Source organism: Neopelma chrysocephalum, unplaced genomic scaffold (assembly GCF_003984885.1).
Source record: "Neopelma chrysocephalum unplaced genomic scaffold, ASM398488v2 Primary Assembly neopelma1_183, whole genome shotgun sequence".
Lineage (NCBI taxonomy): Eukaryota > Metazoa > Chordata > Aves > Passeriformes > Pipridae > Neopelma > Neopelma chrysocephalum.
This window is the reverse complement of record NW_020897845.1, coordinates 682481-909146: the sequence shown is the minus strand read 5'-3', so window position 1 is coordinate 909146 and position 226666 is coordinate 682481. Positions and strand designations below refer to the sequence as shown.

General features: G+C 47.8%; 6 protein-coding genes and 1 pseudogene across 10 annotated transcripts in view; 3 read left to right on the top strand and 4 right to left on the bottom strand.

Annotated features, from left to right (window-relative positions):
• Positions 1–569, top strand: part of LOC113976818 (inositol 1,4,5-trisphosphate receptor-interacting protein-like 1) — a 2813-nt gene extending 2244 nt beyond the window's left edge. Inside the window, exon 2 of the mRNA XM_027702396.1 lies at positions 402–569. Coding sequence (XP_027558197.1) covers positions 402–551 — 150 coding nt within the window. The 3' untranslated portion in view covers positions 552–569. The remainder of the gene's footprint in view (positions 1–401) is intronic.
• Positions 570–23928: 23359 nt separating this feature from the next.
• Positions 23929–119575, top strand: DAAM1 (dishevelled associated activator of morphogenesis 1). 3 transcript variants are annotated; one of them, XM_027702373.1, is made up of 27 exons: positions 23929–24046; positions 43927–44025; positions 63738–63961; positions 77026–77115; positions 86899–86970; positions 88746–88840; positions 90627–90960; positions 91412–91522; positions 91640–91743; positions 92158–92224; positions 92558–92675; positions 92786–92924; positions 93296–93354; positions 93653–93840; positions 94163–94462; positions 94577–94684; positions 98904–98933; positions 100316–100419; positions 105777–105861; positions 106635–106741; positions 108639–108727; positions 108961–109129; positions 109905–110012; positions 112471–112531; positions 113165–113296; positions 115974–116144; positions 116726–116935. In XM_027702373.1, the coding sequence occupies exons 3-27, from the start codon at positions 63779–63781 to the stop codon at positions 116933–116935; spliced, it is 3234 nt and encodes a 1077-aa protein (XP_027558174.1). In that variant the 5' UTR covers positions 23929–24046; positions 43927–44025; positions 63738–63778. The 3 variants fall into 3 exon arrangements, with proteins under 3 accessions (XP_027558174.1, XP_027558175.1, XP_027558177.1); XM_027702374.1 differs by lacking the exons at positions 23929–24046; positions 43927–44025 and having other exon boundaries at positions 63779–63961; positions 116726–119575; XM_027702376.1 differs by lacking the exons at positions 23929–24046; positions 43927–44025; positions 98904–98933 and having other exon boundaries at positions 63779–63961.
• A 4990-nt stretch (positions 119576–124565) lies between these two features.
• On the bottom strand, positions 124566–131516 carry GPR135 (G protein-coupled receptor 135). Its single transcript, XM_027702395.1, has 2 exons — positions 129518–131516; positions 124566–124579 (listed from the first exon to the last, which is right to left on the bottom strand). Exon 1 carries the CDS (start codon positions 131502–131504, stop codon positions 130233–130235), a length of 1272 nt encoding a protein of 423 aa, XP_027558196.1. The 5' UTR covers positions 131505–131516; the 3' UTR covers positions 124566–124579; positions 129518–130232.
• Positions 131517–133311: 1795 nt separating this feature from the next.
• On the bottom strand, positions 133312–136285 carry L3HYPDH (trans-L-3-hydroxyproline dehydratase). 2 transcript variants are annotated; one of them, XM_027702393.1, is made up of 5 exons: positions 135705–136285; positions 135272–135441; positions 134870–134992; positions 134173–134310; positions 133312–133810 (listed from the first exon to the last, which is right to left on the bottom strand). In XM_027702393.1, the coding sequence occupies exons 1-5, from the start codon at positions 136261–136263 to the stop codon at positions 133685–133687; spliced, it is 1116 nt and encodes a 371-aa protein (XP_027558194.1). In that variant the 5' UTR covers positions 136264–136285; the 3' UTR covers positions 133312–133684. The 2 variants fall into 2 exon arrangements, with proteins under 2 accessions (XP_027558194.1, XP_027558195.1); XM_027702394.1 differs by lacking the exon at positions 134870–134992.
• Positions 136286–136444: 159 nt separating this feature from the next.
• Positions 136445–141495, top strand: JKAMP (JNK1/MAPK8 associated membrane protein). Its single transcript, XM_027702386.1, has 7 exons — positions 136445–136568; positions 136705–136796; positions 137368–137522; positions 138759–138965; positions 139673–139854; positions 140545–140621; positions 140921–141495. The coding sequence occupies exons 1-7, from the start codon at positions 136556–136558 to the stop codon at positions 141137–141139; spliced, it is 945 nt and encodes a 314-aa protein (XP_027558187.1). The 5' UTR covers positions 136445–136555; the 3' UTR covers positions 141140–141495.
• Positions 141496–143662: 2167 nt separating this feature from the next.
• LOC113976815 lies at positions 143663–161138 on the bottom strand (annotated as a pseudogene).
• A 10105-nt stretch (positions 161139–171243) lies between these two features.
• RTN1 (reticulon 1) overlaps positions 171244–226666 on the bottom strand; it is a 118324-nt gene continuing 62901 nt past the window's right edge. Inside the window, exons 2-9 of one of the 2 annotated variants that reach the window (XM_027702354.1) lie at positions 224211–224948; positions 218884–219666; positions 176042–176249; positions 175104–175242; positions 174165–174234; positions 173734–173780; positions 173585–173643; positions 171244–172074 (exon numbers count right to left, since the gene is read on the bottom strand). In XM_027702354.1, coding sequence (XP_027558155.1) covers positions 172032–172074; positions 173585–173643; positions 173734–173780; positions 174165–174234; positions 175104–175242; positions 176042–176249; positions 218884–219666; positions 224211–224948 — 2087 coding nt within the window. In that variant the 3' untranslated portion in view covers positions 171244–172031. Of the gene's footprint in view, positions 172075–173584; positions 173644–173733; positions 173781–174164; positions 174235–175103; positions 175243–176041; positions 176250–188030; positions 188447–218883; positions 219667–224210; positions 224949–226666 lie in introns of those variants that run through there. The other variant, XM_027702355.1, reaches the window with a different exon arrangement.

The following is a 226666-nucleotide window of genomic DNA, read 5'->3' as shown; positions in this document are numbered from 1 at the left end:
AGAGCCTGACAGTTGAGCTGCTCTTTGGGGTGCAAGGAGGCAATTCAGACATCTATGTGAGCAGCCAGCCTACAGAGGCCCTCTTCACCCCAAGCACAATGTGGCCTGAGACCCACGCCGTGGCAGAGATGAAGTTCTTCAGCCACATTGCCAATCAGGCTCCACGTGACAGCCGGCACCTCAAATGCCTGCAGCTCTTGGCCCATGTTCTGGTGGGCATAGGCTTCTCCAGTTATACCCTGAAGACCATTGTGATGCCCCTCCTGAACACCATACCCGTGTCACGGTGGGGCACGAGGCAAGTCCTGCGGCAGCTGGGGGATACCATGCAGTACCTGCGCGGCTCCCTGGAGGAGAAATGTCTTGACCACTTTGTTGTGGGTAACCGGACATTTCCTCAGGAGATTCTCTTGCCCCCGGATGTCAAAACCGCCGAGCCACCCAACCTCTTCCATCGCCTGGCGCAGGATCCGGCCGCCCACACCCAGGCTATGATGGAGTACCAAGAACTCAGAGATCGGATCGAAAGAATTGTCCTCTACGGCCACTGAAAGAGGTCTTCACCTAGAGAGCTGTGCTTGTGGGGCAAGACACCCAGGATTGTGAATAAAGTAATGCCTTGCTTTCTAACAGTAAAAATGCAGTGTTAGAGGTTTTTATTGTCCCATGGATTTTGGAGGATTTTTGGTGACTTTTGTGCAAGTCTGATGAGAAGCGCCTGGGATAACTGGATGTGTTTAGCATGAGGAAAAAGGAGACTTAGGGGGGACCTAATGGACCTCTAATAATAATAATGGCCCATCTTCGTGAACGAAGATTTGGGGAAAGGTCTTTTACCTTTCCAGCCTGCGCAATGGATTTTTTAGGTGAGACACAGCCTGCGCTGAACTGAGCCCACCCTTTAATCCTAAGGTTCATCTGCCGGGGCCAAGCAAGCTTGGACAATGGCAGTGAGGTCCTCAGGACGTAGGTTTGTTTAGAGTATCCTTCTCATAGATGGATGGCCTCACAGGGCTAACGGGTTCCATCTGCCCGGGAGGGACTGGGAATCGAACCCGTGGTCGCAGCAGTGAAAGTCCTGCACGCTAACCACGGACCTCTACAACCCCCAGAAAAGAAGTGGTAGCCAGGCGGGGGATGGCTTGTTCTCCCAGGGAACAAGCACTAAGACAAGAGGAAAGGGCGTCAAGTTGCGCCAGGGGAGATTCCGATTGGATCCTAGGAAAAATTCCTTCACCAAAAATCTTACCAAGTTTGGAAACAGACTGCCCAGGGAAAAGGCTGATTCACCATCCTTGGAGGCATTTAAAGGTCTGATGAGAAGCATGTATTTGGCAGAAAGGTTCTCACATGGAAGCACTTTCTGGCAGGCTGAATATCTTCCGCTCACCTCCCACCCATTTTGCACTGGATCATGGGAACTGTAGTCCAAAAGCATCACCTTCTCCTCCTCTTTAATGAGCTGTCTTCCCAGCCCAAACCTCCTTTCCCACCATACTCCAAAAGTCAGGCAGTTCCCATATGGCCAAACTGTGTTCCCACCCAATTTTAGTTATGGGATGGTTTTAGGATATGCAGTCTTCCAAAGTGCCCTGCCCCTAAGAAGGGGGTCCAGCTCTGCAAGGTGGCTCTGGAAGGTCAGATGAGGAAATAGTGTCAGATGATCTTAAGGTCTTTTAAAACTGAAATGTGTGATGTTCAGTGGCATGTTCTGGCTTGGAACTGTGACCAAAATGAAACAGCTAAATGTGACTCTGCCTAATGTAAATGAGAAATATTTTAGCATAAGGAAGATTTTGGGGGGGGGTTTGAGAACTCCATCTTCCAAAGAGAACTCGTTTGATGAGATATCCCTTGCTTAAGTCCAGCTTGCTTTGATTTTTTCCCTGTCCCCCACCCCCGTTCTGTGCCATGCTGGCAGTGCAGCTGCTGACTTGGGATGGAAACTGCTTTGCACCAGCAGTGCTCCTGATGAAATCCTTCCCCAAGGATGAAAGGACCTTTGCACAACTGCAATGGTCCAGAGCATCAGCACTTCAGTTCAGCGTTCTGCTGTGACTCTGCCCTTTGTGAAAAAATCTAACTCCTGAGCACTGAGGCTCGTTTTCAACCAGCCTGAACCAGTGGCTTTCAAGGGTGGCTGCCCAGCTATGCCAGCTGGGAATGCTCCTTTGCTTCTACATGTTTCCCCATGTCTCAGAGGCAGGAGTCTTTCTAGGCACACTGTAAAACCAGCTGTGAGGCGGACACAGACCCTACAGAATTTGACACTAAGCAACTGCTGAGTGCAGGGCTGTAAGGTATTTAACTTTCAGTCAGACGCAAATTAGGTTTATTAAATCTTGGCTGTGAAAACACTAAAAAAATGTAATGTTCATTGCACCAGACTCCACCCTCTAAATCAGGATCTCTGGAGACCCAGTCCCAACTTCCCCATTGCCTCTACATGCAGCAGTTTTGGTTGAACAAATGCAGCACTCTTCCCCAGAGTGGTGAGATAGGAACCCCCCTCTTCATTTCAGCTACATTCCCACTGGCAGACAGATTTTCAGCTCCCTCCTTTGGCCCAAAGCATCTGTGTGTGTTTGTGTTTTGTGACTTTGAAGAGAATGTAAAAGGACTTATTTTATTAACAGCCAACAGACACTTCAAAGCAAAAATGTGGTTGAGAAATTAATCATTCTGCACCTCTAAAGTGGGATTTATTATGACTCCAAAACTAACATAGAAATGAACCAAAAGCTAACTGCATGAATCACTCTTTTAAAATAAAGTCAGAACTTCAATGGAGGGTATGTGTACTGGTAAAATTAAATGCAGGGCCATCTAATTTTTTTTCATTTAAAGATAACATTGAAGTAACATGTTGGTCCTTAACATCTCAATGGACTGGGGAAAGTGTTTCCCTTTAGCAGAAAAGGTCTTGTCCGATAATACTTTCCCAGATTATTGAAAAGGTTTTGTTTCCCACTCTTCCTATTTTTTTTTTGGTCTAAAAAGCCAAATTAACTTCCTCTGAGGAAATGCCTTCTTTCTGTGTTTACCGGGGCAAAGCAGGCCATTGTCTGGGGAAAATGGCTCTAATAGGAATTTAAATGCAGGACAGGGCATTGACATTTGTTGAGTTGGGTAACAAGTGGGATGGAGTTTCACCCAAGAGGTGACATTCACAGATTCTTGGTGGATTTTTTTCCCCACAGTTTGGCAGCAGGAAAATGTGGCCAGCTCCAGGTGCAGCGTCAAGGGTGTATTTTAAATAACCACCACTGCCAGTTGCAGCTCTGGGAGCTGGTTCCCAGCAGTTCCTGGGAAGCAGATGAGACGCCCTCTGCCTGTTCCTGTGCCCGCAGCCTCCGTGATCACAAGCTGCCAGCAGAGAGAGCCCATTTCACAGGTAGGACTGTCACCACAGTAACCCTGCCATGTTTTCTCAGCCCATCTGATTGCTTCAGGGCCTGGTTGAGCAAGGATGCCACTTTCCTAGCTGTGTGGCCATGCAGTCTGCGTTGGCCTCAGTCCCTTTCAGCTCCTTCTACGTTACTGTCCCGGTGTTATAACTCTGTTTCATCCTGGGTTTTCCTCAAACTGTATAGTACCAAAAATCTCAGCAGGCAGAACAGCTTTGCCTTTTTCTGAATTATTTGTACACAAGATATGCTTTTCCCCAAGGGCTGGAACGGCTCAGCTTCCCATAATTAACCCTTGTCTAATGCACTCAAGTGTCTTGGAATACTTTTATTTTCTGCCCGCCTTGGCTTTAATTTCAAAAGCACAAAATCTCTGACTAAAAAATAAATGACAGCTTCGCACTGCAGGGATAAAGTGCCTGGGCAAAAATGCTGCAGTGATATGAAAGGGAAATTCAAATGTCAACATCAAATCCTTAGACACCTTTGAAAGAGTTTCCTGTTTTTCCAATCCTTTAGGGCCAGGCGGTGAGTTCATGCAGAGCTTGCTCAGAGCTGACTTACACGAGTAGGGCAGCTTGTGGTGGGGACGGCACGTATGCTAGAGGCACCTCTCTGCTGCAGACAGGCAGCTGAATTTACAGCAGAAACCCACCCAAAAGCAGGCTTCTTGCTTCAAATCCTCTGTCAAAATCGGGCAAGAGTGCCAAACACCTCAGCTTCCAGAGGGTGGAGCTGTCCTTCCTCGCACCATCATCCTGCCTGTTTAGGGAGACACTTGCAGGGCAGAGGGCTGCTCACTCATCGTGGTCAGAAAAAGGCTTAGAACCTTTTAGGTTGTAAAAGACCTCTAAGATCATCGAGTCCAACTGTTGCCCTGGCACCATCAAGTCCACCACAAAACCATGTGCCAAAGTGCCTTTTGAACACTTCCAGGGACGACTGCCCTTGGTCAGCCTGTTTCAATGCCTGACCATCCCTTCAGGGAATAAATTTTCCCTAATCTAAACTTCCCTGGTACAACTTGAGGCCATTTCCTCTGGTCATGTCACCTGTTACTGGGAGAAGAGACCAACCCCCACCTGGCTACAGCCTCCTTTCAGAGAGCTGTAGAGAGTGATAAGGTCACACCTGAGTCTCCTTTGCCTCAAGGCTAAACACCCTCAGCTCCCTCAGCCACTTCTCATCAGACATAGGCTCCAGACCCTTCCCCAGCTCCATTGCCCTTCTCTGAACATGCTCCAGCAACTCAATGTCTTTCTCATCACTAGGGACTCCAAACTGAACCCAAAATTCAGGGTGTACTTTGGTGCAGAGCTTGTTTTCACGTGATGGTCCTCCCCGAGCCCACAAAACACTGTGGTGTGTTTGCATGTGTTGCTGCTCTAGAGCTGGGCTGAGCAAAGATGGTGGTGTCAGCCCAAAGAGAGATTAAGTGATTGTGGAGGAATTTCTTTATCACCATCCTGTGTAAATAGAGATTAGAAACAGAACATTTTCCTTACAGCTGCGCTTCTGCAAACAGGAGAGAGTAAAGGGCCAGGCAGTATTACAGAGCCAGCTTCTAGTGTGTTGCTGCACAACCAAGAGGACATGGACTCACTGTAGCATCCAGGTAAGGTGAGGCTGGCATTGCCACTCTGCCTGTGGTGCATTCCTCCACTGGCAATGCCTTGTGGAGCAGTGAAGCACCAAGTCCACATCTCCAGGTTTGTGCTGGTCCCAGCCAAGCCTCACCCCAGCAGTGACCTGCTGCTTGCAAGGGCAGTGTCTGTCCTCCTGGTGAAGGTCTCTGTAGGCTGTGGAGTTGCAGGAGCCCTAGGGAGATCCCTGGAATACTTCCATCCCTGGAAGTGTTCAAGGCCAGGTTGGATGGGGCCCTGAGCAACCTGGTCTCGTGGAAATTATGGAACAAGATTGGAATTGCTTTCATTTGGAGTGGGTGGCTAATTCTGTGCACCAAGCCTTGAATTCTGATCAGAAGAGGTGACTTCTGCCTGATACAGGAGAGTATAAAGTGTAGTTTCCCATATTTCAGTGGCTGCCTCCTTCCTTGCAAGCAGGCCGTGGAAAGCATGCAGAGGGGAGTAAAAATAAAATAGCATTCATCACTGGTAATGAAAAACTAATCCTACCCCAAAAAAGAGATGAGTAGCATTTTCCACAGTTTGAGGTGCAGGGATTCGACGGAGCAGGTCCTGCTGCATGCTTGGATGGCACCCAGCCCTCGTCTCATTGCTGTTTGCTCTGTAAATATTGATTTCCCAATGGGAACAACTGTTGTACAGTACAGCCAGAGTTAAACAACAGCTCTGGAAAAAAAAAAAGCCAACCACACGCGTGCCTCACTTCTGCAGCATTCCTGAGACAAGGCTGTATTTTTATCATCTGCAAAACTAGCTACATCTGCTGTGCCGAGCTATAACTGGAATCCCGACTCCCTCATTATGACCTCTGTCAGAGAAGCAAGCCAGCTTCTCTGGGGTATAATTTAAATTCTACCCAGTTCCATGGCTTTCCCGAGAAAAAGATAACCCTGGTGCATGAAGTCAGATGAGAGACTAGCACAGCTCAGCCGCTGCAAGAGTACACACTCTATGCACAGCTTTATCTTTCCTAAAAGTTGCTCCAGGCCACAGGTGTCTGTTGCTGCTGTGGATAAACCCTTATAAAAACTATCTCCCACATTTTAGCCTCCTCCTGCACACAGAAGCTTTGAAGTGGGAGCTTTCTCCCTGCACCTGCCTCCAGTGGCCTTGGGTTAGCTGCTCTCTTGGGTGCTGAGCAAACACTGCCCTCCTGCAGTGCTCCAGCCACCCTCCAGGGAAAGTGGGATCTCCTGCACAGCTCCCAGCTGCCTGCAAGCCTGCCAGAAATGCCTGGATTCCTCCCTTCCATCCGCCAGAGCTCTTGTGTTGCAGAGCTGCTCCCAAAACACCTCGCAGGCCAGGGCTGGACGCCTTTGCTGTCACAGTTATCAGGGGTTTTGCTTAACTGGTCTGAAGAGCTCCAAAATCCCCAAGAGAAGGGCAAAGCTCCAAGCTGGACTCAAGCCCAAGTCCTTTGCATGGCGGATGAGGGATACATCAATCCACAGTAGAAAACTGCAGCAACTCTCCAAGGGTCCCTTCTCTACCATCCATCACGGGAGGTTGCTCTCCTGCCAGGGTGTCCTAAAATCAAGTATGGGAATAATTTACTCCTTTGGTAGCATATTTCTTTTAGGAAGATCATTTCTGCACCCTCTGACTTCAAAGAAAAACAGGGAAGTAAGGCCAACACCAGCTTTGCTGGTCCGGTGAGGACTTCTAGGAGGAGAAATGTTTCTCAGTTTTGTTGCATCTGTTAACGGGGTTCAATTAAGTTGCCAGAAATGATAAGTATTTAGAGGGACATCAGCCATCACTTCTCACTACTAGACAAAATCTTTGTCATGTCAGCGGTCATAAATCACTGTGATTGTTCTTGGGAAGTGTTAGGCACTGTAACCCATCACCAGGGCTTAATTCAACTTCCCTTGGGCACTGTTGTACCTGGCTGGCCAAGGTAAATGTCTTGCATTGGTACACAAGAAAGGAGCATTTGGGGGGTATAGCAATTATGTCTGTTTTAGCTGTATAAGAAAAATAATTGTTAAAAAAGAGGTTCCTTTTAAAACAGATTTAAGATTGCAAGTGAGAGGTTGGTCAAAAATCAAATTTTCTATTCCTAGAGAAAAGTCAGGGTGTCTAAACACTTGATTTGATACCAAATAAGGGCAAGAAAAGGGAATATATTCTTACTTTTCACACAACAGTATTTTTTGCAAAGTTATGGGTACATTTAAACCTTCCAGCCCTGCTCATTTTGCAGCATACAGGCTGTTCATTGCGATGCTGGTCCCAGGGGGCTTTGGCCCCTCTTTTTCACCCAGGCTTAGGCAATACCTCTCACAATGTACCCAGGACAGCATTGTAAGTGATGATGGATACACACAGACCAAAGGGCATCTCCCTCCACCCAGAGTGCCTGGGGATTTAAGAGCAGAGGTGGATAGTGGATGGAGATGGACAGAGAGAAAAACACAAGGATACAGGAGAGTTTACTCACCATGAACGTACAGCCTTGGATGCCAGTACCAGCTTTGATCTCTGCAACCATCACTGCAGGCACGACTCAAAGAGGGTGGTGATGTGGTAATGGGAAGAGTAAAAGGCAGCACAGGAGGAAACATGAAGGTAGTGGGATGAAAGTGGAGCAAGACGGACACCATTGACCAAATCCATGCTTGGCCAGGAGAGCACCTACCAGGCCATGGAGATGAAGCTGTGGAGAGGCAGCAGACAGATGTAGAGAGAAAAGGTGGGTGGTAACATGGTGGGGTGGGAAACATCAGCTCTTCACATCGCATTTGAGAAGATGAGCCCATGCTGAGAACAACACAGGCCCTGGTGGCGGCTTTGCTGCATGGATGTGTTGGTGAATAGATGCTGCAAAGAGGGGAGCAGGTGCCTTGCGCCAAGATGGGAAGTCTCACTAAGGGCCCTCTGGTGTGGCAAGCCTCAGATTTCCTCAGCATGCTCCTGGTGGGGGTTGCCCACCACCATTCGAATTTCCCAAGTTGCCAGACACTTTTCAAACCTCTGTCTGAGGCCAACCTATGACCCACTCACAGATGCTTTTTTTCCCCTCCCCTAGTCTCCTAAGGGCCTGATTGCAAATTGCTTCCTGAAGTCAGGCTCCTTCCTTGCACACTGGCAAGCCAAAACAGCCCCCCGAGCTGATGGAGGCTCTGGAAAATGTTGGTTCACGCTTGGCTCTTTCCACGCCCCGCACCAGGCGCAGGAGGTGGTTGGGTCCTTGTGCTTCATTTCAACACTGCCAATATTGACCTTTTCTTTCCTTAATGAGGAGGGATTCAGGGAGGTAGGAGGAACAGGAAAGGAGGTTTGTTCTTTGCTCTTGCTTTGTGAGCTGAGCAGAGGAAAGAGACAGTCGGAGCTCTCTTGGGGGATTGTTCACACTGACATTGCATGAAAATAGAAGTGCTGGGTGGGAGGGTTTTACTGCCTTCTGCACTCCACAAGGCAGAGGAGATGCCACACTGAAAATAAGCTGCTCTTCAGGTGTTTTTTTTTCTCCTCAGTCTGCAGATCAAATAATGGGTGCTCAGCAAAGGCAGTCTCAGAGTCCTCTGCTAAAAACAATGAGATCAGGGTGGAAAGGACTTGGTCCTTGGGCTGCTCCCACCTACACTGCCCATGTTCAAAGGTTTCATTTGAGTCTTTAGGAAGGAGGTGTTTTTCTAAATTCCTGTTTCTGGAGTCAGGCAATTGTGTCATAGGTTGTAATTTTTGCAGAAGGGGTTGTTCCTGCTGCTACATGTGTAGGGAATAAAAAGCCATGTCATGTCCTGAAAGCACAAAACCCCAATGAAAAGAGCCAACTTCTCTTATTTAAAAAATAAACAAATACAAATGTCGTGATTTGAGGAAGTTTAAGTTACAATTTATGAAGTCTGAGATTAACAGCACAGCACATCCATGAGACTTGAACAGCAGTAAGTGATTTCCTCTGCTTAATTCAGTACAAAAAAAAGTAACAAGACCTAAAAAAAAATAAATAAATATTTGGCCTCCAGCCCACATAAGTTCAGTCGGAAGAGCAATTCCCAGCAAGGATTTCTAAAGGAGTTCCCAGTGAGGCAGGTGGGAAAGCCAAAGCACACATCCAGCCTTGAGCCAGTGATTTCCAACCTGTCTCACCAGTTGTGTGTGTGTGTGCCACAGGCAGTGCAGGATCAGGCTCTCAGCAGGTTCTGGCCACTGCCAGCAGCCCTGTGGCAGCAGCCAGTGGCTCTGGTGCCGTCCTTCCATCCTGCTCCTAATGGAAGTGATGACTCAGGCTTAATGAAGGAGCACACCTTCCTCGGTGGACAGGCAAGCTCCGCGTCATCTTTGTTTTACCACGGCTGGTGATGCATCGCACCTCAAGGCCTAACCAATAATCTCAATTCTCTTATTTTGTAAACAGAAAATAAAAATAATTTGCTTGGAAGTCACCAATAGATTAGCAACCTCCAGCCTGTAGCTTTGATGACTAACTCGGCCTGATCTAACCCGGCTGTGCCCAAGTTCTCGTTTGTGTAATTTGACATCTTTCCACAGGTTCTCCGTGAGGGGGATGAAGAGGAGATGGGTTTTCAGAGGGAGCTGAGGTTTGTTTTGAAACTGTGCACTTGACAGGGTGTAAAGATTGTGCAGATCGTGTTAGGATAATCTACCGCAGACCTGTCTGAAAGGAGAAGTGGAAAGGGCTGATCTAGAAATCAGAGAGACATTATTGCAAAGCTGGAGGCCTGGTTTTGAAAAGCACTGAATTCAGTTCCACACTCACAAAAGAAAGTCTCTTAGTTAAATACTTTTAATATCTAAGTTAATTCCAGCCTGTTTTCAGCATGAAGGCATGTAAAAGCTTTTGTATCAGAAAAAAAGCAGGATAAAAAATTGAAATGCAGATCTGTGTTTCTCATGGCCTTCAGATTCTTTGTTTCTCTTCCAAGCTGATTTGCTTTGTTGCTGTGGATTTATTCGAACTAAAAGGGTCAGCACTTCAGGAGGAACAGATAGATCAGCCAAAATGCCCAGTCCAATGCCATCTATTTTCAGCATTAGTTCTGAGCAGCTTGCAGTGGGCATGGGTGAGTTGATCCTGGTTGAAGTTAAAAGCAGCTAATTCACTATGTGAGCTCAAGGTACCTTTCACCATGCTCCCCTCTGCATCACAAAAAGCTGTAATATTCAGGAAAATATGCCCTCTGCCTTTCCCATGGCTGAGTTCATATCTAAGATCAAGTTGCAAAGATACTTTTTGACCATGCAGAGTGTTCCTCTTTGCAGGAAGGGAGAGAGGAGGCTGAGGAACAGCCCAGACACATGAACAAAGGGAACAATAGCAGCTATTCTGTAGGCAGAGGCTGCTGCATTCTTGAACACATTCACATGGATAAAGGAGATCAAATAAGAGCCTCCAAAGCTCCACGATGATAAGAGAAAAATATTACTCTGCTGTTCTGCAGGCTGGATTGTGCAGTGATTATACAGCAGTTTGTCCAACACACCTCCCCAGGGCCAAACGCAATCAGTAACCCTTCCCTTAGAATCCTGGCTTCCCTGCAGAGCCACAAGAGCATCTGATAATTCCCTGGCAGCCCCGGCCGTGGCCGACCTTGTGCAAAGACGTGGTAAGTTGAATGTCCGGTTTGTGTGCTTTTCACACAGAATGAGGCCAGGTTGGAGGCACAGCACAGGGAGGGATGTCCACATCCCTCCTCTGACACTGACCCACTCCTTGGTCTTGGGCAAATCATCTGGTTGCAGTCTGAGTCCCAGGAGCCGCGGCTGCAGGAGGCATAAAGAGAACCAGGACTCTCTCTGTGCTGCTGTGCAGCCTCCCTGGACATTTGCTCCCAGGGAAGGTATGTCCGGATAGCAAAGGGATGGGTATGGGAGAGAGGTAGAGCAGATGGAGCTGTGCTGGGTGTTGGCAGTGGCTGTTGGGTAGAAGAGTCCAAGGTGGGATGTAGGCAGGTGTACCCCAGGTGGGAAGAGGGATGGAGAATCCCCTTCTGTGGTTCAAAAGAAGGGACAAACTCATCCTTTCTTGACAGACTAGAGCTTCAATTAGAGGCAGAGCCAAGGATAGTACATTGCTGGCAGCTTCAGAAAGCTGGAGCTGGGATTTTGAAGAGGAACAGACAAGGGAATATTATCCAGAGCTTCTTCCAGACAAAGAGCAAGCAAAAGAGCACATTCTCTATTGTAGCTCCATTAGTGCTTCGTCCCTGTGCTCTGGGGCTGGCAGGCTGCCTCTGGACTGGGCCAGGAGTGGAGAGGTGCGTCTCCCAGATTCCCTATTTCTCTGCCAGGGCGTTTCCAAGCAGCTACAAATTGCACCACTTCTGACGCAGGACATCTTGTAACTGCACCGCCTGCCCCACTCTCTCTCACGTCCTCTGCAGCTGAGTGTTTATACCAAACCCCAGAGATGTAGCAGTGCTTTGAAAGGCTTGGAAGATGAATGATGTTAAACATCTTTAAAAGCAGTCCTGGATGTGGAGATGATTTCTGAGCACATTCAAAGGAGCCTCTTCACCTCCGCTTCCCACCAGCAGAATCACTCAGGGCATCTGTGTTATAAACAGACGGATGGTAGCCCAATAAAAACAACAGCAGCTTTTATATACAGCCTCCAGTCCAAGCTCTTCCATGAGAGATCGTTTCAAATAGCAAAGAAATACATATCAAATACATATCAAGCCCACAGCATCTGCCAGGTTTACTGGGGAGCGGCAGCACCTGTGTGGTGGGTACGTCACAAGCGGTCCCTCCCCGAGAGGGAATCTCTCTTCCAGGAATGAACTGGGGAGAATGGGGACATTTGGGGCTATCAAAACCACGCATGTTCTTGAGCCTGCCCCCAGCACTGCTTCTGCACTCACTGAACTCAGGTGGGTGGTAGGACATTCCTGGAGCACCCTCCCTAGGGAGCACGTCAGGTGTCGCGCAGGGCAGTGCTCAGCTCCAGAAGCAATGAGCAATCAGCAGTCCAAGAGCTAATAGGGAGAATGTGAGCCAAAAAAACAACCACACCCATGTGAATCCCTTTAATCCAGACTGGGAGGTGTGCTAAGAGGATGGTAGGCAGCTGTGGTTGTGAAGAGAGTCATTCAGAAAGAAATGGAGAAAGTTGAGTGCCCTGCACCAAAAAAGTCCCTTGCATCCCAGAGAGGATCTGATTGTCCAGAGGGTCACATTGTCAGTTCCTGGTTTTCATGACAAGGTCATTAAGGACAGGGCAAAGGTGAATGGACCCATCATCCCCCACGGTCATCCTCTGCAGCAACATGAAATCAGAGGAAAATCTGGGCTGGGTAACATCTCCAGCACACACTGCAGGACCTCCCAGGCAGCCCTTCCCAGGGCCAACTCCAGCCAGCCCTCGTACCCAGGATTAGTTCTCTGGGCTGCCACAGGTTTGCAGTGGCCCATGTGCTGTCTTGGCTGACGACCAAGGCCAAAGCCAGTAGCCCATGCAATTATCATTAAATCAGTAATTAGTGCAGTCTAATTTCTTTTCCAGGCCTTGCTTCAGGGGAGAGGGAGGAAGGGAGAATGCAATCTTGTCCCAGCCAAAAGAGGGTTGGTGCCAGCTTGTGTTGGGGCAGGATGGATGACTGGGGGCAGATGGGTCATGGGAGCTCAAGAAAAAGCCCCAGGTGAGCTGTGCCATGGATGTTGGTCGTCCCTTGGCTGGGAGTAGCCCTGGCAGAGCCCAGCACAGCAGGTAATGGGACAAAACAGTTCATTGCTTGTGCTGAAGTCCTAGGAAATGACCTTTCCACACTATTAGCAGGTGGTGGGGCACCCATAACACCTACAGCTTGCTTGAGCTAAAACAACTTTATTGGCAAGAGCACGTTTGGCCTGGGATTGCTCCTTCTACGCAGGATCTTTGCTACTGCAAGAAAGCACAGCATAAGATGTTGTCTGCTGAACTGCTGTTACTGTTCCAGTGAAAGCTTTGAGTGTTCTGAACTCAGTGCAAATAAATAATGTAAGAAGATAGCTAATAAAACTATTATCTAGAAAGATTGCAGCCTAATCTCCAGCCCAATGAAGATAATGCGTGTTGAATCATGCCTGGAGCATCCTAAGTAAGCAGCAGTGGTTTTGATAAAGGATAGGAGTGGATTTTTGGCTTCAGCCTGTTGCTTGCCGATAGATTTCTGGGGTGAGCTGTGTTGGTCCCTAAACTGCGGGTCCACATTTCTCCTGGGGGCAGAGCTGGCTCAGCCTCCTGTGCTCCCATCGCCTTCATCTTGGGCTGGCCTGGGGAACTGGATGGATTGGCCAGACCAGTGAGTCCAAGCAAGTGGGACATGGCCATGGAGCGTATGGAGCAGGATTGAGATGGCATCCCCAACAATAATGCCGTGTCATTTCAGCCTCTGCTGGACCCACATGGCAATACCTGTGTGTTACCAAAGGGGACCAGACTTTGCAATAAAATTAATTTCCATGAGGAAGAAACTTCATCTGTGTCCCAGGGCCATGAGGGCTGTGACTGCAGCTTGGGAAGGACACTGGCTATGGCTGCTCAGCCAGAGTAAAGCACGTTTCCCTGGGGGTCCTGCAACGGCTCAGGGGGAACCCATGGCCAGAGCAAATTCCTGGTTGCAAAATTCTTTGGCCTCGCAAAAAGGCAGGCACAGTGCAAGGGATTTGCAGAGGCCAAACTCAGGTTGGTGCTTGGAGTTTACACTGTCACTAGCAAGCAGGGGAACGAGGCAGGAGGGGGCTGCTAAATGCACAGCTTTGCAGCAAGCCCCGAAAGCAAGGAGCCATCCCAAAATAAAACACCCCCGGACAAGTTGAGGATACACAAAGGAACTGACAGCCTCTGAATCTGGCCTCACATCAAGGAGTCATAACTTGAAAGCTTTATTTAGACTACTAAGAAAAACAGCTGCAGAAAAGTACTGACAACCTGTTTTAAAGGGGGATTTCTGCAAGGAAAGAAGAGCGGGGTTCCTGCTGGAAGTGAAGCATCTAACTCCCCTAAATCCCCCTCAAAAATCCCAGCATTAGACTGGAGAGAACTGCAGAAGGGCAGGACTTTTATAAACTGAAGAAAATAAAAATACTTCTGAAAAAAAAAAAAACAACGCAATTTAAAAGGAATAGAAACCTACCTTGAGGAGATGGGAGAGCTTAGGGGAGACGTGAGCAAGGGATAGGAGTCAGGGAGTGGATACCATGCTTGGCAAGCTTTTGGTTTTGGGCTCCCCCACGCCGAGTTTCCCGGTGCTGGGTGGTGGCGACTCTGGGAGAGCAGCCTGTGCACGTGGACCTGTGCAGTGTTGGAGAAAAATATTTGCAACTGTCAAACAGAGCGAGCTTGTTATGGTGCCCAGCAGGGCTCTATCGCTGAATCCCTATCTGCACGGCCATAAAAAGCAGGGAGGGGGAGATAACTCCAAGGCGAGATTCTTGCGAGCCCATAAATCTCCGCAAGCCGGGTCCCAGGACTGATGAAATCGCCGGGAAGCCCGGTGCCCTGGTTTCCGCAGCGCTGCCCGCCCTGCCTCCACTAGCGACGGTATCACTGGAAGAAAAATGGAGCCAGGCTGTTGGGAGAGGGGTGGCTTTTTCCGAGCAACGGGGAAGCTGTTACAGCCCAAGGCTTTCTTGGGATGGAATGATTTAAGCACCTCTCCGGCATCCTGCTGATCTTTTGGAGGCGGGGGAGCCTGATAGCTGAGACTCCTCGGGATGATAATTGTGGTGTATTTGCAGAATCAAAGGTTTCCCCTTGGAGCGGAGCCAGCAAGCTTTGGGTAGAAGAATGGATCCAATACAAAGGGGTTTTTTAAAAGCCCATTAAGTCGCCTAGGGGCTGAGCTCAGATTCCCACCGCCTCGGCAGTCAGGGCCGAGGGAGCAAGGTTTCGTTCCCATCGGCTCAGCCCAAGTGGGAAAGTTCTTCTTCCCCATCCCTCCCCTTCCCAGCTCTCCACAGGGAGGGGAGTCGCCCCAGGATCTGGGTGCAAACCCTGACTTCAACCCTGGAGGCTGCTGGGGGGCTGCCATCTCCCGCTCCTGCACTGCAACCGCCCAGCCAGCTGCAGGGAGGCTGGAGCCAGGATCTTGGGGCTGCTGGGATACCCATGGCTGGGAGCTGCAGGAAACATGTGAGACTTGGCCTGTGTTTGAGCCCTGAAACCTGTAACCTATGCTCATCATTTGCACTGTCCCTTACACATAAGACAGCATCTGGGAGATGTTAAAATGCTCCCAAGGCCTGATCTCACCCCCATCTCACCATCAGTCAAAACAGGGAGAGCCATGAACAGAGCAGGTTTGCTGCAGGGGCTGAAGGCTCTTCTCCAAGGCAAGTCCATGTCCTGAATATAATCTCTGGAGGGACTGAGGTGTTGCAGAGATGATGGAAAAGGCTGAGCAATGCATGCCCATCCCCTCCTAGTGATACTGCCTTGGGGGATGCTTGGGGCAGCCCTCTCCATCCTGGCCCCTCTGGGCTGGCTCTGTCCTGTACCTGAGTCACCATCCTGCTCCTAGAACAGCTCTCCTGATGTGGCCCGAAACCTAAACAGGCCTGATAGTCCTGTCAGCACTTCTCTCCTTAAGGGTTTCTTGAGGCAACAGCCATCGCTAGGAGTCAGCTCTTGCTCATGCCACCCCCATGGAAAATATAAAAATGGGGTTAGTAATCCAGCTGTGACTAAGGAGGTTGCAACTGGGGAGGTCCCTCTTGCTGTTGCTGTGACCATGATTTCCCTCTCTGGCAGTTTGGCAACACCCTTTTGCCACCAGCAATCTGAGGCAGTGAGGGCATGGCTGGGACCAACCTGTTGCTAGGGCAGTGATGCAAGGAGGCTGCTGCTACTTCCATGTGTCTGCTACGGCCCCCAGTTCCTCATCCCGGCACTGCCAGTGGCTTCTCCTGTGCCAGGGAGGTGGTGCACTCCCAAGGCTGCAACCTGAGTCTGAGACCTCTGAGCAGCACCAGCCACGGACAGCTTTCAGATACTGAGGACATCAGTATCTAAAGATAACACCGAGATATCCCCCAGCCACGAGTGCATGGGCCGAAATTATTGCAAGGCAGATGAAGGAGGAGGAGAGATTTGCCTGCTTGGGCAATCAGAGAAAAGGCTGAGCAGAGGAAAGAAAACACCTTTCCTGCAGTGTCCAACCCCATGTGCAGCCAGGAAACCTTTCCAGTAGGGCTATTCCTGTGGGTACAGCCCGGATCAACCAGAAGTGGCTGCAATATCTTCCCCATCGCAAACACCCTCAACACAGTGGCTGTAACAGCTGATGGAGCCACAGCTGCACAGAGACCCCGGGCTGGAGCGTGGGGTGGTGCCATGGAAAAGGGAACAAGAGCCTACAAAAAGTCCTCTCAGCAGAGAAACTGCAACCGGAGAGCAACCCGAAGCCCTCGAGGGAAAACCTGTAAGCAAAATATAGCCAGTCAAGAGAGATGATCTCAGGGCACTGATGTCACCCCAGGAGTGCCCAGTGATGGAGCAGGGAGGCTGGAGCAGTGCTGTGTTTCCTCCATCCATGCAGGATGTGATCTCTGGACAGGGATGCAACAGGGCTCTGCTACTTTGCTGAGTGTAACATCATTATTTAAGCCTTGTAACAGATCTGTCCTGAATTCTTCTTATTAGAAAGAAATGCTCCACCAGGACCTGTAAAAGCCACACTGATGCTCCGAAAGATACTGGGAGCATGTATGTCCAGTTACACAGCTGTCAGGGGTGGGGGAAATGCTCCTGCCTGTGCTGGTCGCTGAGTCTTCACATTCCAGCCCTTGTGCTGGGAGGAACAAAACCCCTTAGCTCTGCAGTTACTGGAGACAGGAGGCACAAACTTTAAGTCATCTGGAGTCAGTGGCTGTAAAAATTTAATGATGCAGGACAAATCAGGGTGACCAAAATAGTGAGCAAGACAGAAATGGTCTTGTGATTTAATGTGCTCGGCCAGGACTTGGGGTATCTGGGAGCCATTCCCAGGTCGACCACAGACTCCATGTGTGACCTTGACTGAGTCACTTTGGACAAATTCTGCCAAGAATTGGCTGAGGTGTCATGCAAAAGTAAGATAGGTGCCTAGAAAACTGGATAATATCAAAGATCAGGAGGATTAAGATATTCCAAATGCTGCTAGGCCCTTGGTGAGGGCTCCTAATTACCCTTGGATAAGCTCCTTTCCCTAATGGATGGCAGAATTGGGCTGGGACGCTCCTGGTAACCTGGGGCTCAACTGTTTTATGCTCCAATAAGAGGATGGAGACTCATCATGAGCATAAGGTGACTTGGCACTGCCTCGTTCTGTCTCTGCTCCAGCTCTGGAGCAAAGGATGCTCTACTGATAAGGCAAGAGCCTCAGTTGACTCCCTGGTCGCTGTGGCCAGGTGGGTTTGTAGCCCAATCTCTCAAGCAACGGAGCCAGAATCTGGCCAGGTCATTTCTACCTCCTCCTTTTCCCTTTCTGCCAAGCCTTAATCTGAGGTTTTAAGTGGGATTTAAGTGATGCTCTGGCTTTTTGCTGGCCTCTTTGCAAAAGCTATAAATTCAACCCCTGCTAGATGTGAACAAATAAAAGCAGCTCTCCCTGTAGGCTGTTTGTGCACGCATCCCTGCTAAACCCTTCTCTGACAGCCCCAGCAACAGCTGGTGTAAATCTGCAGCAGTCCCTGGCCTTGAGAGAGAGGCACTGATTTACACCCCCCTCCCACCCCTTTGCTCCTCTTCCTCCTGCTTCATCTCTTTCCTGACTTCTACCCTTCATCCTACCTCTTTCCCTGCTCTCAGGAGATAAATATCCATGGGTGTGAGGAAGATATCGGAGTACCGAATGTTCATCCATCAAGAATTTGCTCTTTCTACCTTGAAATATTTTTTGTTTGTTTTGTTTTAGGGTGTTGTTGTTGTTCTTTTTGTTTGTTTGGGTGTTTTGTTTGGGGTTTGGGGGTTTTTTTGTGGATTTTTTTTTGGTTTTTGGGGGGTTTTGGCTTTTTCTGTGGATTTTTATTGGTTTGTTTGTTTGTTTGGTACCTTCTATAGCAATTCAGTGCAAGAAAAGTCATCTCTAGGAACAGGGAGGAGAAAAAGGACCTGAGCAAAGTTACAGATCCCTAATCAGGAATGGCTTGTTTTCTAACAGGGTTGTGGAGTCTGGGGGGGAAGAGATAGAACTCTCAACCCATCCTGAACAACACATTTTCCCTGAGACCCAGCATCTGAGGCTGGCACAAGACTGTGGGTGAAGCCCAGCACCGTCAGGAAGATCCAGGGAGGAGAATTCGCCCTTGGCTTCGTGAGCAATCAGGATTTATGTGTCAGGGGCCCACCAAAGACAGGCCAGGTACAAGCAAGATGATCCAAACCAGGGCATGGCCACACATGCAGCATCTCACGGGAGACAGCCAGGAGGATGGATGGCAAGGGAAGCACAGGGTGCTTCTGGCAGCTGCAGGAAGCAGTGGAGAGGGGAGGAAGGCAACCACAGGAGCGCAGAGAGGCATGGGGTGGAAGGCCCTGACCAAGGCACCGAGATTATTAATGACTTCCTACACTCCCAGCAGGCCTCCAAGTGCTTTATATCTCTCTGCCACTCATCTGAGTCATCCTGTCCCCACAGGACATGGTGTTTTTTCAGGGGAAGCAGCTGGCAGAGGCTGTGCTCTCCCAGCATCTCCCAGCAGAGAGTGGGCTTGGACAGGCAGGTCTGGAGCAAAACCTCACTAGAAGCAGTAGCTGTTTGCAAGAAGTCTCACAATATGCTCTCTAATTATTTCTTACATATTTTATTTCTCAGAAGGCCAGGCTGGATGGGGCCCTGAGCAACCCTGTCTAGTGGAAGGTGTCCCTGCCCCTGACAGTGAGGTTGAAACTAGATGATCTGTAAGATCCCTTCCAACTCAAATCATTCTCAGATTCTGTGACATGATTCCACAATTCTGCCCTTCTCTGAACACTCTGGAAAAGAATTTAGGTGCTTGGGCTCAGTATTCCCACCTCCACCAAGGTACGACTCCCTGGTACACCATAAAGCACTTATGTGCATGTGATTAAACGTCACTGAAGCGGATGGGAATTTGCTTACAAGCAAATTACAAATTCCTTACAAGCTTAAGGACTTTGCAGAATCAGGGCCTAAATCCACTGAGTCTTTGCTAACACTCCCAGCCACCACAGGCACGGCTGAGTCCCGCCTTGGGAATGCGTTTATTTTCCCTTTTGAGGCTGTGGGACATTACGCCAAAGCTTCGCCTCCCCCTGCCAGCAGCAGGGAGCTGATGTGAAGCCTGGGGTGAGATTGGGCTCAGCGCTGTTGGAGATAATGCTGGCTTAGGGTGCGGTTTGTTTCTCATGCAGAACCTCCCAGCCCAGATACAGAGCCCCAAAAGGTCACCTACACACTCTAAAAACCTTGTTTCAAAGAGCAAAAAGCATAACGCTGTCTCCTACCTTAGAGCCAAAACCAGCCATGACTGCAGCCAATGGAAATCTTCCCATAAACTCCAGTGGATTGGGATGGTGGTGGCAGCTCACACGGTGGTTCTGTTCATTTGGTGCGAGTCTTCAGCTTAGACCAAAACAATTAAATAAAAGCTACAGCCCATTTTTCTGCTGAGCAGGTCATCTGTACAACATCAAAGACTGTGACCTCAAGAAGAGAGGGCTTTTTTTCCTCCAAAATAAATTTTATTTAATTTTTGTAAGGAGGTGGGTTCCATGTTCCATTACTCTCAGCTGAACCAAGAGTGTCCTTTTAAGTTTCCCCGGAGCAGACACATAAAAACTCCCCCCTGGGATAAGACAATATTGATCTGACATGGATTGATCTCAGAGAACATTTACGGGGTCTGGTGAGCAGCTAACGATGCACAATACCGAGTATATTCTTACAGATTTAGAACAAGAAACCCATTTTCTTTCCCTCAGCTCAGAGAAAGTCCTGGTTTAGTTTTTCATCCAATGAAAAAACCCTATCAAACCCCTCCTGTTACAAGGCATTACAGGGATTATTCTCCAGGCAGGCTTGGTACCCACGCTCTCCCCTTCTCAGGGACGGATGCTCATCAGTCTTATGCGATGACTATTGCATGTGTCCTACTTATCCAGAGAGGCTCTGGGCAGCTGGTTATTGGGTTTTCCTGCCTGAATACAGGAGCTTAATTTAATAGGCGGCTGTTGGAAAAACAAGCAGGAAAGCAACACAATGGGACTTGATAAGCAGCCTCCAAACAAGCTCCGAGGAGGCAATTACAAGAAAATGGCTGAGCCCTTTCCACGAGGAAGATGCAATTCCAGATGCCAACCATTATGCAGCTGCTTGCCCAGGCTGGGAGCTTCCATATCAAACCACCACTACATGGTTAACTTCAGTCCTTGAGGAGGGGAGTGGGAAGGGAAGTCCTGGGAAGGCATTTTGTGGAGGAAAAAAGATGAATGCAAGAGCATAAGAAAAGTGGTGCTGCCCGGCCTCCTCTCTCATAGCCAATGGTGTATGATAAGCCAAGGGTATGAGAAGTGTTCAGAGATATTTTCCCATAACACTCCAAGCCTGCAGCAAGCTGCAAGCTCCAGGACTTCCTGAGCCCAAGGGTTGCATAGAAATGCTGTATTGAATAGTCCGGACCTAGCCAGTTACCTCAGTGAAAAATGGTCCATATCTTTGATCACTAGTTCTTTGGTGAGAACAGAGACCAGAACTGCTCACATTATTCAAGAAGTGAGCAAACCAGGAATTTGGACAGTAGCTTTTCCTCTTTCCTCACAAAACTCCTACCCTTCTATTTGCTTTCTTGACTGCTGCTCAGTAATGAGTTGATGCTTTCATCAAATTCCTTGTTATAACCTGGGATCCTTTTCCTGTGGAGTGGCAACCAGTTCAGAGCCCATCACCGTGTGCACAACGTTAGGAGGGCTCCCTGTGAGGCTCATCGCTTAAATTTGTCTCCACTGAATTTCATCTGTCATTTTGTCACTGAGTGTCCCGAGGTTCTGCTGTGTTTTGGTTCCATCAGCCTTTCCAAGCAGCTCAGTGCCATTAATAACCATCTCCACCTCCCTACCCACTCCCATTTCCGCAACATTGATGAAAGTGCTGCGCAGAACAGACCCCTACTCAGATCTCCATGAAACTCTCCTGGTCATCTCTCCACTGTGGAGACTGACCACCCCAGTCTGGCCTTTCTGGTTTCTGTCCATAAACCGCTGAATTATTTTTTCATGGCTCCTTACTCTCTTCAAACTACTTTGACGAAGGATTTGTCAGAGCCTTTAGGAAATCAATATCTGTTACATCCATTAGATCTCTCTTCTCCACCACATCTTTGGCTCCATCAAGGACTGTGGAAGATTTTATGTGTTATAATTTCTCTTGCCAAAACCTGTGCTGGCTCTGCCCCAGTGCAGATATGCTTGTCCTCATGTCCCACCAGCTTCACAGCAACATCGTTGGGTTTGCTGCTCCAAAGAGCCTGCCCTTGACACCTTTTATCCCTGTTATTACTGCCTCCCATTGCTTGAACACCCAGTGTGAAAGGAATCAAGCAAGGCAGGTTGGAAACCAGCATGGCTGAGCAAGGATCTGCTCCTCAAACTTAGGAGTAAGAAAGAAATGCACAGCCAGTGGAAGCAGTGATAGGTGAGCTGGGAAGAGTACAGGGATTCAGATGTGTAGGGGTGGGATCAGGAAAACTAAGGCACAGATGGAATAGGCCCAAGAGAACCTTATGAATTTCAACAAGTTCAAGTGCAAGGTTCTGCACCTGGGTCAGGGCAACTCCAGATCTGAGAACAGACTGGGAGAAGAAGCCATTGAGAGCAACTCTGTGGAAAAGGACTTTGGGGTTTTCGTGGATGAAAAGCTTGCCATGAGCCAGCACCGTGCACTGGCAGCCCAGAAAGCAAATCACATCCTGGGCTGCATCCCCAGCAGAGTGGGCAGCAGGCTAAGGGAAGGGATTCTCCCCCTCTGCTCTGCTCTGGTGAGACCCCATCTGGAGCTCTGTGTCCAGCTCTGGAGTCCTCAGCACAGGAAAGACATGGACCTGCTGAAGCAAGTCCAGAGGAGGCCACAGAGATGCTCTGAGGGCTGGGGCACCTCTGCTATGGAGACAGGCTGAGAGATCTGGGGTTGTGCAGCCTGGAGAAGAGGAGGCTCTGGAGGGACCTTGAGCCCCTTCTAGTGCCTAAAGGGGCTCCTAGAGAACTGGAGATGGACTTTTGACAAGGGCATGGAGGGACAGGACAGGAGGAATGGCCTCAAACTGACAGAGGGCAGGGTTAGATTAGATCTTAGAAAGAAATTCTTTACTGTGAGGATGGTGAGGTGCTGGAACAGTTTGTTCAACACAAACTGTGGCTACCCCATCCTTGGAAATGTCCTAGGCCAGGTTGGATGGGGCTTTGAGCAACCTGGTCTAGTCAAAGGTGTCCCTGCTGATGGCAGGGGTTTGGAATTAATGATCTTGAAGGTCCCTTCCAATCCAAACCCTTCTGTGATTCTATGATTTTACTCCATGCTTTGGTATCAACTCCTCTAAAGATATTCTTTCTTTACTTTCCCATCACTGGCTTTTCCTTTGTCTCTGTATCAATTTGTGCAGACTCCATAGGAAACACAATCCCTGTAAATCCCTCCCAACCTTTCAGGCCTTCCCATACGGTTGTTGCTGAGGAAAAAGAAAAAAAATCATACAAGATTTAAATAGCTTGACCTCTTATCCAGAGAAAAAAAATGTTTACTTGAGGTAAAATGTTACACACTATTAATTTGATCGGAGTTTTGATTTGCACCGAGAGCAGTAACTTCTCCTTCTGCCATCTCATGCAGCAAGGTTATTCCCATGCATGTGGGAATCCAACCGTGTATCCAGTTGCTGCTCTGAATCACGTGAAATGGGAACCCCTGGAAAATTGATTTCTTAAACCCAAGCGGAGAACGCCGCAGCTTGGGAGGCCTCTGCCAGGCAGCTGGGAAGCAGATCCCGCGTGTCCGTGTCACCCTTGTCGCCAGGCGGGTGAAACTTTATCCTCGCTGCTCGGCGGGAGCTGGACCCTCCCTCCCGCCTGCTCCCCCAGCCAGGCGGCTCCTCTGCAGCACGGGCACTGCCGGGGCCCGCAGCGCTGCGTGCGGGGCCGACGCCGTGCGGTACCCCTGGTGCGGTGTCCCAAGTGCCGCCTCCCTAGTGCCACATCCCCGGTGCCGTACCCCTAGTGCGATACCCCGGTGCCGTACCCCCAGTATGATGCCGCCAGTGCAGTACCCGCGGTGCGGTACCCCTAAGTACGGTGTCCCCAGTGCGGTACCGCCGGTGCCGTACCCCTAGCGCGGTAACCCCCGTGCGATGCCGCCGGTGCCGTACCCCTAGTGCAGCACCTCCAGTGCGGTACCTCCGGTGCAGTACCCTTAGTACGGTGTCCCTAAGTGCAGTACCCGGAGTGCGGTACCCCTAGTGCCGTGCCCCCCGTGCGATACCCCCGGTCCGGTACCCTTAGTACTGTGTCCATAGTGTGGCACCCCCGCTGCGGTGCCCCCGTTGCGATACCCCCGCTGCGGTACCCTTAGTACAGTGTCCCTCTGCAGTACCCTTGTGCCGTACCCCCGGTGCGGTGTCCCTAGTCCAGCACCCCTAGTGCGGTGCCCCCAGTGCGGTACCTCTGTGCCGTACCCCCAGTGCGGTACCCCCGGTGCGGTGTCCCTAGTTCAGCACCCCTAGTGCAGTGCCCCCAGTGCGGTACCGCTAGTGCGGTACCCCTAGAGCGGTGTCCCTATGCGGTCCCCCTGTGCCGTACCCCCGGCGCGGTGCCCCCGCCCCGCGCGTCACTACAACTCCCGTCGGCGGGCGGGCGGTGACGCCACCGCGCCGGGCGGGGCGGGCGCGGCCCATTGTGGGCAGGGGCCGGGCGGGCTCCGCGCCGCGCAGCGCAGCGCCGCGCCGGCAGGTACGGCGGGCGGACCGCGGGCAGCGAGCCCTCCGCCCCGGCAGGAACGGCGGCCGGACCGCGGGGACCGAGCCCTCCGCCCCGGCAGGAGCGGCGGCCGCGCTGCGGTGAGTCCTCCGAGCGCCCTCGGCGCTCCTCCCCTTTCGCCCTGGGGGGCTTTTGGCGGGGGGGGGTGTTGCCCTTCTCGCGTACCCCGGGGCCGTGCCGGGGTGGCGGGTCGGGAGAGCCGGCAGCGGGGTGGGGGCCGGGGCTTCGCTGCTTTTCCCCGCCGTTGGAAAGGGAAGGGAGCGGAGCCCGCGTCCCACTCCGCCCCGGGGCGCTGCGTGGGGCTGTTCGCCCCGGGGGGAGTGCCGGGGCCCCCGCGGTCCCCGCCCCGCTCCCAGCGCCCCGGGGCACGGCGTGTCCCCCGGCCCCGCTGTCCCGGTGTGTCCCGGGCGGTGCCCGGCCCTGTGGGCGCCGGGCAGGGGGCGCCCACGCGCGGGCGTGGGATGCGGGATGTGGGATGTGGGATGCTGCTGCTGCTGCGCTGCCTTCTCCATGGCAACGCCTCAGGGGGCTGCTGCGGCCCCGGCGCCGGCTGGCACGGCGGCTCCCACCCCTGCGGCGGCTCCCACACCCGCAGGGCCCCTCATGGGGTTCCCCCAGCTTTTGGGGGGTCTCAGTCCCTGCGGTGCCTGCCCACAGGCACAGCAGTCTGGGGCTGCTCCATCGTCTCTGTATGCCGAGCCGCTGGTGCTGGTGTCACACATTTTGCTGTGGGTGTGCTGTGGTCCAGCCGATGCTCTGGTGTGGGAGCCGGGATGGGAGGGAGCGGGATTTTGGCATGTCCCGGTGTTGGGCTGTGGCTTCGGTACAGGCAGGTTTGTGGCTCAGGAACCAGGTGGGGAGGTTGGGTCTGTCGTTGGCTGCACCCACCTAAAAATTCTGGGAGATTCAGGTCAGGGGTCTCCACGTAGGAGGGACAATGCCCTTGCTGCATGGAGCCTCAGGGTTTGGCACCCACTGCCACTGGTGTGCAATGGCTGTGGTCACATCCTGATCTTGACTTGCTTGGCACAGTGGGGTTTTATCCCTGGGATCTGCATTGCTGGTGGGTGGCTGCACTGCCTTGTGCATTGGTGCTGGTGTGAAACAGGCTTTCTGCATCTTTAAGTGATCAAGGTTAATTTAAGGCAAATATATATAATATAATGGCCAGTCTTCGCGAACGAAGATCTGGGGAAAGGTCTTTTACCTTTCCAGCCTGCGCAATGGATTTTTTTAGGTGAGACACAGCCTGCGCTGAACTGAGCCCACCCTTTAATCCTAAGGTTCATCTGCCGGGGCCAAGCACGCTTGGACAATGGCAGTGAGGTCCTCAGGACGTAGGTTTGTTTAGAGTGACCTTCTCATAGATGGATGGCCTCACAGGGCTAACGGGTTCCATCTGCCCGGGAGACCGAGGAATCGAACCCGGGTTGCAGCAGTGAGAGTCCTGCATGCTAACCACTAGGCAAAGACAGATGATAATTTGCCTCCTGACAGAAGCCACTTGAACTGGGGGGTCTGTGCTGCCAAACCAGGGGTGAGGGGTTCCCTGAGGAAATCAGAGGTGGGTGGAAGACCATGAGGTGTGGCCAAGCCCCCTCTGCCAGGTGCCGGGGAGAGGGGAAACCATGGCACAGGCTGCTCTGGTGGTTTGAGCCAGGCCTGAGCACTGCAGACACCCGGCATTGTACAGCCAGCCGGCTTCTCCCGGCAACACCTAGAGGGAGAAGCCGGGTTTTTCATTTTTTTTCCTCTCTAGAGGTTGATTCTGATACTGCGTGCAAAACCGGGTGCTGGTGTGTATTAATGCCTCCGTGGCGAACCGTGATGCAACCTCGTTATCCTCCCTTACCGAAAACAATGTATTCCAAAGGTATTGGCATTCCTGGCCTGCCCTTCTTTGAGTCTCATTAGGAGTAAATGGGTCCTGCAGCATCTGGACCCTTTTCCGTGGGCACTGGGGTTTGTTTTGGCGTGCACTGCCCCCAAACCCCGCAGGTCAGACAACCACCTTGCTGTTCCTCGATTAATGAGTGACTCACTCGCCTTGCTCTCCCTGTGGCCATACACCGGGACCTGCCCCTGCTCCGTCGGGAGCAGGAAGCAAAAGCCAAAGTCCACGATCTCCGACCGCCCAATGTTGTGTGACAGGAGGAAGCACTGACGCTTCCTGGCTCTGGCCAGCGCTCAGCTGGCGTGTGGCTCTGCTGGTGGTGCCCTGCCATGGCCTGGGGTTCTTGGGTCCAGCCAGCCAGGCGTGCCCCCTGCTCTGTGTCCTGGCCTCCACCCCGGGGAGGCAAACAGGATAGGTGAGGTGTAAAATCAGCGCTGAATCCGCTCCCCTGGGCTTGAAACGGAGTCAAACCGGTCTTGACCTGAGCTGGCTCCTTATCTGACCCTTTGTTTTCGGCAGGGGCGCGGGAGGGAGCAGGAAAGGGACAGCCACGGTGGGCCGGCTCCTCCTGTGGGGATGGGCAGGAGCTGAGGACAGCCGGTCTAACTGGGTCATGTTTATCTCCCTTTGCTTCTGTGCTTTGTTTTGGTTTCTTCCTCCTCTTTTCCCGCGCTGTCATATCACACAGCTGAGGAACCCAGCACAGGGGAGACATGGAGCTGTTGGGCGGATGGACTTCCCACAAATACTGTTTGTCAGCCAGCCAGGAGTGTGGCTCCTCTTACTCCATCTTCCTGCTCTGACTTTTCCATGCATTGACCACCTGTGCTGGGCTGATGCCTGAAGGTTTTTGGCCGATGCACTTGACAGCAGCGCACCACGTGCACAGGTAGCAAACGTACCTGCTGCATTTATTACCTGAACTGGTTGAATGGGGATGCTGGTGGATGCACCACCCGGAGCGGGTGGTCTTCTGCCCATCCTCCTCCGGCACAGGCATGCACTGAGCTGCTCCTACACGGCCAGTTTTATCTCTGAAGTATTAATAAATGGAGCCTGCCTATTTCTGTGAGCCTTTTTAAGAGGCTGGCGGGGGTGCCTTGAAGGCTTGCTCGGCACTGCAACTATTCAGAGGTTTTTTTTCGTGTGTGCTCTAGCAGTTGATAAGCCAGGGCATCCAGCTGTCAGCTTTGGAGATTGCCAAAGCCTGCTCAACGACATTTCTGCAGGCTTTGCTCACAAATGAGGATTTTGTTGTACGCTTTGGTTTCTGACTTGATGCTGGTAATTAAATATCTTAACTTGGCTTCAGAAAGCTGCCACTGCTGTGGAGTGACTGGTGAGGCCGTGTGAAGCAGGATGCGCTTGTTCTGCTGGAATTGAGTGTGACCTAACTATGATTCTTCAACCTGCAATTTATTTTATTATAAAAATATACTTTTTTATATGGGTAAAACCCTTTTAAAAGGGGAAGAAAAGCCTTGTGTTTTACTGCTGTGCTGTTAAGCTTGCATGGACCTGCTGGGACAGCTGTTTATTTGCAAGTCGTGGCAGCCGAATGCCATAAAATTCAAATCATGTCCATATTGATTTTTTTCCCCCCTCCCTTTTAAGATAATCATATGTGTACTTTTCACTCCTGCACCACAACAGACGTCAGCACCATGCTGAAAAAAAAAGAGCTGATCTGAACAAAGGGCTGTAAATTGGGGAAAAAACACTAAATGTCTGACTTTTGTCTTGGTTAATCTAGATGCTCAGTCATACAGATTTATTCTCTGTGCTTACCATACTAGGGGATGAGAGAAACAACTAGTAAAGGGTTGGAAAGTAGTTAAATATTCCAGCAGAAGCTCTACTGCTTATTGCCTTAGTTCCCTCATCCTTAATGACATATTCTTTGAACAACCTGGTCTAGTGGAAGGTGTCCCTGCACATGGCATGGGGGTTACAACTAGATGATCTTTAAGGTCCCTTCCAACCCATTCCTTCTGTGATTCTATGATTTCCAACTTTGTATTTACTGCAAAAATTAGAGGTTCTTCATCTCCTTGACAGATGCTGGTTGTGATTTGTTGTTTGCCTTTGATTATTCTTTGCTCCCGCCACTTCCTCAGTCTGGGCTGGGAGAAAAGCTGTGCTGGTGCCTACTAACCCTCCTGCCCTCTCAGGAGATCATTTGCACTTGGTATCTCCTGCCCTCGTGGCGTGTCATAAGGTTTTGGAATACGCTAAGGAACCAGGAGTACTGGGGTAGCATAGAAAATCTCAGCTCAGTGAATCATAAAGCTTTCAGATCTTTGTGGCCACTGAGAAGAAAACCAAAGGGGATGAAAATGAGAGAAGTGGCCTGGCACACCATGAAGACGTGGTTAGTTTACTGGAGAGTTTCATGATCTGAGCTGACAGCGCTTTGTTTCATGATTGGTGTGGCCTGAACACCAGCCACCTGAATTACAGCAAATTAACCAAATTAACGCCTGAAGTTGTCTGAACATCTGGCCCATGTTTTCCTTGTGGTGAGGTTGGGTGGGGTCATTCCCAAGGGCACCCATCCCACGCTGTGCCCAGGTCTGGAGCAACCTCTGCGCGCTCCACCTGAATCTCTGATAACCCCCTCCTGTTCGTGCTCCCTCCTGCATTCAGCCCCAGCCCTTTGCAGGTGTTTGTTGTAAATTTACTGAATGGAAGAGGCTTGTGCTGCTTTTGGAGCACCTGGGTGAGGAAGTTGCTCATGGCCTCTTCCTAAAATCAGCCAAATGGATGGGTTTGCCCAACGCAGAGACACTCGCTGATGAGTCAGTGTTACCGTGACTCAGTAAGTTACTCGATGTGTTGCGCCTCATGGACTGAGTTGCCTTGAGAGTCTGTGTTCAAAACATTGCCTTGACCCACTGGAAGGTCAGTGTTGGTGGACAGACATGTTCTCTCCCACCATGGCATGTGCCAGCTGGTCATCACGGCAGTGGGGAAATGTCAAAGCACCAGAGCAGGGCTGCTCCTCGAACCTTGTCTTCCTGGAGGACGTGCCAGTTGCTTTGCTGATGTTCATATTTTTCTCTTATGTTGTTTTGGAGCTCTCATGGAGTGGGCATGGAGGAACCACAGCAGCGCATTGCAGCGTGGTTGGTAACAGGTTGGAGACATCCTCATCTTTCCCAACCTGGAGTGCCGAGCTTCCCGGCACTTGCAGGGCCTGGCGGATGATTGAAGGGTTGTTTGCCGTGCCAGACAAGTGGCTTCATGTTTCCCTCCTGCATTCCTTGGGGTGAGCATTGCACAGCGATGCGCTCTCACCTACGTGCTGCTTACCTGAGTCATGTCTGCCCTGTGCAACGCAGTGAAGCTGCGTGGAAGTCAGGGCTCTCCCTCTCCCGGCTGCTCTGTCAGTGTGCCAGTGCTTTTATGGGAGGGTAAATGGAATAAGGTGTGGAGGGTGCGGTGGAGGAGCCGCAGGAGCGTCCGGCTCTGGCTGCAGTGGTGAAGGCGGCTGTTCCTGCTTTTACCACACCTCCTGAAGGGACGGTTTTCAGAAGCTGAACCCAGTGACCCAATTACCGACCTCTGGATTTTGGACTGTTGCCAAGGGTTTTGTGCTGAGGCTCCTCATCCCTTTTTTTGTGCTGGGCCCTGGGTGGAAAGCAGCCACGCCAGAGCTCAAAACAACTTGGCAGCAGCCAGAGATTGGTGAGATAAAGAGAGGGGAAGGACCCAATTAATCCACCTGACCTGTGACCATCCTCAGAGGAGCAGAGCAGAATGCAGTGGGATCTCCTGGTGTTCCCTGCTGCTCGTCTTTCTCATGGGGCTTTCATCCTGTCTCCCGTGGTGATGGGCTGGGCTGCTGGCAGATCCTGCCCCGGGGCACTGTGGCAGGAGGAAGCAATTCAAAACTGTGCCATTCAGAGGCTGACTGGGGGGGGTGGTGTGTGAAACACCAGCAGCTGGGCTCTGTACCAATATGCAAAACTGAGCTACGGAGCTTGGCAGCTTTTGGGGAAGGTTCTGCAGGGTGTTGGTTCCTTACATGCTTTGCAGGAGCGAGGATCAACTTACCTTCCCTTCTAGAGAGCAGGGCATCTCTGAGGTTGTAGGGTTGAGCATTTGAGTGTATACTGTCACCAAGCAGGAAAGTGCACACGCTTTTTGGACAGGAACACAACTGTGGCTACACTGAGGCTGCAGGGCAGGGGAGCTGTGACTGTGCTCTGTGCCTATGAGGCACTGCATGGACTGGGAGGAGGGGACGGTACTTGTCCTAAAAATCAAAGAAAGCTGGAGTGTGAAAATGAGGGATGCAGCAGGGCATTGTTCTGGTGTGGGACTTGCAGTCACTGGGGTGTAAGAGGGAGAGTGCAGCATGTTAAGGGAGCCAAAAGACCCACAATGTTTTGTGCTGTTCAGGTGATTTTCTCACAGCTTGGTGCCTTTTACAGGCAAACTCTGTTAGCAGGTCTTCCAGCAGGGAGGAGGAGGATGGAGGAACAGTCCAGAGACCATTTTCCTCACCCTGAACAAGCAAGATGAATTGCTTGCTATGGCAAGCAGAGGCAGCGCAGAGGGACGCTTTCTGGCTCAGATGTGTTGCGTGACATAGAGCTTAGGCTGTGGTGGGTCTGCCCTGCTGCTGCTCCTCAGTGTTTCTTTCGTCCAGACCTTTCTGAGGCGGCTCTCTGGAGCTGCACATCCATCTGACTTTCACCCAGTCACGAGGTGGGGTTTTTTGGGGGTGCCTGTTCCACGCTTGGCCTCAGTATCTTCCAAATAAACAGCGCTCAGAGGAACTGTGAACTTGTGTGTGCCATCCTGGAGAGTCTGCGTCAGCTGCGGTCCGGTGCAGCTGTTTCCTTCAAGGATGCTTGTGTGGATGTGAGTGAGTGTAAATCTGTTTGTGTAAAAGCTTTCTCTCCCCTGACTCAAGTCACCCTTCGTGCTCCCATTGTTTCATGGGAGCTGCTGCTGCTCCTGGAAACCACAGCACCTTCTCGCTAGAGTTGAGGATGGGTGAGATGCAGATGGGGAGGTGGATCCCCTTGCCATGCCTGGCTTTCACAGGAATCGAATGCAAAGGACGCTTCATTTACTGAGGTTTCCTTCCCTCTGCCCCCAAGGCACTAGGAGTGTCTTGGCTGTGGCTGTGTGCCCAGTGCAGGGAAGAGAGGCTGCTCTCTGCCTTAATATCAGGGTAAGCCTTTCGGGTGCCTGGTGTTTTTCAGCTGCCCTGTTTTGCTTGGCATTGTTCTCCTTGCATAACTTTGGGCTGCCGTGCCTCTGCTGAGGGATACTTGCCCAGCTTGCTCACGAACAGCCTGGTGTTGGATCTCCTCCAGCTGCATGGGAAAAAAGCAGCCCCACGGTGATGCCTCCTTGGGTTTTGTCCTTCCAATCAGGTCCTGTGATCGAGCACAGGGCTTCTGCCACCCCTATCCCTGTGTCTCAGCCTCCCTGTAGGAGATGGCAAGGTTAAGGCTGTTGGAGCTTTGGTGTTGTTCAGTGGTGCTGGGTGAGTGTCAGGCAGGAGAAAAGCTGAACTTGCAAATCTGTTCCTGGGTACTCCGGTAAGTCACGCCAAGGACTGTTTGAACTGTGCTAATCCCTGGTGCCTCTGGAGCAACCTTGTTTACAACAGCCAGCGCTTCAAATGGGTGTTCTGACAGATATTTTATGTAAGCCATTTGCTTACCAAAGCTCTCTAGGTCTGAGAGATTGGTTTTCAGACCTCAGTCCATGCGCCATCTCCTCGTTCCTGCAAAGAGACTGGAAGCTTTCCGGGGACAACTCAGATCCATTTATGGACTCCATCTCCTTTTCCATGGAGAGTGCTGCCTGGCAAATTGCATGTGAAGTATCAGGTGGCTGTGGAGCCATGAGAAATCTCTAGCCATCACACAGAAGAAAAAGATGTTGAGGAAAATTTTTGGAGCATGCCAAATATTGAAATCCCTAAAGTGAGTCTGCTTTTGGGACTGGGGCTGGAAGTGAGCCTTTATGCTCAATGTTTTCTCCCATCTACATCAGTATTAAATGCTGCTCTTCCATTCACTGGGTTCAAGAAAATTTGTCATTTCTTAGTTGATGCAGTGATCATAGTTGTGTTCAAACTGCAAATTTGTGTTCAAATGTGTGACGGGGCTGTGATTTGGGTTACCTAGTGGTGAAATTGTGCTGTTCCCTTAGTTGGCACACCAGGACTTACCTTATATCCAGGCTTTTCAAGCTATCCTATCACATGACAGTTTTCAGCATGAGAAAAAGAGATTAAAGAGGGACTTTAACCTCGAAATACTCTGAATTTATTTCCAAGGGATCGCTTGTGGTTGCATCAGAGGAAGCTCTGTTGGTTTTGCTCGGGGGATAAGGCTGAACTAGGTGAGAGACATGTGAGGCAGTGGTGATGATGTGTCTCGCAGCTGTAGCTCTGTTGCCTCATGTTCATGTTTTTTTCCTTTTGCCTTGTGTTTTGGACTATGTTTTTCATTTTGGTGGAAGGCAGCATGAGACTGTGTCTTTGGGGTCTGGCATCCCCGATATGCCATGGGGGTGTTGGACAATTAAGGAGGGACTCATCCCTGAGGATTTCAAGAGCCGAGCTCCAGCTGTGGCAATGGGCTGTTACAGTGTGTTCTGAACTACATGTCCTTACTCTGGGAAATTGACTCCAGGCAACATGGAGTGGGGGCAAAAAGACCCATGCAAAATGGCTGCTCATTTTTCCAGGGGGGAAAAAAGCCAAGGAAAACAGATCCAACAGTTGCCTTGTCAGATAATGTCATGGGGCTGTCCTTACCCAGCCCCTGGGCTGGACTCAGTGATGCTAATTACAGCTTGTCTCACTGCTGAAAGGAAAAGTTTGAATCTGTTCACCCTGGGGTTCCCACGGCAGCTTTTTGGGACAGGACCAGCTCCATATCTCCGTGGCTGGAAGCCCTTGTCCAAGGCCAGGGACCGGGCTGTCCTTTGCTTTCACCAAGCCTTGGATCTGTGAGCACCCAGTGTGGCTGAGGAAGGTCTTGGAAAAACTCCTCTCTGGCTCTCTGCGCTGTAGTGAACCCGCCTGCTGCAAAAGGCCCTTGCAAAGATGCTCTGGAGCTCAAGGGACGTTGCTGTAAAGGTCCAAAACACATGACAACCATCCTTTCCGGTGCCGGCCTTGTTTTTGGCTCTGTCCTGCCGAAGGATCCGCAGCTCAGCTCTCCCTTGGGTGCAGCGCTTCCCGCCCAGCAGAGTTGGCTCGCTTTCGGGAAAATAAACAGGCCTTGTGAGCTGGAGCTGGGAGTCCTGGGCTGCTGCACAAGGGGAGAAGGTTGTAACCAAACAACCCTTTCATCGCCTGCCTCTACCTGTGCCGCCACTGCAGCTGCTCTGCCGTGCTGGAACTGGGCTGTTGTCTAATTTATAATACGCTGCGCTTGGAGGACAGCTTTATGTTCTTGTTTCTAAATTCTTGTGTAGCTCCAAGAGGGGAAATAATCCCTGACCTTTCCATTTTCCACATGGCTGTGTTTCTGTTCGGAGCACCGCGTTACGGAAGCTTGTGGGATGCTGCTGGTGGGGCTGTGGAGTTCGTTGAGCCCATGACACACATCTGGGCAGATCTCTTGAGGGATGCTTGTTGCTCTCCCAGCTCCAGGTCACGCAGTGCCCACCTTAGCTGGATGTTCATAGCTTGCTGGTGCTGGTCTAACCCCAAGCCTATTAAAAGCCCACAGGACCGAGTCTTCCCCTTCCTCCTCCTGCTTCCTCCCCCTCCCTTGCTTTTCAACACCAGGTTTTGAATAAATCATCTAGGATGTGATCATACAGGAAACTCGCGATTTTTTTTTTTTTTTTTTTTTTTACAACCAAGTTCGGAAGTGAATTCAGCTCTCCAGGGTTTCAGTCCTGTGCTTTTTAATCACGAGGTTCCCCATCCTTTCTACTTTGTCACTTGTGACGTGATGTCTCCTTGGCCATGTAAGCTTTTCCCCTGCTTCTCTCTGCCCAGAGAAACAATAGCTGCTGGAAATGCTCTTCAAGAACCCGAAATGGCTGTGGATTGCCTGTGGAAAATGCAGATTTAATCTATGTTAGGTCTTTTTGTTGTTATTTTGTTTACCGCTTCGTTATCCTTTTCCTTCAAAGAAAAGCAATGCCCTTGTTCTCACAGGATTCATCACTTGTGATGTGTTCCTCACTGGAAGTAACACGCTGGAAATCCTGCATTCCTTTGTGCATCTTTGCTTTATTTTCTTTTTCTTTGTGGGTGGGAGCTTAGGGAGTATAATGGGCAGATTAGCAACTGTTTTTGTGGAGTAACCCATCTTTGTGCAGGTCTGGCTGGAAACCAATTAAGCTTGTCTTGATCTCTAAATGAGATTTTTGTCGAACAGCCTTACCCAACCGCCTTCTGCATCCATTAATAGCAGGGTGGGATGAAAATAGCTGAACGTGGAAAGATCGCGTGTTGGATAAATAAGAGAGGCGTTGGCTGCGGGGAGGTTCCCGGGATGCGTGCGAACTGCTGCCTCTTTGTGTGGTTGTTTTGTAGCTCCGGTTCTTGAAACCTGGGATTAGGAGCATTTGACTGCAAGTGTGCAATCTCCTGCGGTAGCGGGCGTGGGGTCGGAGGAAAAGCTGCTGGATAAACAGGGAACATCCTGTGGACTTCATTACTGTGCTGGTCCCCATTCCTGTAATATCCCTGGGGCGAGAACAGGGCGTGTTTGGGAGCTCCTCGTGACTCTCAGTTGTGGGTCCCCCAAAGTGCCTTGGCCTGGGTGTATCTGTCTGGTCTTAGGTTGCTTTTTAGCCTGGAAAAAAGCCTGTGGCTTTGCAAGGGCACACATTGCACGGCCAGTCTGGGGGACCCTGCCTGAGTGGTGTTTGCTGCTGCTGTGATGAAAACCAGTCCGGGAACGGCGCTTCAGTGCGGCCTTTTTGAAGAGAACCTACTAAGTAAAGATGCCTTTAATAAGCCGTGCCTTCGGGGAACCCTTCTATCTCTGTCCCAGACTGTTTCTGCATCAAGATAAGGTTGCAGAGCAGCTGGATTTGTGCTCTGCTTTGGGAGGTGTAGGAGGGGGAAGGGTACTAGGATTCCTTTCAGGGTGCAAATATTTATTGTGATCACTTTTATTTGTAAAGTAACTACAGATAAGCTGTGCACAGCCTGTTACCTTCTTCCCTGCATGCCTGGCTTTCCTGTTATGGACAAATGATGGTGAGAGTGATCTCAAGGGAAGGAGGAAAGGAAAACACTGGGTGAACTTGCAGGGTGTAGCTGCTTTAGCATGCAGGAGACCATCCTGCTGCCCTGCTTTGTCCTCTCCCAGGGGTGTACAAACCAGCTTCTCCCTGCATGCCCCACACTTTGCTATCTGTCTTCCCCACTCTATAAATTCCAAAAGCATTTGTGGGAATGCTGCTTTTTTTCTTCTCCCAGTGTAAAAGTGCCCAGTAAGAGATGAGGGTCTAAAGACAATCCATATCATGCTGAAGCCCATGTGCCAGGTCAAGGAGGATGGTCATCTTGTGGACCTCAACATCTTGGCATTGATTACCAAACCCAGTCCCTTCCTGTGCTGGGGAAATTTGGGTCAATTTGGAAATCGTGAATCCACAAAGACCTGGATCTGGGGGAGGCAAGTGCCTTGCAGGGTCCCATGACAAATGCAAAAAGCCTTAGAAAAATCTAAAACTGGGATGGCTGAAAGATGGTTTTGGTGCTTGGGTGGGGGCTGTGGTGATAGGGGCTGGGACAGCACCTTGATACCTTCAGGGCTGGGGCTGTTTTGTTGTGGGTTTTTTTTGGGATGCCTTTGGCTGAAAAGCTGGGGAGTTTTAATGCCAGTGAGACAGAAAAATACCTGGTGGCAGGGTGTCCCCCAGACTTCATCCTGCTGTCGTGGGGCTGAGCCGGTTGGATGCAGTGATCTGATGTAGCGTGGCAGCCGTGCCCCGTGGAGATACCATCTCCTGGGAGGAAAATGTAAAAATAACCACGTCTTTGGCTGCGTCTTTGAGTTGCGTGAGACGGCAGCAAAGGAGATGGGGGATGAAATTATATCAATGGAAATTAGGCAGGAAAAATGAGCTTCTCCCTGGGAGGCAGATCTTAAGCAAAGAAAAGGTCCTGAAGACTGTGAGGGAAATGTCCTCGCCCTGTTCCTGTACTGTGCAGGGGGCACACTGGAGCTGGGCTCTGGGGGTGGTTTGAGGGGGTCCCCCATTGTCCCCTGTCATCCTCTTCCTCCCTCTGGACTGCAGGAGGTGCAGCATCACATGGGTTCCTTCACCTCATCCCGTGCCGTGGCTCCGCGGTCGAGACGGGTGATGCAAACCCTTGCTGAGACTGCGTCCTCCTGCTCAAAGCTTTGGGAACCTGTTGGACCCACTCTTCCACCTCTTTGCTGTGTATTTTCCTTTTCAGTGCTTTCAGAGAGCAGGTCCTTTCCTCTGTGGGGGGACCACTAAATCGTGGAGCCAGGAATAAACCCGTGGGAGGTGTGGTGGATGGCAGACAGGCGCTCCTGGCGTAAGCAGGCCCGGCTAATTTAATCTGCGGTGGACCCAATCTCCTTTGTTTTCCAGTTGAGCTAAATATACCCTTCGGGTTGTGGTTATGGAGGCTAACTCCCTTTTTGATTGTGCAAAACGCAGTGACACGGGATGCAGCTGGCTGCCTCCAAATGGAGCCGGGAGGGGAGTGGGATGGGGCATCCCACGGCCAAAACTGGTGTTGCTCTCTCCTGCTTACCTGTATCCGGACCACAGCCAAGGTGTGGGATGCTCCAGGGGCAGCTGCATGGAGGTCTCTAGCTCTGGGGACCTGTGTGATGCAGATTTTGGAAGCACTAGGTCTTCCAGCATAGCCATAAGCTTTCCATTGCCAGGTTTTAAAGTTTAGTGGTGGTGCTGCAGCTACTTGGGCATGGCTAGTGGATTCAGCACAGAGAAAAGGGCCCTCTCCATCTTTGCAGAATTCCCAGATGCAGCAGTTCAGTATTTCTGGAATAAAAAGCTGTTGGTCAGCTGGAGCATAAATTGGAAGTAGTTCTAGTCTTGGAAGGCAAAAGGGGAAATTAAATGCCAGTGGTGAAATGTAATGTATTAATCCAAAGGTGCCACCTGGGAATTTATGTGCTTGGGGTTAAGATCAGGAAGTTGTGGCCATGTGTGTGTTGTGGGATGCCTGTTTGCACCCCGATCTGGCTGTGTGGTTGCTCTGCCAGAGCTGCTGCAGGAGTCTTTGGTTGTTTTATCTCCTGAGGTTTGTCTTATGTGAGACAGCATCTCAGATTCTTCTGTGTTTGGCCCTACAAGAATCCTCAAAAGGCCAAAAAATCCCAACAACAGTTAAAAAGGACTGCTGCATCTTCCCCAGGGTGCCAGCCTCAAGGCCAAGAGTTGCTTTATCTTTTCAGCCTTCTCTTTTACAGGCTTCAGAGGAGATAAGAAAGCAGTTCTTTAGGAGTGCTTTAGTGAAATGTGGCATCAGAGTCTCCAATATTGGCAAATCCTGAGTTAAACACCCAGTGTCAGCCGTGCAAGTGCCTTGTGCAGGTATTTGCTGGAGGCTGGAAAACCTCTATTCCCTGTTTGCTGACCTGCTTATCTCTGAGCAGCTGGATTTAACCCTCTTATCCACCTCTGTGCTGGCGGTGTGGTGTGGAGTGCTGTCCCACTGCACTCTCCCACTCCTCTGTCACTGCGTGCTGGGAAGAGCCTAGATGGCTGCAGCCACAGCTGGTGGTGGGGGCTTCTGGGGGAAATGGGTGTTTTACCTCCCTGGGATGGTTGCTTCTGTTATTTAAAAAAAACCCAAAAACCGAAAACAACAGCAAACTCCTGGATTGGGATAATTAAGCTGATTGAAGTGTTTGAGTTAATGAGTTTCCCTTTAATTAAAAAGAAAAAAAATATATATCTCATCGTGGTCCCTAAAATAATGAGCCACTGACTTGCTTTATCCCTGATTTGGCTTATGGGTGGAGAGGGAAGGAAAATTATCATAGAAGCATAGAATGCCCTGATTTGGAAGGGACCCACAAGGATAATCAAGTCCAACTCCTGGCCCTGCACAGGACCATCCCCAAGAATTGCACCATGTGCCTGAGAATGTTGTCCAAATGCTCCTTGAACTCTGTCAGGCCATGACCACTTCCCTGGGGAGCCTTTTCCAGTCCCCAACCACCCTTGGAGTGAAGAACCTTTTCCTGATATCCAACCTAAACCTGCCCTGACACTGCTTATTGCCGTTCCCTTGGATCCTGTCACTAGTCACCAGAGAGAAGAGATCAGTGCCTGCCCCGAATTTTAGATAAAAGTAGGGGAAATCAGCTTTACCCTTGAAAGATCAGCTCCTTGGCTTCTGTGGCAAATTTGTTAGTTCAGAGAAGCAGAGAACTCTGTGCTCTCCAGGGGCAGGGCAGTTTGTGCTTTCCTGGTGTCTCAGGAGCAGCACTCTACCATAGGGCGAGTTTTGAGCTCAGAAAGATGAGATCTCACTTCCCTGCCCTCAATGGGCTGCTCTGAAAGCAGAGGTGTTCCCACAGGTATGGTTGGAAGAAGGTCCCCTGGTGAGGGTGAAAGCCACAGCAGGTGGTGGCATGTCCTCTGCCCCTTCATCCCTGCAGTGTTTGCTGGGCTTGGCTCCAGCCCCACGCTCTGCCTTTCCTCTTTGTCATTTTAAGTGATTTCCTGTGAGTGAAGGAATGGGTATATTCCTGTTTGACACTGGCTGTTCTGTATTACTTCAGGTGTGCACAGGCAGCAGCTGAGGGGAAGCATGTGATGCTCCTAGTTGGGTTGTGGTGTTGGTTGAGCCCATGGCACGGGCAGAGGAGCAGGGAGGGTGCCTCACATCTGGGCAAAGCAGCAGGGTGGCCTCTCACCTGAGCTTGTGGGATGTTTGATGTTTTCCCAGCACCAGCTCCAGGTCATGCAGTGCCCAACTCAGGTGGATGTTCACAGCTTGCCAGTGCTGGTCTAACCCTAAGCCTATTAAAAGCCCACAGGACCGAGTCTTCCCCTTCCTTCTCCTGCTTCCTCCCCTTTCCTCACTTTTCAATACCAGCAGCTGAAGGAAGCGTGCAGTGCTCAGGGATGCTCTTGGGCTGTGCCACAGCAAGACTGCAGCATTTTAGGACTGCAGTGGAGAGCGATAGTCCCCAATGCTGCTGTGCCTGGCCTCAAAGATATTCATAATGAGGGTGATTTCTGAGACAGCACAACCAGAAAGTGCTTGGACCCGTCAGCCAGGGGTGTAGGGACCTGCACAAAGCACACATGCCAGTTCACTCTCCCTCTCATCTGTGCTGGGAAGGGCTGACAGAGCTTGCAGCCTTCCCAACTCTCAGTTCTGGGCACTGCAGTGTTATTTATTGTAACCCCAAGAGCTGTGAGTGGCAGATGGCACCTTCTGTTTCCATCACCTGTGCCCCCCAGTGCCATGCACAGCTCATCTGCTGCAAGGGGACGTTTGCAAACGCTGCAGTGGTGCAAGCCCGTTTATTTTTTAAATTCTCACCATGTAAAGGGACCATTTTCTCCCCACCAGCTGCAGAATAGCAGGGTGGAGGCAGGTGGCCCATCCATGGCAGCAGTTCCTGCTCCATGAGCCAGGAGGATGCTGGAGCACCAGGAGGATGTTGGGGAGCCAGGAGCCATGCCCTTGGGGCTGGGAGGAGGCGAGGGACCACATCACACCGGAGATGTGAAACCCATTAGCATTTTATCCTGCAAAGCCAATGCACGTGGGAATGGCAACCCCTCGACGGTGAGTTAAGTGAATAGATGTGACAAGACGCGTTTATTTATCAAAATACTAATCAGTGCTTGGGGAAATGGGGTGTGTTTTGGGGAACGGGTGAGGCAGCGTGGCAGGGCGTAGGTGACTGGGATCACTGGGGGACCACAAACACAGCTGTGTGTGCCTGTGTGCCCTGACAGCTTGAACTCATTGCTGCTGAGAGTCCCTGCCTCAGATTGCTGCCAGAGATGCTGTACTCTTTATTAATCTGCTGCAATAATTGTAGTTTTAATGTTTCCAGCGGGGGAGTTCACAGGAGGCAGAGGCATTCCTAGAAGACGTCTGTGGGTACCATCCTGGAGGCATCCAACAGTGTGACTCAGCATCTTTGCTGATGGTGTTTTGAAGTGTGTCTCAAATTTGCACCGATTTTAAAAACTAGGAGATGATCTGAAGATAGGGAATCCGGGAACTGATCCCAGGAGGTGATTTGGAGCTGTGGAAAGCATTTTGAGCTGTGAGTAGCTGCGCCCACTCTTGCAAAAGGCAGTTTGGGAGCAAGGCTGCTGCTGACCCCATGGTAGAAGGGCAGTGCCTGACTGATGAGGGTGTGGGGAAGTGCTGCAAGTGTATAAAAGCTGGGGAAGTGCTTTGTGCTGGGAATGGGAATGCTCCTCTCTCCTCTTCATCAAGAAACTATCAAATGGAAGTGTATATTGCTTTGTCAGGGGGTGATGGGGGGCATCCAGCAGCTCTTCAGTTCAGCAGACAGCCCATACCTGGAAGCAAAAGGCAGATGTGTGCAGTCCTGAACAAGGCATGGGTACATCTGCATATTTATTTATTTTTTAGCTGCATTTAACCACTAGAACAAACACTTGCAGAAAATGGCCTTAGCCTTGGCTCAGCATCCTGGATCCAGACCACAGGTAGCCCTGAAGGGAGTTTGAGCTTGATGAAAGCATATTAAGCCATCATTACCAAGAGAAGCAGATGAGATTAAGAAGCTGCAACATTTGGGAGCCCCATTCTCCACGAGAAATCACTTTCAGAGTAGTCACTTCTAGTGTAGCTTCACAGGGCTGGAGGAGGACATGCAGGAGAGATCTGCACGGATCTGTGCCACATCTCACCGGGCAGGCAGTCCCACCTCCCTGTCCCATGGTGAGCAAATGCTGGAGGGGTGGCTGGGGCAGCGATCAGGATGCTGTTGGAGGCATCCCCTGTGTGTCCCATCCCACCCAGTGGCTGCAGCTTTGTGTAAGGCAACAAGCAGGTGTGGATGGAGCGTCTGCAGATCTGAAATTGATGTCAAGCAGAATTTTTGCCTACTTGCAAAAATCATCCATTGTCTCTGCCTGCTGTGGGGCAGAGAGGTGGGGACCAGGTGAGATGTGACAGATCCTCACTGGCCTCTGTATTGTCCTGTGCCAGCCCCCTGAAGTCCTGTAAGATCTGTCTGCTCTGAAAAAGTGTTTTCTTCTGGAGTGTGGGACTGAAATGATAGCACTGCAACCTCGCACTGCTGAGGACAGTCCTCGTTTTGTCTTGTCCCGTTGATCTGAATGAAGTAATTTATAAGGACGTTTTCCATGAATCAATAAATCCATGCTTGCTGCTGTGCCTGGGAGGTTTAATTTGCTCTAGATACTGCACGGAGTGTCTCTGTCCTGAATTGCACTGCGAAGTTCTGCTCTTTAGGAGAGGATGGGGATATGGCTGGATCCTCTGGAAACATGCTGCCGGCGTCTGATGGTGCCTGATCCGTCTTAATTGTGCACCTCCTAGTGTGGGCTAAAGAGATCAGGGAGGGTGTAAGGGCAATAGCTTCCCTATGTGTGGAGTTTGAGGGCTTAGTCTGTTGTGCCAAGCGGTTCCTGATGTTACAGATCTTGGGAAAACTGAAGCCAAAAAAAAAGGAGAGGAGTGAGCATCAGCCTTTGAAGGAGACCACAGTGCAGAAATCTGAGTTACAGGTAGGTTTCCCTTTCACATGTCCATGCGATGCTTCCTCTGAAGAGGAATTGAAGAGTTCCTGTTGCTCCATGCCACCTCCCCTTCCAAAAGCTGCTTTTGTAAGCCCCTAGAAAGCACTGCGCCTTTGTTTACAAAGCCTGTCACTGGATCTGCCTGAAAAAAGAGGGTTCAGAAACACATCTCTGCTACACATAGAGAAGTCAGAGGAGTCAAAGCTCCACTCCCGAGCCTGTTTCCCTTGTTTTGTCTGAGCACTGTGGGCTGGTGAGGCTGGAACTGTGGTCATGGATGGGCTCATCCTGCTGCCAAGACCTGTGAGGGGACCTTGCTTTCTTCTGTGCACTGTGGGTTTGGGGTTGTTCCTGACACATTCTTGTGGCACAATGGGTGGTTTGGGGATCTCTGAGCTGGTGGGGTGTGGACTGGGGCCAGCTGTTGCCGTGAGCACCTGGAGCCCAGCTCTCCATCCCATTCCACCTGCCTGGCTGAGCTCCCAGAGACCCCTCCACTCCTCCTCCAGAGTGGCTGTGAGACGATTTTGCATCTCTTGGAGGTCAAAGCTCACGCTGGAGAATCCAGAAACATTCCCAGAGCCAAAACACACCACGGCAAAGTGGGTGTGTGCCTGGTCTCTGCTTCTCATTTCCTTCATCGCTGCGAGCGCAGCGGAGCTGCACATGAGGTTTCAGCGGGGTATCCCCTCTTTTGTTCCTATATATTAAAAAAGTCTGTGCATGTGTTTATATTTAAAAACTATATGTATATATTTCAGCATGGCTGTTTGTGAGCTATGCCCCTCGGGTCTGGTCTGGTTGGGTGAAGGAGGGATGTTGCTCACAGCTGCCTACCTGTTGCACTGGCAGCTGTGTGATGGTCCTGCTGGTCCGGCCATTCTTGCACTTGGAAATAACAGGTGTTGGCAGGGAGTGATCCCAAACCTGCTCAGACCCAGCTAGAAAGCCTCCCTTTGATGTGAACAGGCTTTGGAGTAAGTCTTGCTGCACTGGTGGAGAGACTCTGTTGCTGTTATTTGTATCACAGCCTGGGCAGGCCTTTCCATGTGTGCCCATCTTGCATTTTCCATACCCTTTTTCTCGCATGGTTGCTGGTGTGTTGGGATGAAACAGATGCAGCTTCTGGTGGCAGGGCTGGCTGTGGGCTTGCTGCCCATCCTCTGGGACAGCAAACACGCAAGGTCAGAGCATCGCTGTGCCAACGGCAAACTGGAGCAGCTGTGTAAAGTTGTCATTTTAAATAATTGCCATAATGGTTTCTCCTCCCTTTTTTCCTTCCCATCCCTGTGTTCTTCTCCATCCCCGTGTCCTTCCCCACCCACAACCTGGAGGCTGCCTGGATCTGCTCGGGATTTATGTTAAAAGGGAAATTGTTATGTACGTAATTAAACCGTCGTATTGCTGGATGGAAATGGGATTTGGTGCTTACCGCTGTGACTCTTTCTCATGTGTGAGGGTGAACTGATTGATTACTGAGGTTTGAGATTAAATATTCCCCTGAGCTCCACTGGCATTTAGTGTGGTGGGGGGAGGGCAGAGAGAAGGGGCGGAGGAAAACGATGGTTTTCCTCGAAGGCGAAGAGAGTACAGGAATGTCTCCTGAGCACAGCCCCTTGTCTTGTCGTGCATGCCATCTGCTGTAACAGAGGCTCCCAGTGCTGGTATCGTGGGCCACAATAAAGCAAGTGCCTTACTTTGCATCCACAGTGGTGGGTGAGCTGCTGGTGGGCTTTGCCAGTTCCTCTCACTGCTATGTTGAGCAATCCCATTACATCCTATCCGGTCCCTGTGGCTCAGCTGCATCCTCACCTGCCCACATCCCATTCCCGGCTTGGATCCCTCCGAACCTGGCAGCGGGGTAGACCTGCTGCCCCTTCTCCTCTCCTTAGGAGCATCCCTTATTTATTTATTTTCCTTAGTTTCTTTCAATCCCAAAACACCTTTCTTTTTTGGTTTCGATGGGAAGGGAGGAAAAACCCCAACGCGCCGCTCCTCGAGCGCGTGGTGGGAGCCTCGCCGTGCCGGAGCAGGTCGGAGACACCCACATTCACCTGCTTCCCTTGAAGTCTAATTTTAGCTGAAGGCAATGGGATCCCTCCAGGGTACGGCAGAGGTTTCCTATCGGCCGCCTCAGACTTTTAAGAAACATGCACGCAAACAAAAACAACACAGAAGCACTTAGGTTTATTTGGGTGAATTCTTTTAAAAAAGGGCGTGACTTTATTTTTGCGAGCAGCCCCGGCGCACAGTTGGCTTTGTTCTGCTGCAGTCGGGTATTTCAGGTCTTCCAAGATTTAATCAGAATAATTAGTTACTGTCTGTTTATACCTTCTGTTTTTGTTGCAGGATTTCCAAGGGGCGTATTTAGCTTCCAGTGTGCTGCCTAAGTGTCGCTTAATCATTAAAGCATCTGATTTCCTCCAAGTTATCTGTCATGCTGCTTATGTAAGTAAATAAATAAATAAAAAAAAGGCAGGGAGGGTGGGGCTGGTGTTGGTGGATTCTGCTTGGGGGGGGTTGTAAGGATTTTTCCTGATTGTCACGGGTTTAATTGTGAGTTGCCTTTGGTTCCCAGCCTGTCATGTGGTGATCAGAGGACTGTGTGTTTGGACTGGCGCTGGACAACCCAGCCAGTTTAATGAGGTTGCTTTCAGCCAAGCTTTGGTGTATACCCCAGTAAACTGACAAGAGCTGTGGTACTCCCTGTTATTCCAGGAGGAGGGGGAAAAAAATGGCTTTACAGAAATAAAGGGCTTTTGCTTTCACTTGTACGGTTATGGCTTTGACTCCTTAACCCGGTGGTATCCATTATAAAAATCACAGCTCTGTCTGGAAATTAGTTAGCACTGTAAGTTGACCACGATTGGAAACTGGGTGTTTTTTCAGCCTGTATTTGCATGTTTGGTTTGGGAAGGGGGACTGGTGATGCACACTTTTCCCATCTCTAACATAGGCGGGAGAGGAGAAAGACACAGAAAATCACTGCAGAGGAGGATGGGATGGCTGGGAAGCCTGGCTGGGCTCTGCTCTCCTTCCCTGAGAGAAGCTTGTGAGAGGGAGGGGGCCAGGATGAGGACAAGGTGGGACCAGTGGGATCTGCAGGGCTTCGGTGGCTTCAGTAGACCCAGGGAAATGCACTTGCATGAAGGCTGAGGTTGAAGTCCATCTTCTCTCAGCGTTTTTTTGGGAGAGTAAAGATGAGCCACAGTGATGGGTCATGTGTTGGACTCTGCTGGGCATGTTTCCCACATCCTGTCCGCCTCACCCAGCTGCAGAGCAACATTTTGGAGAGATGATGACAAATCCTTTGTCCCCTCTGGGACTGACGTGGCAGCTGTCACAGCCAGCACTGGGTTGCTGGTGGCCCTCGCACTTTCTGCTCCGGTGTGCGTGGAGGTGGGAAAAGTCCGATTTGATGGAAATATTCTTAAGAAAGCCTGTCAACCTGATTTTTATCTTGATGTTTACGCAGCTGGAAAGCTGGTGGAGGTTCAGACAACACCTCCCAAAGCACTGGGAATGTGTGATGTGCAGCAACAGCCACTGCTCCTGCCCGGCATGGTCCCTCCAGCCACAGTGAGGGATGCTGGAGGGGGTGGCAGGTCTCTAATCCCCATCCTACTGGTGTGTGCCTGCCTGCTTCACTCAGCCTTTTGCAGGTCTGTTTGGTTTGGGCAGAGTGAGAGGTGGGGAGGAGGAGCAGAGCTGCTGGGAGTTGAGGAGGGTGAAAGCACAAAGGGGAAGGGAGGTGGGCAGAGTTGTGGAGACGGATGCTGGGAGGAAAAGGAGATGACGTGGCTCATTTGCCTGGTGCCTTAGAAGTTGCTCAGTTAAATTAAGTGTTCACTAGGGAGCCTCATTTGGCTTTTAAATAACTTTGGAGCGTGTGAATGCTCTGTGCTGCTTTCTGTGGCAGGAGCCACCTCCTGTCCCCATCTCTCTTTGAAGAATGTCCCCCGGTTAAAAGTCCACTTTGGGTCATGGGAGGGGCAGCTTGGTGGTCATATGCTTTCAAAAAGCCCTTCCAGTTCTCCCCAAGCTCCTCATCACTCCAGACTGGAGAATGATTTTTTTTTTTTCCCCTGAAATACCTTATTTCCCTGGTTGTCCATTGGCGCAGAACTGGATGTTATTTGTGCACTTGCATCCTGCTACCTGGTATAAGAAGTTTATTGTGCTTAGTTTGATTTAATTTCTGTAGAAAACGAAAGTATTTCAAGCTATTTCCTTTTCTTGGGCTCCAGAATAATCATAGAATCATGGAATCAACTGGGTTGGAAAAGACGTCCGAGATCATCAAGTCCAACCCTTGATCCAACACTGCTGTGGTTACCAGACCGTGGCACTGAGTGCCCCATCCAGTCTCATCTTAAAAACCTCCAGGGACGGTGAATCCACCACCTGGGCAGCCCATTCCAGTGCCTGATTACTCTCTCTGGAAAAAATTTCTTCTTAATATCCAACCTAAACCTCCCCTGGCACAGTTTAAGACTGTGCCCTCTTGTCCTACTGCTGGTTGCCTGGGAGAAGAGACCGACGCCTACGTGCCTACAATCTCCTTTCAGGGAGTTGTAGAGAGTGATGAGGTCTCCCCTGAGCCTCCTCTTCTTCAGGCTAAACAACCCCAGCTCCCTCAGCCTCTCCTCATAGGACTTGTGCTTGAGTCCCTTCACCAGCCTTATTGCTCTTCTCTGGACAGTGCACCTTTGTGATGGAGGATGCCAAAGGCAGACATACGTCCTAAAGATGGGAATACAAAGGATGTTTGCTTTCCAAAAAACTCCCATCTCTGTCAAGGATGGGGACTATTCCCTACATGGAAGCCCCCCTGGGGAGACCAGCTGTGTCCCCCCATGCAAGCAGATCGTGGCCACCAGATGCCACTGAGGTACCCCCAGACACGGGGCTGCTTCCTTGCTCTTGTCCTCCACCATGTGCCCACCAGCCTCTTCCAGACATGGTGGGGGAAGGTTTGGGAAGAGCACACCCCATTTTCCTCATAAAACTCCAAACAAGAGGCTTGGCCTGGTTTAGATTTTAAAAATAACTTGCACATTTGGAAGCTGAAGTTTCAGAAGGGCTCCGAATGGGATAATGGCTTTGATCGTGGCAGTCCAAAGATCAAGGGAGGGCTTTTTAGGTTTGCTGCATCAGCTGGAAAATATATTGCAGCGTCTAGACTTTATCATCCTTGAGCAAGGCTTTTTTTTTTCTACTCTACAAAAGGTCTAATCCAAAGCCCATGTACAGTTGATAGGAGGGCTTCTTTGGAGAGGAGCCTGCTCTGGGCTTTGATTGTGTCCAGAAGCATGTTGAAAGAGGTGGAGATCAGCTCTGGGCTTTGAAGGACTCTGAGACTCTGCTCTGCAGACACTGCTGTTTCTGACAAGCCATTGGCATGGATAGAAGTTGTGTCAGCAGAGGGGTGAGGAGGCTGAGGATGGAGACCTGCTGTGTGCCAGCTCCCCAGTCCCCAGGTCAGTTCTTGCAGCTGAGCGCTGCTGAGACCTCACTGCTCATCCTTTGGCTGCTGTGGTTATGGCCAGCTGCTCAGACCAGAACCTCCCACAACTGTCTCAGTTTTGGCTGTGTAATAACCATAAATGTCCACATTTGTTGGTGTCTGGACAAAACTTCAGCATTTTTTGCTGAAGTATAGAAAATGTATGGTTTTCTCTCTTTACCTTTCCACATTTATGTGGGTTTAAAAAATATTTTTTAATTATTTTATTGTATTATTTTATTGTATTATTTATTATTTGTCATCATTCCAGTGTACTAGAGGCAGAGGAGGAATTTCCTTAGGTGCTTGGAATAAACTCAAAAGCCTGTCATGGAGGTGAGGACATCTGATTACATGTATTCATAGAATTGTAGAATCAGTAAGGTTGGAAAAGGCCTCCAAGATCATCGAGTCCAACCTTTGACCAATCAATCACCACCTTGTCAATTAAACCATAGCCCTAAGTGCCACACCCTGTGGTTTCCTGAACACTTCCAGGAATGGTGACTCCACAGCTTCCCTGGGCAATCCATTCCAATGCTTGACAACCCTTCCAGTGAAGGAATTCTTCCTGGTGTCCAACCTGAACCTTCCCTGGTGTAGCTTGAGGCCATTGTTGGCTCTTGTCCTGGCTACAACCTCCTTTCAGGTAGTAGTAAAGAGGAGTAAGGTCCCCCCTGAACCTCCTCTTCTCCAGGCTGAACACCCCCAGCTCCCTCAGCCACTCCTCACAGGACACTCTCTAGACCCTTCCCCTGCTCCATTGCCCTTCTCTGGACACGCTCCAGCACCTCAGTGTCTTTCTTATTGTGAGGGGCATAGAACTGGACACAGTAGTCGAGGTGTGGCCTCACCAGTGACAAGCACAGGGGGATTGACTCTTCCTGAAAGCCCACGCAGCAGTGGAGCTGTAGAAGGAGAAAGCAGAGGCAGTTTTATTTTGGAACGCTGTTGTTTCTTCTGCTCGAGGGTCTTGGTTGTGTTCTGGCACGTGTGTCTTTGTCAAAGTCATCACCAGCCATCTCTTTGGCGGGCACTGCCACACACCATTGATGCCGCGGTCAATGCCCGAGGCTTTGGTGGGGTTGCAGCCTAGTTGTGAAAGCTTCATCTGGAAGCTTTGGGAAACATTTGGAAATGTTTTGGAAAACATTTGGATCGAGGATGCCGTAGCTCTGAGCTTGGTTGTTTCCCTTTGCTTTGTCCTTGAGCGAGAAAACTGCTGTTGGGTTTGTGTTTTTCTTTCCATCAATTATTCTTTTAGACATACTTATTTCCAAGGATAAATCAGAGCAAATGCCAGTGCGAAAATAGTCTGTGGTGTAAAATAATACTAAAATTGTGCTGGAAGGGATCTGGAGAGGTTACCTTGTCCCCCAGGGCAGGGTCAGTTGAATCCATGCATTGGCCTGGAAGGCGATTGTCTGTGCTGGGAGTTGTTTTGTCATAAATTATCTCGGGAGCAGAGGCAAAAATCTACAAATTAATGCTGTCAGTATGTGTGTGTGAGCCTTCCCCAGTTTATTCAAATCGTTTGCTGAATAAGTGTTGAAAATTAATGCTGGGTTTGTTCCCAGAGCTATTCAAAGTAATATTCCAGAGTAACCTTGTCTGTTTTGGCATTTGCCAAAATACTGCGAATTTCATGGGCAAGATGTGGTTTTGTCTGTTTTGCCCCATTTCTGAGACAACCAGACCCCAGAAGCCCCACTGGGACAAAGAGCAGTTTTTTCTTCATTGCTTGTGAATTAGTTGTGACTTTTTGGTTTTCCAGGTGGTTGCCAGCCCTGTGGAAATCCACAGCAATTACTCCCCTTGACATCTGCAGGTTTAGATAAAGTTGTGAGGTCCTGGGCCAGGATCACTAGAAGTCCTCGTCTGCTTTGAGATTGAGTGCCAAGTGATGATTTGCAGTTAATTTCTCCTGTATCTTCCTCTGTCCCAGCTTTGTGTCTTGAGCGATGGATCAAAAAAAACTATGCAAGAGTCCTAGTGTAATCTCACCAACTTTTAAAGGTGCTGCAGAGCTCCATGTTTTGTTTTCTTTGCTTATAGCTCTCCATTTCAGCGATGAAAGGTGTTGATAGAGGTTCACCTGTAGCCAGCTGGATGCGGGCTTGCCCTCCAGCCAGCGTCACATTGGTATTAGAATCCACACAGCCCAGATGGTGACTGGTTATCCTTCATCTGGTCCATTTCCCAACCAGTTTATAGTAGGTGATAGTGGAATTCATCCATCTTTGGCCGTGTGGACGCCTTGGCAACATCTCCCATCAGCCCATCTGTACATTTAAAGTGAAGATGACTGGCATTAGCGTTATTGTTTGGCCAAACGTACGTGGAGATATCACGGCTTAGATTTGTTACAGATGGGTTTCTGGATTTAGTTTAAGGCATTCTGCCAGCCAATTTTATATCTGTGTAAAAGTGATTGGCATCCCTATAAATAAAGCTGCTGTGGGGTTATAAATCTAAATATATTTATTCATAAAATTATTTTTACATTTCCAGTGGGTTGTCATCCTGGCTTATCATAAGCAAACCATGCTCTTTGCCTGTGTATTATTCACAGCTCCAGAAATGCGGCTTCTGACGCCTTGAAATATTTTTTCACTTGGAAATACATGCGTGTGAGCTGTCCAAGAGTCCCTGTGCTGTGGTGGGATGAAGGACCTCCTCCCTGGGACCTCCTCACAGGCATCACTGGGAATGACCCAGTCCTGGCAGAAACTGTTAAAGTGGTAGTGGTTGTAAATATGAGAATGTGAGCTTTTCTTTTTTGGCTCACAAGTGAGTATGACTTTGCTGGGCAGCCTGGTAAATGCTATTTGTATGGCTCCTTCAGTGCTGGGAAGGGCTCCTCCATAATCATCTCCATCCATGTCCTCGGGCAGGGCGTTGGGCAAAGTTTCTTCTTTCCGTGCCGCAGACTGGGCTGCATTGGGAATGGGGATCCTTACACCTCATTTAACCATCCCTGCTGTCATTTTTCCTACAGGAGTGAGGAAGAAAAGTCCCCCAGACCAGCTCCAGGTGCAGCTGTAAGCTGGGAAGGGAGAGCCTGGCCAGCTGCCCGCACAGCCAGGCAGTGATAGAGTCACTGGTAAATCTGGTTTAGTCTTTGAACAGGCTTATGAGAACACTGCAACCTCTGGTTTCTTTGAGGTTTTCTCCCTTCTCCTTTCAAAGAATTTGAATATTCATTCAGTAAATGATGAACCAAAGAGCACATGTGCCTGAGTGGCAGAATATCAGCCACCTCACTTTCCTGAGTAATAGCATGTATCACTGAATGTTAACCCATGATTTTAGTTTAGTTTCCTAATGAGAGGAATCTTTAAAGTCAGTCTGTCCATCTGGTCCTCCTCCCCTGCTACTGACAATCCATCAGGCCCGCTGGCTGGTTTTGTCCTTTCTTTCAGATTGGTTTTCATCTCAAATACATGGAGCTGCTTCAAGTTTTGTCAAAACAGGCATCACGTTAGAAGGGTGTTGCGGAGGTTTTTTATTAAGGGATGCAATGAAACCTCAGTCCATACTAGAGACCAGAGAATACACATAAATGTTATGAACATCCAAGCCAATAAAGAGTGCTTTAGTTGGATTTACCATGTTATGAGACACCAGAGAGCCCACGCTGCGGGTCTCTGCACAGACACGTAGGTGTTGCCAGGGGGATGTTCGCCTGTGTGAATTCTCTGATGTCTAATAAAAGTCAGTTCATCCTGCAGCCTTAATATAAAAGTGCCCTATGTTGCTTGTATTCACAGAGGGAAATCTTTTTTGTTCCTTTTGGTATTCCTACTGCTGCTTACCCCACCAAGAGTAGTTTCTGTAGCAGGATCAATGAAGTCTTGTAGGGTCATCAGAGGCTGGTGTCAACATTTGGGTGTCTTAAACCTTTGCTGGAGCTGGTTGCCAGTCTATGTGGCATTTGACATTGTGGAAGCAGGGGAGGCCAAGCTCCTGGGATTCAGCATCCTGAAGGTGGGAGCTGGTTAGTGCTGTTGGAAACCTCCCCATGCTCCATCTCAGGAAAGCACAGCGTGGCAGATGAGCAGCAGAGGGAGAGGAGAACCCGTCAAGCCTGAGTGGTGGGTCCCTGCACCTGGGTTATTTCTGGTGCACAGTGGCTGAGCTGTAGCTGCATGGTGGAGGTATATTGGAGGTACCAGGGGTGATATATGGCTTGGACAGACCAACTGTATTTGACAAACTCAAGGTGAAATGAATCACCTTGTGTGGTTAGAACAGAGATTACTTTGGCTGTGGCGTGAGCCTTGCTGTGTGGCTGGTGCCAGCAAACAGAGATGTGGTGGCCTCCAGGAATGCCATGGTCCCCGTGTCCTGCTGCAGACCCTGATGCAGTAATGGACTCCCTTAATCCCCCACACCAGCAACAGCTCCTGGTTGGCATGTGTTACCGCGGCTCTGGAAGTGCTGGCATGGGTGCTCAGAGCATCTGTAAGGTAGTCTGGAGGTTATGGTGTGACCAGCTGGGCTTGGTGCTGCTGGTAGATGGGTCCTACGTGGGTGTGAGATCATTTCATCACCTTATGTCTTGGGGGGAAGAGAGAGACACTGAAAGACAAGCCACTGACTTCCCTGCAGGGGTATGATGGGGTGCAAACAGGACTTGACATTCAGTGTGTTGTTGGTGAGCTGCCAAATGTTTGCATATCAGCCTGCCTTTCACTGGTAGGTGTCAATACCTCTTTCCACGCTGGGTTTCCACCAGAGCTTGAATTCTTTGCAGTGTTGGGGGTTTTCCCTCTTTGTTTCTTTTTTTCTTTGGTTCCTTAGTAAGAACACGGCTGAAGCACTGGGAGCCCAAACTAAACCTGTCCATTACACATGACCCGATTAGACGCCATGGTAATAAGCATTTGAATCCAAAGCTAGATTAGGCAGGGAGCAGTCTGAGGCTGGATTTGCATAGCACACATTCCTTTTCCATAGGACGTGTTGGTAAATCTACTGAAAGTGAATTTAGAAAGCGCTGGCAGGCGTCAAGTGCTCCTGTTGATGCATGGCTTGCTCTCCTCACCAGGCACTCAACTGGGAAAAAAATGCCTGTGATTGCCTGGAAGATGCTTTTTCTCCTCTCTGCCTGCTCTCACGGCTCATGTTGCAGTCGATAAGGATGGGTAGCTCCTGCCAGCTCTAAAAATCTGCATTAATGGGGGTTTGAAAGTTTTTGCCTGGAGAGGCAGTTATTTCAGGGTGTTTTCTCTTCCTGTGACAACTCTGGCAGTGGTGGAGTGAACCTGGAATTTTCAGGTACCTAAATCCAATTTGCAGCTTTTTCAAGCTTTTGCTGCAATGTTACAAGGTCTTATGCTGGAAAATGCTGCAAAGATCTGTTATCCAAAAGCCATTTAATTTCCTTCCCCTGTGGACAGCATAAGGCTGTGGATGATCTCAGGGTCAGTCTGAGTTATTTCATTACATGTGTTTAGGGCACCCAAACTGCAGTGTTAATCTGGGGCAATGGGATACAGAGGTCAGACTCAGGGGAAAATGTTTTTCAAGGTTTAAGGCAGTGGCTAGGCAGCAACCCTGCAGGCTCTCTGTTGTAGGGAGGGGTTTGAGATGGAGGTTCTGAATGCTGGAGATTCTGGATGCTGAAGGTTCTGGATGTTCTTGTGTTATCCATCTCAGGATATGAGATGGATGTGTTTGTGGGAAGAGCTAAGCAGAAAACAGCCTGTCTAGAGGTGACCTCTGACTTGTGACAAAGTGTAGAGCAATGGTACCTTTGAATGTCTCAGCAGAGCTGCTCTCATGTTGTTGCAGTCCCTGAGCCAGAGGCTTGGCTTTGCTTTTTTATTGTCAGGGCTCTGCTTTAGCTGCTTCGGGAGCCCAGTGAATGTGGCTCGCCCCGCTTGAAGCCTTTGCTTGTGTCCCTTGTTAGCATGGGCATGAGGAAGCATGAATTGAGGAACAGGAGTCATGGCACTGGGTTTCAAGCTTGGTTAGACCTGCTGGGCCCCACTTTGTTATCAGTGGTGTTGTCTGGGCTGTGTTGTATGATCTCACCATCTGATGAATGGAAAGCTGCAGCCCTGAGTGGCCTCTATCAGCCGACTCAGTTGCCACCTTTGCTGATAGAGGTGTTTCAGCTTCAAAGCTGCTGAAGGAATGGGGGTGTATTTCTGGGTGTTGGGATGCACTTTCTCACTGGAGAGCTGGCGGAGCTGTGTCAGTCAAATACATCACCCTGGAGCCAGGAAAGGAGGTGAGTTTTGAAGGAATGTCACAAAGCGCTGATCACCAGCGGTGCCTGAAGTCTTTCCGAGGTGGCAGATATGAAGAGCTCTGTGAGATGCAGCCACCCCCAGGACTCAGGAAACTCAAAGAGGTTCTTCATCACTTTGGATTGTGAGTAAACTGGACTGGTGTCGATGGGGAGAAATATTTTCACTTTGCTGGCTGGAGTGGTGAACTCCAACCCCCAGCAAGAGGCCACCTGCAAGGAGTTGTGAGCTTGTGTCGTGGTTTTGGTCCAGCTGGCAGCTCAGCCCTACACAGGCTCTTTCTCACTCTCCCCCAGTGGGGTAGGGGGAGAGAATCAGAAGACTCAAAGTGAGAAAACCCATGAGTTGAGATAAAGACAGTTTAACAGGGAAAGCAAAAGCTGCACGTACAAGCAAAGAAAAACAAGGAATTCATTCACTGCTTCCCGTGGGCAGGCAGGTGTTCAGCCATCCCCAGGAAAGTAGGGCTCCATCACATGTACTGGCGAATTGGGAAGACAAATTCCATCACTCCAAACATGCCCTCCAGCTTTAAATGCTGAGTGTGACACCAGATGGTCTGGAATATCCCTTTGGTCAGGTGGGGTCAGCTGTTCCGGCTGTGTCCCCTCCCAACTCCTTGTGCATCCCCAGCCTCCTGGCTGGTGGGGTGGGCTGAGGAGCAGAAAAGGCCTTGGCTGTGTCAGTGCTGCTCAGCAAGGACTAAAACATCTCTGAATTAGCGACACAAATCTAAACCACAGCCCCACAGCAGGTACAATCAAGAAAATTAACTCTACTCCGGCCAAAACCAGCAGAGCTTGGGAAGGGGCTGAACTGGTTTGAGGGCTCTGGAAGGTGGGAAAAGTGGTGGTGTTGAGCCATGGAGCACCTCTGCAGAGTGCAGTGGGTACACAGGGGGTGCTGGTGGGTTACAGAGCGTGGTGCTGCACCCCAACAGGAGGGGGTGACATTGTGGCTCTCTGAGCCCATGTCATGCCCGTGGTGGCCTCTGGGAAGGTGCATCTGTGCTCCTGGATGCATATGAAGTGTGGTTAATCCCAGATATGTAAACATCCAGTCTGCCCTCCTGCTGCAGATGAGATTCAGTTTAAGAAATCAAACACAGTTATCTTCTCTCAGGGTGTCTGAGCCTCTCAGGATCCCCTTGGGTCACTTTTTCAAAGCAGTTCTTTGCAATTGCAAGGCTTCTTTTTTTTAATGAAAAGGGAGACGATTGTATAAATTCTGCAGGGATGGGAAGCTTGTATTGCAAAATGGGTGCAGTGTAAAAACCTGCAAGATGAGAAATCCACTCTGTATATAGCCCTGGCAGGGAGGTGGCCACTGTTGCTGTGATATTGCCCCTTTGAGGGGGTTTCCTCACTGAAACATTTGCTCCAGTGGGGTGGAGAGGCTTATTTTATAAACAGTATATAGAAATGGAGGTTGGCAAGTTGTCTGAAGCACTAGGGATGCTATGTATGCCCTATTTAGAGTTCACACTGTCTGGGGAAAACCAGATTTGGTTAAATCAATGCGCAAAGGAAAAAGTGACAATCCTGTGCATGTACTCAGTGTGTTTAAATTTGGTTTGTATTGATGCTGCTGATGCTGATACTTTCCCGGATTAAGCATTAAAATAGCCTCTATTGATTTTTAAATGCATCCCCTTGGGATCTCCACTGGACTGACATTCCCCTCTGGATGCTCCAGCTGGGGAAGAGGGACCTTCTTTTGGCAGTGATGTGTCGGGTGACTTCGGTGTGAGCCCTTCCTTTCTCCCTGCCCTCTGTGGGAGGCCGGATAATTAGGCAATTAAAACCATGTGCCTCTATTAAGACAGGTCTCTGAATTGCAGGTGGTGGATTTGAGCAGCTGTCCTGGAAACTCGAGTCCTGCTGCCCTGTGGCACAGGGTGGTGCAGCAGAGCTTGTGGTCAGAGCAGGGCTTGTGCCATCAGCTACATTGTGTTGTATCCACATTAAAAAAATATAATCAAGCCTTCCAATTAATCTCACTTGCTGTGCACGCCTGCTTTTCTTTATTATGTTTAAATGCAAGCAGTCTTTCAGTGAAATGTGATAAAAGTTGCTGGTTTCTTCCCGGGCTGGGTGGGAGCGTCACGTTGGAGCTGTTGGGATCGTGTTGTACTTGATGTGAGCTCACATTGTTTTTCTGTGTTCATCTGCTGAAGCAAGGGGAAGTGTCAGTGTCATACTGGAAGGAAAGTGGCCAGTGGGCCTTTTCTGCCATTAGACATATTTACCAAAGAATTCTCAACCCCAGGTTTGTACTTTAGGGGGAAAAAAATCACTCTGGATTAACATCAGGATTTAAAACCTTTAAAAGGAAATCAGCATTGCAGATGGGTAGGCAATCTGAGGGATCTGACAAGTGTGTTTTGTTTGCTTTGGTCACCTTCCAGAGTACAAGTTTAATGATATCTTGAAGTTTAATGATATTCACCCATCAGGGGTCCCTGCTGGGAAGGACTCCTGTTTACAGCAGCCTCCACCCCAGTTTCCATCTTGAAAGAGAAAGAAACCAGCTTGCCACTCACCACAAAATACATGAACACCTGTGGTTTCAGGAGCCTCACCTTCAGCATGGGTAATGCTAAAAATCTCCAAACACAACCCAAAATAAGCCTTACAGGACTCGGCCAGTAGCTCCCTGTAGCCTTGTTGTGGTGGTGGCCCCATGGCAGATGTTGCTGTTCTGATGGACTGGAAGCATTTGCTGCTGAGCAACTTGGAAACTCCAGTTTGCGAAGCCAAATTAAGAGGCTTCAAGAGAGGAAAAACCTGCCTGCCTTCCCCCCTCGGTTTTATACTTGGAGAGCCCATCTCACCCTGGGAATTACTGCTGAAATGGGGAGCAGTGAAATGGAAAGCTCAGCAGTGAGGCTTTGCATACGATAAATCATAGTCACAGCCCAAATATTCATTGGAGGAGCAGGGCTTGAGGCTGGGGGAATGAAAAAAAGGAGGAATTAAAATAGAGGAAGGTTGATTGAACTATTGTTCTCCAGGAAAAGGCTAATTGGCAAACAAATATCCTCCTCCAGTGGGAAATGTAACTCCTCTCTCCTCGCTTGCCAGGCTGGTGAGTTTATATTAATAGCATTTGCATCGTTAAAAGAACTTGTGATATCAGGGCTGGGCTTCACAGCTGGTATTATCACCTTATGGAGGTGTGTTGTGCTTTGAATGAGCATTTTCCCTCAGATGGGGCCAAAACCAGCGATGGAAATGGAGTGGGGCTGGATGGTGCTTGTGTTTGCATTGGGTGATAGGAATGGAGCCCGGGGGGAAGAGGATGCTCAGTCCTGAATGCTCAGCAGGGCTGTAGGAGCCCTCTGAGCTGCCCAGGGGGTCTTGCATCCCTCCCTCTTGTCTGGTGTTGTCCTTGAGGGCTGCCTGGACAAGGCTTGGCATCACTCAGCCCGGACACCCCTAAAGGATCCCTGAGAGCAGGTTCAAATGGCAAAGGAGAAATTCTGTGAGGCTCTTCTCTGCAAGGCATCGGGCTTTCAGGATGTTAGCCCAGGTCGGTGCTAATCCATTCCCGCGTGTAACCTCGGCTCTGAAAGGGCCTTCTCTGCCCCTTTGAGCCCCTCCACAATGCAGCCCTGACAGCTGCCGCCCCAAAACAAGAGGGGCTGGGGGCAGCACTGGGAGGGGCGGCCCCTCCCACTGCGTTTCCTTTCTGTTAGGTTTTTCTCTGCCGCCTTTTGAAGCTGGGCAGGGGCAAGGGGAGGGCAGGGGACTGCCCCAGCGTCCTTCCTGGAGAGCCCTCTGCCTTCCTGGGAAGTCTCTTCGACTTCGACAAGTGTTGGGCCTCGGTTACAGGATGCAAATCATTCAGTATCTTTAAGGGAGCAATATGTGACTTGAAAACTCTTTCTTCCTTCCACTGTCCACCCACCCTGATTTTTGGTTTGCTTCTGAAAAAGAAAGGACCACAAATCCACCCGGCTGCTGGAAAAACAGGCATATGTGTGTCTGTAGAATTGGGTCATTCAGGACCCTAGTGAGTATTAAGAAATATGTATATTTTTATATAGGTTCCCAAACTGGGTCTTGTCTGTGGTTCCATGCTTGTTGCCCTTGTTCCTGAAATAAATGGCATTAGCCTGAGCTGATCTGCTGGAGCTCCCGTAAGAAGCAATCTGGAGTGGTTTGGAGGATCCAGTGCCGGTGTTCAGCTCATCCCTGATCAAATTTACCCTTTTAGTGGAGAACTCATGACCTCCTTTGGTGTTACTGCATCGCTCACAGTCTATATGACTGGGAAGCTTCCAGCAAGGTTTGGTTTTTAATCCTCAAAAGCCAAACAACATTTTTCTCCAGCAGCATGTTCCCTGGATATGTGCACTGAGCTGTGCACCACAGGGGTACTGGACTCTGTGGGGATCCCTGGGCCAGCTCCTGATGTGGGAGGATAGATGCTGCAAGCCCTCAGCACCTTCTCCTTGCATCCAGGCTTGTCTCCATGCCGTGGGACAGACGTGGTCCTGCAGCACACCATCAGCCATCCCCTGCTCCAGATTTTTTTTGCTGGCTTGCCAGAGCGAGCGGCGCTGCTCCGAGGATTGATTTCACTTGGAGAGCGTTAAGACAGATCCCGTCTCACCCTGCTGTGCGCCACACTCTTACCCCTTAAAACTGGATTACAGAGGCAACAGCCTGTGTGCTTCCCTTGGCAGGGAGCTCACTTGTGTGCTGGAGAGGTGACTGGCAAGCTGGGGCAGGGATACTCTCGCAGCACCACGGAGGTTGTTGCTCTTTTCCTGGAATAGCATCATCAACACCTCCAAGGTGGGAGCCCCGTGCAGACATACGAAAAAAAAAGTCTCTACCAACACTTTTGCTGCTTTTGATAGGTGTAAGTTTTAAGTGGAAAACGGAGGGCTTTCCTGGCATGTTACAAATTCGTGAAACTATGCTTTTTCCTTCACTGGTGAACACATCAGTGTTTGCTGGCTCTGTGAATAAACTGGTCTGATTTTTCTTCCTGCGCTCTGAATGTCACCACTGAGCCCCCAAAGCTCGTCTGCCCTTGAGCAGAGCAAAATGTTTTCTTGCCAGACAGCAGGCCCAGATGTCTGCTTCAGGATGTGACAAATGCCACAGTAAAAGGAAAGGATAGAAAGAGGAGGTGACACATTTTAGGTGAGCACTGGGTTTTTGGCAGATGGGGCTTTCTGGAAGCAAGCTGAGAGCCTGTGGCTGCAGCCAGCTCTGGTCGGCATCAGGGGCGGTGTGCTGGTGGCTTTTGGGTTCCAGGGAACCTATGCAAAGTTTGGAGATGCAAAACTCTCTTTGTTGGGTTTGGAGAGTATAACAGGGTTTCTGGAAGAGGAAGAAGGACCTGGGGTAATTCAGGATTTGGCGGATGTATTTATAAATCCATGGAACCCAAGTCTTTGAGATTTGCTTATGCTGAGAATTACGGCTCTCATGATGTGGTAGTGATGACTCAGGATCCTCCTGGCAGCTGCATCACAGGAAGGGTCCTATCCCCATCCCCTTTTATAGCTGCTGTGTTGAGGGTGGGTGGATGGAGAAAAGGCAATCATCAAGTAGTTTAAAGCCTTTTAACCAAGTGTTTTGGGGTTTTTGCCCCCCTCTGTCGATATGCACAGATTTCTGCCAAACATAAGCACTCCCCTCCTGTACAGTCTGTGCCCAAAAACAGCTTTACACTGGAGAAGGGGGGTTTTGGAAATCAGCATGGGAGTTTCTGGCCAAACATTTATCCTGTTTTTTTTAAACAGGAACAGCTGTGTTGGGATGTCAGCACCATGCTCAGCACGGGGTCCTGCTGGAGGTGCTGGTGATGGGCTCAGGTCCTTTGAGCTTCTGTGTTGGAGGGCAGGTGGCTCCTGCTTAGGGGAAGGCAATCCTGTTTCTGAGCATTTCATCCATGCAAGGGCTCAATGTCAAACCTTTTATTTTTAAAATTGAATAATGCTTAGACCCTCCTCATTAAAAAGTGTTCCTTTACACCAGATTTGGTGCAAACATGAAATGGGGCAGCACTTCTCACTCTTGAGAGGGATGAACCCAAATGCTGCTGCCTCATCAGATGGGCAGAGCACCATGCACACACTTCTGAGGGCTCACAGTCAGGACCAAATCCAAGAAGAGGTCAGGTTACTGAGCAGAGCCAAGGAGGGTGCTGGCTGTCTATGGTCTATAAGGTGAAAAACCAAAATATGCCTGGGAAAGGCTTTGATGCTTCTCAGGGGATGCCACAAACGCACAGCCGGTCTGAAAAATGCTGTGGGAGCATCTAGTTGTTATTGCAGTGGAGGTCTGGACATGACTAACAGTGGGAGGAAAATCACCTAGAATTGTTTTATTTAAAAAACCTATTTAGTGGTTTTGATGTGTACCCAGCACCGTGCCCTGGGCTGGGTGTTATATTCATGGGGAGAACCACTGATGGAGGATGCAGCATTGCTCAGTGGTGGGATGTGACAAGCACAGGCTGCAATGTGTGGGATGCCAAATTTCTGCCTTCTGCATGCTGTAAAAAGGGGTCCAGGAGACCTGGCACTACCACTTGTCGGGGGTGACAGTGTCTTCCAAAAGTGCTTGCTGAGGCAAATCACCTCCCAACCATCACCAGCCAAGGGGATCACTTTGCAAAGATGGAAGAGAGTTGGGATATTTCCATCAGTCAGGGGCCTCCCAGGGTGTGCCAAACCTCTATGGGGTGGAGGGAGGCAAAGCTTGGCATGGCCCAAGATGCCAAAATCAGTTGGGGCTCTGCAGGGATGGTCAGTGACTGCTGTTATACTTGCACAAAAACAAGTGCAGTGCACTGGAATAAAGCTCCTTGTTGAGAGAGAGCTCGCTCAGGACCTTGCATCCTCATTTTGGGAGGGGATGGGAGGGGAGCCAGAAAAACAACACGCTAATATTCATATTTGAGGATTTAGCTCCTGGCTCCTGGGTGGGTTTGGAGGAGGCGGGTGTGAAGGGGAGCGTGCGCTCTCTTTTGCATGTGTTTGTACCCTTGTTGGGTATTTTTAGGCTGCAGACCGCAATGCTGCAATACCAGTACTGGCTTCAAACCAGCTTGTTGGGGCATCGGTCACAGACAGGCTTTGGCAGCACGTTGCTCCACGCAGTTTAATTTAGCTTGCTGAGGAGGCTGTTGAATATGCAAGTGGTAATTGCTGCTCCCCTTTCCTTAAAGCAAAGGCGGAAGCGACACCGGGGTCCAATTTTCTCCTAATGACTGATTTCATTTAAACACTGCTCAGGGCAATGTAGGCTTGATGCTTTTTTTTTTTATTTTTTAGGGCTAGGGAAAGCTAAACTTGTATCTCAGTGCATCACTGAACCCATAGCCTCTGTCTTGCATGGAGACCTCAGTCCATTCTGGTTGTATACACAGGCTAAGCTCCTCCTCATCCTCTTCTCCCTGGGTTTCCAGGCTGAGCCCATCACACACACATTTCCACCCTTGTTTCTGTGAAAGCAAAGTTGTCTGGGAGTGATTCAGCCCCACCACTCCTGCCTCGGGATTTGGGACTTGGCTACAAGTTCCCTCAATGACTCTTCCCATCCTATCTTCCCTGGCTCTGTACATACAGGGGCAATTAAACTTAATTTATTCTGGCCCATTCAATAGAAGAGGCCAGAAGGCACCATTAGGTCACAATCTGACTTAAATTTATTGATCTAATTAGCGGTCAAAGGTACAAGCAGGAGGTGGGGGCAGGACACTTAACATATGATGCTGTGTAGAACTTGTCCCTTCTGTTCTCCTTAATGCAAGCCTCCAGATTGCCAGGGGCTGCTGCTTTTTCTCCTTGAATAACCAATTTCTGTAGGATTTGCAGGGAAGGAGTAGGCTGTATAGCTGGACTTTGTTCTGACGATGCAATCTGTGCTGTCTGCAGCTCCCAGCGACCTGCCAGGGAGCTGTGTTTTGATTTTGATCCATCATGTCAATGAATATTCATCAGACTTCTGAAGGTTTAATGCTATTTGCCTGGTAGCTAACATATTCTCTCTCTAACCTTTTTTTAGCCTTGGTTACTAATAATCTACAGCCCACTCAGCCTACATTATAGGGTGATTTGGTTTTTTAAATTGTTTATAGATGAAAATGAGAAACCTCAATAGCTCCAGAACTGGAAGCAGCTCAAAAATACCTTGTCTTGGTTGTTACATGACTGTCTGCTTTAAAACCCAAAATAAAACCTTGCCTTTTGGTCTGTCATTCAAACTCCTCGTAGAACATTGTCAGGAGCGTGTATCTCTGAAGAGCAGGTGTTGTTCTCATAAAAGCTTTCCATACATTTCTGTAACCCCAAGTCAGAGCTTGTGTCGTAGGAGCAGGTTTCAAGGACGAGGTTGACGTGGTGTTGAAAAGGCAATGGAAAATGCTCCCTGGAAGAGGAGAAATGGGTCTGTTTGCTCCAGACCAGCTGGAGGAGCAGGATCAGGCCCTGCTTTGGGAAGAGTGTGGCTGTACCCATGGACTTGCAATCACCAGGTAACCAAACTTTGCACAGCTGAGGACACGTGGGTTGGGACAGAGCTCCTGTGCCAGGCACAAGACGCTGGGCAGCCACCAGCATCTCCCTTTGTGCCCTGCCCCCTGTGGCTCTTTAAAACCCAAACCTTCAGTGTTTTCCTTCACATTGGAGTGAAAGAGGTCTGTGTGCCGTTGGCTTTTCGTTTCCCTCCCTTCTTTAGGAAAGAAACTCCCCAGCAGGTCCCAGAACCCTCCTGACCACCGAAGGGATGCCAGCAGGCTGCTAATGGATTTGCTGCGGTGTTGGCTGCCGGGGAGCCGTGATGAGAGAGCTTTCATGGCAGCTGAAATTCCTCCAGTGGCTGCATATTTCTGCATACGAGATGCAAAAATGTGAAATGAGATTTGGGGCCCTTCAGGAAGGGGGACCCACTGGACTGGGCACAGAGCAGTTGCACAGCCTGGGATTATCCTGCGTGAAGACCCAGTAGCTGTTTCCCATCATTCGTGGCTCAGCAGATGATTACACCATGTGCTAAAAACATGCCATGGAGATAATTTCAAGGGTTGGATCCTCTGTTAAAGTACTGTGGGTAGAGCCTGAATTTTCTGCAAGGTCCCTATTTTGAGAGGGCCGTGTTTGCCATGCTATGGTGGTGTAACGTCTGACCCCTGGTCTGCCCCCAGCCCTGGCTCTCCACAGGGCACAACAACTGTTTACTTGAGTCTATAAGTCTGTAGTTGGAGGGAATGGTTAGCTCCAGAGAGATCAGACACTCCTCCCCAAATGCTGACCTTTTTTTCCCCGAGTCTCTTCATAGCTTTGTTAATAAATCTGAGTCATCCATATTTCAACCTTCTGCGTTAACCTTGGCTGTTTGTCCCGTCTCTTAACATCTCAGCGTCTTGTTTCGCAGGGATAAAATATGTGGGTGTGTAGCTTTGTAAGACAAATGTTTAGGCTTTTCAAAAATTCCCTACTTCGCTGGTTGATTTGTCGCGTTAGAGTGTTTCTCCTCCGTCCTCATTCCTCGTAGGTGGCCCTCCTCTTGAGTCTCAGTTTTGGGGCAGTATTTGCCTGGTCCTTGCCGTTATCAGTCAGTCAAGACACGTGACTCCTGCCCTGAGCTTTGCTCCCAACCTGGTTTTCAGAAATCCGGCGCGAGCGGTGCCCGACGTCAGCACTGCATAGGAAAATCTGAGCTACCGGCACCGTGTGATTTTTATCAGCTGAAGTCGCGTCTTGTAAATATTTACTGGAATTTCAAGTAGGGTTTATCTAATTAAGGCCAAATAAAACTTTCCATGAAGAAGAGCCGCCCTACCGGTGGTTGCTGGTGGATGTTTAGGGGCACATTTAGGAGCCGGGGGATGCGTGCAGGATATTTTCTCAGCTCTGCTGCTGTCTGTGGCTCGGGGCATCATGTGCCACATGAGGTCTTCAAGGACTGAGTCACCCGTGGCGGGAACCTGGTGGCCCCAAGCACATCCAGCTGTTCCTGGCAGCAGCCTCAGAAATGTGCCATACCCGTGGAGTGAGGGAGTATGAGGTGGGGGTATGGGACAGGGACTGGCCTGGCTGCCGTGGCACGGGGAGGTTGGTGCAGACTTGCTGGGATTGGCAGCAGCGGTTCAGCCCAGGACTCCTCATCCCACGGGAGCGGTGGCGTGACCCCCCTGCCGCTGCCAGCTCTGGCACAAGGCGAAGCAAATGCATCTTTTTAATTCGCGTGGTCGTCAAGGTTGCCAGGACTGTAAACGTCAAATCTGAGCAGAAATATTTGGCACGAAAACCGTCTCCGCTCTTCCCCTCCGTGCTGAGCGCGTGGGTGGCTCGATTCCTCCTCCCCTCCGCGGGACGGGAGCGCAGCGCTGCGGGGCGGCTGCTCGAGCCTCCTCTCTTCTCTTCCCTGCAGGATCTAGTGCCCGGGAGGCAGGGACGCAGAGGATCTTGGCCATGGCCCCGAGGAAGAGGAGCGGTCGGGGGATCTCCTTCATCTTCTGCTGCTTCCGCAGCAGCGACCACCCCGAGATCACGTACCGGCTGCGCAATGACAGCAGCTTCGCCCTGCAGACCATGGAGCCCTCGCTGCCCATGCCGCCGGTGGAGGAGCTGGATGCCATGTTCACCGAGCTGGTGGTAAGTAGGATACTTTTTAGCTTTAGTTTTTATCGCTCTTTGCAGCCTCCCCAGCCTTGGTTTGGAGTTTTTTCGGGCGAACTTGGGCGTGAAGGGAGCGCCAGGCGATGCTGTTGCAAGTGGTGTTGTGCTGAACGCTGAGCTCTGCTCCTCCCTGAAGTCCTGCCAGTTTGGGGTGGTTTCTCTTTCTCATTAGAAAACCTTAATTTCTTAGAGCAGGGGTTGGGGCTCTAATGGGGGGAGTCCCAAGCTGGTAAAGCAGGTTATCCCCTGTAGGTGCAAAGAGACTTTACATGCTGAGCACTCAGCCTCACAGAAATCCTCAGGTGTGGGCTAAATTGAGATTTGTAAAGTCAGGATATTGTTTCTTTATCCCTCAGTTCCAAAACTTGGAAAAACACGGATTAAGAAAAAAAATTGAAAGCCAAAAAAACTTTAGTTTTCTCTAATTTAAAACATTTTGATGTGATAGGATGGATAGTGTTCTACTTTGAGTTGATTCAGCAGGGAAATGGGGTTTCCCTACAGTGCTTGGATGGATAGAGGGAGCTGGGAGTTGTGATGCTGGTTGGTCACACCTGGTGATATAGCACATCCCATTAGATGCCAGGCAGCATGGTTCTGGTGAGCCAGGCCTCTTGGTAGAGGAGAGCTCCAGGTTGTATTATAAAGGCTTGTTTTGCCCAGACATCCTTCTCCATGGGCAGGATGAGATGTCTGGCAGACCGGAACATCAGCACAGCACAGTGGGGATGAAGGAGGACTCTTCTTGCAGCAGTCCTGCAAACTGCCACTGGTCAGGTTGGGTTTGTTCAGGTGGAGCGACTGCCTCTGTCGCATGTTATTGTCCACTGGTAACTTGGCCAAATCAGGTTTTCCTGGGGAAATTCTTTCCCATGGATCAGTCTCCTCATACCCCAGCCAAAGGCCTGTTGCACTGTGGCTCGGTGTCACCAGCTAGGCTGAAGCAGGCATCTGTGCAGGAGTGTCATATGCTGGAGCTCCACCAAGCCTGTGGCACCCTCATCTCAGCCTGGGATTGTTAAAGCGTCTCCCCTAAATTCATCCAGATGCTTCGTTCAGTGGCAGTGCCACAGGGAACCACTGTGAGTGCAGCGAGGCAGGAGCCCAGCAGTCCCAGCAGGAACCAGTCCAGCCCGGGGCATGCCCTGGTGTGGCCCCTCTGCTCTCCAGCCCTTGCTCTGTGCTGCCGAGATTTTTGCTTTTTTCCCCCCAGCCAAGGGTGAGAAAAAGGCTCGGAGGCAGCTGCTGCTCCAGGGCGTGCTGGCAGCAGGACCTGTGCTGGCTCCCTGGGGACTGAGATCATGTAGGGAGGGGGACACCGGGTGCCCACCGTGCTCCTGTGCAAGCAGCTGCAACCCCTGGCTCCCCCAAAACAGGCAGATTTCGACCCAAGCCAGCGCCAGGTGGGAGGGAGGGTGAAGCCAAACTCTGCCCCGTGGGCACAGAAGGGCAGATTCCCATTCAGGGGAGGGAAGTTGCAAATCCCCCCTCCTTACAACAGCTCCTTCTTGCTCTCAGTAACCTGTTGGTGTCGGGTATTAAATTTCAGCATTAGTTAAATGGTTTGGAAGGCATCCCACTGTTCCTGTATAAACCCACTGTGTAACATTTGGAAGAGAGACAGAGAAAGCACTCAGAGGTGCCGGGCTGATCTTTACGCCTGCGGGAACCCGGTGCCACCCGGCCTGTCGTGCTCGGCCATCCGGGGTGGGATGGCTTGTGCCTGCTCTGTGGGACTAAGGCTCCCTCCACAGTCCTTGGTTGTCTCAGTCAATTGGGTTGAGGGAAGTCAGAGTGGTTGGAGGGAATCCGGAGGCTTTGCCAGTTGGAGTTGGTCCTTGGCCAGCTCTTCTCTTGCAGCTTAATAGTGACTTTTCTGCCCCATTTGTTCTCTTTAGGGACTCATAGTGGCAGGGATGGAGGCTATCAGGCCTGGGATGGAGAGTATCTTTGGAGACATTGCAGCAGAGGGTTTGGTCACCTGGATGGACAGTCCTTCCACAGACATCAACAACCAAGCAGGATCCTTGCTTTGCAAATCCCAGCCTGATGCTTACATCAGAGGGCAAAATCTCTTTCTTTTTGGAGCCATCCTGCAAAATATTCTCCGGGCTTCGTGTGTTTTTAAATGTGCCTGTTTGTCTGAGGCAGGAAACATCCGTAGCATGAGAAATCAGTGATTGTCCCGTGCCAGCGGCAGAGGATGAGGGCCTGAGCTGCAGAGGGACATGGAGCAGCTGTGACTCCCAAGGTCAGCTAAAGGCTTGGGCTGCTCTCCCGATGTCTGTTTTTTGGCCTGCTTTATGTTAGATGGACTCTTTGGATTTTAATTAGAATAGGTAAATAAAATCATTAAATAGTTGGAGGGGTTATTCTGTGGCTGTGGAAGGGTTTTTCAGGAGGAACAACAGGGAAACAAACAGGCGATGTTTTGGGGGGATTTTTTTTTTTTGCCTAGGTACAAAATGTAGCAATTAGCCTGTAAGAAATGCCTGCTATTCATCCCAGGCTGCAGGGATGATGCTCCCTGTCCCAGCCAGCCGTCCTTATGCATCAGTTTGGGGCTTTTCCCTGGCTCGGGTCAGATGCAGATGTTGTTGCTGTGGTCAATGACTGATCACCGCTTCCTCCCGGAGGACCCTTTTCCCTTTCCCTTCCTTTCCCCTCGCCTGGGCTGAATGGTTTTTGTTGGAGCATTGTTGGGATGTCGCTCAAGCGGGCACTGGCCCTGTCTGAAAGGCTTTTCTTTGTCCGCTGTCCTGCCGGGGCTCCGGCCAGGCTCAGCCACCCAGGGAGGAGCAGGTGCTGGTAGAGAGGCACAAACAAAAGCGGGGTATTTCAACGAGATTTACTGATTTGCAGCTCCTTTGGCTGGGACAAGGCTTTGTGATTTTGTGCAGCTTTCCTTGCATCGACACCAGTGTGTCCTGCCGGCTCGGGTCGGCGGTGTTTGCTTCCTTGTGCAGGGGTGAAGTACCTGCCAGGCACATCCATTGGATTTAGGGAGTTCCAGGAGCCATCAGTCCTCCCGTAGGACACATCAGGAGGGTTGCTGTGCTGTGGGGCTGCTCGGCCCTGGTGATGAGGAAATCTGGGGTTACACGAACTGCCTGCGAACCAAGGGAACAAAGCTGTGCCATCTGCCACAGCTTCTTTCAAGAGGCTCCTGCATATCCAGGCTAACAATACAGCATTTCTTCAAAGGCTGAAATCTTGCTTGCACGCTCAGAGAAAGCACTTGCAAAGCTCCACATAATGGTGCCATATGGTAGATCTTGCTGTAACAATCCTCTCTATTTTCCGCCAGCAACTAGACTTTCCACCAGATGGGTAAATGACTGATGTCCTTTATATCTGCTTAACACTCCTTGTCACCCTGAGGTTTGTAATGAAACGTTCTGTGTGTGGTGTAGTGCATCGGCCCTGTGGGACGTGCACCGGGCAGGGGGGTGGAATGGCTTGGTTTGGAGAGGGTACAGGAGCCCCTCACTCTCTTCACAGTAAGGTTGGGTCACAGCAGCATCTCCATCCCAGCAGTATGGGAGAGATGCTCTGGTGACTCCTCAGGTAGCTTGGATGCTCAGAGGAGCTGCTGAGCCTGCTGTGGCTTTGCTTGCCCCTGGAGCACAAGGTGCTGCCTCTCCCTGGTCCCACACCTTGCTCCCAGCCTGAATCCCTGCAGGCAGAGGAATGGGCTCAGAGGAGATGCTGCCCCAGACGCTCCTCAATGCTTGTCCTCTCCAGGCTTTGAGGAAATTACATTTACTGCTCCCAATGGGGCTTCTCAGGCTTTTCACCTCTGACTTAGTGACACAGAAGAATTTAGAGCAGTCTCCATCTAGCCCCAGCCCTGTGTCTTCCCTCTGATGTGCAGCAGCCCATTTTTGACCTATGCAATCAGAGCAGGTAACCTTCCCTTGTGTCCCTCCACCCAGACTCCAGCAGCTGACAAGTTTTCAGAGACCTGGGGAGGTGGCTTCAGGAGTTAATTGGCTGTACAGTGTCTTCAGCCCCCCAGGCTCAGGATGGGAGCAGACCCTTGCCCCTTACTCACACATGGTCTCCAAAGTGCTGGGCTTTATGCCTTCCCCTCCCACGATGTGGAAGGCTGCTGTATCCCTCCCTGCTGCTTTATGAAGTAGTGGAAACTTGGGAGCCTGAGGAACAATAAAAAGGTCTCTGGCAGCTTACAAGATTTATCACAGCATTTGTTTTTGCTGTACTTAGGGCAACTGATGCATTTCATCCTCGCCGCTCTCTGGATGCTGTGAGTTGGGAGATAGTTAAGAGATAGCATCCCCTGTCAGAAGCATTAATTCTATTGCCTTTGGAAAGCTTCATGGTGGGCAACGGGTCTGTGGCTCACCAGTGCTTGGGTAGAATGCTCCATGTGTAACTGTCCCATGGAGCCATGCCATCCCTTCCTCTCACAGTGCCAGGATAATTGCTATTTTATATGCTGCTTGAACAGGGAGCAGAGAGGAGAAATTGGTGGTGCAGTCAGTGTGAGCACTGTTACGTGTCAGTAGCAGCACCAGATTGGGAGCTCATTGCTAGTGATATCCAGTTGTACTTAGGAACTTCAGCAATGTGCTTTTCCCCCGGTATCTAATCCAATAAGGAGAAAGTATGAGGTTTTGGGCCTTGCAAAACAACACGGCTTTTAAGTAGCAGCTGAGGGATCAGCTGCAAAGCCAAGCTTTGCATTTCATGCTTGCAGGTCAGCTGTCTATTTTGCTGCCTGGTCCTTGCAGCATTAAGGACTTGAGGATTTTGAGAGCCATTTAATGGTGACCAAAGCCATTTCCCCTATATTTGCAAAGAAAAACATGTTGTTGGTACCCAGAAAAAAAATTACAATTTGCCCTTGAGTCCTAGGCAAACTACCCCTTTCTGCAGAGTCTGTCCAGGGCCAGACACTCAGTGTGAGGTTCCTGATCCCCATCCCACTGCTTTCACCCAAGACCAAGCTCCCTTGGCTTATGAATCACTTTTAAAGAGGAAAACCAAATGATTGAGTAATGCCTGCTTTTAAATTCACTCTTCACTGGGCTGCCCAGGTTCTGCTCTTTGGATGTGAACAGCCCGGACCTGCCACGCTCCCGTCACAGCCCGCTGCTCGCGGTGCTGGTTTTCATCACCTCGTGGAGTTAACACCCTCAAAGATAATCTCTTAAATGTGTGTTTTGATGGGTAAGCGTTTGATAGAGAAGTTGCACACCTACTTGGTGAGAAAATAAGGGTTTTCTGCCTACACGGATTCCCCGGCCCTGAATGAAGCAATCCACCGAGGAACGCTATATTTCAGCTGAAACACTCCTGTAATTGCAGTATCTGTTACAGCTACAAACTAGTGTGGGGGTTTGCCCAAAAACCATGTTGTTCCCAACTCGTAACTTTACAAAGGAGCCGTGTTATAGCACAATGTGAACCCCAGCTGAAGGCAGAGAGAACATAAGGAACCCCTTTGTTTCCAGAAGTACAACTGAAGTGGAAAAATTATATGGTCTACCTGCTAAATGCTTTCCACTTTGCACTTCGTAAAAGAGGAGGCCACATCCCTGGGAGGTGCCTGGGCAGCTCGTTTGGTAATGCACTGGTGACCTTAATTGGGGCATTAAGATTTTTTGGCTGGCGCTTGCTCAGTGTTTCTGGCACAGGTCACCATGGAGTCCCAGGCCCTTTGGATGGGGAATTTGCTCCGGCAGCAGTCTTCTTCCTGACTGCTCAATGGTTGGGTGGTGTTGTTGGAGGATTATGAGCAGGATTGAGCAGCACGTGAGTTGTGATTTATCATCAACCTCAGCTGGAAGTGTTCCTGCTGAGAATAGTCCGTGCCTGCCTTGTATCCATTTGCAGATACAAATGGAAGCTGTTCCTACCACTGTAGTATCTGTTGCTGGCAGAGTCTGGGTGTTCCTCAGCATGGGAACATCACCGAGGTCAGCTTTTGGCAGCCGAGGCTTTCCACACCCCTGCAGGCAGGATCCTGCCTGAGCCCCCCAGTGAACCTAATTCCCATCAGCTCCAGTGTTCAAGTCCACACTGTTATTTACAGCGATCAGCTTCCCTTTCCTTACAACACCCAACATCTCTAAGCCAGTCTGATGCCTGCTTTGCACTAGGCATCCTGCTGGATGTCAGACCTTGAAATCATAGAAATCACAGAATGATTTGGGTTGGAAGGGACCTTAAAATATGATGTCATTCCAACGCCCCTGCCATGGGCAGGGACACCTTCTGCTTAGACCAGGTTGCTCCAAGTCTCATCCATCCTCTGTCAGAAGTCAGCTCCTCTCGGGGGGACTCTGCTTTGCACCTGAGTAATGTCTTTAAAACATCTTTAGGATGCCAGGTGTGACTAAAGCCAGGGCTGTGGGGGAATAAGGATCACTTGTGTCCCACCCAGGCTGTGTGTGTGCAAGGAGTCCATTTCCATCTTCCACTGCTCATCAGCATCAGGCTGTAGCTGCCTTCTGCTTCCCGTGGCTGCGTCCTTTGGGTCCCATGCACATAGTGGTACATCATGGAAAACTTTCAGGATCAAGTTGGTGTAGGGCTTTGCAGCCTCTAATTCCCATCCAGCACCCTTCTGAAGCCCTTCCCAGGGCATTATCTGGGGAAACCTTGGCATGGTTTAGCCGCAGACCAACCATACACAACTTCCTTACATGAGACATCCCTGTCAGGCACATCTGAAGCCACACTTGACCTGTTGACTTCACTGCCAGCTTCAGAAGCTCTCATGGGTGCCAACAGCAGAGGCAGTATCTAAAATCTGACTGAAAAGGGAGCCGCTGCCTTGGTTCTCTGAATAGGTGAGAAACTCACATCTGAAATATTATTTGTTTGCCAGCTCTGTGCTTTATTGATAGGAGATGCATCCACCAAAGGACAGTCATCCCCAGCTCTGGTTGATTTGATTTAATCCATTTTAGCTATCACAGTAGTAAATAATGGGCTGATACACATCTTTTTTTTGTTGTTTTTAGGGTTTATGTACAACTGTGTGGAAAAAGTGCACTGGTGATGCACCTGCAGGGCTTCTAGGTCTGAGAGTGCTCTGCAGGGTAAAATTGTGTAGATCAATAACTCAGTCTGGAAAAGTATCCTGGGTTAATTAAAATGGGAAGAAGGTTTTCCAGATGAGGTCAGTGTAAAGGTCACAGGAGGCCAAGCTCAATAAATAAAGTAAAAAAAAAATATATATGATGTTATAGATATATATCAAAACAAAAAAATGAGAAACCTAAGTAGATACTTCTCTTAAAATACACTAGTATTAAAATATAAACACCTTTAAAACCTTTAGCCTAATAAAATAATTAATTGAATTAAATAATATTAAAAAAATACATGCTGTCTGCCTCAGTTAGGTGTTTGAACTGATGGGAGCATGAACCAGCTGCAGCTGGAGTTTATTGAAGAGCTAAATCAGCTATTGATGGCCATAATCTTTCTGCAGAAGAAGAAAGGAATACATTTTTTATTTATGTCTGTCCAATGCTTTCAGGTCAATAACTGAGCAAGGTGGATTATGGTCTTCTCCAATCTGGGACTAAAAATTGAATGTGGGAAGAGGTTGACTAGGCATAAGCACTTTGAAGTGCTTCCACGTTATTCCTTGTTGCTGCTACTCATTCCCTTGCTGTAAGCAATTTCCTTTATTCAGGAAATTCATTACATGATAAAGGCAAAATGAATAATAATCTTCTATCTGTTATGCTTATTCATTAAGAAATATGAATAGTTGATTTTTGTTCATGTTCTGTAATTGCAGCTGCAGGTTCTCGTGGGTGAATTAAAAATACACAGCGATAATATTAGCAGGGGTTGGTTTGTCTGAGGGGTTGTTTCTAGGCTCCAGTGCTAGGGAGGAGGCATTTTTATTACTAATACTAAAAATAAAAGCCTTTTTTTAAAAAAACTGATATAAATCTGCATACACTGAGAATTCTAATTGCCTAAATAAAGCTGCAGCTAGAGGAGCTCCTCCTGCGGCGCAGGATGCATGTGAAGGCAGATGCTTGTTCGCACTGTAACAACCACTGATTAATATGTCTTACTTTTCAAGAAATCAGCTTAAACATAACATAACAAGCTTCTGAGGTTTGCTGTGTGCCAGTTGCAGGGCTGGCAGGGGCAGGGAGGCAGCTGCCCCACCGGCCGTGCGGGCAGTGCCGTCCCGCGGCGGAAGAAGATTAGATGTGGAACGGGGGAGAAAATGCTGATTGCCATTTCCCTTGACACCACAGCGTTCTGGGATAAATCAAATTGATGAACTCGGAGAAGAATGCCTGGAAGAGAGTGAAAAAGCGATATGACCCCTGAGAAAGGAAGCCGATGCAGGCTTCGGCAGGCCATTATTTATTGACTTTTTAATTCCCATGCTAGACCAGCTAATGCCAAATGTTCCCAAAAAGTTCCCACTTGTTTTTTTTTTCTTGCCATTTTTTTCCTTTTTAGAACAATCTCAGAGATCTCGGGCTTACCTGAGGATGCAGAAGGTCTTGCCTTTACGCGCTGTAGTCTTACAGAAGTTTCTAAACTCTCTGCATCCATCCATCAGGAGTAAATTCACTTGCTCTTTGTTATGTTGATCATTCGTTGATCCAGTGATGTCTTTCCATACATGTGTGTGTATATATGCACACGTGTATGTATATGTAAACCCAGAGAGAGAGAGAAGTTGTGGATGACCCATTCCTGGGAGTGTTCAAAGCCACGTTGGATGGGCTTGGAGCAACCTGGTCTAGTGGGTGGGTTGAAACTGCCTGACCTTTAAGGTCCCTTTCAACACAAGCCTTTCTGTGATTCTATATACATATATATGTATGTATATATAAACCCAGAACAAGCCAGCAAATTTTAATTAATCATGATTTCAATTATAGCAATGGATGACACCCCCCCATCTCCTCCATGTTCTACAGTTACACAATTTGTCAGCCAGAAAAGTTCATTAGATTTAAAGGTTTTTCATCTTTTTTTCCTACAACCTCTAAGGATATTTTGGGGTTGCAGGCCCATGTATAGGGAGTTGTCCTGTATTTAATCTCTGCTCTCCAGCTGCTTCTTTCAGAATATTTGGTGGTTTGAAGGACCTGTGGGATGTAGGGGAAAACCCCATGATGGTCTTTCTAGGGTGTTGTGGACATGGCTGGGCAGCACTTGGGCTCACCCAACTCCAAGAGCCCATCCTGGAGGTTGTTTCTGAAGTCCTAGGGGGTCGTTTCTGAAGCCAAGAGATTTGCAGCATCCTGCTGCCTTCCTGCTGTTGTCCTCAATAAAATCAGCCCATGGGAGATGCACGTTGAAACATCCATCATGGTGTGAGTGAAGTGGCAGGGACAGAAGCTTGCACTGAGGACCATGCTGTGAGTCTGAGGCTGAACTTGATGCTTTTCCTACTGGGAGGGCCAAACACTTTTTCTGGTGGCTGTGCCTCACTTTTTGGCTCAATCTGGCATTGCCAGGAGGTGGTGGGAGACTACAGTGGCTGCAAACCAGAGAGGTTGTGGCATCTCCCTCCTTGGAGATGCTCAAAAGCCATCTGTACAATGTCCTGGGCAATGGCTCTGGTGGCCTTGCTCGATCAGGTACTTGGACCAGGGGACCCCTGATGACCCCAGGCTCCCAGTTGCCAGCTCAGGGAGGTACAGACCATTGGAATATCTGCCCCTGAGTGCTACTGTGTGTCCTCCAAGGGAAAGGTATAGACCACTTGATAAAAACTTGTTTGGCCCATGGCATTGTGCTCACAGTAGGCACATTTCTAAGGTAGCTTTAGGAGGACAGTGTGGGATCACCTTCAGTGGAGCTCATTCTGTACTCAGAGAGAGGGGCAGGTTTTCTTGGCTGGAACAGAGGGCCATCAGCAAAGCAAACTGTACAGAACTGTTGTACCTCCTAGAAATAGAAAATACACAGAGAGACTCAAAGCTCCCCTATGAGATTTTTTGAAAACCATATTCAAATGAAGATTTAATGTGGAAACATGTTTCCTGATGTAAAGGTGAATAGTTTAACTGTATGGGATGAATATTTAAGAGTAGTGCCTCTCCTTCCAGTAAAAACACTCTGGGCAGAGACTTCCTTTTAGTAGCAAAATGAGGCTGTTATTTTACGTGCCTTTGACCCGATTCCAAAAAAATACTAAAAATAGTGAAGTTGGCAGATTCTGACATGGGAGGCAGCCAGGTGGAAGGGGCAGAGCTGTGAAAGGGGAGGCTGAAGTAAAGGCTGTGAGGGTGATGGACACTGACCCACTGTTTATCTTCTCACTCTTCAGCAGCCAACATCGCACACTGTAGCAGGAGTCCTTGGACTGCAAATGGCCCATAAAATGAATTGCCAGTTAAAATCACCTAATTATCGAGCTTGTGATTATTAATTGAAGGCAGATATGGCTTTGAGGTTCTGCACAACTTCTCTGCTGTGCAGCAATTCCACTGTGCAATTTTTAAAGCCTTTATTGGAGCCGCATTTGAATGGTGGGTTTTGAGCCCCTGGAAAACCGCTGATGTTCCTGTCCTCTCTTGATCTTTTGGAGTTTGAAGGGCAGTTTCTGAGTAGCCTGTTTGGGGCCGAGGAGCCCTGAGATACACATCAGTGAGCATAAGCAAAGGGCTGGAGGTGTCTGCAGGAATCCCCATGCACGTAAAACCAGCAAAGACCTGACTCTTCGCGGTTGAGTCACTGTTACGGCTCAGGATAACAGTCATTAGTCACTGTTTGATTATGAGGATTTTCGTATTCACTGGGTGCCATACAGTATTTATTTAAACACCTCTCCCAAGCATCCTGCAAGATATCATTAGGTAGGTGTTGTTGAGTGATGCGGGGCTGCGATGACTGAACATGTTAGAGCTGGGGCACAATGAAATGTACTGTGTGAGACTCAGAAGCGTTTCTGCGCCTTTTTTGGATGTGTTTGCACGTTGTCATGTACCAGTACCTAATATGTTCTTCTGCTTTGTCCCTTCTTGCTCCCGCTTAGGCTTCAACTCAGTTTGGATTTTTTTTCCCTTGGTTGATAAATCTTTGCGTTTGCTCAAGTTGTCTTTTTAGTGTATGGGTATTTTGAAGGTTTCAAAAAATATTTTCCTAAGGAGCCACATACAGATGTGTGTGCCTGGTGCTTTCATGCCTGATTATCAGATTCACATGGCTAGAAAGTGGGGTCACAATGGAAGCACTTTCCTGCACTCACTCAAACTTGCCCAAGGCTAGGGTGGAGGTTGGTTGCTTGATATGAATCTCTGACCTCCCAAATTGTAACAACATGGAGAGGTTTGAAAATGGCACTCTTTGGAGGAGTCCCTAGCACAGATTCTCCTCCCTGGGTCCAGGAGGATGAGGTGTATCTCTGATTGGGCTCAGGCTTTCCAAGTCCTTGCTTTTTTTTCCCAGTCTCTGTCACAGCAGCATGTTTATTTCTCTTCTAAGGTTGTCTTCCAAGTCTGCTTCCAGAGCTCCACCAGCATCAGCTCTGTGCAGCAAAGTGGTTTTGAAGAGTCAGTCAGTATGAGGGGGAAAAAGTCAAGGAAAAGGCAGAGCTTCTCCATGCATACACAATGGAAAAAGCTCCACAACACCCTTCCTTTTGAGGAGTAATCTCATCAAGAAGTGCAATCAATACCTGCAGTGGATATATAAGCCTTTCATAGGTGTTGCAGCTGTCTGCCGCTGGGTGTTGTGCTGGAGGGCCCTGGGTTTGGGTTACAAGGTAGCTGAAGGTTCCTTTCCCTGGCTGCTGGGTGCAATATGAGCTTCGATTAAATCAGCTGAATTTCCTGGTGGCCTCCGGACTTGCTGATGCAGGTACCCATCTTTTCCCAGAGGTGTCTTGCTCAGCCTTCCCCAAATGGGACTCTGATGGGGGTACAGGAGCTACCAGCTTTAGTTGATGAGTGTTACTGTTCAGGCATGGAAGCTTTAGCAGGTCTCTTTTTAGTTGCTGGCATTAAGGGTGTAATTTTTAATGGGGATCCCCTTACTTAAATCTGCTGTCTGGGTGGGATGAGTTGGCTGGAGGCCATGGCAGGGCTCTCCTCAGTCCTTCTGCAGCATCTGCAGCATCTCCAGCATCTCACTGCAGCCCCAAAACCACTCCAGCATGAGGTTTGTCATCAATGGTGGTGATTTTAAGAGACATCCGTGGTTGAAAGATCAATATTGGCTTTAGCAATGAGCCTCTCAGCCCTGCCTGAATGTTTTATTTAGTTCCTGATAAAAGCTTTGACCTACATCTAGCACCAGGAAGCGATGAGGCTTTGATAATACTCAGGCATCCCGGCGGAGGGCACGCTGCTAACCAAGCCTCCAAGTTGCAAATGGATGTGTCCTTTAAAACAACATCAGATAAACCAATAAAGGCTTCAGTCAGTAAACAGCTTTATCTCTGCCAGGCAGTACGTGATCCAGTTTTGATGGAGAGGATGTACCTCTTTATGAACTGTAGGTATTAGGAAAAAAGCTTTCTATTTTTAGTTATAGGAAAACAAAGCATTAAAGCCAAAACACCTGCAGTTTTTGATGATATGAGTGTGTCAGTGATGGAAATGGGATGGACCACTCGGGGTGAGGTTCTCAGTGAAGCAGTGATGTTAAAATAGAAAGGTCTTGTTTGAATTTTTCTTTGCTGTACGTGTCTTAGATGGGGTCAGTCACCTGGAGTCTCAGTGCTCTGTGTGAGGCAGTCTTGTGGGCAGCTATGATGGCTTCGTGGATGTCCTTTCCAAAACACTTGCAGCCTTTAAAAGCAATGAAGGTGCTGCCTGGGAGGAACAAGGGAAGGGAACTTGCAGCCCCATCCTCCCAACAGCCCATAGTCAGGGGAAGGTCAGCAACAGCAGGATAGGAATTAGCATCATTTTGCTGACAAATCTGGAGTCACGGAGCGATCCTGTGGGATCACTGTTGCACTATGGTGTGGACCCAAATTGATTTACACTGCTTATCTGGGGGATTGTATCTGTGCCATGACCCCTTTGTGTGCTCATGTTGCATGTTTTGTGGTTTTTTTCCCCCCTTCCCAGGATGAACTTGACCTCACGGACAAGCACAGAGAGGCCATGTTTGCGCTGCCGGCGGAGAAGAAGTGGCAGATCTACTGCAGCAAGAAAAAAGTAAGAGACTCGTTGAGTCCTGAGCCTCTTCCCTCTCGTGCAGGGTGGGGAGGATGTGTGGGGAGGGACACACCTCTCTTGGGATGCCAAGTGGTATTTGGGGTGTTACAGAAGTGTATCTGTTCCTCGGAGTGACTCTGGGAAAGGAATGTCTTTGGTCTCCCAAATGCAGAGCCCTTCCTCCCCAGCCCATTCAGGCTGGAGGAGGTGTCACCACACACTGCATCAGTGTCCCCCACTCCTTGCTCATCCCTGCCAGCACAAGCAGAGCCACATGGAGCTCTGTGGGCGCTCAGGTTGGCATTTCAGGGGCAAGGTGCTGCTCCAGTCACCATTTGTCATGGCCCTGCTCTTCTTTGCTGATGTCTGGGAGCCCAATCGCAGCCTGGCCAAAAGCCTCCCCCCTCCCCTGGGCTTCCTGTTTGCTGCCACGAAACAGGCTTGGGTATGACGTTTTGTCCTCTCACTGTCTCTTCCCAGAGGACTGCACAAGTGGAAAATGCTGTTGGGGAAGTTGTGCAGCACAGCCTGCGAGGGATTCGGCCTGGGGGCATGAGGATTGCTTTTAGGGTACAGCTGTGTCACCCCTGGGGCAATGCAGGGCTCCTCAGTGTAACTGAGACTGTGATGATTCAAGAGACAAGGGTTGATGCGAGTCATGGATCTGTCTGCTGAGCTCTTGGTACCACAGGCTGCCCACTTGCAAGGTGGCCAAAATCACTCTGTTTTTCCTCGGTAAACTGAACACTTTGCCCCTGTATGCTGGCACAGGAATTACCTCCAGATATCTCTACTGGGACCTGTATTACCTCCCAGCCTTGGCCAAAGCAGAGATCTTGCAGGACATGACACTGTGGGGAGAAATGTGTCAAAAATCCTCAAGGAAGGATGCTGAGGCCTGTGAGGGAAATGCCCCCAGTTGTAGGCGTGGACCAATTGGAGCAGGTCCAGAGGAGGCCACGAGGATGATCCAAGAGCTGGAGTACCTATCCTATGAGGACAGGTTGAGAGAGTTTAGGTTGTCCAGCCTGGAGAAGAAAAGGCTCTGGGGAGACCTTAGAGCTCCTTCCAGTGCCTAAAGGGGGATTGTAAAAAGACTTTATAGTAGGGCAGTAGGATAGGACAAGGGGTAACAGTTTTAAACTGGAAGTTTATTTAGAGTAGATAAAGGGAAGAAATTATTGACTGTGAGGGTGGTGAGGCCCTGGCACAGGGTGCCCAGAGAAGCTGTGCCTGCCCCATCCCTGGGAGTGTTCCAGGCCAGGTTGGATGGGGCTTGAAGCAACCTGGTCTGGTGGAAGGTGTCCCAGTGGCAGGGGGGCTGGAACTAATTGATCTTCAAGGTCCCTGCCAACCCAAACCATTCTGGGATTCTGTGCTTCAGTTGCCAGCTTTGATGCTGTGCCCCTAACTTGGCTGCAGGAGCCGTCTGGGCAGTGCTGGTTCACTCGAAGGGCTCTCGCTGCCATTAATGTCTCTTTTCTCCCGCTGTAGCGATGGCACCACATTTTCCAGCCGTGTTTTAGGCCAAGAGCAGGCTTACCTTGCTCATGTAGGATTAAGTTTTAAGCCTCTCATAAATACCCCTGAAATCCCTGTATTATTGTTAGACAGAGGCCTGCCATGCCCGCGATTTAAATCGGAGGGGAGAAGGGATGTTAACAAATTACAGGCACTGGTCTGGATCAACAAGAAAATGGGCAGGGGATGCTCGCTCGTCACTGCCTGGCGGATAAGCAGAGCCATGCTCTGGTGTGTCTGGATAATGGGAGACAACACAGACTTAAATCAAGCAAAGCCCTGTAATTATTATTGTGAGTGGAGATTACCTTCTATCTAATCTCCTGAGCAAGGGTTTAGATGGAGCTGATGGTGGCTCTTTCCCATTTCAGAACCTCCTTGCGCTCGTGTTTTTTTTGAAAACTGAACTGTGAAACTCCCTGCTCACGAGGAGGGGTTGAAGGAAGGAGCCACAGAAGCACCCTGTGGCATCCTCAGAGTTCCTCAGAGTGGGCACCCATCTGAGGCTGGATTCTGGCTGCAATTCTGCTCTGGTCCTCATTCCTCTGGCTGCCCTCAGCTGCTCCTTCCCTACTAGTGATGCCATCTCCATGATCTCCAGAGCATACATGCCACTGCTTACTTTGATGGAGATGTGCTGGTGGAGGCAAATTCGTTTCTCCTGCTTTTTAATTAAAAATGAGCAATGAAGGCTTCAGCAGTGGAGGAAACCAGGAATTACACGGGCTGAAGAACATGTCTCTGTGCATGGCAGGCTCTGGGCAGTCCTGCCCCTGTGTGACGAGAACTGGTGAGCAGTAGGAATGCCAGTTGCTATCCTGGCATATTGTGGAAAATCTTACTCTTGTTCTTGTGTTTCTGTGGGGACAAATCACCTACGTGGTAGCCTGGCATCGAGGAGAGGGCTGGACTTCTCTAGCAGAGAGCAGTGTCTGCATTTTGGCCAGGGGAGTGGAGCTGGGGGCAGGACAGTGGTCCTATATCCCTGGCTTGGCTGCAGTCAGAGTGGTGGTGATTTGGGATGTCCAGGATGCTCCCAAGCCCTTTGGCCTGCCTGTGTTTAGCAGCAAGTTGTTGCTTGAGATGCTGGTAACACCCAGTTTCACCTGGTAAGACCCAGCAGGCTGGCAAAGGTGGACATCAGTCACAGGCAGCTGCCTGACTTACCAACACTCCAGAATTATCCCCTGAGCAGTTTTTGCTATTTCCTCTGCTGCCAATTTTGGCTGATGCTTCTGCTTTGCTGTCAGTGTCATCCACCAGACTCAGCTCTCCACAGTGCATCCCAGATGTTGCATGTTTTATATATTCCCATGATAGGCAGGATCACTGAGAAAATGAGACATTTTGTTTTGCTGGGTTGTCCTGGGAAAGGGACCTGACAGCACCTGGCCTTGGCAGTGTCTGTCGAGAGGAAATAGGGGAAAACCAGCTATTCCCCAGGCGTATTTCTTTCCCTGGAATATTCCCCCCTGGCCTGCAGCCCTGTATCCTGGTTTCTCTGCCCTGCTAGCAGCTGTTTTTATCCCAGCCCACAGTACTGGCTTGGCAGGGTGGAGGCTTTGTCCTCCCTGATTCTCCATCCATGGAGACGCTGGGTCTGATCCCAGCCCTGACCCTGCTCGGAGCCGGGGGTTGCTCTAGATGAACTCCTCATGGTCCCATGCCACCTGCATCCCCCTGTGATGCCTGGGGGGGCTTAGAGATGAAAAGCATCTCGTGATGAGGGCTGGTGAGTCTGTCGGCAGCAACCCGGGCAGGAACTGAAGCCTGCACTAAATCCAGCAGCCGTGCAGTGCTCAGGTCAGGAGAGAGATTTAAAGATTATTGGAGAGACCTTCTTTGAAGTCGTCAGCCCCCTCTATGCCTGGAATAAAGCAGGGAAATGCAAAGGCGGAGATGCATTAACAGCGGGATGAAATCTGCTTTTAGAAGTGGTATTTCTGGACGATGACTCGTTTCATACCTCATCCCAAAATACTTCGCTCCCTGCTGGCCCCGCTCTCCAGGAGAGGATATTGCTCGGAAGCGCAGGGAGGAAGCAGGAGGGCTTCCAGATTTACTGTTTCTTAGGCTGTGGGTTTGCCTCGGTGGAAGAGGGTTACTCAGGATGGCCTTTTTCCAGAGGCCATGCTCTGAAGGGAGTTAATGATTAACCCTTTGGGCTTAGTCTGCAGCACCTCTTGACTGCAGGAGGTTTGGCTCCTGCCAGTCCTTGTACGTCATGTCAAGCTGTTATAGCAGCCTGATGGATGGTTTTTATGGGCCTGGAAATATGGGTGGATACAGGGTGATCAGGCAGAAGCTCAGCATAAATAACCAGGTGGAAGGTATCAGTAGTGAAAACCAGCTCATGCGGATACAGAGTCTGGCTCTGCCCCTCTGCCTTTGGATCCATCTGAGCAACTCTAAAGCCAGGGTAGAGGAAAAATGACCTGCAGGGATGCCAAGTGATGCTGTGCTCTTTAAGCTTGTGTTGAAAACCCGTTGGCATCACTAACACTGGGTGCGGCGCTCTCAGCAGTGTTAAGCTGTCCCCTGCAAGCAGAACTTGCTTCTAAAATTTCCTCAGACATCAGTTATAAAACCAGGATCCCTTTGCAGTAGGAAAAGGCAGCCGTGGTGCTTTTTCAGGGGAGGATGGGGAAAAATGTGATAAATAGGGAAATGAATGATGGCTCTCCAGTAATCCTCTATTTCCCAGCCAGGCAGTCTCTTTCCCCTCCAACTGCGCCTTCCACCCACTTCCCCCAGAGAGCTTCTCTTTCCAGCTCACTCTTCCACTTGTCCTGCTCAGTCCTGCAGCTCGTTCGTGGGGCTTGTGTTCCTGTTTCCATCATTTAAAAACCATCAAATCTATATATTTTTGCTGCAGTAGCAGAACTAAGAGCAAAAGCTGACTAAGGTGGCATGCAGGGGGAGGAGAATAAAATACCTTGGCGTTTTGCCGTGCTCCTGGGTCACCTGGGATGGATGAGAAGGATTTCATGGCCCCCAAGCATCCAGATATACCTGCTGTTATTGCAGCAGCAGGTTGAAATACCATCTCTGGTGTCACTTTCTCGGGCTGACCGAGAGAAACTGGCTGTTTGCATGGCTGGGGGTATTCACTAGGAAATGTTTATAGTTTTTGTCTTTCAAGGTAATTCCCTTTTAGTTCCAATCACAACACACTTTTGTTTAAGCAAGGTTTTTCTCCCTCTCCGGCCAAAAAATGCATCTGTTAGCAATCTTTTTGGATTTTAAAGCGAAGCTTTTCAAACAATGAACCAGCTGACTACGAAAGGCATCTGGTCATGCTGTATTTGCTTATGGGGAGCATAATTTTTAAACCCTGGGAAAAGCGTACAAGGGCATGTGTGTATTTGTAGAGGAGAGGGTATAGGAAGTGTTAGCATATGGAAAACTGGAGTGGGCTGGGCTGGGCTGGTTCAGACTCTGAGATCCCAACTTGGGGAAGAGTCTGATGAAATTCCAGCCCTTTGCAGCTTGGCTCCACAGGGAAGCAGCTTCAGTTGAACCATTTAGGTGGGTGAGCCGAGCAGTTGGAGGGATGAGGGAGCCCTGAAGGGCTGTTGTGGGCCCAAACCTCCACCAGCACGTGCCTGGCCAAGGCTTGGCTGTGTTGGTGGAGCTGGATTGGATTTAAATGTCTTGTACACACTGCAGACCCGTTGTCATTAAAACCCATCCATGCCACTGCTTGCTTCCTTTCTGACATTGCAGACAGTGTCCAGGTGGATCATTCACCACTGGCAGGCAGGGAGTGGTTGCCAAAATGTGGTGGGCTGCCAGCTGCTGCCAGCTTTCCCTTGCTCTGCCCTTACATAGCAGCAGGGAGGGGTGGGGAACACTGCAAAATAAAAATTATATCAGGACAATGTGGAAAAATGAAGGGTGTCGTTTCTGGTTTTGCAGCAGGTGTGAACTGAAGAGGATTTTTTTTAACCCCTTGCTGTAACTTTCCTGGAGTGAAGTTCTCCTGCGGCAGATCAGCCTTGCAGGTTGTGCCAAGAGGGAGGTGAACCATCAAAGTCATAGAATTACAGAATCATTGAGGTTGGAAAGAGACCTCTAAGATCATCAAGTCCAACCTTAACCCAACACTGCCAGGTCCACCACTAAACCATGGCTACAAGTGCCACATCCACACATTTTTTGAATGCTTCAGGGATGGTGATTCCACCACTTCCCCTGAACAGCCTGTTCCAATGCCTGACCACATTGTCAGTGAAGAAAATTTTCCTAGTATAAGCCTCTCCTGGCACAACTTGAGGCCATTTCCTCTTGTCCTTGATATCAGTTGATACCTGGGAGAAAAGCCACTTGGGAGAAAAGTCACTGAAGGGCTCTCTGGGGTTTGCTTGGAACTGGCTGCTCTGAGCCAGCCCTTTCCTTCTGACTGGTTTCACCTTGTGGGATCTGACTGGGTGTGTTGGACATCATATGGGTGGGGAAATCAGCCAGCCACAGTCTGAGGCTCAGTTATCCCAAAGCAGCTCCAGATCCATCAGCATCACACGAGCTGTGAGTGTGGGAAGGAGGCTGCTGGATCAGATGGAGATGTCACCTGCAGACTGGGCATCTGAAAGATATCACCAGAAGCTTGATTTGGAAGCAAAGCAGGTGTGACAAAGCACTGAGGAGCATCACAAGTGTCTTTCTCCCCACAATAATGGAGATACACTTAGAGGAGGAAGGTGCATTGCTCCCAGCAGCTACATTCCTACAGGTCAGAGTGGCAGGAGATTGTGGAAATGCACCTTCCAGGTGTCAATAACAGTGCCCAAACATGCCTGAGACCAGCCTGAAAATTGCTTTGAGCTACTACTGGCTGAGCCACCACCTCCTCTGTCCTGTGGCTGGTCACTGGGAAGAGAAGGACAGTCTGGCTATGGAAGCTGCCGACACTCTGAGGGGAAGGCACGTAGGCTGTGAAAGTGTCAGGCATGTAACCAAGACATGACAGGGCTGAGGAGCATGGAATCTCCCCAGGAAGAGCAAAGGGATGTCTGGAGCTGGCAGATCCGTGACCTTTGTTTGGAAAATCTCCTGCTAATGAGGCATCTTGACTGGGTGCTGCTGGAGATGGAGCTTGTTTATTGGGCTCACATCACAACGGCCCCCTGCCACTGCTACCCTGGAACAAAACAGTCAAGTGACAGCATTGTCAGCCCCACACCTGGAGGAAGGGACAGCAGAGGTGAGGAGAGAGCATGGTGACACCGGGGCTGCAGCTGATGGGATTTGTATTTTTTTATTCAGGCCCTGGAAAGAAGAAGTAGGTGGGGGTAGCAGGTGGGAACAAAGTGGGGGACAGAGCAAGGATTGCCCTTGGCTGCACAACTTTGGCATTTCCTAATTTTTGCAGCAGAGCACGTGTGTGGTGGCAGTCAGGTCTGCTTCCCAGTGGACAGCGAGGGATGTCGATGCAAATATTACAAGAGAGAGGGGATACCTGTCCCTGCACTGTGCAATTACAGCCATCAGCCTGCCTCTGAAAGAGCAGCTCTCACTTGGCTGCCAGGGGGGCTTGGATCAGCCCTCACTTCTGTGCTGCTTGAGAGCAAACACAGCAAAGACCTTAACCCAGCCCAGCGAATAAGGAACTGGGAGATGTTCATTTCCCCAGTGCCAGCTGGGCAGGATGTGGTGGAGCATCCTGGAAAGCTGGAGGTGCTCAGCTGTGTGTGCCTGGGCATCCCTCACCGAAAGCAGGCTGCAAAACTCACATCCCCAAAACCCACCGTGGGTGCTGGGAAACCATCTTACAAATTCACCCTTTCAAACCCTGATGCCTGGAGAGGTTCCTCCCTCCTCCTGGCGCTGAGCAGAGCCTTGTGACTCACTTCCCTCCAGGCTGTCGCTTTGTCAGGAGATTTCTTTGCCACCAGGATACACTAAAGGACACTTATCAGTGTGCTGTAGACCATTAGCCCCAGTAATTACCACTGAGCAACGTCCTGCAGCGAGCAGAGGGGAGGGAAGCCCGTGCCCTGATCTTTGCCTGCTTTATTGTTCAGTCCCCTTTGCTGGGAAGCTGCTTTCCGACGAGCCTGCCCAGCTGCTCATCGGAATTAATGAGGTTCTGCTGCACTTAATTGAGAGCACTTTCTAAATTGGGGGTTTCAGGGAGGAAATGCAAGAGCCCGAGGGAGCCGAGCAAAGGGAAATATTTATAATGCAGCACGTTAATTATAAATGAGCAGTTTAGCCAATTTTGTTGTTCAGCCTCCCCCCCGCCCCCCGGAGACCTTTATTTGCTCCACCGCTTCTTTTCAACCCTAAAGGAGCAGCAGGTCCGGATCCCTGCCTGCCTCACAGGTGTTCACAGCACGTGGGAAGGTCCTGGGATGTGGGATGACCCATCCCTCCTGCCTTCCCTCACCATTCCTCAGCATGGATCTCTCTCCCTGCGCCAATCTCCTGGCTGGGTGCATCTGGACACCTCTTGATACTGTGGTGTGGTGAGGACCTTTCCCAGTTGGTGCCTCTGTTGGGACCACTGCTCCTTACAAGAGATGCTGATGGTATCCTGGGGTGATGGGGAGGACCTCCACTGACATCTCCAGGAGGTGACAGGACCATGTTCAAGGCACATGTGGGTGTCCCAGCTCCACTGTCCCCTGGAGTACCATTTGCATGCCAGTCTCTAAAGCGGGGCAGAAAAGCCGGAAAAATCAAAATGCCCACAAGCTTTGTGCAGAGCCTTCCCGTGGCATGGGATATGATGGTTCTGGAGCATAAGACAGCTCAGAGGGGTGGGCTGGCACATGTGCACAGGGCTCAGCCAAAGAACTGGGAAGACCCGGCTGCCCGTGTCAGACAGGATCGACACCGAGCAGACAGGTGGCCTGAGCCTCACCCCAGCTGTTTGGCACCTCTGAGGCACTGTGGGGGTCAGGAGAAGTATGAAAGCAAAGGGCAGAGGTTTGCAGGCCCCTTGTTGCTCTCAAACTCCTTTTGTCCCTACCCTGGAGCCAGGCACAGCGAAAGCCAAGGGTCAGGTCTGTGGGCACAGGCTGTGCTGCCCGGGGCCGAGTTGAGTCTCATCCAAATTACCTATCCTTGACTCCGTGTGTCCTCGTCTTGGCAAGCTGCACCTTGGGAAGTTTGGATGCACAAACATTTCCAGCATATACCTCTTGACCTGTGGTAAATATTTGGGACTCTGCTCCTTAGGCTCGCTGAGATCAGCCGGGGGATCGGGAGCTGTCTGCGTGCACAGACGTGGGGGCAGATGAGAAGGTCGTCCAGCTCCCACCATCATAGGTGATCATGGTGTAGGATAAGCTTTGCAAACATCTCCTAAAGTTAGGGAAGAGTCAGGCCCAGAACTGAAGAAGGTCACTGATGGAAGATGTCTGGGATTTGTGCAGTATTTGTTGACTCCAGCCTAGACCTGTGTGGCATTTCTGCTGTGAAACCCCCTTCTTCTTTTGATATACATTTTTTAGGAAAATAAAGTGGGGAAAAGGGTTAATTTTGAAATATTCCCTCAAATTCTGCCTGCTTCATGCAGTCCCTGGGGACGTGCTGCATTAGTTATCTGAGCTGGGCTCAGAGGTCCTTCAGTCATGTCCTACAAGAACAAGGTAGAACCTGTAAACCCCTCATGAGTAACGACAGATTCAGGGCATTGTAGGCCGGGATGATCAAATGAGGAGCTGCATCATTCAGTGACAAAGATCACAGGCCCAGAGGTGACATCCTTTAACAGGGGACATTGCCAGGTGTATGTTCCTTCCTAGTGACTTATGAAGCCCCCAGAGGAATTGTCTGTTGTGCCTGGAGTCTCCCTTAGGATGTTGATAGGAGTGGAGCCTAGTTCATGTCTCGTTTAAACACTCTTCATTGCTTGTAAAAGACTTTTTTCCCCCCCTCAAAGCATATTCATCAAGGCTTGGCAGCCAAAGCTTCAGGGGCACTGTAGAGCTGAAACGAGAAGTTTGGATATAAAATTTCAGTGTGGTTTCTCTGAAGCTGATAATCACAAGACTTGATGCAGTATCGTTGGGGCAATGTTTGGTCACAGGCAGATGGTGTAATCACATAGAAAGTTTGCTAGTTCAATAAATCAGATAATGTTCCCATAGCTGGAGCTGTCAGGGGTGATCTCAGAATGTAGAAAGTCACACTTATATATAAAGTATTGCAAGAGCTGAAGGGCTCTTTAGAGGTGGTTGATCATGAAGGGCAAGGAACGTTAACACTATTTCTACTAATCTTCTGGTTTTGTTTCTCTTTTTTATCCCCCACCAGGACCAGGAAGAAAACAAAGGAGCCACCAGCTGGCCAGAGTTCTATATTGATCAGCTGAATTCAATGGCTGCTGTAAGTATTTCCCCAATGCTCTGGTGCTTGTGAACCCCACACAGAGCAGCAGCACAGTGGTGACAGTCTGTCAGTGCTGTGCCTGAGAGGGTGACCAGTGTTTATAGAGGCAACATCATCTGATAGACCAACAGGTGCAGCTGCAAAGTGGAGATGCTCCTACAGCACACAGGGCATTTCATATAATCACAGAATCATAGAATGGTTTGGGTTGGAAGGAACCTGGGAGATCATCCAGTTCCAACCCCCCTGCCATGAGCAGCGACACCTTCTACTAGATGAAGTTGCTCTAAGCCCCATCCAACAAGGCCTTGAACACTTCCAGGGATGGGGCAGAGGGATGAGCAGGGGGCTGTGAGGCAGGAGGGAATGTACTGCTCCCCTCCAGGAAGGCAGGAACATGCAGTGCTGGCCATGGGCTGCCAGCCAGGCAAAGCCCTGAGCCGGGCTTGTGATCAAAGCCTGCCAGATGCCTGGAGGGTGGCTTTGATCTCCCCAGTGCGCTGCTGAAGAGGAGCTGGGTTAAAGGCAGGGGTCAGCACAGCTCCTTGTATCTGCTGGGACCCTTTCTCTCTGCTTTGGATTAGCCTCAGCTGGTGCTGGCAGGGCTCACCCTGACACCTCTGAGGGCCCAGCACTGTTGGGTGGTGCAGGAAGCACCCGGGGTGTTGCTTTAGCTGTGGCCTTGGTTGCATGAGTTGGAGTGAGCACATGCATGCCCAGCACTGCAGGCAGCCATGCTACCCAGGTGCAGGAGTCAAAATCCCAGCCTCCAGCACCATCTGGAGAGCAGAATCCAGTGTGGGAGATGCATCCTGTGCATACAACCACTGTCCCCAACCCAGATACACACTGGTGGGTTGCACTGGGAGACGTGGGAGTGACAGGGTTGGCAGCACCCACCTGGCTGACCCCAAGTGTGGATGCAGCATTCCATCCCCTCCAGGCTGTGGAGTGTCCCCTGAGGCCCCTGCCTCCTCTGCAGAGGCACATGGGTACCTGTTGGGCTGCGTGAGAGAGGGTAAAGGACCCCTCCTTCTCACCTGCCCAAATTTAGCACCTTCCCTGTGTGGACCCATAATCAGCATTGGCTTAGCCCCTTGCACCCTCACAGCCCCCTGAAAACACATCAAGGTTCATGTCACCCAGATGTCACCTGCAGCATCTCTGAGCAGGGTTCAGCCAGACACCTCGGGACACTGTGATGCATGTATTTACTTCTTTCCTTTACAAAGTACATTTTCTGGAGGGTTTTGGGCTGTAGGGGACATGTCAGGATTTACATCCAGAGCCCATGAGTTGGGATGCCTCCTGCCTGAATTGCAGCTTTTATCTCTCTGAACTGAGTCTGAGGGCTCCAGGGGTCAGTCATCAGCATCCTCCAACATGGGCTTGTCTGGATGAGTTGCAGGCCAGTGATTTGGAGTAACAACACTCCTACCTGCAGGGTGTTAACTCTTAATGATCTTAGTGATCATGCCGTTCCTTAAGTCCTGTCACTGGTCACGAGAGTAAAGAGATCTCTACTTGCCCCTCTGCTTCCCCTCATGAGGAGGTTGTAGACTGCAATGAGGTCTCCCCTCAGTCTCCTCTTCTCCAGGCTGAACAGGCCAAGTGCCCTCAGCCAGTTCTCATACGCTCCCCCTCCAGACCCTTCACCATCCTTCTGGCCTCCTTTGGACACGCTTAATGTCTCTTTTATATGGTGGTGCCCAAAACTGCCCCCAGGCCTCGGGAACGGGTTTATTCTAATGTCTGTCTTCCTCCTTCCACAGAGGAAATCACTGATCGCCTTGGAAAAAGAAGATGAAGAGGAGAGAAATAAAACAATCGAAAGTTTGAAGACTGCACTGCGGACGAAACCAATGAGGCAATTCCCTTCCCTTTCCTGGCTTTGTCGCTGCGGTTGTGGCTTAGGATTTGAGTTGTCTGGCAGAGCAGGGGGTTAAATAGAAATATAAATGGGAGCTGCACAGGATGAGGGAATTGAGGACCCCCAGGCTCTAATTGCTCTTTTTGATTCACCTCTTGACATTTTGTTCCTTTTTCGAGGTCCTTTTCATGACCAAGAGCCACCAGGACCTTCTTGTCTGTTCAGGCAAATCAGGCAACTTCTTTTTTTTTTTTCCTTTTTTTTTCCCCCAAATTTTCCTCTGTTCTTACTGCAAGAGAATGTAAGAATTCCTTCCAGATTGAATTAAAAAAAAAACAACAGCAATTTTTGTTGGTCAACCAGGCCTTCTGTTTCAACTTCAATTTCTCTTGTACTTTTTAAAGGAGTAAAATCACATGAGTCTTCAGTCTTTTGTGAAGTGCAAAAATAAAACTGTTGCTTGGAGGTTTTGATGGGAAGGATAAAGGAAGGGTGGGACTCTTTCTGAATGTCTGTAGTTTTCCCTAATTTTGTTTTCTCTGGAGTCTGCTTGCACATTTGCAAAATCTTTAAGATGCCTCAGGTTGAGACATTCTGATGGGAATATATTTCATTAGGAAATTGCTGACAAATTTTCTACTGCTTGAAAATACATTCCCCTCTTCCATTTCTCTTTTGATGGTTCTGGTGATGGTACTTGGTAAGAAATTCCCAGGGTCGAGGGCGAGCACCTGATTTCTGTGGCACCTGGACCTCGTGGGTGCTGGCCCCTGCAGTGAGCAGGGCGGGTACCCAGGCATGAAACTTTTCAAGCCCTTGAAAGTGGGTTTTGAGTGTTTTCTTGAGCGATGCAGCAGGCTCTATAGAAAATTTTACGTGTTGGACCTGCTTTTGCACCCAGGGAAGTGAACATCACCTTTCCTATTGACTTTGGCTGGAAGAAGAGCAGGCTTTGAAGCAGAGGAATCAGTTTTTCCCAAGCCTGCAATTACCCCTTTTGTTGCTGCGCATCAGCATGGCTTGTTTCGAATTAAAATCATCCCAGTGCTGGGATGTTCTTGGCTCATTTGCTTTCTGAGCCCGTGCCTTTTGCCAAACCAGAAGACACCCAGCCTGGATGGCACTGGGCAGGGAGGTCCTAAAATGCCTGAGCAGCATGAAGTGTTGTGTCTGCCTGCTCTAGTGAAACTGCCTGGGGCACTGCTATACATTTGCTGTCTGTTTTGTATTCATTGGTGTTATAAGTCATCATAAAAATCAGAAATCCCTTAAAACTGGTGAAACGTGCCTAAGGGAAGAGATGGATGGTGAGGCAGGAGAGGTAGCAGAAGGCAGAAAGGCTGACACTGGGATGTCTACAGCTGATGAGGAGGTGACTTTAGGACTTGGGAGCTTCTTCCTGTCCTGTCCAAAACTGGTCCTGAGTGAGTGGGTTTTAAGACACAGGTTGAAGACTGGGAAGATTTTGCAGCAGCGTAGCTGCAAACTCTCAACCACCACCCTGAGACTTGTGCTTATGGCTGGGTTAGCTGGTCCTCTTGCAAATATCCACACTCTGGACAACCTTGTGCAGACGATGCCTGGTTGCCTACGCTATGAACACCAATTAAATTGATTTTTGCAACCCCATCCCTGTATCTGGGCCACAGGACTCCTTCAGGCTTTCTGTTATCCAAGAAAAAGGAAGGTTCTGGGTTTACATCAACCAACAAGTTGGCCCTGTATGAGGGTAAAATGATCCTTTACTGTTTTGTTTTAACATTAAAACTCCTCTTTCTGACAGGTTCGTAACCCGGTTCATCGACCTGGATGGCTTAACGTGTATTCTGAACTTTCTCAAAAGCATGGACTATGAGACAGCAGAGTCTCGAATACATACCTCGCTCATTGGATGTATAAAAGCACTAATGAACAACTCCCTGGGCCGGGCCCACGTCCTGGCCCACCTGGAGAGTATTAACGTAATCGCTCAGAGTCTGAGCACAGAGAATATTAAGACAAAGGTGGCAGTGCTGGAAATCATGGGCGCTGTGTGCCTGGTTCCCGGGGGCCACAAAAAGGTACTGGAGGCGATGCTGCACTACCAGAAATACGCCAGCGAACGGACTCGTTTTCAGGTAGGTGGGTCTCGGCTTACCCCTCCCACGGCTCCTGAAATTCAGCATTCTTGTCCTTTCCTCCTCCTGGATATCTAAATGCCGCTTGCAGATGTGTTGTTATGGCCGTTTGCAACTTAAAAAAATCTGGGAATTACCACAGAACCGTGTCTGATGAGATCTGCAGCTGGGCAGAGAGGGAGGAAGCAGTTATTTAAGGCAACACCACACCCCCCCGAAAAAATAATGGTTGCTTGTGCAGGGTCACTGAGATCATGGCTCTACAAGGCTGGAGCACATCTGGATGGGCTGATGTTAGCCCAAATGGGTGCTGGGGTGGGCTACAGCTGATGGTCCATCACCAGCTACAGGGGCTGTAGGAGCATCACAAGGAGTTGTTCCTGTGTGTGTCCCCTGGTTGTGCAGCGTTGGGGCTGTCAGGGGCATTTAATTGATACTGTGTGTTTTGCAGACACTGATCAATGACTTGGACAAGAGCACAGGACGGTATCGAGATGAAGTGAGCCTCAAGACAGCCATCATGTCCTTCATCAATGCAGTCCTGAGCCAGGGGGCAGGCGTGGTGAGTGCTGGGACTCTTGGAGAGGAGGGAGGGGTTTAGGTGGGTTTGAGGTGCTTTTATTTCAATAGTCTTCCTGAGTACGCCTCGCTGTGTTAACCCCACAACTGTTCCTTGCAGGAAAGCCTGGATTTCAGACTCCATCTGAGATATGAATTCCTCATGCTTGGGATCCAGCCAGTCATTGATAAACTAAGACAGCATGAAAATTCAACCCTGGACCGGTGAGTAGTGACCCCCGCCCCACTCGTGATTTTTGCCTTGTGGCCTTGCTCTCTGGTTTTTGGACTTGGTCTCTGGGGAAATCACATGGCTCTAACTCACCTCTCTTATGAAAATTCTTTGCTGCCACCGGAGAGGGAGGGGAAAATCCCAGCATGGTTTGCTCTGCTCTGACATGAGGTTGAGCTGGGAAGGATGTGCCATCAGGGGCCTTGAGGATGTCCTTCTTCTCCTTTTCTCAGCCCAAAAGTCTTCTTAGACACACAGTAGTGACTGGGAACTCGAGACTGAAGATCCATGTTGATGGTTCAAGCACCATTTGTCTCTGGGCCGCTGACAGACTGCCTGCAATTTATTAATTGTCACACTTGTATCTGCTTTTAACGGTCTGGTTTTTTTCCCCTTTCTTTCCTCAGGCACTTAGATTTTTTCGAAATGCTTAGAAATGAAGACGAACTGGAGTTTGCCAAAAGGTTTGAGCTGGTGAGTACCAACGCTGCTGTTACAGACGCTGGCACGTGGCATCACTCTGCCTTTTAAAATCACCCCTGTGGCCTGGGATGAAGGGCGGTCTTCTGGATAAAATTTGGAGATTGGAAATCTGTCTCCTTTTGCAACCTCTGTCCTAGAGCCTGCTTCACCCCTCTTCTCCTCTGGCTGCCAACCAGCATTTTTGCCCCTCGCCAGGCAGTGGGACTTATCTGTCCATCCAGCGTGGGGTGGGGGGTGGCTGGTGGGGTTTGGAGCTGTGACTTGGGAAGCAGGCGATGCTGTTGTTTGTCTTATGGCCTGAGCTCTCTTTGCTCCTCTCCACAGGTCCACATTGACACCAAAAGTGCGACTCAGATGTTCGAGCTGACGAGGAAGAGGCTGACGCACAGCGAGGCGTACCCGCACTTTATGTCCATCCTGCACCACTGTCTCCAGATGCCTTGTGAGTCCCGGGAGAGGCGAGGAAACCCACCTGGCAGCCCACACGTCCTACCCAGGGGCACCACGGCCTCCCTGCTGCTCACCTCAGTCTCTCCCCATCTTCCCCTGCAGATAAAAGAAGCGGCAACACTGTCCAGTACTGGCTGCTGCTCGACAGGATCGTGCAGCAGATCGTCATCCAGAGTGACAAAGGGCAGGACCCCGACGCCACTCCCCTGGAAAACTTCAACATTAAAAATGTTGTCCGAATGTAAGTGCTCAAGTGCCACTGTTCCTTACTCACCACTGACTGTCACACAGTGATGTTCCTTCTCCTCAGCTGGACAAGCCAGCATCCTTGGAGCTGGTTGACTTCCCAGCTGACTTCACTACAACCCCACCTTATAAAAGAAGCACATCCATTTTGTTAGGTAGCACTTGCAAGCAATACTTGAGGTTTAGGAGTTTTGACATGTTCACTGCTAAATTTTGCATCCCAGACTGCAAGACCCTGCTGGGGGGGAGGCAGAGCAGAAGTGTTAGATATATCAGTTTGGAAGCTCAGTCGTGTTTCTTGCTGATGATGGTCACTTGTTTGCTGCGGTAGGATCGTCTCATGTGCTACATGTCTTTTCCTTTTAGGTTAGTCAATGAAAATGAAGTGAAACAGTGGAAAGAGCAAGCAGAAAAAATGAGAAAAGGTGAGTGATGGAGAGATATATGGCGTCAACTCTAACCTTAGCTAAACAGTTAACATAGACACGTATTTATACATTTATTTATACATGTGTCTGCAGGCTTTATTGAGGGTCTGACAAGGGAAATGGGCAAAGCAAATAACAATTTTTTCGTGGAGAGACCCTAAATGGTTTATTAAGGCTCCCTTTTCTCAATTGTGCAGCTTCTCTGCAGGGCAGTGTGGGGTTTAGTCCCCTGCAGGCTGCTGTTAGCAAAAAGGAGTGTTAGTCACCCTAAAGTGGTCTCGTGGGGCTGTTTCAGAGCACACTGAGCTTCAGCAGAAGCTGGAGAAGAAGGAGCGGGAGTGTGATGCCAAGGCCCAGGAGAAGGAAGAGATGATGCAGACACTGAACAAGATGAAGGAGAAGCTGGAGAAGGAGTCCAGCGAGCACAAGCAGGTCAAGCAGCAAGTGGCAGATCTCACAGCACAGCTCCACGAGATGAGCAGGGTGAGACCTCAGACCTACTCCTTGCTGTGGACTCAGTCCCAAACCCCCTGCAAATGCTATGGGGTGATTCCAGGAGGCTCAGCTACATGGGGGAACTGAGAAAGATGCTTGCTGGGAGAACCACCAAGATGCCTGTCCCTTGTGATGGGGTGATTTCACCTCTCCAGATGCATTGACCCTCAGTCAGGAGTGCTGAAGCCTTTGAGTGCTTCCTCTGTTGGTTAAATTCTAGCCAGAATGATTAAAAATCAGCGTGAGGGTGTTTCTTAGGTGGTGTCCCCCAGCCCCATATGACCGGTTCCCCCTCCTCTTTCTCTCCTAGAGGGCGATCTGTGCTGCCAGCCCTGGAGGACCTCCCATGCCACCAGGAGCTCCTGGTGGCCCTGCACCTTCTCCAACTCCCGGATCTCTTCTTCCCCCTCCACCACCCCCACCACTCCCAGGGGGATGTCCCCCACCGCCTCCTCCACCACCCCCTCCGGGTGGTCCCCCACCTCCCCCTGGACCCCCACCCCTGGGTGGGATGATGCCTTCCCTCGGAGCACCTATGGCCTTCAAGAAGAAGAGCATCCCTCAGCCGACAAACGCCCTCAAATCCTTCAACTGGTCCAAGCTGCCAGAGGTAAGCTGGGCAAGAATTCCGGCAGTGAAACTGGGGGTGCCGGATGGCCACCTGGTGATGTAAGGGCAGGGGGGCAGGGGACCCCCAGCCTGCAGTGCTCCCACTGTCTTGCAGAACAAGCTGGCAGGCACCGTCTGGACCAACATAGATGACACAAAAGTGTTCAAAATCCTGGACCTTGAAGACCTGGAAAGGACGTTCTCCGCTTACCAAAGACAGCAGGTAACGGCTGGCCCGGGGTGGGCAACATGGGGACCTGGGCAAGGTGCCACCATTATGGGATCATGTGGTTTCACCTGTGGTCTCAAAACACATCTCCCACCATTATTTCATACCGACACCATGTTTGCCAGATGGGCTCTATCTGCTTTATCCACTCATTCACATGCCAGAGCCTTTTGTGGCGAGGTGGCTGTTCACAGCTTGGTGTGCCTGATTTCACCCCTGCCCACACACCTGACCATGTGTGTCACGAAGATGGATCACCAAAAAAACACACAAAAAAAACAGACAGGGAATGTATGAAAATAACCCCCAGATGTGGCCACAGTTGGGTAATATTTTTGGATTGCTCTTAACAGCAATTGCTCCATGTCTCTGTATTGGGTGGAAAATTTCTGTCCCTCTCTGGCCAAGAAGGACTAAGTTTTGCCCACATCTACCATGGGTGGATCTCTTCTTTTATTTTTGTAGTGAGCCAAGAGCAAAATGTGAGCTTTGAACAAAAATCCCAAACCAAAATAGTGTCATTGCAGGCAAAAGTCTCTGCTTTTTAATCTCCTGTTCAAGCAGTATAGCCCCAGTTTGGAAGGCATCAAAGCACACAGAGAAAATTAGACACTTATTTTACCTCAGGCAGGATGAAAATGGGCAAAAGCAATGACTTTTTCAAGAAGGCAGGAGAAAAAACAAGGAGAGACGCTGAAAAAGGATGTTCACCTGCTGAACACCTGGCTGTATTACTGGGAGGAGAGAACAGCTTGTCTCGTTCATGCCAGGCTCAGGTGGAAGGACAGTGCTGGGAAAGAGTGGACCTGACCCATAAACTCATTAAGCAGTGTGAGAGTTTAATCTCTTCCAGAGTCTAACTGAGGGAAAGATCAGGGTGGACCAGAGCAGGGCAAATACCAAGAGTAACCCACCAGGAGTACGTGCTGCCCCAGTGTTTTGGGAGTAGGTGACCACAGCATTGTCTTTCCCCCGGCATTTTTGGAGCTTGACTCATGTCTACTGGAGGGCACGTCTGAGGACAAGAAATGGAAATGGAAGAGGAGCAAGAATAGAAACCTGTGTGTCAGCGGGACGGTTTGCCCTCCGGCTTGCCTGCCCGAGTCCATGAGTCACCTGGTGTGATGTGGATTATTGCCAGGCAGGAATTTAAAAATAATTTGGCTTGGCTGAGGTCCTGCTGGGTGAAGCGGCTGGTTAGGTTTGGGACCAGCAGGAACAGGGAGATGCTGCAAAGGAGAGCTGTGACATGGGCTTACGCCCTGGGTGGGATAAGGACCAAAAGGAAGCTGAACACAGGAACCAGGATCTGAGTTGGGACTGGCAAAAGATGCTACGAGAGCATCTGGAAGGCATATGGGAAAGACAAGGTGAAGTCCCACCTGTGAGATGCTGCTGGGGCTGGAGTCACCCTTGGGAATGTGATGCACAAGTTCTTTGTGGCTCACCCTGGCTTCGTGGTAGCACTGTTTTGTGTGAGTGGAGCCATGGGACACATGTCCCTGGAACTGAGGGACCTGGTTGCCTACCTGAAGTCCCCAGAGTGCTCTCACTGGCAGTCCCAGCGTGGGCAGGGGGTGCCTGGCTGTGTGCCCCAACATTGCTGGCAGCACAGCTATGCAGGCAGCTGCAGTGCACGCACCGGCACGCAGGGTTAGATGCGCTCCATGAGATAAAGGAAAGTGGAAGTGTTCCAGGCTGGGTTGGATGGGGCTCTGAGCAACCTGGTATAGTGGAACATTCCCTGCCCATGGCAGGGGAGTTGGAACTAGATGGTCTTTAAAGTTCTTTCAATCCAAACCATTCTGTAATTCTATAACACAGGCAAACCACGGGGCACTTTGTACATGGTAGGGGGCTCGGGGAGTGAACAGCCTGTCCATGAAGGACAATGAACTAATTCCTTAATAACTCACAGCATTATCAAGCTCTAGCAAAAGTTGGTTTCTGTCCTGAACAAGCAGGGGAGGAGCAGGGGTTTCTCCTGCCTATTCCCTGTGTTGAGCCACTTGCTCAGTGATCATGCTTCTCACTTGTCCTGAGACATGATGTCCTCAGGACATGGGGCATCAGGGGCTGCCTGTCTGCCCATGCCCAGGCAAACCAGGGCTGCAAAAGTGGTGCATCCCTATGGCCAGTGCCCCAGCAGGCTTTGGGGACAGTGTGCAGAGGTGTGTGCAGTGCAGAGAGCTCTCTGACCACCCCCAGACAGCTGTTTTGGGACTGCTGGTGCTGGGATTTGGCTGGTTTTATTGCCGTGTAGCGCCTGGGAATCCCTAAGTACTGCGCAGACCCGGGACTTAATGATGTACTTAATTTTAAGCATCTCTTTAAATGCTTTTCCCACATCACAGTCTGGGATGTAAATGCAGGCTATAAAGTGAGCTCTGCAGCTTTCTGGAAAGGCCCTTTCCATGTGGGGAGGACAGGAACCCTCTGGGCTTCCTGGGGCTCAACCTGGGAGCATCCCTGTCTCATCTCCTCTCTCGGGAGAGCCCCGTATCCTCTTTGTTCTCCCTGCTGAGGCTCTGCTGATGTCCGTGTCCCCAGAGAAGGGCTCAGCCCTGCAGCTGTGCATGATGCCAGCATTTACCAATTTTGCTAGATGTAATAGAAAAACCAACAGGAACTATGAGTTTCAGGCCGTGGCATGAGGACTGGGGGGAGCTCTGTAAGGATGTACATGCATCGATGGAGAAAAGCAAGTCCAGGGCCATCGGGGCTTACATGTGCTACACAGGGGCTTATGCCTCTGTCAGGGATGTCTTGAGAGCCTGCAAGGGGGTAGAGGCTGGGAGTGATGCTGATAAGTAGCAGTGACACAGCCAGGGCAGTCCTGGCAGGTCCTGAAGCGGTGAGTGATGTAAAAGAGTCAGGGCCAAGTGGAAAAAATACGTGTTGTTGAACTGGGGGCTTAGCAGTGAGCTGGGAAAGAATTCATCTCCCAAAAAAGGATGAAGGAAGGAAAGCCTCCAGCTCCTCTGTACAAGGGAGAGTGACCTGTACAGGGGCCAGGGACAGCAGGGTTGGGAAATGTTTGTGGGGATGGTGACTGCACGTTTAAAGCTGCTCCTTCTTATACCATCCTGCAGCAGAGGCTGGATAATGATTCCTGCAAGAAAAAGGGACAGGGATGAGGCTGGTTTGAGGCAGAGACGGAGGGGTTTTGTAATGAGCTTTTTCTCTACCTTAATATATGAGGAGCCCTCCCTCTCCTAGAGCAGGGGACTACAGGAGGCCACCATGTCCTTCTCCTCCTTCTCCTCTCCAGCAGCCAGGGACAAGTCTGAGCATCGGAATGGAAGGAAGGCTTCCTAATTAGGGACCAGTTAAACAAAGAAGAAGATACCCACTGCAGCTTGTGGGTGTGCTTTGTGCCTATCCCACAAAGGAGACTGCTGGGAGGAGGTTAATTTATGAAATACCAATCCTTAACCTTAGCTGAACCAGAGACTTTTAGCCACAAGGCTCCTGATAGGCACAGCTCAGCTGAGAGAATGAGGAGGGAAAACCTTCATGTGTGTGTGTGCACATGTGTGTGATGCCAACTCTACTGCCCCTGCTTCCAGTCTGATGGGGGCAGCCCAGCAGGACAACCAGGTCTTTGAGGAACACAGTGCCAATGTGGCATCAGGGTGGCATTTGGCTAGGCTGGAGAAGGGGGGATGTCCCTGTCGGAGGAGAAATCAAGGCGAAATGTGTTGCCATGGCAAATAGTAAAGTTTTGCTGTGGCCACGTTTGCTCTGGGATGAGCCTCTCGTTATTTCCACTTGAAAGCCCTGTTTTTCCTGGCAGTCGCATTGGCATTTCAGTCCCTCAGATGTGCAAGAACCAGCAATTTTCCTCCTCTGCACGGCAGGCTGAGCAGTTCTGTGCCTCTGGGCCAGTGGCAGGGCTTGGCCGGCATCCTCCCACCTCATCCCGTGTCCCCTCCTCACCTCTGTGCACACCAGCACCTTGGCCTGAGCCATTCATGCAGCCGCCTCTCCCATCAGCTCTCCCCTTCTGCGCATCCTCTAATCCACATTTTCACCTGCATCCCCCCTGTTTTGGGACTGGCACCCCCAAGTGCCTCCCTTGTGCTGCCAAGCTCCCCCCCCCGCCACGTTGCACTTTCCACTTCTCTGTGCTTCGATTCCTTTTGGTTTCACCGAGATCACTGAACTGCATGTGTTTTTACTGCCTTTTTCCATGCTTCTGCTATGGCTGTAGGACTTCTTTCTGAATGGTAACCCCAGACAGGTAAGAGAGCACCTCCAGGACCCCGGCGCGTGCGAGCGGCGAGGGCAGGGCAAGAGCGGGGCTGGGGACACGGGGGCACATGGGCACTCCTGAGGGGGGTTAATGTGTGGCAGACAGGGTTGAATCAGAGAGGTACAAAGATCAACAGGAGGAGCAGCTTGAAAGTTGATGCTGGTGAGGCTGGTAAGTCAGAAGACACCCTCTTTGCTGTCTGGCCTGAGGTCAAAAGTCAATGACTGAGTCCACAGGTTGAATTTTCAGTTGCAGCTGAACACGGAGAAGCTCCTACCCCTGGGCATTTTTGCTTTACAAAAGATGGAAATAAATTCATGGGTTGAAGCTCTCTGCTTGGTTGTGATCAGGGCAGGCAAGGCGCAGGAGAGGGGCAGCTGGTGCTGAGTGACTTAGGGCTCACCTTCCATCACCTGCCTCTATCCTGCCTGTCCCAGCAGCTTTCCAATTCCCATAGCTGTGGGATATTTTTCATTCAAACAAGAAAAAGAATAAAAAAAAGTGAATTTCTGTGCCCACTCTCAACCCGTGCAGTTGCCATGTGCCAGGTCTCCTACGCTCATGGATGTTTAGTGCAGATCTGTAACACACAGGACGTTGCAGCTCCAGGTTGTGTTCCTTCCAGAGGGATTGAATAGCCAGCTTTTAATTGATTAACCTTACTAAAATATGCAATATGGTAAATTAAAACCTGGGGCAACATGAACCCCTTGGGCAACCCTGCAAAACTGCTGTTGTGTAGATCTGCCCATTTGCCCACAACCACAATGTTGTTATTCATTTGGAGGTAACGTATTTAAGCTGCTTAGGAGATGTAGGTGCTTATGCTCTGCTGATTCCTGCTTTCAAATCCCTTATTTGGGGAGGATGTCACTGAAAAAGCTGCAGATGGCTTTTGCAAGTCTGGTAGCCTGTATTGGTTAGCTGGCTCTGGAGGACTGATGCATGAAGGGCGATTACAGATGTTTGGAGCAGGGGTGAGGAACAAGAGTGATGCTGAGTGTGTGCAGCAGCCCGTAATGAAATATTTCATGCGAGGGTTTAATGAAGTATCACAAGTATGTATGCTAAGAAAGCCCGGCTTTATTTATTCAGCAGCGCCTGTGTGTTTGCAGATTTTTAAATCTTCCCTGTCTGAGAAAATATTTACATTTCTAACCAGTGGCTTCAAAGCCAGCTCTGGTTTATGAAATGACTTACTGTGTTTCGTTTACAGGCAGTGGGTCTTACCCGTAACCCCTGGTGACACTCCTGATTAATGGGGGCCCGTTGTGTATCACACTGCTATGTGCTGAGAGTACTAAATGTCTTTGTTGCTCCATGGCTCTTCTCTAGACTTTTCTTTTTTTTCCTCTCTTTTCTTTTTGTAGAAGGAAGATGCTATCGATGACACTTTGAGTTCCCGGCATAAAGTCAAGGAGCTTTCGGTCATAGACGGCCGGAGAGCTCAGAATTGCAATATCCTCCTCTCCAGGTATGCTTAATGCCTTCTTGCCCTCTGGGGGGGTGGAGGGGTGCTCAATACCCTGCCCTGGGCTGGGGTGTGCTCCTGATACCTGACAAGAGGTTAATGACAGGAACCAGGACAGGAGGAGAGCCAGTGACACCTGAACCCAGTTATAGCCTTACATTGTTCATGGCATGGTGACATAGAGGGGCAATGCCATTAACGAAGCACATGGCAACTTGGTGTCCCTGAAAAGCCCCCGAGGGGCTAGGGTACCCCAGGAGCCTTCACAGGGGGTGGAACAGAGTTCATTTCACCTCTTATCTTCCTCAGCCTGGGTTTTGTTTGCTCTTTGCTGGCAGTTGAAGAGGGTCTCTGTTGAGATGGGTAAGGCACTGGGTATCAGCAGGGTGTAGGGAGCATCAGTAGTTCAGCCATGGTCTTTTGCTGCCCACACAGCGTCCTGTTTCACATCTGGATTTTGGGAAGGGGATGTGCCCCTCTTAATCTGCCCAGCCCCACTGGGATGACAGGCTCCCGCACACTCCTTGCCAGGCGGGCTCAGCACTGCTACCAGCAATTTAATCCAATCCCCAGATTGCTGCCAAGAGGATAAAAAGGACCTTTTTTTAGCAAGATAAACTACACCAATAAGACTGACTCCTGAGAAAAGGGAAGCCAGGCTGCAGTGGTCTGAAAGGATGAACTATCAGTGTAGCTACTTGAAAAAACCCACCCAAATAGCAGCAGAAAATGCAACTTGTTTCTAACTCACACAATAAGAAAAAAGATCCCAACAGCAGCAAAATCTAGCTTCATTCAGAAATATTCATGGTGCTGCCTGGAAGCACGAAAGCTTTTGTGCCACCCAGGGCTGGCCAGGATGGAGCAGCCTTGCTGGCAGGTTGGGCTTGCAGCCGCAGCGCCCGAATTCTGTGTTTTCCCAGACCATGGGTTGGTGGAGATGGTGCCTTGTCTGGGCAGCCCAGCTGGTTTCCTTCCCTAGAAAGCACGGAGAGGCTGATGTCTGCAAAAAACCCCAAAACCTCTGGGTGGATAACTCACAGTCCCTGGTGCTTCTTCCAGCTCTCCCAGGGGTGGTTGGCAGCCCCGTGGGCAGCGGGAGCGATGAGTGCAGTGAGCCGTGTGCTGCAGCGTTTCGGGGGGAAAATTGCCGTGTTTATGGCTGGCTCTGCTCCGGGCTGCTTCTGGGGATTTTCGTGCTTCCTAGCAGTCCAAATAAAAAGGGATGACGATGAAAGCAGAGTTTAAAACAGCAGGCAAATGAGTATGTCTGTGGCAGCCAGCTATTAGCAAGTAAAACGATGGGATTCGGGGCACTGGCTGGGGTGCTCCCGGCATACGTAGGCTGAGCATAGTCTGAGTGGGTTTAGGTGTGATTCAGCCAGAGGTTTAAGTGTGTAATTGAAAGTTAAGCACACAAATAGCTCCTTTGGTGGGAAGGGGAAAGACCCGAGCACTTAACTTCAAAGGCATCTTGCACGTCTTACTGAGTAAAGGTCTCAATTTCATCTCACCAGCAAACCCTTCTCTTCCAAGAAAGCAGTGGCTGGAAACGAATCGCCAGTAATTAATCCCACAAAAAGGGCATGGCAGAGGCCGCTGCCTGCCTGCCCTCCCCTGTGGGTTGTTTCCTAGGGGAGAAGCAGGATCAGACTTGCTCTGCAGGGTGGTCCCCAGGCCTCTTACATGGCTGTTCCCAGGCCTGTCCCGCAGCATGATGGCCCTGCAGGGACAGGTGGCTTTGAGGTTGCAGTGACTTGTACCAGGCGCTGCTTTGGAAGTGCTTTGGGGTTCTTCCCATGGTGCTCCCAGGACCACAATCGAGTTTCTCTCCCCAAAATCCTTTTGGGTGATTTACTCTTGATGCCAAGTGGCTAAAAGGAACGGCAGCGTGGGGATAAAGCCCAAATATCCTTCTAGTTTACTCAGGTCCAGCCCCTGCATCTCCAGCAGATTCTGTGCATCCTTGGGCAAATCCTTTCATCTCTGCCCACCCCAGCTGCCCATCCCGAAGCTGGGCAGACCAGCGGGTCCCTGGTCCCAGTGTTCCAAAGGGACTGGTCTGGCAGCTGGGCTGCTGCCCTCCCGCCTTGCTCGCACGGCCACCACAGGGCCAAGCAGACTTTCACATGCGAAAGGACCTGCAGGCTTGGCCCCTGATTTAGCCCAGACATTTGTGAGCTCACCAGGCATTGTCTGGCTCACAGCGTGGAAAGATTACGGCCAGTGAGATACTTTATCTCTCTCTGTAGATTTATTTTTTTGCCTGTTTCCCTTGCTTTGGGAGAAATTACTGCGCAGTGAGATCACTGGATTTTCCTCCGGCTTGTAATGCAGCACAAGAATATTTTTAACGCTTGCTTTTTTTTCTTCTGTTTTTTGGAGAATGCTTTGCCGATGTCAGTGCCTTGTCGTGTCTTCCTCTGTGAACTCACCACGTCCTTGCTTTTTTGCTCCCTGTGCACGGGTGTGTATTTTTAGCCCCGCGTTGTGCCAGATGCAAATCCACCCCTTGCTCCATCGCTCTCTGCCTTGCGCTGGCGGTGAATGGCTCGTTTGATTCCCCTCTCCCTGCGAGGCGACACGAAGCGTTTTTCTCAAATGAATGTGGCTTTTCAGGAGGGCGCGTCCCCTTTCCCGGGTGGAATTTGTTTTTTCCCCCCTTCACACTTATTACGTCCTCTGCGGGGCTCGACAAAAGCCACGCGAAACAGCCCCGCTCTCGCCGGGCTGGCGAGCTGTCACTTCGCATCGTCGGGCTGCCGGCTCTAAATCCCTGTGACAGCAAGTCCTGTGACCCCGTTCCTCTCAGACGGCTCACGTTCGACAGCTGCTGCCAACAATGATAATTATTGTGGTTATAGATAAGCTTCTAGCTTTCACTGGCCCCTTTCCCATCGAATTGTCTGAGAAGCTGTTTTCTTCTGGCGCCCCGCACTTGCTCTCTGCCGATGCTGGGGCAGGCTCTTGTTCTTGGCACTGGGTTGTGATGATTCCTGAGAAAAGTGGGGGGTTTTTTTCAACCTCTTTTCTTTTTAAATGTATTTGATTGTTGGCTTTGCTTTCAATGAGCAGGGCTTAAAAAATTTACCCTCCATTTCACCACCTTCCTGGAGATGATCGTGGTAAAAGTGTGTGCTCTAGGTGTTAGTATGGATGAGGGGCAGCTGCCTGCCCACCCCCTTCTCCCAGGAGCATTTTTGCTTCCCAGGGATCCCTCTAAATGTCTAAACTTAGCCAGTGTCTGCTTTTCACTGGAGTGGAGACCAATGTTGGTGGCCTGCACATTCCTGTTGCTGCTTGGGTGAAAAGGGAGTCCTGCAGTTCATATCCTACCTCGGGTCATGTTCCATCCCAGCTACTGCCCTCATATGGGACAGGTAGGGTGACTGTAGAATGGGTCTGCTCATCATTGCAGGAAACAGAGAAGACATTTTCCATGGATCTTGGGTTTGCTCCTTTTATGACAACCCCAACAATTGTCCTGGTCGCTGCTCAGCACAATCTTTGAGCTTCCTCCCCTGGCTGGGGTAGATTTTTAACTCACTCCTTAATTAGCAAACCCTCTCTAGGGTGCTCCCTTGAGCAGGAGGTGAGAGAGGACTGAGTGCAGGATGAGAAACCTGGGCTCATAAGGAATGAATATTTACTTGCCAGGTCTGTAAGATCCACCTGCCTCAATAAAGCTGATTCTTCACTTTCAGTCTTGAGCAAAAGATTTCAAGCAAAACCAAGCCCTTGCTACCCTGGTCTTAGAGACCAGCACCCTTCCTGCTTTAGCTTCAGCTTCCAAAAGCCAGATCCACAGTCTGTCTGCTCCCTAAAGAGACACAGGATGAAAAACATCCTCCTCATTTAATTACTCAGAGTGATCAAGTCAGCTCCTGATCTTCTTTTTGATCTGCTGATCAGGTTGATTTCCAGGGTCTCACATCCCGCCATAGGGTGTGTTTCTGGTTTCAGCTCATTCCTTTGAACCACATCCAGTGTTTCAGCATCCCTCGACAGCACTGATCACCGAGACCGGGCCGATGGGTTTCCCTAAAGCCCATGAACAGGTCTTTTCAATTCTGTGACTTTTCCCTTTGTGGAAGTACAGAGGATTAATTTCTTTTAAAACTAAACATTGCAATGTTTTTAACCATCACTGCATGCTGGGCGAGGGAGAGGATGTTGGCAAACGGAGTTGCAGGAGTTTCTGGGCTTTCCCTCTTTTGAATTTAAATTATTTTATCGACCACAATGCAAAGAAGAAGAATATGTGTGGTTTTGCAATCAAAGTGCTTACAGGGAGCGGTTACAGGGAGTGCTGCAGATGAATTAAACTGTAATTAATGGCTCTGTAGCCCAGGAGGAGCTGAGGGTGTCTTTCAATGTATTTGTTGCCTCAGCTCAGTGCAGACTGCTGGTGGATGAACTGCTGCCAGGGAAGCAAAGCCTGGTGGTACTTGCTGTGATACAGTGGTCTGTGGTTTTAGAAATCTCCAGTTTGAGGCTACATGTTCAATTCCTGTTGTGTGAAGCAGAGGAAGAAAAAGGTGGAGGGCAGGCTGGTTTCCAGCTTCTTACACTTCGAAGCACACCAAATCCCCACCCCTCCAAAAAAAGCCCAAACTGATGGGTTTCCTGGGATGCTAAGCATCTGCTTCTCCAAATTCTGGATTTCTTTCTCATTTTTTCCTAGAGGAAGACTCCAAGCAGAGGTGGTGGGAGAGGCAATGCTTAAATCCAAGAACAGCAGTAGAAATTGGCCAAATTTTCCTTAAAGGAAATTTTCCTTGTGGGTTCAGGAGCAGTGCTGAGCTGCACTGCTGAGCCTGGGCTGGGCTGTGCTGCCAGTGGGACCATGACCCCCACTGGCCCCGTGGCCTTTAGGGGTGCTGGCACTGCAGAAGCAGCATTGCTGCAGGCAAGAGCTACATATGAAAGTTGGATGTTTTCAATATGTGTACAATATACTACTTACAATACTTACATAAAATAGTCAGTCAGTCAGTCAGTCATGGTTAGGCTTCACGAACAAAGATTTGGGAAGGGCTCTACCCACATTTGTTGCAAGTACATAAAATAGTATAAAATAGGGAAATAGGTGTGGGGTGAGGGAATTGGGTGGTGGGGTTTGGACCCCATTTGCAGCAGGGCCAGGGCTGCTGCTCTGTGCTATGCTGTGCTTTGGCAGAGCACAGTCCTACCACGTTTCTCACACATCCTTCTTCATAACACACTGTATGGGGTTATTTGTGACGCTGCTGCTGGCTGGGGGTTAAGCTGTTCATGTTGCACGGGTGTGTAAGGAAACACTCCTGAACCTTCCCTGATTGCTGGGCTGGGAATAACTCTCCTACCCCTCCACCTCCCAGGCTGAAACTCTCGAACGAGGAGATCAAACGAGCGATTTTGACGATGGACGAGCAGGAGGACCTCCCAAAAGACATGCTGGAGCAGGTGGGCAGCGTGTCTCATGCTTCTTTGGGGTTGCCTCATGCTGAGATGATGCTGTGCAAGGTGCTCAGGACCAAAGTGTGGCTTCGAGAGTGTCAGGCCCCACATTATTTAACAACCACATGTTGAAAAACCACCCAGGTGGGTCAGGGCAGCAGGAAGGCAGCTCAGTGGCAGCATCAGTGCTGGGAGCAGCATGGCCTCCACGTGCCATTCCTGTACTCAGGTCTGCCCTGAGAACCTCTAGGCTGCACATGTTCTGTGTTTTGTGACTCCAACTTGAAGTTTGTGCTCCATGGAGGTTTATTTTTGAAAGCTTGTTCAGTGTTTGTGCAGTTGTCAAAAAGGGAATCCCATTTTTCACCCCCTCTGAATCCCTTTGGAACATATTATTCACCTGTCCTTAAAGCTGAGCTGGCAATTGCACTGGGAGGATTCATTGCACAGAATTTCTGTCTGCAAATAAGTAGAGTTGCAGCAAATGAGAGTCCCTGACTGACATCTCCTCTGGCAGAGCTGATGTTGAAACCTCGGAGCAGACATAGTACATCTGTTGTAAAACCAGAGTGATGGCAGGGCGCAGGCAAGAGACACTAGTGTGAGAGTAAAGGGAGGAAGGTCACGGGGACAGCAATAACACTTATTTCACAGGTGCCTTGGGGTCACTGTCTGTACATGCTGTAAAGGTAGTAAATTCAAGGAAATAAAATCACCATTTGGCTCCTGAAAAACTGTGCATGGACCTCACGCCCACCGCTGTGGTTTGTCTTGTTTAGCTCCTGAAGTTTGTTCCTGAAAAGGGTGACATTGACCTGCTGGAAGAGCACAAGCACGAGCTGGACCGCATGGCCAAGGCTGACCGGTTCCTCTTCGAAATGAGCAGGTTGGTGCCTCGGGGGACATGTGTTTTGGCCAGTGGCTGCACAGGCTGGCTGGGAGGTGGCTATTTCATGGAAAACCTGCTTGGGAAATAAGCCCTTCTTACTGCTTTTCCCATCAAGAAATGCATGAGCCAAACAGATGGGAGGGCAAGCAAGGTGCTCCCTTGCACTCATAAGGATCACTTGGGATGCTGTGCTCCTAAAATCAGGGTGTGCATCCCAGCAAGCAGCAGCTGGACAGAGGAGGGTAAAGGGATAGGGAGATGGATACTCTGGAGTGAGGCGTTGGCTTCCCAGGTCATATCTTGACACATTTCTCCTCTCATTTGGGGAAGATGGCTTAGGGGCCTTTGTGGTGGTGCTGGGTTGATGGTTGGACTAGATGATCTTGAAGGTCTCTTCTGACCTTGATGATTCTGTGATTCTCTTCCACCTGGTCTAGTGGAGGGTGTCCTCACAGTGCAGAGGGGTTGGAACTAGATGATCTTTAAGGTCTCTCCAACCCAAACCAGTCTGTGGTTCTATGATTCTGTGATCTGCATCATGGCCCAGGTGAGAAGTGCTGTGTGAGTGATAACATGATGCTCCTTTTCCCCTTCACACGATCACATCCTCATGAGTACTTGAGCCTGATGTATGTACAGTTTGCCCTGCTGTGTAGATGAATCCCACTCCTCACCTCAGGATTGACTCATCCCTGGGGCTCCTGAGAATGTGAGAGATGGAAAGGAAATGTCATTTCTTCCTGCTCCTGGTAGCAATCATTTAAGACTTAGAAGTCTTCAGGGATGAATAACCTTATCTATTGCATGCACATCCTCTAGAGGTGCCGGTTTAAAATCTTGAAGCTCCTTATTTAAATCAAAGTGAGCACTGAGCTCTTTGAGTCTGTTAGCTGAACTTCAAGCAAGTCACTTGTTGGCAAGGTCAGCGAGTTTTACAATTTGAGTTCGCACTGGGAGATCAAAAATAGAAATGCTCCCGTCCTCCCTGAGAAACGCGCCGATGAACACCGGGGCGATGTGCCATGTGGTTGCTGAGTGTCAAAGGCAGGCAGGATGGAGCTGTGAAGTTCAGACCTGAGCCCTCGGGGCTGGATGATGCTCAGAATTAGCTTTCCTATCACAGGTCACCTTTCTTCTTCACAGTCTCTCGCCCAAGTGTTGCTCCCATGCCTTCATCCTTTGGAAGGCACAACGTGCTGATGCAAATATTTTCCTTGATTTCCACCGTGGCTTTTTAATTTGCCTTGTGGTCTGTAACTGAGTGTGATGTCTTTGTCACCTCTGATTAGTGCGATGACAGTGTAGCCCATGGCCTTGTGTTTGAGCACGTCTCCCATGGGTCCTTGGTCCAAATGACTCAAATCAGATTGCCATGTGCATACAAGTGAGATCTTGTTTAGCTTAAACACAGATGACATGAGCAGAGCCATCCCTGACTTGCCCAGGAAAGGGGCTTTCCAGCCCAGGCCATCATTTTGAGGATCTGAATGTCCAGTTTCATTAGTGGTGGTCGTTGGCAAACATCTATCCAGCTGCAGCTCATCACAAAGCCATGGGGAGCCCAGACCTCATCAGCACGTTTGCTAAGGAGTGGTTGTAAAAGAACGGTTTGTTCATATCAATAGGGTGTAAAAATCCACTTGTTAAACCTGCTGAGTTAAGGATAGGCTTAAGCATGTGGTTAGGAACCCACCTGGATCCACCCCAGGACAGCTGTAGCTTCAGTTGTCATTTTTTCCCATCCCAGCACAGTTTCAGGGAGAAAAGGGGTCATTATTTTTTAATCACCGTGGCTGAAGCGTGCTTTGTAAGCACAGCTGTGAGCAGCAGAGCAGCAGAGCTCTGCCCTGGAGCAAGCAAAGCTCAACCTGCACCTCTTTTTTTTTTTTTCCAGGATAAACCATTATCAGCAAAGGCTGCAATCCCTCTACTTCAAGAAGAAATTTGCAGAGAGAGTTGCAGAAGTCAAACCCAAGGTGGAAGGCAAGTGACCAGACCTGCTAAGGGACTCTGTGCCGGCACAGGGAGCACTTATAGGAAGAGCATCTCTCCATGCCAGGACAAGCCTGGTCTGCATGGAGGGGACACAGGGGAAGTGACACAGGGGAAGGGAAGGGAGTTGGTGGTCTCTCTTTGGAGGTACTGAAGGGGTTGCTGCAAGAAAAGGGTTGTGCTGTTGTGGCAGGGGGTAATATCCCACCCCTCTCTGCTTTCAGCCATCCGTGCCGGCTCCAAGGCAGTGCTGCAGAGCAGCAGCCTCCAGCAGCTGCTGGAGGTGGTCCTGGCCTTCGGGAACTACATGAACAAGGGTCAGAGGGGCAACGCCTTCGGCTTCAAGATCTCCAGCCTCAACAAGATCGCGGACACCAAGTCCAGCATTGACAAGTGAGCAGCCCCTGCCCTTATCCGTGGTGGCATCTGCAGGCCCCAGGGATGTTGGGGAAATGGAGGGGTCATTAGCATTACCTTTGGGAAGTCGGTAGATGGGAACAGTCCCCTCCTCCTACTGCCCAATTTGGCATATCCAGTGAGGTGAGTGTCCATTTTTTGAGCACGACAGCTTTCGAGGGAAGCTGAGCTGCAGATCATTACAGGGATTGATGGGGACTTTCCTTCCTGGGCTGGCTAAACTTCAGCCAAGGCTGATTAGGAGGATCATCTTCCAAATGCTTTTTAACCCCTTTGAGAAGCCAAGAGCCAGAGAAAGGGTTCCCAGGGGCTTCTCTCCATGGGAACTGCCTCTGCCATCCCTGCAAGCTGCTGCAGAGCCATTGCCTGGTTTGCTGTCTCCTTCCAAGCTCCATGCAAGAGAAGAGCTGGGAGGGTCTCAGACCTTCAGAGGGAGAGGAGCTGGGTCAGGTCTCAAACCTGCCTGGTCTCATCCATCAGTAAAGACAGTGGAGAACAGGAACAATGATGCTCAAGTCACCTGCCCTGAGTTACTCCTGTGGAGGATCCTTGCTTGCAGGGACCAGGCTGCTCTGCCCCGCGCCTGTGCATGGGACAGACCCATCCCATGTCCCCAGACAGGCAGCAAGCAGCATCCTTGCAGAAGTTCTCAAATAGTTCACTACCAGGGTTGGGATTTAACCAGGGGTTTTGACTGAGCACTCAGCTCCCCATGTGCTGCCACACTGACCTCACTGCTCCTCTCTCCTAGGAACATCACCCTTCTGCACTATCTCATCACTGTCGTTGAAAAGAAATATCCCAAAGTCCTCCGCCTGCACGAGGAGCTGCGAGACATCCCACAGGCAGCCAAAGTCAAGTAAGCAGGGATTTAGGTGGCACTTAGGGAGCTCTGGGAGCACCTCTCCCCTTGTTTCAGACTGCTTTTCCATGTAACCCCACCCCAGCTCATGCTCCTGGCCAGATCCTGGCTGCTGGGCTGCACCCCCTGCTCTGGCCATACCAGCCCGGAGCAGCCCAGGACACAGAAGCAAACATCACCTGGTTTTAAATCACAGCCCTTGCAGCAAAGGCTCTAAACCTCTGAGTCTGAGGGAGGAGAGCTGCATGGAGCAGCCGTTTCCTGTTGTTATCTCACCGCAGAAGCATTTAATTAATTTCTAATGGTACGTTAAGTAATCCGGGAGGAAGCGGTTGCGGTGTGGCTGCAGATAAAGGGCAGCTGTTTATCTTCCTGTGGCAGGGAGGCTCTGCCTGCAGCATGGGCAGGACCAGGCAGCCCTGCAAGGGGCTCACCTGCCTCCAGGTCCTGCCTGCTCCTTGTTTTACCACCAACATGGAGCTTCTGGTGTGTGCAACCAGCTTTTAAATCCTGCCTGGTGACCTGTTGGGAGCAGGCTGCCTCTGCTCAGCAAAGCCCTTAAACACATGATGAACCTTTAAGTGCAAGAGGAATCTGCTGTTGCCCTGCAAAGCCCTCAAGTATGTGCTGAAGTACCTCTGAAATCAATGAGGCTCTGTTTTGGTTTTAAAGTTCAGCAGGAGCTTATGGGCTTTGCTGCTCCAGGGATGTGAGCAGCACAGATCACACGTTTCTGCAGCCAGCCCATATTCTTGTTAGCCATGGACATTAAAAGGGCCTGAAACTGCCCCTTTTTAGAGAAGATGCAGTTGGAACAGGTTACCCTGAGAAGCCTTGGATGCCCCATCCCTGGAAGTGTCCCAGGCCAGGTTGGACACGGCTTGGAGCAACCTGGTCTAGTGGAAGGTGTCCCTGTCCATGGCAGGGGGTTGGAACTACATGGGCTTTGAAGTCCTTTCCAAACCAAAACATTCTATGATTCCATGAAATACAAATGGAGTTTACGGTGGCTCGAGGGTATTTCTAGTTTCAAAGATCTCTTGTAGCCATGGTGGGTTCCCAAGGAAGATGTGTAATGCACAAAACGAGCATCCTTACGTTTAAAATGTAAAATATTCATCAGCCATCAGGATTAAACACAGTGACAGGACAAATCCTGGTGTGAGAGGAAGAGTGTTCTTCACTCAGAGGGTGGTTGTGCACTGGAACAGGCTCCATAGGGCAGTGGTCACAGCACCAAGCATGCCAGAGCTCAAGGAGCATTTGGACAACGCTCTCAGGCACATGGTGGGATTCTTGGGGTGGTTCTGTGCAGGGCCAGGAGTTGGAGTCAAGGATGCTTGTGGGTCCCTTCTAACTCAGGATATTCCATGAGTGTGTGGTGCTCAGTTTGTAGGCATCATCATCTGAGAACACAGCTGAGCAGGACACGCTCCTCTCCCGTGGAGACTCCTGCTTTCTCATGCCCATGTATCTGCAGCTGTTGTACAGACACACGTGTGGGAAAGAAAACGTCTGCGTAGAGGGTTTTTTTTTCACCCCCCTAAACTTTATCATTTTGCTCTAAACTGGACACCATATGTAACATTTGGGTTTGGTCCAATCCAGAGTGAAACCAAAAAGTTCTGGAAAACCCTGAATTCCCCCCAGCCCTGCAGCTGTGAAGCAAAAATTGCCGCCTCTGTCAATCCCCACCACTAGTAATGAACTGCTGGAGCACAGGGCTCCCAAAACTGCATTTTCCCAGACTAAACCTGCCAGGAATGCTTGCCCCATGACCCGCCGTCAGCAATTCCAGGGACCCCAGCCCTCGCACAGGCACCCCTGGAAAGGCATCAAGCCTGTGGTCATCGAGCCTTTGTGAGAAAGCTTCCCCTCAGATGCAGTGGTAGGAACCCGTAAGCACTTGAATTCGAAGCTCGTCGGGGGCTTGAGCCTTGTGTAAACAAAGTCAGCGCCAGACGTGATGATTTATTTTTATTTCTCTATATTTGGGCTGTCTCCTTTTGTGAAAGCCTTGCCGCTAGGAAGGATGCTTTGCCTGGTGTTCACCCAACTCTGGCACCCTGTAAAACTGTCCTCTGTGCACTGGGACAATGAGCCCATCTACTGCTGGCACTGGAGAGGAATCTGTGCCCAGCAAAGCCCTTTCCTGAGCTGTCCTTTTGCTTGGAGAAGGCTGGAGGCTGCTGAGCTTGCTAAACCTGCACAGTCTCCTTGATTAAATATACAGAAAAGTGCTTTGCTTTACAATAAGCAACTGCAGCCACTTTGAGATAGCCCCAGCTTAGAGGCTGTCAGCTTGACTTCCAGCTCAAGACATGCTGATCTGCAAAAAAGAGGCAAAGTGTGCAGTGGTGGGGTCTTTTCAGTGGGAAAACACAGTCAAGTTGGTCAGAGAGCTGTAAAATGTTCTGGGGAAGGCTGAAAATTAACATCCTGCTATTTCCAACAGCATGACTGAGCTGGAGAAAGAAATAAACACTCTGAGGAGCGGCCTGAGAGCGGTGGAGACTGTGAGTATTACTTAAATAAAATACAGCCCAGCCTGGCTCCAAGCAGGACGGCATCCCTCCTTGGGGAGGCAGGCAAGGGAGCTCCCAGCAAAGCTGCTTTTATCTCACATCCTGGAGATCTGTTTGCCTTTCCTTCCTGCCCTGCACGTGCTCCTGTCCTCTCAGGGCTGTTTTGGCACTGAAGTTACCATGTGTGTTTAGGCACGTGCATGGTTTATATCTTAATACATCAAGGGAGGGTGAGTAAGCCTCGTGATGATGCCCACGGAGGACCTGTGATGTGCAGAGGGGGCTCCCCTTGGCTGTAAAACCGCAGAGGGCTGGGGAGCACTTCTGCAGCCCAGCTGGAATGGTGATGAAATGGTGGAGGTATCCCAAAGGACTCACCATCTTGCTAAATTATCCTGCTTCCCACAAGCTTTCCTGCAGGATTTGGCTTAAAAGCTTACTGCAGGCATTGTAAAACGGGTTAACCGAGGGTGTCATGCGTGGCAGGGGGGAGCAGCAGTGGTGGTGCAGGCAGTACCCTGGGCACTGATGCAGGCACACTCCCCACTACCAGAGGCTGATGGTATTTGTGTCCTTCATCAGCCAGGACCTGACCAAGATTTACTGTTTTTTTTTCCCCCAAAGGAACTGGACTTCCAGAAGTCTCAGGTTCAGCAAACAGGTGACAAGTTTGTGTCTGTCGTCAGCCAGTTCATCACATTAGCCAGCTTCAGCTTCTCAGATGTCGAAGATCTTCTGATGGAAGCAAAAGAGCTGGTAAGGCCACCAACGTCCTTGAGATCTGGGTAGTGTTTCAGCCTTCCCAGACCACATGCAACTGTTTGTGAACATCTCCAGTGCTTCCCCTACGAGGTCATGTGAGTGTCCTGCCGAGACTCTCATGTGAGAAAGGTGCTGGGCTGCTCTTCGTGTTTTGTTTGGAGTGGGTGGGTAGGTACATCCCTGTCTGTCCCCAGGGCCTTCTTCCTGCTTCCCAACCCATCATGGCAGGGGATTGCAGGTCCAGCTAACAAACAGCTTCTGGGACACAGGATGGGCTGTAGAAAGCCATGAGATAGCTGTCTATCTTTTGAAAGTGCAAGGCAAGGGCTAGGCATGGGAGAGTGATGTCCATCAGGGGAGGAGATATTAGGTCATTTATGAGGGTCTTACTTTTGGTGAAGAGCTTTCACTCAAGCCTGAAGGGCTTGCTTTGCTTTCTGTGTCTTGTAATGGAAATATCCCAATTTTGGGGGCATTAGAGCTAAGAGCATGGCTGCTGGGGCATCTTGGCCAGTGAAGACTGAAGGTGGAAAGAAAGCAGGCTGTTCCATCTGAAGGTAAAGAGGAGGAAAATCCTCATCTGGAAGAGGAGGAAAAATGCAATCATGTCTTCAGCTGGACATGAGGTCATCCAGAGTTTGATACTGGAGACAACTGAGGCTGCCTGACCAACCCCACTTCTACAGGGGTAACTGGTCTAGGACCTGCCCAGCTCTTCTCTCCAGAGAAGAGAGGAGCTCAGTGACATGAATTGAGGCCAAACTCAGACCTGGTTAGAGAAACTACTCAAAAGTTTTCCTGTTCCCAGAGTAGTGCCTTGGTGACAGCTTTGCAGCCACATGCAGTGACCTCCTGCCAACATTGTCCTTTTCTCCCCACCAGCCTGGTTTAACTCACAGCAAAGGGGTGGCCACTGGCTGACACCCATGATTCCCAAGCACCTTTTGCTTCCCCTCTTTCAGCAAAGGGACACACAGCTGGTTTCCATTCCCCAAGTCCTCCAATATCTCCTCCCTGGCCTGACCTTCACCTTGATGGGAGTGGCAGGGAGATAGTCCAGCAAAGGCCATTTTAGATGTCCCATCCTTGTCCCACTGCATGAGCTACGTCTCCAAAGACAATATGTGTCCACGTGACAGTATGTGTCCATGTGTCATCTCCTTCTCCCTGGCTGTACCAGTGTGCAGTTGGCACTGTCCTTCTGACCATCCACCCATGCTTGGGCACATTATGATGGACCATTGCCTTCCTGAGGCCATGCCTAAACCAGGCCACCCTTTTGGACTGTTGACAGTAACCTGGCAGATCTTCCCTGTAGTGAGTTAGGACTGTGGAAAAGGTGACAAATGCTTTCCAAACTATATCATCTTCTGCTCACTTGGCTGGATCTGGTCATGGTCCCCAGTGTCCATGGAAGTCCACTCTGAAGACATTTGCAGCTGTTGTCATGGTTACTGGATGGGCTGGGCTGTGGGGAGATCACCAGCTCTTCGCTTTTTAAACACATGTCGAGATTCAAAGTGTGTTACTGCTTTCTCTTAGGAAAACAGAAACATCCCTGTTTTGTAAACTTTATATCCTACGAGGATAACATTTTCAGGCTTCCCTCCCCCACCAGAATCTCTTGTAACATGGCAGAGAATTTAGTATCTTGATTAAAATCAACAAGAATAACCTCAATTATATTGACTTATATCGTGACACCTCTCAGATTCCTCCCTGCATCTTGAAGTGTTAAGTCTCTTAAGTAAACAAAGAAATAAAAATACCCTAAATGTCTTTTGAAGAGTGTGGGGCACCCCTGCAAATAAAACTAAATCATACAGGCAGGCTTTAAAAATGTTCCTCTTGGTCTACCCTGAAAAATCAAAGCAACTAATAAATCTGTTTGTGCTTTGATTTTGTTTTTCCTTTCTTTTAAGACTGCTTATCTCCAGGACGTGCCATCACAATTTTAACAAACTTTCTATGCACAAAGAGTCTCCTTCAAACTGGAAGTGAGAACAAAGAGTGTCAGTCCCAAGGACAAGTCATGGGCTGCTTGGGGACTGGGGTGCATCACCAGATCATGGATGTCCTATCCTGACCTTTGCTAAGGCCTCATTTGACTCCCTTGTATTAATGGTGTGCAAACAGCACAAAAGGCCGGAAAACTCCCTGTTTCCCTGCCCAGGGCTGTGCCTGAGCCTGGGCAGAAATCTCTTTTAGAAGTTTCACCAACACATTTGGTTTCAATAGCAGAGCATGTGGCAATGATAAATAATACCCCAAAAATACTTCAAAGAAAAACTTAAAAGTGCGAGTTTCCCTTCCCCTGCCGTGTTTACTATTAGTTTTATGTCTTCGGTCCCACAATATTTTGCTTCCTTGTTTTTACTGCTGCTTAGTTAATAAAGTGGAGCTGGGGCAGGAGAGGCTTAGCAGAGCCAGAGGCAAGATGGGGAGAGGGGGCTTGAGAGTAAACCAGGTTGGCACTTACAGGGCAGCAGGTAAAACATCAGATGATTTACTACATGTTTAAAGCAAGACTTGATGAAGCAAAGCCCTGCTCTCTGCCATGGCCGATGGAAGTGTTTCTCTCTGCTCCATCAGGTCGAAGGTTTCCTGTGGGGGTTTCACCAGTGCAGTGGGTATATCCAACACTGACACACCCCTGTCTTCTCTCTTCCAGTTTTCCAAGGCTGTCAAGCACTTTGGAGAAGACACGGACAAAATTCAGCCTGACGAATTCTTCGGCATCTTTGACCAGTTCCTTCAAGCCGTGACCGAGGCCAAGCAGGAGAACGAGAACATGAGGAGGAGGAAGGAGGAGGAAGAGCGCCGGGCGCGCATGGAGGCGCAGGTGAGCGGACACTGGCAAGTCCGGCAGCATCCTCGGGGCACCTGGGGGTGTCAACCATGTCATGCTGTCCCCATGCTGGCCAGGGTGGCACGGGGAGCACTGAGGACTGGGCAGGGAGCTTCTCTGCTCTTAGACCCACTGACTTTTCACTGTGGATTGCCTAATTAACTCATGACCAGCTATGCTGGTGAGGTCTTAGAGCTGAAATGTGCAGCAGAGCTGCTGCTGCCTGTGGGCTGCTGTGACCCTCAGCCCATGGGTTGTATCACAGAATCATAGAATCTCAGGATCACAGAATGGTTTGGGTTGGAAGGGACCTAGTTCTAGTTCCAACCTCTGTGCCATGGGCAGGGACACCTTCCACTAGACCAGGTTGCTCCAAGCCCTACCCAGTGTGGCCTTGAACATTTCCGAGGAGGAGCTGCATAAATAACACTGACCAGCTCTCGTGTGCTGTGCACTGGGGTGGGAAGTGGCTCTTGTTGCATAAGTTTGGGGGTCCCCGTGCATGTGTTGGGCACTCCACAACCACCTGCATGGGAGTGAGGTGTCTTCTTTCCCTGCCCCTCCACGACCTGTAGCTGAAGGAGCAGCGGGAGCGGGAGCGCAAGGCGAGGAAGGCGAAGGAGACCGGGGAGGAGAGCGGCGAGTTCGACGACCTCGTCTCGGCCCTGCGCTCGGGCGAAGTCTTCGACAAGGACCTCACCAAACTGAAGCGCAACCGCAAGCGCATCACCAACCAGCTGGCTGACAGCGGCCGGGAGAGGCCCGTCACCAAGCTCAACTTCTGAAAAACAGACAGCAAAAAAAAAAAAAACAAACCCGCGGGTTGGTCTTTCTGAAGTGGCTGAGGTTTCCTTTTTATTTCCATTACACTGCCTTGCGATTTAAAGCGAAACAGTGGCACGCTCTTTCTCCCCGCGGGCGAGTGTGTGTGTGTATATACTGTGTATATAGTCGGGTCGGGGGGCGCGGGTGGAGGTACGTGGGGCGGCTCTCGCGCTGGCGAGCGCCAGCACCGCCTCCTCCCCGCTCCAAAAAAGTAGTTCTCCCCATGCACAAGCACAATGCCGCGTCCGCGGAGCAAGAGAGGACCCAACCCAGAGCCGCCGGCAGTCCCCGTGGCCCCAAAACCAACGGGAAGCCGCTTCCTGCTGCTCTCCTGCTCGGTTTACCCCCCCCCGGGGCCACTTGCAGGGGACGCCTTGCACACAAGCCGAGCGGTTTAAAGAAGAAAAGAAAAAAAAGAGCAAAGTTGACTGAACTTTAATCCATGGTTTGTTTGGGTTTTTTTCCTCATTGTCGCAATTATTCCGAAAAACTCGCAGATCCGTGCATTCGCGCTGGTTCCCGAGCTCAGCGCCGTGGGCGTTCCCAGCGATGCTCTTCCCGTCAGCCTCGGGGAACGCTCTTTTTCCTCTTGCCACCACCTTACTAAAGGACAAACTTTACCCCAAAGTGCTTATCGCTGTAACGCCACACAGATGTATTTATACTGTTGCAACGTTTTCTGGCCCAAGACGGTGGGAAAGGTCGGTTCTCGGAGGAGACGAAGAGCATAAACTTTTGCTTTGTAATTTTTGTTCTTGCTTTCTGTTCAATGGGACAAACTGTATCCTCTGTCAAGGTGGGTCGGGACCGAAGGTCTCTGAAATACAAAGGGGTTGGGGTAAAACCCGCCAGCTTTCACCCACCTTCTTTTCTTTTTCTTTCTCGGACACACAGAAGCAGCGATGCCAAGAAACACTTGTCTCTTAGCCAGGTCCTTTTTCGACTGGTTTGCTGTTCATTGTCATTGCAAATTTGTAAGCAGAACTACCTGTCAAATGTCAGTCCAAAAAAAAAAAGACAAAAAAAAGAAAAAACAATAATAAAAATAATTCAGAGCTCTCAGGGAGTAATAATTTAAAGGTTTAGAAAATTAAGAATTGGAGAATAAAAAGTAACCACCATTAACATATTAACATTTCTATTCTTAAATTATGCTGAGTATATAGAGGACTGTTACTTTTTACTTTTATTTATTTGTGGTATGTTTTTTAAGAAAGCAAAACAAAATCTTTTTATACCACCAATACTTTTGTGATCCTTTTCTTTTTTTTGTTTGTTTGTTCTTTTTCCTGTGGAGAGATGAGTTTGTCCCTGTTGCACTAGATATTAACACTATTTGAAATAAGGTTGGTTGTTCTTTTTTTTTGTCAGATAATCGGTATTACTGGTGGGGTATGGGATGTCAGTTAACTATATGTACTGTATAGCAAAAGTGCTGTTTAAACTAATTTGTATAAAAAAATATGGTTCTAAGCACCTGAAGGCCACGGGGTCTGTGTGCTGAGTGAAAGCTGTGAAATCTCTCTCGAAGCAGAGTTGTCAAGAGCTGTGGTTTTACCATTTTTGTTCTTTTCTTCATTGCAACTTCTAACGCACTGTAGATTAAAAAAAAAAAAAGAAAAAAAAGAAAAAAAAACCTTTCTGAGTAGCATTTAAAGCAGTAATAAATAAAGCAGGTAAGCGCAAAAATAAAGTCCAGCACCTCGTATCCAAGCAGCTGCAAAACCTGCAGATTGTGTTCAAAGGTGGAATTAAGCACTTTGCTTTAAGAAGGAGGGGGAAATAAGGACAAAAGGTAATGATAATACTATTCCTTAACTAAAGTGCCTCTATTTATATTTTTTATTTATGGCTGAAAAAAATGGGGCTGATACAATTGAGGGAATGGACTATGGGGGGAATTGAAAATATGTAAAAATAAGAAGGAAAAAAAAAGGTTAAAAAAAGAAAAGTCTGGCCTTTGATGGTTTAAGGAATGGTTGGTCACACGTGTTTAATTCGAAAGGCAGTGGGAGTTGGAAAGGGTGATCCCCTCCCGGGGTCCCTGGGTGCCAGCACCCACCCTGGCTCCTGCTTCCACAACCCCAGTGCCACATCAGGACCTTTCCTGACAGATTTCCTCTTGCCCTTCCAAACCTGTTGGGTTGTTTTGGTTTTTTTTTAATTGTTTTACAACAGCCTGGTTATTAGGCTGACTTTGCCATTTCTTTGTTTTCTTTCCAGAAAAAAAAAAAGGAAAAAAGAAAAAAATATTATATCTGTATAAATAAATACAAAGGCTGTGTGCAGGTAATTCCATGTGCCATTGTCGAAAACTACTTTTAGATTGGTGCTGGTGTAAGTAGCCACTCTTTTCTCTTGGGTGTGTATTTTAAAGATGATTTTTTTTTTAATAATGCCAAAAACAAACAAAAAAATCCATAATAATTTGTAAACTAAAGTATATGTCTTGGACCTTATTAGCTTCATAGTGACCAAGGTAGTCTGTTAGGTGCAAGGATGTTAGTAGTCTTAGCTAGTGGGAAATGCTGTGTAATGTTATGAGACTGTACATTTTCTAAGATGGCAATATGCAATAAAGAAAAACGATTTCGGTGAGTGTACATGGCAGAGGCCTGACTTATTTTCTAGGGGAAAATAATGGGATAATTGGGGATTGAGACAGGTGTTGAAGAAAAGGCTCTTTGGGGGTTGCTCTTTTTCAGGTGTGTTTGGGGGCTTTTCTGGGGTTGGCTGATAACCCCACTTCACCCCTTCCCTGCATGCTGAGTTTTAGGTGGTTGGGGTGTTTTCCACCCTTCTGGGTTTCAGGCAATGAGGGGTTTTTCCACCCTCCAGGCTTGCAGCATCCTTGTCCTCACCCAGCTGTGGGCTCTGAAACGCCTCCCAGTTAACAACCCCATTCATTTCTCCCCACTGCATTGTTTCTAATGCCCGTTCCCACCTTGGAGGGAACTTTTCCAAAAGCCCACCTGGACTTTTCAAGGATCCTGCATTGAGGCAGCTGCCAGTTTTGCATCATGGGATTGAATCATCTCCCTTTCTGCAGGAGACAGTGCTGGCTGGGCTGGCCGGTGTGCCTCTAGCAAGCCTATCTAGACACAGCAGAGATGTTTTCTTGGCAGTAGCCCAAACCCCTCCTGGCCTATTCCCGCTCACTGTTGCCTTTCCCACACACCTTCCCATCCATGCTCTGTGCTGTTTTCTTCTTTTTCCAATGCTCTTTGCATGGGTGATCTTTGGGGCATCCAACACCCCCAGACCCTGCTGTCTGTAGCATTGGGAGCATCTGCACCATGCTCAGACCCATATGCTTTCCCGTTTGATCAGGGCTTTTCCAGAATAACCAGTAAGCTGGCACTGAGCCAGCACAGATGGGGCATCTAACACATCCCTGGGCTTCTTGGGGATTCCTCTGGTGCGATCCCACCCAGCACTGGGACTGGCAGACACTGCAGCTTTCTTCTATTTATATCCCGTTGTTGGTGTTTTCCTACCACAAAGCGTATTTATGCCCCAGTTTTGGTCAGATTTGGGCTGGTGGGGAGCACAGGGATACGGTGAAGAGCATGGCTTCCATCACAGCACCCAGCACTCATGTGGGCTGGTGATGCCATGGGAAAGCAGCCTTGGGCTGTGGTGAAAGGGCCCAAGGAAAAGGGGAGAATGGCTTCAGCTGCTCTTTCCATCATAAATCCCCGTGTCCCCAGCATAGGGCTGATATGGGTTCATCCATAAATGGATGTGAACAAGCCAGCCACAACCTGATGAGGCCCTGAAATTCTGGTTAATGGCAGGTTTCCTGGGTCACACCACTCTGTGACAAGGGATGGTCCCCAGGATGTGGGGTGGCAGTGGGAGATGTAAGCAACATCAGGGCATAGCTTTTTATTCAACCAAGATATTTGAAGGAAGAAAAAAATCATAGTAACTTTCAAGCTTCATAGCCTTCAAACCCTTCCTCAGGGCTGGATTAGAAGCATCTATGGCTTAAGAATATAAATGTCAGATACAAAGCTTGTCATCCCCGAGGAAAGGGGACCAGGGTGGGTGCTGTGCTAGACTGGCACAGCTGTGCTGTGTGAGCCCATGTCCACTGATGTCCTGACTGGGGCGGGGTTTCACCTCAAAAAAGGCTTCTGCGTCCCAAATCCTGGCTGTTCCCTCCAGTTACAGCCATGAGCCAGCACACCCTTGTGTGCTGGATAAGTCAAACCTGCCCAGACCTGCCGGTGCCAGGGGAGCTGCCGGGCATGGCACTCCTGGAGGAATTGCCCCATGGGGCCACCCGAGTTGGTGGCACCAAACCTGCTGAGCCAGCCTCGGCTGTGCTCCGCTCCAGCCCAGTGGCTTTCCCTGTTGCCCAAGGCTGGGGTGACTGGGAGTCCTGCAGGTGTGAGGAGCGTCAGGTGTCATCTCCCGCACTCAACCTGTTATCCTTGGCATCACACCCCAGCTTGGAAAAAATGAGTCAGGAGGTTGAGGCAGTGGCCTGATGCAGACACAGCATTGCATGCAAAGCTCAGCTCAGCAAGTTGGACAGGCATGGCTCCCAATCCCACCACTTTGTGCCACCGGCAAGGAGTTGCAGGGTGCTGGGACAGCAGGAGCTGGCTGGTTTTCATGTCCAAAAATACTTATTTACTCCCAAGGAAGGGGACAGTGGACCAAATGTATCTGTCAGACTTCAATATCCCTTCTGGAGACCCTCGGGTCTGGAGCACAAGTGTGATGAGGAGCATCTGAGGGAACTGGAGGGGCTCAGCCTGGAGCAAATGGGGCTCAAGGGGGGACCTTCTGACTCTCTGCAACTCCCTGAAAGGAGGTTGTAGCCAAGTGGGGGTCGGGCTCTGCTTCCAAGGAACAAGAGACAGGACAGGAGGAAGTGACTTCAAGTTGCACCAGGGGAGGTTTTAGGATATTAGGAAATATTTCTTTATGGTAAGAGTGGTCAAGCCCTGGCACAGGTTGCCCAGGGAAGTGGTGGAGTCATCAAGCCTGGAGGTATTTAAAAGACATGTGAATGTGGCCCTTGGGCTTGGCGGTGCTGGGCTAACAGTTGGACTTAGATATCTTTTCCAACCTACATGATTCCGTGATTCTAAACAATTCTATGATTCTAGGATCCTCAAACCCCATAAAAGCTGGTTATTTCTGTACCAACCTGTGCTGTGGGTGAACATGCCCTTCAAGCTTTGCTTCTGCGGGGGGACAGAAGAGGCCAAGCTGACACAAAGGCAATGGATGCAGGAAGGAGGTGATGAGCCCCATCTCCATCCTGTCTCCTGCAGCAAATCCTGCCAGATATCTCTCCTGTGAGCTTTCTCCCTGGCATTGCTCATGGTTCTCCAATAGATGCATGTAAAAAGGAGAGTTCTCTGTTTGAATCAGAAGTGCTCCGATCTGAAACCTCTGAGCATTTTATATTATTTTTAGCCTTTAAACCAGGCTTGATGAGGGTGTGCAGGTGAGCCAGGGAGAAATCCTGTGCTGCTGGGCCCCAGCAGAGCCTCAGCAAAGGCAGCACCACCATCTGCTGGCACGTTCCAATTTCATCATTTTAGAGCTGTCGAGTGCAAAATCAATTCTGCTTCTTGTATTCCTCTGTGGTCTCTACTGTGGTCTGAAAAGTTCTCCAGATAAATGCTAAATTTTCTTTATAAGTTTCCCCCAGCATGGTTGAAGAGGGCTAATTTTAATTCTGTCCCTCGTAGTTCAAGTCAAATAGCCATAGGTCACAGCATGTGGCTTCTCTGTGACTTCTGACAATGCCCGACCTTCAGGTTGGTGCACTATGTGTGCACATGCAGGCAACACAAATGCATGTTTGTGTAAGACAAACTAACTCAAAACAGTTTCATGGGTTATTTGAACTTATTTCCATGGCTTTTGAAATTATCACAGAGTGCCCCACTCCACTAGACTGCCCCCCCAAGGCTTGTGCCAATGCCAGGGTTTTGTGCAGGCTGTGCCTGTTTTGTGCAGGCTCCCCTTGCTAAAACCCAGCTTTGCACTCTGTTGTCACCTTGCATGAACTTGAAATTAAGATGGAGTTTCCCAGTTCCCAGGACAAATCTGTAAAGGTAAGTCATTGAATTGCCACTTTTCCATTACTTTCTTGCCCATATTCTGGCATTTGAGCTCTCAGTTCAGACATGGCTGTGCAGGGGTAGGACACACACACTGTGTATTTGAGCAACGGCAAGTACAGCTGCCCTAAACCAGGATTATCCTGGGCACAGCAAGTCTGGAGGACATAGCTTTGTTCCTGCTGCCTAACCCACCCCTTTGGCCTTCCAGGACACTGCTTTAAGAAGGGTTAGGACTGTGCCCATGACTTTACCTGGGCTTTGGGTGCTGAGGACTACTGGGAGCTTTTCCATCTACTTGAATTTTTGCCTGTGTACCTTCACACAGCTTTACTTTGCCAAGCTCTGTGCAGAGCATCCCCTGGGTTCGAGGAAAGGTGAGGAAGTCCCAGTTTTGTGCTTCTCCCACCTCCCGGTCTCTGCCTAAAACCCATTTTTACTGTGAAATCAGTGAGAAGCACTCAGGCAAGACCTAGTTTCTATGGCAAATCTTTCCAATTTAATAGCAGGAGGCGATCACCATTTGAGTTATATTTTCTGGAAAGAATCCACAATTCAGATGCTGTATTCAGAACTTGACATGACCTCAGGGATGGTATATTACCAAATGTTCTGTAAAATGCACCAGACTGAGCACAGAAGCCACAGGCGCAGGTCAGGGAGAAGCACAAGTGCTGCACAGCACATTAGATTTCACTGGAAAAAAAATAAGTGACCTGGTTACTCAGAGCATTTTTTATCCCTGATGCTGAGATTAATTCAGAGTATGTTGCTAAATCAGGTAAGCAAATTACATTTACGTGGTCACAGGGAATTGCTGGGAGAGCAAGATGAATTTAAAGAGAGATTTATCTTGCTGCTTTTGTCCACATCTATGACCCTGAGGGATTTTAATTTGTAGGACCCATCCAGGGGGTTTGGTTCCTCACCAGATGCAGCACCAGCATCCTCCCAGCTGCCCTGCACTTTGGTGGGGTGGGCTAGCCTGGTGCTGGCCACCAGCTTCCCCTAGGAGCCAGCCTAGCGTCCATGTGCAGCCCCAACCTGGGGACAATTTTCACCTGCAGCTCTGAGAGTGCACACCTCAGTGAATCCTTCTGGTCAAGCCCCAGGTGTAAGCAAAGTGTTTCAGCCTGTGCATCAGAACTGCTGGCAGAAACTGGTGGAGATAGTCCTGCCACCTTCAACCAGACATGCTCTGCCCCCTGGGAGAAAGAGAGATGTTCCTCCAGATGTTGAAGCCTGATCAGCTCTGAGTATTTCCACTCCTGAACTACCAGGAACTGAGGAATATAATTTTCCCAAGTGACTTCCCCCAAAGTCACCCCTGCTGCAACTTTCTGCTTCTCCTTGCGGTGGCAAGAAGAAGAGGGTGTCCCCATGTCTGAAGGGAAAGCAGACATCTGGAGCAAACTGAGGTTTGCAAACACCTTTAACTCTTCAGTGCACACAACAATAACCCCCCCCGAGGAAAGGTGCAATCCTCTGTTCTGAACAAAGCTTTAAAAAAAAAATCTTTGTTCTGTTTATGAATCCCTTTAGATGTTCCCCTTGTTTATTAGCTTCTCATCTGACTATGCAAGAGATAAGAATAAAAATAGTTTATAACGGGAGGACTAATAGGTGCATAAAATTAAGGATCTCAAGTATTTTATATGTTCCCCAATAACTTTTGTGGGCTTCTGGAAGTGCTTGGCTTTGCAGAGGAATCTGGAGGATCTCAGTGCCAGCAAGACAAGAAATAACACAAATAACAAGTGGTTCCTCTCAGAGTGTATGTGCTTCCTCTAGTGAATCATGGCTGTATCCTGCTCGTCTTCCATGATCACCCCAGAAGCCTGTGGGCACACCGGTGTGCTGTGTCACCCAGCACAAACAGCCCCAGCAAGGCTTCAGGGCTTGATTCCCTGGCAGAGAAGTGCTGGAGGGTGTCACCACCTGCCCTCCTTCTGGCACAGCTGCTTGACGAGGAGGGGGTCTTTGCGAGTGAATCCTGTGCTGGATCTGACCCTCAGCACACATCATGCTGTGTGGGAATTCCTTCTGCTGTTGAGTCCCCCTTGTCAAATCTCCTCTGGCTCTGGTCATAGCCTCCTGGAGTCTTCTTGGCTGAGATCATCCATCACTCTTCAGCTAGACTAATGCAGGTCCTGGTGTTGCGCCCTGGGGTTCCTGCTACTTTCACTGTGATTTCCTCAGTGACTCATCCATTTCATGCCACTTAGGGGGATTTACAGTCTGTCTCTCCACGTCACTTTTCCTCTTGCATCTTGCAGTGGTGATCTCCTAGAAAAAAATATCTAGAGATGCAGAGCTGTTCCCTAAGCAGTTCAGCTGGGGTGATTGTAGATGCTTCGAGACCCAGGCAGTGTGCTGCCAGCAGCATGGTGTGAGAAACCACTGCTCCTTTGCAAATTGGGAACTGCAAGAGGGCAAGCCATGGTATGGATAGAGCCCTGTCCTCCCACATCCAGCCAGCATAGCACAGCTGGGCATGGGGTCACCTAAGCCGAGATCCCATTGCGGGTTACTCCTCCTGCAGGATTTGGGACCATTTTATTCTTGTGGTGCTTAGTTACTACCTTGTGGTTCTGTAACTTTTTGCAGAATTACAGTTACTTAGCAGATCTACATGTGCACCCACTATTTATTGTTAAACAGTCAGAGTCACCATATAAAAACACAAAAGCAGCTGGAGTGAAGAGGCAGCTCTTCTGCTGAACTAAGCACCCTGTCAGATCAGGACTGATCTCACCAGGTCTCCAACTGCAGGTTTTGCAGCTCTGGAGCATGTGCAGCACAGCCATTAATTAGCCGGTGTTGCACAAAATCAAACTTTTCTGATGTGCATCCCAAATTATTCATTTCAGACTCTACAACAAACCTTGCAAAGAGCACCACGTGTTGAATCTGTCCTTCAAACTGGGTTTTGGAGAGTGCCCTTAGGGCTTTCACTGCATCAGCTGCAACTTTTACTCTGAATGCTTGCATTTGGGATGCAGCAGTCCTGAAGGCAGAGTGGCTGATCTCATTTAACAGAAAGAGGTTTTCCTTAGAATCATTAGCGAAAAAGCTGTGCTTAGGTCTCTGCTGGCATCTACTGGACACAAAAACCAACACCAGTGCTGAAAGAGAAGCAGCAATTGGGGATCTTACACACAAGCTATCCCAGTTCTGCTGATTGATGACAGGTATTACAGCCCATCAGACTGTCACCTATAAATACTGCTAATTGTTCACAGTTCATAAATTATGCACACAGCATTTGTTTTGAACAGAGACGTCATCCAGAGACTAGGAAAGGAGTGAAAAATAATTACTTAGATGAATCTAATGATTAAATCAGAAGGAAAACTACCACTTGCCTGCAGTTGGAGCAGTACCTTCTAAAATGCTTGTCATTCATCAAGACCATATTTTTCTTCTAAGATACAGTGCATTAGTTAAATCAGTGGCATGTGTATCACTGCCAAATAATAGGGCACTCTTAAACTGAGGGTCAGTATGCTGGAAAGTCAACAAGGGACTAAGAGCCCAAGGACTCATTTTTAATTTGTCTTTGACTAACGTTGTCACTGGTATTCAGGGTTGAACTGGTCTTCAAATCATGTTAACTGCTATGTCTCTTATGCCAAACATCCTGCACTGACAAACCCACATGAATTTTGAACTAAAAAATTTCCCAATATCCTTGTGGAAATGAGATTGCCATTCACCTTGTCCAGGCTCATCTCAAGGGAGAAAAAAGGAAAGAGCCATGGCTGGAGAGTTGGAGCCTCAGAGCTAGCTTTACAGTGTCTAAAACTTCAGTGTCTTGCTGTCTTCTGAGTTCTTCAGCCCAAAGAAAGGGGCTCTCTAAGCAGGGTGACACCAGCATGGGCGTGTGAGAGATGTGGGGGTGATGTCCCACAGTGGCTTGGCCAGGAGCCACACCCTGAAATGTTTTCTCACCTGGGAACAAGCAGCTGTGACCACGGGCAGAGTTTTCAGAGCTAAACAGTGAATTAATCCTCTGCTTTCTTTCTCATGGATGAATACATGGAGCTATTTTTAGGTACAGGGACAGGCTGACACGCTGGTTTGTGTGCTAGCATGGCAAAGGCCTTCTCGCCCACTCTGTAGCTCTGCATGAGAGGCAGAAACCTTCAGCACAGCTGGGACACAGCAGCATTTAAAGTACCATTTTGGCAGGCAACTGGCAGCCTTGGATGTGGTTTGTGTCTCTCTGCTGGTTGTGGTTTATTTAAGACCCCTCACCCTTTGGTTGTTTTTTTTAAAACATTTAAAACTTTTAAAAATGTGGCTGTAGAGACCTGTGTACCTCATTAGTTCAACAGTGACTGAGGGAGCTGGTGGGATTCAGCCTGGGAAAAAGGAGGCTCAGCAAGGATCTTCTCACTCCCTACAACTCCCTGACAGGAGGGTGGAGCCAGGTGGGCGTCGGTCTCTTCTCCCAGGTAACAAGTGACAGGGCAAGAGGAAAATGCCTCAAATTGCACCAGAAGAGGTTTAAACTGTTTATTATGGAAAATTTCTTCATGGAAAGGGTTGTCAAGCACTGGAACAGGCTGCTGGGGGAAGTGGTGGAGTCACCATTCCTGAAGGGATTTAAAAGATGTGTAGCAGTGGCACTTGGGGACCTGGGTTAGTGGTGGACTTGGCAGTGCTGGGGTAATAGTTGGACTCAATGACCTAAGAGGTCTTTTTCAACTAAAATGATTCTATGATTCTAAGATTATGAGAAGTACAGGCCAGGCACAGCTTTAAAACACAAGCTGGCTCTCTACTGGAGCTGCAGCAGGTCCATGTCAAAAAGGATCTAGTCAAGAATACAGCCTGATTTAGTGTTTCACAGAAATGTGCTAATCTGTGATGGCTCAAAGACCACAGCCTGCTGTCCTCATTCAACTCTTCACATACAAGAGTAACATATGGGCACTGACCAATGCTTGTTAAAAATGTTTTAAAATATTACTTCCAGCTTCACTACCACCTTCTAGCTGTGATAGTTCCACTCCTGGAGCAGCTCCTCTGATACTTTGTGGTTGACCTCAGTCCTGACATCCCCAATCCTGCCCTTGCCAGAAGGAAAGGCCACAGAGATGTTCACCTGGCCTGTGGTGCACTGGTCAGGGCATCAAACCAGTAGAAAACTAAACCAGCATGAAAAAGAGGCAGTCAATGGTTGTTTAGTGTCTGAGCTAGTTAGCAAGAGTCAGCTGGCATGGTGGGAACAGAAGGAACAAGAAGGTGGCCAGAGCCAAGCACTGAGGGAAGCCCCTTTCCAGGGGCTTTTAGCCACATGGTCTCTATGGCAAATTATCCCACACCAATCTCCTTGTTACCCCCTGCAACCACCTAGGTAGGAGTTAAATCTAATCTCACCATTCACAACCACCTTTTTCCATTTACACTGGCCATGTGGAAGGGCAGGTATGCCAGAAATTCCTGTCCCACCCTTCCAACAAGCCACCAGTGTTCACTTGCTGTCAAACAGCTCCTGTGAAAAGCTGTGGGTCTTATGCACAGCTTCTCTCTGAAACAGCAAGAAAACACTGCTCAACTTGCAAAATCCAGTAGCTGCAGGGCAAACTAGCAGTGCTGAGTAGTCAAGGGTCAAATCTTTTCCTAGTGGACTTCAGGAGCATCACAGAAGGAAGTTACAGTAATGCTTAGACCATGGAAACCAGCTGCACTAAAATTTCACAAACAATTATGTCTCTCTACTATCATTCATCTGGCAATTTTTCAGAGGAGTTCCCTTCTCAAGGCTGGCCTGAGAATCACGACAGGCTGAGACACTTTGATTTCCTGCATAAAAGACAATTTATTTCTTGTCTCACAAAATAATGACAGTGTGTTTACTTGCATCACAAACAGTTGAAAAATCCGGTAAAACTGAAACATTGTATTTTTAAAGCCTGTACACAGGAAAACACTGCCCACCTCTCACACTTCACTGTGGCAAAAACAAAGGAAGGCCCAATCTTAGTTTCTGATTCAAAATACTAATTTAAGGCTTTAGGCCTTCGAACAAAAAGATTACACTGATAAATTAATACAAATTTATGCCATACAATCACACTTCTATTGTGTTATTTTCCTTCCTTTTCAACAGCAAACAGAGTTGTTTTTTATATATTATACTCCAATGGATTGCTGCCATCAATACAATAATACCTGTTCTCTGCATATACATATTTTCACATGCTGAAGAGCACACAGGGAGCATATGGTATTGCTTTACCTCTCCTTTCAGATACCTCTCCCACACGGCTTCTCTAAACACAGTTAAACTCTTAGAGACAAGAGACACTTTAGGTGAGCTCAAAAAGAAAACACACACCTTGAGCACAAACTCAGTGACACCACAGTCTATGGTCAACCACTTTTCCTCAGTCTGTCTGAGGAACTCATGTTTCTCATATTCACAGTATTTAAAGTTGACTGTACCTGCAAAAAAACCAGAAAAGGCCACTGAAATTCTGACAACTGAGGTTTCATCTTCCTTTCCCTCCCTCCCAGTATCATACATCTTCCCTTTCAAAATTACTGTTTTCTTATGCTTCAGAGTTTAAATAAAAAAAGTAACCTTAATAGATCCCTTTTTTAGCCTGTCTTACAGTCTTACATGACTTTATAACTATTGGCACTTCCACATACAATGGGTTAAAGCAACATTATCCTGCCATGATGCATTTTTCACAGTGTGATATTTTCAGAGTGCCTTCCAGCTGCCAGTGCTCAGCTTTCAACAGCTTTTTTGGCACTTAACAAACAGCTCACACAGTCAGTCAGTCAGTTTGGGCAGCAGTGGTCTGTTGGCCTCTGAGCTTCACTGTGGCACTTTCTGCAGGACTGGAGCAAACACTTTTGTTCTTGCAGTCGAGCTCTTGTGTGCTGGGCTCGGAGGCTGCCACCAGTACGTCAGGCCTGATGAAAGGAAAAGGCTTCCTTTCCCTGTGGAGCTCTCGCTGCTCGTAGTCTGAGCCACCAAGCCAGAGCTCACACAATGGAGAAGAAACCACTCTATGGCTCGTGCGCAGTCCCATCTCTCCAGTTTCCCGGTAGTCTGGTTGCAAAGGGCTTCAAGCACTGGGACTCTCCCCGCCTTTCCTCAAGGAGACAGCCCCAGGGCCCAATGCCTCCATCCCGGACCCCTGTCCTTTCAGAGGCTGGTGTCGATGGTGCCTGCTTTGGTCTTCAAGGTGGCCTCAGAAATGGTGTCCGGCTGCCCATCCCGACAGAAGAGCACAGCAGGAGTCTTGCAGGCCCACATGGCCACCTCTCCCCCACTCGCCGGGCTGGAGGAGGACAGGGCGCTGCCGGGGGGGCCGCTGTGCCGATTGATGTAGCGTTCCCGGACACGGTCAGCCCGGCTGCGGGGCTCCGGCTGGCGGCCCGGGACCGACAGGTAGGCGACCATGTTGTTGCGAGTCCTGTAGCCCCCCTCCCGGCTGTGCCGCAGCAGCACGGAGATGTTGGGGTTGCGGGCGGCGTAGATGAGGGGGTTGATGGCCCCATTGGCCCAGGCCATCCCACTGGCCACGGCGTCCATGGTGGGTGAGAAGGGCAGGTGGCCGGCGGCGGCAGCGAGTCCCAGGATGCAGTAGGGCCCCCAGCAGCAGATGATGGAGACGATCATGATGAGGACAGTGGTGGCCGTGCGCATCTCCCCGTAGGCGCGCAGCAGGTGCCCGTAGGTGGTGAGGGGCCGCACGCGGCTCTCGGCCAGGCGCACCGCCCGGCAGATGTTGAAGTGGCAGAAGCACATGACGGCGAAGGGCAGGAGGTAGCAGAGCACGATGAGGGCTGCGCCGTAGGGCGGCCCCAGCCGCGAGGAGCCCCAGGGCAGCACGTAGACACAGCGGTAGGCGCCGGGACGGGCTTCGCGATGCCCCTCGCCCGCCAGCCCGTACCAGGGCCCGGCCAGCGCCAGGGCGCACAGCCAGACAGCCGCCAGCAGCTGGGCAGCGCGGCGGCGGCCCATCTTGTGCCGGGGCTGGCGCACGATGGCACAGTAGCGGTCGAAGGAGAGCAGGGCCATGGTGAGCGTGGCGGCGATGCCCAGCCCGGCGTGCAGGGCGGCGCTGGCCAGGCACAGGCGCTGCCCGAAGAGCCAAGCGCCGGGCGGGCGGCTGAGCAGGCTGAGGAAGGCCAGGGGCAGGCAGAGCAGGGCGCCCAGCAGCTCCGACAGCGACAGCGACAGCACGAAGGCGTTGGTGACCGTGCGGAGCTGCCGGTGCCGGGCGATCACCAGCAGCACCGCCCCGTTGCCCAGCGCCGACAGGGCGAAGATGAGCAGCAGCGCGGCCGCCTGCGAGGCCAGCGCCGCCGCCGACCACCCGGCCGGCCCCGCCGCCGCCGCAGCCCCGCCGCTCTCGTTGCCGCCGCCGCCGCTGCCCCGGGAGAGGTTTCCCGGCTCCATGCGCAGCCTCATGCCCCGGCCCCGCCGCGGCTGCAGAGGCGCTGCCGCCCGCCCGCCGCTCCCGGCCCCGCGGCCGCTGACGTCGCTCGGCCGCCGTTGCCCGGGGAACCCGCCTGGGGAACCCGCCCGGCCCGGCCCGGCCCGGCTGGACCCGCGGGCGGCGGAGCGGAGCCCCCACAGCCGGGCACGGGGGTCGAGGGATCCCCCCTCACCCCACACCGGCGTCATCGCCATCCCAGAGTCCGGGATAGGACCCCAACAGACACTGTCAGCTCCTCTCCCCTCCTGGCTGCTCTCCCCGTACAGCCCTGCAGGCCATCACGAAGGACCAGCTACTCCCAGACACTTTGGCAGAGGCCGGGACCACCTCACCCCACACTGGCGTCATTCCCATCCCAGAGTCGGGGATGGGTCCCCATAGACCCTTTTCTACTCCCAGATGTAAGTCCCCCTCCCCTCACATCCCTCTCCCCTTACATCCCTCTCCTCTCCTGTCCCCCTCTCCATCACGAAGGACCAGCTACCCCCAGACACTGTGGCAGAGGCTGGGACCACCCCCCTTCCCACTCTCCAGGCTGGGGGTTGAGACATCACCAGCTGTAGGGTTGAAGAATCGAGTCAGGGACCCCCACATGGGCAGCAGGACCCTGTCCCCCCTCTTTCAGCCACGCTGGAGCTGCCTGCCCCTACCCGAAAAGTTTCCTAGGGATGGGGGTAGTGAATAGCTAATGAAGGCTGCACCCCAATTAATGGCTGAAGAGCTTCCAAATGGTCTGTGCTGGGCTTCATGACTTGCTGTCCCAGCTCTTTCCTGTGAGCAATGCTGGGGGGCTGATCACAAGGGAGAAGCCCAGAAGCTGAAAACACATGGAGGAGTTTGCTCCTGCAAGCACAGAGGGTGTGCATGTCACTTGTTGCTCCTCGGGACCAGAAGCTGTACAGGATTTACTCAGGGGTTACAGGAAAGCTGTTTGGAGCAAGAGCTCTGAACACTATCCTATAAAAACTCTCTTGGCAGCACAGCCATTCTCTGAATGAGGGGATTTTTGTTCATTCCCATTCCAAAGTTATAATTTTCAACTCGGCAGAAGAAATTCCTCCCAGGCGTTTTGATGCCAATGTTTTCCAAGCTCACCAGTATGACTTACTCTCTTCTGCTGCAAGAGCTGCTGCAAGAGATGGTCATTCTCATTTTCATGTCTCGTTTTAACAAGTGCACCCAGACACTCCCACAAGTGTCTTCAGTAAACAAGCACCACTTTGTCCAGAGACACAGTGGAAATGACAGGCCACGAGTGGTCTGAAGCTCTGCTCCTGCCACTGCAAATGCTTGGTTTGGTTTTTCCATTGGCTATCCTCCCTGGAAGGACTCTGGCAAAGCAAACACTGATTGCACTCCACTGCACAAGCTGCCCCTGGACTGAGACAAAATCATCAGTAAATTATTACCTAAGGTCATAATACCTCAGACCTTCGAATACGGCTGCTTCTGTTGAAAGTTAACCATGGGGTATTTGCAGCCAGTGGTCTGAGATAAGCCAGAGAGGAAGGTTTAGGGAAGCAGTGTGGCATGCTCGCTCAGTGGGTCCAGTGGGAAGTTCATCCCCAGCCCCGGGATGCAGGAGGGATCTGATGGAGTGTAGCAAGTGTAATTGAGGAAGGAGGTATCTGGACAGGCCTAAGAAGGGAAGATGGGGCATGAGACAGAGCAGCATGGCTGGCTGAGCAGGAGACAACAAGAATTCAAACCGACAGCCATGACACACCCAGCAGAATCCTGGAAATGGGCTCTGGGAGGGAAAATAAGAGGAGAAAGGAAGTGTTTTCAGTTGGCATTTAATACGAATCTGGCTTTGAAATTCATAATTTTCAGACATAGAGAAGGCACGTAACTTTGAAGACAGCTCTCCAAGATCACCTCTGCTTTCTGTGAGTAATTATTGGGGAAAAAAGAAAAAAAAGGAAGAAAAATATTACGGCTTCTCAGAGCAGCCCGTTTATGCTAATCACAGCGCACCCAATATGCTCATCACAACAGGGCAACACAGCTTGTTATTTTGAAACACGGCAGATGCTGTCACACCACCCAAAGCTGTTCCTGTTGCTCTGGCATATCGCAGCAAGAACAGAAATTCACAGGCAGGAGAAGCACAGCACCACCAGTGAGACTCTGCCATCACCCGTGGCTCGGGTCACTTGAACAAGAAGCCGTATTTGAGTGGGTCCTCCTCCTCAACAGTGAAGGTGGCTGTGCCAGTGTAAAAGGCTTCTCCCGAGACTTCCACAACGACAGCGTTGTAGTCGCCAAACTTGGCTTCCTGCCGAGAGATCAGGATCAGGACAGAGGAGACAGAAGGTTTCCACACTCCCAACCCCAGAAAATGCCAGTGCTACCTGGCACTTATGCAGACACGCCTCTCAGAGCACTCTGCCCTGCCCAAGTGCATCCCAAAGTGTGCAGCGGCCACGCAACACAACAAGGACTTACTGTTACTTGCTTTTCTAATTAAAATCCTTGAAGCATGAGGTTTACGGGAGGGCAAAACCCCCAGGCACCTTCCCCCTTCTACATGCCCTTCCCCAGGCAACAGAAAGGCTTTTCTGCTTCCCCACTGAGCCGAGGCAACAGCAATTTTCCAGCAGTCCTTGAGACGGGGGAAGACCAGCACAAGCCACTTGCCTTCACTGCCTTCCCAGTGAACAAGGAGCCCGTGGTGCTGCTCCGGAAGGTTCTGGTCTGATTCAGCTGGATGAGTCCCTTATGGTACTGCAGGGCAATGCGAGCTGTCACACCCGAACCTGTCGGACTTCGGTCAACCTACGTGCAGAGGAGAAGATGAACCAGCTCTGCTATTCTGGGGTTTAATAGAAAACAGTATGGCCCCCCTCGGATCTCTCTGGCACCTTTATACTGTGCTTGGGGGAAATCCCTCTAGCCCAGGGTTTTGTACAGAATCTGGATACATCACAGTGGCAGGTTTGGGGTACTTCTGGATTGTGATTAGCTTTGGCACGCTTATAGGGATGGATGATCTAATAAATATTGAGGCTATTTAGGGAGCACTTGACAGCTTATCAGCATCACAACAAAAGGACTCAGAGGGGCTAAGGCCACCCTGCCCCTGGGACATTCCTATCAAAGGGTTTGTAGGTATAAACCTTTTTAAAAGGTCACCATCTAAGATGTGCAAAAGTATTTCTGCTGTTATAACTTAAAATAGGATGTGTGAAATGACACTTGGCTCTTCAGAGACATGACAGCAGCAAAAGTAATCATTGCCCAAACTGAGCAGCAGAACAGTCCCTCTTCTCTGCAGTGGACATAAGAGGGGACAAAGGTGGTGCCTCATGTGCCTGAGAAGAGCCCGTTTCTGTACCTGCTCATCTGCAAACACACAGATGTTGGTGGTGGGCTCCTCGCTAAAGGCATCTTTCCCATCTGTCAGGATGGTGCCGTAGAGGAAAGCCAGGTCTTCACTTTCAGGGTGATGAAGCTTGAACTGGGAACAGCACAGAGAGGGTCACACACAGCAGCAGCATGTGCAGTACAGCTTCCATGAGAGACCAGAGGAAGGGGACAAGGCCACACTGCTGCATTTCCACCTCTGCTTTTGCGGTAACAGAGATGGACGCAGCAGCAGCTCCTTCTTACGTCCTTGTAAGGACTCTGAGATTCACCATGGGGCTGGAAGGATGGGACTCCCCCCATCCAGAGTGTCTCAGTCTGGTGCAGTCATCCCAAAGGGAATGTGCTGGGGTGCCACGGTGCTCCCCCATACCTGTTTCTTCACTGCTTCTGTCACTCCACTCGCTGCACTGACAAGGTCTCTGGTCTTTGAGGAGCACACATCAAGGCCCAGCTGCTCGGCGCTGAGGAAGGCGTAGAAAGTGCCGCCGTAGCCGATGTCAACCACCACCTTCCCATGGCCAGGGACGTCAATGGCCAAGTCTGAGCAGAGAAAGGGAGGGAGGTGAGCAGGGCAAACCGTGCTGAGCCATGGGCTTGCTTGCATACAGAGTGAAGGAACCCCGCTGCACAAAGGGCAGTGGTTGGGACGATGACTTGAGTGCTCCCGTGCATGTGATGCCTTATGCCACCCCTGACAATCTCTGAAGAGCATCAGAATCAGGGAGGGATCTGCCACATGCCCCTCAGCCAGGCCACCAGCCCCCAGCCCCCCCAAAGCCCACTGCAGCGGGCCGGGCTCCCACCGGTGGCGGCGGCGAAGGCGGGCACGCTGTGGAAGCGCACGGGGTTGCCGCTGCGCCGGCCGTCCCAGGGCACGAAGGCGGTGACGGGCCCGCAGGGGCAGCGCAGGCGGACGGCGGTCTCCGGGCAGGCGGGCTCCGGCACCAGCCCGTAGTCGAGTGCGAAGCGCCCGAGGGCCATCACGGCGTGTCCGCACATGGCGCTGTAGCCGGCGCCGTGCAGGAACAGCGCCGCCAGGTGCGCGCCCTCCGCGGCCGCCCCGCCGCGCACCACCACGGCCCCGTACATGCCGGCGTGCCCGCGCGGCTCGTGCACCAGCGCCCGCCGCACGTGGTCCTGCGCGGCCGCCACCTCCCGCCGCAGCGACAGCAGCGACAGCCCGCCCGCCGCCGCCGCCCGCTCCGCCGCCTCCAGCCGCGGGATGATGCGCAGCGGCTCGCCGCCCGTGTGCATCTCCACCGTCTGCAGCACCGGGCCCGAGGGCGAGTGCGGCGGCAGCGCCCGCCCCGCTCCGGCTCCGACACCGACACCGACACTGTCACCGCCGCCCCGGGCCGCCATCGCACCGCGGGGTCGCACCCGCACCGAGGCCACGCCCACGCCCCAGAGGTCACGCCCACGACAGAAGCCACGCCCCGTCTGAGGCCGCGCCCACCCCCGCCTGGAGCCACGCCCACGACAGACGCGGCTGCCAAGCCCAAAGCCACGCCCCCTGCCTGTGCCACGCCCCATGTTTGGAGCCCCGCCCACATGTTTTGGTGCCCCGCCCACATTCCACGCAGGGCCGTCCCGCGGCGGAAGCGGAAGCGCCGAGGCGGAAGTGCCGTGCAGGGGCGGTTGCCGGGTAACCGCGATGTTCCGCACCGGTAGGACGGGCCGGGATTGGGAATGGGGATGGGGATGAGGATGGGAAAGAGAGTGGGAGTAACGGTGGGGATGGAGTTGGAGTGGGCTCGGTGCCCCTCTCGATAACGGCCCCTGTCTGCCGCGCTCTTTCAGCAGCCGTGGACATCCAGCCCGCCTGCCTCGGGCTGTACTGCGGCAGGACCGTCCTGTCGGTGAACGGCTCCGTGGAGACCTACGGGGACTGCGGGGTAAGTGCGGGGCTCGGCCCGGGCAGGGGGTGGCCCCGAGCTCGGGCTGGGGCGGGTCCTGCCGTGGGATGGGATCGATCCCCTCGAAATCGGGGCGCTGGGGCCGCCGAGGACGGGGAGAGGTCCCTGAACTAAACAGGAGCTGCTCCGTGAACGTCCCCCGGAAGGAGGTGCTGGAGGCTCGGTCCCAAACCCGAGCTGAGCAGAGGGGCTGGAAAAGCTGGAACAGGACGGGATGGGGTGGAGAGCTGTGCTGAAATCACTCGGATTTAATTGGATTTTATTTTTGAGGGAGAGCAAGATCCAGGGAGGGGAGTAAGAAACTGGGGGACAGAGGTTGTGAGCAGCCTGGTGGGTAAGTTGAATCATGCTTCACCCTTGTTTATGTTAAGAAGCAGTAGCCAGCCAGAGCAAGGCAAGTGTAAGCTGAGACATTACTGATGTTTTTTTTTCATCTCTTTAAAAATCTGATCAGTTTCTTGCCCCAGTACTTCCTCACGCTGTTTGTCCAGGAACTGCAATGATGTGCTGTTGTTCCTCGGGTTGTAAATCCCATCTCTGCTCTCTGCAGGTGTGTCCCAGAGGTCAGAGGACTGATGACAACAAGATCTGCAGGGAATGTACGGGATCTCCAGACCGCTATGACTGGCTCTACCTCGGCTTCATGGCCATGCTGCCCCTGGTCTTACACTGGTTCTTTATTGAGTGGTATTCTGGAAAGAAGAGGTTTGTGTGCCCGTTCTGTAGATATGTTGTTTAAAAATGGAAATCTTGTATCCATGAGTGATCAGTCAGAGGTGACGAATTGAACTGTCCAGCAGTTCTTAGAGTTCCAGAATGGTTTGGGTTGGGAGGGACCTTAAAGACCATCTATTTCCACACCTCCTGTCATGGGCAGGGACACCGTCCACTGGATGAGGTTGCTCTGAGCCCTGTCCAGGCTGGCTGTTGGTTGAGCTGATATGGTAGCACATAAGCTTTGAGCAGCTGGAGGGGGATTTATTTGGTAATGTAAGAGTCCTGCAGATCCTTTTTGCCAGTCAGTGCCCTCAGGGCATGGTCTGTATCTGTTTAATGTGATGATGCCCACTCCATCTGCCAGTTTGGGCTGGATTGAGTTTCCCAGTAGGCAGGAGCAGTGGGTTGTGTCATCCTCTCAATCCTGGGCCAGACCTCTCACCCACAGAGGCCCTGGTCAGTGCAAGAGAATGGATTTGAGTTCTCTCTTAAGGAATATGTATTCTGGGCATGGTACATCAAGGTATTTCTGTTAAAAAGGAGTTTAAACCCACAGCTGCCATGTGGCCATTGGTGCTAGACTAGAACTTGGAGACGTTGGGTACTGGACTAGAACTGCTAAGAAGTAGTGACTGGAGTGTACTAAACTGTCCCTGCCCATGGCAGGGGGTTGGAACAAGATGATCTTTAAGGTCCCTTCCAACCCAAACCATTCTGTGATTCTATAAACACTGAAAACATAGGGGACTGGGAGAGTGTAATATATTAATATATACAGAATCACAGAATCAGTTAGGTTGGAAAAGACTTCTGAGATCATCAAGTCCAACCCATGACCCAATACCACCTTGTCAACTAGACCATGGCACTAAGTGCCACATCCAATCTTTACTTAAACACCTCCAGGGACGGTCTTTAAAAATGACTTGCACCTTTGAAAATGTTTCTTATATCATATGTAACAATGCGACACGTGGTGTGTTATCCTCACTGCTGCTGTCTTTGCCCATTTACATTTTACACACCAAACCATCTGAGACTGTAAATGAGTTTTCACACTCAGCTTCAAATACTGAATTTATCGAGGCAGAGCTACCCCCACCTTGGTCACAGCGAATATTAACTCTGCAGGAAGTTCTGTACTGCACAGGCCTCTGCTTTTCAGTCGGTGTTTAGATTTCCTGTAGAGTTAGAAAACCAGTAACTCTCTGTGTTGCTCCTCAGCTCCAGCGCGTTGCTGCAGCACATCACAGCCCTGCTGGAGTGCAGCGTTGCAGCAGTGGTCACCCTGCTGGTCAGTGACCCCGTGGGGTCCCTGCACATCCGCTCCTGCAGGGTGAAGAAGCTCTCGGACTGGTACACGATGCTCTACAACCCCAGCCCCGACTACATCACCACAGTGCACTGCACCCATGAGGCCGTCTACCCCCTGTGAGTGTGTGTCCTGTCTGTCCCTCCCTTTTATACAGCTGTGTTTGTGTCTTTGCCTCTTCTCAACACTGCAAAAAGTGTTCAGATACAGCTCAGATCAATGAGTATCAATCCCCTGAAGTCTTTGATGCACTGAGCTGTTTTGTATGAGAAACATTTCCCACCACTTAATGACTTTCCGAGTAACCAGAGAAGGTGGCACAGTCCAGGCTGTCAAAGAGAATCATAGAATCAACTGGACTGGAAAAGACCTCTGAGATCATTGAGTCCAACTTGTGCCCCAACACCACCCTGTCAACTAGACCAGGGCACTGAATGCCATGTCCAGTCTTTCCTTAAACACCTCCAGGGACTGAGACTCCATCACCTCCCTGGGCAGCCCCTTCCAATGTTTAATCATCCTTTCTATGAAGAAATTCCTCCTGATGTCCAACTTGAACCTCCCCTGACACAGCTTGGGACTATGTCCTCTCATCCTCTCACTATTTAGCTATGAAGCTCAAAGCTGCTTTTTATTTCTTTTTCTTTTCCTTTGCTACATCTTGACCATTTCCCCCTTGGAAAAGTGAGCCCATCATTCTCCGTTTACGTCCTTTGGTTATAAATTCTTTAGACTTCACTGACTAATCCCAAATTCCCTGGTTGTGACTTGAGTCTCCATGAGAAAACTGCACATTTGAAGGAATTTCTATTTTTTTTCTCTTCAGGTACACCATTGTGTTTATATATTACGCCTTCTGTCTTGTGTTAATGATGCTCCTTCGGCCTCTCCTGGTTAAGAAAATTGCCTGTGGCTTGGGAAAGTCTGATCGATTCAAAAGCATTTATGCAGCACTGTACTTCTTCCCTATCCTCACCGTGCTGCAGGCTGTGGGAGGAGGCCTGCTCTGTGAGTTCTCTTTTAATAACACTCATAAACATACCTGTAAATGCACACTAAGAAGTGATTTATGGGAGGGAGGGAAGGGACACTTTTTGCTTTGGGAATAAGGACATTGTTTAAGATTGTTGTGAGGACTCTGACCTGAAAAGGTTGCTCATTAGTAGCCCTGACCTCACCAGGCTCCTGACCCACTGCTTTGCCTCAGCCAATGCTGCTAGAGACTGTCCCTTTCCCAAGAAAAGGAATAGAGTGGGTTATGAGAGGAAATTACTTCAGAGGGAGTTAATTCCACTTTCTGCTAAGGCAGAGTTTGTTTGATTTTGGAGATGGATTACAGTATAGGTTTGCAAAGGTAGGGTATTTTTGGTTTAGCTTCCAGCATCCTTGTCACATGTGGAGAGGTGCCACAAAATCCTCTCTCAGCCTGACTACTTTTCTTATTATCTGCCGTTTTCAGTTCATGGTTTAAGTGTACAATAACTCCACCAAGAAACAGTAGAAGTTTGAAAAGCTCAGTGAGAGCTGTTGTGGAGTTGTGCTTGGCTGACCCCTATTGCTGTGCACGTGTGATGTGCTGATGAAAGATGGGCTGGAGGAGCTCAGTTTACTTCATACCTGTGGTTATATGTGGAAAAACTTTCTCTGGACTGTAAATCATGCATTTTTCCTGCTAATGTCTTCCATGTTTCCCTTTAGATTATGCCTTCCCATACATCATACTGGTGTTGTCTTTGGTTACTCTGGCTGTTTACATGTCTGCTTCTGAAGTGGAGGTGGGTAAACGTTTCCTATGTCAAAACTCAGATTATAGAAGACTTGAGTGAGCAGAGACCACTTTGTCTCTTGCCTTTTCTTGGCAGTGTATTCTGCATTTAAGCCTTTTCCTTTATGCCTTCTCCTCTTGGCTGGAGGAAGCTCCTGTGAGACTTCCCTCTCATGGTGCACTGCTGCTGGAAGGGCTCAAACACAGGAGCCTTTATACAGTCCCTGTGTTCTGCCTATAACATCTCTTAAATGTCAGGAACTGGGGAACAGGCTGAATGCTAACAGGATACTATGTTTATTTTACAAGTCTTTCAAGGATCTTCTGGTGAGGAAGAAAAGGCTTGTTGTCCTCTTCAGCCACTGGTTGCTTCATGCCTATGGAATCATCTCCATTTCCAAACTGGATAAGCTTGAGCAGGACCTGCCATTGCTTGCCCTGGTTCCTGCCCCTGCCCTCTTTTACCTGATGACAGCAAAGTACACAGAGCCATCACGCATCCTCTCGGAAGGGGGAAATGGACATTAAAAGGAGCCTGTGCCAACAATGCCATCCCAATGATCTGGGTCAAGCAATTTAGTCATGCTTTGGAAACTTCTGTTTTAAAGGAAGTTGTTTATGTACCAGACTTCTGGTGAAACACCTCTGGTTGAGACTGTATAATATCAAAAAGCTGCACTTTGTATTCCTCATAATTATCTGGTATAGATCAAAGGGAATGTCTTTGTATCTATTTATCACTGTGAATCTGTATAAAAAGCTTGTGACACGTTATAGTAGAGCAGTTTGCTTGTGTATGTTCATTTCCTAATACAATATTTGAATAAAACAACAGAGCCTGGTTTTCAATAGACTTTAAATTAAAAAAAAATAGAGCTTGAATATGCCAGAGAGCTTGTTTTTTCTCATCACATACTCTAGTTTCTATCCCCCACTAGTGGAAACAGATTGTTTTCTTCCTTCCTTCAGAAGATAAAACATGTTGTGCATGATTCCTCATGATGTTTGGGTCTGAGTGCTGGGTAAAAGGAGAAGAAATGCATTGTAAAGTTCACTATAAAGCATAGTTTATGCTCTGTGAGCTTCGTGTAGGGAGACCTGTTACTGGTGGGCATTAAATAGATCAGATTAAAGGTTTCTTTTCTTGGTAGTTTGGTTAATAAAAAGAATTGGAGATTCCTTGTCACCTTAATGAAATGCCATTATCTCTGCTTTACATTCCTCAAAATCCTAAAGTGGACACCTTGATAAATATTGTCAAAACTCCTGAGGCTGCTCAGAGGTGAGTGGCCTTGCTGAGCCAAATCTCCACTAGTTTTTTCTCTGTGTTGCATTTAGGGATTAAGGAAGTAACTGAGCATCAAAAGGAAATCAAATGCTGTCTGTTCTGTAATGTACAATATATAATTTGCAGACACTCTGATCTAGAGGACAGTTCTAAAGGTAAGGGATTAAAACTCAAAACACCACACCTAAGGACTGTTCCTCTTTCACGTGCGTTTGTATGAACTATGTGCATTGGGTTTAAACGTTGGGCTGTGTTTTGTTTTTGAAAAGAGTAAAAACAACTCCCAGGTAACATCAGGTATAGTAAAGAGTACATTTTTTGCTAGTTCTAGAGAGTCATCTGTTCCTTTTGAAAGCAGAATGAGGGATTCTATTAAAAGCAGAGCTTACAGGAAGACAGTGCACCCCGTGGACCTTGCCTGAAATCCCCAATCACTGACCTTACAGCTTGGCTCCAGTGCTTTAGCCAGACTTGGAATGTGAAATGCAAATTAATAAAGTCTTTTTATCACCTTCTCTCAGTAGCATTAAAAAAAATATTATATATATATATATAATGGCAAACAAAGAGAGAAATACACACAGTTTGGAATGACCAAGCAATGTTTTTATGGTGGCTCCTTGTGAAGAAACCTGCCCTGAACATTTCACAGCAAAAATACTGGCTCTGGCTTTCAGATGGAGCAGGATTCTCCTCTGCTGCGTGTTCACCATCTTTCTTTTCTCTGCCTGACTCTACTGATGTTCTCTTCTTCTATAAATCCATCATTTCTCTCCCTTGTTCCTGGTCACATCATCTTCCAGACCCGATGATTCCAAAGTAACCTGTAAGCCATTGCCTTTCAGCTTTAATGTATAAAGAAACACATTCTGTAATAAGATGTGGTCATACACTGACCAAACCTGTGACTCATTACAGATGAGACCTCTGTGACTCAACAAGTAAAGCAGATATCTCACAACTGTTCACATCCCTGGAAGTGTTCCAGGCCAGGTTGGATGGCTTTGAGCAGCCTGGTCTAGTGGAAGGTGTCCCTGCCCATGGCAGGGGTTTGGAACTGGATGATCTTTGAGGTCCTTTCCAACCCAAACCATTCTGTGATTCTGTGATATCTACAGGATTTGAGTTAAATAGGCTCTGAAGCAAGCAATTTGTATGTACCCTGTGTGATATCACCCCTCCCAAGACAATAACATACAATAGTGTTCATTTAAATGGAAATAGAAATAAAAATTGCTTATACTAAAATTCTAAAGCACATAAACATTAATTAACCATATAGTCCTGGAGTGATAACCACAAAATCACAAGCTGCAGGAGCTGAGGTCTGTTAGTTTTATTTATCCTTTGTGGAAAAGCAAACACACAGTTCTGGAAAGATCAGTGATGCTCAGACTATTTTACAGCCCCCTCACTGTTATTATCACAGCTCTTCAGAAAGTGGAAATTAAAGATGATCATATCCAGGCTGTGTTATAAAGTATTCCTGGTTCTTCTAATAAATGTACCTCTAATTCCAACCCCCTGTCATGGGCAGGGACACTTTCCACTATCCCAGGTTGCTCCAAGCCCTGTCCAACTTGGCCTTGGACACTTCCAGGGAAGGGGCATCCAAAGCTTCTCTAGGCAACCTGTGCCAGGGCCTCACCACCCTCAGATATCTAAACTAATCTAATCTAACATCTAATTCTATTCTCTTTCAGTTTGAAGCCCTTTGTCCCTTCACTACGATTCCTGGTGAAAACTGCTGTGAATGAACAGATTTAGATGGGGGAAAAAAGAATGAAAAATAAAATATTTAGCTTATCTTTTTTGACAACCAGAGAATCCAGCCCTTCCATCTTGTTTTGTACCCTGCTATTACCATCACTGATCTTTTCCTCTCATTGTGGATTTTTTTTTTAGAGCTGTCACCATGTTCAGTATTTCCTGCTCATTTTCCAGAAACTCCTGTAACAACACAGAGTACAATTTATTTTTTCTTATAATGAAAAAAACCCCAAACTCTCACAACATGTTAAGAAAATTGATTTGCTTACCTAGTTTTCCCACAGCATGACTGGCCACTAGACCTGTAGATCTGCAGGTACTTTTTCAAGTACCCAACTTTTTCAAGTACCCAATCCTTGCACAAAAACCCCCAAAGTTTGCCTTTCTAACAGAATAATTGGTGAAAAACTTTTTTACATTATAGTTTGGTTTAATTCCTGTTCAAAATGAAGGCAACTCCCCAGTGGAAAAATATTACAAGGCTGATGAGCTGAATGTAGAACAGCAAGAATATTATAAGGTACAGAAGTTAAACTTAAGAGAAGTTTAACTATCAGACCAGCAAAAGGAATAATATCAGAAAAAATTGGTTTTATAGCCAATTTTTTTATAGCTGGAAAACATAGGTTTAATACTTTGCCCCTCCTGACTTCAAAGATGGCAGTGTCTTATTTGCAAAATGCAATTTTATTTTTTACGTGGTAAGTGAACTATATTTATGCAATCAAGTACAACAGAAAATTGAAATTCATCTTTTGAATAAGGCTCTCCTCTGACCATCCCTTCAGAAGAAGATCTACAAAGAGTTAACTGTTAAAATGGATTAAATTGCTGTGCCAAAAAAAGAAGACATTAGAACTGAAAGATATTCTTTAAAAATGTCACCTTTTTTCTTTTGAAGTAGTTGTTAACATGTTACTGTGAAACACCATCAGCCTATGCTGACTTGTGCTTTTCTGCTTCAGAGTTCACTGCAAAAATATCTTCTTTTATCTGCACATTGTTCTGTGAAAAAAAAAATTACAACTGAATATTACCACAGTTTTCTAAATATTTTCCGAAGAGTTTCAGTGTTTCTAGAGAGATCAGGAAGAATAAAATGAGGTTTAGCTTATTGAAATATAAAGGTTAATGTATTCCTCTGGACATTTCCTCTGACATTAAAAAGACACCTTTTCTTTCAACAACATCATCCATTTCACTTTGTTGAACAAATTTTAACAGATGCCAAAATCAACACAAGCCACCTGTGTCTATGCTATCAAATAAAATGGATGAGGGCGCTGAGAACAGCCAGAGCAGCACAGGTCATGCACAAGCAGGGAAACTCTTCCTCCCTCACTCCCACAAAATTGGGTGGACTCATTCATGATGGATCAGCTCTACCAGTACTCAGATAAATTTTTTTCCTGAGGGAAGCCTTTGATTGCAGACAGATATGATCAGATAGAGCTGATAGCCGAGGGCCTGAGAAGTGCACAGAATATTTTCAAAAGCATCTCTTCCACATTCACAAGCCTATTCCACATCTCACCTACATTTCAGCCCCCCTTCATGTGGCAGGGAAGCCTTTTCCTACAATCCCCAACCGAATGCAGCAGACACATGATATTGATTATGCCTCGGGCAGGTGTCTGGCCCCTGGATATTCCTCTTTGTTTCCTTCCAAATTAAACACAGCCCCACGCACTCATTTAAAAGGCCAGGTTTGCTCTGTGATGTTTATGTTTCATCATCTTCCACGACTAGTACTTTGTGCAACAAAAAATGAGCACAGAATTTCATAGTGAGAAGGAACACTGTCAAGCTTCAATGCTCTCACTAATTTGCATCTGCAGCTCTTGGTGTTCACAATGTCAGGTTTCCTGTTGGTCTCCTATTTGTCTCATTCCAGCAGCTTCATAGGCTCTGGATGATTTTTCAACTGGCCAATTGCAGCATCATGTTTGGTCCACATTTCATTCCTGCTAGTAATAAACTCTTCGCTGCTAACAGAGCTTTGTACAGGATTTTTTAAAATAAAGTGAGTAGAGTTTCTGTTATGTGGCAGCTTTCATTTGAAAACTTCAACCAACCATCTGAGACAGGTATCTTTGCCCTCTTACCAACGAGGAAGGAGAAATAGAGAGCGGTGAAGCAATTCCTTATGGTCCCCAAGAAAGAAACCAGCTCTGACACGAAGTGACCTTCCTGCTGCAGGGCCACCCAATGACAAGAGCATCCCTTTCCTGCCTAAAGGCAGTGGTGGAAACTTTGCAGAAGCAGCACAGCCAAGTAATAAGTTATTACCACATCCTCCTTGAGCTTCCCAGTAGTTTTGATTGGCTGCTGAATGGGCTCTTTTGACCTCGTCATATTTCTTTTCTACAAAGCAGAGGAAGAGTTTTTAGACAGTGCAATGACTGAGCATTAGAGTTGGGTTGTTATAAATTAAACCAAGGTCTATCAGTAAGTGACTTGTTTAACTGTTCTGGCTTTTTTTATTTATTTTTTTTTAATCTTGTATACTTCTCTTTTGTTTCTCTCTGGCTTTCTTCCAAGGTTAGCCTGCTTATGTTCAGTTTTTCTTCTTTTTTAACTAGATTTTCAGTTGCAGTTTCTATGTCATTCTTTAATGAAACTAAATATTAATCAATAATCTATCCAAGCAGCACTTAATGCATTTATAATTTAACAGATCCAGAGGAAAGGAAAAAAACCAAACACAGAGAAAAGAATACTGAAAGTAATCTGAAGAGGTCATCTTAGTCCATCTCTGCTCCGCAGCAGAATCAATTAGACCTAAGTACCCCTGACAGATGTTTGATTTGTCCTTAAAAACCCTGGTGGTAGAAATACTCTGTCCCTACAATGCTCAGGCAACTGATGCCAGGGATTTACTGTGTGAGCTGTCAGTGCTTTCTTAAGGCCTTTTTCTTATGTTAAATCTGTTCTGTTCCCTGTTATTTGTCTCCACAAGTGGTCAAGGAGAAAAGCTTATTGTCTTGCTATGAATATTTATTTCTTTTGATAGTTACTACCATGTTTTCTCTTACCTTTAGGTATTTTAAATGGAAAAGCTGCCCATTTTTTCAATCCTTCCTTTTTTTGATAACTTTTACTGAACTCCTCCTGGATCTCAAAATAATCTACATCATCCTTTAAAAGAGATGATCAATACCAGACACTCCAGCTGTGTCCTATATCAAAGCCAGATAGAGATGAGAACATACACCTTAAGCCTTGCCAGGCTACCTGCCTTTTCATATAGAGCAGTCTGACAATTGTGTTTTCATTGCTACAAATCTTTATTGACTTGTTTTCAAATTTTCAGCTTTACTTCTATTTATCACCCTAAATATCTCCCTCATGGTGGATTTGTATAAATAACTGTTCCTACCTAAATGCAAAGATATGGATTTTTAAAAATTATTAGTTTATCTTCCCTCGAATTAAATCTCTCACTTGCTAAAATAATTCTGTATTCTACTTCTGCCCTGCAGAGGGTGCTCCCACTCTTATCATGTTTGTCATCTGCAGATATGATAAGCATTTGCTCTATCCCATCATCTGATTCCTTAAGGAAAAAACAGATTAATTCCAGTACGAGAACAGATCTCCCACAAACATTATTTTATTTAGTCAGTAAAGCACGGGTAACAAATTATCTAGGATGATTTTTCCAACTGATTTTGTTCAGCCTGAAAAAGAGACAACTGAAGGGACATGCAGTAAAGGTGTCTAAAAATCACACACACCTTTGCAGGAGAAGATGAGAAGATAACACCTACTGTTTCTCATAATATAAAAACTGCAGGATGCCAATAAACTTTCAGGACAGCAGGTTTAAAACAAAAGAGAATTCTTGTCCTTATTAAGTAAGTTATATGTTATAAGTTGTTAGGGAGGATGAATGTATATGTGAGCCAAAAGAATCAATCAGTGATAGGAGAATTATTGCACTGAAGATCCAGCATAGCATAAAATTCCATCAAAAGCTATTTAAATGCAGATATCATCTCCATCCAGAGAAGTTCCTGACACTCCATTTGTCATGGAGATTATACAGTAGAAGGGTCATTCTATATTTGACTGTTCTTACATTACTTCTCCAAGCAGGATTATTGATCACTGGTAGGACCAGCATTGAATCTTACCCAGTATGGCTATTTTGGGACCTGAAGCTGATTTGAGCTTCACTCACCTATTCCTGATGTACATTTAAATATAATGATGATTAACTCTGAGTGGCCAAAAAAAAGTCTAATTTGATGTATGTGCATCTCTCAGCGCAGTGGAATCTCATCTTGGTTAGGGCCAAGGAAACACAAGTCAGAAATTCAATGAATTTTCACTGGAAAAATACATCTCTTCTGTTTTGCTGCAGTAGGTAAAAACACAGAAAGGGAGAACAGAAACAATCTGTATAGATTGGGAGACTTGAACAACAGAGAGATAAGATGAGACCAAGAAAATAAAGTCATATAAAGGAACAAAACTGGGCTCAGGATGTGAAGTAATGCCAGGACTCTGAGCTCACTTCTGTACAGGACTTTAATGTCAAATATGCTGCACTACATGTTTTTGTTCCCTCTGAGACTCTGAAGTCGAGTAAACCTGTCAGATCCACTCCTGCAATCAAAGACTAGAAACATCAGAAAACCTCAAAGTATAAAGTATAGATGTTTGGATATTCTCATGAGCTTGCTTTTTAAAATTTTTTTTAAAGGACTGTTGCAGAAGAGTGAGTAAAAAGAATTTTAAAAATGTAAAATATGGAGAACAGATGAAATGACTCCCTTGGCAGAAACAGGTATGTGAAGCAGGCAGAGAAAGGTGAGTCTCATTTGTATGAACTACTTTGATATTGTACATCATTGTAATGCTCCAAACAGAGCAGAATGAGCTTGATCAGACTCCTGCAAAGGAATTTATTCCCCTCACATAGATCACCTTCATGAGACAGCATTCAGCCAGAATCATTTTGTAGATGAAAATAGTAGAGAGTAAGTGCAACAAAATACTGAAAGTCACCCTCCCCCCTTAAAAAAAGAAGGAAGAAAAAGCAGCTTATTTTTTTTCATCAAAAATGGGAGAAAGTGAAAGCAAAGCAGGAAAACAGTTAAGAAAGGAGAAAATATTAGAATGTGTCACCGAATAAAAATAAGCAGTTTACAATTGCTTTTTCAACCTAGTTCTGTCCATGCTACAAAGGAAAGGCCAATGCTCTGATAACAGGCTCATCAGCACTGCATTAGATGAGAGCAAAACTCAGAATGGATCATATTAAGGAAAAAACAGAGAGAATACCAAGGTATATTTAGCATCTCTTTTGTATGTTCTGCACAGCTCAGATGCCACAAAGAGCAGCAGAATGAGTCTAGGACACTGTTACTTAGCAGCGACAGTCTCACCCCTGGTTTTTAGGGAAGCTTGAGGAGTTACATGACCACAGCTGTCCTGTGTGATGTGGGAGCACAACCTCTCCACCAGCAAAATGAGAACTACCCTCAGGGCCTGCTGTAAATCCACTTTTCTAAGGTCAGACATACAAAGAGGATATTTCCTGCGCTCCTGGCACCTGATTTATCCTGTCTCAAATCAAACTATTGACCTGGAGTCAGACAGTTTCCCTGGGGATAGAGTATGTGCTATAGGCTAAAGGAGCACTCGGAATCTTTGAAAGCTGCATAGTCCATATTCAGCATTTCAGTGCCCTACTTTCTTTGGGAAAGAAACCTCACTGGTATTTTAGAGAACACTGACACTAAGCGGCTTTGGTTGATGTCTTGACCACTATCACTCCCTCCAATAGATTTACAGCAACAATAACTCAGAGGAAACTTCGACCAGTGTCTAAAATGTGGAAGGCTTGATGATGAAGGAATCCTGGGATGGTGGGAATGCAGTAGCAGTGGAGGGAAGCAGGAGTCATTGGTCCAGGCTGATGGAGGAAAGTGCAGGAAGATTAAAAAGGAAATAGGAAGATGATGACTGGAGTCAGGACTTCTGATAGTAGGAATGCTGTGTAAGAGCAGGTGGAGTGGCCATGGGATGGGGAGAATGTGGCTTCCACCTAGTGCTGCCCAATGCCAGTTCAGCAGAGTTTTTAATGGGCCAACCTCTTGTTTCATATTTACAGCCCTGGAGGAGAAGTTATGGACATAACTAGGAAAACGCCCTTGGACAGATGTGTGTAGAGCCACCACTAGTTAGATTTTCCCCACATGCAATGAAAGTTAATGTCCAAAAAGCTCGGAGCAAATCAGCAAGAATGACTGTGAAAACTGCACACTCAGCTTTCCAGACCAGGAACCCAACCTCATCCTTGTTGACAAATCTCCCCACAGTCCTCCCACATCCATCTGTCTGCCCCATTCTCTTACTGCAGGTATACTCCCTCTCAATCAACATCCTAATCTCATTCCTTCTATTCCCTCACATCCCAGCACACAAAACAACACCCTCAAGGTCATTCCACCTCCCAGTGCCCCTTTAAGTCTTTCAGCATCAGCCTGTGGCCTCTCAGAGTAAAAACTCTGAGACAGAATAAAAATATCTCTCTTACCTTTCCAAGCTCCTTATTGAAATTCTCCTTTTCTTGGGTAATTTTTGATTGTAAAAGCAGTAACTCAGAATTAAGCTGAATTTAAATTAAATTAAGCCAACGCAGACATATTTAGGAGGGTATTAACAAAACAAAATTAAAAAATAATAAAAAGTTATGCATTCCTATTCTCAGGTCCCTCATGTGAATGCAAGCTATGTTTACATGCGTTTGAGTTCTGTTCCATTCATTAATTCCTTCTAATATATCTGATGAAAATAAAACTTGCAAAGAAGGCACGGACACACAGAACTAGTATGATTTCTGCTACAAGATCTTAAATTACAAACCAAGGAAGGCTTGTGAGGAGAGGTAATATTTTCTATAGACAAATTGATATTAAAATACATGAGGAGAAAGCAGACAGGCTTTTAGGTAGATAAGTCCTCCCAGCAGCAGGTCTACAGGATAATATGGGGAAGTTTAAGCACAGATTTATACTTCTTTGTTGGATGAACATGGTACATTTGTGTGTTTTACAGGATGCACTCAGATAAGCCACACTTGCTTTCTTCTTTTATCTCCTATACAAAACAGGAGTCAGGCAAGAAGCATGAGCCTACCTGAAGAAGTGTTTGAAGAACGAAATCTGACACAGGGGAGGAGAAGACATCAAAGAGAAAAAGAGGAGTAAGAAGCCCCAAGTAGTAGTCTTATAGCAAAAAAATACAGAACCAGAAATCCATATTGACCAGGCTTTGGGAGCATGTGGCAAACACTGTGAAGGAAAAAAATTGACCAGATACTTTCTTTAACTCAACTCAACTGAGCAGCTATAAGAATGCGGGGAAAGAAAAAAGAACAGAAAGACAATGCTTCTGTTACACTCAGGCTCTGAAATGCATGGCCTACAGCTCTCTGGTCATCACCAGATCATAACTGTTTGGACCCTTGAAACATGTGCATGGTCAGCTTCCCCAGGAAAAATGTTTCTACTGAAGTTAACGCTCAGAAGAGTAAAGATAAGACATTTATAATTGCCTACAAGATCAAGGGCCATGGCCGGATGCTGGCTGCAGCTCATTTTTTACAGTAATTACATTGTTAATTAATGTCATGAGGACATTAATGAATTAGTTCTGCCATCAAGAAAAACAGCAGAGTTCGGATTTCACCCAAGTTTCCAGGAACTTGTGTTTTCTTCTTAGGGGGGATCAGATTGTACAGGGGAATGGGTTGAAACACAAAGTTTCAGTCACTGGGAAGAGTCTCAGATTTTTTCCCCCTTCACTTTGGTCATAGAATCCTTCAGAAGGCCTATGGCAGATCAGGAAACAAGCAACTATGGATAATGCTAAATTGAGGACCTCCACATAGAATACCATGAGTGTAACATAGACAAGCCCACAGAAATTTTGGATTATTTTGTTTGTTCACGTAATTTTTAATGCCTTTTATCTCAGACAACACAGAGAAGAATCTCTGTGCCAGAGCAAAAGCACCACCAAGGTACAATTTATGTGGTAATTTTTGATACACATACCTCATAGAATTTGCCTGGTTCTTCTTAAATATTGGGAGGAAATTGCCTCAGAAAACACTGATGCAAAAGGATCAAACCAAGTAGTCTAGTAATCCTTACTTCTTTTCTGAGAATGCCGGGGTGTCTGTCATTTGAAATTCCTTTCTTTTTTTCCAGTTGCATGCTTCTTTCTTTCAGTCTTGCCATGAGAATTTCCTCATTAACTATAGCCTATAAAAATGAAACAGGCTATATCAAAGCAAATGAAATTTCCAAAACAGCAGATAATGAATCCCTTTACTGTATCTGGTATTTTGGTTTTTTTAAGATTTCATAACATCTGCATGAGACTAATTTTCTAGCCTCTCTGAGATTTCACAGTTAAAATTATAAAAATTACAATAACTGCAGCCTACGAAGAAAGAATACTGAGGAACAGTGGTTAAGGCTGTATTTACTGTATGTAATCACTAAAAGAGTTAAAAAAAATTATCAATGCAGCTTGGTAATGAAAAGAGATGTTAAAAAAATAACCTAAGAAATCTGCCATTTAAGGGATCCTCACTGCAGAATTAACACAGGTTTAAAGTCTGGAAGCATGTAGTGCATGTAGAGATATTACAAGGGGGAATGGCCTTAAGCTGACAGAGAGTAGGTTTAAATTAGATTTTAGGAAGAAATTCTTGCCTGTGAGGGTGGTAAGGCTGCGCAGAAGCTGTGGCTGCCCCATCCCTGGAAGAGTTCAAGGCCAGGTTGGATGGGGTTTGGAGCAACCTGGGATAGTGAAAGATGTCCCTGTCCGTGGCAGGGGGGTGGAACTGGATGATCTTGAAGGTCCCTTCCAACCCAAACCATTCTATTATTCTATGTTTGGTAAAATGAATCCTTGCCTATCCATTCATTAGCATTAGTAATATACATGCCATAAAGAATGACATGCACCAGTACTTGTGATAAGACTATCTAAGGCCTTGCATTCCAAGGAAGAAGCTTTTGGCTGTTTCCATTATAACTTTTTCAAAGCTTTACTTTTTTTCTGATATGGTCATTTTCCACCGGTTTCATTAAAAATGGAAGGGCTGCTTGCAAGCACTGGAAGAACAAAGCAAGCAGGAGCAGGCTTCCCTGAAGAATGGGCATTGTGATTTATTTTCAGCTCTAGCAGAATGGCAGAAGGTGACAGTAACACGAAATCTGGCAGGGAGAAAACAAATATCTCCCAAATCTCTGTTGGAGCAACTCTTGAAGAGGAAGATAGATCTCCAGCACAGTTACTGATTCAGAATTCGTCTACTGACCTTATTTTTAACTGAAAACTATGATTTTTGATGAGGAAATGGCTTCAAGTTGTGCGAGGGGAGGTTTAGCTTGGATATTAGGAAAAATTTCTTCACTGAAAGGGTGTTCAGGCACTGGAACAGACTGCCCAGGGCAGTGGTGGAGTCACCATCCCTGGAGGGGTTTAAATGACATGGAGATGTGGCATTTAGGGACACGGGTTAGTGGTGGGCTTGGCAGTGCTGGGTTAACAGTTAGACTCAATGATCTTAGAGGGCTTTTCCAACCTTGAAGATCCCACATCTCTGTGATCTTTGTCTGCAGCAGGTCCTTAAAATTAAATGTTGAAAGGGAAAACTCTCCCTGACAGTGTGAGCAGCAAAGCTGCAGACAGTTTTCCTTAAGCGAGCTCAGCAGGGCTGCAGAGGGCAGGCAGCACCAGCAGGCTCTGCTGTTCCAGAAAAAAAAAGATCCTAAAAATCTGGCTTGCTGCTGCAGCAGAGAGTTGCCTAGGAACATCACTGGCTACCTGCAGGGGTGAGGGCCAGGCACTGCTCACCGTGTTTTGATAACATTTCTGTTTTCCTTATAATCTCATCAGTATGATTTTCCATACGTACCACAACGCAGCATTCTGTCTTCCCAAAGGGTTTCTTTGATTCTCCCGCAGGAATTCAATTCCATAAGCAATGCTTCCCAATGCAGGCTGCAGCTGATCCATCTGAGCCACACTAGATTCATGAGCGGCAGTAGCGAGGGCTAAAAAATAAATGCAAAACATGCAGGAGCTTCTTAGCTATAAAAAGCTATATAGATATATAAGATTGATTCATAATCTTTAATTCTTTACTATTGCTGCTGTCAGCTGATAAGGGACAACTGTGATTTTAAGACACCAACATACCTGAAATCACACACTTATTTCAGCAGTTTAGTCTTACCACATTTTTCCCGAGTCATCTGCATTTATCAATGAGAAGAAGCCTGCTTGTGTTCTCACTGAACAACTGCTCTTCTTCATATTGTTTATCTAAGAAACTCTCTAGACATACAGAAAACTGATAAAAATTACTCCTTTTTCCCCCAAAAAAATCTTCTGCACAACCAGCTCTTGTAGCCAGGGACAAGGAGCAGGATCACACGGCTTGGAATTCAGTATCTTTTCTCCCAGAAGAGCCACTGCTGTGTGGAAGGGAAGAGCCTGCGTGGAGGCACTGGGGATGAAACTCCTCTGTGAAGGGGTGTGGTACTACAGCACCTTGGAGCTAACAGTCTCCTGAGGGTGCATGCACCCTGCAAAAACACTTTGGGAGTGCAGGATGGGAGCAGCAAGTACAAACAACCAGCTGACTGCAAAGCAGCCACTCTGCTGTGGGCAGAGAGAGGTGAGGGAGGGAACTGCCTATAAGAAAGCAAACAACAAACACAGAATGTAGCTGGGAGGACAAAGAAAGAAAAAAAAAAGAAAAGACGAAAGATTTGGTTGTTGCTTCTTGATGAAATTAAAGCTGATCTCTAACTCCAAAAAGAGCAGTCCCACCCTCCCTGGCTGCACTGCCACATTCCCTTCCCTCCTCCTGTCCCACCACTAGTAGTCATGCAGCCTCATGGTTCACTGGATGGACAATTCCAACTCCCTTGCTTCACCCAAGAAAAAGAAACCCTGACATTTCTTTTATCTAGATCAGCTCCCTGAAAAATTTTTTTTGTGACTACAGTGCAAAGAAAAGGGTGGTGGTAGAATATGCCTTGATCATCTTAAAAGTCAAGACACATCTGAGAAAAAAGAGAAATAGAGCTCAAACCTTATTTCATCTGGACATCTACATTTGAGGTAAAGCTTTAGCCTCCCATCATAGTCAGTGGAGAGGAAGAGGAAATTCCAGCTCACTATGAGCTCCAGCCCAGAGAAAAAGATGCTCAGGGGGGACCTTATCACCCTCTACAACTCCCTGACAGGAGGCTGTAGTCAGGTGGAGGTTGGTTTCTTCTCCCTGATAGTAAGGGATAGGAAAAGAGGAGATGGCCTCAAGTTGTACCAGGTGAGGTTTACATTTGATATTAAGAGAAATTTTCTTCATTGAAAGGGTAGTCAGGCACTGGCACAGCCTGCCCAGGGAAGTGTTAGATTCACCATCCTTGGAAAAATTTAAAAGATGTGCAGATGTGACACTTGAGGACACAGTTCAGTGGTGGGCTTGGAAGTGCTGGGTTAATGGTTGGACTTGATGATCTTGAGGTCTTTTCCAACCTAAGTGACTCTATGATTCTTCTGACTTGCTTTAAACATCTATTCTGTGATGAAGGATGTCTAGAAGTGCCTCTTTCCCTTCACTGTCTGAAGGAGACAGTCGACAATTATTTGGTCGGGTGAACCCCACCCAGAAGCAATGTCAGATCAGGTAAGTATTATTATTCCTCCTTCACAGAGAGGAAACTTGCAGCACACAGCACTCAAGTGCTGGGATCAGAACGGAGTGCTGCAGTTATCCAGTCATTCCTCTACTGCTTGTGCATGGTCTTCAGTGAAGATTTCTCTCATTTCCACTCTCAGGTGAGAGAATAACTCCTCAAGGTAAACTCCCATCTTCTTCCATTAATAAGTTAATATTGGAAGCTATTTACTTTCAGCAGTAAGATTTTATAGAATACTTCAAATTCTTTAAATACATATAAAATTCAATTCTCTTCTGGTTTGGTTGTTTGTTTTGTTTGTTGTTTTTTTTTTCCCCCACGGCTGGTTAAGTTAATACTACCTCTCGTTTCTGCAATATTCTCTCCTGGAAAAATCTGCATTCTGAAGCAAAGATTGCTGTTATTTATAGTCTCTCCTAGACATTCAAATGTATGACTTCAAATTTATTCCTGATAATTAAAAAATCCACAAGTGAGAATGACGTAACACAACTGATGAAAAGATCACGTTTTCCTTACTAAATAATTTTTTTTTTTTCAAATTAGTTGATACTGGATATTTCCCATGTCATTCCCCTTGTTATTCTTGCTCAGCTGCCCAGAGAAGCTGGGGCTGTCCCATTCCTGCAAGTGTTCAAGGCCAGATTGGATGGGGTTTTGAGCAACCTGGTCTAGTGGAAGGTGTCCCTGCCTGTGGCAGAAGGTTGGAACTAGGTTAGAACTGGTCTTTAAGGCATCACAATTTACGTATAAATCCGAACCAGTCTTTCTCCTTCAGTTTTCTGGCATTTACAATCACCTGCTGAGACACTGTGGGAAGAAATGATACTGTTGAACTTTGCTGACAACAGAGCCAGTTCCGTATGCATGCATATAAATTACTCTCATTTCCTTGGGAAGGTGAAATATTTAGAGGTGTAAAATAAATGTGTAAAAGGTTTTAATTTCCTAAGAGTTACATCCTCAATTAGCTGAAGCACTGAAAAAGAAAACAGCTTTATGATTTCAGCACTTTACATAAAACACTCACCTGGTAGACTGATGCAGTCTGAAATAGATGATTTAGAGACCCATTGAGGGAGAAAGGAAAGTTTTAGCAGATTTACACCTACCTAGATAAATACATTATGGAGATGCTTTTAAAACACCTTCAGTTTGAAGCCGTTCAGGCTTTAATGGCTTCAGAGGTCCTAGAGCAGTTACCTATGAACAGCCATTCTCAGCTCATAATTGCTGTCAGGTCTTTTATTATCAAGCCTGCCACAGTTCAAGAGGCACTGGGACAACACTCTCAGGCACATGGTGGGATTCTTGGGTTTGCCCTGTGCAAATCATTGAGTGGGACTCAATGATCCTTGTGGGTCCCTTCCAACTCAGGGTATTCTATGTTTCTATGAATTTATGACTCACACAATTAAAATGCTTCAAGGAAAGCCCAGTCATAGGGCAAACCACCCACCTGCTGAACTCTGTGCATCTGCAGAACCCACTAATATCAGTGGGCAAATCATCACAGCAGCCCTGAGAGAGAGAAGTGTTGTTTTGCTCCCTTGCACAGACAGCATTAAGATCCTTACAATGTAAAAAGCTCTACACGAGCAGACCTTTGCCTTCAAGTGATTGCTGTGATGCTTCTACTAAGTTGCTGCAGATCCAGAGCACAAAAGTAAACCATGAAGACACTATAGAGTTGAGAAGAGAACTTCAACCCTGAGTCCCAATTTACTTTGCTGATCATAAGAACTTTCCTCTTTTTATTCTGACAAAAGTCTGGGCACTCAGACAAACTTCCCTCCCCTTTGCTTAAATGGTATTTACTGTTCCCCCACTAAACCCCAGCAGCTGACCTAAAGCTTGGATCACCTGTGTGACCTATACTAGTCAGGCTGGCTGGTTCTGTCACAGCCAAACTTCTGCAGGCAGCAAAGGTGTGTGCAAGCACCCCTCCCCACCTTCATCCAAAACTGCCTCTCTTGCTCTGGAGGGAGAATATAACTCACACAAGAGACCATTTCTAATAGTACAGCCGTGAAACATTAATTCCACGGTTACTAACTAATTCACTCCGATGTATTTGAAATTAAATATTAAATTTTCCTTACCAATTTCTTAATAGAAGCAATTGTATCTTCAAGACACTGCACAATTTCCCCACTGAACGCAAAGCCTTCATTTTCCAAGTGTTCTGCTAAATGAAAAATACAGTGAAATTAGAATGTATGGTTTTTAAGTGTCAAATATTGCTCTATTGTTCTGCAAGAATTATTCTGAAAGAGGATTTATTTTTTTAATTAGTTGCTAAAGCTGTTTTCCCTTGTTCTAAAGTAGGTCAGCATCTTTCACGCTCCTCCTCCTCCTGGTGCACAGAAAAGGCAGATGCACAAGTGGTCTTTGAAGTCCACAGGACCTGGTAATATTTTCAGACACAAAATGCTTGCAACTAAAATTCTGTCAAAATAATCTTTTAAAATAGTCATTCAGTGAAGTTTACAGAGGTTATTAAACTGAAGTAAAAGATGTGGATCAAAATAATTTCCCTTTAAGCAGGGCATACCTAATCTTTAGAATTTTTCCAAGCAGTCATGTCTTCATCACTTCTCTTTCCAACCAAAAATACTAATCCGGATTCATCAAAGCCTGAAGTGAGATTTACGTTACTCCAGAAGCTACTCTTTGTGTTGTAAATTTTAATTTAGCTCGAGCTGGAATAATAATTGCAAGGATTTGAATTCATTCAAAAGATTATTGTACCTGTTACAGCGGCATGAAATTTTTTTATACCCTGATTTTGTAACAGAGTCTAAATCCTCATAGGAGGGGGAGAAAGAAAATTTGTAATCCATGAATAAGTGAATTTGTAGCGAAGATGAGGCACTCGGCCAGCTGAGATTTGAGATCCGGTTTTAATCCGACCTACTAACTTGTTTGAAAAGTAGCAGCTGTCCCATTTCACTGAGATCTTTATCCAGAGGTGGTGGGAACAGAGGACAGCAGCAGCCACTACCTCAGCTCTACCTGCCCCTCCTCATCCCTGGCCACCCTATCAGCACGGCATTTTCTGTGAACTGTCACCAGGAGAGATGGAAAACAAGCCCATATAAGCAGCAAACAGTAAGAGTGTGTTCTGTAAGAGCAGAGTTACTGTTCTGTAAGGGCAGAATTTCACCAGTTTCACCAATTAGTAGCAATTCCAGGCAATTCTAATGATAGCAGTCTGAAATCACAGAATGTTACCACCTTCAAATCAACAGAATTATGAACTATTTTACTTGGAAAATAAAATTCAAGACATATTGTGTATAAATGAAAATCCATGTTAAAATCTTATTTAAGTTCTTCTTGTGAAGACTCTTTTTCCAGTCCTTTAGGTTGTCTCTCTTCCATGGTCCCTCTTGATTTCTTTTTATCTGTTTGATTATTTCCTCCTCTTTTCTACTAACATTTTCTATTACAAAAATCTATATTTCCCAGGAGAAACATTCTCCTTCAGAAAAAAAAAACGGAGACAAAGCATTCAGGTATTTTTTGTTTATTTCTGTGTCTGTTATTAAGCCAAAACTAAATGCCAGATGTAAACTAACATTAGTGAAGTATAGGTTTCCCAAATGTAGGGTTTTTATTAAAAAAAAAGATTCCTCCTAAAGTCTTGCCATTTTTCCCCTACATCCTGCTCTAAAATCCAGCCAGCCTTTTATGCCTATCTCTTCACTGCCAAAGTTTTCCTCCTAATCAAACCTTTAAGTCTTTTTAAAGTGGCATAAAAACCAAGGTGATATGCAAAAAAAAAAGTTCCTTTTCCATCCCTCCTGGACTCACTCACTCAGTGCCACAGGCACAAACTTCTGGCTTCAGAACAGCATGAGTTCTCTGCACAGCTTGCACATCACATTCTCAGTACTATGGAATCATTTAGGTTGGAAGACACCCTTAAGATCAAGTGCAGTGATTCCCCCAGCACTGCCAGGCCCACCACTAACACATGTCCCTGAGTGCCACATCTACATGTCTTTTAAATCCCTGCAGAGTTGTTGACTCCATCACTTCCCTGGGCAGCCTGTTCACTGGCATCACTGTCATGGACACAACTGAGTCACTGCTTTGTCCCACTTGAAATCCCTCCTCCTCCTCCCCCCTGGCTCCTTTGGGTATGGGATGAGCTGCAGCCTGACAGTGGCCAGGAGGATAGAGTGCTGAGATCATGGACATTTACTGGTGAAGTGTTTCCACACCATCTCAGATCTCATAAAACAGCTCATCTCACCCCAAGCCATTTGTCTCATCTGTGAATGCCTTTTTCTGACCTCCTGGTTCTAAGCTCTTTGAGGGACATTACAAATGTACAGCATTTGAAATCGAGCTGGTGGGATAATGCCCTGCAATCCATCCCAAAGGCAACAGGGAAGCTCGGACCCCCATGCCATACAGTCCTTAATCTGACAGCTCTAGAAGTGAATATTTTGTCATACACATCTATAAGTTCGAATTGTCCTCACTATTCGTAAGAAACCAGTTTTGTTAGATGGGAATAATTTTCCATTACAGTTAAGCAGATTTGACAGCGATGGAAAGTTTTGAATGTTCTGAAATTGGACAACTTGGAATGATAACCAGAGGCAGTGTGGAATCCATCCCTTGAGACCGTTCAGTCATAATACACATCTGTCTCTACATCTCAAAAAAGAGCATTTTAGAGCCAGATAAAACTTGTTTGAAATGTGTCTCCTGGTACTTAGGTTATTTGGTGCTTTTTCTCTGGGCAACTTTATTACTCATAGTGCAATTTCCTTGCTTACACTTCAAGCAATCCTTCTTCTGCATGATGATTAATCTTGCCTTCTAAAACAAATTTATTCTGTTTTTAGCCATTACCTCATCTCCTTCTTGAAGGCCTTCACACCGAGTTGCTGATCGTGAATTGTTCCAGTTTGGCATCCCTGCAATCCATCCAGGTACCCTGACAGCAGGCTGTATTTCTTACAGGAGTCACAGTGATAAATGTGATTTTATAGGTCACATTTATCTTCCAAGAAAGCCCAACAGCTCCATAAGCAGGTTCTCGTCCGATACGGCACAAGGAAAAAAGAAATTAACATTCAAGACAGTTCGAGAGCTTCTAACCTCCCGAGACCTGAAAAGAACGGATTTGTGCTTGGAGCATATTTTAAATTTCCTCCTGCCTTCAGATCCCACACCACATGCTCACCTCAGAGGCAGAGAGGACAACGAGCATCTGTCTCGCACCACCTGCCACAGCACCTGAACCACCGTGTGAGGTGCAGTCGCTTCCTTAACGTGCCACCAGACTTGTAGGTGAAGGAGAATTTTCCTCAGTGCTGCCCTACAACGTCAACACCGGTGACAGCAAGGTTTGTGTCACAGGTAGAGGCTGCAGCTGCCCGTGAAAACACTTTTTAAAGCAGGGTTTCCAGAAATAAGATGTAGCAGAAAGGCTCGAAGAGGAAAAACCCCAGACATCTTCACGTACGTGCTTGCCAGGAAGTCTTGGGAGTCCCACAGAGGAACCAGATGGCCCCATATGTGATAGTAAAACCAAAAAGACAAGGATGAAATGCATTAATAACCACGGCAGCCATCTCATTAGAAACACATGGCCTCCACATGGGCTCTTCCCCACTAAACACTCACAGTGATTCTTCCCTTTGGGTTTTACATCTTCAACATCAACCCCAGTAAACAGGAAAACCCAGTCCATGGCCACAGTAGCCATTGAGATAATGTTTGCCATATTTTCTTTGGCAGATATTCAAAATGGCAAAAAAAAGTAAGGCAAAATAATACCCATTTTCCCTATTAATCTTCGGCTCCACACATCCCCGCGTTAGAAAACACTTACAATACAAGGAAATTATCATCTTACAAAACACAGTGCATACAGTACCTCTAGGTTCTACCAGTTAAATGAAATAATTCCTGGCTTTGGAGACTATGGTGGCATCCCAACCTTTCAAAACATGCAAGATTTAAAAATACAAATAATAAAGCTTAGATTATTTTCTTTTCCAAGCCTGCACATTGCAGCTAAGTTTCATTTTAAAGCTTTCCCATGGGTTTGTTTTAATGCAGTTACCTGTGTTTTAGATTTATCATGGTAAAAACAGGGGGTCTAAGAACAAATACCCTCTATTCAAAATGGTAGATAGAATAGTGATTCTAGGAGGGAATATCAGGTGGCACTGTTGATTATTTCTGTGTGAAATGAGCTCGTACAGATAAAGAATCAGCAGGATAGCATCACCTCTTTTTAATTATCTAAAAAAGTCTAAGAAAATGTGCTGCAGCTTTCCTCTGGAGACAACCAGCTTGACAGGAGATGGGTGCCTTTCTTTACATCATATTTATGGCTGCTGCCACCTTGCCAAGCTATTCCTGGAGACCTTTCTTCCCAATCAGTATCGATTTACAGCTCAGCAAGGGACAATCAGCAAAGGTGGTGCCATCCTTCACCTCCAGCACTCCGAGAAATTGCTTTGGAAATTGAGCAGTGCCAAGAACAGCCAAGTGCTAAACGATTTGCTGTTAAACCTTTACGTTGGGCACACACACGGGACCTGATCCCAAGCCAGGTGAGCACCCTCCCAATCCCTCTTCCTCATGTTTGCAAGAGATGAGGGGAATCAGTGTCCACTGCCTTGTAGACTGTAGTAATGCTCTTCTGCAGTATAAACATGCAAAATATCTCCAGTTCACCCGCTAAAGAGATGCCTTCAGGTCCCTGCAGGCAGAATATCATTATCTGGGTGAAAATAGTAATCCCTTATCATTATCTGGGTGAACATAAATAACCTCTGGACTAGCAGAAGACCTGCCCATAGACCAGGATTAGTAAAAAACCTACCTGTCTCAAAAAAAAAATTAAAAAAAAATTCATTGTATGACAGCCAGTTTGGTAACTACAAGTTACAACTTTGCTAGGAAGAATGGAAGGGTCCTCTTTTTATGAATATCTTTTTAATTCTGAAACAGGACTCAGGCCTCAATGAGCTTGGTGGTTGCAGTTTTGTACCTGACTGAAATTCAAGCACCTCTGGGCCAAGTAAATGTTGATTTAGAATCATAGAATTGTAGAATCTTTAAGGCTGGAAAAGACCTCTAAGACCATCAAGCTCAACCATTAACTCAGAAATATAATACCAAAGTACTGGGGGCAAGTGCTTAATTTTCCTGGTGAGTTTAGCCCCTCAGGGGAAATCCCACTTGAGGAAGAACTATAGGTTGTCTCCTTTATAAACAATAAAGCATTTGTAGGCAGAAAACTTACCTGCTCTTCCCAGGGGTTTTTCTGGTTATATTATGGTCCCACTGTTGTTGTGGCAGAGAGAGCTTTGTAAAATTGTTTTAGTGGAATTACAGATTTTAATGGAAAAATAATAGTAATTTTCCTTTTCCTTTATGAACTGTATAAACTTTTATTTTTTTTATCTGCAACAACAGCCTCAAAATCAGGACTTGATATGAAACAGTAATTTTTTTTTCCTGTAGATATTTCAAACCTGGGCTTCACTAGAACTTAAAACACTTCTGCAGAGTTACAAAGGACTTCAAGCCCTTTAACACCTAAATGAAGATGTCTAGTGACTCCTACACAAAAGGCCCTCCACAGGGCTCTCTCCTCTCCTAGAGACACACCTTTTCCATTGCAGTCATGCTGCCTCTGCAAGTCGAATAAAACCTTACCTGCAGGTGTTGCTTTCAAACTGCTGTCAGAGATGAGGGTAGTAAATAGGGTACAGACACATAAAGTGCATAAGCAAAGGACAAGTCATGAATTAGGATGGTTTTACTATTGCTGCAGGACACTTTAGCTAAGAAATACTCTGATTTCTGGCCCCAGACTTCTAGGAATTTATTGCTGCCCTGTGTCTGAAATAAATTTAGCTACTGCAATGATCATCAAATGGGGACAGATAAATCCTTGCCCAGCCTTAAGGTGAGAGTAGCTGGACAGTGCAGCACCAGCTAAAAGAGCCACCAGGATGTCAGGCCTGAGTAAGCAGAGGTAATTTTGTCTAGGAGGATCTACTCTCTCCTTCCTTGTCCTACAACTCACAGTCTGAATGTGGATAAAGCAAATGTAAATGAAAATTTACATCTCTCATAAATCATCTGCTTCCTGACAGGTTTATTAGAGTAAAAGCTAAGAAGGGAATTCTAGTATATTTTTTCCACTTTTATTTACTTGTGCCAAAAAACCCCTTTGGGTTTGTTTGCACTCATTTCTATTAACCCATCCATCACAACCTGAATCTAATCTGGTTACCCTTTTCCCTGAGAATGAAATCATGTCAGAGCAAACAGGATTCATAGAGGGAGACATGGACCAGTCTTTCTTAATAGCATCTTGCTAACTCTCAGAAAACAAGAGGAGGCATGAAGCCCCACCTGCATTCATAAGAACTGAGAAGCCACCAAAGTTTGTCAGAAGACTAAGGATGGCATCACTGGTGCCTGGATGTCTCTGCTGAGCCTGGAATACCCTTCCTGGGATCACAAAGACTACCAATGAATAATAAATGGCAAAGGTAATCTTTTCTTCCCAAAGACAATGGTCAAATTTTGAATTCATGTGATCTGGAGAGAGTTTCTCTGACTTCAGCAGGTCTACTTCTCCATATCCATGTAATATCCTTTTCCTGATAAATATAGACAGAGACTCTCTGATGGTTAATGCACTGGTGCAATAATTCCTGTGGGGAAAGAAAATGTGTGTGATTTCCTTCAACTATCTCCTGTAAACTTACTTTTTGTAAACTCAGTTTTCACATGGGGAATTGCTACCTGCTTATGTTATCAACAAGACACTCAGCATTGCATGTAATCTATTTCCCACTTGGAATGACTCAGAGATTCACAGTGCTTGTTTCTAACTCCTATTTTGGAGCAAGTGTTAATTTCCACAATCAATAATCAATTTTAATTTACATACCAAAAGCTTGGAATGCAATATTTTTTCCCTGTGTCATGATATAGCAGCTTAATTAAGCACCAGATTAAACAGGTTTTAGCCTTCCTGGTTTTTATGCCCAGTGTATATATAAAGAGCAATGGTGTCCCCCTTTCCCAGCCTTTGGTGTGCTACAGGAATGAAGCTGAACTCTTCTGGACTCCACTCCTGCTATGGACCCCACATTCCCTTGGATACCCCTAGCAGCACTTCTCTGCCCCACTGAGCACTTTCATACTGTGTTTGACCAGTTTTTTCATCAATATTTGTTTCTAACCACCAGTGTTCTAGCCAACAGGGAATTTTCTCTTACCAGTCCAGGACAGAACCCTGTGATGCCAAAACATCACCTGATTTTTACTGCTCATGGGCTTCAAGGTTGTCCAGCTTCTTCCCATATGGCATCCCAATGGTCTCCTCCCTATACTTCACCACTTCTTATCTTTAACCAAGCTCAGTAGCTTCTTTATTTTCATTTTATGTGGGAAAAACTGAAATATGGCTGATATTTGGGAAACTTCAGTACAGACTTCTCAATTTTAAAGCTACCAATTACCACCTTCTCCTTAAGATCTCCTTAAAATCTTCTATTAATTGATGTTTTATCTGCTTCACTCATAATTTCTCTCATGGCACCATATTCATGATACCACAGCTCCAGGCACATGACCCTAGAGTAGCTTTTCTGCTTGTTTTTTTTTTTGTTTGTTTGTCTGTTTGTTTGTTGTAAAACTTAAGGTATGAGACTGTAATTCATCCTGAATAACAGAGACCACAGCATTTCCCTCTGGAAGAGGACTTACTCAAGTCTCTTGTGACTGGAGAGCTGTAGGAGTACCTTGGCTAAATGGCAGTAGGAACAATGTTTTCTTTTAATTTGCACTATTGGTATAGGATGTGAGTCACAGACTTGTGATTGCTGCGGGGAAAGTGGGCGAGATAAAACACTTGAGACGAAGAGAGATTCTTGGTTATATGATGATGTCAGAATTAAAATTTAAGCTGATTTCCTGAAAGTCTGGTGTTTAAAAGTAACAGTAGTAGTATCAGAATTTTATAGTCCTTAAGTGGTTTTTTTTTCAAGCTGGCACATGAAAACTTGGAGTATACGTTTTGACAGTTTTGCTCTTCGTAGATAATCACATTTCTATATTTCAGCTGGGAAAAATAGGAAATTGTTTAGTTTTTTTTGGGGGAGAGATGTGAAGAAGGTTTCCAGGACTTCAGGACCTTCCAAGAATGAATATAAGAGGTGCTTCTCCAGACGGGCTCTTCTAAGAAGGTTACAGCCCACCTCTTCCTGATTAAGTGCCTCAAAATTTGCTGACAGCTGACAAGTTAAGTTGATGTTCTGCTGATAATGGTTCAGTAATTATGTTCAGTCTGCGCCAAAAGTGATAGTTTTCCACTCAGCCTAACAATTGTGTGGATGGTTTCTCCAAGCAAGCATCTGTGGAATGAAGAGAAATGAAATTAGCCCTCATGTCTAACTTGGCAAATGAAGAATATTTTGTGTAAAGACATCTGCTATTCAAATCACTCCACTGCCCGAATGTTATATATCCTTTTTTTTTTTTTGGTCACAGCTATAAAACATTACAGTAATTTTTGATGATACTGTAGATCATAGACCTGTTGGAGTGATTCCAGAGGAGGTGATGAAGATATTCAGAGGGCTGGAGCACCTCTGTTATGCAGACAGATTGAGAGAGCTGCAGTTGTTCTGTCTGGAGAAGAGAAGACTGGGGAGACCTCAGAGTCTCTTCCAGTGCCTAAAGGGGCTCCAAGAGAGCTGGAGGAGGACTCTGGACAAGGGCCTGGAGTGACGGAACAAGAGGGAATGGCTTCAAACTGACAAGAGGGCAGTGTTAGATTAGATTTTTGGAAGAAATTCTTGGCTGTCAGAGTGGTGAGGCCCTGGCACAGGTTGCCCAGAGAAGCTGTGGATGCCCCATCCCTGTGAGTGGTTCAAGGACAGGCGGGAGTCGCTTTGAGCAACCTGGTCTAGTGGAAGGTGTCATTGCCCATGGCAGAGGGTTGGAACAAGATGGTCTTTAAGGTCCCTTCCAACCCAAAACATTCTGGGATTCTCTGATTCTGTGGTTTCTTTGACTGGTCTGGGCTACTTTACATCACTTCAGCTAAATTAGAGGACTGTACAAAAGAAATAAAAATGTATTTAAATCCTCTTTACAGCTCCCTCCTAAAGGGAAATATATGCAGAGGGACCTTACTGTGAATGACAATTAGTTTCACTGGACTGAATTATTTTTTCAACTAAAACAAAAAGACCCATGAGGAGGCATAAATTGCAACCTTGAGGCTGAAACACTTTGATATTCAATGAACACAAGAAATGAGCCTGAATTGCTGGTTAAGGGGCAGAGAGGAGGGAGAAGCAATGAAAGCATGCCAGCACAGCAGTGCTTTGTCTTTTGGGTTTTCTTAGACAGATTCCTTCTACAGCTCTACCCATCCTCTTATCCTGACCCTGGTGCCTGCAGCATCTCCCGGTGTTTGGGCTGAGGCAGAGCAGGAGTGAAAGGGAAGATGAGAACATGGGCTATGCAGAGATGAGCACATCCCAGTTACAGAGAGCTTGCCTGAGTGCTGGACAGAACAATCTACCCACGTACCCATCTTGCCTTGGTGATGTCCCCAAATTATAAATCTGTCATACTTGTAGATTTAGCACTTTCTAGGGGAGCTACAGAAGCGGTGAAGATCGCTGGCAGCTACTTGGATCAGATGCTGACAAGGGGGGAGCTCCAACAGACAGTGAGCTGGTTGTTCCCTTGTGAGCAAACACCAAAGAAAAGGAAATGAACAGCTCAGATAAATGGGAGAAGGAGGTCAAGCCCACGTACCTACTTACAGTCAACTCCTATTTCCCTGTGCACCTCTGGGGAAAGGCCACCCACGCTCAGTATCTTTCCCCCTTTTGTGTCAGAGAGCAAGGTATTGCCACCCTCTCTCCTGTGCAGGTGCTGAGCAGCAAGGAAACCTGGCAGGAATGAACAGAGCCCATTCCTCCTGCCGTTTCAGGCACTGCAGCTATTGACTCTTATCAGTGGACATATCTCACCCCTATCCAAATACCATATGTCCCATAGTGCCTGCATGTGCCAGCCAGTCTTACCAGGCTCCCTCATGCCAGCAGCCTCACTCCCCCGATTCCCAGCATTCCAGGAAGCTTGTATGCAAGCTCCCTAATGGAGCATCTTTTCATTCTGGGCCTAAGAAAACAATATATTAACAGGAGCCAGGAAGAAATACATCACACTTGGTCTTCTCAAAGCTGCAGTGGGCAAACACTGGGCACAAGCTTGCCACACATTTTCCCAGGTCCATATGGAGATAAGCTCATAGTTGACTGATTTGTAGCCCATCAGGACAGGGATGGGAGCCAGGTGCCATCTGAAAGCATGCAAGGAGACAGCAAAAGCTACGGGGAAGCAGATTTTCTTTAACTGGATTAGCTGCTCACAGAATATTATATCATTCTTATCTCCTCCCAATTCCAGGGCTTTCCTGACACTCATGTGTTTTATGATCCTACTATCACTAGATTAGTATTAAAGAGCAGAGGGAGTATAAAAGAAATCAGTAAAAGCTCAGAGGCAAATACGCAGGCTAAAAGAGTAGTAGAATACTGCTGAGGCACCAAGAAGCAGGGAATCAAAACAAATGATCTTAGAGAGTATTCAAATTTCACATCAAACTACCAATGCAGTATTCATTTCAAGGTACAAGGACAGACATTCAAGTGATAAAAAGCTCTGACAGAACTCTTAAATAACCATCGAACCTCTTTTTTACAGGCAGCAGGTTAGGACCAGGCTTATAAAGTTTCTGGAAGGTACAAGTGAAATCATGGAGAAGATATTTTAAAGCCATAGAGTATAAAAAAAGACACATGTAGACGTTCTAACAAAATTTTGTCTCCTGCCAGCACTCCAGCCACTCCTGATTTCATATCCCCCGGCCAGAGCTAAACTAGTTTCAGCTCAAATTAGCACAGTCATTTGGGCTGGATTTCAAAGGTCAGCTCAGCAGGCAGACCTGTTGTCTTCCTTGAAAGGCAGCACCATGTTGAGCAGATCAAAGTGTAGCTGTATTTACATTAGCCAACCAGTTCCTAGCCATGGAAAGGCCTGGTCTGTACCTGTCCCTGCACTAAACAAGCCTCCCAGCTGTGACATCCACCTTAGAGACAGACCTCTTACCTTCCTCTCCAGAAAGGGAACATCAACATCGCAAAGTCTCCAGAGGTGATAAGAGACACACCTTGGGCCAGGTATTTAGCACACACCTAACTCCAACCACCTGAACAATCTCACTTGTTTAGGGGGGTCTTCAAAACATTCATCACTTGCCTATCTCATTAAAGCAACCTTTGAACCAGGAGGACAAGCTGACTCCTGAATCACCCATGATGTGCTGTGACGTTCAGGTTCCTCAGGCAAGGAATATTTTGAAGAGAAAAGAATAGTTGAATACCCTCCTCTGCATTTTAATCAGGCAGAGCGAGCTGCTTCCCAGGTTTCACCTGCCTAGAAACCCTCACGAGTTTGCTGGTTTTACTAGGCAAGCTTGGCTGCTGTTGCTCTTTGCTTTGATTGCAAATGAAGATCAGAAATGGCTTTACAGCCTCTGCATCTCAGAACAAGCTCAGCTCATTCTGCTACCTTCAGCTACCTACTTTAATCACACTAAAATATTCTAAAAATTAGAGCTCATGGTTGGTCATTTCCCCCCTCACTTGTTTGAAAACCAAAAGAGATGGATGTACAACACCTCCCCAGGTGCTGCTCTATGAAGAAGTCTTACCAGGGTATCACAAAGTGTTCATTCCCCTTATGCACAGGGACTCTGGGATTGCAAGCTGTGTAGCAGAACCAGGAGTTAGTAGAGGTTGGATTTCTCCAAGATTCCACGTTCAAAGGTATCATGGAAAATGCTGCTGTAATCCCAGTAAGGAGATAGTGGCCATAGGCAACATGAGCAAACCAAACCCCGGGCTGAAGCCCTCTGTTTTTCCCACATCCCAGAATGGGTTCCCAGTTGGTTCCACCCACCAGATTAACCCACCCCAGCTGCTCAGCAGCACTTGCAGGTTGTTACTGCCAAATATGTGGAAAGTCAGAGGGGCTCTGAGGAAGTTTGGGAACTGGCTTTGCAAGGTGGGATGCGAGAAAAGATAAAATGTATGGGTTTGAGAGGTGTGTGTGCAATCAAGGTGATGAGGGCTTGGATTGCAGGACTGTGGGGTTTAAGAGAAGGTGATGCTGGAGGAGAAAAGAGTGGACTTCTTGGACTCTATTGATTTAGGCTCTAATAAATATTTGTACTCTGCCAGAAGGTTTTATTTTGCTTTATTTCCAAGTATGCAGGAGATATAGCCTTTAAACCATGCTTAAGGTTCAGCATTGCAAAAGGCCAGTCTTGCATATGACTGCATTGGTACTGTGAGGGGAGAAAACACGTCTGGGACCAGCAGGATGGGATGTTAAATGGTCTCATTTTCAAAACCAACATGTGGAGCCCACGTACTCATCTGAATAAGAATTCTGAAGGTCAGTCTTTATCCTCAAGGATGCTTGTATGGTCTGTACTGTCTTCCTCAGAGGCACGGGGAACTCAAAGGCAGTAAAAGCTGGGGGTACATGTTGAATTTTTACTCCTGGTTGCAAACTGTACATGCTAAAACAAACATATTCCATTTGATCAAAAGCAACTTCTGCTCCTTCAAGGCACACAGTTTTTCATTGAGGAAAGATGTTCCTGTATAGCTTCAGGCAGTTTTTCATTGAGGAAAAATGGTCCTGTCTAGCTGCAGGTGACATTTAAAAGACGGCCCAGTATTTTTAAATATGAAAAAAATAAGAATTTTTAATATAAAGCTTCAATGAAAATAAGGTTATTTGAGACTCATCACAATAATTAACTAGCCCACAGCCATAGCACTCTTTCTAACAACTCCTCACAAGCATTTGGATTGTGCTTTTACACACGAACAGAACTGCAGCCTGACCTAGGACAGATATCACCATGTCCATGTGTAACTGAGATAGTGAATTAATGAATGAATCTAAGGAAAGACTTGAAATTCAAAAAGTTGGTTTAAGTGTTTAAAGATCTAGGTTTTTGTAGAAAAAAAAAGTTCTGCATAAAACTTTTGTGCTGGAAAAAGGGATAAACAGTGATTTGGCTGAAAATATTTTGATGTTTGCATTATTATGCAAAACCCCCCCACACAGGTGTGTTCCACAAATGGGCAAACCAAACACTTAACCAACTGTTTGTTTTGAAGCACTTTGGATAATGTTCAACAGCTATTTCTCTCATCTGATGGTTCTCAAACACCAAATGCTGATTTTTAAAAACCTTCACCTTTGAACAAGAGTAAATGTTTATTTCAGTTCCCAGTCTCTGGATTCGGTATTGATTCCACAGCTTAAAGCAAAAAATTTCAAAAATTTCAAAAAACAGCTTTAGATAAGAGAGTAACTTGGTGATAAGGAAACTGAAAAATCCTTTGTGTTGTGCTGATGCCTCCATAGTGTGCTGTTTGTGATTTGCACAACCTGCAAATGGAGGAGGAGACATTTATTCTGATATTTTCTACACCAGAAAAGCCCTAACTATGTGCTAAGATCCTTCTTTTACTGCTGTACTCATCAAGATGTGAAAATATTAGATGAGCTACATACTGCTATGCATGTACTACTTGTTGGACTGCACCATTGTGATCAGGGAGTGTGTGCAGATGTCCAGGGGGGAAAGAGAGAGAGAGAGAAAATGCTCCTTTTTGCACAGTATGTGTCCAGTTTGCAAACGTCAAGATAAACCCAGTGGCAACAAGAGGGAGAACTTTTTACATTTAGTAACATTTATTTCTGCATTCGGTATCAAGTACATAAGTGCAAATATTCAGAGTCCATAATTAAGTCCATTAGGAACTACAGAGAATGTAATACAAATCGTAATAAATTGAACATGCTGGAACTTTCCAGTTACCATACATGTAAATCAGCCTGTCAATCCTTTACGACAAAAGTACTGGGTCTTGTTTTCTTTTCTTTTTTTTTCTTTTTTTTTTTGAGTTATACAAAACTGATTACCATAAGTACCGATTACTGTTTATTTTATTTGTGCTGGAAAACACTAAAACATCAGTCTACAATTCTATATAGTTAATAAAGATGAATCCAACCAGCAACCCAGTGACGTAGAAGCAATTTTAACTATTGCATCAAGTGCGCTAAGCAGGAAAGCCCCTAGCCACATGTAACATTAAAAGTTATAGAAGCAATGCCAATAGAAGAAGGAAAAACACTAAAAAAAAAAATAAAAATAAAGAGGTCAATATTATTTAGGCTCTCACCATCATGCACTTTATAAGCAACACAAAAAACCACATCTAGTACACTTTTCTCTTTACTATACTTTTAGTGCTTGACACAAGTGATTGCAAATATTCTAAGTGCAGAAGCAGCAGGGGAAAAGCACTGCTTCTGAGTTTTATCTTTCTAAGATTATGGTGTTGAGAAAAAAAAAAGAATGATAAATTTGCAGTAAAGTGTAAGAACAGAGCTGTTTCACTCCAGATTTCCCCATTTTTTCACTACTGTGGTCGACGAATTCTTGATGTCTGCTTTACTCTGCCTTTCTCTTAGCACCTGGGATTTTAGCTTGAATCCTAGAAATAAAGTAGAAGAAGAAAAAGAAGGATTATATGGTGAGGCAGTTATTCCATCCCAGTGGACTCCCACTTGGATTCTCATTCAGGGTTAATCTCTAGCTCACTTTCAGTGTGTTGTCTCAACAGGTGGACTGAAGTGTAATAAGAAAAAGAAGTGATGACCACCTAAATGTTCTTACAGGCCTGGTTTCTGGTGGTCCATGTAACCATGGGATTTGCTCAGTGATCTTCTCCCCCCCCTTCATTATTCCTCCATGGTCTATTGTCTATTGGAAGCCAGGAATGAAGTCTAAAAAGAAGATTTTCAGAACAAACTTTTAGTCCTGCCCAAGGCCAGGGATTTTGCAGAATAACAGAAATGTTTGCTACAAAGAGACCCTGAAAGTCTTTAAATCAACTTCTTACATGAGGCAGAACTATTGCCAATGCTAAATCATGTTGGCCACATCTTTGTCTTGCTGCCTCTTGAAAACCTCCAAGGCAGGAGGTTTTGGGTCCTCCCTGTGTAGTCTGCTCCAGTCCTAATCTCCTAGTGAAAAAATTTCTCCTAATGTCCAACATCAACATCCTAAATTTGATTTATGTTGTTGCTCCTTGTTATAAGCAACATCTGCCACTGTTGAGAAGAGTCTGGCTGTATCATCTTGTAACTTCCCATCAAGTACTTACAGGCTGCTATGAAATCACTCCCTCTCTCCCTCCTTGCCAGGCTAAATAACCCCATTTTCCTCAGCAGCTCCTCGTCAGTCACTTGCTCTCTGTACCTCACCATTTTGTAACCTTCCACTGGGTACCTGTTATGCACCCAGCTTTTGCAAAGCCACGGATAAAAACTGCTGAGATGTATGGATCCACCTTCCAGACCAGCCATCCTGCTTCAGTAATTCTCAAGTTTTGAGAGCAATGCTTAGACCCTCCCTGTGCCCTTGGGGATCCCACAAAAGCTTTTAGTAAAGGCAATGCATCGGGAACTAGAGCAGACTGCATCAAAAATTTCATCCAGGTGCTCCATCCATTCCACAGGGGTTTGAAACACTAAAGATCACGGTGCTTCCAGGTATTTTCTTGCTGTACCAGCGTGGTGCTCTAATTCCCACTTTGTTCACTTAATGGTATTATTAACTCCCTGAATGCAAAAACCCAGGCTTAAACTGGTCAGTGGGGAAGGGAATTAACTCATTCCTTCCTGTTTGTCCTGGACCCATATGTACATATGTATGGACTTCATACATCAGTCCCTGGCTGGGCTCCTCTGCCCACAGTTCCCGCAGATGGCAGGAGAAGGGAGAGAAGGATGTAGGGTCACAGCTCTGCCTTAGTCTGCACGCAGCTGAGGAGGGCTGTGTTTCTACAGGGATCTGCCCTCCCACAGCCTCTCGCATTCCAGGATCCGGCGAGAACATCACTGATAGGACACGGTGTCCCCAGGACCACCCAGGTCTCAGCCACCCCCAGTGCACCACGACCTCACAGCAAGAGTCCCGGCCAAGCCTGCTGCTGGACTCACTTTGCCACGACAGTGTTCATGTGGGTCCGCACGAGTCCCAAGTATTGATCAATCTGTGCCTGCAAGGAGCAAAAGGACACCAAGTCAACCAGGCAACAGCAAGGCAGAACCACCCAGACACCCGAACTGCAGCGAGAGGACAGACCTACCTGGTACTTGTCATATACAACGGGGAGAGTAAACATAGACACCACAGCTGAGGAGAAAAAGAGCACACTGTTACATTCCTGCAGACCAGATTCCTCCAGAGAAGAGACCTACTTCAGTGACAAACACGTATCGTGCCACTTGGTCAGCTGATCCACCAGGGATCTCTGCATCAAAAATGCACTTCGCTGAAACCTCCCAAATATGGAATTTCCCATTGCTCTGGGACGAGGGGCTGCAAAGCCATAAACTGCAAATTAGCTCTGGCAGGAGGGACAGTGTAACGGGATAATGGATATTTACTGGGAAGGCAAATAAATGTTGATGGTTTAACTGTGGGGGAGGCACGCCGAGGATAGGCTGTTTTGTCTAAGCCGAAATCACGAGGGAGTTCAAGTTAAAAATAGATTTTAAAAGAAATGTTGATTTTTACCCATTATCAGAAGAGTCAGGCCATTGAAGAGGGCTCCCACGTAAGTCAGCAGCCACATTAGTACTGCAAACTAAATTGAAGATGGATCATTACATCACCTCCAGTGTCGGCATAAGAAGGAATTAGATTGCTTAACTAGCTAATATAACAGTACATTAGCCTTTTTTAATGTGGAAGGGAGTTGTTAAATAAGGCACATTAGGAACTAGGCAGTTTTACTGGGTGTATAAACACCATTCTCCATTCTGTTCACTGCTTCTTACCCTTTTAGCTGATTTTCACGTATATTTAGGGCTTAATTGCATGCATGTAGGACTCTGCATTGAGAATGGCACAGGCAGATTTTTGCATCCAATCTTTATGATGGCAGGAGTCATCCCACACAGGTTAACCACAGCCCCAAAGTGATAATTCCAGGGACTGATGCTGAGAGATGGGTATATTTTCCTAAAAGTTTTTACTAATTTAGGAGCCTAACCCACGTCTGCTCTCTTAATGATCTTCCTTTTGCTCTGACGAACACCTGCCTGGGTGTAAGGCTGAAAATCAATAATTATTTCAGCAGGGAGTGAAAAAAGACCTTCCTTCATAGTAGAAAATGCCACAGGTAGAGGAAATACAGATTAACAGAGGGGAACACCATTTTGCGGCAAAGTAACAGAAAGCATAACGCAGAGATGCTTCTAGAACTGTGGTGGAGCTAAGCTGGTCCTGCATGTTTATAAGTCCTGTATTATGTATCAATACATTCAAATGCAGAGACCCAAACCTCTAAAGTGCTGGAAACAAGCAGTTTTTAAATCAAAAAGGAGAGCAACTTTTATATCCGGAGCTACACAAAACTAGGTTTCTTGACAACCCTGTCAACACGGGAAGCAGCTCTTTGAAATGGAGATTGATCCTCTAGAGAGGGGTTAAAAATATTTAAAGCAATCCTACTTTTAAAGAGTCCACGAGGTCCTGAACGAGAAAGAGTCTCCTCAGCTCTTTGACTGTGCTGTTGACGTATAGCTGGAGACAATCTGTGTATTTCTGGATCTGGTCCTGTGAAAGATTCATCTCCATCTCCAAGTAGGCTCTGCCAGAAACACAGGTCCGGTTACAAACCCAGGCAGGTTCCCCCCTCCCCCCAAGCAGAGCCTGGTCTTGATGGGATTTGTCTCTTTATCCCACCCAGAGGGGGATACAAATCCTGTCTGGGGGGTTTCCTCACAAATTTCTGGGCTCTTTTGAGTCACAGCTCAGAACTGACCCAAGTGAAGCAGAAAGAGGCAGCACCCCAACCAGACTTTCTTTTCAGTGTGTGTTTTCTGAAACCACACCAGTTCCCTGACCTGGTTTACCAAGTAGTTGGCACAGCAGAGGAGAATGGATCACTTGTTCTCTTGGAGCAAACCCTCCAGGCCCTGTGGAGTGTGGAGAGTGCACCAGCATTGGCACTGGCACCATCACCTAGGTAAGGGGTTGCTGCAGAAAGGATACAGGTAGTTTCCCCTCTATGCCCCACAGATTCTGCCCAGAAACAATACTCCTCCTGCTTGCAGACATACTGCATTACAATACTCTAATAAAACTCTTTTTCTCTGTTTGCTTAAAATTTTCTGGAACTTTTTGAATTTCAGAGAAAAAAAATCCCATGTCTTAGAAGACAACAATTTTTGCGTTGCCTTTTTTTTCTTTTTCTCTCCAAGATCTGAGCCAACACAGCCACACATCTCTCGAGACACCGAACTACAGAAAATATTATTATTTCCCGTTTTGTGAGCAAGAAGAGAATTTTACCCATCGGAAAAGTGGCTACGGAAATGTGATTTGCCACCGGGAATGGATCGTTTGTAAGACAAACAGCCCCCGGGCCACGACAGCAGAGCACTCACTTGAAGGGGTGGCCCTCGTCCGTCTTCTGCACAGCCTGTAGGACCGATTTGTAGATTCTGAAGCTAATGGTGGCCGAGAGGCCGGCCAGGGCCAGGTAGGCCACGACACTGACGACGCTGAACTGGGTCAGGGAGAAGAGCAGCAACAGGAGGCTGCCGAACACGATCCCTGTCTGCTTGATGTCGCGCCAGTACAACAGGTCGATAGCTGCGGAGAGAAGACCAACACGTTAAAGGCGGGAGCTGGAAGGGCATCGAGGGCGGCCACTGCGACGCTTGGAGTCCTTGCAGGGGGGTGAAGGGAGGAGAGATGCTCCCGCTCACTTCAGCACCAACAGGAACTCCCCACAAGAAGCAGCAAACGACCGATGACCTACTTGAAATCCTTGTTTTCCTTGCGCCTGTGCCTGGGTTAGATAAGATGGGTGAGTATCTCCAACCGCAGCACGGTGGGTGGGTCTCTTGCAGCAGCAAGGCAAGAGCAAGCTGGGGTTTGTGTTGTTGCTAGGGCTGTATGGAAGACTTCAACCTACCTTACTCAGTCTGGGAGCTCCGGATTGTTTTTTTTGCCACGAGTCCGAATGCCAAATGCTTGATCAAAACATTTTCCAATTTTGGTTGTTGATAAACGAATGAGAAAGCTTGGGACTAGCTACAATAAACCACTCTCCCATTCAAAGTTCTGATAATATAATTTTGTTATTTCCTAAGTTTTGAGAAAGGAAAAGACTCCTGGTTTTACCACTGCTTAAAAGTCACATGTGTAAGAAAGCATTTTTCAGATGAGGCCTTAAAATACAGAATAAACCTCTCTTGCTAATCTATTGCAACCATCTCGGAAACATTAAAAACAAAAAAGCTTTCTGCTTGTTATGTAACTTTCCATGGGGGAAAGCTGTTCCATGGGAGGTATTTTTTAGAACAAAACAAGTGCATAAAACCATTTTCAACTAATGTAATTTTACATTTGTAAAGCAGTTAATTTTTACAGGGATTTTCACACACTTTGTATAGTTTACTTCAACCTCTCCAGCAAAAAATCTTACCATCAGGAACAGACACTATAAAAGCAAAGTTTTATGAAAGGACTGTGGAATATCCAGTCCAGAAAGGTGAACTGAATTTATTTTCTACCAACAGCTTTTTTTTCTGAGAGGACTTTTTATCCAGCCAAAGAACATGCTCATTACAATCTAAACAAAACAGCTTTAATTTCACACACTGCACAAGTCCTCATGAACAGCTTGAACACACCACCAGCCAAACAGATTCCAGAGACGCCTCTTGTCAAATCATTATGAACAAAGAGTAAATTCAGGAAAACTACAATCTGTACAAAATAAAAAAAAAAAAAGTCACAGATACAAAAAGAAACAAAATTAATCCAGCCTAGTAGTTCTTATCACCTAATCTCCAAAAACTGTGAGTCACCATGCCTTGTTTGCCTTGAGTCAATGAGGTATATTACTCATTAATGTTACATGTATAAGTGTTGCTTTTCAAAGTGATGGGCTCGAATGCAAAAATTGCTGTTGTATCACTGAGCTCTTTTCTCTTCATGTAACATTCCCATCCTGCTATATTCTCCATCACCATACACTACATAATAACCTTTTACTATTTTTGAGTGCCAACATTCAGCACCAGATCCATGATCATGAGCACACACGACCAGATCTATGGGCTGCACGGAAGCCACGGGACAAGGGACCTTGGTGCATGTTTTGGGATCCTGTGCGCTGACTTCACGGAACAGGGACTAGGCTGGAGTCTTTCCAGATATATGCCCAGGTCTCCTTCTTGCAGAAGCCCTGGGGCATGGAGTAGGGAATGCTCCAAAATGCACTTAGAGCAGAGTCTGAGCACACTCCCATACTGGGATGTTCAGCAGCAGACACAGCTGTGCTGATGCAGGCAGCTGGAGTCCACAAACTGCTCACAGTGTTGAGGTGCTGCAGTATGAGACTCGCAAACCATCCTTACAAAATGGCATCCAGAACACAAGCGTGCACGTTTTGCCACTTTGTCATATTCTTTTTCAGTCAAGGTGCCGCAAAATTTGGCAGCACAACAACTGGGGTGCTTTCACCAGCAGACAGGACAGAAGGTATTATATTTACTTGTGAAGGTGGTGAGGCACTGGCACAGGTTGCCCAGAGAAACTGTGAATGTCCCATCCCTGGGAGTGTTCAAGGCCAGGATGGATGGGGCTTTGGGCAACAGGGTCTAGTGGAAGGTGTTCCTACCCATGGCAGGGGGGCTGGAACAAGATAATCTTTAAGGTTCCTTCTATCCCAAACCATTCTGTGATTCTGTGATTATTCCCAATGCGACCACCCTTGTGCTTAAAATTTCAGAGGGCAGTATTGGAAATATACACAAATCTCACTTTGAAATACTTAAACTTTCTATCACACAAAACCTCCACATTAAATTAAATAAGCACAGGTGAGCTAGCTCAGGATGCTGTACATGCACATCATCTGCTGATGACAGAAACAGGCCACCTACAAGTGGAAAACGCTCCCTGGGACACAGGCAGCAGAGAGGCAAACAAATGAGAGCTGAATCAAAAAATACAAAACTCACTCCAGTAGAGTTCCCTGAGTCAATCCCAATTAATGATAAGACCCAAAATGAGCAACTAAACCTCTGATCTTCCAACTCATCATCCTGCAGACAGGCAGTGGGCTGTATTCTCATGCAGAGAGATGCCAAACTGCATTTTCTAGTTCCCCTCAAAAGGGAAGATCCTGAGTTACTCAAGACAGACTTGACCAGGTGTGTATATAGCCTGAAAGTTGTTTAGTTCCTGCCATGGAAGGACTGGGGTATTTATTAAGCTGTATCAGGCAAGGAAAGGGTCAGAGCGAGATGGACAGAGGCCAAATGACACAGTTCTGGGGACATGTGCATGAGCGAGAGAGCAGATGAAAGGGCAGCTGGCCTCCTTCACCAGCCAAATGAGATCTGGGAGAGAGGAATCCTGTGCCTTTTAGACCTGAGGCAAATATTCCCTAGTGCATGGAAAGAATATGTGCCAACTGCTAGGTGGAAAATCTCAGCATAGAGGAGGGAGAAGTGAGTTGACTGATTTTTACGTGGCTGTCCCAGAGCCCAGGTCCAGCCTGGGAACACATTCCCCCTACCCACAGCCTGACAGGTCTGTCACGATTTCTAAGGGCAGGAAGCACATCTGCCTTCTCCTCATGTCCCTTGAATGGATGGGGAGCTGCAGCAATGCTGCCATGTCCAGCTGTTTGGGCGGGATTTGCTGCTCCTGCAGCCATTCCTCATCCTCTTCCTTAAGGAGAAGGGAATGAGCCAAACCACTTGGAAAAACGTGATGCAGGAGGGAGGTGATCCTCACAGCTCCTTGGGCAGGGAAGAGGGAGAAGAAGAGTCCAGAGCTAGAAATCCATGGAAACTTGTGGAATCCAGCCACGGTCGGTGAGTTTCCCTGAAGGAAACACTTTTTTTTTTTTTGCTGACAGGCCTCAGGGATTTGAGCTGTATCAGTTCCCTGGGAATTGAGATGCTGCTAAAAACACCTGCGCTGTGTCAGAGCCATGTTTTCTCCCTCAGCTGCAGCTTCAGTCACTCTAAAGGCCTTTTACATTATTGGAATGGAATGGAATCAAATAGAACAGACTAGACTAGACTAAAATACATTAGAGTAGACTATTTCAGTTGGAAAGGACTTACAAAGATCATCTAGTCCAACTGCCTGACCGCTCCAGAGCTGACCAAAAGCTAAAGCACATTGTTAAGGGCTTTTTCCAAATGCCTCTGAAATATTGACAGGTTTGGGGCACTGACCATGTCTCTAGGAAAACTGTTCCTGGGTTTGACCACCCTCTTGGTAAAAAAATGCTTCCTTGCTGAGTCAGCAGTCAAACACATTTTTGTCCTATATTTCCTTACATAAACAAATCTCCCTTATAAGCAGGCAGAGGTGCACTAGGTGCAGAATGCAGTAGCTGGGATCCTTTGCCTGGCTTCCTCTGAGTGCCATTTCCCCCTGTAACCACTTACACCAGAGCCAAAGTACCTGTCACATCAGTGACTGGTGTTGTAAATAGAGAGTAAGTGTCAAAGGAGTGCTCCTTCACCAGCAGGTGAACCCAGATTGGGAAAGAACATGAAAGATGAGGTTGTCCACCACATTAATACATCTGCTTTGAGTTTCCCCTCATCCTATATTCACATAAAACTGATTAAGATACCAAACAACTCCTTCAAACATTTGTTGACTGTAGGAGTTTACTGCCCTTCAACAGGTCACTGAATATGGTTGCAGCTGTGTGTTCCTGCCTGCAGCCCTTCCTTGGCACCCTGAAGACACAACCACCCAGGCTCAGACCAGCCTCCCTAGCACATGGGGACACAGTGGGTATGAGGATGACAGGGCCAGGAGCTGAGCTGGAGCTGCAGCTTTCACACACACACACTGCTCTGCAGAGACATTCACCAACACACGCTGGCCCCAGGCTGAGACAGGCTTTGAGCCCTGCTCTAAGGTGGGTACAGCATTCACCAGATAAACTAAAGGACAGGGGATCCCTCACAGCGTGGGTTAATGACATAATAATTAAGTGCTTTGGTCAATCTGTAGGGAAAGAATGAAAGGTCCTAGTGTGGTGCAAGGTCCTGCAAGCACTGGGTGCGTTGCTGGTGGTGTGTGAGTGTGTGCACGGCGCTGCCCAGACCCCACCACAATGGCACAATTCTGAGCAATGCACACTGAATATGCATGAAGCAGGAGGCTGGTGCCACGTGAGGCTGTCGATGTGTGATTTGCATGCAATTGGACAGGGGCTCAGTCTGTTTGGCTCAGCAAGATCCACTTCTGAGAGCCAAAACGCCAACTTCAAACCACCCAAAGTTTGCAGCTCGGATTTGCAAAAAGGGTTTGGGCACTGAAACCAGCTTCGGCTTCACTGAGGGTTGGGTTCCTGCTGTTTTGGAAATCACTACTGTAAAACCCTGGCCATGCCCATTAACATGCAGAAGCTGTTCAGCTGTAGCTTTCCATGATCTCCCTTTGGCCTCTTGGAAGGAGGGAAGCAGCGTCGGTCACTCTGCACTCTTCCCAGTACAACTCACCACAGCTCTGACTCTTTTGCGGAGGTATAAAAGGACTCTGGATTTTGCCAGAGCTGCCTCAGACTCAAAACTAGTTGTGTTTATTACAGAGGACTTGTCAGCCACCTGTAAGACAGGGCTGCAGGTCACTGCCACTGCCTTTGAAGAATTTTTCTGGAGAAGTACATCTGATGAGCTACTTATCTTCAACTATCACCTGCTTATGTTTTTAACTCACAGCAAAACTTGTAAAGTGTTACTCAAGTAGTTCTTCTAGTTGAAAAAGTGCCAAATCGGTGTCTCAGCTATACATTATGGCATAATCTCTCCTAACTAAATTAACGTGACCCTCCATTTGGGGTCAAACTCCAGACCAGCAATGCAGAAAGGTGAACTCTATAATACAAGCAACCACCTGTTAACATGAGCAGCTGGTAAATACCCATGTTTGTGAGGCAAGCTAAAATTAACCCCACAAATATTAAGAAACAGCAGCAGCAGACAGTGCTTGTGCCAGCAAGGAATGGCTCCTAAGTACAGTGCCTGAAATCTCTCACAGCTTTCATCGTGGCTTTCAGCAGAAAAATGTTTCTGCTCCTCAATATTTGGCATCAAGAAAGCCAAAAGACAGACCTGGGGGCTGGAAAGGGCAGTGCTGGAGCAAGGGGTGAACAAGTTGAGACAGCTGAGGTGAACTAATCAATGATGCTCTGAGTCCATTCTCCCCAGGATCTGGTGGCTTACGTGGTACCCAGAAGTATCATAATGAGGGGCAGCTGCAGGCCCAAAGTCCTGAGGGAAGATTCCACAGGGAAAATAGAGGATTCAACCAACCTGTAGCCAAAATGTCCTCACACCTTCAGACTCCCACGTGGTTATGTTTTCAAAATACACTTTTGTAAGAGACATGGGGATCTCTTCATTCCACATCTCAAAGAAAGATGAAAGATTTTAAGATAAAAATTAATGAAGATCAACTGAGCACAGGCTGGACAATTCACTTCTTTCACAGCTTCTCCCTGCCTTCCTCTGAAAACGTCTGCTCTCTCCTTCTGGTTCTGTAAGTTCTTCCTCTACTGCAACAACTGTGCAAAATGAGCATGCATCAAGCAGCATTTACATGGAAGTCAGTACAAGAAGTGTGGCAAACCCCTGGTATCCAGCCTTAAAATGAAGCTCACAGGTCTTGATGACTGCCTAAAAGGTTGTATGCTCTTCAGCATACTAATAACACCCTTGGATGTGATCAGTACATTGTACAGCTTCACTCCCTATCTAATGCTAGCTTTAAAGAGAAGTGAGAAAAACCTGTCTACACACAACCTTTAACTCTGTACACAGTGTAATATCATGACTTCATAAAGCATTTCTCAGACCTACTGGGAGTGAAAAGATCAGGAAACATGATTTAAGAACAATCTTGTTTACAGCATTGTCACAAAAATATTTGACAACAAATGAAACAACTCTGTAGGTTTTTGAGTAGAAATAAATATTGCTCACAATCAAAGCAAGTCCAGTTTGCAGCTTTAACCATGGGCTGCAGGACCAGGCCTTCCCTCCTCTCTCCAGTGAAGGATCCAATGTGGACATTGCTCCTCTCACCACAACAGATCTGGTTCTAATGTAATACAGATGGATACACAGTTGAATGAACAGTTTGGTGCCTTCAGGAGACTGCTGTGATGAACAGCAGAGCCAAGAATGAATATATGTGCTGTTTCATGAGGCATATCTCCTTATCCTTTATCTCCAGCCTTGAGAAATTTCTCCCTACGTCTACCTCTCGTACATGCTCTGCCCATTAACCTCCTGTCCTCAGTTCAGCTTTACATCTTTACCTGTCCCAAGACTTAACTTGAAAGTTCAGACCAAGAAGATACCTGGAGCAAGAACAGGACCAGGGAAATGGAAAGTCTTTAAACAGTATACCTTCCACATTATGTCCTACTCCATCTATGAGATCAGAATGTGAGCAAAAAAGTATTGATTGATTTTCTTACATGAGGCACCAGAATGAGCTTGGGTAGACAGAGGAGGATTGGCAATAAAAATATCAGCCCCACAACCACGCCTCACGCAAGCCCATTGCAGCATTATTTATTATTTATATTAATTAGTATTTAGTAATGTTATTTTTGCTGTTATTAATGATTATGCTGTTGTTATTTACATGTTCATATGAGAGGTGCTTGAAGACCTGGATTAAACACAGAGGCCAGAGAAACACACACCTCCTGCTCATCAAACCATATCATTATCTGCCTTAGACACTTTCTGTGGAGGATGATATTGTTCTCACCTTAAGTTAGCAGAGACCAAGCAGAGTCCCTGAATGCAGCTCCTGAATGTACATAATGCCGTGGAAATGCTAAGATTTTCCCAAGATGCCCCTGGACTAAAATAACAGACCTGGACCCTCTCTAATTCTACTCAAACATTTGAAAATCCGCAGATTTTCAAAATGAATAGTTCAAGCCTATATTATTTGGGATAATTAAGTGCAATGTGGAGAGAGAATCCCTTCTGATATCAAAAAAGCCTCAACTGAACTTACCTCCCAGAGACCTAATGAAAATATAAGCAGCCCTCCAATGTTGCCATCTGTTTTTAAAAGACATGGCTCTGAGCAACCTGGTCTAATGGAAGGTGTCCCTGGCCATGGCAAGGTGGTTGGAACTACACAGTATTTAAAGTCCCTTCCAATCCAAACCATTCTATTATTCTATGATGCACAGCAGGTATGCAGAGCACACTGTCTCACGGATTTTTTGACCTCCTAGGTCAAGGTGATCTTTGGGATGGTTGGCAGACAAACAGTGGGAGGCACATCTAAGAGAATCTGTCCTCTAACCTTAAGCTCTTGATCTTACAGTTGTATTGCCATCAACAGGAATGTGCTGGAAGAAGAACTGACAAGAATTAAAATGAAAGTAAACCTGAAAGTGGAAAAAAAATCTTGACAAATTTCAATCAAATTTCACAGGAAATCTTCTGTGAAATTAGGAAATAAATTCCTCCTAAGTTAGCGTAGTCTTGTGAAACTATTACTTAATTTGGTTACACCAGATGATGACTTGGTTACAAGATTTTAGCCCTACCAAGAACCAAATACTGGGACGGATTTTTATTGCGTGCATCCCAGCTGAGAGATCAGCCCACACTATTTTCAGGAAAGCACTGAAGGTACCAACTGGCTGAAGTTAAGTTTTCATTATAAAGCTATAATTAAACAGGCTTCACAACTGTCAATAAGATTACAGATTAACTGCATGCATCCATATTATTGCCACTGAACTCCTCTTTCAGCCTTAAAGCGGGGAACATCACCAGGAACAGCTGGTGCAGCTTCTCATCACCCTTTCGAAACCAATGATATCAAGAAAATGCTAATCAATAACTCCAGTCCCAGCAGAGTTATGTCAGCCAGATGGATTTGATGAAGTCTGCAGTCCTTTTCCACATTAAGTTATAATTATAATGTGGATAATATTTAGGATCATTTCTATGAACTGTTCACAGGCCTGTTTCTCTGGATCTTTCCATGCTTCTTTTTTACTAAGTCTTGAAGGAGGTTGAAAGTGAAGGAACAGGGATGTCAGTTACTACCACACAAGAGCTGGTATGTAGAAGAAAAGAGTGGAAAAGGGAATACTCATGGGGATCAGTGAACTGACATCAAATAACTCCACCAAGCTGGGGCAAACTTGGGCTCTGATCTCTTCCCTCCGGTGATCAGTGATAGGACCTGAGGGAATGGCATGAAGCTTGGTCAGGGGAGGGTTTAGTTTGGATATTAAGAAAAATTTCTTCACCCAGAGGTGTCTGGGCACTGGAACGGGCTCCTCAGGGAACTGGTCACAGCACCAAGCCTGACAGAGTCTAAGAAACTTTTGGACAACACTCTCAGGCACATGGTAGGATTGTTGGATTGTCCTGTGAAGGGCCAGGAGTTGATCCTAGGTGGGTCCTTTCCAATTCAGGATATTCTATGATTCTATGTCCTTCCTAACCCAGAGAAACCTCTCTAGCAGGGTGTGAAGCTGTGTCCTGCCCAGCAGGACCGAGTGCCTGGGGAAGGCACAGAGGTGCCGCACCAGAAGCTGGAGGCACACCCAGCAGGGCCCCTCTGGAAGCTGCACACTCGGTGTGTCACACAGCTGACATTGGTTGTAGGTTGTCACACGAGGGCCCACAGTCACCAGAATGCCCAGTCGGAGACGTTTCTACACACGCTCATGCATTATGCATGGCCCCATCCCAGCCTGCTTCAAATGCATCACCTTCCAGTGCAGGGAGATGACTGGGGCGTGGAAGTCGGCTGCGACTCCTCAAAGCTACCCATGTTAATATTTTGAATTAAGCAGACCCCCAGCGGGGCCAAATTACAGTCCTGCTCACCCAAGGGCTGGATCGTGATCTGCCACTGCTATAATCCTGCTGAACCTGCAGGACAGACAGGTGAAACACTCTGCAGTATTTCTAAACATATGCAACAGCAGCAGTTGATTCACAGCAAGGAAAATAACAGCACACTGGTCTAGTCGGGCAAAGCCAAAGCTTCACCAAGTGTCTCTGCAGCTCCTCAAGATCCCCAACCAATTGTAAGTGCCATAAGGTCAACCCAATGATACAGCTAGTTGTAGGCTTGACTGTTTAGTAATTAAAACTTATGTAAACCTCAGTGTTGTATCTCCTTAATTTCAGTAGAAATATGCTCTGCATTTACTGAGGTTTCTGTCTGCACCTGTTATGCTCACAGACATTCCAGAGTTTTCAGGGAGGAACCATAATTCAATTAACAGTGAAGCTGGCAAAATTATACAACTCCAGGTTTGCACGAAACTGATATTCTGGGTTGAGACAGAGACTACATGAATAATAGATATTAAAAGAATCAATGAATTGAGTCTCCATTCTTCTGAATTTTAAATTTCTTCTATTTTATCTGGACTGATCAAAGAATTTTGCTGACAGAAATCATACTCTGTGACTATTTCATGTTTTCTGCAGGATAGTTTTTGAATCATAAAGCACCACCCAAGAATAAGAAAAAAATATGCAAATTCAGTGGAAGTGAGGCAAGTGATTTATTTTAGCTGCGTTGATTTTTTCAGACCTGGGGCTTTTTTTTCAAACCAGCATGGGACATATTGTGTCATTTAATTTTCAGCAAACCTACCACAGTTTCAAAAAGGAAAAGGCTGAAGGAGAGAAACCACGCTATTATTATTATTGATCATACACTAGCAGCATGCCCTTCATTATTCCCCTTTTTTTATTTTATGGAAAAAATATTTTTTTCTGATAAATAAAGAAAATACTTAGTTTGCCTCTAAATACAGGTGGTTCAACAATCTGACTCAGCAAATCAATGTTTTTATAAAAATCAGCAAAATATCGAGCATTTTTGGGAAAAATAAACCAAACAAAAACCCCAAGCCCCACCCTACGAGGAAGTTTATCTGCAAAGCTCAGATGAAAAGACCCTGAAGTTTGGTTGTGGCTCTCCCGTGTAAGCTTAATGAATCAGGCAGACCTATGGAAAACCCTAGCCCTTGATAACGGCATGGAAAGCTGGAGCTGCTGGAAACTGGCATTTAACAGGTGCATCTGTTTACTTTCCAGCTACTCGTCTTCCTTAAAAAACCCTCAGTCCGTAAATACAATTAGATGCTGAATTAAGATTGCAAAAATATCAAGCTCCCCAGAGACGACTGCCTGTCTGAGGAGATCTCCCCCTACCCAAAAAACACTTCAGGAAGGTTTTCCAGCTTCTGTTGCATGGAGCTGCGTTTATGAAACTATGTGTGCAAGCACCCTGGACCCTTTAATGAGATGATGCTATGGAGTAATCTCTCTCCCAGGGACCCTGTTGTCAGCATCAACATCATGAACTGACTATTCAGCATAAACACGCACCTTAAAATTAAAAAATACATCCAAACAAAGCCTGCCCGGAGCAGCCTGCCCGGCAGGATCAGCCGCTAGCTTTTCTCCCTCTAATCTGCCCACCAAGCAGCGTCACAGAGACTGTCTTTTATCAAAACAAAGGCTGGATGCTGCCTGGGAAGTGTGAAGCCCGACTAAAAATGGCTGAAAAGCTGTCCAAGGCACCCGGGAAGGTGGCCAGCCCCACCCAGCGCAGACACCGACCCGCTGAAAATACGCCGAAAATCAGCCCAAAAGGGAGATGCTATTGTTCCCCTCGCCTACGCGGCAGCGAGAGACAACATCATCGCAACATTTCACTCCCGAACGGCTCAGCGGAGTGCTCGGCAGCATAATGAGAGGATTAATGGTTTGTTGGTTGTTTTGTTTTTTTCTAAAGCAATCCTAGGCAAAGTAGGAGGCAGGGGGCAACCCCGCGGCGCCCTGGAGCTGTCGCCCTCCTTGCTAAAGCTGCGTTTTCTTTGTGTCGACACTAGGCTAAGCCTGGCTCTGGGTGTGTCCGTGGGCAGGAGACACCCAGGCGCCCAACGCCACCACCTCCAACCCTCGCCAGCCCCAGCGGGCACCAATTCACCGTCACCCGGCTTTCCTAAAGCCCGAAAGGTAGGAAATCATGCCAGCGATATCCCGACGGAGAGAGTCAAGGATGAGAAATGACGCCGCTAACGGCAAGGGCGGATGCTTTGGGAATGAGCTGTAAGGTGGGAAGGGAGGACCTGTATCCTGGATGCTTTCAGGGTGAGACAGCTGGAGACGGGAGAAACGCATTCAAAGAATTAAGGGCTTTTTATCTTTCTTTCTTAAATTACCCCAAAAGAAAAGCTTCACGGGGAGGGAGAGAAAACAGCATGCAAAGGCCCACAGGTGAACAATGCAAAAATGGATGGATCCTGCCTTTGCCTCCTCTGCCATGCAGTCCTTCTAGCATGCAACACTAGAATAGATATAATACCCTGACATTTCCAGTTGCTCCAAAGACAGTCCATCTTGGTGGAATCGGCACTGGCTTGCATCTCGGAGAGCTGAGGAGCTGCCGGTCCTTTCGTCGGAGGCACTGCGTTACCAGTCAGGCATTCCCGAGCATGGGTGGGTTAGTGGGTATCGCTCCCGTCTCCCCGCTCGGCTCCGGACTGATGCTGTAAGCAGCACAGGCGGAGGGGGAGGGCATATTGTACGCGCTGCGGTCTCCACTGCAGCAAATCAGCAGTGTGATGTGGTTGCCCTAGGGAGCAGGCTCCTTTGAAAAGGGGATGCAGTCCCTTTTCAAATCAAAAGCTTGCGCTCGGCGGCTTAGCCTCCCTAAGCCATGGAAATGGTTAAGGCAACCTGATGGCAAAGAAATAAAAACAAATTGGGTGTGGGTGGAAGGGGGGGGCGGCGGAGGGTGAGCAGTGTTTGCTATGTGTCTCTACGGTTGTGACTATTCGTGTTCCAGAAATTTCTTGACAGTGATGGAATCTGGTGTTTTCTTCACTTTTTTTCTTTTTCTTTTTTTTTTTTTTTGTGTGAGGGCCAAATTTCACCCAACCCCTTTAGGATTTGATGCCCCCTCCTTCCCCCCCCATCTCTGCCCAGCTGGGTGAGGTCAGGGAGCAGGCAGAAAAAAAACAAGGTCAGGATCTGACCCCAACAGAGCAAGCCCCATATCGCTATTTTTTTAAAAACAGTAGAAAACAGCAGAATACCCACAGCACTGGGGATCAGCCTTTTCCCCCTGTAGGCACAGGGTGGCCCGTGTGGCCCCTCATGCCAAGCCCTGCTACACCAGGATGCTGAGGACTGCCAGCTGCATCCAGGTTTGAGTGTTCAGCATATGAGTGTTGCCTTCACTCACTGCTCAAAATGCTGCATAAACCAGGATTTCAGGTGTAGGTGTGCAGGTATACAGGACAATTTGTGAAAATGTGTGCTTTCTGTGAGCCCACTAATAGCTGAATTTTAACACCCTCCCCGACACTCCTCCCCTAGCAGGACACAGTCTCTGCCTCAGTTACCCCACCAAAAAAACTACTGTAAGTAGCCTTACAGAGATATCATAACTAAGCACTGGAGCATACTTGGCAAATACTGGGGAAAAAAAAAATGCTTTGCCACCCAACCTGTTTGCATTTTCAGATTTTGGAGTCATTATTAATTACTGAGAAACTCCTCCAAAAGTCACCCCACTTCACTGAAGAGTGACCTGAAATACATCATATCGGACTTGGTCCAGTCATCACTGGCAGAACAACCCCAGCTGGGCACCTCTCATCTCTGAGTCTGTATTTAATGTTTTAGATCATGACAGTTTGTGAAATAATTTTACTTTAGCCATGTTATACTTAATTTAGCTTTTTTTGTATAGAAACAGACACCATCACAGACACAGTGAGTCAGGTACCCATCAGAACGGGGAATAGAGTTTGAACCTCTGCTCTTTTGGCTCCAAAAGCAAACGGTCTTTAATGCCTGAGTTAACAGGTAGGTCCTCCAACTGGCAGTAGTAGGTCACTTATCCTTCCCTCAGGTAACCCATCTCCTAGAAGAAAGCCAAAATTTGAGAGATTCACCATACTGTGATCTTTCCCTTTACCTAGGAAACCCTGCTGAGATTACAGAGGCCAACAGCTTTTGTTCATATTTCTAAACCATCTTTGATATCCCCCAAAACACTTGCTTAGGCTTGAATTGCCCTAACAGTGAAATAATTAACTAATTGATACAGAACTGGCTTCAACTATCATTGCGTATAGTTAAGATTAAATCATTGACAAACAATGCCACAAATCTGGATTTTGTGTTCTTCCTGGCTTTGTTAAAAAAGGGAAGAAACAGGTTGGCAAGGGATGACTCTGAGCATGGACTGATTGGTTTAGACCCTTTGCAAGAGCAGAAAATATCCCTATTGATACATTTTGCCCTGCACACTGTTGTGATGGGGTTCCCAGCACCAATCCGTCACACAAGGTATTTACAAGCAGTTTATGTAAAACAGAGACATCACTCACATGAAACTCCTAAATCCTTGAGTACCTGGAAAAAAGCCAGAGAGACCCCAAACATAGTGCACAGGTGAAATTCATGGCTATTTGATACGTACCACCAGCAACAAAGGAGAGAGAAGGCAAAAAATATCTGCTTAGTCTCACTGCAAACCACATTCAGGTATAAAGGAAAAATTCCCTTTGGACAGAAGAGTGGTCCATGTACATTTAACATCCCATTGATGATTTCTCCTTGCCTTCACTGTTTATAGGAATTTGTCTTGCCCCAGACTTCATGTCTCCATTTCCTCTTCCAGGCTACTAAAATGAACCATATCATCAGGTTTCCTGCTTAAATTCTTACTTCCCTTTGGAAAAGCATCACTTCAGACCTGGCCCATGTGACTGGACTGTCCCACACCACTTCCAGAACTATTTTAATTCAACCAGAACCCATCACTTTACCACAGTAACAAGAACATGGCATTTGCACTCATTTATCCCAGGAGCTGAGGCAGGTGAGGGACAAAGGCAGTGTCTCACACATAACACTGTGTGTGTGACTACATAGATGTGCACAAAAAGTGTCAATCAGCCCTGGTGGATCCAGGACTAAAATGGCTATTGATAAAAAATTTATTTCCACAATAAGAATTTAAATTATGCATTCAGTAAGTAGTGAGCCAAAATTAGGACTAAGCAGCTGGTTTTCAATAGTCTGAGGGTAAGAACTGCTTCTTTTCACCAGAACTAAACCAGGACCACCAATTCAAGCTTTACTGAGCAGATTGGAAGGCACAAATAAGCATGGCACTGCCTGGATCTGAAGGGTGAGACCTGCAAGAGATCTTGGCATCAACTACAGGACACTGCAGTGTTGGAGGAGAACTTTCCTGTGATCACGGATAGAAGCAGGATGAAAATCAGTAAATGGAATTTGCTTCCCTTCCCTTCAGAGCACTGTCCATTGGAAGCCTTCTTCTCCTGTGGATGTTACTGAAATTATTGCAGATCTTAAGATGTGTTAGTGAGGACACATGAAGTGCAGTGTTGATGGCACAGCCACAAGCCAAGTTGGCTCATCAGTATTTGCATGTTAATTAGCCCAGCCAGAGATAATAACCAGTGTATGTAGGATGTGTAGGGTAAGGAATCAGTAAAATAGAGTTACCTGGTTGTTTTCAGCCCTTCCTAACCTCCTATTGCTGGAAACCTCTGGCCAAGTTAACACATGCGGAGGGTATTGATGGCTGGATTGTTTCCTTCCATCCCTCCAATCTCAGCAGAGATTGTAGAAACATAAAATCACAGAATGGTCTGGGCTAGAAGGGACCTTAAAATTGTCTAGCTCCAAACCTCTTCTCCATGGAGGGGGTTGCCACCCACTAGACCAGGTTTCTCAAAGCCCCATCCAACCTGGCTTGAACACTTCCAGGGATGGGGCAGCCACAGCAGGGATGGTTGGATGAGGTGCAGACTGCAGCTCAGCAAAAAACACGAGCACCCTGCCATGGTGTATGGGCCACCAGGGTTGTGCTTTTTACAGGGGCACCAGAAGTCCTGCATCAGGACTCCAGCCCTACCTTGCTTCCCTCCAAAGGTCCTCCCACTTCCACGGTGACCTGTACACCACTGATGAGCTCTGATGAGGTCAGAGTTAGCAACATTTAAGGCTTTTTAGGTAAATATACTTGAATTGGCATAACAGTCCCTACGAGGCCAGAAGTACCCACTGTTCTAACACAGGAAGGATCACACATGGAACTAAATAAACTTCAGGGCTGTCCCTTAACAATCCCACCGGAGGGCAGGGGTGGAAATGAGCATTGGTTTCAAAGGCTATTTAATGACTAAAAATCCAAAGGCAGAGCTGAAACCACTGCTAGTTCTGCTCAAAGAGCAGTGACTTTGAAGGCACTTTGGGCTGATTACGTTTTTTGGAGCAGCGCTCTGCATCACTCCGCGTCAACGCTCCGTGGGACACATTGAGGGCAGCGCCAGATCTGCGGCGTGGTGCTGTAAGATCCTGACACTTAGCACTTTAGGAGAACAATAGCATTAGGGGAGATCATTGGGTTTTTCTTCTAAGCTAATTTGTTCTTAGCATTAGCAACAAAAATAGAGAGGATGCTATTTTAAAAGTTGCATTAATATGTCTCGAAGCTCTAAAGAGCAACGGGGAATTTTTGCCTGAGTACTCCAAGCCAAGGGCAGCCAGCAATTACATTTTTGTAAGGAGGCTGTCAATAGCAGAGGGATGGGCCAAATCCTGGCTTTGCTTTCATCCTTTTCACTGTCCTGTGCTCATTCTTGCACATTTTGTGGTCTGCAGAATCACTCAGAGGCAGCTCAAGTGGCAAGGCCATGAGCTGGGAGATGCTGATGGCTTTTTCAGGTCCATCACTACATCTACTGCAGGTAGAACATAGACAGCTCTGTCCTTGTTGTCTTTTGCCCCAGGTCTTTGGTATTTTCTCTCAGGAGATGTAATGCAGTGATGAATTACCTTTTTTCTCAGGTCTTCAGACCACAAAAGGAATCAATAAACTGGTAAAAAATACAATATGGTATTAAACTGGTGCAGTTAAAGTCTGGAGCTGAATACTCGTAACAAAAGAAGCCCCATGTCCCAGCCTGTCACACAATGTTCCAGCCTCCTTGCAATTTCTTTTATAAGTCTTGAAATGCCTGGATCTTAAGGGTTTTTTAAAATCATCAATCAAAATATTTGGGTGGTTCATGAGGACAAGAAATGTGATTTTGAGATGTGTTGCTAAGCTTCTGCTCTGCTGCCTCTTTCACTTTCTGCTCAGCAGAACTATTCTTCGTAGCCATTTTTGCTCAAAGTCTGAGATTATCATAAGGTATTCAGCAGTAACCACGTGACATGAGTCAAATAAGTGTGTGAAAGAATCAGGTGAGACACACTTTGTGCTTGCTTCCCTTCCTGGCAACAAGGCGGCCCTTCCTTGAATCCTAGTAAATGAGCCATGTGGGGGCCAGTCCTGAGATTTGACGCTATTGTTATTAAACAGTTTTGAGTTTTGAACATCTGATGTGTCTCAGTGAAGCTAGCACAGACCCTCTTCACAGGCCATCCCAGAGATGGCCGGGACTCCTGTGGTGCAGTTTGAGCTCCCTGATTACTGCAGGTAACAGCACAACTTACACATAAGAATCAGCTTTGACTTACTCCTGGTTCTTCAGTGGGATAATTTCTCTTGGTTGTTTAATGTTATTTTTGAACTGTGAGGTTCATAGAAATAAAGGCTCTATTCCTGCCATTGACCTAGAAAAGTCTTTTGATTCTTTCCAGTGGGACTACTTTTTTTTCAGTTGCTGGGAACCTTAAAATTGTGTGTTTCTCTCCTCTGGGGGAGGTAGTGGCTACATCTTCATTCCTCCTTTAAGATTCGATCAGTAAAGCTGAAGAGACCCTAAAACTCTGGCTGACCTCCTGCACTCCCCCATTACAAAGGGCTCTCATGGCACTCACAGCCTACTCCCATTTTCAAGCCTTCTGCTTTTAAGTCTGTGCTGTGAAATTTTTCTCTCTTACAGCATTGCTGGTGCTGCAGCTGGCATTATTAATTCCATTTCATTAACTGATCTTCCTAATGGACTGGAAGACAAAAGAAAAGACAGTCCTGAGACCACAGTGTGGTTGAGCCTCAGGAGATCTGTGTTTAGTCCTTGCGTCCGCCACAGGCTTCCTACGTGACCTTGGGAATCATCTCTCTTAGGTCTCTGGGTCTGCTTGGTCTATTTAAATTTGGGGCATTGTCTGCCTTTTAAGCTTTGTTTTTGCAGCACCCAGCACAACATCTGCGGCTCTAACAAAGGAGCCTGACTCATTTTTGCAATACAACTTGCAGGCTGATAGGCTGTCATTCTTGGACCAGGGGGGATCAAGATTGTGAAGATGAATTGGGATTGTATTGCTCTTGGAAATGGTGAAATCCTGCCCAGTGCTGTGTAAAGATCCTGGGGGACAGAGGAGCCTCCTCTCTGGCCAGCCATGCCCAGAAGAGATGACAGTGATGCATTTTTAGCAGAATCTCAAATCAAGGACTGGTGGGCAGTGACTGAGCTGGGGAAATGAGGCCTGGGCTTTTCCACATGGCAGTGCCACAAACCACCAGGGCTCTAGAGCAGCTCATCTTGCCAGGTCCCTCCTTCTGCTGCTGGCACTCTGGAGGGCAGGCACAGCCCCTCTGAGATGCTTTGCTGGGAGAGGGAGGCAATAAGAGGGAGAAATAAGAATGTGAGCAGGGACCACGCCACTACAAGCACATGGCACGTGCTGCCCAGAGGGAGCTGTGCCTCAAGCAGGCAGCACTGCTGCAATCCAGACAAAGTGCTGAGCCAACACAGCTCTGCCACAGAGCTGCACTGGACAGGTCCTGTCCTGCCCTTTGCTCCCCCACTCGTCCAGGTCCTGAGCTCAGGCAGCTCCGGTGCACCCCCAGGAAAGATGTTCCCACAGAAATGCCTGAAGCTTTGCTTCCAGCTTACATGGGCCACCCCTTGTTCCTGCCCTGCTGGGATCAGGCCCAAGTTGTGAAGCTCCAGGTGCCGATTCAGGGTCTGGGATGCTCTGTCCAAGTGCAAAATACAACTACAAACTGCGTGACCGCGACTGCAAACTAAACCAACAGCCTGCAGGCAGAGGTTCAGGAGACTGAGGTTTCATTTGCAGCAGTGCCACAAGCCCTCAATTCAGGTTGAGATTCTCATAAGCAGCCAGGGGTGCTTGCAAATGAGCTGTGGTTTGCAGTGTTTTCTTGGCTCCTCTGCTCTTGTACCTGGTGCTTCTCCTGCCAGCCCAAACCTGGCAGGGAGGAGAAGGTGCAGAATGACTTAACATAGATCAAGCCCCTTTCTCCAGCCCCAGTTCTTCCCCCAGAATAATTTATTTCAGGGAAGAGTGTAATCCAGCAGGCTCTGAGCTGCTCACCATGCTAGAGATCTGCTTCAGACATCCCACCATGGACATCTTCGCATCCCCCACTCCACTGAACAGGGAGGCTGGGAGAATAAATGCATTAGTGAAGGAGGTGTGCAGATGCTGTGGCCATGCACACACAGGCTCGGCCGACACACAATTGTCATGGCAACCCCAGCTTTCCCTGGAAAACAGCAACAGATCACTAATACACTGCTGGATCCAATAGCCACACCGCCTGCTCCATGGATGCGAGACACCTGGGTACCAAGATGCCACAGCCCAAATCGTACTCAGGCTGGGAAGCCGGCTGTTAATACGCAAAAATCTTGGCTGAGGTTGCACAGGGAGGGGGGACAGGTTGGGCAGGGGCAGATTAAGAACCAGCTGCTTCTGTCCTGAGCAAAAGCAGCCCTGCAGCAGTTGAGGGAGGAGGCAGAGAGTGTGGCTGCTTATTGCAGCAATGCCAACGGTGCTGCATGGCACGAAGGGATGATGGATAAGGAGTGCATTAGTGCTGTCCAAGGGGGGAAAAAAGCCAAAAGGAGAAATGAAGGACATAAAATACTGGTGTGTAAGACAGGAGTGTCAGTGCAAGGCTGTGGGAGGGAGAAAGCAAATAAAGAACATGAGCAGGGCTCTGGTGAGAGTCGGTATGAGCACTGGCTACAGAAGCACTTTGGACACTGAAGCAGCACTCTTGACTTTTAAATGTTATTATGGGCCTCTAGGGTAATTTAGAAGAATTAGATTAGGAAATGATGTGCCAGAAGCATTGGCTGAAAAGTGGTCAGAATTGTGTTTGCTGGGGAAACGAACAGGGAAAATGGTTTTGTGGGGCATTTTAGGACATGGGTTGGAAGAAGAGCTACACAGAAAAGCAGCAGTAGTTTGAGTACTGAGGGGCTCTCCCTGCCCTGGCACATCCCCTCACATGGGGCAGAGGGAAGAGGAAAGGATGGATCACATGTAACACGTATTTATCTTATGGAAGATACCATAAGCAAGGTCAAGCAAGCTTCCAGCATCCAATCAGCAGAATATGCAATGAAAATCCACACCCTGGAGCCAGCTCATTAGAAACTTAAGATCAGTCATCCCTAAAACTAGTTATCTCATGCAAGCAGATGCAAAATGAGGAAAAAAGAGAAGAAAAAAACGCAGAACTGAGTTAAACACACTGAATTTGTGGAAATGGGTTTCTCTCTGAAGAACAGATCCTATCTCTGAGTACTTGAACATCATATATCCTTGGTCCCCCTCTCTGCACACAATGAGAAAGTCCTGATTTGGATGCTGACATCAAGTATCTGAGAAAAGACAATTTAATTTCCCATTCTCAAGGCCAAAGGATTAAAGATAGGTCAGCAAAACTATTTCACATTTAGAAAACCAAAGGAAAAAAACCTAAGGAATGCAGATTTCCCTGATGATATCATTAAACACCATAAGTCACATTTTCCTGAATGCTACTGCAAAAGAAATGATAGCTCTCTACTCTGAGATGAGCATGCATATAATAGGAGATATAGGGTGAATTTGAATATATATATATATATGTGCAAAATAGAGTTATTTTGCCATCTTTATCAATTAATAAGTATCATGGAAGTCCACTGGGCAAAACTGAATAAGGGAAAATGTTCTTCTTGACAGTACATTTAACCACTCTGCTGCAATAATAGCTCTTCAATATGGTAAATTAGCAGGAATTTCAGAGTAACTGTGTAGATTTTACAGAGATCCAGAAATAACTGTTATCCCAGAGCACTGCACATGAGCAATATGAGGGGAAAGGATAACATACTACATTTTCTGCACGAATAGTGAATTCCCTTGCAACAGGTTTGGCTTTTACAGAAATGGGGGAATTCCAAAAAGAACAGTAAAATAGGTCTGGGCAAGCATTGCAGAAGGTCTGCTGGGATTTCAGAACTGCTTTCCCAAAGTGTTTCACTCCTTGAAAACACTGAAGTACATGGGGCTTTGATGAAACTCCCTGACTGAGAAGGTTCCACCAATTATCCCTTTGTACTGTATCAGTTATTTAATTCTTAATAAATGCATCCAGGGACCAAAAGCATGATATCCCTGTGTCCCATCTGAGGTTCTCGCATTTCATATGCCAGGTACTTAAAATAATGCCTTGAAAATGAATCAGAGATAAAAGGTAATGGCATGACATTAATTTTAAATTATGATAGACTCAAGAAAACCACAATCTTTTTTGTTTGCAAACCAAACAAGCCCAAACCCCAAACTCAATTGCCATATTTTGTTTTGGATGAACCTCCTCTGTCACAGGTGCAGTACACATGATCAGCTCCTCCTGAATGCTGGGCAGGGCTCTGAGTGCTGCTGGTGCTCAGCACCTGCAGGTCCAGGCTTTGGAAACCTCAGCCCTTGCGTACCCCCAGCTTGAAGCTGAGAGACATCAGCCCCCTAGATTAGGATGAGGGCCAGAAGAGAAGGATTTACTTCATTTTGGAAGCAGCAGCTCTTCCCTTTTCCAAAACACTTGCTTTTCAACTGTGCTTTTTTCCCCCCTCCTTCTTTTCCCAGATCGCCTGACATTTAAAGTGATCAAAGTTTCCTGTGAACCACAGCTTCTAAATTCCAGATAAATATAGCCACCCTGCTCTGCATTTGTTTGTTTTTCTCAGGTCGCAAACCTGCAGTCGAGACCTACTTATTTTGGAGCAGGGAGAGCTGCTTGCTGCCTGTCACCACGTGTTTCAGCAGCCGGGAGGGGGGAGCAGAGCCCTCCGCGCAGGATGTAGCTCTGCACTTCTCCCAGCACAGGGTTTAATCCTGCTCTGGCAGCTCGGAGCAAACAAACCAGCAGCCCCCGTGTTGGCTTGAGGAGCCAGAGGAGCCCTGGAGCGGGCAGGAAGCAAACGGAGGCGTGATGCTCGGAGACAGGCTGCACGGAGGGGAGGATGGAGACGGCCGTGGCCGAGCGCTGTGACATGCCCAGCCCACGCTGACACACAGGGGGACAACTCTGAGCCCTTTGAGACGTGGTGAGGCTCTGTGGGTTCTGAGTACAGGTTAAACCACACACAAGGGCAGGAAGATCCTGCTCCACCCCTCCCACTCCCTTGCCCACCCACAGACACCCACTCAGCCCAGAACAATTTATTTTGGCCTCCCCATTAGCTGGGAAGTAAACGTGGCAATTACTTTGTATATCTGAAGTGTCAGAACCGTTTGGCACATTTCCCTGAAGCTAAATAATTAATGAAGTGCTCTGATTAGTGTGAATCCTGTGGAATCAGCAGGCAGCATGGACTGACATTTATTTTTACCTCTTGATGCCCGAGACAAGGCTTTGTTAAGAGGCCAAGAATGGCTGGGGCTTCCATACTTTCCTGCAGCTGAAAGGGCTTGGCTTGGGGTTTATTCTGGAATAAAAGGTTTCTGCCCTGCTTTGTGCTCAGGCTGCCACAAAGAGAAGCAGCCCTCAAAATTTAAACTCTTTGCAAGTGATGGAGGATAAAATACATTTCTTTTCCATATAGGAAAGATCTCCGATATATATATCACCCAGAAACTTGTTTCCCTCAGTGCCTCATTAGAGGCACTACATCGGAGAGGGTTGTTTTACCCCTCTTACCAACAAACAGGGGTCAAGTAGAAGATCCTGGGAGTGCAGCTGCCAAGGTGAGGTTCAGATTCTGCAAACCAGAGCACTACAGCAGGACCTGGCCCCATGGAGTCATGCCTGTGCCAGTGGGTTTCCAGCCTAACCTCTGGTGACAGAGTGAACTGATGCCCCTGTGGGGTCAGAGAGCTTCTGGTAAGAGACTGCCACATGAGAGGTGCAGGAGGAGCCGGTGGTTGCCACTTAGGGTCCATTTTCTCCTACAATTTCTTTTAGTCTGAATCAATTCCCCACACAAAACACGCCGGCCATGCAAATAGCTGTACTGAGCCCTGCCTGTGCCGTGCAGATCTGTGTGAGCTGCTGCCCTTTTCCCAGCCCTCCCACATTTTGCCCTCAAACTGCAAATAATCTGCTTTCTGCCATGACCCAGGGAGGAGAGAGGCTGCCCAGAGAACACACGGAGCTATTACATGTGCAAATTGGGTATCTTTGGGGTCCTGAAGTGCAATCTTCACCTCTGCAGGGAGGAGATAAAAGTATAGCAAAGGGCTTACATAAAAGCTGAACCCTCCTGATCCCAGATGCCACAGCCATAACGACTCCAGCTCCAAACCTGCCTCATGCATTTCACCTTCTGAGCAGCACGTTCACATGCTCAGGGATGATACAAAAACATCAACACCAGTCAGGCACCTCGAAAAGTTGCCTCTCCCTAAGGGGCTTTACCCCTCACACAGAGTTTTGTATAAACAAGGGGTAAAGGACTCCTTGCAAGAAAAAGCAATGTACTTCAAGTCTATGCCTGGTTTTGCCTCATCCAACATGTGTTTCCATGGAAGCAGAGGAGGGAGCGGGCAGCCTGTGGCTGCAAATCACAGCTATCTAGCCGCCTGCTCCCGAGTCTGAAGAGACAAATGGATCATTAAAAATAAAACAAAACTGAAATTTAAAGCATCCTTTTTGACAGTAAATAGCTGGATATTCAGTGCTGCAGTTTGTTCAACGGGCTGGGGCCCAAGTGCATCACGGCTGAACGAAACCGAACTTGGGCCCAACCTCAGAGGAAACAAGTATGCGCGAATAAAATGATTTTTGTTCTTGTGTTGATGGCACTGGTGTAGTGATTGTGTGAGCACAGAGAATGGCAGCACGACACAAGAAGACAGTTACGTAAATGGATTAAAAAGATGTTTTCAGCATGGTTTGGAGGAGTGTATTGCAGAGAGAGACCAAAACAAGGATGGTTTAGAAAATATGGATTGTTTAGGAAAGCTAAAGGTTTATCTGTTGATCCAAACCTGCTTTTCTGATCTCAGGAGTGAGTCTCCTGAAGTCAGTCTGAATGTCTGTCAGTTGCTCTTATCAACATGTCCTTTGAGCAGAAACTTGTTTTTGACTATAACCACGAAGTTTTCCTGGCCTCAAACAAGCATCTTGAGGCATCATCACGTCCGAAGAAAACATGCAGCTCCTAACAGCTTGCAAGCCAGTTGCAAATACATCTTGCTGCTGAGCCAGGGACATTTCACTGGGAGTAATTACCACATATCCTCAGGTAAGAGCTGCCTCTTACCCAAAATGTGGCACTCGGTGACTTGAATGTAGCTACTCTTGAGGGACCGAGCTGGATCTTCCCAGTGGCCTCATGAGGGCTCCCAGCAAAGCGTCAGGGCTGATATGTGTGTGTAGCCATCATGTGAGCAAATGCAAAATGTCCTTCCTGCATTTACCTCCCTCAGAAAAAAAATACATATCTGTTTTACAGCAACCTGCCTTGTCCCAAAAGGCAGCAGGATTTCTCGCCAGGAGGTACTTTTTTCTTTCTTGACTACTAGGCAAGAAAAATTAGGCACACTTACAAAAACTGCCAATTAGAAAACATAGTTGCAGGCTCTAGTGAGTTAAAAATCCCGAGTTTTTAGTGCCTGTGAGATTTCCTCCCTATAGCTCTGTGTAATGGATTTGGAGCTGTTGTCTATAGCTGCCTGAATGCTGAATTTCTGAATACTGTGATCAATACTGTATTGAATAACTATACCTATTATCTAATGAAAGCTCTGTGTGCATCTAATACTTAAGTTTAGTAGATTGTTTTCAGGGGGAGAACAGCAAAAGTTGAAAGAATGGGTCAAATCAACTTGAGTTCGTTAGAAACTACATCCAAACAGGGAAATATGAGAGATGAAAATGAGTCTATTGGGGAAAATGAAGAGGTTTAGCTTGGATCAGGCTGACTCTGTTTCCAGAGCCTCCAAAGGTCCCAGACATTTCTATACCATCAAATCCAATTGAGCAAATGGCAATATTACCAAAGGTGTCCTTCTTGCCTTTTGCAGCCTGTGAAGCACATTGCTAAAAGGGGGTTTGAGCCAGCAGACCCAGACAGGACAGGGCCCTGCAAACACCTTTATGTACAGGCTGAAGGCAAAGTTGCCATGGAGGCCATGGTGTTGAGTACCAGCAGCAAGTAGGGAAGCTCTGGGTTGGTTTTCATCTCTGGTTGGTGCTTAGTATTCTTCTTCATCATACCAATGTGAATTGCCTGGTGGTACTGGCTGATACCATGAACTGTGATAATCCAGGATTTTTGATTTTTTTTTTAAATATGGATGCCAAATCATAGTAATGATCTGTGCATTTTTATGATTTGATCAAACCATAATAGAGATTTGTGCCTTGTTTCTGCCTATGCCATGGGTAAGTGAGCCATTGAGTGTCCACTGGGCCCAAAGGCCTGAAGGTGAAAGGCTCCTCTATCCCATTCCCAATCTCGAGCCCACAAGGACATCCTTGGGAATGTTCAAGGCTAGGTTGGATGGGGCTTTGAGCAATCTGGTCTAGTGGAAGGTGTCCCTGCCCATGACAGGGGGCGTGGAACTAGAAGATATTTAAGATTCCTTTCAACCCAAACAATTCTCTGATTCTGTGATTCTGTGACAAGACTCTGCAAGTTTTGAAAACAAAGGAAGAACAGTGCACTTGAATTCTGGGACCAAGTAGGAAGGAGCCAAAAGGTGAGCAGAAAACTAGTGCAGATGAGTTTGTACTAGGAGGATGTCAGAAAAGCATTTGCCTCCAGACAGTGTGGGATATTGATCTGCAGTCACACAGCAGCACACGCTGGACAGGAAGCGTCATCAGAAATTGGCTGAGGGAAGGGGAGAAAGATGTCAATAAAATCAAGTGGTGTGTCAAAGAGAGGAGGAAGGAGGAGGATATCAGGGCAGCCTGCACTGGAGCCACGAGTGTTTACCTCATGCTGTGTATCAGTGACCTTGAGAGTGATGCCATTATCTAATGATGCCAAATTGTAGGAGGCACAGAACAAATTAATTACAAATAGGAGATTAGGCTTACGGTCTGATAAGCAGCTCACGGAGTTCAATGAAGAGAAGTTTTAATGAGATTAAGTGACAAAGCCATCACTTAGAAGGAAGCATTAGACAGACTACAGACAAGGAGAAAGAACTGGGGGCGAAGGCAGAGAACTATTAAAACCATCTGTGTTATTAAAAGAAGAGTAAACAAGGCCTGTGCCTCTCAGGGAGAAATGGAGATGATAGTAAGGCGTGCTGGCACCGCCGGTGGGAACTCTTCCCGTGAACGTATTGTGCGCAGCATCTGAGTCAGACTCGGGGGGATAGTGATGGAGCACAGCAAGGGAAACCCAGCATGCACTTGGGACTAACAGGAAGAGCAAAACACTGTCTGGCTTGGTATAAATAGCTGCAAACAAGAGCCCTGAGAAGCAGTCCAGGAGGCCTGGATGGCTGGGGTATGGCAATGGCTTGGAGCCGGCTTGATAGGGAAGAGCAAATGCAGCAGGAGATTGGATGGTAGCAAACAAGGGAAGAAACAGGCTAGCAGCTGATATGTCAGCCTAAGAAAGGCAGCTCTTAAATAATAATAGCTATTGGTAATGATGAATAATTAAAGCAGACTACTTGGTCCTCTGGCCCTTACGCAGTTCCGTTCCTCTAATGCACAGCAGAAGCGTCATTTATAGTACGTGACAGGAGGAATGTTGTGCTACCAGGGGCTGGCTGTGCCTCATCTCCTAGCAAACCCACTGCACCCTTCTGCATGAGCTGTATTTAAAGCTGAGTCCAAATATAATAGGAGTGGGAGCATCTTTGAATCAAACAGATAAGAGTTCTGGGGTGTAGGGGTTGGAGATAATGTCCCATGTCCATGTTACCTCCAAGTAAAGGGCCAAAACAGTTCCTGAAAAAGAGGAGAGACACATCTCTTCTTTCAACAGCAGTGGGCAGACTTCTGTATGTCGTTTTTATGAAGAAAATATTAGGCATGTTTCCTCATCTTTCCTCTTTGTGATGGGACAGGTGCAGTTGGGGTACATGGGGCTGACTGACATTGTCAGGCATGTAGTGACTAACTAACACAAGAATTTACCAGTTCTCTGGAATTAGATCAAATGGATCTAATTAGGCAAAAGATTTGGGAACACAGCAGAGCAGACCACAGATCCCTAGTTTTTCTCCCCTCTCCCTCACCCTTCCACCCACCACTTCACCTGAAGGGTAACAACCATGGTGAGGGGACCGGGGGACTGAAAAAAGGAGCAGGCACCAAGCAAAGCAGAGCTGTTCCTCAGCCAACGCAAAATGGTGGTGTTTCCTGCATTTCATAATCCTCCTTATACTGAAATTCATCCTGCAAACTCTCCAAGGAAAGGACCTTACTGCTTGCTCTTATCTTGGCTAACAAAAGATCCTGATCTTGACTGCGTCTCCAGGCACTACAACTAAAATAAGATCTAAAAACAATAATCAGCACAGAGCTTTCTTTTTCCTAAGAAATCAGGGAGCAATTTGTGCGTGTTAAGAAACACATGTAGCACTACAGCCTTTCAAAGTCATCTGCTATTCCCTTGACTTGCAACGCAGATTATCCAAATGCGGATCCCTGAGTGCTCTCTGATACACAACTCCAGTAAATATTTACAATCCCTCTCTTTCTATTTTGGGTTGAAATATGCTAAAAGGATGCACAGGGGGTGCCTCGGCATCTTACACATTCTTCTCTTTGGTCAGCAAAAGTGAAATCCTGCTGGAGTGACAGCCGAAAGTGTGTTGCAGTCTCACCCTTCTGGAAAGATTCAAACCCCCACAGTTAACTCAGATTTTTTAAAAAATGCGGAAAACTAAAGTGTGGGGCAGAATCTTCTTCAGTGTTTTGATTTTTCAGATCTCTTTTCCCTTTGGTGGGGATTACCAAGATAAGCTAACAGAGATGGACACTCCCTATTTCTTAGGGTCTGTCCCTTCAGAAGGGAGAACCAATCTTGGGAAAACAAAAACCTTGGTGGTTTAGGATGCACATGGCTGTGCATACTTCCTTGTTGGTACCTCACTTTCCTGAGCCGGTGCTATAGGGATGAGGTGATGACTTGGCCCACAGGCCTGGTCACACCTGGCTGGACTTGGATGTGAGATCCTGAGGGAACCTGAGCACAGGTTGGGTGGGGACTGTGGGTCCTGCTGACAAGTCCCTGAGGTGATGGGGACCAGGAACTCAGGACTCACCACAGCACACCCCAGCAGGGATGTCTTTAGAGATAGGTCAGGTATGAACCCAAGCGGCCACAACTGTTTTACCACATTTGCTGGAAGTGGATGGGATGGACTTACCCCTGGGTCTGCTGGGGATGGCATAGGGGCTTGCTCTGCTTTTGGCTCTGGAAACAGGAAGGAGCATTGGACTCTGCAGGAGCCCAAAGATGCAAAAAACATGGTACTTGGATGCAGCTGAGCACAGCTGGACATGCTGTTGGTGGGTTTGCAAAAGCCCAGACAGTTCCTGCTGTATGTGTTTCTGCTGCATGATTCTCTGCCAAACCTCCGTTTGGCAGCACTGGGAACTCCACTGAGCAAGCACAGAGCAGGCAGGAGGAGATAACTCAGGTATAGGACTATACATGCAAGTATGGTGCAGATCTATGCCTGACTCAAATCCATGAATAGAAACTGCTGCTCTGAGCTCCACCCTTGCCCACAGGGCAAAAGCATAGCTCGCATCTGAATAATTCCTGAAAATCTCAGCTGCCACCATCTCCAAATCAGAGCAACAACAGGAGCTGAAGCCAAGTGCTCTGAATATTTTCTTCCAAAATACCCAGGAGAGCACAGCTATATGCAACAGAGACATTTACACAGTGTTTGAGGCAACATTTCTAGTCTTAGCAGACAGAGAGGTGCCAGGAAATGATTCTACTCCCCAGGCAGGACTCAAACCACAGCATAGCCAGGGCAGTGAGGCCGTGATTATCACATTGATCTTATCAGCCCCACTCCATGTAGCATCAAGCAAGAGTTAAGTGAGGACTTTCATCCAAGATACTCCTCTTAGCTACTGCTGTGGGTTGTAGTGCAGTGAATACTACCAAGGCAATGCCCCTGCCCAGACTGTCCCTGAGAACAGGGTCAGACCCTAACCACACTAAGGAATGGCCTTCAGTTCCCCCCCTTCCTTCAAAGGTAGTGGTGTAATGCAGAACAGTTTGATGAGCCAGTGTTGCCCTGTTTCCGTGGGATTGGAAGTGCAGGGAAGAGGGGGAATACTTCCAGACAGCTGCCGAGATTGGTCAGGGAAAGGGGCTCTCACCTGGAGAAGAAGCACTGAGAGAAGGCATTGCAAAACTTGTGACTGATTTACCAAGGGGTGCAGAAACAGAAGAAAGCAAGACTCCTTTAAGAGGCGTAAGAGATGGCATGTTCTCCCATCAGATGTATCAGATAAAGGTTAACATTTCAGTCTTCATGGCTCTACCTGCTGTATGAGTTGCCCCATCAACGCCTCCGACCCTAAACAGCTGCTTGCTGGCCATTCCCTGCTCTTTACAATGCCTCTCCTCAAAGGTCTCACATCCCAAAAGGAGCTAATCTGGGCCCACAGACACCACCAAAGTCACCCCTGTGTGCAGGACCAAAACATCCACTCTCTCCTCTACAAAAAGCTTGCACCAAGCAGCAAATGGTACTTAAGGGTGAGATCCCAGGCCTGATCCTCTGTGAACTCTGTGCCAGTGGGACATTTGTCTAACGTCTTTTAGCATTTTTCCTCCAGCACCCTCATTTATTTCCTTTTGCAATGTCAGTTTGCCCAGCCAGCTCAATGAATAATTCAGCACCATTAAGCACGTGCCAGAGCTCTTTCAGCACTTAGTAGGATCAGCTCTTTGGTCCTTTTCTCCGTTTAAACTTCATTCCAACATAATCGCCCTTTCATTGCTGCTGGAGGAGCAAGATCTACAAGTAAAAAGCACATTGGCATAGCTATATGGAAATATAACTATATATATGGAAATCACCCCTTTGATAGGACTGGTGTGCTGCTAACCATTCTGATGGATGCAGGGTGCCTTGCTGCTCCTGCTAACTGCTGCTTTGAATGATGGAAAAAGCTGCCTTTTTTTTTTTTTTGCAGACATCTATTGGATGTAATGTTCAATAACCAGGCAATAAAGATGATTTCACAAACCAGAATTCAGGAAAAACCTGAGGTCATTTCCCGGTTTTGTTGTGCATTCCTGGTGTTATTGCAGTGAAATCAATTCATCACACACAACAAATCAATTAATCATACAATGAATTAGCCAATCTCAGCCCTTTTTCACCAGCTTTTCTAGACAAAAGGGTGTGCACGTGTTTCAGCATCCCATCTGTAAGATAATACTCATCTCCTTCCTTGCTTTGCCTGGAGGTTTGGACAGTGCCACTGTCCCTTGATGCCAACGTGCAGTGCTGGGAAAACTGGGGCTCTCAGCATGGGCAAAACCTGTGGGTTCACTGCTTCCAGCAGTCCTGTCACTGTGACTGAATCATCTTTACTCCAAACCCCCAAAATGGCACTACTGAGTATGGACAGGCCCTGTCCCTGCAAGGACCAAGGGCTGTTTCCCTGGAACATCAGACATAACTGCACACACAGTTCTGGGCCAGTTTGCATGATCACCGTGTCTGAGAGCAGCAGGCAGCAGAGTCAGTGTGTAACACCCAGCTGCAATAACTGTTTGTGCATGTGAAGTGTAGGGGTGAGTTCTTGTTTCAGAAGGCACGCTTGCTACTGTGGCTTTTATTAAATCCCACTCATTTTATGACTCCCTGGTTGGAGCAATAAACCTTTGACTTTCAGCTAAGGGTATACAAAGTCCTGCTGTTCCAGCAGCAGCAGCAAAGCTCCAGTGCAGGCATCCCAGACAAACAGGGAAGGCAGTCCATTCTCTCCCTTTGGGAAGTAACTCCCATTCTTTGGAACAACTCCTGCACTTAACCTGAGCAAGTAAGCATAGCTGCTTGTGTTTCAGTGGTACATTAGCTGACAAAGTAACCTTCAGAAATCCTGACTATTGATCTCCTACTGCTTTCCTGTGAGCTCTCTCCTACCTTGCTGGTTGCCCAGATACAGCCCTTGTTTTGTTGAAGCTATCAGCATTTCATCAGGGCGTATGCAAGGACTCCCCCCTGCCTCTGTAAGGAACTGTCTATATTTCCAAAGGAGAGCAGAAAAACCTGTCTGTGCAACCCCTGCCTCTGCCAGCATCACCCAGTGAGTGAGCACAGCTCCTGGGCTGCTTTGAAGTGAGTCGATGTGAAAACAGTGTCTCTGGGATTGTCAGAGGCTGAGTTTAGATCTTACACCACTGTGGATCCCAAGTGGCACCAAGCAAGACAGAGTGTTCATACCAGCCAGCCTGTGATGGTACCAGACCTTGGAAATCTGAATTTGCTTTATCCCTTGAATTTTGCAATCTCATTGCACCCTCTATTCAAAAGATAAGAAGCAAACATCAATAGCTGTTTCCCTGCAAATTATTCTTTAGGATCCATTTTTAAAGGGGACAGCCTTTACTGAGATTTCTGCTTTACCTGGCAATCTGAATAGTCTAATGCCAAATCCTTAATGCAAGCTCAGTTTGCTGCCCTGGAAGCCTTATCTCTCTGTCTCTCTAAGACATGGCTTTTTGCAAAGGTAATACTGATTATCTGTGCCCTTTTAGTGCCTCTCAAGTTACCCCAGCTCAGAGGACTCCTGAGGTCATCTCTTGCTGCAGTCTGCACTCTCATGAACTGAGTTGTGGGATTATTTTCATATGAACTGTGAGAAAGCTTGTACATCTTTTCCAGTGATGTTGGAGAACTGCAGGAAAGTACTGGAGGACTGGCAGCATCCAGATGGACTTAATCAGTTTTCCTAATAGAGAGGACTCCTTACAGCTGCACATGGAGCAAACTCCACCTGCTGAAACTTTTGGAAGAGATCACCAATTCCAAGTAAAACCTTACAGCACCAGCTGGGAAAGGGTTTATCTGAGAAGGTGACACCAAAGGGCTTTCAGTGCACAGACCTGTGAGTTAAGCTGAAGCTGCAAGGAAGATAAACCCTAAAATGAGGTTTATGGTTAAGAGAAGCAACCCAACTAGCAGGGCTTTTTTGCCACAAAATATTCACTGCTGTGTAAGGTAGCCTGAAATCAGCCACGATTTGTGTCCTCTGAGCCCTGAACAAGCAGGAAACGAAAGCTCAGCCCTCTTGAATGGAGGAACACCTATTTCAGAAGCATGAGGACCTTTGTACGCCAAATTTTCATAAAGGATGCTCAGCTGGAGCCTCCCTGACTCAAAGCACTTGTGAAATCTACCATCACTTCCAAAATGGCAAACCTTCACTTCCATTGCTACAGCTGATTTAAGCAACCTTGACATCCCCAGGCATCCCCACCACAGGCAGGATTGTGTCTGGCAGACCTGTGATGGAGACAGAAGATTATTGGCATCCAAACCAACCTGTCTTCTTGTAGCATTAGTTTTTTTCCATACTTGTTTGTATTCCTCACACACAAATAAAATGCTGCAAATGCAGAACACCAGAATGACCTCTCACTGCTGCAGCTCCCATGTAACCACTGAGCTGCTGGTCAGAGCCAGAGGGGAAAGAGAGGGTATCTGTGATACCTCTCTGGAAAAAAATAGCAGACTAAATTACCCAGGTTGGGTAAAGGTCAAGAGAGTTAGAAAAAAATATACTGCAGAGGAATAAAACAAAGAAAAATAGTAACCAAGGGTAAGATTAAAAGTGACAAGAACATGAGACACTTTCTTCGTGGGGGGATTCAAGACCTTTGGATTGTTAGACCATTATATATCTCATATTTTCTACATTGTTGTGAACTGACATGAGCTCAGCAGCCTCCCAAGAAACAGAAAAAACTAAATCCCCTTTTCAGTCAATATTGCTATTATGTCCCAATCAGCAGTGCACTCACAAGCTAAGGAAAAACACCAGTAAAATCAATACCCACCTCCAGGTTTTATTCCCAAAGGAAACCTATCGCATGCACGGCCACCCTTCCCTACAGTCAAATACATTCATTCTAACCTCATGCTATCTATAAGACACAAATAGCAATACTTAGGGAAGTCCTTACTCTGCTTAACATCTGAAAAATTAGAGCCATCCTGAAAAAGGTAGACATGCTCAGAAATTTGTATTCCACCTTGTCTTGAGACCTAGAGATGTATCCCCAGAGCTTAATCATAAATCTAAATCAGTCCCGAAAGGAGTCCAAACTCTTCATTTGAATTAATCAATGAAACTGGTGAAAACACATGATTCCCAGCTCACAAAACATTGCAGAGATTCAGAAACAGCATTTCTTGATCAAAAACCAAAATGTTCCAGAAGTTCCCTGCAAAGCACTAAATTTAGGAGAGGAGTGCATTGACAAGCAAAACATTCTGTGTTAATAAAAGCAAAATGTTTTGATTTTTTTCTTCACCTAATCTGTAGTTTAGTATATAAACTTCCCTAAGTACCTTCTGAGCTAAAAACCTGAGTTGGTGTGGATGTCTTATCTCTGGAATTGTTCAAGGCCAAGTTAGATGGGGCTTGGAGCAACCTGATCTAATGGAAGGTGTCCCTGCTCATAGCAGAGGATTGGAACTAGATGATCTTTAAGGTCCCTTCCAACACAAACTATTCAGTGATTCTATGAAAGATCTTTAATATAATTTACAAAAAAGCCTTGCAGGTCATATAACTTTTCTACTTCATTATATACAGCTTGGAGTTTTTTCCTTTCATGTTTCTGTATATCCAGAGTAAACATTCATCCTTTACCATATATTGTGTCAGCCACAGAAAAGCCATCATTGCTGGCTTAGAGATGTTAGATTTCTCTGTCAATAACAAATCTCTGAGGTCTGCTGGAGTATCCAGGCAAAGCATTGCTACATCAAGGCCTCTGCAAAATCTGGCCACCATCAGTTTGTCAGTGTCACAACCTTCTCTGAAAGCTGAGTCATGGATCACTGACAGCCAGAGACATTGAAAGGGACACAGTGTCAAGATCTTGGCTTTTGAAATGTGATTTTGCAGTTGAGGTGTGTCTGAATAAACAGAAAAATCACTCCTGAAGAGAGCTGTTGCCTCCTAGCAGCCTTCCCCGGGAGCAGAACTGAGCCAGCCTTGGGTGCTTGTCTTGGCAGGACATGGACATAGACACGGATATGGATATAGATATGGACGTGGGCAGAGCAAGCAGTGGGCTCCCAGAATCAGGTCTTTGCACATAACACATCTTGCTTCTCCATACCTCTTGTCAGCAGGTACCTGTTTGTAAGATACCCACCAACTTGCTGTGCTTCGCTTAGACTATGCCATTCATGGCTTTGATATTTAAACATTTGACGTAACCATCAGGCGCCTGCACAGAGTTAAACAAGTGGATTCTGGGGGGGTTTCGTTTGTTTGTTTTTTACTGGTCACTATGTAATCTTGACTTGGCAGAAAGGTTTTATAAACACCATCTTGTGTCATATTTATCAGAATGGTTTGTACACCTTTGTTTGAGTGCTACGACTGATGACAGCTCGTCAGAGGCAGCGCCTTGCTCTGAAAGGGAAAATATATGAAAACAGACGTATAAAGCCTGTAATTTTTTATAGCTCAGTACTTAACACATACAGGCAGTGGAGTAGAGAGCAGTCCCAAGAGAAGACATATGATCCTCCTACATTAAGCTATGCCCAATTTTAAAAGCACCTCTGAGCATCCAGTCACTGTGGTTAAGACAGTTTGACACGTACGCATTAGAAGTTTGACCTTACCCAATAGATGGGGAGTAATTTTCAGGAAAAGAGACAAAAATCAGGGGAGGAAACAGATGCTAGAGGTGAACTGGGCCAAATACTCAGGCTATGGATAACACAGGTTGTGAACTGAAGGCGTGGGATTTACTGAGGCATTTCTGAAGGTCATATCAAGGTCATGCTCTGGTAAATGTACATGGTTCTGACTGCTAGAGGGATTATTGCAGTAATCACCACTGCAGTAATCCCAGCGACTGCCCAGGCAAACCATTATCTGGGGAGAAAATCCCCTGTTCTTTGCTTTGTTCTGATCCTTTCCAGGGTTCATGCATCTCCTCTAAGTGACCACTCCTCACTTAGGAGACCCTGCTATGCTCCCACCAAACCAGGACTCCAGGAAGAGCTCCACAGTCAGCATCTGACTATCCATCAGCTCTTGTCCCCTCTGAGGAGGGGACAACCACTCCTGAGGCCAGAAAGGGCCAAACTCACACCTCCCTTCCTGAAAAAAAGGGGTCTGAGAGGAGTGAAAAGAAATCATGTACAACACAAACCTGCTGGTGTGTACACAATTCATTCCCACCACCACGACCCGCACGTCTCCAGGTTTCTCCTGCTCAGCTCTGGTGGAATTATCACAGCTTAATGGGTATAAAAAGCTGTAAGGTGGCAGCTGAATTGTATGAGCTGGCCAGAAATGTGGGGAGGTGAGCCACAGCCCAGTTCAAAGGCAGAAATATGCAGCTGTGAAGTTCCCCCTCCTCCTCCATGGGCAGACGAACATGCCCATGAGTTGCTGCTGGGATGAGGAAACTCCTCCAGTCACAGTGGCTGGAGATGACGTCTCCCCATTGCCTCAGTTGTCCAAAAGTCTCTGCAGTGAGACCTTGTGAGTGTCTGCAGAGCCCATGTCATCACAGCTCCCTGTTTATGTCCTATCACGTGTTCAGTTATTTTTTAGTTTCCTTGAATGGAGTGAAAGCTGAATGGCAAAGCAGATGGAAACCAAGACCTCTCAGTCTGCCATCTACTGCTAAACCTCCCAAAATACCAGGAATGTACCATGGAAAGGTGAATCCCTGGTACAAAACTGTTGTCTGCAAGACAATCACCCCTCACTCTGCTGCAGCTCTGCATGCCTCAGACGCTTTCATTTAAAACTCTTTTCTTACTCTTTATTGGCCATTTTGATCAATCTAGCCAATAAATAGCTAATTGACCATTTTTACCATAACTTCAGGTTGTAATACCTGTTCCTGATTCTTGGAAAACAGCTAATATCTAACACATTCAAGTTCTCAATTTCTCAAAAATAGACAAAATTGTCATAGTTAACTTCAGTTTTCCATTAGGCTTCTCCAACTCTTCAAAATTTCCTCCATTGCTATTCTCATGAAGAAAATTAAGAGCCAAATGACTTCAGGTAGGGAAACTTCGGTCAGCACAGCCTGTTGCATAAGTCTGAATAGACATTTCCTCTAGAGATTCCTCTTGCAGCAATGGAACTCAGTATCATAGAACCATAAAATCATTAAGGTTGGGAAAGATCTCTGAGTCCAAACATTAATGCAGCATCACCACGTTCACCACTAAATCATGTGCCCAAGTGCCTCCACACACCTTTTGAACACTTCTAGGGATGGTGAATCTACCACTTCCCTGGGCAGCCTATTCCAATACCTGAGCACCCTTCCTGTGAATAGATTTTCCCTCATAACCAATCTAAACCTCCCCTGGCACAACTTGAGGCCATTCCTCTTGTCCTGTCACTTATTACCTGGGAGAAGAGACTGACCCCCACCTGGTTACAACCTCCTGTCAGGGAGTTTTAGAGAAGTACAGGGTACCCCCTGAGCCTCCTTTTCTCCAGGATAATGTTGTGCTGCTGTAGTGGGTTCTAGAAGCCCAGTCCCAGCCTGTAGGGCAGGCAGTAATCCATCATCAGCATGGATGATCTCCATGAAAGTAACCTCCAAGGATTCAACCACTGGTAGAAAAGGAGAGAGGGAATAACAAGACAGTTCAGAAAGCTCCAAAATGTGACCACATAAGGAAAAAAAAATTAAGAAACTAGAATTGCTTAGCCTAAAGTAAAGAAGGACGGAAGAACAGCCAACTGTTCTTGATAGAGACCTGGGAGCTGGTAGAGGATCTGCCAACGGAGGCCTTTCCAAATGAGTCACAAGCATCTGTCAAGAGTGCTCTACCAGGAATCCTGGCTGGGGGCCAGGAGATGGGCTCTCAGGACCTTGTGAAGTTCCTGCCAGCCCACTCTGTCTGAAGATACACTGAGTGGTATCTGTTCTTTACCCTGCTCTGTGCTGTGCCTGCAGCTACCGGCGCTGAGGCATCATCACGCGACTGACCCAGATTTTCAGGCTCCAGCTCTTGGCTATCCCAAAACCTCTGCCTTTGCTGAGAAGATGGAGAGGCCAACAAGACCCTGAGCAACCTGACCAAATTGCTTTGAGAGCAAGGGGTTGTATCAGAGACCTCCACAGGTCCCTTCCCACCTGCATTGTTCCGTGTGTGAGGCAAGTCCACAGAGGTTCACCAGTCTACTCCAAGATTTCATGGGAAGGCCAGAACTAGATTCACATGTTTACTTCTCTGGACAGATTTTATCCCACTCCTCCTACAGCATCACAAGGTGCAGATGCTCCACCCACAGGCAGGACATCCCTCTCCCGTACACCTTTTCCAAGCAGGGACTTTCCAAAGGATGCAAAGCTACCGGAGCCCCATAAAAAGCAAACTGAAGCACGCAAAACAGATGGGCCAGAGTGTGGAGGCACTTACAGCAGATGGCACTAAAATATTAAACTAACATTGCCGTATGCTTAAGCCTTGGCCTGGCTTGCTGCTGATTGCAGATCCAGCCTGGTGAGAGCATGCAGATGAGAAATGAGCCTCAGATTGCTAAATCACCCAACCAAACACCCCCTTCCCATGGAAAAATGCCTCACTAGCAACTCCACCAGCAGCAGGGACGTGCTATCGCAATGCAGACAATGTTTAGCTGAACAAAAATCATTCCCAATAACTTCAGATCTTTCCTGGATCTCCACTGGAAAACCATCTCCTTGAGAAACTGTGCAAAATCAGTTTGACTGTGGCACCAAATGGGGGAACACAGTGAGAAATCAAAGGAGAAACGCCCACACTGCTTAGTGTTTGTCTACTGTGTGATGGGACAGCACAAGAGGCACCATGGAGAAGGGAAAACACATTCTTCAACCCAGGGAATTCACCAGTGTCACTCCAAAATCAGAAGTGATCCTGACTGCAGCTTGTGACACTACCTGAGAGACACCAGGCCACCACATAAAAATGGGTGGCCCTGAACCCTGCTGTCCCTCATGGGGGCTCAGAGCCACAGCTGCCACACCAAGGGTGTGTTTTAAGGACATGCTCTTGTAGGAGACTAACCAGAGTAATGCTATGAAAGCATAAGGCATCAAAATCAGAATGCCTCATAGCAGGGTGGCATAGGACTGTGCTGCAGAATAATGCACTTGAGATTATTAATTTTATTTGACTGTGTTTTCAGCAAGATCTTGCCTGGAGACTGGGTCCTGACAGTTGTGTCATCTAACATGTGAGTGACAGCCAACTCAACAGCCCCAGGCCTGTAGTTTCCTTTTACTAAGTGAAATTTTGCCGTAAAATAAAAACAAAGTAACCATTACTATGAATGTCCACATCTCTTTCTTTTTTTTATAACCTGGGCTCAGACATCTGACCTGAAAGGTAACAAGCTGCATTTCATGCAATGGATCAAGAAGAAGAAATCTAATACTGTCACTGAAGGAGAGGCTGGGGAGAGACATATTGCTCCAGCATAAGGGAATTCTGCTCAGGACCGGGTCCGCAGGCTGTGGGACACCAGCCAGGCCACCCTGTCAGAGAGGAACCGGCAGGCACTGCAAGAGAAGATAGGAAAGGACTCAGCCAAGAAGCTCCTTCCCAGCTTGCCTTGGTCCAGGCTTCTTTTGGGCTTCTTGCAGACTTCTCCAGGCCAAAGGATGCATATTTCCAGGACAGCAGGTCTTTTCCTGAAGTTTCCTGTATGCCCAAGCCATGTGGAAGCCCAGAACATAATAAAAATAAAAAAGAAACTGAGCTGGCACCCTCCCTTCCTGCAGAGCCACAGCCAGATGTGCTCTAAGCCCTGTTGCATAAGGGCTGCATCCACCTCTGGGAGGAGATGCCAGGAGTGATGCGAGGGCAGCAACAGCCACACAGCAGATGTTTGGCCACAGCTCTGCCTTCCCCTCTGTGCTCTGCAGGAGGAGAAGGAGTTGGCAGCACTAACACAGGTAGCAACAGCACAACTCCGGCCAAAGCCAAGCCTGTGTTGCATCAAGCAAGGTGATTGTTCTGACCATGTGGAAAAGTGGGAGAGGCTGCTTGGCAGTTCATGGCATGGGAAGAGCTCCACTCTATGAAATCATGACAGTCAGCCCCGGTAAAATGGAGGTAGGAAGTCACTGCCCATTTTTGTTATTGCCACTGGATGGCAATAGACGTTAAGCAGAGACATTGAGTTATCACTGCGCAAACCGCACATGCACTTGCTGTGCTCCACCTTGTTATTTAGGGGGATGGCCATGGTTTCAGCACGTCTGACAGATACAGCAGAAAGGTCTTCGAGGCAGGAAGCCACAGACTGGCAGCAACACAATCAGCAAGACTGTTCCTGGGGCCAGGTTGTACACTGGGCTTTCCCTTTGCACAGTTTCTCCACATATTTCCCACACTCAAAATCAATTTTTGTCTTGCCAGCCCAGGGCAAACACTTCTGATGAGCCGTGAAAAGTATATTTAATGCCATGGATAGGAGTGAAAAAACACTTGGTGGGATTAAAGTATCAACAATGAAATAGTTAATGTTTTCATGTGAAACTGTTGGCTGACTGGTTTTAAATTACATTCACCTGGCCAGAGGCCACAGAAAGATCTATAGCAGGGTGTCAAAAACACAGTCAGGCATGTTGAATAGCTTCATTTGATCATCAGTTTCCTAATGAATCTCCAGAAGTGCTGGGCTAGCACTGCTTGCTGTGGCCATAGGGGATCAGTCCCCACCTGGACTCCCTGAACATCTCTAAAACCTTGCCTTAAGAAGGATGTGCGGTGGTAGCATAACATTTCCAATGTGATGTGTAACAAGGAGGTAACAGGAAACAATGAAGGTTTTTCTGTTTTGTGTTTTTAAGAAGTACATAGTCACATCTTGTTACTATTCTTTTATGACAGATGACTATAATTAAGTTAATTCCCTTAATGAATGATGACACTGCATGATGATATCACTCTGCTGCACCTCTGCTGTGTGCCACTGCCACATCTCCCTCTGTTCTCATCACTTGGGCCAAGTGTGGCCGGTGCCAAATGCCTGCCAGGTGCATCTCAATTGGTGTATGATACATATGTGATGCCATGATGTAAAGCTTTGCCAGGACCTCAAGCTGATATTATGAAAGCTGTCCCTGTCCTCTTGGATGTGCTCTGCCACATCATTTCCCTGCCAGCCAATGCAGCTCCAGGCTGATGGATCTTGGGAGGATCCATGAGGGATGCTCTGGTTCCACCAAGCCACTTAACACACTTTGCAGTTTACCTCTGATAACTGATAAACTGCTGAGAGATTTCATGTGAATTCTCTGAGTGAGTGTTGTGAAACAAGTCCTCTCAGAAAAAGAAACCCATACTCTACCCTCAACATAAAAAATTAACTACCCCCCAGACACAACAACCCGCTCAGCAAGTACCTGTGACTGGAAGACAGCGTAAACCAGACCCCACTATCATCCACACTTTCTTGTCTTGACCACACCTCCCCATACCTTAAAATCAGCTTTAAAAAAAGACACATAAGTTTTAGCAGCAATGCCCTTGAGAGGCTTTATGTTTTTGTTTTCCTTGCCTTAGGCACCAGAGTGTCTCAAGGGAGAAAAGCACATACTGAAATAGTCTTCTTTGCACTGCCAAGTAGCAATTAGCTGTCTTGTGAGGAAAAGTTCCTGCCACTACTGACTGTCCTGTGGGAATAAAGATAGGAAACACAGACACACTGTGACACAAGGAGAAACGCTGCTCATGCACGTGGATTTTCCCTGACCACCATATGAGAAGAAGTCTCTGTCATCATCGGGTTGGGCAATGACAGAAATTAGAAGAGACATGAAAGTTAGGCCAAAAAAAAATCTGAATACGATTAAGGGGGACTGAAAATTGTAACAGAGCCTGAAATTTCAAAATTGAGGAACAGGCCACTAGCTGCCCCTGTGATAGTCCCCGACTACTTTCCCAATCCAAGACAAATTGTTAGTTGTCTGCCCAGAACATCACACAGTGCATGGCAGTTGCAGAGACCCAATGCTAGACACTGCAGGAGCAGTGTTTAAGGTAAATTTAATCAGCCCTACAGCTGCTGTGGTTTGGGCAGGGCCTCATCTAGTCCTGTAAAAAAGGGAATTTGGGAAGGGGGAAAGAAATGTCAGAGCTCATCCTATTTGTGAGGGAGATGAGATGCACAGCATGACATTGCAAGCTCTGAGAATCTGGCAGGAAAACACACTTACAAGCAATAATCATATGTTTCTTGTTCAGCCTATTAATGTCATTAGTTCATTACTGCTAAGAATCAGTATTAACATATGTTTTTTGTGTTGCAAATCTTGCAGCCCTCAGCACATCATGCAAGTTCAGGCTGTTTCCTCGCTAGACTTGCACGCTTGAGTTCACAGCAATAGGTAAATCGGTTTTAAGTGTGCCACTTTCACATTCCTGCCACATCTCCAGGCCACCGTGTGGGCAACCTCTGCACAAACGCAGATAGAGGAAAAAGATGCTCTTTAAGCCGTGGGTGTGTGATCCTCCCCCTCCTCCAATCCCTATCCAGCTGTTTGCAAGGAAGCAGCAGCTCTCTGAGTTGCAAAAACAACACCCGAGGAGAGCCATGGACAGTGGCTGCCCTCCAGCCCAGCTGGGGAGAAAACAGAGGGGCAGGCGTGGGGCAGCCCAGTGTCCCTCCCTTCCACACCAGCCTAGACAGCCAGAGGCACACAAAGATTCTGGCAACTTAAAGCTGACATCTTGCAAAAAATAAAGTACCTTTTCCTCTTGTGTGCTTTGTGAACTAAGCCCGTTACAGGCTGCAGGGACCCCCCGGCAGTGTCACTGTGCAGTGACCGTGTGCTGCCCCTCAGTCCTCAGGGTTCAGCTCAAACTAAAACCTGGTGGTGGTGTGTCTAGAGGTTTGGTGGTTGCTGTTAGACCACAGTGCCTGGCACAGCAAGCCTGGACCTGGCTGGCTCTGCACTGGCTTTGAAGGGGTCCCGTGGGGAGACAAGTGCCCTCAAGCTCATTTGAGTACCAGGAAAGTGTCCTGCCCAGTGCTGGATTAGGGAAGGGGCTCTCAGAGGGGTGCACAGGATGCCCCTTAAGGAACGCAGAGCTGGGAGGAGCCACCCATCCCCCTGCACTGGAAGCATATGCAAAAACCCTTGTTATATTAAGGATGGAGGGTGTCAGCCACCATGAGAGAGATTCATTTAAGCTGCACCAGCTTCAGAGTCATAGAATCACAGAATGGTTTGGGTCAGAAGGGACCTTAAATATCTAGTTCCAAATCCCCTTCCATGGGCAGGGGCACCTTCCACTAGACCAGGTTGCTCAAAGTCCCATCCAACCTGGCCATGAACACTTCCATAAAAACCCAGACCCATCAAACTCAACTCCTCTCCTCCTCCAAATCTTTCTCTTTTCCTAAATGTATCCTGGAAATCATTAACCTCACACTTCTGAGAGGTGCAGCACTACCTCCCTGACTGCACTCCTTCCCTGGGACCAGGCAGGATTTGTTCCTCTTTGTCCTCCAGATGTCTGATATATGAATCAGCCTTATCCTACTGTGGTTCCTGCACGATCCTGCATCTATTTTCTTAAGCCTAAAAATTATTGTTGCTGGTACCTTTTTCTTTCCCTAAGAGAATGGGCAGGTCGGGGATGATATATTTGTTAACAGGCATACCCAGCTTCCAGCTGAGGATATCCAATGCCAGCACCTCCCCCTGCTCAGCACTACTAACATCTCCCCTGCAAGGAACAGGCACTTCTCCCTCCTCTCCCTTCTAATCAGCACTGCAAAAACCAACATAAACATCTGCATTTACCTTTCTGCTTATTTAAAAACGGCAGTAGGAACGAAGCCAAGGGACTTCTTTTGCCAAAGTCCTTGGAAGACACTTTACTTTGGTTAACAACAGTTTCTTCGATGGGTTTCTTCAGGATTACTCTTTCCTTCAGCTCCTCAGTGCTGACGGCAGAGGTCGGGGGCTCAGCACCTATTTTTGGTGCAACAAAGGAGCTTTTCAGGTAGGACGAGGACTCTGCCAGGTTTTCCCTGTTCATCCTGCTCTCTGTCATTTTACTGGCTTCATAGTCTGAGGCGTCGGTGCGCGAGCTGTTCTCTTCCTTGATAATGTCCATGACCTTGGGCTTCATCAGAGGGGAGTCCTGCTCCCTCTTTGGGCTCTCTTCGGAGGCCGAGGAGGCGTCACAGGACTCGATGATGAGCTCGCTGTCGAGCTCAGCCTCCCGCTCCTCCCGCAGGATGCTGTACTGGATGGAGGGGGAGGCGGGCGATGGAGGGGGCCCTCCGATGTGGCTGAAGGTCATGTAGTTGGAGTGCAGCACCTCCTCGGCAGCCAGGGGGTCCTCTGAGACCAGCTCGATCTCCGAGTCCCCCGACTCGGCGCTGCTGGCCTCGTTATCCGCGTGTGAGGAGCCCACGGGGCGCCCGTGTTTGGCCCGCTGGTCTCTCTTCTCGGTGGGAAGGGCTGGAGACTTCTGTGCCTCTGAGGTCTCAAAGGAAAAGCTCTTTGCTTCCTTGATGGCACTGATGAGCTCATCCTCCGACAGGCTGCCTTTGCCCTGCGACTCTGAGCCGGACGGTTCTGCCACCCAGAAAAAAAAGTAGGGGGGGAAAAGAAGAAGAATTAGAAATCATGTTTTCTACCTGCTTAGGGAACAAATACAACAGATTTCACATCAGCATATTTCCCTCTAGCAGGGTTGGTAACACAGGCACAAAATCTACCCATCTGGGATGACTAACAGTAATAACAGCTTGTCCTTATAGAGCTTTTCCCATGCATGTACTCTTTATAAAAGAAGTATCATTAACGTCATTGACTGAGGAAAAAGCTGAGGTACCTGGCAGTGCTGGTCACTACTTGACCAGTGGCTCAGCAACATGCTTTTCACCAGGAAAATCACGAGTCATGAGGAACATGGGCTCATGGCACATATGAAAGCATCAGATTTTCTGTTCTGGGGATATTGATACAGATCTGCTCTGAGGACAAACACACACACACACAGGGCTCCTGACACTGCTGATCCTAACAAACCATGTGTAGTTACTAATAGCTTTGTCAAACTTTAGCTTTCAGGTGTGGAAAGTTCCAGGTCAAAAACTTTTCTCAGTTGTGGTTTGGTTTTGGTCTTGGTGGCTTTTTTGTTTGTTTGTGGGGTTTTTGTTTGTTTTGTTGCTGTTGTTGTTGTTTGGGCTTGGGGTTTGTGGGGTTTATTTTGTTTGGGTTTTTTCACAGGGTGTGGGTGGTGAATTTTTAGCTTGGTTGGGTCCAAGAATGAAACTAATTTTTTTACCATAATTCTTAATATAATTGTGAACTACATTAACCAAGATAATTACTAACTTGTCACCCAAAATTCAAAACAAAGAAAACCAACAATGTAGTCTGCATTTTCTGTCTCACTCTGGAAAAAGATATAATCAGAGAGTGAAAATGAGCAAGTGAAAGGTCTGGGTGGTCACCCGGGATTAGCAAGGAGCCCACATCCTGTCCTTGAAGGGAGCTGAGCACCAGACTTCTCAGCTGTTCTACCTCCCTGTATATCCCTTTACCATGTGAGATTCTGTAATGAAATAAGAAAGGAAGTGAATTTGCCTGTAAAGTGTTCACAGTAAGCAGTGACAGAGGCAGTATGAGGTGCATCAGCAGCTGTCTTGAGTTACTCCATTGGGGAACAGGCTTTCCTTGGTCATTCACAGAGCATCAGCCAGCCCCAGAACCCAGACTGCACCTGGTGCATCGACTATAAGGCCAGACAGGCCACCTGAGTCTGTCTGTGCCCAGAGGGGACCATGGCAGCAGTTTTACACCCATTCCCTGCTGTCACCTGGCCACTGCCACCTCCTGATCACCCACTTCCATCTTGCACTTTCCTGAGCCAGAGATCCCTGCTATCCACACACAAGACCCTCTCTTTGTGGGGGAAAAAAAGGCTGAATTTCCCCAGTCAAGGACATGTGGAAATTTGCCCCCTGGACTCCTGGGTGCTCATTCTCTGATTTTAAGTCATTATTAATGTGACGGCACTCACTAAGTGGCATTGCAGATTGTGGTGTGTCAAGAAAGCCATCAGGAGAATAGACCCCCAAGTTTCCTCCTGCAGATGCTGGTGAAGAGGCCCATGGCAGGACACTGCCTGCATCCACACAACTGGGTACCCCAACAGAGTGGAGGAAGGTTTCCAGCCCCTTGTTTACAGATGGGGATCTCTGAGCTGACCTGCCCCTGGCTCCTAGTGGATATTTGCCTTCAGCCCAGCCCTGCTTTGCAGCCACTGGCATCGGCCCCCTAAGCCCATCCAGCTGCCCTGGCCACATCTGGAAGCTCCTTTAAAACAGAGGGTGGGAAAGAGACTTTATTAGATCTGGCCTGGGATAAAACAGCACCAAGACTGACAGAGTTCAAGAAGATTTTGGACAACATTCTCAGGTACATGGTGTGATTCTTGGGGCTGTTCTGTGCAGGGCCAAGAGTTGGACTCAATGATCCCTGTGGTTCCCTTCCAAGTCAGAATACTCTATGATTCTATGAAAACCATTATTTCTGGATACTTCCTGACTTAATTTCTCGTGGCAGTAGTATAGTTGATTTCTTCCTAATCCTATGCCTTCCTCAAGATGATTCAGGTAAAGGGGGAGGTTTTGATGATGGCACACCCATGTCATCATGTCTTGTTGGGATATGGGCAAGAAAAACAACCTCCCCACAACCCCTCCAAGCAATTTTAGTTTATGTATCTAGCAATACACGTCAACAATAATTTCAAGCCCATGTTGTTGGCATATCTGCAGCTCCTCCAACAAAACAGCCCTTTTGGAGCACATCTCTCTTGCATGAAAACATCCTTCTGCACCCCAGAGCGTGGCCGCAGATGGGATTAAGGTGTCAGGGCTGTAACAACGCACTCCTGTCTGGATGCTGGGAAGTTTCTGTTGCACTGGGAGCCTGTGCATCCTTCTCCTCTGGCTGCAGGAAGCTGCATGAGCCGTGCTGCTCTCTTGCATCCCGGCATGTGAGTGTTTTCTCCCTGAGCAATGACTTAATCCGGCACACGTCCAAACAGACATGTGACTTCCAGCCCTCGTAGCGCAGCAACGCGCCGTCCCTGGGCTTCACCCCGCTCCTGCCTGTGCTGGCAGTCTGTAACTCTCAGCCATGGCATTTACCTTGTGAATAAAACAGCCCTTTGTGGCCAGCAGCAGGGTGTCACATTTACTGCTGGCACGGGCAAGCGTATAAAAATACCCGCGGCCTTTCAGCGCCAGCACAGTGCAGGAACAGAGCACGGCTTCCTTCCCCAGAAAGATGACGGCCAGTAATTAGAAGCAAAATGTTTTCAAAAGTCTTGATCCCAGCAGGGGGTAGCCGGGGGGCTTTGCCAGAATGCTTGAGGGGCACCTAGGAGCGGCGACTTTGCTGGGTCACTGGGTGGGAATAGCGAGGGCAGGTTTTTGATTTCTCCCTCGCTTTTGAGTGCGGAGTCTGGGCGCAGCACATCCCAGGCTGTGGGAAAGGGGGGATTTCCAGAGGAAACACCCCTTGGGAGCGAGCCCTTAGAAGAAGATGCCTGCTTCTTTCCTCAGTGTGATGGATAAACAGTGCTTCTGGCTTTCCAGCATCTCAGTACGAGGCAGTGGGACCTCCCAGGGCTGTTTGGGCAGTGCTGGGGATCTTTGCCCATGGAGAGGAACATTTCCGTGCTGTCAATTATTCCGGCCACACCAGTGCCTCGCAGAAAGGCAGCAGCCCTGAGGCTCTGCAACAGACTGTTCAGCTATTTTGCTGGGATACATTTATCAAGTGTTCCAAAGGCAGCCTTGAAGGGTTGCCAAAAACTGAATAAATAACAGTAAGTGCCTGAAGTCCCTAATTACCTTGAAGTGCAAAAAAAAAAATTGATAAAAAATGGCATGTCTCAGGAGTAGCATGTGATGTCGCCCAGCCAAATAAAAGAAAAATGGGACTCTGAAATCTGTTAATTATCTAAAGTTTCTGGCTGATACAGGCAGGATAAACTCACAGCTGTGGTGGGTCTTTCTGTCTCCTTTTCATATATGAGAGTGTACAAATGCACACTAAGGAACTAAATAATTCTCTGAGGGTAGGGATTTCCTCTCTGGGTGGAAATCTCAGGCTGCTAATTTAACAAAATTCTAATTGAGTTTTTTAAATGCTCCTAGATGTCATCAAAACCATGACAATTTCAGCTCGGGAATGTCCATTGTCAAATGTCAAGTGCTCACTGTCGAAGGATTTTGATCCAAGATGCTGAAATTTAATTTCCAGTTTGAAAACTCTGCTTCCTGTCACAGAACTTTATCATGTTTTAAAATATTATACTACTTACATATTTTAGCAGTGTATAATAGGGAAAATGAGGAATAGATGTTATGTACTACTGCAGTAATCAGACAATAAGAGAAGGTATTAACATGGGATTTTGATGCCCCTCCAACAGAAATCATGAGCCTTTAAAAGAGACTGGCCCTTTTTCCCTCCAGTCCCCTTTGTAAGTGAGGTGACAGCATTTCCCTCCTCAGCACTTCATAAATGCAGCACTTTCACATGAAAACAGCACTTATATTTAACAATGTAACCTTAGTCTCGGCAAGAGCAAAGAGGTGTCAAGTCAGCCATTAAAATTTTTAGAAAATGAACCCAGACAATTGCAGTGCCCTGATCCCACACACCTCATTTCCCTTGGGGAGTCTGGACAGCCAGGGTGACCAAGAGACCTCCAAATCATCATGATCTAGCTCAAAATGTTGCCTAGATGAAGACACTCCCAGAGGTACACACTAGTACACAACTTCCCTTTGAGGAGAGATCTCTGGGGAGACTGGGATTAGCAATCTTGGATTTCTTTCCATACAGCAAGGGCAGCTCATCCTGAGCAGTGTGTTGGTGATGGGTAACACTGTTTGCATTCCCTTTCAGTTCAGCAACACAAAGTGGTGCCTGAGCACAGCAGAAACACCTGAACCGTGGAGTCTCATTAATGTCCTCCCACAACCCCTTACACCCACCACAAACCCATAGCAATTCCCCAGCGTGCAGGGCTACAACTGCAACCACTTTCTGAATAGCAAAAAACCAGTGCCCTGCCCCAGCATCAGCATTACCTGTGCCAGAGGATGGTGGTGTGACAGACCCCGGGCTCTCATCTTCTGGCTCTGACACTGTCACCGTTGGTACCACCTCACGGCTCGGCTTCAGACCAGTTTCTGGATGAGTGGGGCTGGACTCTTTGCTGGCAGCTTCCCTGGCGCTTTCTGTCTCGGTGAGTGTGATCTTGACGGGGGCTGTAACCACGGAGGCACCGTGCTGATCTCCAGACCTTCTGTCTTCAAGAGGGTCTTGCTCTTTGGCTGCCTTCGTGCCCTCCGGCGCCGTCCGCTGAGGTTCAGCAGTGTGGGTGGACCCAGCGGGTGCTCCCCGGTACTTCTCGATAAGGCCTGGGCTCTCATCTTCTGAGTCAGAGTCATGCTTGCCTTGGTATTTTATTTCTTCTGATCTACTCATGTCCATGTATTTATAACCTTCTACTTTCATGGGATCTGCTAAGGTTTTATTGACTTCAGTAGACTCTGCAGGAGTCATCTCTATTCCCGAATCTGAGCTAAACAAGCCACGGGACTCAAACCCAGTCACATCTTGAACGGGATGCCCCAGAGTGTTAAACCCCTCTGTGCTGCCTGAGCAGGGAATGGGAGTGTTTTCCTGCTGATAAATGCCCATGTAATAGGTGGAGTCCCGCGGGGTGGTGTAGTGGACATCGGAGATCAGAGAGGTGTAGAAGGAGTTGTCGCCCCCGTTGGCAGTGGAGCCATAGTCGAAGAGGTGAGATGAGGCTGTGACACCTAAAGCAAAGACACAAAAAAACGAGGCATGGTAAGAGACAAGTGCTTGCATGCATCAAGTTTTCTGCAAAGCCGCACTTACCCCCTGCTGATTTTATATTTGGTCTGTGCACCAGACTTGGCTTCGCTTGCAAGCTCTTTGGGACTGTCTCTTTTTATACCTTTGGGCAACATAGTAGTACAATCTGTCAGACAAGGCTTCCAGCTGCTGGTCTATCTTAAAATAGCCATAAATGATCCTGATAGTTACTAACATTCCCGGCCAATGTTTTCCCAGCCTGTGAATAAAAACTTCCAGTGATGGCAATCTCACAGCCTCCCCCACAATCCAGCTCAGGGGCTCAGCATCCAATATTCTATTCTATTCTATTCTTACAGAATATTCTGAGTTGGAAGGGACCCACGAGGATCATCAAGTCCAATTATGAAGTGAATGGCCCATACAAGGGTCAGTCCTGCTACTTGCTTATACCCACCATGCTTATACCCACTGAGCTAATCCTTGAAACAAATCTAATACCCAATAAAAAAGCATTTTTTTTTATTTTAAATGCAAAGAACAGGAGGAGTTTCATCCTAAGGAAACTTTTCATTAAGAAAAAAATTCTGCTGGACAGAAATCGAGAGGGAAAGTTGGTAGACAGATTTAGATTTCATTTTCTCTTTTAGGAGTAGCTGCCCTAAATTTGTAAAACACCAAGGCAGAGACTAAACAACCTAATTTAGTGATTTCCACATGTTCAGAAAGCTGCACCCTGTGTGCATCATCCACAAATCATGCTGGCATGAAGGTGGTTAAACCTCAACCCACACCCATGCATCATTTTCATACGCTGCCTCTAATTCCCTCTGTCACGCTTTCAGTTCCTGGGGACGACACTAATTAAATTAGAAGCAATGGCCACTCTCGCTTTGCAGCGTTCATACAAAGCACAGCTCAACAACAGGAACAGCAAGATTCCCCATGAGGCAGGCGGGAAGACAGATTTTTATAGGGGCTGAGGGAACGGGATGAGAAGGAACAAAGCCAGTGTCCGCAGGAGCTGGTGCCTGCGGGAGGGCGTAGCCTGTTAACCCCTTGTGTGCTGATGCACCCTGCACCCCGGGGGCTGGCTGGATTTCTCTGACCTCTCCTCATCACCTGCAAGGGATGGGGTGCTCCTGACCTGCTCCACATGTGCCATGTCCTGGGCTGCCATGCACAGTGCAAACTTCACAGTGGCAAACTGCCCCCCCCCAGTGCAAACTTCACAGTATATATTAAAGGGGACATTGCTGCAGTTGCAAAGCCAGAAGCTGGGAAATGTCAGCGTGAAAGCTTCTGAGCTACTTGCATTTGGGTACTTGCTTTCTCCTTGCACACACAGGATGATACTGTCTCTAGACACCATCACACTGCCTTTTCCCACAGTTCTGCGTGCATTAGGCACATGCAGCTCATTTAGTGAGCCCCGAAGCAGTTTTTTTCTCCTGTAACACTGTTCAGGCTGTAGCTGTAGGCTTTATTTTACTGCACATGCAGCTCATTTAGTGAGCCCCAAAGCAGTTTTTTCTCCCATAACACTGTTCAGGCTGTAGCTGCAGGCTTTGTTTTACTGCACAGCCTCACTGGATTTGATGTGCACATCCCAAGCCCTGCACAAAGGCAGAGTGACCATTTCCCTCATCATTTTTGCATTGTTGTGATGATGTGCAAGCAACTTCTCTTCCCTGGGCCT

Excerpts from the sequence above, each read along its gene's own strand:
- DAAM1 (XM_027702374.1), top strand. The coding sequence starts at position 63,779 with ATGGCCCCGAGGAAGAGGAGCGGTCGGGGGATCTCCTTCATCTTCTGC. Across the intron at positions 91,744-92,157 it reads GAAAATTCAACCCTGGACCG|GCACTTAGATTTTTTCGAAA; the intron begins GTGAGTAGTGAC and ends TTCTTTCCTCAG. Across the intron at positions 94,685-98,903 it reads CCGCTTACCAAAGACAGCAG|GACTTCTTTCTGAATGGTAA; the intron begins GTAACGGCTGGC and ends CTATGGCTGTAG.
- L3HYPDH (XM_027702393.1), bottom strand. The coding sequence starts at position 136,263 with ATGGCGGCCCGGGGCGGCGGTGACAGTGTCGGTGTCGGTGTCGGAGCC. Across the intron at positions 134,993-135,271 it reads CAGAAGCAGTGAAGAAACAG|TTCAAGCTTCATCACCCTGA; the intron begins GTATGGGGGAGC and ends TGCTGTTCCCAG. Across the intron at positions 134,311-134,869 it reads GTGTGTTTGCAGATGAGCAG|GTTGACCGAAGTCCGACAGG; the intron begins GTACAGAAACGG and ends CTCTGCACGTAG.
- JKAMP (XM_027702386.1), top strand. Across the intron at positions 138,966-139,672 it reads CATGAGGCCGTCTACCCCCT|GTACACCATTGTGTTTATAT; the intron begins GTGAGTGTGTGT and ends TTTTCTCTTCAG. Across the intron at positions 140,622-140,920 it reads TGTCTGCTTCTGAAGTGGAG|TCTTTCAAGGATCTTCTGGT; the intron begins GTGGGTAAACGT and ends TTATTTTACAAG.
- GPR135 (XM_027702395.1), bottom strand. The coding sequence starts at position 131,504 with ATGAGGCTGCGCATGGAGCCGGGAAACCTCTCCCGGGGCAGCGGCGGC.